This window comes from Micrasema longulum, unplaced genomic scaffold (assembly GCF_059751315.1).
Source record: "Micrasema longulum isolate JH-2025_06_02 unplaced genomic scaffold, ASM5975131v1 h1tg001512l, whole genome shotgun sequence".
Taxonomy (NCBI): domain Eukaryota; kingdom Metazoa; phylum Arthropoda; class Insecta; order Trichoptera; family Brachycentridae; genus Micrasema; species Micrasema longulum.
In genome coordinates, this window is record NW_028278696.1 from 153433 (window position 1) to 441790 (window position 288358).

Consider the following 288358-nt stretch of genomic DNA (forward strand, 5'->3'; position numbering starts at 1 on the left):
AATATCGAAATACGCTTTTGGATGCATATTTTATTGTGTATTTAACAAACCTAATGTTCTAATTTTTTTGCAACAGAGAGGAAAAACATTTATAGACTTGAATATGGAAGTCTAGACATTTACAGGGCTTATGAGCTGTCATTGGCTGGTTTAAGTGGCCACTTTACACACTATCTAAAATTCACCATTCTGCCTTCGTGTTAACATTTGCATTCCTTCAATTCTTCCATCAATTGATCTTTGTGAAGTTAAAAAGCTGAAACCTTTATTTATGCGGGAGACACATTCACTATTCTGCCTAGGTTTAAAAATCCACATTTCATCAACTCTTCAATCTGTTAACTTTTGTGAAGTGAAAGAGCTGAAACCTTTATCATGCGGGTAAGGTTCATCCGGCTGAACCAATTCACCTACTAGGCAATGCCTGAAAAAAATTTAAACCAACCAACGACAGGTCATAAGCCTTGTAAATTTTTAGACTTCAAAATTCCATTTTCATAAAGTTTTCCCTCTCTGTTGCGATAAATTAAGATCTAAATAACTCCCCAGGGAGGAAATTTAGTATGTCTACAAATATTTGGACACACTATGATTAAATTAATGTTTTTTTTTTTGTGAAATAACTCAATTAATTTAAATATGTTGACCTAATTTTTCTTTTTACTTTTAAAAGTAAACATTTTCTTTATTATGATTTAACTTAATATTCCGAGTTATAAATAACTTACAACTAAAAAATGTGAATCATGTTGCCATAGAACGGGTTGCGAACCGCGGACCTTTGAACCGGAGCACATGACAACAGCCGAGGGACCACAATCCGATTCTCATATTGTAAAAATCATGTTTAAAATGGGCATATAGAGTGCTTTGGAACTCACAGTGAGTTCCGAAATGCTACACTCTTCAGTTATGGAGAATTTTCGAACTTACCATAATGGATAAAGGAGGATTTTGAAGTCGCGAATCTGAAATATAATGTCAAATTTCCAGTGACGGGTCGTCGAAAGGCTCAAAAGCAAAAGACAAATATTTTTATAGTAAAAAACTTTTTAAATTTTTTTCATTTATTCCAGTTGAGTTTTATTAGTGTGAGAGTAGTAATATTTATTCCTAACTAAACACATTTTTTTTTTTTTTTTATCGCTCATGTTTATTACGCATGCATGGCTTTTCTTTTTTTGTTTTGATATTATTTGCTGCACATATTTTTTTGTACTCGTGTTGTTTTTTTACTTATTTGTTTAAAAATTTTAAAAATTTTAATGCAAAATTATCAACATCCTTCTTCCTGTTTACCGTTACCGTGAAGTGGTGTGAAAAATGCTTAAATGTGATATTCCAATCAGACATTTAACGTACTAACCAAATCCAAAATATAAAATAAGAAAATAAAATTTAACAACAATATTTTGAGTTTGTCTAAATTTTTGTAGACAAGGACTGGATTCAACTCCCTGGGGAGCTGTTTATATTAACATTTTACAACAGAGATGAAGAACATTTAAGAGAAGGTAATAGTGTAATTTAAATATTGTTGATAAATTACCTGGTCCATGAAGAAGTATAAAAATTGAAAAAATAATATTTTCAGGCGTTGCCTAGTGTGTAGGTGAAATAATTCAATTAGATGAATCTCACCCGCATAAATAAAGGTTTCAGCTCTTTAACTTCAACATCAACAGATGAAAGAATTGAAGGAATATGGATGTTCAAATATAGGCAGAATGGTGAATGTTACACAGTGTGTAAAGTGGCCACTTAAACCAGCCATTGACAGGTCATAAGCCCTGTAGATGCCTAGACTTCCATATTACCTTCTCTTAAATGTTCTTCATCTCCGTTGTAATATATTAATAAAATTTAAGTTTGGGTAGGTAAGAAGAAATTGCCTTAAATCAATATCAACGCATATGTATGTAAACTGTATTTGTACATATATAAAGTGTTTTAATAAATATATATGTGTATTTATTCGCATGAGCTCGGTACACGATCAATAGCAAAAACTTCAATTTTCGCATAACAAATATCCAAATTTTACAAGGTTGCGGCTCTTTGGTTTCAAAATAAGTGATGGAATATGATAGAGGCCACTTTTGAAAATGCATTGAGCCCTGTTATGCTTAACATCCACAACTTAAGTTGCGGCTATTTTCCTTTGCACATTAGCGTAGTAGTTAATCAAATTAAAAAGAAGTAACTTCTTCAACAAGTTACATTATGAAGTTAGTTTAAAAATCATTATGATTCACCAAATAAGTCTTAACTCTGAATTATTACCATAAAGAAGGTGCTAATAATATATTTTTTGTTTCGTATAATTCTTAAAAACTGCAAAAATGACTTATTCATAAAATAAATTATTATATAGCACTCCATTATAATAATATTATATGTGTATGCATGGGTTTTCATACTTTAAAATGCAGTTTTTGGAGAATATTTCAAAAACTGGAGGTGATAGGTAATTTTGGTTTTCACATTTGTAATGAAAAAATAGTTGTGCATCATAAACACCAAACCAAATCTTCTGGCAGAAACATTTGTTGTGTTGTGTAATAAAAAAAAAAAATTTGAAATTTCAACTGTGATTTAACGCCAAGGTTGCAAGTGTAAAGGAGAGAAAAAAATATGAACATAAAGTACAGATTACATACGTTAATATACAAAAAGTTTTGTTGCTAACACTTCAAAACGCATCGAGATAAAAAATATATTAAATTTTACTCCATACATTTTTATCGTTTGTATTTTTTTAAACCATGTTAGACTCAAAATAACGAAAAATTGAACATCACAAATATTGTTAAAAATTAGATTTTCTACATCAAACAATTTTTTAAAAATCGAAATAATGACTTTGGTTCCTAAGTCCACTAACATCACAAATATTGTTAAAAATTAGATTTTCTACATCAAACAATTTTTTAAAAATCGAAATAATGACTTTGGTTCCTAAGTCCACTGTTTTCCAAATCCGGACCACTGTGCGGCGTCGGGTATATACGAATACGTTACCCAACCAGCTCATTTTGAATAGGGACAGAAGTTATCTACATGTCGTTGTCAACTACGTGTTATTTAAGAATTTTTCAGTAACGTACCTACCTTTAACATATTACAACAGAGATGAAGAACATTTTAGAGAAGGTAATATAGAAGTCTAGGCATCTACAGGGCCTATGTTATACAGGGCTTATGTTACCTTCTCTAAAATGTTCTTCATCTCTGTTGTAATATGTTAATGTTAACAGCTCCCCAAGGAGTTGAATCCAGTCTTTGTCTACAAAAATTTGGACAAACTCAAAATATTGTTGGTTTACCTACATTTGTTATTTTTGTCACACTGCTTTTTTATACATTACCTATTTACTTTTGATCTTCAGGGGTACTCCTCAACTTGAAATAATTTTTGTATGTAAAATTGTTTTTTAAATTTTAGTATAAAATATTTAAAAAAAAAACAGTTATTAGATAAAATTCATAAGTTTATTTTTCACTACATGAAACATTTATGTATGCGTTTTAAACTAAATATATCACAGATAAAACATTTAACTTATTATGAAATAAATTAATTTTCATTACAGGTTTCTACTTACGTAATATAATGCTAAGTATAAAAAGATTATATTTATGTACAAAAGTAGTAGACACGTACTATCATCATATTTTATTACGTAATTTGAGTCAGCTTTAATAAATAAAGGTAACACTATATTATACAAATGCAATCATTCAACTTTCATTAAAAAACATAGGATATAATTTTGGACAGTTTCACTGTTTTTTTTAAGTAGGTAAACTTATGTTTATAATTTGAATTCGCGGATATTGTTAGATTAAGAAGTTTCCTAATTGACACAGCTGCTAGTAAATCATGATTGTATAAAACTTTTACAATCATTATAATCATTTATCCAATCAAGTTACACGGGTCCTTGTTAAATTTATTTGTTTACAGTCGTTTTTTGTATGAACCTACAGTATTTATAGCCAACTCGGGCCGAGGTAAGATTCTACTATACGAACAGCGTCAGGACGGCCCATGTTCCTGAAGATATTCGCCAGGTCAGCGAGTGCACTTGTGTTCCTATGACGACATTCCCAGAGGTCTAGAATGTGTTCCGTGGGAGAACTTTTCGTAGCGAAGAAGTTTATATATCTGTCTACGTTTAGCTTCTGCGCAAGCAATCTCCAGTCATTGCCCCTTGCATTAGGAGGATCCAAACAACCGCATAGTTGTTTTTTTACCGATTTTGAGAGTCTAAACGCGTTCGTATTTTCAACAACGCAAGCGTTGATACCCTTGTCACTCACTGTTGTCATCAACTTGTGTTTAGCTGATGTTTGAATTTCCTCATCAATCACAGAAAGAGACCTTTCGGGTAACGTTTTGCAATCATGGTCCGTAAAAGAGTTATTATTTCGTCCAAAACCTATGACAGGCATATTACCATTTTTCGTTTCGTCGTTTAAACTCATTGTAAACACTTGTTTATGCGACGGATTTACTTTTTGATAAGTCACTATCTTAAACTCTAATTCATTAATTGAATCCGTTTGTTCTATGGTGAAACTGCAGTGCAAGGAGTTAGACGTTGAATTCCAAATATGAGAAAATGGTATTTCTTGATAGCTGGTATTCGGTTTCGTTCTCCATCCGACTCCAATATCTTCCAAACTCAGACACAAGTTGGAACCTCCATCTTGGAACCAAAGAGATTTGGGACTGTCGACCATTATTCCTCCTAATCTTTTTTCTTGGTCTAAACAGTAATGCAGCGCGCAAGGAGTGTCTTCGAATACATATACCCTAATGGAATGTTCCGTGACAAATTCCGGTACGAGTGGTGCAAAAACAGCGAGTTTCAAGTTCTTTACTGCTTTTCCATTGAAGCTTTCTCCGGCTAGCACAAATGTGGAGAAGAAATCTGTCACGAGGTACACAGTGTCAGCATCCAATTGCGTGTATATCGGCGTGTTAATGGTCTCTTGGCCGAGACTGACGATCTTCCTCCACTCCGGGTGTGGGTTGCTGTGGGCGGTGCTAGCGGCCAGCGCGTACACGGACAGGTTCCAGAAGCCGTGCTTGAGACTGGCGCAATGGGGGATTTGTACAATAGCCGGTTTACATAATTGGATTCCTGGGGGGCCTATTCTAATGACCGGGCTAAGTTGCGTCGTCCCTAATTAGAAATAAACATGAACGCATTAAAAAACAATATTTTAGAGACGGACGTAAGAATTGAAGATGGAAATCCTCATTGAATAGGCAATTGATAAGCCCAAAGTGACAAATAGAAAAATATTTTGGATTCATAAATGGAGCTACAGCTTTAGAAGTTCTGTTTCATCACTTTAATCTGTAGGTGTAGGTACTGATTGTCAGCTAAATTATACACGGTATTTCAGACCAGACCGATTCCTCGTTGTTTTATAAACATTCATAACTTTTTAAAAAATCCTAATAATTTTTAATGTTTTTTTTTTGTAATCTGCAAATGAAGGAAATCTTAAATCCGTGGGAATATCATCCCTTCCACAAACCCCTACCCCACCTTTACCCAATCGCTTCCCATGTCTGCGTCAGGTGCGTATCGCTTCGTTGGTTAAATCCGTTTTCTATCTATTTTTATTCGTAGTGCGACAAATAAAAGATTAACTCCATTTTATTTATTTATTTTATTTTGGTCCGTAAACAATAAACACTACATATGACATTGGTAGAATAATCACACATTGTTAATTTAGGTATTGTTCATCAATTATATGTGAACACAGCATGCACAAATAAAGAAAAAAAGTTTAAGATAGATTTTTTTTTGAAAATTGGCTAGCTTAATTGAATTTTATGATTGTTTTAAAAGTTTTCAAAAAAAATCATTATTAAGTAATAACAATAAAAAAAAAGAGTTTTCGGAAAAAAATTAGGATTTTTAAAACAGTTTACCATGACAAATGTTACTCTGAAGCTTCGCGGTCTGGCTCTGAAAAACCGTGTTTAGTGTGCTGTTACAAGTAAATGCAAAATATATCATCGTACTTGAGGGGAACATAAGTCGTGTTTCTCATTATACTCATGTAAATAAACAAATATATAAAACATACATAAGCGGATACCGGAACATACATTTCTGCTGCCGGGGACATAGTGCGGTGTTGACCCGCAGAACTCCTCGTGGACAGCGATAATACCTTTGTAGAAGCTAGGCTTACAGCACCGCCATCCCCAAGCGAGGTTTGATTCAGCGTGTCCAAACTAAAAGGGCTAGAAACTCCAGGGCACCATAGTAGTGTGGTACATGAACTAGGAGAACAATAATAAGGTATGCCTCTCACCTTCGGGGAAGCTAGGCCTGCAGCGGTCCTCCCTCACCAGACAGAGGTAGATGGTCTCGCGGCGGGCGCGGGGCAGCGCGCCGTCGGGCAGCGACAGGGCGGCGCCGGCCTGCGGCAGGGCGAGGCGGGCCCCGCCGGACCCCGCCGCCGCCGTGACGCTGGTGGGCGTGTTACCCACGAACTCCGCGAACAGTCCCGCGGCCGGTAGCGACGGGAGCGCGAACGTCACGGTCTCGCTGGCTACGTCGAACGTACACTCCGCTAGAAAAAAAATAATTTGTAATGCTTACATGACTATATGTATATGTCATGCATCTTATGGATACCTAATATTGACTGGTTAAAATATTTGTCCATCTTATGGTTATAGTTAGTCTTGTTTAGGTAATTTTTTTAAATTTAATTTTTGTATTTTTACAATTTATTACATCCATGTAAATAATTTACACATTTGAATATATTAAGATAAGTTAGTCCTTAAAAAGTGCATTGTGTATAACTTACTAATATTGATAATTAATGTATAGTTTAATGGTAATTAGATTTAAGTTGATATTAGGACATGAATAATTATACAGGTTGTTTTTTAAATTCTGTCACATCCGAAACCACAATGATCAGTATGAGCAAGAAGACATATTAGCACATTAAAATATTTTTTTAGAACGCATAAAATTTAAAAAAATAAAATATTAAAAAAAACAAATGGTTGCTAACTTCTGCAGGAGAGAAAGAAGGAGGGGGAGGGGGGAGTCTGACACACCGTTAACCACGCGGCCGCGCCCCCCTCGCTTCTCCCCTGCAGAAGTAAGCAACCATTTGTTATTTTTAATATTTTAATTTACAAATTTTCTTCGTTCTAAATATTTCAGTATGTCTTCTTGCCCATACTGATCATCGTGGTTTCGGATGTGACAGGGTTTAAAGAACACCCTGTATTTGTTGTATTTTAAGATCTTATAAGTAAACAAATAATACGAAGGACTGTTGATTTTCCAACAGAAAAAAAAGGAAATAAAACTTTAAAATATTGTAACGAATTTTTTTTTAAATCACTAAAAAACGTTTGTTTTTCATAAAATCCACAAATTGTATTTTACATATACTTACAGCTTGAAAAGCAACTGCTCGTTGAATGGTCTGATTCGGTATATGGTTTCTTGTCGTAGTTATCACTCTCGCTGTGTGGTGGTATTAGATTATCCAATGGTAGGGCGTAACTACAACAAATATATAACTTACTTTTTTTCCCAACAAAAAACAATTTTGCCATTAAAGATTATTTCAGACAAGAACTAGAACGAACCCCCCAGGGAGCGGTTAATATTATCATATTACAACTGAGATTAAGAATATTTCTCTTACCCCTTCTTGTCTACAAAAATTTGGACAAACTCAAAACATTTTTTAAAAATTCACCTGGTCCAGAAAAAATATAAAAATTAATTACGGCATTAGAGGCCTTTACACGTAAGGTTTTAACCCCGCATTTGGAACGGCATTCCGAACTGCCGGCATAACCGGGCCGGGTTGACATGCCGGACTGCGGTTTGAACCGTTGCGTTTTGCTAAATTATGCTAAAAAGGCACTGCAGTTCGATGCGCGTTCTTGACTGGAGCCGGCGTGTCCCGCACATCGGACTGAGTAGGAAGGCATTTTGAAAGATTTGACTGCAGTTTGGAATGGCGTGTTTCGGACTGCAGGCTGCTTTGAAGTTCGGACTGACGCGGCGCGTCGTTTCCCGCGGACCGATCTGTACGTGTAATGGGCGCTAAGGTGTTGTACGCAACAATCACATACATCATACAAAATAACTTACTTTACGAAACCTCTTAAAACCTTTTATGGCATAAAAATACTTTGACCATGCTAGTGAAATTTGTTCTGTTTGGCGTTTTACGTGTTTTTAGAGTGTTTTTGTATCATTATGTACGTGCCGTTGGCTAATTTTTATGTTTATTAGGCTGAGCAAATGTTGCATAGAGAAAGAAAAATCTAACAAGCTCACATACAAAATATGATTAGAATCGGACATCATCTGCTTCCAGGCTGATTTTGAAGGAACTGTTTTTTTTGTTGATACAGCAAGGCTCAAAGAAAGTTTTAAAATGTGAGTCTTCAAAACTACCTAAAATTGTATGAGTAACATTTGTTGATCGTAATTTTTTTTCAAAAATGGCATCCATAAAAACATTGTTTATCACATTATAATTAGTCATACTAATATTTTAAGTAGCGCGAAAAACCTTCTTGCCATCGAATTTTAACATGACATTACGAGACATTATCTGTGTTTCTATGAAGCTTTCTTTCTCAGATTTTCTGCACAATGTGGCTGAATATTTTATCACAGTCTTTCTTGTCCTATCAACTGTTCGAGTATGACAATAGTTTTACAAACAGTCAGTTTTGTTCGTCAGATATCAATTTGAATATTGGTGGTTCAGTCAATGCCAATAATATCAGTGCCAGTCAATAATATCATTGTAATATGATGCATCAAATTTTGCAGTAGGAAGTTGGTAGATTTGGAGTCTCTTTTATTTACTCCAACTGTACTAACTTCCCACTGCGGGCTTTCAAATTGTGACAGGTTGCCAGTTTACGAATGTGCGGCTCAGAGTTGGTCTGCATTGCGAGCAATACAGTTTCAGGGTTTTAAGAAATAGGTATTGTCACAACATTAAAATTAAATATTTCGCGTTCACCCTGCTATGGATTGAACCCAAGACCTCGAGAATAGTAGGCAAATAAGACTACCACTTCACGAGAAAGTGGACTTATCTCCACCTTATTTCCTTAGTCAGGATTTTTACCCGAGAGCAGCCATAGAGTCGAAAGCACTGGTTCCAGGTTCTGGTTCTAAATCGCTAACAGAACTGTATTCTCCATCCGCCTGGACACAGAGAAATGAACGTATGCTATGCAATTACTTTGGGCACAAAACAAAATGTCTGTCAGTTGTTACCTGTTGCTGAGATGTGGCACGTCGTAGTGATGTTCGTTGGTCCTGGGCGGGGGGTGTGGGGGGAGATCTCCCCACTGCACCCCGGCTCCTGCTCCCGCCCCCCCACCCGACCCGCCACCGTGCCGCGTCAGGTCGGGCTGAAGGGATAGGGATTTCTTCTCCGGGTCAGGATAGAACTCGGGACGAAACTCCGCTACAGAATCAAACATTACACCTTTTTTAATTTAACGATTTAATTTTTTTTTTTTTTTTTATAAGTAAAGAAAAATGTGTTTAACAATGTTTTGAGTGTACTCGTATCATTGACAAATAAACTAACTGGTATAAGAAGAAGTGTGAAAATTGGAAAATCGTTTTCAGGCGTTGCCTAGTAGGTGAATAGGGAAATATCACATACTACGATAACCGATAAAAATATATGAAATGGATTAAGAATAACTAATTGTACTTTCGAAATCAATATGGATATTGTGGAGAAACATTTTCATACATAAATTAAAAAAAACGTCGCTAGAAAAACGCAACATGTTCGGCCTTGACAGTTGTGACGTCAAGATTCATGATAATATTCTTAACAAATTCGTATGGTCGCGGTCGGAACAAATAAACATGAATCGTGACGTATTAGGGGCGTGGCCAGTGGAATTACCGTTTTTGTGGGAATTCTAAATTACAAATGTGAAAATATTTTTTATGCTACTAATGCTTTTTTTTACTAGACAGAATTTCATGGACATTTATTACTTTAAAAATGACAAACAAAACTCATATTTCCCTATTGGTTTAGCCGGAAGAATCTCACCCACATGATAAAGGTTTCAGCTCCTTTACTTTACAAATGTCAACATTGAAAGCATCCACCACATACCCGAATCAGTTTAAAGACAACATGTCTTTCTTCGGATTCACTCATACAAGCAAGCAATTTTTTTGTTGTTCACAAATGTCAATAGATGGAAGAGTTGAGAAAATGTGGATTTTTAAACAAAGGCAGAATGGTTAATGTAACACAGTGTGTAAAGTGGTCACTTAAACCAGTCAATGACAAGTTAAGCCCTGTAAATGCCTAGACTTTCGTATTACCTTTTTAAAAATGTTTTCCCTCTCTGTTGCAACAAATTTTAAAAATTGTTTTATTTTATGAATTGAGCAAGGCACGGTGCGTTCGGATGTTTAATAGCCTACGTTTTCAAATAGGAATAGGATCAGACTACCACTTAAGAAAAAAAAGCACAAAATAGCTTTATCTCTAAAAGGTTGAAACTGTATGAAAAGACACCTGAAAATATGAAGAATGAAAGAAAAATTACTGTGAATATTTAAAGCATTAACTTTGTGGTAAAATATTTTACTAAATGTTATTAAATATTTGTGTTTAAGATTTTATACAAATAACAATATTGGATAATTATTATAGGGAAGGTAGGAAGAAATTGCCTTAATGCAATATTCCCGCCCTTACGCTAATGTATGTATATGTATATCATCATCATCATTCCTTTTCCGCACCTAATTGTGCGTAGGGCACTGCATTGTTAAACCAATCGCAGCGTATCTTTACCATTTTGTTGTCACATGAAAATAAGATGATCAGTCTTACGCTTCGGGTACGAGTCCAGGAACTATGAAATATTCTGGTGTGAAAACTTATGTCGGAAATCGAACCCAAGACCTTTTGCTTGGTAAGCAAACGCGCTGACCATTATAACACCAGGCAGACCATGTATATAAGGTGTTTAAATAAACATGTTTAAAGTCTTGTATAGTTGTAAAAAACTTTATTTTGACTCATTCATTGCTATTTTATTTTTATGTGAATTGTTTATAAATCTCCTGTTGATTTTCCGAATAAATCAAATACAAAATATTTTGGTTTTAAAGTGAACGACTCATTTACATATTATGATAAAACATTCATTAATCTTTGATTCTTTAAATATTGAGGTTATTTTTAAAACATGTTTTCGGCAGTAGATTTTTTATTTTATCAGGTGTATGATCGAAAGAATCAAGAAAGGGGTGCTGCGTTGGTTTCGCGATGGTAGAGCAAATGGACAGCGAAAAAACGGCTAAAAGAATCCTCGATGCTGAAAATATTGATGTTGGCAGAAAACGAGAAAGATGAGAAAGACATGGCGCGATCAAGTCCACCAAATACTTGAAGATGGACATGACATGGTCTGTATGCAAAAATAGAGTGATATGGCGTTCTATCCTCTCTGCCTACCCCTACGAGGAAACGGCCTGATGGTTTGTTTGTTTGTTTGTGTATGATAAACATATTATTGACTATTTTGGATATTTGTAGCACTAACTTTGTGTATCATTGTCATATTTTAGACATACATAAATAAAATAACTTTAAGTTATTAAAGTTTTTCAGTTGTTATATAACCCTGAAGGGGGCAACGTGTAGTTGCCAAAACTAGGCGGTTGTGCCAATAAAAAGTGGTTCTTAAAACAAAGTGATTTTATTTATGTCTCGTAAATATTATTTGCTTTTTAAACTACAATTTTTAACGAAAATAAGCTTATTGAAAAAAAAAACTAATGGGATGTAAATTAAAGACCCCTTAAACAGGAGCCGACCGAGAGTTGGAACCTATCTACTAGTAGACATACTGTATAGAACGAACCATTAAATTTCCTTTGACTTTGCTTAAAATTGGATAACTTGAAATTGGCTTGCTCTTGCTCTTTGATGTCCAAGACGATTCGCAAATATTCTAAGTACCAAAGTCAATAGTGATTAGGTATGTTTATTACTACTCGTTACAAGAAGGATAATTATCTTCTTAAATATGTATGTACGAGTATAAGACTTTTTTTTCTGCAGCAGAAATACACTTCTTTGTTGATTTGTTTAATTTACCATGCTTATTGGTTAAAAATTTTATTTTTTACAAATATCATATTTATCCTTCCTGCTATCTGGCGAGTGGCGCGATCTCTTAGTATATAATAATGAAGGAGATTGATTTCGTACGAATCAAAGGAATGGTTTAAACGATTTATGATAAAATATTGCATGTAAAAGCACGACGATGGTCTTTCAAATTTCTCGCAGTTTGGCCCATGAACGAATGGCTTCTGTGCCACTTCTATTTAAAATGTATGTACTATAATTTTTATTTTGAGTTGTCTAGATTTTCAACATGTGTTTTTTTTATTTTATAATTTTTTCGGATAACCAAGTGCTACAATTATCATATATAAAAAACAAAACAAATAACAAATAAGCCAATAACAGGTTTTCACAAATAGCACCACATTGTGCTAAAAAATATTCTTAAACATAAAATAAACAATTGTCTGAATCCTAAAGAAAAAATTTAAATCAAACAATTCGAATTTTTTTGAAAGCAAACGCCGCACGTCATTATGATTATCCGCAAATAAGAATAAAAGAGATATAAAGATGGAGAGACTTTTGTCGTAGATAAATAATGTTGAATTGGAAGTAAGCATATGAGTTTATAATATAACAAAGCGAGCGTTTGCTTTCGGAAACAGATTTAATACATTAATTAAACAATAGATAATATTATAAAGTTACCCGATCTCGCCATGTTGTACAGGGAATGATCTCGCCCTTTCCTCTTGATAAAGTGATACGCAACACCGCCAAGCAGAACAAATATAATAAGAGCTGTTGCAAGTCCGATGAAGAGTGGAACATCAGTCGATGGAGCTGTGGAAGATACATATATATTAGTACTATTCATAATTCATTAAAAAAATATTTTCATTTCTACCGGTATTGAGATTCCTATAAAATTGATTTATTTAATAGGGTCTATTTTGCAGAACTCCATATGGTAATTTTAATAGTAAAATCATAAATTAAAATATTTGCAAACTAAAATCAGTGTTTGATTTTGATATTTAAATGAATAAACTAGATAAAATAACATTCACACAAAAAAATGTTTTCAATAATCCCTCGTCAACGGGCAGCAAGTACAATTTTTTAAAGTATGTTAATGTTTTGTAAGGTATTTTGAAAGTGAATTGTAAAACTTTATCGCTGTATACACAAAACGGTTTCTTTGTCTGTTAATCCTAATTCAAATATGTTAATTAATAGTAAATACATTTTTCATATTTGTGATGATTTGATTTGTTTTTGTCATTATTATAAGTTACAGGTGCCACCGTTTTGTAGCAACAATTCACGGACTGTGTATAATTGTACTGCCGTATTAAATAGACTTCATGAAATCTGCAATAGTTATTCCCACGTATCTGATATATTTAGTGTAGGGTATTGTTCCTATAGAACAAATCTTTTGAACTTTTTCAAAGATGGTGAATGATAATTTATTTTCCCACATGTATGAAACAGTACTTATGATTTTCTTGTTGTATTACTGTAAAGTGCTTTATTATTTAAACTTTCTACCGAATATGCTGTATAATTTTTGAGTTATTTTTGAAAATATAAATCTTGTATAATTTTTAGGTTTAATATTTTTTTATAAATCTTGGGTATAAGGAAATTTATGTTTTAAAAAAAAATATTAAGCCAAATATGTAGTGTTCGTAAAAGGCAGATTTGTCGTTTATGTTAATAAAATAAAAATATAATAAAATAAACCTGAGGAAATCGTATACGTGTTTGGATTTTCAGATTCAGAGAATTAAATAAAAATTACGCATTTAAAATATACTTGACATTTTCTAAAAAAGAATTGCGATAGCTGTCAGACTGAAATTTTACTTTAAAAACAAACAAACACAAACATACCATCACGCCGTTTCCCCGTAAGGGTAGGCAGAGAGGATAGAACGCCACAACACTCTATCTTTGCATACAGAACTCGCTTCCTCTACATTCATACATCTTCTCATGCACGCGCGCTGATTATTCTGACTTTTGACATGTCCATCTTTAAGTATTTGTTGGATTTGGTCAGGCCATGTCTTTCTCTGTCTTCCTTTATTTCTGCATCCATCAACATTCGCATTGTAAATATTCTTAGCCGTTCTCTCGCTGTCCATTTGTTCTACATGTCCAAACCAGCGCAGAGCTCCTTTCTTGATTTTGTCGATAGTGCTTTTTAATTTTTAATTTTTAATCGAATTCCATTATTAATTTCTAAACATCGGCGTTAGTAGTTCTGTTCTCCATTTTCTGATATCCTTACAAAAAAAATGCATTAGAACAGTAATGTGTATACGAGCTAAACACCGCAAGCAAACGCACTGCACATTATTGGTTTGATTGATTCCGTTTGGAAAATTTAGAAACCATTGAACAAACATGCTACGGCTTATCTAAGAAAAGGTTATAATTTGAAAAAAAAACAGAAGAGAATTCGAAAGTCTAAGTACACATTTATTTATTTATTTATTCGACACTTTATATACATATACAATATATATATACATATAAGAGCGGGCATAATGCCTTAAGGCAATTTCTTCCTACCTACCCAAACCGTTCAGTTTGAGAAAATTATAAATACATGGACATATTGAATCTTACAATTTTATACAAAAATTAAAAGCAAAGATTAACAAAATAAAAATATAAATAAAAAAATTAACACTTTATTATGAAGAGAGGAGAGAGGATGGGAAGGTAAGAAGAAAGATAAGGGAACAATTTAAATATTTAGAGAGTGACTTTCCAATCTTGATTTAAATGTAAATAAAGAAGAGTCGTCTCTAACATTCGTGAGAAGATTATTCCACAATCGAGCGGCTACTACTGTGAAAGATGAGGCAATAAAATTAGAGCGATGACAGGGTATTAAAAGGGTTCTCTCGTTACTAGAACGAAGAGATGGTCCGTGTTGTGAAAGAGGTTGGATGAACTCTCTCAGATAAACATGCGAAGGGGGATTATTTGAAATATTTTGAAGAAGTGATAGAATGTGAATGTTTCTTCTATGCCTGATACTAAACCAGTGTAGTTGCGTGCGATACTCGGTCAAATTTGCGAAGATCAAAAATATAACGAATACAAATATTCTGCAATCGTTCTAACTTATCAAGTAATTCAGAGTTAGCATCTGCATTTACAGAGTTTACGACCTGTTTTCCTGTCTTTGCCTGGTTTTAGCTATCACAACTTGTAAATTCGTCAGTGCTACAATGATATATACATTTTGAAATAAAAAAATATGTTTTAAGAAAGCTGTGATTTTTTAACTGTTGGCATTAGAATCAGAACGTATAATGTAGTAGCAGTATTCGATATATTTCTATCATAGTATATTACTCCGCCCGCGTCTGTGTAGCGTTCAGACGGAAGAGCAATTAAAAATTATTTTCTTAGCAAAACGAGTTTAAGATTACTTCGCGCATTCTTCGCCTTCCTATCTGTTATTTTTGTTAGAAACTTCATTAATAATGTCGGTCTGAGAGATGAAAGTGTATCTTTTATCCGAAACCGAACTTTTTAAAAATGATTATACAGTACATTTAGATTGTGGGTACATAATTCATTATTTCAAATTTTTGTCCCAGATTATTTGCACATTCGCGAGCTTGTTGCTAGTATGCCCATTAACATTTTTTTCCAAGCAACTAATAAAATAAAAGGTGTTAAGAGTTTTTACTTTCAATACATTACATGTATGAGTCAAAAGTCAAAAGGGGTAAAATAAAATAGCTACTTAAAATAGAACTACAGTTCAGGCAATACAAGAAGACACTTTTGACAGATTACGTTAGCTTTGTAGCAGTCTTTTTTCTATTGATTTTCTGTGATAACTTTCCATCAGACGGGATGAACAGAAAAGGGTTTTCATATTTATAACTCAACTTAACTAAAAAAAAAATGGTTAAAAAAAAACAGAAAAGCTCTTTACTTATTTGTTTAATTTGGTCATTCAACAAGAATACATAAATAAAGGTGAGACAAAATAATTCAAGAGGAAAAGTTATATGCCACCGACAATAGTAATAGGACGACAAATATAGTAACAGAAAAATATATATAATGTACTAGCGGACCCGACAGACTTTGTCCTGCCCAAACATTTGCTTGCCTGCCATTAGCTGGTTCAGCAAACGTTTTTTCGATATTCAATTTTTCGATAAACTATATACTAATTTTGCTGTTGGCCAAAGCAAAACCAAAAAAAATGCATTTGAGTAGATGCACCCTGGTAGATTGATGAATAAAACAATTATGCTACTAACTTATTTTTTATAAATTCAATTAAAGATTTTTATGTCTACGAAAACGCACAGCGCAAAGATCTATAGTTCTCTGAAAACCGCACGTAAATCAGAGGAGTACGGTGACATCACTCGTACAGAGGAATTATATATAAAAAGAAAATAATAAATGTAATAATTGTTTTGTTTAGATTGCCGTATTTTGCGAACGATAAGACGCATCAGACTATAAGACGCACCCAATTTTTTTTTAAACTCTGAAACAGAGCAAAAAAGTGCGTCTTAGGGTCCGAAAAATACGGTTACTCGGAAATGTTATCATTTAACATAATCAATTTTAGTATGAATCACATAATAATAATCACAATTGAAAAAATGATTTTTGACGGTATTTCGGGTATTATTATGTCGGTGGGATGGGGGTTGGTGGTGGGGATGGCCAATTCGAGAAAAATTGATTTTAAGTTACTAATCTGTGAATATACCTCATTTTAGGTTACCATCACGCATAAAAGTATATTTTAATAAGGTCGACGCCAAAATTACCGTTGATTTAATTTTATTAATGGTGTTGCAAATTTCTTAAAATTAATACACGCCATACGATATGACGACAGGCACCGTGGCGCAGTTGGTTAGACGGCCAACTGTGAAACTGGCGTCGCGGGTTCGATTCCCGCCAGTTGCAAAAAGAAAATCGAAGAAAGATTTTTTTCTCAATTGGTCTGGGTGTTGTAGTGAATTTTTCATTACCTTCTTCCATATCCCATCTATCCCACCTGCTGAGAAGCCTCAAAATAAAGGCTTAGTGGTTTATTCCTTTTAAAAAATATAAACATATTTATGCATGTATATTTCTTTTATTTATTTTGATTTAAGAAGATAAACATGAACAGAAAAATATAAAAGGAAAAATAATAAAACCCACTAAACCGCGAAACCGGCTTGTCAGCAGGATTATACTGATATGTATAATTCAATATTCAATATAAAGTATTTTTATATTTACCTAAATAAGTTCTAATCTTCTAATATTTCGAATCTGCGACTCCAATTACTTTTGTAGAATCTTTATATAAATATGACCATCAACGTTCTATTTATAGTTCACATACAGAATTTTTTTTATTTATTCCGCCTGGAATATTAATAATTAAAATGGCAAAAAATGTCCATAAATATATGTATTAAAATCTAAAGTAAAAAATGACCTAATTTTTTTTCGATGCCTATATTATATCACGTAAACGCACTATTTCATTTTATATATTTACTTAGTTAAAAATATGTGGACTAAAAAATAAAATAAACGGCTAAGTAATATTTTTATAGCTACGAGTAGAATAAAAAAAAAAAACAACTTTATTTCTATCCATCTCACTTCACACTTCCCATCTTGAACACCATGATAAAAATTCTTGACTCTTATGAGTAATAATAATCACAATTTTATACTCCATGTGAATTGATTTAATATTTAGAAATCACTTTTAAAAAAATAGGATAACATTCATAAGTTAATTATATCTTGATAAAGAGAAGCTTGAGTAGGTTTTTTTGTTTATTTATTTATTAATATAAATATATGTATACAACAAAACAAAATAATAATGTATCCCTAATTTTGTGAGGCTAAAAGCTGTGTTGAGTTGGGATACAACATAATTGATACGTTTTAAAACCGGTCGGTAGAAAAAATTTAAAAGAAGTGGTCAAAAACAATGTCAACAGATTACAACAGTGATGGAGAACACTTTAGAGAAGGAAGTCTAGGCATTTACAGGGCATATGACCTGTCGTTGGCTGGTTTAAGTGGCCACTTTACACACTGTGTAACATTCATCATTTAGTGAAGTTAAAGAGCTGAAACTTTTATTGTTGTGAATAGATTCATCTGGTCGAATTATTTTACATACTAGGCAACGCCTGAAAATAATTTTACGATTTTTAAGCATATTTTTTGATCAGTTGTTTTTTATTACAATATTTTGAGTTTGCTCAAATATTTGAAGACAAAATACTGAATTTTAACAAAGTACAACAGGGATGGAGAACATTTGACTTCAATGACTCCATAGGGGATGAAATTCAGTCTTTTTTCTTGTTTTTTTTTAAAAATAAATGCGTTATTTATATGCCTTGCTTATTATTTACAAAGCTTGTAATAACTGCAAAAAGTATGTTCCTTCTGATTTCTCTGACTATAGTATGAGGATCTGGTGGTGGAAACTCATACAGGAGAAGCCGGACTATTGACAAGCATAAACAGACCTTCTGTTCCACTTTGAGAGCGTTGGGAATTTTGTCTTCTATTTTTATTTATTTCAACAATCACCTTTACTATTTTGACCATGTATGATATAACCTCATGTGATAAGTCCTTTTGTCTTATCACTGTTACGATATCTAAGTTTTTTCTCTCAAAATACCGTAAAAACTAAAATAAATAAAAATACTTAAAATACTGTAAAATAATGCTGTTTTATTTTTATTTTATTTTAACGAATAACCACAAAGTAAGCGCTGCAAAAATAATTTTTAAAAAGTTGCGTTATTTGGAAGTCGGGAGTCTAATAAAGCGTTTGCCTACTTCGTGAAGCGTTTCAGCCATAATTCAGTAATCAAATTGTGTTTGACACTCGAATGAATTATCGTTTTGGATGATAATAGCCACACGATTTAGAAAAGAATTCATCGGACACCTCCCGTTACTACAATAGAACAAAGGCCAATGGAATAATTTTATTCGGTGTGCGCCGTGCGGTGAATGAATGTGAAATGAACTTGTTTATTTTTCCCCTTACGCTGCACGATACGGGCCCTGTCTTAACCGAATAATTAAATATTACTTCATACAAAGCGAGCCTCTATGTAATCTAAATTTTTAAACCGTAAAAAAATATTTCCATGTTTTTTGTATTATGGTCCGTTGAACTAGCCTGTATGATATGTCATAAGCCCTGTATGGTGTGTTCGAATTTTTAATCATTATCATCATAGTTCCCTTTCTGGACCGAATGGTGCATAGAACACTGCATCGGTACACCAATAGCGGCGTATCTTGATCATTTTTGCTACATGAAAGTAAGGTGGTCAGTCTTACGTTTCAGGTACCTCTCCAGGGACTATGAAATATTTTAGTGTGAAAACACCCTTTTAAATCAATATTTCATATCAATCATTTCATATCGGGAATCGAAGCCGAGACCTCTTGCGTGGCAAGCTAACGCACTGACCATTACACCACGAGGCCGACATGTTTAATACAAATGTTAAATAGCATATATTTACTACAATATTTTGAGGTTGTCTAAACGTTTGTAGAGAGAAGACTGGATTTCACCCCCTAGAACAATCTAATTACAACAGGGATGGAAGTCTAGGCATTATTAACAGGGCTTATGATATGTCGTTGCCTAGATTAAGTGGCCACTCCACACACTGTGTAACATTCACAATTTTTCCCATATTTGAACATCCATATTTCTTCAATTCTTCCATCTGTTGATTTTAGTGAAGTTAAAGAGTTGAAATCTTTATTGCTGTGAAGAGATTACGATTAGAGACCAGCCAACGACAAGTCATAAGCCCTGTAAATGTCTAGACTTCCATATTCCCTTCTGTAAAATGTTCTCCATCTCTGTTGTAATTTGTTATTCTCATGACTCACTAGTGGTGAAATCCAGACTTTTGTCTACAAACATTAGGACAGTCGAAATTCAAAGTGTTTTCCCTCTCTGTTGATCTAAATAACTCCCTAGGAAATAAATCCAGTCTATTTACCGACATTTGGACACACTGAAAACAATGTTAAATGTTTATTTTGAAGGCAAAATTGTTCTCAAGTTCCGTACCTTAATTTGTAGATATTTTGATATCGTTTCTTGTGATAGCACGTTTCTCGAGGTGCTTTAGGTGCTCTAGGTGTTAACAATGTGGGTGGTATTCACTCCACAGAACCCAGTAATGATAATACATTTAAAATATATAATTTATTATGTTTACGAGATACTTGCAGCTAGGCTATCAATGAACGCCGGGTTCACGTCACGACTTTGGCGTACCTACCTACTTAAACATGTTTTTTTTATTTTCTTATATTACTTTATTCCAAAACTGCCGTTTTTTTCCGAATCGATTTCTTAGGACATGTCGCTCCAAAGAAAGTTTAGTTAAAATTAGTTGAAAGATATATATTTTTATCATATTATCCAAGCGCAATGGCTTTTAATTGGTAAAACTTCTCGTAAATTTAAAATTAGAATAAAAAAACATCTAAGATACCTCAACGACAATATCGGAATGTGTAAATCATCCAATATCCTAAAACCACAATTTTGATGAAAAAACTGGCATACAAATTTTGTGTCTTCAGTTAGATAATCTTAAAATATTATAAATAAGTAAGGCCATAAACCCAAAGCTTTCCATAGTAAATATTTAATAAAATTTGATTTAAAACCTCTTTTAAAATGTTCCCTTTATGATTCATATTTATTCTCCCTCGTTCTCTAAACCCCTACCCCTCCCTTTACCCACCCGCTACACTTGTCCGCGTCCGGTGCATATCGCTTCGTTGGTCAAATACGTTTTTAATCTCAATTTTTGTTTATTAAAAATGCGGTTTTTCCAAAATGTTCATGAGAATTACGGTTTTAAATACGTGATTTAAAATGCTCCACTGAAGTTTCGAGGTATGGCCCGGATAAACCGTGTATAAACCGTAACGGATTTTATTTTTTAATTTTTTTTTTAGTTTTACGTAAGTACGAGTAGACAGAAAATACAGATTTTCTTGCCTTGCTCTTGATAGGTAAAGAAATAATCATCATGTTTCACCTTTTGGCGGAGCGCACATTCAAAATATATATTTAAAAAAAAAACATTGGTTTATTTTTACATACATATATTTACATCTAATTTTTATTACAAAAATACACCAAAAAATACATCTTAAAATTAAGCTATACCGTAATTTGGAAACAATGCCAACATAGACCACAGTCCTTTTTAATAATTTCTAAGTTTATAAACATGGTATGACATAACTATGAAAAGAAAAACAAGATCAACATATGCTGCTATTACAAAAATAGGATTTATTTGCAGTAAATATTTATTTATTTAAAAGGGTGGTTTTATTTATAACCTAACTTAAATTGTATTAGAGATTTAATGTTTTCTAATTCCTTGGGTAGGAGATTGAAGGATCTTGTACCAACCAATTAATAGAATCTAACCACGGCGCAACGGGATCAACAGTCGCATTTTCAATTAACCATTTTTATGATCATAAAATATACATAACCTAATTTTTAGTACATGGAGATATAGTCTTGTTTTATATTAAACCCCGAGGTTGTTTTGTATAAAACCATTCGCATCTCTTTTTCAATTTATTTCGGTCATCGGCGACTTTTTTCAACTGACCGTGTAGTGACAAGTGATTGTAGCTAGTATCTTTGATTTAATTGTCATTTCCGCTCTCGGTGGGGTAGCTTTCATAAAAAAATTACAAATATTAAAACCGTCGCGCCCGCCGCGCTTTTAAATCAACCCATCATTTAACCATAAATGTGTCGAAACAGAGTTAATCAAATAATTTATTCATTAAGGAAATCAAACGGTCTCTTTAGTAAACATAAGGCACAAGAAAAGAATTTTAAAAAGTAAGACCAATTACAGATTTTTACATTTATTTATTATAAATACAGAAGAACGTGGAAAAAAAATACAAAAAAAAGAAAAAAAAGAGTGTATCTTCTGTCTAATAGTTTCAACAAATTTATTGAAATAATAAACAAAATATATTTTTCAAAGTTTTATCTCGAGTCGTGGTGGTATCGGACTCGCGGTTAAAAATTCAAATTTCGCTCAAACATTTTTTTGCAAAGATTTTTCTAAATATCAATGAAAATCGAAAAAAACCTATACAAATAATTTCATTATGATGTTCTAAAATAATCATCTTATTTATATTATTTACGTATTTTACATGCATGCATGTAATAAAATATGTATGTGTGAATAGTACTTACATATTCATAAATTTGATTTTTTAATTTTTTTCACATATTTTCAAAAATTTGGAATTTGGGCTGGAGCGTTCTTAACAATTTTACATCTATCTATAAGGTCGTTAATAGGTTTTCTCATTAAGGTTTTTAAAAAAAGGAAATTTTTGCTACTCATTGATCAATAGGTGCACTTATATTCACTACACATTGTCACATATATACTATACTCACACACCCCTATACATATACACGCACCTTCACACAATATATACATATACATACATATATACTCACCCTCACTAACATGTACAATAATAAAACTGATACACTAAAACAAGTACTTAGCATAAATATTATTGTGTTAAATAAAAGTTAAATAAATAGATACAATTGTGTTATAATAAAGGTTAAATGCTGTCGAAATGCGATCCCTCAGGGAAATGTGTGGTAAAACGACATATGATAGCCGCACAAATGTCGAGATCCGTAAACTGTGTAAGATTGAGACACACATTATCGACAGAATTAAGAAAGGGGTGCTGCATTGGTTTGGACATGTAGAGCGATTGGACAGCGAAAGAACGACTAAAATGATCTACGATGCGAATGTTGATGGATTCAAAAACGAAGAAGACTGAGAAAGACATGGCACAATCAAGTCCATCAAATACTTGAAGATGGACAAGTCAAGAGTAGGAATATTCGGCGTACGTGCATGAGAAGATGTATGAACGTAGAGGAAGCGAGGTCTATATGCAAAGACAGAGTGATATGGCGTTTTATCCTCTCTGCTTATGGGGAAACGGCGTGATAGTTTGTTGTTGTTTATCTTTAAATATATATATTTCTACCGAAACCGTTGTATAAATTCAATAATATCTTTTGTTTTTATGCCAAATAAATAAAATCAAATAAAATAAAAATAAAAACAAAATAAAACGACCGCAATGCATATGGACCAAGCCTTTTAATTATTAAGACACCCTAAAATAATTACAGAATAAAAAATGAACAATTTATTTTATTATATTAAGGGTAAAGGTTTTTGCCTTATGTTTTTTTATTATTTTTTTTTAAAAGGTAGTAAAGATATTTTTTTTACGCTTATCAAAATAAATATAAAAAAACCAACAAACTATCGCGTAGTTTCTCCTTAAAGATAGGCAGAGATGATAGAATTTCCTATCCTATTTGCATATAGATTTCGCTTCGCATACTTGATGACGTCATGAATTTCTTGTTTTTTTTTTCAGTTTATTCAAATAACCAGAGTCTTATCCAAAAGGATAAGGGAGATAAAAATATCTCCTTTATTCTTTTACACGTTTCAATAAGAATATTACTGATTATGTAATAATTTTTTATATTCGTTTATTAGCTAATAGAAAAAATCCATGAGAATTGCCCATTCTGTGAAATTTATTTTGATATCACCCAAGTGAATAATTTTCCTCGGGTCATCAATTTGATGATGCATACAACACCAATTAAACTAACTCTGAAGTAATTTTACAAACTCGAATTGAATGTCCCGACTTAATCATGGAACTGTATTGTGTTCTAAAAGCGCAGTGTTCAACCGTGCTTTTGGAAATTGAGTTTTTATAGGGAAATATCACAAACTACGAATACCGATAAAATATATGAAATGGATTTAGAATAATTAATTGTATTTTCAAAAGCAATATGGATATTGTGGACAAATGTTTTCATACATAAATGTAAAAAATAAATTTTATTAAAAATACGTTGCTAGAAAAACGCGACATGTTTGGCCTTGGTAGTTGTGACGTCAAGATTTGTGATATTTTTTAAATCAAATCCGTATGCTTGGAACAAATAAACATAAATCGTGACGTATAAGGGGCGTGGCCAATGGAATGACCGTTTTTGCAGGAATTCAAAATTACAAATTTAAAAATATTTTTTATGCGACTAATATTTTTTTTTACTCGACAGTATTTCATAGGGCTTTATTACTTTAAGCATGTAAAAAAGGTTTTATTTCCCTTTTATGTGTTCTCAGAGCGTTCATTAATTTATTGAGAATTATCGACAAAATCAAGAAAGGAGCTCTGCGCTGGTTTGGACATGTAGAACAAATGGACAGCGAAAGAACGGCTAAGAATATTTAAAATGCGAATGTTGATGGATGCAGAAATAGAGGTAGACCGAGAAAGACATGGCATGACCAAATCCAACAAATACTTGAAGATGGACATGTCAAAAGTCGGAATAATCGGCGCGCGTGCATGAGAAGATGTATGAATGTAGAAGAAGCGAGATCTGTATACAAAGAAAAAGTGATGTGGCGTTCTATCCTCTCTGCCTACCCTTACGGGGAAACGGCGTGATGGTTTGTTGTTGTTGTTGTTGTTGTTGAGTATTTCATTATTATAATCACACAAATAATTTGGTTTTGATGTATTCCTCACTGGGTAATCCAGTGCGAATAAAGAAAGCATAAAGACAAAAAATAAAAATATGTTTATGGCCAAATTCTAGATATCTCTTATATTTAACTTTAAGGAAGGGGAGATAGAGTTGTTGCACCGAGGAGTGTAAAATAAATACAAAAATAATAATAATATAAATAACAAATAACAATAATAATAATAAAATCGTGTAGCACTAATAACAAAGTTTTATTTTTATAATAATTTATAACGGAGCGTTACGAAGTGAATGCCGATTCAATTAATAATATTTATATGAAAGTAGTCGTGTGTTTATTGCAAGAAACAGTAATATAAAAATGTTTTTTGTATAAACCGAGCACTGAAAATGGATTCAACGCATGTAAACACGTTGTGTAAATTTTACGGATGAATTCTGTCAAACTTTAATTACCTTTTGTAACATTTTATTTTTCTTCTGCCGAATTTGCATTTCACACCAAACACAAACTGCTGATTTCATTTAACTTTATTTTTATGCATAGCCGTATTGCCAAACATACAACAACAGACACTGTCCAGAGAGGCAATTTATTTCGGATCAGTATATTTCACTGCAGGTAAGCTAGTGTTAAGATAAATTCAAACAACCAATACCTACATAAATTTACTGCGCTTAAAACTTTATCGGGAAATGTCACTGTAAAACGTGTAATTAAAATCAACGTAATACGATGTATTATTATGACTAGCTTAATTTATGTGATAAAACGCATCACAGAAAACTCCCGTCATCAAATTTAACATAAAGCTCACGAACAAATTAAAATTTCACTGTGTATCTAAATGTAATATGGTTATGCTTCAATATATTTTTAATTCACAGCAAGTTTCATCTCATGGGCATGATGATCAAGAGAGTAAAAGAAAAAACAGAAAAATAATCACTGCTAAATGCTACTCCAACACTTATGTAGTTAAGTAATACATTACTAATCAGTGCTTTTTTACATTAAAGTTTGCATACCGACTGCAGCATTGATGCACTGTTAAATTGAACATAGCTATGCATACAGCAGCCAGCCATAGAAAAATGAAACTGAGATACCATCACTTTTGTGAAAAGAGTGAATAATCAAATTTACACAGCAGTTGGAATCTTTTTTTATTTTGATAAATGAAGAATGATGCATACGTTAGTATTTTAATAGAAAAAAATATTCAATTATGTATTTGACCAGTTTTAATGATTTTTATAGACTGGCTGACCACACAACCTAAAATGTTCATTTTGCAGAAACAGCCCTTGTAAAACTCTAATGTATGTTACGTCATTATATATTAAACATTTTACTTTATATTTTTATACTAGGGTACTAAATTGTAAACAAACACTTAACTCATTTGTACAAATAATTTTTAAATGTGTTCAAGAGAATTTTGTGGGGTTTTTTTTTTACCACACAACCTAAAATATGTATTTTGCAGAAAACAGTCAGATCAAATATTGAATTATACCTTATTTAAACATCGAATGTACTAAATGATATTTTGTATTATAACACAATTGAAAAACTTATGTTTTTATCCACTTTAACTTTGAAGTAGATTTCTGGACGCATCAATCTTTCCATGAGCATCTATACCATAAGATTTTCCTAGTGCTGTGGGTGTTTTATGTCAATTGAGAAATACCGTTTTTGTGATCAACACTATTTTTAGAAGGTGATTATTGTAATTTTTCGCATGAAAGTGGCCTGGCTATTTTGATCAGAATATAGAATCGTTTTTACGGCATCCGATAGCACCAATATCTATTTTTTTTCAAAGCTGTGGATTGACTGTTTTCTGCCCAACTACGTTCATTCATTTAACGTAAAAGCTTTTGATACTTTAAATTCATATATATATAATTTAAATAACATTTCAATAATTATTATTCTCGTAGTAGTGTATTACCTAACTACATAAATGTTGTGTTTAGATTTTCGAGAGTTGTATTTAGTATTAAATATTATTTTCTACCGTCCGTTTTTTCTTTTACATGCCCATAATTGTATCAAATAAATCTGTTAAACGCTACAAAAACAAGGTTTCAATTTTAATTTTCAAAATTACAGCTACATCTACATAACTCAAATTCAATCTTTTTTTTTACTTTGTCCATGAAAACACTTACTTTGTATTAATGTTAGTAAATATTAATATTTAACTACTTCGACTGTTTATGTCTACCGGTTTCGAGACTTACCCGTATCTTCGTCAGACACTCACTACACCTTAACCACCACTGTAGTATATATAATATTTACGAAAAAACGCATAAATTATATGCAGAGTTAAAGGAGATGCAAACACCACCATGTCAGAACATGCACTGAAATTAGGTTAATAATATTTAGCGATATGTTGCAAAATGTATTGTAGTGGGGATTAAAAAGGATTTTTATTATTTGCATGTTGGTAAAGTGAGTGTCCTAACGAAGAGACGGGTACGGCTCGAAACCGGTAGACATAAGAAAATCGGTAAGTGATTTAATACTTTTATTTAATTATTTATTTATTCATTCAAAATTACAAAATTAAATATTTTTGAACTTATTAAGGCTTTTTAGGCTATGCCCGTGTCAAGCCACAATAAATAACAATAAAAATACATAGTAAAATTAATTAGATCAAATTATAATGACATAGAATCACAATCTAGAAAAAAAGGTAAATGTAATAAATAATCAAATTCCAAAGAATACAATGCAAAAAAGATATTCAGAAATAATTTTTAAAATATAAATTTTACAAATTAAGAATCACACATAATCAAATATACAAAATAGTGGTATCATTAAAATCAACAAAATAATAGTATAATATAGTAGTATTAAAAAAAAATACACAAAATAAGAGCATGATTTAAATCAACAGAAAAAGAACATATATATATATAAAAGCATAATTGAAATGATAATTGAGTTATGTTTTCTAGAAATTCACTCAATTGTAGTAAGAAATATGGAATAAGAGCAATAAATCATATGCCAAATAACAGTACGTACTAAATTAAATTATACAAAACTTATATTTACTAACATTAATTAATATGTTTGGCTGCAAAGTTAATGCTTTGAACATCAAAAATTCTTATTTTTATATTCAAGTACTTTTGTCTAATATATATTTTATGGATTTGTAGGATTAACGCTGTTTTTTTTTACATGTGATTCCATTAGTTATCATTAGCTTTATTAGTACAAAAGGACTTGCACTTTTGGTCGCCGTTCGCCATTGACTCAGCCTCCTTACCCTCACATTGCTGATGTATTGGTTTTCTGATTGCTGTGACAACTAGACAAAAGACACTCTACTGAGCAGACCCCTTTTGTCTTTGCATCAAAAATATTAAAAATCCCCCTTTAAACATTTTTCCCTCTCAAATGACGCCGACGTGTTATTACAATGCGTAGTACTGAAAGTTCGTTTGTACAAGCGTATTGTTGTAGACATTGAGATATTTATATAGAGGTATCTTATACTTCATCATCACCATATCACTCATTGCCGCATCAAATACAGCGCGAAACCATCTCCAAAACAAATATTTCGTGTCGACCTTGCTAGTAATCCTGACCTATCTCTTGACGCTCAAATTAGTAGAACGATAAGTTCATGCTTCTACCAGCTGAGACAAATTAAATGCATACGCAAAAATTTGCCGGTTGATGCCGCCCGTCAATTAATAAATGCGTTTGTAGTGTCTAGAGTCGATTATTGTAATGGTATCTATGCAGGTCTACCAATGAACAAAATGACTCGCCTACAATCTGTATTGAATGCCGCAGCGAGACTTATTTTCGGAATCTCTAAGTTCAGTCATATCACTCCACTACTTCGGGAACTACACTGGCTACGTTTTCCACAGAGGGTCGAATACAAACTCTGTTGGCTTATGTATAAGTCACTGCACAACTCGGCTCCGGAATAACTAAGGGAACTATGCATTCCAGATGAACTGGCTGACAGGCGTCTCACGCTTAGATCAGCTACGTCTACGGCGAGAGGAAAAGTTATTATACCTCTACGCTAACAGCGCACTAAATTTGGTGAGCGCGCATTTGCGGTCGCAGGCCCTATGGCATGGAATGCTCTCCCAGCAGAGGTGCGAGGCTGTGAAAGTGAAGTGATGTTTCGGAAAAAACTTAAAACCCACTTGTTCTCTAAATCATTTGAATAAATCCGTAGCACGTGACAACAAAATAAATTATTTTAATTAAATTACAAATTTAAAAGCTTCAATTAAATTAACTTAACAATAGAATCACCATGTAAAGCGCCCTTGAGGTATTTTATTACGAAAATGGCGCTTTATAAGTTATCCATAATTAATTAATTAATTAATCCAACCAAGGATCTCAAGCATGGCAGGAAAATGCGCTTATCACTACACCACGAGTTGCAAACTTACCTCCATTAGATTTCAGTGCTAGAAAATTTGACCACATAAATATTTTGAACATTGTAGAGATCTGAAATGGCTCAAAATTGGACAGCGCTGTGAAAGATTATCACACCTTCTCACTTCAGTTCACTATACTCCAACTCAAAATTACAACGCCTATAAGATCATGGCTTGCGTCTTCGTTCACATCCTCAAAGTACTCTTATTCCCGACTATAATTCCTCCTTCCTTACGAACTCTTACACTGCCCGTGCGGCTCGACTGTGGAATCATCTCGAATCCACTATCGAAGTTATTTTTACAGCAAATTTGTTAATCAGATCTGAAAAAACTCATTATTTTTCCTTTTAATCACTCCGCCTTTCTTCTTCCTGTTTTTCCTTTGTAAAATTAAAGACTGCAATCTATATTCATTTATTTGTATACACATATTCTAGTACCATTTAAAATGGCTATTTACATTCCATATTTTCATATTTAAAATTAAAATAAATAACGTACTTTATTTAATTAATTGGTCGGTAAAAAAAACTTTGTTTCAAAAACATCAAATGTCACAAACCAACAATGTTTTAACAGGATGTTTAAATTGAATACCCCAATGTTTTGAGTATGTCCAAATATTTGTAGACAGGCAGGCTTTCCTTCCTAGGGAGTTATTAAAATCTAAATTAGTTGCAACACAGAGGGAAAACATTTTTGAGACATTTGAAACATTTGTCTAACTATTTAACTTCACAAAAGTCAACAGATAAAAGAGTTGAGAAAAGGTGAATGTTTAAACATAGGCAGAATGGTGAATGTAATACGGTGTGTAAAGTGCCCACTTAAACCAGCCATTGGCAGGTTATAAGCTCTGTAAATGCCTAGGCTTTTATATTTCCTTATCAAAAATGTTTTCCTTCTCTGTTGCAAAAAAATAAGATCTGAATACCCTAGTGTTACTTGTGTTTTTATGTCTTTCAATGAAATAAAATCAAAGATATTTAGTACTTTATGTGAACTGAACAGAAATTGAAAATTTTATAATATTCAAATTATATTTTAATATTAAATTAAATGTTAGTAATGCATTTGCTGTTTTTAGACAATTTATTTATTAACTTACTTAAAGAAAATTGATTACATATTATTTTAGACATTAGACATAATATTTGGACCTGTGTGGGTTTAAGTGTAAGCTAAAAAAACGAAACAAAAATTAGCCACAACAGTTGTAATAAAAGTAGCGGTTTTTCGAAAACGTGTATAGTAATTGAATGTTCCATATTTAGATTTGTAAAGATATTTAGTAAACACTGCTAATAGCCGAAATGAAAAAATATCTATAGCACATAGAAATGGTAATAATAAGAAATTTTTTGTTCATTCACAGAAATTTATGTGGACGATTGGTGTTTATTTTTTTACAAAACCGTATTTTAAGCATTGAATTACCTACGATTTTTCAGAAACATTTGAAAAGAACGATTGTATGGACGAATGTAAAATAAAAAAAATCCAATAATATCGTTTTGCAAAATTTTGGACATTTGATATTTTTAGAACGAGGTCTTTCATTGTATTTAACTAAATTTGTGCGAATTGTGGATTTAACGACAATTCCCATAAATCCCTAAATAAATTCCCAGTGGTACTTTGTACCCTTTAAAATGCCAGTTGAGAAGTATTCCGAAGTAATAATATTTGATATTATTCCCTGGAAAGGAAGTAATCTTTTAAACGAGATAACAATTACCCTCCTTTCATTTCCGTAAACGACTCTTCGTCGTATAATGAAACACGGAATAAATAATGAAAGGCGATCATCATTTGAGTCTCAAAACTAAATCAGCCATGATTATAATTTCTGCCACGGTTGAAGTGGGTTGAAACAAAAATAATAAATTATGTTATTACTTATATTAAAATATAAGTTACTAATTAAAAATACTTGGTACTTAAAGAATAGAATCTTCTCTAACAATACACCGCCAACACATGTTTTCAATAACTTTGTCACACTCTGTTTCATTGATATAATATTATGTATTGTATCTCTTTTGACTTATTTTTTTTAATGTACCCACAGTTGAGATAATATTTAATTTTATATATAAATATGAACAACTCCCTAGGGAGAAAATCCAGCCAGTCGCAAGCATTTGGACATACTCAAACATTGTTTTATATATATAATCCTTACATTGTATAATATTTTGATAATAAGTGGAAGTATGCTAAGTATTTTCAATTATATGAAAATATAAGTTACTAGCGGACCCGACAGACTTTGTCCCGCCCAAACGTTGGCTTGCCTGCTATTATCTTGGAAAAATACTTTTCATATAGGTACTTGTTTGTGATTAAATTCCAAAACTAAAAATTGTTGATATTAAGAAAATATTGAATTTAAGTGGGTACTTGTTTATGGTTGAATTCCAAAACATAAAATAAATATTTTTTCAAATATGTCATTCTTTTTGCAAACGTCGAACTCCGATCGTCTCATCAACAAACGGGTTTACTTATATAGGAGTACGATTTTTAAAAATGTATTGAATTTAATATTATTTTCGTGTTACCAAAAATCCAATTAAAAGAAACAAATGGGTAGAAATTATAAGGAAATTAAGAAAAGAATCTGATTGATATCCACAAAAAACAAATGCTTTTTGTAAACATTCAAAAACTAACTTTTTTTAAACACAAAAAAACAACATCTTTCCATTTTTTTGCAAATGCGTTCTCCTCGAATGCAACCCTGGTAGATCGATTAATAAAACATTTATGCGTTTAAGTTTTTGTACATATATTCGATTGAAGATTTTAATATTTACGAACATGCACAGCGCAAAGACCTATATTTTTTCTGAAAACCGCACGTAATAGATATTTTATTTGAATTATTTACTGATAATTCTTGATGGAATCCTGTTAAAATATCCATTAAAATAGATAATACATTGACATAAGAAAAATTATAACATAGAAGAAATTGACACGACAGATTTTTTAATTGTATCAAGAAATATGACCTACTGGTAAATAATTAAGATCGTGAAATGTATTCACCGTCCTGATCAGAGGGGGCGAAAAAAATGAAACAGTTATTTCAAAACATGTATTCTTAAGAAATATCTGAAACTGTTACTGTAAAGAAAAACTACTCAAGATATTTTCAGGAAACATGAAACGGTTTCTTAAACATTTTAGAGCAGCGCTTAAAACAAGAAAAAACATCGTAACTCTTCTTAAACTGTTCCAGGAGTTGCTTTTACTATTTTTTTTATTTGCTGCTCTAAACTGGTATTTAAAAACTTTTTCTATAACGACAACTGCTTTTTAAAAACCGAAACGTCAATCTCTAATTCTGATTTTTCTGGGTAACGGTTCATAGAAGATTTTTTAATTTAGTTTGAAAAGATGGTTATTATTCATACAGGGCCTTATATAACTCATAAACTTGGCGTAAAGTTACGCCTAAGTATAGTGGTATAATTCGGATAGATTTACCATACTTATTCTACCACTATAATAAGGATGGTATTCTCATCCGAATTATACAACTATACTTAAGTGTAACTTTATGCTAAGTTTATTAGTAAGGCCCACAATATTAGATACATTTTATTACGCCATTATTTTCAAAATCACAATAAAGGCACCATTCAGTAAATATCCCAACACGTCCAGTTAGAAAGCGCACAAACGGTTAGAATTCTAGACAGCATTTACAAAAAAATGATATATTTTAATGTTGTAATTGAATATGAAGACTTCAACTCGTACAATACCATGGTAGGAGAACGCGCCAACCACTACAGTACAAAGCGTTTCGGGGTTTTTACCTGACAATAGGTAGTCATCGAGTCAAAAACACACGTCAAGGATTCTAGTTCTATTTCACAAAAATAACTGAATTTTTCATTCTTCCGCATACAAGCTAAAGTTGTACATACGTTTATACAGAAATTACGTATACCTACAGGTTTTAAAAATAATATTTTGTATTATAAATTTAAATCTTAAAATGTCCTAAAAATGTATTTTATTATTTTATCTAAAGTTTTGTGCTAGTATTTTGAAGTACGTTTGAATTGATCTAAACCCTAAATACAATATCTAAAACAAAGGAATTTTCTTAATTAAAAGTGAGAAATTCAAATATGTACAACCGCAACAATTTAGAACGAGCGAATATTTCCGGTTTATACAAAAGATTGCTAACAAGTTATTAGTTAAAATGGCAGTAATAAACAACTTGCTCGATCAAATACGAGGCTGTTGCAAATTTAGCCGATCAAAGGAATTTGTTAATTTTATATAACTTTACAAATAATTTTCCCTCGTCGAGGTATAAAATAAAGAAAAATACGGTTCTAAGTGTGAAATAGAAACAGAACCTTGCATAAATGTTTTTACTCGGTAGTTGCTCTCAGCAAAAAAAAATCGTTTCAAAGGAAATTGAGCGGCGGTGTACTAGTTAGCAATGCTCCACTTTTCTTTTCTTAAATTATCTCTTGTTTCTTTTTCTACCACTATATTTTTACTTCGCACTCCCAAAAGTGATATGTTTAGATCGACCAGTTTGCAGGAGATAAAAAACAAAGTTTTTAAATGTAGTAATGCTCATCATAATTTCTTCGAAATACGAAATATTCTTAATTGATTTTAAAGAATACTAAAGTTTCTTTAAATAATATATCACTCAAATAAAATAGAAGAGATGCAATAATGTTCTTAAAAAAAGAAAAAAAAAATTAAAACTGCATCCATTACTTAAAATAGCCAAATTTAGACTTACGTCTGTGTATGCATTTCGTGGGGTGTGATCTATGAAATACTTTAGCTGGATGTAGGTGTAATTTATTTAATACGTTTTTTTATTATTGTAATTCCTGTTTTTTTTACATATATGTATCATAAAAACAGGCGCCGTGGCGCAGTTGGTTACACGGCTAACTGTGAAACTGGTTCGATTCCCGCCAGTTGCAAGAAAAAAATCTAAGAAAGAAGTTGTAGTGTATTTTTCATTACCTTCTTTCATATCCCCTCTATCCTACCTGCTGACAAGCCTCTAAATAAAGGCTTATCGGATTAATACCTTTTTTTTTTTAAATTAAAAAATAAACAATAAATAATTTTATTAACATCAATAAAAAATCGAAATATACTAAGCATTAAATTTGTACTTATATAACCTTATAAAGACATAAGCTCAACTTGCCGTAAACTCAAAAAATATGTTCTCATTTAACCCGCTAGTTCCCTGACCCAACATCAGAAAAATCTTCATTTTAAGGTATAAATGGTATGGTGCGGGAAGGGAGGAAGAGGGTGAAATATGTCACCGGCCACGTGACCTCGTTACGTGATACACTAGTCAACCCCATTGTCGCAGATAACCCCTCCCGTAACAGTCACTGGGAGAAAATAAAACAGGCGTAAAGCTTTCCACTTTATATCGAGTGTAAGATACATATTAAGAGATTTTTTATAATGTTGATACCATTGGGGTCCAATATAAGTTCGTCATTTGGCCAAATAGGCTTCGAATTCTTAGGTCCCAAAATGTTTCATATGTTGCTCACTATTCGTAACTTTTTTAATCACTAAAACTTAACAAATTTGAAAAAAAATGGATGTCGAAATTGAGAAGGAAGCATTGTGAAAAATAGCTTCAGATATTTAGTAGGTAAATTATTTTATTTTTCTTTGGTCAACTGTTTGTTCTACCTTATTATTGGTATTATTTGGTAAATGATGATTAATTTATTCCAGCATAAAAAAATATCTGTATAAAATAGATTTAACCTAGTTCGGCAAACAGTATGTTTATAATCCAGATAAATTTATCATATTAAATTAATATAATGAAAATAAATGTGTTCAATTAAAAAGATAATAACAAAAGATTGTAAAAATTGTTCGTGTTCCAAATAAACATTATTATTATTGAAGCTTCATTAAGTTCACAAAGTTGGTATAATTTTTTTGCTTTTGTATGATTACGTGCTGTTTTCGAAAAAAACTCATAACACACAGGTTTTCTAAATCGTTGGATCCATTTAATAAATATATTATGTTAACCATGTCGAAAATAAAACCCGAGACATATTTCATGGTAAGCAAACGCGCTGACCAATACACCATGAGGCTGACGAAAATAGTTTTACCAAACGTGACCATAGAAAAACAAGGTACTAGGTAAATTAGTCAACTTCAAATCTAACAACAACGAAATTAAAAAAGCGATTTGAAAAAAAACAAATAAATAATATTTGTTTTAGTCCACTCCTGTCTGGTTTCGAACGTATGCAGCTCAAATTACCACCCATTCAAGAAAAAAATTACTGATTTATTTATTCCATTGGCAGCATACTGATAACGTAAAATAAAATAGGAAAGAATTTATTAGTTAAGTAAACCTTGAGAAAGAAGCTTGTTTAGCATTGAAAAAAAGGTGGATTTTTTTTAAATTAGTGATCAAAAACAAAGTTGTTTTATTTATTTTATTAAAATGAATAATGACATAGTTAGTGCTTCAAATATAAAATTTACGAAAAAAAAAATAATAACCTTTCATTTGGCTTTTTCAGGAAACTGAGATATTGAGGTTTGAAGTTTTGATTCGTGATTATTCCGTTTTTTCTTAGATATTTGACATTTAAAGCATTCAAATTAACCTTTGAATTTTATTTTTTATATGTTTCAAAAGATTTGTTAATAAAAGATACAGTAAATTTAGTGAAAATGATGTTAAAATAATTTGCATGGATTGACCATAGCTGTCCTAAAAAAGCAATATGTCCTCGAGAATTGTCAATAAATAATTAAAATTAAAAAAAACCTCCTTGTTCTTTAGAACAAACATTTATAGATTTAAAAAGAACTTTGCTGCCTTGCTGTTCCTTAAAGTACGAGGAATATCGTCATTTTTTAAATTCAGTTTTAAGGATCATTTTGGCAAAGAAAAAAATGCGCAAAAAGTTTTTCAAAAATGCCAGATGATACCTTGTAGTTCTATGATCTCGCCAAGTTAAAACTATTTTTCCTTCGCCATTTTCCCTTGGTTGCGTAAAAAATATTTTCTTACTAAATTATAATTTTCATAATCGAATACAGGCGTTAAACTGTTCAATGTCTTTGATAAATAATGATGTTAATGTTTTTGCTGAACTCATTTAAAGCTATAAACAGATTTTATATTGGTATTCTCAATGCGTCTCAAAGAGTCGAGAAATATAATAGTCTAAAACCAATGAATTTTGAGTGTCAAGTTTTCATGACTGAAACAATTTCCTTTTATCAATAGCAGCGCCATTGCCAGCGTGACACGACACCTTCTCCTGCAAAGGAAGTATAAACGGAAATTCATTTCTCAATACTTTGCAGTAGAAAATGTTAATTTTAAATCTAAACGAAGGGAGATCTATGACGTACGTATAATTTATTTATTTTTGGCATTATGCTAACGAGGATTTTTTTTTCATTGATGTAATGAAATAAATAAAATGAACAAAAAATACAGTCAGAAAAACGAAATTTAATAGAAAAAGCAAGACAGCCTTTTTTAAAATTTTAAACATATTTATCGAAATGCGTACGAAAACGAGTACTGAACATAACATTTTTTCCTAAATATTCTTAAAATAAATTCCTAACATAAAAATAAGTTGTTTTGCTCACTAGATATTATGTATTAAACAAGTACGACGTTTGCTCAGAGGAATTTCAAAATGTTAAGTTCTCTAAAACGAAAGCCATTTTCGGAAAGACTGTACAAGTCTGGATTTTGTCTAAGAAAAGAGACCATTACAGGAGACTGCTGCGAAATGTTGCATAGATTTATATACTTGTAAGCGTGTCCAGATGTTTATTGAAATATATGTATGTTAATGTAATAATATATAATGTTTGTTTTTGCTATTTAATTATTTATTTCTGCAACACAACAGGCCAGGAGGCCCATTACAGTGGTGAATTACATCACTGAACACCCAGGCTTGAGAAAACTCACATTTAAGTTTTTGTGTTCTCACCAAGAATTTAACCCGGAATCTTCCGTCTGTGAGTCAAGCGTCTTGACCACTACACCACGGAGGCCGCCAATTATGACCATACTTCCACTTTCCATTATGTTGTATCCCAACTCAACACAGGGTCCTTGGCCTCATAGAGTTTGGGACAGGTTTTTTTTTTAATACATATCAACTTAAGCGAAAACTTGTGATACTGTTAATTGAATCGGCATTCACTTCGTAACACTTCATTACAAATTATTATGAAATTAAAACTTTCTTATTAGTGTTACAAGCTTGTGATGCTACTGAGGTCAATATTGAATCTTAACTAAAAAGTTTTATCAATATTTTTATCCTATACTAGGGAGTTCAATCGAGAAATATAATTTACGAATAATATTATTTTATTATAGAAAATAAAAGACGAGCGATACTTCAATCTACAAATTTGGTATATCCAGCGACCGGTTTCGTCGCTTTCGCGACATCTTCGAGACTGGTATCTTTATTAAGAAATTCAACATAAAACAGACGTAAGGATAGAGAATTCAAAATTATATGAGAATAAATTAAATTTAATTATTATCGTTCCAATAAGCGTTTCTTTCCAGAAAATCTCAAATTCAATGATTTTACAGTTACAAACAATATATTTTGAAGCGATTGCGGAGTGTTTGATAGAAATCAGAGTGGAAAAAACGCGGGGATAAAATATATTATGTGAACTCCTAAATTTATATCGAACCGAAAAACTAAGATACCTTTTTAACAATATTGCAATATTTATATAAAATTTCGAATATCGAAACTGATCCTATATTTCAAACGGAAACACGGTAGGATAGCTTCAAATGAGTTAGATTTTACCAAACCTTAAATATATAAATCAGACAGAATCCAAAACACCAGTATAAAATCAAAAAAAAGTTTAGTGATAATAGGGAAATATCACTTTTTCTTTAACATTTTTAAAGTAAAAAGGGTCTTTTGAATACGGTCCAGTATATATTTTTTTTTTGCTAAGTATTGGTAGCATAAAAGATTTTAATTTGTGATTTTGAATTCCTGCAAAAACGGTAATTCCTTCGGCCACGCCCCTAATACGTTACGATTAATGTTTATTTGTTCCTAGCCATTGAATTTAGTTTAGAACATTATCACGAATCTTGGTGTCACAACAACCAACGTCGCGTTTTTCTACGAACGTATTTATATAGAATTTCTTTTTGACATTTATGTATGAAAACATTTCTCCACAATATCCATATTTATTTTGGAAATACAATTAATTATTCTTAATCTATTTCATATATTTTAATCGGTATTCGTGGTGTGCGATATTTCCCTATTGGTATAAATATCACATACCCTTGTGCAAACGCTTGAATATGAATGTGTAGTATTAACATGCTAAAATAATTTAATCCAAGGAAAAAACTGTAATTTAGTAACTTTTGACCTTTAAGAGCAGAATGTATTGCATAAACGTATGTAGGTATATTTATTTTTGTTGATTCTTGTAATCTATAAAAGACAGTAAGCCGCGTATACAAATAAAAAAAAAATCACTACTTAAAGTTATAAAAACACATATTAATATCATTGTAAGATGTCACTGTTTGTTATTGTAAACAATGTGGTTTTTTTTCGTGATGGGAAACGTTAGAAAAATAGTTAAAAAGACTTTTTTTAATTAAATTCTTTTGTTACCGTAAAAACAACAGATTAAACAAAAAAAATCTACCAAGATTTTTTTAGTGTTTTGCCCTTTTAATCTGTAGACGGATATATATATATGAGACAATTTATTACGATTTAACAGCTTATCTGTAAAATATAATAAAAAATAAAAAATCTTATTTTTGATCGAATAAATATTCAACCCTACGAATCTGTTTTTTTTTTTACAATCATATTTAATTAAATAGAATGCACATTTGCGGAAAAACGGCTTACAACGGTTTGTTTTATCTTTTTTTTAAATATACGAATACAGTAGAACTCCGTTTATCCAAATCATCCGGATTGCCAAATATCCAGATCGTTATTAGGAAATTAATAAAAAACTAAGAGGAGTTATTTATTTTTTTTGCCGTGCAATTAACTGTGCTGGACATGTTTAAGTCAGTTCTCAATGTGATTCCAATTTGCTGTATTATTTCAAAAGCAATTAAATCTCCCACTCATTAATACGGATATTTTGTATTTCAAAAGAATCATTTAAATACGAAACACAAAAAAATAACAAAAATAATTCTAGTATTTATTATGGAAGAATGACTAGACAGGTGCTACCGTTTTGTAGCAACAATTGACGGACAGTGTATACTTGTAATGCCGTATTAAATAGACTTCACGAACTCGGCAATAGTTATTCCCACGTATCTGATATATTTAGTGTGGGGTATTGTTCCTATAGAACAAACCTTTTGAACTTTTTCAAAGATGGTGAATGGTAATTATATTTATTTATTCATGCATTTCATATTATATACCGTTTTCGGTTCACTTTGCCCAGATGTAAGAAACAGTACTTATGATTTTCTTGTTGTATTACTGTAGAATGTTTTATTATTAAAACTTTCTACTTCAGTATTCATATTCATACGCTGTATAATTTTTAGGTTTATTTTTTTAAAAGAAATCTTGGGTATAAGGAAATTTATATTTTAAAAAATATATACATTTAAATTAAGCCAAATATTTTAGTTTTATAAATGTTTGTAAAAGGCAGATTTGCCGTTTATGTTAATAAAATAAAATAAAATATACTTTATCTTATAGTAATTATATTAAGGTTTGAATAATGAGTTTAAATCTGACCAGTATATTCATATATGTAAAAAACATCACCTACTGCCTCTGCAAAAACGTCGTGAAATAGCGGATATAATTTATTTACTTAAAATTGTCTCTGGTTCAATTGACTGTCCTGAACTACTTTGCAAACTTTCTATCAATGTTCCTTCCAAAGTTTTAAGAAATAACCCTCTTCTTCACATACCTCTTGTTTCATCTAATTATAGGCAAAATTCATATTTATGGTAAACTTTTAATAATTTTAATGTAATAAATAAATCATTTAACATAGATTTACTTGAAAATAATCTTAATAACGTGCGGCGTTTGCTTTCGAAATAACTCGTAGTATTTTTTTGTTTTCTTTTAAATTTACATTTAATTACTGTTCATTTTATGTTCGAGAATCTTTTTTAACTTACTGTGATGCTACTTGTGAAAACCTGTAATTGGCTTATTTGTTATTTGTTTTGTTATATAAATATGATATAATTATAGCTGTTGGTTATCCAAATAAATAAAAATAAAATAAAATAAAATAAATAATATTCTGAATAGGTTGCAAGTTCAATGTGTTTCCCTATAAATTTCTAAATCCAATATGCTTCCATAGAACGTTTGTAGTTTTTGCTTGGATATTAGGGTAAGTGGCTCTTCTCTCCTCCCCGTAACCCCGTGGCAGGACGCGGATGGCAGGAGCAGGTTAGGGAGTGAGGAGTAAGGACTGCACGGTACACGCGCCGGGTAGTTCGTACTCCTGTCACGTCCCCTATCCAATTTGTGTCGCAGGTATCCGTGGCCATAGTTAGTTCTCAACTTCACGTCATAGAAAATAAAGCGAGCCGAACTCCAGCGAATGCAAACGGTGAGAAAATGAACCGAACAAAGTCGACAGGGAAAGCTTTTACTCTGAGTTATGGAGTACCTACCGTTGAAAGAACTCGACTGAAGAGCAACATTTGTTGTATCCTTTAACTAAATGTAAAAATAGGATCTTGAAACCGTTAGCTTTTAATCATTATTATTCATGCGTGAATTATTCATATTTCATATTTACCTGCTGACCTTTGACTAACTGAAAACTACGATTTAAGTTTGCGTAAACTTTGAAAAAAAAACGGAATCTCTGTTTTACAATTCAATCGATGAATTTTAAGAAATCTTATTTATTATTCATGTAAAGATTTAATCAATTTTGCTATCGTAAACAGAATTATTTATCTTTTTAATTTTAAACTATGGAAGACCGTAGTATGAAAACCATGAAATGATTTAACTTTTTGTATTACTTATATAAATCAAATGAAATTATGCTCTTATGCATGCCACGCATTCATTTTTAGGTTCTGATTTTTTTTTAAAATTGTGTCCCGGTCCCTGATTGAAAAATAATACAAATAAATGTGAAAGTTCCATTATATGGCCACAGCGCCAGCTTACTCAACCTCTACACTAAGCCAGGACCGGAAACCTCTGAATATGCCCCTAATGTATGTTTCCTTTTTTTATTATTAAGTAATACCTAGTAGGAGTAGACCCTTGCTTATGCAGACTAACATATATTTATATTCATGTTTTATTTTCTAATTATTACTAATATATTTTCTAATTTATATTTATGCTTCAATTTTGAATGTTATCGGTATGTTTTCTAATTTGTTTATATTTTTCATTTTTTTATATTGTTATTTGAATTTTTTCAGCATCATTTAAAGGAAAAAACCAAATGAAAAAAAGAAGGTTCTTCTTTAACAGATGAGTTTTCTAGCTAGTTGAGACCTGAAATAATGAGCCTCTGTACATTTTAAAACTGTACAAAAAAATATTATTTAGCAAAATACGTTTTTTTATCATTTTAATGTAGTTCTGGCATTTGATATTTTATCAAATTAGTATTTTAAGTACTTACTTTGTGATTTTTCATGTTAAATATTATAACTACGTATTTATTTTTAGTGTTTTTACACAAAGTAAACACGAAGTTTTATCACCTGATATTTTATTAATAAATTTTACAGATTTACACGTATTAAAAAAGGTGTGAAGAGAACGATTCGGGGGGGAAATTAATCTGGAAATACGTAAGTAAAAGATTGACTAAATAATTATCAGGGTATTTATAGCATTTTTAAAATAACTACCAGAAAAGGAATTTACATACACATAATACAAGGTTAGCACAACGTGAAAGCTTGTTGGTACCGAGGTTTGTAAACAAGCATGGCCAAAGAACACTTCATTACACAATTACTAAAATTTACAATAAGATACCAAAGCTGATCTTAAAAGAAAATGTTGACAAAACTTTTAAGAAAAAAATAATTAAATGGCTAATATGTAACAAGGCTTTATATTAATTACTATTTTATGTTAACAGTCATCTATTTAAATTTTTGTGCACAAATACGTTTGTTTTTTAGTTCTTAATAATGTTTATATTACTTTTTAAATTTATATAATTTCTCTAACGTATTTATTTGTAAAGGAAAAATAAGAAACCTGCTGGCAAGCCGGTTTCGCGGTTTAGCGGGTTTCATTATTTTTCCTTTTATATTTTTCTGTTCATGTTTACCTTCTTAAACAAGAATAAATACAAAAAAACTAATAGGGAAATGTTAGGATCCGGGATACTAAAGTTGCCACATAGCAAAGGCGCGATTTACAAAATTCGTACTAAAATTTCGTATGGGCACAATATTCATAATGTTGAATTATGATCTTCCTCATCAAGCAAGTAGTGTTGCTTTTACAACAAAAGCAATTCTTTAGTTTTTTAGTGAACTGTTGAAGAGCGTAGGAGTGATTTTTAAAATAATGATAGTAATAATCCAAATTGATTTTGTTTAATTTATATAAAAGACTATAGTGGAAATGGATTTTCGTAACTGGATTATTGTACAAGTGAATTAACATCGCTTTTGCTACCGTTCGTGTACCTAATTTACATAATATAGTCATGAGGATAGTTGACCATATCCGACATAAAGCTTTTTTATAATTTGACAAACTCACGGTGAAAAGGGACAGTGAAAAAAGTAATTTTAAATTGAATTTAAATCGCGGTTTTTAAAATTACTCGCACATATATTTTTTTTAAATCTAAGAGCGAAACTGCTTGGTCTTAAAACAGTTTTCGAGTATGTGGAGGGAGTGCTTTCACTTTTGTAGAATTATAATCATAATGCATTAAATTCTGTTGGTGTTTTTTTTATTTTTTGATGCGCAGTTGCAGGTTTTTTTATATTTTAATGATGAAACTGGTACTATAAATACAAATATCAGTAAGTCATAAGTTTTATGACGAATTATTTCAATTTATGCGTAAGTTCAACGCGCATAAAATATTATTTAAGTCAAAGGTATATCAGGAAATCCGTAAAAAATCAAGGAGTACAAATGGATGACCATCTCTGCTGGCGAGCTCATACTAATGAATATGGCCGCAAAATATTGTTCAGTCTACACTCACTTAGAAGGTTGCAAAAATTCTTACCCATTAATACTAAATGCACCCTTGTACAAGCATTACTACTACCCATTCTAGATTACGCTGATGTTTCCATGATTGATTTAAGCTTTGAGCAACTCGATAAACTTAAACGACGTCAGAATACATGCATAAGGTACATTTTTGGTCTTAGAAAATATGACCGCATTTTTGATTATCGTAGGCAAATGAAATGGCTCAAAATTAGACAGCGGAGAGACTATCACTCCCTCTCATTTCAGTTCAATGTACTTCATAGTCCTAACGCTCCTATATACCTGCGTGAAAAATTGCAACGCTTATCAGTTCATGGTTTACCTCTTTGTTCTTATTCTCTAGGCACTCTCTTAATACCCATCCACAATTCCCGTTTCTTATCTAACTCATATAGTGTCCATGCGGCTCGACTGTGGAATCATCTCCCATCCACCATCAAAGATTTGACTACATTCTCTCTGTTTAAATCACGTCTGAAGAAACATCCCCTTTATCTCTTCCTTAATCTCTCCTCCTTTCCTCTTTCCTTTTTTTCCCTTTTTCCCATTGAGTGATAGTTTTGATTTATGGTCATTTATAAACAAATACGTTTATTACTATTTTTATACATCTTTAGCTTTTTAATGATTTTTTTTTAATATCTTATGTAACTTGAATTATAAAAATAAGACTTTTATTTTATTGGTTGGTTGGAAGAAATTGCCATTTGGCAATAAGCCCGCCAATGTACAAATAACATGATGTACACAAAGTTAAATAAACATATATATAGTTGGATAATTTATATAGCGCCATTTTTGTGAAAATCACCTCAAGGGCGATGAAATATATCTACGAGTAAACAGAATGTCTTATGAATTCAATCTTAACCCTTTTCTTGGCAGGATAAATAATTTTTTTTGCACATTAGATGATTGAAAAAACATCAGAATCCCAAACATTTTATTTTATTTTGATGAAATTTAAGAATTATGAAAATATATCAAAGAATGAAAAATGAGGAAAAGCAGTTTTAACAAACATCTGTTTTACTCGTGCACTAGTTAATGAAAAAAACAGATTCGAATACTGTTATAGGATGCGTTGCCGAGAAAAGGGTTAGGTGCGCTAACTAGAAACTCACCTTCGTGCGGCAGTTCGTCTTCGTGACGACACAGGCCTCCCGAGCAGGGGGCCGCCTGTACGGACCGGCCCGCGCAGCCCTCCCCCGGGCCCCCGCACTGGCGCCGCCTGCTCTGGCGACAGTCCCTCCCGCAGCGGGACCACTCGGACCAGGGGCTCCAGTGGGCCCCCGCACTTCCTCCTGAACACACGGGTTATCTTTAACTAGTTCCCTTTTAACTGATAGCAAAGGAGGTTCGTGAAGGATGTAATATTACCACTATGACAAGGGAGGCAGTCCTCGGAGCGTTGGATTGCCGGTCCACTGCAGGGTTGCCCACCGTTAAGTGGTTGGGGGTTTGTACACGACCTGGTCCTCCTCTTCCCTTCTGCACCCTGACCAGGGCACCGGCATTCTGACCACTGGGACCACCCAGTCCACCCCCCGTTGACTAAAAATAATAAAAGTTCCAATTAGAATATTCTATCATTGTAATAGGGTATTTTATTTTTTCTTACGATAGTAATTGATTAATGTATTTAAATCAAGATTTCATTTATTATTTTCGGGTTTGAAAATGAGCACACTCAAAACGGTTCGTAGTTGGCGTCACGTCATTCTGACGTCACTCGTTATGACCGTTAACGTTGGTTATAATAAACATCGCATACTGGTTTAGCGCCAAAACGTCATACGTGCCGTTTATCCCACGGGGCGCGTAACGTCTCGTTTTCGTGTAATTCAAAATATGCCGATTTTAAACCTTTGTAGAAAATTTATCCGATATCGGACGAAAAAAATATTTATTTCGTTACCATCGTAATTTTTCGCTTATTTAAAAAAATAAATTTTAAAAACGTGAAAAGACCCCATTAAATCAACCGGCCATAAAAGTAATAAAACTCGTATCCTTCGTACAACTTGGCTGCAACTGTTGGTATTTCAAGCACAAATAACAATAAGAATGCATCTTTTCCCAGAATCCTAAACTGTTATAACAATTTACTTTCTGAAATCAATATATATTTCCTCATTTTAAACAACTATAATGAAAACGCTAGAACCTTAATTGCAAATAATAATAATTTAATCCAACTGTACATATTTAAAGGTTTTACATACTTAATTTTTTGTATACTTTTATATTGTATTATAAAATGTTAATTTTCTCTTGTTTGAAAGAAGAAAGGAGAAAAGGCTGATCTGGAGTTACTTCGTATGGGTCCGCTGGCGAAAAGGTTTTTTAAGACAAAGCAAAAAATAAAAATGTATTTTAATGTGTTACATTTCATTATTATGGTCATACATTTTTTTTTAAGTTGAATGATACGGAGTGGCATTTCACGGATACGCTTTTCTTCTTATTTATTGGCATTGTATTACGTTATAAATAGATAACTTTAATTTTGGTTTATTTGTAAATATCATGTTTTATTTTGTTATAATAGCTGTTGTTTTCTTAATAAATAAATAAAAGCCATGAGTTAGCTCGGTCTGCAACTGCAAACTCAAACCAGCCAATGACAGGTCATAAGCCCTGTAGATGCCTACACTTCTAAATTACCTTCTCTTAATTGTTCTTCATCTCTGTTGTAATATGTAATTATCAGTTTAATATTTTTTATACATATTTGAAGCCCTAACTTTGTAGTTATTCGTTTCAATTAAATAAATATAAAACAATTTTTCAATGAAAAAATGAAAAAATAATTTAAATAAAATATTTTTTAAATTTTTTATCAAGGTGGTTCTTTAAAATGTTCTCTATTTCTGGTTTAAATTATTACAAGAAAGTTATCTCATATGTATTTCTCATATCACTATGTCTACTAAAATAAAAATGGTCAAAACCTTGATTTTTCCTACATTTTTATACGCAACAGAAACAAGGACCTTCAAGAACAGAGAATGAAGACTAGTGTTGACGTAGAATTTCGCGAATATCGTGGACGGTCTTATTAGATTATTTGTCTTTAATCCGAGAATTGGGTATTGAATAATATATTTTTTTATCTGTTCAAATCTATGTTGTCAAGTACTTCGGCCACGTTACGAGGCGTAGATATAAAAGGTTAAAGATTGTGGTACAAAGATAAATAGAGTCCTACATGGTGGACCGGCTCGGTGACAGAAGCGACTGGCGTCCCTCTTCGGAAGGTTTCCGAAAGCGCTGAAGGCAGAAACGGATGGAAGCGGATTCCAACAACGCGCTTCCCTCCTGCCAATATGACCACGACTGTTTTACCAAAAGCAAACGACTAACTTAAGCAAGTATAAGAATTTGTGTATCTGGGAAGTATGTTAACTAGGAATGGAATAACTAAGAAAGATATTAAAAGAAGGGTGAGTGCCGGGAACAGAGTAAACGATGCACTTTAATCAACCTTGGCAAATCAATGTTTGTCGCTAGAGGCAAAATTAGCCATTCACAGTGAAGTCCTGGTTCCGACCCTGATGCATGGGAGCGAAGTATGGACTTGGAAAGACAGGGATGAGAGTAGGCTGAACGATATCGAAATGCGATCTCTCATGCGAATATGTGGTAAAACTATGTATGATGGATGCACAAATGTTGAGATCCGTACATTATGCAAAGCGGTAAGCATTATCGACGAAATCAAGACAGGGACGCTGCGTTGGTTTGGACATGTAGAACGAATAGACAGCGAAAGAACGGCTAAAAATATTTACAATGCGAATGTTGATAGATGCAGAAATAGAGCAAGAACGAGAAAGACATGGAACGACCAAATCTAAAAAAACAAAATCGATTTGTCGCAGTTGTTGTTGTTGTTGTTGTTGACTAAGAAAAAGAAGAAGCCATAAAACTAAACTCACTAAAAATAAACTTACCGTAAACAGTAAGAAGTGCGGATTCTGATATTCTTTTTCCAGCAGCGTTTTCGGAAACACAGCTGTAGTTCGCCATATCCTATAAATGTTAAAATGAGCGACTTAGTCATTTGTACAAAAAAATATTATAATTATAAATAACATAAAATACAACCATATTTACCTGCAAAGTAGCTTGAGAAACTAGAAGGTGGCCCTCCACAGACTGAAATAGTGTTGAACTTGATCCAGGAATCAGTGGAACACCATTCTTCAACCAGTAAAGCTGAGGAGTTGGTTCTCCGGCTGGGCCGATACACCTGAGTGACGTTTGACCGTACAGTTCCACACCTGTCGATATCGGCGGTGACAGAAACTGCTTCCGGAGAACTGAATCAAAACAGAAAACATTTTAATTAATATTGATTGCTCTGATCAAACAGTACGTTTTTATATCCTAAAATAGAACACGAGATACTTTTTTTAAGGAATATTTACAAATTGTACACCCATGGTTTGCACTGACGTATACAGTGTAGGTTATTTATTTAAACATTATAAAATTAATTTAATGTGCATAATTTTTGAATGAATTTGAATTTCATCCCTTTTTTCTGTAGGTGAGTGTACAAATCTGTTACCAACAGCTCGGTAATTATCCTAACTGACCTCCCCCGTAATGGGTGGTGAATTATCAATGCATTTAATTTCCCTAATACCCATCAAAAACGTTCAGACCGTTAATGCGATACCCGCGGAACCACATGTGCTAATTGAGTGTCAGAATGTAAATTTAAAAAAATAATTGATTCAATGAAGCACCCTATGGATCCTGTATTTTTTCAAATATGTTTTTTTTAATATGATATAACATAATTCAATATAATGTAGTTGTCTTTGAGAAAAACCAGAACCCTGGACGAGTGTTATTGACTCGACGGCTACGTTCAGGTACATTCTTTAAACCACTGGCTGCGGAAAGGGATATAACGGGGATGATGTAATAAAGATTAATGAAGACATCTTGAACATAAATTTTTCTCTAAGCTTGCTGTTATACTAAACCTCTTTAAGTAAATAAATAAATAAATAAGAAGAGGAATAAGGAATCGGGTTGTGGTCCCATTGCTTGTATTGTGGACTCGCGAATCAGAAATCTGAGGTTCGAACCCCACTACACCCAAACGTGATTTCCATTTTATAATAGGGAGTTATTTAAAACTTTTGAAAGAGGTCACCAAAATTCAAATATTTGAATAAATTATAAGACTGCTAATTTTCTTTAAAGTATGTGTTTTGTTTTTCGATAGCTGAGGCATTTTTAACAACCGCAAAATACTTTATTTCTATCTTATGATTTTTTTTCAAATCATTTTTTAAAACGTTGCCTTTTAATAATTATAGTCCTTCTAAGAACTAGTGTCACTTTGAATTTGAAAAAAATTAAATAAAAATGTATTCGATTACTTTGTAATGCGAAATTGATTAGATTTATCTGATCATTCTTACTCTTGACATGTCCATCTTCAAGTATTTGTTGGATTTGATCGTACCATGTCTTTCTCGGTCTTCCTCTTTTTCTCCGTCCATCAACATTCGCATTGCAGATCCTTTTAACCATTCTTTCACTGTCCATTCGCTTTATTATTTAAATACAGGTTACTAATATAAAATACTTGGTAAACTTCCACTTGTTTGTTCGACCAATTGGTGCTTTCACCCTCTCATAGGCATCTTTTGACTGGTAAATATTGTACAATGTATTGATAATTTATGTAAAACAAATTATTATCTTAAGTTCAGGTACATTTAAAAAATTAGTTGATAAAGATACAATACGTAAATAGCTTAACCTTTCAATGCTTAATTTTTCTAATTCTCAATAAAACGTATTTTTATGTATGTTTTTTGATACCCTTTATAACTGAGAAAAAGAATGAAAAAAAAATTTTTTTTAGTTTTAATTTCATATTTTGGTTTATGTTGACAATATGCTACATCGGGCATTAAAAGGTTAAAAAATACAGTAATTTAAGGAAAACAAGATATAACAATTCTTATGAACATCTTATTATATAATTATGAAATTTCAGGAAACAATTATAACTTAAAATCTTTAAAAAAAAAACATTTAAATTACCCTTTGAACTTTAGCTAAATTACACTTTTGACAGAACGTGCAACTGACTTTTAGTTTCAAATTTTATTGAAAAGTTTTACTCTGGTGGCGACTTTTTAAATTAAATATAATGGCTAGTATGTAAACAATATAATAAACTAGTCACCGAGTGATAAACATGTTTGAAATCACTTTTAAACACCGATTATCTGTATGTAGCAGATCGTCTACTTGGGCATTGTAGGATTAAATCAAATAATTATTTTATTTTTAATTTTATATTTTAAGCACTAACTTTGTGGTTATTCATTATAAAATAATAAATACAACAATTTTGTTTTTAAATACAAATTATTTTTTTCCACCGACCGGTTTCAAAGCAAACAAGCTTCTTCGTCAAGGTTAACGTAACAATAAGTTTGTTTGCTTTGAAACCGGTCGGTGGAAAAAAATTGTGGTTAAAAACAAAGTTGTTTTATTTATTTAATTTTAATTATTTTATTGTTTGAATCGAGATTCCGCATACCTGTGACAGAATCTTAACTAACTCGAAAAGTAGATAAACATCGACATATGGCTGAAGAAAGTATCGCGTTACATTTTTTGTGGTAAATATAATATACTGCAAACTGAAATATAATATTATGTTAATGAAATAAGGAACCCAAATAAGGTCGTCACCCTAACTTAAGTAAACATTCAGTGTATAATGTCACGAAGTGGAAGTACAAGGGACGACTAAAGTGGGATATACCGGGCGGTCGCGGTGCGCTGAAAGGCAAATATTTGCCACCATCTACGTACTACGCAGGGCATTTCGAGAGACCACCATTGTTTACAATAACTTATAACAATACAAGGTATTCCAAAAGCTGGACGTTATGCATTAATAAATTTATTTATTTTATTTTATTTTATTTTATTTTATTTTATGTAATTTTATTTTATTTTATTTTATTTTATTTTATTTTATTTTATTTTATTTTATTTTATTTTATTTTATTTTATTTTATTTTATTTTATTTTATTTTATTTTATTTTATTTTATTTTATTTTATCTTATTTTATCTTATTTTATCTTATTTTATCTTATTTTATCTTATTTTATCTTATTTTATCTTATTTTATCTTATTTTATCTTATTTTATCTTATTTTATCTTATTTTATTTTATTTATTTTATTTTATTTTATTTTATTTTATGTAATTTTATTTTATCTTATTTTATCTTATTTTATCTTATTTTATCTTATTTTATCTTATTTTATCTTATTTTATCTTATTTTATCTTATTTTATCTTATTTTATCTTATTTTATCTTATTTTATCTTATTTTATCTTATTTTATCTTATTTTATCTTATTTTATCTTATTTTATCTTATTTTATCTTATTTTATCTTATTTTATCTTATTTTATCTTATTTTATCTTATTTTATCTTATTTTATCTTATTTTATCTTATTTTATCTTATTTTATCTTATTTTATCTTATTTTATCTTATTTTATCTTATTTTATCTTATTTTATCTTATTTTATCTTATTTTATCTTATTTTATCTTATTTTATCTTATTTTATTTTATTTTATTTTATTTTATTTTATTTTATTTTATTTTATTTTATTTTATTTTATTTTATTTTATTTTATTTTATTTTATTTTATTTTATTTTATTTTATTTTATTTTATTTTATTTTATTTTATTTTATTTTAGTTTATTTTATTTTATTTTATTTTATTTTATTTTATTTTATTTTATTTTATTTTATTTTATTTTATTTTATTTTATTTTATTTTATTTTATTTCATTTTATTTTATTTTATTTTATTAGGTAATTCAACAAAGATACATACTAGAAATAATACAATTTAAAGCATTCGTCGAAATACTTAACATGCATATATATCTTCAATCATCGAATTACACAAAATAGATTTATACGTTAAGTTGTAATACATATTTTTTAATATTTTTGTTTATACAAGATACAATGCAATAAAAAATAAGTTATACGTGTGCACTTATTGAATAAAATTTATTCCTAAGAGATTATTCGCAAAAGCTGAGAGAGTATCATGAAAAATTTCAATATTATTGTTTCGGCAGTATATATTATATTCCCGACACATGCGGGCCATAGGTGTGTGGTATGTAGCATTATTTTAAAACAAAGGCAGTTTAAATGTTTCCCGATGTCTGAGTGTTCTCAATCCTGCATTTATTTGTATTTTATTTAGAAGGTTAGTATCTACTTTGTAGTTTAATATTTTATACAGAAATTTTATTTCGAAAACAACGCGGCGTTTTATCAGAGAATTAAAATAAAAAAGAGTTAGAAGTTGCTCGTAATTTGAATTTGAACGTGGGTTAGAAATTTGAAACTTATACAAAAGGTACTTTAAGAACTTTTTTTGAACAGATTCTATTGAATTTATGTGGTTTTGATATTGCTGACTCCATACGCATGAGGCATACTCAAGATTACTGCGAATAAAACTCATATATAGACATATGACAGTTTATGAATAATAATAATGTCTCTTTGGTACAATAAGAAAAAAGTATGCAATTGATTGGGGGGTTATATATTATAAAAATGAGGGTTTGAACCCTTATTTTTATATTTCAACACATTACTTAAAATCATATTATTTCAATGAAACAGACATTTCTAATGCAGAAAAATAACATTTACTAAACAAAACAATGAAAAAATTAGGAGGCCTCAGAAGTTAGTGCTTCAAATATAAAGTTAATTTTTATTTTAGTTTGGTTGAAACCGTAGCTGTAACTTACCTTGAAATTGAAATAATATCCAAACTTCGGTATTATTCCGAAGCCATTTTAACTTATTGAAATATAATCATATTTCACACGTGTTATTTTGAGACCATTAAGCACCCTTTTAGCGTTGTGCCCCTTAAGAAAGTAGCAAAAAAATAAACGGCCTAGCCTAATGGACATATCAAAAGTCGGAATAATCATCGCGCGTGCATGAGAAGATGTTTGAATATAGAGGAAGTGAGGTATAGTAATAATAAAAATAATAAGATTCGTCTGATTTAAATAGCGCCATTTTTGTAAAAAATCACCTCAAGGCTTTACAATTGTATACCTAAACTTACATTCTAACTAAATTAAGTGATATATTATATTTACAGATTTATAATTGAGGGTAAGTCGTAAGAAGTGGGATTTTAGTTGGGATCTAAACTGACTGGGACTGTCGATGATTCGTAAGTTTAAAAGCAATTGGTTCCAAGCAGAGGGGCTGGAGGCGGCAAAAGCACGATCTCCAAATTTAGTGTTTGGGGAGCGCCGGATTTCGACAAGTTTTCCTCTTCCTGAATCAAATTCTGACCTAAGAGTAGATTTTCTTTGACATGTATTTTCCCTAATACAAAGGTCCAATAGGTATTTTGGAGCCATTTCATGAAGGGATTTGAATACTGCCCAGCAAAGCATGTATTTTATTCTCTCTGGGCTTTTTAACCAGTGCAAATTTCGAAGATGTTGTGAGATGTGAGAATATTTTTTTAATCCCGTAATAAGCCTTGCTGCTGCTGTATGTATGCAAAGACAGGGTGATATGGCGTTATCCCTTCTGTATACCCCTACGAGGAACATTCAAAATTTCCAAATGTTCAAACGATAATTATACGACAATTTCTTCCAACCCACCAATGAAATAAAGGTATCATTTATGTCATTCAAGTTTTCATACTGCTTTAAAAACACCTTGTTTAATTTTTTTATTTATTTTTGAAAATGTATTTATATTTTTTACTTTTACCAAGTTTAATACTCATCACTTTTTTTAATTTTAATTTATTCTAAACTTTACTTACATTTATTTATATTTTAGAAAATGAAATTTTCTCATCCAAACGGTTTTTTTAATATATTTATTTACTGATGATAATGTAAGTATTTAAGTCATATAAATGTTTCCCTCGACACGGAACACCCCAGTAAAAGAATAACATCTCTTATGTAAAAAATATATACATAAATTGCGAAAAAAATTCTTAGATATATTTATTTTTTATTTATGTAGCTTTGTACTTTATTTTCATCTTAACGGTTTTTCTTTTTTACTGATGTGAGGATGTATTTTTACTTTACTTAAATTGTTAACTTAGAATTATTCTGTAAAATATTCGTAATATGTGTCACATTGTAATTAGTTTCCTTTTTATTAAATAAAAATTAAAACCTCAATTAGCAAGCTGTTCTTAAAGCACGAACAACGTAAGTAAACGGAAAAGTACTGCGAGGGCGTATTTTCCAAACAGAAACTTTATACTAAATCAATTAGATTTATCAAGGGGGATCGTATTTAGGGACGAAGCCGGAAATGCATTTTATTTAGTAAGGTATGGTACCCCAACACCCCGAACAATCGATTGCGGTTTTATTGATATAAAATAAAAATATTGTTTTTAGTAATTATTATAAATATTCATTATTATAATGAACTTATGATAGTTTTATTCAATTTTCATTTATAATTCGGGAGTTAAGGGTCATAAGGGCAAAACTACAAAAACACAGTTTTGAGATAAATGATAAAACAGTTTTCAAAAAATAATACTGTCTTTTAAGGGTAACAAATAAAGAAAATTAAAAATACAGTTAATAGAGCATAAAATGTTTTAGAGACAAAAATATGAAACTACGCTTTCGTCTATATGACCCTAACTTGCGCTTACATTAGTAAATTAACAAAGTGATGTAAAAAGTATTTTATTCTTCTGACTTTAAACAAAACGCTTCATTTGTAGTTTCACACAAATTTATCTAGGTAACTACTTATCGGATGAGTTTCATCTTTTTGTCACTAACAGGATATTTTGTTTGGATATCAGATTAGTACTTAACACAAAACAGCATTTTTTGTAGTTTCGCTCTTATGACCCTAAGCCCCCGAATTGCAACCCGTGATTGCGTTTCGTCATGACTGACATTGTTATATGGCAAATGTGTGAAATCGACTTATCAGAAATCGTTAATTGATCACGCTGGTAGGTACGAGAGGCAAACGTGGAAATCGTTCAAAACTAAGATTAACGAACGCTTCCAAAGTTGGAGAAATAACAAGAAAACTTCACGTTTATAAACCACCTTATAGAGTAAAATCTTATTTTTGACACAAAAAATACTAATTACAAATTCCTCAATACATTCAGCGAAAAAAAAAAGATATACTTGAAATGTTGGCAATAAACCGCTCAAAAATTGCCCCAATCAACTAATATTTAAAGATCAGACGAAACACGTTCATTCTCATTTTGTATTCATTAAAATACAAACAATGACACTTCGATAAGAATTCATGCATTTAGATAATCACATAATACATACCCGGCCATCAGTAGCGAGCGGTGAGTTTTTAGATTGGTAAGCTACGAAAATTCTGATAAAATGTCCATAGCGGTAGTATGGCACATAAAAAAAACCGGCCTTTTTTATATTTGATAAATTAAATAATCCATAACAAATAGCATTAGCAGCTAATACGAGTTAGTTTTAAATATTTTCTAATGAAGCACAAACATTTGATTAATTAATAATTTTGGCCGATAGAGGCGCAACTGGCTCGCTGTATGGAATAAAGGAATATAATGTAAATTTACTAACCTTAAAAATGCAATGTGCAATTTTAGATTTTAATATGTTTTTTCCTAATAATAACGTAACACAAAACATTGTTTTCGATGTTAAAAAAATATGGTAAGCTGCAAATAATCGATAATAAAGAGAATTCGCCCCTGCCGGCCATGGCCCGGGGCATAGCTTGCGAAAGAATTTTCAACCAACAACCTTCGTTGCATATTTTACTTTGCGATGTTTTACGTCAAGTCATTTAACAATTAGTTTATTTTTACGTTTGACAAACGAACAATTGTTTTAGAGCCCGCCAGAATACAATTTATTTCATTATTTTTTTTATACAATAGAAAACTAATATAAAAAAGTAAAATAAAAACATTTTTAAGTATTATTCACGAGCTAACATATTTTAAAACTAAGCGTAAGTATAAAGAGATCTATATTAAAGAAGAAACATTTATATTCGAGTACTAAACCAAATCTAGCAAAATTGCCCTTAACACTTGTAAATTCATAAACATTTTCCATTAGGCCTTAACTGGTATTGACTTTGAAATGGAAGAAAGCATTAAAAACGCATTACAGCATACCTGAAGAAGACACGTCAATATTAACTCAGGCCCTGTGTTGACAAAACGCATCGCCATGGGTTTTTGTTTGCTTATTATTTCTGTCAAATATAATGCATATTTATGAGAAGGTATTGGATTACTAACTAAATTTTGCGCTATCTCATCTTATTTATCCACAATAAGGCCATAAGCCACCTTACTAACAGTAATGTAGACATCTTAACGTGTTAAAAAACTGTACTTAATAATTTAAAATGAGTTCTGTTAAATCTTAATTGTCACACATTAAAAAAATATAAATTATACTTGGTATATGGAAAAAATACATACAAAATTAATTTAAGGGTCCTCCTCACTAGGAAAACGTGTGATCAGAAGGACTGTACAGTGTTTAAAATATAATTCACATATGTTTGTCACCCAAATATTTTCTTTTTTTCTGTACTTATGAACTGTGACTTTGACAATATTTTTATCAAATTTCATGAAGACTACAATAATAATATCACATCCGAGCGTCGGAACACCAAAGCGAATTACGATTATCAGTCATACGCTTCTGGTGCCAAATTACATTAAATAAAATATTACAGTGTTCATATTAAAAAAAATGTTTACCCTAATAGTATGAACATAATTATTATTACCCTTATATGTGTATCTTCTTTTAAACTTAATAATGATGCTTAATAATTTATAAATATATTTTAACTATTATTAACAAATTACAATAGGGATGGAGAATACCTTAAATAAATAAATATGAAAGTCAAGGCATTTACAGGGCTTATGACCTGTCATTGGCTGGTTTAAGTGGCCACTTTACACACTGTGTAACATTCACCATTTTGCCTATGTTTGAACATCCATATTTCTTCAATTCTTCCATCTGTTGATTTTAGTGAAGTTAAAGAGCTGAAACCTATATTGTTGTGAAGAGATTCATCTGACTAAATTATTTCACATACAAGGCATCGCCTGAAAACAATTTTTCAATTTTTAAACTTCTTCTTGGACCAGTTGGTTTCATTACAATATTTGAGTTGGTCCAAATATTTTTTTTTTTTTTTTTTTAAAAAAGAAATATTTGCGTTCTTATGATTTACCCAAATATTTAATTTTGAGGGCCATTTTCAACGAGTTGTAAATAACTCACTATTAGAAAATGGAATCGAGTTGGGGTAGAGTGGGATTCGAACCACGGACCTTCGGTCCGTGAGTCCGAGACACTAGCCACAGAACCACAACCCGATTATAGACAAAAGACTGGATTTCACCCTATAACTATTATTGCTATTCGAAACCTAAAATTATCGATTAACTTGTTTATTAAATTATTTATTAAACCATATAAAAGTATAACTATTATTATTTTATTAACTTATTTTATTTTTACTATGAAAATTAATTACTAAATTAAATTATAAAATAATTAAAGATATAAATTAAATTTGAGATAAATGATCTTAACTTTGCTACACCATGTAATATGAAATAACTTATATGTGTTGTATTTTTTGACATGTATAATTTTTTATTATGGATTTTGTATATAATAATAATTATAAATGTATTAATTTTAGTATAGAAGAATCCCGGCTTAACAAGGAATTTTCCAACAAATAAGAATATTAAAAAATATTTTTATTATACTCTAATAAAGTTATGTGCATTAAAAAAATAAGTAAAAAAAAAAAGTATTATTAAAAAAAACCATTTGAACCAGTCAGGAATCGCACCCGGGACGTTAAACATGGTAGGTGAATGCTCGTACCATTACATTGCCCTAACCGATTTTCTTTTATAGGATTTTTAATTGAAAGTATCCATCGAGTCGAAAACACTTACCCGAGATTCTGCTTTTGTTTTATACCTAGACTTATATTCTTTCTCCGCCTTGAAAACGGAAAAAAATATACAAGATGTAATTTCAATTCACACGCAGGAGTATTAACTCTTAATTAAAAGTAAGTAGTAATAAATATATTATTTATCAATTGATGTAGTTCTATAAAATAAATCAATAAATTTATTAGTCATGCTTGAAATGCACGTTATTAAAATAAATCGTTATTTGAACATTGTTTTTCTGTCACTCTCTCATAAATGCCTCACTGATACTATGCAAAAAAGATAACTGCACGTTCGTTTAATTATGCCTAACTAAAATCAACATAATTGACGTTCTGCTGTCTCCTTTTCCAGACCCCAAAATCAAACAGACATGGTTGTTTTTTTTTTAGAAAGAGGTTCAAAATGAAATTTTCTGTGCGAGTACCTATTGCGTTTTTCAAAAATATTATGTTTTAAACCGTACGTCCAAGACGGCAGATAAAATAAGGCGCTTTTCAAGGTATTTAGATGGTCCAAATAATAAACATGTCATCAAAAAACAAAACGACGGGACACGCAAATGGTAAATGCCACAGGTCTGTAAAAATCATAATCCTAGGAGAAAATGCGGGACTACGATTGCATGAAGAAAAACTAGACTGCATTTTTTTCTTAAGAAACATCTGAAACATTATTCGGTATAAAATCTTTAGAACTTAGAACTCTAAAATCCCTTTCATTTTATTCGTCTTCTTTTCTGGGTCCTCTTCCTGTCTTCTTTCAAACTCTTTATCTGATCCCACATTCTATGAATACGTTTTCTTTTCATCTAAAATTTTACAAATATTTTATAATAATACGTTTTTCTACTTGGAAAATCCTTATCTGCCTACTAAAAAAGGTGTAATGGTAAAAAAAAATATAAAATTTTCCAAATCCAGAACAATGTACACTAGTCTGTAATTGGCTGGTTAGAAAATATTGCTTCCAGCAATAAACTCACCAAAATGCGTTTATTTTGTTTTATAAGTTAAAATAAATATTTTTTTCGTAATGTTTTTTTTCTGAAATATGTTGTTGCAAAAAATTCACCAAAAACATTTTTTACAAAATACCGAGTTCTTAGAGGAAAAATAGTATGAAATATTTCACAAATACAAAAATGCATTTTCTCTGATTATACAAGTACTTACACAGTATGATCCAATATTGCTAATGATGGCAGTTTACTAAGGTACCCTTATACTTTAATCCGCCTTTCGGAGCAATTTCTTCAACAAACAATCTTTTATGTCCGCCTTATGATTAAAACGGAAAATTCCTGCCTATCAAAGGAAGTCCGCTTTCAAAGAAGAAAATGTTTATTTACTTTTTCTTATTTTATGGGGGTTTCCATAAACTCTACGTTTTTTATTGGAGAAAAGCTACGGATAAACCTATAAATATATTGAAAAAGCATTTATCAACATTAATTATTTAGAGTCGAGTTTTGGACCCGCCGGCGCCGTGCCGCGGGTTGGTTGCGGACTCACAGACCTTTATATCACTCGATTCTTATTTTCCCTCACAGTTATTGAAGGGTGGTTCAATAATAATACTAATTCAAAATATTCGTGTAAATAGTAAGTACGTAAAATCATATCTTTTCGAAAATGAAACAAACAAAAAGCTATTTATTCTAATGCGAACATAGACGTATGAAAAAAATAAAAGCATACCTTGATTTACATATTACAGTTCCGTGAAATTAAAGAATACGTTTACAATTATAAATATTAAATTTTAAGAACAAAACTTTTTTTCCAGTAGAATGATTATTTTTCCTTCAGTTTTAGATCTGGAGCTTTTAGTGTGGGTGATATTTCGTTTTTATGTATGTCTACCAAAAGTGTCTTTATAAACATTTTTCTTACATAAAATATTTTTTCTTTACAAAATAAAGGTTCGAAAGGTTTTTTTTAATATAACTCTCATTATTGCCTTTTGCACCCTTATTAATGGGTCAAGTGTAGTGTTTGCAGCTCCACCCCAGCCTACTTTGACATATTCAATTAAACTCTGACACAGTGGAAAATTGGCATTCCTCAAATGTTTAAAGCTTAGGATATTTCTTCGAGACTCAAAGCAATAGATACATTTTCTGAGTTTGCTAGTGAATACTGGATTTTTCTCTAGTGAGTTACAACAGAGATGGAGAAAATTAGAAAGGGAAAAATGGAAGTCTTCACAACAATAAAGGTTTCTGCTCATTTGCTTCCCATTAATCAAGAATTTGAAGAATTGAAGAAATACAGATGTTGTCAATGATGAATGTTACGTGTAAAGTAGCCAAATAACCAACCAATGACAATTCATAAGCCCTATAAATGCCTAGAATTCCATATTTCGTTCTCTAAAATGTACCCTTTCTCTGTTGCCATTTGTTTATCATTATCACTAGGTTGTCGTCTCGTGTCGGTGTGTTGCAGATCGGAGGTCTAAGGTTTGAGTACCGCTTTATCACATGATTTCCATTTTTACGCACAACTATTTACAACTAAATAGCAAAAGATGACTTCAAAACGGAAATTCGGTAAACAACAAGAACACAAATGTTTAGATTTTTAACCTAACTATGTAGAAGTATCTATTACTTACCCCACAACGTTTGTAGCTGCGTAGTAAAATTTAACAAATTTCATTTTTTTTTTTAAACTATAACTTCCGATTTGTATATAAATAAAAAAGCATTTCAAATTATTGATAAGAAGAGCAAATAGCACCGGTAACAATAAAGCAGTAAAACTTACAAAGCTCTAAAACGTTTCGTTGACTTTTCATTAAAATTATCTGCCAAAGGATATATTATGGGATTTAATCTCTATACTCTTCAACAAAGATGTCGGAACAAAGGCTTTTTTTATACTCTCACATACCACACAGAGCGACGGAGCTATCGGCATTTTTATCCGCAACATATGTATACATACGTACCACCGCATACAAACGCAAAGTTCGTTTCCCGTAGACATCGGCTAAACGAAGCGGGGATAAATTTCCGAACACGAATTCTGGCTAATTTCCAGATATATTTATTACAAGGGGATGAAGCAAAAAATCCCCTAAGATTTCTTGGACAATAAGCAGACAAGAATTTATTTGAATGGCGATTTATTACGTACGTCTAAACGTTTGAAAAATACCAAGAAACCACTTTCCCTTCAATTTGGCGTTTTTATATCAGCTAAGTAGCAAGTTATATATTATGGTATGTAATGTATACCTACGGAAAGATACCGTTCGGATTTACCTTTAATTTAATCTTGCAAAAATAAAGTTTTCATGTAGGTAACCTTTTCATCATTTTTTTATCAAGATGGCACAACGATTAAGATTAGATATTGAAATGCGATATTTAATTATTTACGGTGGTGTTTTTTTTCAGATCTGATTATTTACTGTTCTGAAATCACAAATTAATTTCAATTCAAATGTTAGTAAAAAATTGAATATAACCAGTTATCGACTTTTCTATGTCTTTCGGTTTTTACTCGTATAACGTGCTAATCCTACTATACACTTCGTAAATTCGTAGTATTGTTTCAGTTTTTTTTTGTCTTAGATACGCTCAGAAAAACTTTTATTTTTTATTAGTTTGGCGTGATCTAGATTTTGTTTTATTTCCTTATGTTTATAAATTTGATGGATAAAAAAATCAAACAAACTTTTCGTTCAAAAACAAGTGAAATCTCTTCGCCATAACAACTTTTCCAAATTCGCAAATTGCCTAATTATTTTAATTACGACTTTTAAGGTACATAAAGATACATAAAAACACATAAAGGATAAAGAATTTAAAGTAAATAACATGGAAATATTTCACATTAGAAGGCTTTGAAAAATAATCTTCCTTTAATTAACAATCAAAAAACTTTTAAATATTATACGATGTTCCATTGAAATGGTCAGCATACGCTTAGTAAATTCATGCTCCTTCCTTCCTTCCCTCCACATTTTTTTTACTGTTTCTCGAGCTAGATCAAACATTTTTGAAATATATAATCACTGTACTACTAACAGCATGTGTCCTATCAGCACGTTGCGTTGGTTTTATGATATTGTGCAACTTATAATATGATGAAGGTATATAGTGGGATTTACAAATCGTATAATAAGTGTCTTGAAGAAACCGACAGACATAGAAAAGTAAGTAAGTGGTTAAATACAATTATTTACTTATTTTTTATTTATTTTTTATTTTTTTCATTTATTCTAATTATTTTACAAGCCCCTACGGATTACATGTATTTAACAAAATATTTTTTTATTTTTTAAATTCATATTTTACTGTTAATGATAATGTTTTTAACATCTTTTGTAAAGGTTGTCTGGGTCTTTTGTTTAATTTTGTCTGGTAGTTTGCTGTACAATTTCAGCCCCGGGTTAATTAGTTTCGACTGTCCTTGTCTCGTTTTAGAAAGTTGTATATGATATTGTTCTGATATTCTCGTACTGTGTCTATGTTAACTACATTTTTTTTCAAGTTTCTCTCCTTCATCTACAATTTCATCTATGGCTAATTTATGGATAAATTTTATGGATTGTACTTGAAAAAATTAGTTTCATTTGACTGTTTAGTGTGTTGAAAGAGTTCTTTAGTTGCTGTTAGATAAGCGAGGTCATATACTCACTTTAGTATTTTATTTTGCTGTTTTTGTAGTCTGTTTATGTCATTTTAAATTCTCTGTTCCCCGTAGTAGTTACATATAACATATTTTAGTATCAGAATTAGAATTTTTCCGTTTTTGGAACAAAGTTTTCGATGTAAAAAAAGACTCGATAATTTCATCACTTTGCTAATTAAATTGTTGATATGAATTGTTCATGTCAATTGGCTCTCTGCTATTAGTCATAAGTATTTAACATGTTCAATTTCAGTTAGTCGTTCATAATTTATGTAAGCACTTGACAGTTTGACAATAATTGTAATGCTTTAAATATTTTAAAAATATTAGCTGACTGAAAGAAGAGAAACGTTTATCGGTAGATAGGTGCTCATTCCTCAAGAACTTACTGTCAGCAGTACGATTGCGACTATAAATCAACTCAGAAAATGGTAACAGGTCTGCAATTCTCGCAAACATCTGGTGATGGCGGGGCGGATCGTGCATCTCTAACCCCAAACCCCACTCCCCGCCTCGGCCAGGACTCAGAAGTCCGGACGCCAAATTGATGTAATCTTGTCTGATCGTAAAATATCACTGAGCCAACACGAAACGGCTGTCAATAGTAATATTATTATACGATTTGTTGAGATTCAATAAATCGTTTCAGCTATTGTCGACTCTAATTACATTGATAGTCATATGTATAAAAACTCAAATCTCATCCGTAAAATTATTTGACTATCGATTAGAAATATATAAAACAAATAACTTTTTTTACTTATCTTTAACAAATATTTTTTTTAGATGTGTACCTTAAACTAACATTTACAGACACAATTATTCATATTTCCTTAAATCATTCAATTTCCCATAGAAACTCTGCATTGAATTCATTGACATATTGGTTTATTAAGTTCCACTGCCTGATATTATTTTTTTTTAAATAACTTGGAACAATAATAAAAATAATAAAAATACGTATATAGTACTTTCAAACTCCAATATACCACAACTTTATTTATTGATTATATATAAATCTAAATTGGTATAATTTATATTTTAATATTTATATCTGATTATTTTGTTTTGTATTTTTTGGAATTTTATTATTTATACCTTGTTTTTCTGGATTGTTATTCTGTTTCGTCACGTGTCATTATAATTAAATCTAATTAATTTTACTATCTATATTTTATTGTTAATTATTATGGCTTGACACGAGCACAGCCTAAAAATCTTTAATAAGTTGATAATATTATAGTGTAATTTTGAATCAATAAACAAACAAATATTTTCTCATAACTAGTTATTTACAACTCGTTGAAAATGGCCTTTAAAATTGAAATATTTGAGTAAATCAAAAGAACGTAAATATCGCTTACCTATTTTAAAAAAAGATTTTATAATCACATACCATAAATATCTCGGCAATAAACGTTCTTAAATACAAAACAAAACAAAGTTATACTATTCATTCAAGGAACTAAGCTGTTATTTTGTATTTGGTTGAATTTTCAAAAGAATGAGAGCAATTACAAATTAGTCAGTTTGATAAAATCACAACGATTGTTAGTACGTAAAAAAGAAATATTATTAAATAACGATTCGTAGTATTATTTGGATTCATTCAATACGCCAATGTATTCACTAGTTAATATTACCTTTTTTTTTTTTTTATTAAATACCGTATTAAAAAAATAAGGTTTGATTAAATAGAGATGCCGCTTCATATAACGCGAACTTGAAATCGTGTTCTATAAATTATCTAACAACGTTGCCGTTCAAAACGCGTAGTAGAGTAAAACGGACTAACTTTTGGCAGTTTAACGTAGCAGAGTGAGCGTTATAACTGCCGCTTACTCTGAATTCAAAGCTGTACGTCGCGCCTTATCGCACTGCTTCACAATCATATGCTTAGCGCTTGCGAGTAAAAACACTATTTTCTACCAAATACAAGGTAAGCTTCGGAACCTATGATGAGTGGAACTCAAGTTGGGTTTAACGTTTAATAGGACAGTCGTAAGAAACGTTAAGATAACAATTTTTTTTAGGTAAATTAAATACTCTAATTAATTTACACAATATTATATATTTATATAATCCGCTATATCAGTCGTAAACATAAAACGCATACCGAACTGCGTTAAATACCTCAATATATCTCAGAAAGTATATTTCAAGTTGCATTTACGTAAAAAATAAATAAAAACATATAGATATATATATGTACACTATTGTACACGTTTTTACAAATATATCATTATATTATTGCCAACGTTTTTGACACGAGAAAAAATGTGGAATTTTTCCTAAAATCTCCATCAAATCACATATTTTATTGATGGTAAAAGCTTTCTACTCCGACACGTAGGAATTCTCAGAATATATTCACTTCATTTGGTCGGGCATAACAAAGAAGGCCGTTTTGAGACACAAAGGTCTCAACTAGTGAGCTCTTTGCTATTCGTTGTCTAAGATGTGCGCTTAGCTTTTATACGTGTCCATATTTACTCGCAACAAAGATGTGATTTATTGCGGACATAACCTGAAACATTTACGTGTTTTTCAGGACGACAGGTACAAGTGGTAAATAAAGGAGGTCTTCCGCTTCACCGGATCCCAGGGGGGGAGGTAATGGAGAGGGACGGAAACGAATTTACCCTGTATTAATATTTCATGCCTAGAATCTTGCCGTTATATCTCGCACCGAACAACTACGTAGTACGTAATACGTATTACGTATACGTACCTCAGCACCAGCGCACTCAAAGCAGCCTGAGAAGTATCTAACCTACCATAAAAATTGCCTCTCTGTGTAATAGTATCATCAGTAAAATCGTATTTTTATATAACGTTTCGTTTAAAAAAGGGAAAATGTCTGGAAAAGGATTCAAAGCAGAGGAAAATATTCATTTGTAAAAAATTCATTCAATTTTTTATATTCAATCTTGACAACGACGCACAGTAGGCCCAAATTCACAAAACACGATAAAAAATTTTTTTTGATCATTTATTACTAAAAATATGTTTAAAATACTATTATTACCGTTTTTAAGGTTCTGCCATAAAAATAGGCAACAAATGTAAGCATAAATAAGATGTTATATAACCAACGCGAAATATATATTTTTAAAAAGATGGTGCCAAAGTTTGCCTATATTTAACTCGAATATTTCTTTATAAATAATAACATTATACTTATTAAAAATATATTACTTGTTTTACAATTCAATAAAAAAATACTCAAAAAAGATTATCGGCATAGAATAAAACACGGGTATTAGTCGCAGAACGTCAATATATTTTTTTAATATATTTAAAGCTTTAAGTACAAACAATAAGATCTTTGGCGGACTTATTGCTGAAAGCAATATTTCCAGCCAACCAAATATGATACACGCTTCTGCTCACGATTGCAATACGATTAAAGCGACGGAGCAACGCGCGATTTTAGTGTTCCCTTCCTTCCAAGACCGCCATTTTTAATTTTGAAAACGCACATTAATACGAAATTTACCTGTGTACAAGTTAAAAAGAATAAAAAATATATTCTAAATACTTTACAGTATTTACTTCTTATCGTGAATTCTGAATTTGATTCCACAGTGCGACGGCCATCTAACAAATTTTTAACAAATAAATTAGTAATTTAAAGCATAAAGAGAGAAAGGCTTTCTGTGAGAAAAACAAAAAGCACAGATATCTGGGGATAAAGTTTTAAATTTAAATGTATTGCAACAGAGAGGGAAAACATTTTTGAGAAGTGAGTAGAGGAAATGTGCATGTTCACATGGGCAGAATAATAAATGTAACACAGTGTGTAAAGTGGCCACTTAAACAAGCCAATGATATATCATAAGCCCTGTAAATGCCTAGACTTCCATATTTACTTGACCATATTGAAAGAAACGCCCCCTTTACCACAGTAAAATTATCCAGATTCTGAACGTCACACCTGGCTGGCGGTCGAAGAACGACTAAATACGCGTTGGGCATGACTGAGCGTTCGGGAGTCCGGGCATGCCAATTTGTATTAATATGTCAATGGCGATAACAATATATTTGCGCAGCCAAATAGTAAATTCTCATGAACATCTTTTTTCATCTTATTGAATAAGAGCGATGTCTGCTTTCTCATCAATTCACATTATCTATACTAATATTATAAATGCGAAAGTGTGTTTTTTTGTTTGTGTTTCCTTCACGTCTCAACGGAGCGACTAATTAGCTTTTTTTCCACAGGGATAGCCGAAGAAGTGAGAAGTAAAATATGATTCTTATTTTATATCCGGAATGAAAAAAAGTTGAATGAAAAAAATATTGAATATGTCAACAATGAGCACCTTAATTTGAAAGTTAATAGGCGGTAAGGTGAGATGTCAAAAAGAATCAATTTGAAATATTTTTTAAATATTTATATGATTGACTTGGTTTATCTAATTATGGAGTTTGGTTGCTTTTCGTTTTAGTATTGTAGAAGGATTTTGGATTTGTGAACATAATAACCAAGCTGCATTGCTACGGACTAACGGATCTCCACATTTTTTTAAAGTGATAATTAGAGGACCGGCAATCGATACAAGCTACTTTCAAAAAATATATTATTCCATCAGAATAATTCTGAAACGACAAAATGAATTACCTAACTAATTTCTCCCTAAAAACATGTGAGCTAAACTGCGGGTAAAAGCTAATTTATTTATAAAAGCTTATGCACGCCTAGACTAAAATGTTTTACTTAGATCCATATTTTAAAATTAACATAGTGATCAAACAACAATAATTTATTTAAGAAACGAGTATTATTTGTTTATAAGTATAGTAGATATGATGTACGTTTTTTTAATAACGAAAAAGATGGCAGAGTCAACCCAAAGGTTTAGACAACAATCAAAATATGGTATTACTGCAGAAAGATAGGCTTTAGGTTTGTTTGTTATTGTGTCACGTAAAAATAACGTATACATTTATCTTCTTCTGTTATGTAAATCACATGGGTGAACATATTATTCTGTACATATTAAGGGGAATAAATTCATAGTCGCCTCAGCTCTTCCATTGTAATAAATAGCCACAAATCAAATTTATTGCGTATCGATAGTTAAAGGGAAGGGGTCGACAGAGTTGGCAGAAGTTACAGCTGAAGAATTTGTATCATAATACAAATACGTGCATTAGTTTGAATAAATCAAAACCCAAAACAATATACAGAATCTGCTCGCAAACAATTCATTCAAAAACGTAATTATATCACTCTAGCGCAAAAACAGACAATTTTAATTATAATTAATAATTCTGATTAAAAATTTATGATTGTTACTTGGTGTCGCAAAGTTATTATTGAGTATCTATAAATATCATGATTTGTTTGTATGTCGCTCTTTTCGTGTTTAATTTTAATACCGTGATAAGGCGGATCAAGAATCGAGTTCTGAGTAAGAAATGAAACCAAAATTATGGACGAGTGTTTTTGATTTGACGGCTATTCTCAAACATCCTGAAAAGGGATATCGAGTTGGTATAAGTCCGCCTCATAGTGTAGTGATTGGATCGTTTGCCCACCATGCTTAAATTGCTTAAACATTCTAAGCATTTCTTGGCAGGGTCGCGGTCAATGTACAATATTTTTTTTAAAGGTGGTAATATTTTTATAACAGTAACACTTATATTTCACTGCCCATGGGTTGTAACCTGGAGCGTGAGACTGATCATCTAACCTTCTACATAACAATATTATTCAGATACAATGCATTTGGAGTATCAATCCAGTACCCTATTCATTACGAGGTTTTTAAATGCGGGTACATTAAAAAAAAAAAACTAAATAACTCCCTGTGGGTTAAATCCAATATACCTTACTACGAAGATTTGGGCATATCAGTATCAAAGTATTGTTGACTTAATTAACCATTGAACAAAACTTTTTTTTTTATCGACTTGATATGTCTCTCTTATTTATTAAAATGATGAAGTTTTATTTTTTGTAATCTTCAAATGGACATTTTTGCATCGGATTTGGGAAAAAAAATTGATTAAATATGATGGATTTATTACAAAAAAAAATATCTTTACTGTGCGAAGAATTATTATACCATTGAAATTGACGCCAATACAACAAAAAAAACTGTATAAGGATGTTTTACTGTATAAGAAAGAGCACGAGATCAGAATTTACAACAAGGAAGACAGGGACACTGTTCTGTAGCCGGTTTTTGTACGAAAGAGACAAAAAAAATAAATTGAATCAGTCAGTTATTGGCAGTAAGCGGGAGTGCATGCTAGTTATATGGTTTTTTTTCTTGTTGCTATTACAGGCCCAAATAATATTTTAATTTTTATAGATAATGGAAAATAAATTATTTAACGGAAAAACTAGTCTTTACGTTTTTTTTTCCATTGACTGAACTGTAGAATATTATGTCTTTTGCTTGAGGTAACACGATGTTACATCACGGCGTGTAAAGGAATTCTGTAGCACCGCCTTTTAAGAGTTAAATATGTAACTCTGATCTTAGGAGTAAAAACTTTTTGGTAAAATTTTATGCTGCCTTTATTATTCGGGTATTTTAATTAAAGTCACCCTTATTAACCTCTGTTAGATTGGTAAACAAATCCGTAGAGCAAAGGGAGCAATATTTCGACCCTTAATATTATATCGACAATATATAGGTATAATCACGGGAATCACAAAACCCAATAGGTTATTGTACATCATCACTGTTGTTGCGGTTTGTTTTGAGGTACACCGGTGAAAGCCTTTGATAAGGTTAAATCTTTAGGGCCTGCATACTTATTACTGCCTCCTTACTACTTTAGGCAATATTGTTTTAACAAATCGCTGCCCTAGTTCTTGTATGTTCAAAAGACCATTCTGAAAATTTTACAAACGTTATTTGTTTTTAAAGTCAAATAATATCAGTTTGTGGAGATTGTCACTCAAAAAATGCTGAAAATACTATTTAATAAAGGAAAAATAATGATTCTTTAGTTACACGGACGCTTATTGAAATAATAAAAATATTAGCAATTATAAATGCAATACTAATTTGTCTACTAACTAGTAATTGTAAAAGTTTTGAAAATGGACACAAAAATCGAAATATTTGGGTAAATAATAAGAACGAAAATATTTTCTTTTAAAAAAAAAAAAAGAATACAGAGATGGAGAACGTTTTAGAGAAGGGAAAATGAAAGTCTAGGCATTTAGAGGACTTATGACTGGTCATTGGCTCGCTTGAGTGGCCACTTTACAAACTATTTAACATTTACTTTTCTGGCTTTATTAAAATAAGTTTTTTTCAACTCTTTCACTTGTGAAATTTTGTAAAATAAAAAAGCCGAAACCTTTGTTGATGTAGATGAGATACATTTGACTCAATTAACTCAGGTACTAGGCAACGCCTAAAAACACTTTTTTGGTAAAAAAAGATGAATTCAACCTACTTTCATTGTCCATAAGGACATTTAGTTAGTAAAATGCTATTATGAAATGAATAATAGACGTGGATTGCGGGCGGATTGATAAGTGGATCAGAATAATACGTGTTTTGATTTGTAAGTTTTTATACGGTTTATTGTGTTTAGTATGTATTTCGGACATGTTTAAAAAATGGAAAATGTTTTCCTTAAAATAAAAAAAACATGTACAAAAATTTAATTAAATAAATATGTACGTCTTATAAAAGATTACTAACTTAAAAAATCTTGAAATAATATTAGAAAAAAAAAACAATGTTTCATCCGTCATATTATTTAGTATAAAAATAATTATTTCGTATAAAGGTAAAACCACAGTACGGCGGCACAACACTTCACTGAAAAAAGTTAAACACGAAATATTCTTTCCACTGTTTTGTATGAAACCAATTAAACTAGAGCGGCACGACACGCGCAGTGAGGCGCGGCGCAGCAAAGTTGCCTACGAAAAATATTTTGCCCCTCCGCGCAATGTCGTGGACGTCAGTGTGGTATAGCGCGCTACACTTCACAACGCGTCAATCCGCATTCGACGTTAGTATCTTGTATCTCTACTTAATTGGTTTCATACAAAACTGTGGAGAGAATATTTTGTGTTGCCGCGAAGCGACGCGTAGTGCCGCGCCGCACCGTCGTAGTGTGGTTTCACCTTAAATAAACATTTCAATTAGGTCGAATCCAAAATAAGTTCTTGAAAGTTCTCAACCGTAGAGCACGTGTAACATTCGCTTCGTATGATGACTCTTCCTCTTTCCATAATCTGACTTCTCTCACCAAACGAAGAACTTTTTCTGACATGTTCTTCTTAGTCAAGATCTTGAATAATATAATTGAAAGTACTTATCTCTTGGAAAATATCAATTTTATCTGCCCTACCAGATTTATCAGATAAGTCCGACGTTTTTACAATCCTGTACCACCCAATAACTTCGCTCAAAATTCCTTCATTCATATCCTTAAATCTATGGATCATTATTCCAGTGCATAAAAATAATAATCTTTTAAAAAAAGCATGAATTAAATAATTTATTTCTATCAATTTTTTATAATTGAGATGAGAAACCGTAGCTTCACAGAATATAACTAAATTTGTTCCTCTCTTGATATGTGTGATTCAAAACATTCTCATTAATTATGTTTTTTTATTAGAACTATTTGAATTAAATGTGTATAACTATCACTTTATTCTCCTATCTCTATTCTTTATGGGAATTTTAAGGGTAATCTCCTCAACAGAATCTCTCCTTTTTCCTATTTTATCCTTTCTTATCCCGTTCATCCCTCCTAACGCTTTGGTAACGAAATCATTTTTATTCAATTTATCTCTCTCGTATGATATTCTTTAAACATTATTAAATACTCGTAATATTTTTATTCTTTTTAAATCTGTTCTCTTTTATGTTATTATTATATAGTCGTGAAAAACTTTAATTAGAATCATACACTCTATTTTAATATGAATAGTTTATAAATTAACTGTTGTTTATCCAAATGAATAAAATAAAATAAAATTCTTCAACTAATTTTACAAATTATCCCCATACATTCGAACGTATAGTTTGAACTTTTAAAAACCATACCATTATGATGAAATCGCGGGAGCAATGAAACTGGTTATAGTTATATCAAATTTAAAAATCGGGTTGTGGTCCTGTGGCTAGTGTCTCGAACTCACAGACCAAAGGTCCGTGGTTCGAATCCCACTCTACCCCAACTTGATTCCCATTTTCTAGTAGTGAGTTATTTAAAACTTGTTGATAATGGCCCTCAAAATTAAATATTTGGGTAAACCATAAGAACGCAAATATTTATTAAACAAAAATAATTTTAAAATGTATTGATGTCCGCGACTCACGGATCAAAGGTCCGTGGTTTGAACTCCACTCTACCAGAACTTGATTTCCATTTTTTAATAGTGAGTTATTTGCAACTCGTTGAAAATAAGCCTCAAAACTAAATATTTGGGCAAATTATAAGAACGCTTTTGTTTCTTTTTCCTGAAAAAAAAATGACAACTTGTCATTCATCATACATTTAAATACTTTAGATAAGCACATTAGTTTACCTACCAATAATGTTATAAATTTTATAATAGTGGGTTTTTATGATTTAGTAGTAAATAATAATATAATGTAATTCCTCTATTAGCCTCACATGCCCGAATCGGAAAGAGGATTTGGGACGCGCGCCAAAATATTTTACCAATGTCTGTTTCTTTTCAATTTTGAATTATTTCTCATTTCCGGAATAGTCAAATTCTTCTTAGATTAATAGAAGCACAAAACCATTTAAAACACAGGTAGGGAGGATCATTAAGTCAACTCTTCTGCAACCGTTTGATAATTAATTACTTTTATGATACAAGTTAGATCTTAGAAAACACATTTTAAAAAATGTGTTTGCTTAAACCTATAAATCATGTATATTGCCAGTGACGACATACGGATTAGAAGCCATGTCTGTGACGCAGAAGTAGCCAGAAACTAAAATGCACCCAACGATCCATGGAAAGACAGATGGTGTGAATCTAAGAAACAGAATACGAAATGAAGAAATTAGGCACCGAACTGGAGTCTTAGATACTATGGATCGTGCAGCCAAATAAAAATGGAAATAGGCAGGATACTTGGCAAGACAAAATGATGACAATAAGACACCCAGAATAATAAGGTGGAGAAAGGAGAGGTAACATTAGGAAGAGGCCTTTTTTCAGCAGTGACGAGAACAAGGCCGGAAAAGAGGAAGAAGAAATATTTTATAGACAGATACAACAGTAAAATTTACCCAATAATAGAACAATAGATAGACACATAAAACAAACCGTTTAATAATAATAAGTTTTATCGTAAAGGTAGGCAGAGAGGATAGAATGCCACATCCCTCTATCTTTGTATACAGATCTCACTTCCTCTACATTCATACATCTTCTTTTGAAAAACTTTTTAGTTTACACTGAGTTTTGGCGTGAAACTTATTTTTTCATTTCTAAATTTGTTGCATCAGAGAGGGAAACCATTTTTGAGAATGGAATATGGAAGTCTAGGCAGTTAAAGGGCTAATGACCTGTCATTGGCCCATTAAATTGGCTATTTTACACGCTGTGTAACATTCACCATTCTGCCTATATTAACATATATTTATTTTTTTACGTATTTATCAATATACACACCCTACGAGCTTTTACATTTATGTGCAGCAGTGAAACATAAGTATGCACGTTTAGTTAAAATTTTCTACAAACATTTGGACATACTTAAAACATTGTGAATTATTTTTTTTTTTATCTATCATTTATAGTAGAGTTTGAAACAAATTTTCCTGACAAAGTAAAAGTATTCTTTTTTTATCTGTAAAATTACATAAAAACCTTTTTTGCGTTCAGAGGGGTTTGCACTGTTTGCAGTAGGGAAATATCACTATTTTTTCAAACATTTTAAAATGAATAAGGGTTTATGAAATACTGCCAAGTAAAATAATAAAAAAAAAATTACTAGAAGCCTAATTTTTTTTCTTAAATGTATAGTTTTTTATTCCCGCGAAAACGGTTATTGGCCACGCTCCTTATAAGTCACGATTCTTGAAAATTTAGAACTTTGTTAGCGACCGTTTAAATTTAAATAGAACATCGTCACGAATTTTGACGTCACAATTATCAAGGCAAAACATGTCGCGTTTTTGTAAGGACATATTTTTTTATAATTTATTTTTTACAGTTATGTATGAAAACATTTCTCCACAATATCCATATTGATTTTAAAAACACAATTCATTTTTTTAAATCCATTTCATATAATTTATTTTTATCGGTATTCGTAGTATGTGATATTTTTCTATTATGCAATTAATTTTTTACTTTTAAATCACGGCACGAGGTACGAATTACAAAAGCGAATTTTCTCAACGTGAGCAACCCCAAAATCGATAGACCAAATTAATTTATTTTTGGATGTTTAAACATTCTTATCTATTAATCGGATATTTAAAATTAAAACGTTTTTTAAAAAGGGTTTATTAAACTCAAAACGAGTTTTTAATTTGAAAAAAATCAGTGTTGTTATTTTAGCCTTATCAAATTCAAATCGATAACGATTAGGCGAACATGAAAATAGCATTAATATTATGTATTGTGGAGTCTAGAGTCGGTGTGACACGGCATCGCTTAAGCTAATGCTAACAGTGATAATATTGTATCATATTTTGGAAGTTGCCCATAATTCGATACGTGATTTAATCAAATACATCTCGAGTGTTTATTACCAAAATAAATGTTACTATCTTCAATGTCAGGCATGACACTAAAACGGTTATTAGCTTATTTGATTTTATATCAAAGATTATTTCTGACAGTCTGAAAACAAAACCTCGCGTTAAATAAGGTGCTAAAATTAGTTTTATCCGATTTTTCCCAAATTTAAAAAAAAACATCAAAATTAAAACTAAATGATAAAGGTTATACCCTGTTCAAAAAGAAATTTACTGCTCTACAAGATATTTTATTTGCTTTGACACTTTGTGCATCATTTTATTTAAATAAAAATTTTCAAAATGGAATGTCAAGTAGAAAGAGAGCATTTTCGACACCCCCTTATCTTCACGTCCAATCGAGGGAATTAAGAAGAAAACAAAAGAATTATCTATAAATAATTACTTTTATCATTTCGTTAAATTTTTTATGCTCATTTATTAATTTATAAAAAAAACAGACACGCGCTATGTTAACATCTAATTTATTTATAAAAACGCCCAATGGGCATTTTTAGGGACATATTTATGCATAGAAAATTATTATAAAGAAAAGTAGAAAGACACAATGGTATATACTTGATGGGAGTGGAAGCGGGAGAGATGTGTTTATAATTGAATTTAAGTCAGTGATCGTTTGAAAGAAGACAACTTGTTATCAAAGAAATCAAGACTGATATGTTTGTTGGCAGACCTAAGAATTCTGGGCATAGGGGAATGAAAACCATAGTTAGTTCTATGGTTATCGGTATGAAAGAGTAAGTTTTGTTTGAGGTTTCTAGTTGGCATATTTAATTTTATTGAGCTCAGTTGTTTAGTAATATAATATTATGTACATAAATATTATATTATGCATGCTTATCTCATTGATTTTAACTATGTAGGCAAAAGTACAAAGGTAGCAGTGGCGAACCATGATTTATTTTATAGGTAATATACAAAAAATGATAATTAATTTGTACCTAAATATAAGTACATAATATATAAATATTGTAATAATAAATAACTATTTTTTCTTTAGTTCTGTGAAAATCAACTCAAACAAAAATTATTATTAATCACGCAATATACGTAGCTGTACTCTATACTATTTTAATCAATACTTGTACAAAAGTTTATTAACAAATACCACAATGACATTCAGCAGTAACTATCAACACTGAGCACAGGCTGATTTTTTTTTCAATGAATAATGCCAAAAACGGCTACATCGAACGCCTCATGTTCTATATGTGATACATAATATGTCAAAGGCATTATAAAGAAAAATAGTATTTCGGAAATTATGTTCGAAATACTAGTTTCCAAATGAGAATCTTTAAATAATATTTGTAATCTGCGAGCTTGTTTTAATTACTAAAAAAACTGACAGTAAAATATAGTGTACCTTAATCTCGTAGTTTCATCGTTCATTTCACTTTCAGCGCATTTATATTATAGATATTTTTTTGTAGGAAGATATAAACGGTGGTGGTGATTTTTTAATAAACAACTATTATTTTTATTATTTTCGCATGAACATATTTACCATTGAACATTATTATCGAAAGTCTAATATATTGGTAAGCTATGCATAATATCTTATTTTAACGATTCGCCCCTGGTAGGTACGTAGGTAGTAGGAACTAGGTTAGTATATGTTTTTCGTGATACGCTTATAAAAGTCGATATCATGTTCAATGCTGACTTTTCGAAAGCATTTGATAAAACTAACCACAAAATACTTCTCCAAAAAGTTTAGTTTTATGGTTTAAGAGGTAACCTTTTCAGATGGATCACTTCATAAAACATATAACGTAACAAACAGATCGCAAGCAGTCAATGTAAACTGTTTTTGATAATAAATAAAAAACATTTTAAAAACATGCTGTTTATTTTTTCGATGGTATTAAGTTATTCATAATCACGGTAAAAAATTTACAATTTGCGATTATTTAACTGTAGACAAAGGTGGAAATTAATTAGATTTTTTAAATGTTCTAGAATACGAAATAAATATCTGTGATATGTATAAAATATTTGTTTTTTAATCACGTCGAAAAATAATTTTATTTCTGCTTTATTGTAATTTTTTCCACCATTAACATTACCTAATGTTTTATATTATGTTACTAATACTTATCTTAAATTTACTACGTAAGATAAACATTTTCGTTCACAATTCAATTTTGGGGCTAAAAATTTGTAATGTCAACTGTACGTTAAATTATTACGCAAACATGACACGATGTCTTTATCATACCGCGAAGTTTTCTTTAATGTAATTATTTTTGATGGGCGAAGAGAAAACAGCGTCGCGTCGGGTGAAGAGAAGTAGGTTCTGCGTCTTCTCGCGTAACATAATCAAAGCATGTTTAACATCCATCACATTCTCTCATGGTACACATTATATGTACATACATCAAACATTCAACAGTTTCAGGCGATAATAGAACTTGTCAACATCGAGTGTGTACGAGGCGAGGCCCGCACGCGATGAAACTATCCTCTGTCGTCTACTCTCCACCTCTTCAGTCGCTACAACTCCGCATCCACATCCGCAGTATTTGGAGTGAGGAGTTAAAGCTCCGCTTGCCGGACAAATTGACACTATACCGATTAACATTTCTCACACCTTGCTATGTATTTGTTTATTCGTTCCGTGCAGCATTGGCAACATTTTGGTAACACTCGAAGAGTTGGCGAAATTAAAACCACACATAGTCATCAATCGTTTCCTTATCCGCACCCAGTGGTGCGTAGAACATAGCATCTGTGCTCCAATTACAGTATATCTTGATCATTTTATTAAATGTTAGGTGATCAGTCCTACGCTTCAGATCCCAGTCCAGGAACGATTACAACACGTACAAAAATTAATACTTAGAGTGATGCTTCGATGTCCCCCCACTTTCCCATCTGAAACATTGTTCCAATTCATGAAGGTACTTGACATTAAACAATTTTTTTATAAGCGTATTTGGCACATTTCTGGTCATGCGGTTACGAAACATGACAGAAAAATTTCTTGCTAAAAACCAAAAGCTTTTCTGCGCATTTGTCGATCTGCAAAAAGCGTTTGATAGAGTTGACAGAGAAAAATTATGGAAGGTGTTATCGGAGTACGGAGTAAGCGGAAATCTAACACGTGCTATTGCTTCTCTGTATAAAGACAGCACAGCATGTGTTAGGGTAAATGGATCATACACATCGTGGTTTGACATTGATAAAGGAGTAAAACAGGGATGTGTTATGTCACCATGGCTGTTCAACGTGTATATCGATAACTGCATGAAAGAACTGAAAGGCTTAAGAATGGGAGCAAAAATGGGTGATTTAAAAGTCAATTGTCTTTTGTATGCTGACGATGCTGTACTCCTTGCTAATAACAAAGAGGAACTGCAATTCTTGGTAACAAAGGTCTACGATGTATGCAAGAGAAGCGATTTGCTGATGAATGTCGATAAATCGAATGTGATGGTTTTTGAAAGAAACGAAAGTATGACTAAATGTGAAATCACTGTGAATGGAGTTATACTAAAACAAGTAGAGGAATTTGTGTATCTGGGAAGTATGTTCACTAGGGATGGAATGACTGAGAAAGATATTGAAAGGAGGGTGAGTGCCGGGAACAGAGTGAACGGTGCACTTAAATCGACCTTGGCAAATAAATGCTTGTCACAAGAGGCAAAATTGGCAGTTCACAACGGAGTCCTGGTGCCATCCCTGATGTATGGGAGCGAAGTATGGACTTGGAAAAACAGGGATGAAAGTAAGCTGAATGCTGTCGAAATGCGATCTCTCAGGCGAATGTGTGGTAAAACTATGTACGATAGATGCACAAATGTTGAGATCCGTACATTATGTAAGGCTGAGACAAGCATTATAGACAAAATCAAGAAAGGAGCTCTGCGCTGGTTTGGACATGTAGAACGAATGGACAGCGAGAGAACGGCTAAGAATATTTACAATGCGAATGTTGATGGATGCAGAAATAGAGGAAGACCGAGAAAGACATGGCATAACCAAATCCAACAAATACTTAAAGATGGACATGTCAAAAGTCGGAATAATCGGCGCGCGTGCATGAGAAGATGTATGAATGTAGAGGAAGCGAGATCTGTATGCAAAGATAGAGTGTTGTGGCGTTCTATCCTCTCTGCCTACCCTTACGGGGAAACGGCGTGATGGTTTGTTTGTTTGTTTGTTTTTGTTACAAGAGTAGATCCCAGCAGAATGCCCATTCGAGATTTTCTCGTAATTTGAAATCTTTAACACCAAAAACACGTACGACTTTTGCTTACAGGGATTTTTTTTGTGGCCCCAAGAGTATTTAATGTCCTGATGAACATGTTATGTTCTCCAAAACAAAAGCCATTTTCAAAAAGAGTGTACAAGCTTGGATTTTGTCTAAGGAAAGAGACCATTGCATGAGACTGCTGCGAGACATTGCATAGGTTTATTAAGTACAGAGCGTTTTGTCCACATATTTATTGAAATATATGTTTATGTAATCATTTTTCATTTTGTTATTCTTAAATAATGTACATGCTTCCACTTTCCATTATGTTGTATCCCAACTTAACACAGGGATTTTGGCCTCATAGAGTTTGGGGAAAAAAATATATAATTTTTTTTTTTTTTTTTTATTATTTTATTATTTTTTCACGCCCATAAGGCTTTTACATACATGAAAGTTTTACACAATATAAGTGTATAAACAACATTAAATTGAAAAAATACAATATAAAGCAACAAAAGATAGAACAGTGTTAAGAAGTAAAGTTGGTATAAAAAAAGAAGATGAGTATATAAACAATATAGATTAAAAAAAAAAAAACACAATATAAAGAAATAAAATATAGGAACAGTGTTAGGAAGTATAGTTGGTATAAAAATAAAAAGATGAGCGTATTAACAACATAAATTTTTAAAAAAAAATACAATATAAAGTAATAAAATATAGAACTGTGTTTAAAAGTTAAGTTGGTTTAAAAAAAAAAAAAAAAAATAAATAAAGCAATATATATATATATATATATTTCAATTTTTTTTTAATAAGCTAAAGAAATACAATTAAAGGTTTAATTGTATTTGAGTATATAAAAAAAAACACATAATAATATTGCAGAAAGAATTAAACCTAGGACCGAAGGCATGGTACGCAAACGCTCCAGATACTTCACTACGCAGCGGACTTATCTCCACCGGATTTCCTTTCCCGGGCTTTTGCGTGAGAGCAGCCATCGAGTCAAAAACACTCGTCCAGGGTAGGGTTGTGGTTCCATTTCACACCCAGAAAATAAAAGTTCCTAGAATGTATATGATCCTCCTTTTTTATTTTGAAAAAACTGTTAAAAAAAATTTTTACATCATTTTTAATTTTGTAAAGCAGGTTCCTTACAATTAGATATTTTATTTAAAAGATGCATAATTTTCTACTGTGTGGCGTTCAGGATAGGGTGGTCATGTGTTTTATTTTATTTGGATAAAAATGTTTTAATATTTGAAATTGTTTTTAAAATTTCTGGAAGGTTTTTTTTTTCGCAACATACTCGTATTAAGAATGATTTAACGCTGCAATTACATTGCATCTATGAAAAAAAATATTGTTTGGAGATTCATGATTTCGAGAATTTTGTAAATAAGTTCGTTTTCTTTTTTTTAAAGTTTGCATTATACATGCTGTTCTTAAGATGTCATCAATTGAGGTACACCTTGTTCCTTCAAAACTAAATATATGGGTAAGTTCTCGGCTTTTTAAATCTAATTTTAGCAATCGTTTTTTGGGCACTCAAAAGTGAACGTAAATTTGTATTGTAAGCTCCTCCCTAGCCAATGACTCCATACTGCAGAATAGACTGTATAATTGCGTACTAAACAGATTTAATATTTTTTGGAGGGAGAATGTTTTTTAGTCTAAATAATACGTAAATAAGTCTTCTTACTTTTTTAATCTTGGCATTTATTTGTGATTTTCAAGGTACTTTATGTCATTAGATTTTTTTATTGTTCATGTTTGGGTGCACATATAAAATGATTGATGTCGTTTTCCTTAATGACATTAAAATTAGTGAAAATATCAAAATGATTTAATAAAAATGGTAGAAAGATTGTTTTTTTTGGGAGATAACAAATTAAAATTGAACCATTTTTTTTCCACCAAATTGATACCTCGGTTGCCACTATTGTTTAATTTCTCCCAATTCAATGTTTTTACTATCAAAACAGTGTCGTCTGCATAATATTTTGTTTTGACTATGAACTACATTCTGTTTTAAAATAATAATAATCGGGAGCTAAATATTTGTTTTCCACGAAAAAAAATATCGTAACAATAAATTACTTCCTTGGAGTGTAATTACTTTTTACATTTATTTGTCGAATTGTTCTTGTTCTTCATGTTGTAGGTATTAATATTTTTTTTATTTCTGAAGGTATAATGTATTAGTAGAACTTATACCTAGTACCTAAGCATGTAAATAGCACATGTATTTATAATTATTACTCAACTATCTGTTAAAATCGTGATAACTAAGACTTGTTAATATGATACTTGGGTAGCTAAACATAACTTAACACTGGCAGAAATATCCAGTTTAAGTAAATGGTTGATTTAACAAAAATTTCTTACGCATTTATTAATATCCATAATCATGTGTTTATCCTTAATTTTAATATATGTGTATAAAACAAAAAATATGTAAAAATACTTCTTAAAAACCAAGTCTAAAGTCAATTGAAATACCGTTATCATCATCATTCTCTTTCCTCGCCTAATGGTGCAATCATTCTTGTTACATGAAGATAAGAAGATCAGTTTTACGCTTCAGGTACCAATCCAGGGACTATGAAACATTCTAGTGTACAAACACTGTTTTAAATAAATATTTCATATCAACCATGTCTGCAATCCAACCCGAGATCTCTTGCATGGTAGGGAAACGCGCTGACCATTACACCACGATGCCGACCAACACCACCATTATACAGTTAGAAAAATGTATGCGAATACTATCTAGATACTTTAGTCATACAAAACTATTTTAGTCGACGATAAGAAAGGGGCATATTTTGCAGTTAACGTCTAGAGGGAGGTGGGAGACACAAGTGTAGAGACAGAAGAACAGCCACAGTAAATCACAGCGAGTGTTTATGATTTCCATATTTATTGAATACAGCGCGACCCCCACGCCCTGTGGCCCCTGGACCCCCGCCCCCTAGCCCCTGCCCACTGCCCATGCCCCCTTGACCCCCTGGCTGGCTCGAATCGCGATAAAACAACAATCCGAACGGCTTGTTAACTTCCTTCTTAATCCCGTGTCAGTCTGCTTCTACACACGTCTGTACGTCTATTTTATATTTAATATTGAATAAACAATTTGAAAAACATTACGTGACTTCCTGGAGGATCTTTTTTGGAGAATTTAACTTCATATGACTCCTAAAATGGCCGTTTTCGCATCGAAAGCTTAGGACCAACAGAATGATTGAAGTTATTATTTAGAATTGCAACACCACATTTCCTCTCAAGTTCTGATTAAATTAGTAGTTAGGTAGCCGAGCACTGGGTATCCTTCAAACTATTTATCTTTTAACGGGTTTCTTATTACAATATGATTTGTCGAACACGGCGGAGTATTGGGGGAGGCTGACTAAAAAAGTACTTACCCTATCTACGAGCAAAAGTTGTGTTTCGACTTTGAGAAAATTTGTATGTCGTTAAAATGACAAATATTAAGTATATTTTGGGCTTAAAAAAAACTTGGATGTATTTTACTAAATCAACAATTCAAAATTGAATGTACTTCGTTAATTGAATATAAATAATGTTATAAAAATATATAATTAATATATCACAACAGAAATGAACAGAAACAGAAAAGAACATTTATAGAAGGAAATATAAAAGTCTGGGTAAATATAGGGCTCAATTATGACCTCCAAGGGGGTTGAATCCAGTTTTGGTAAGTATTATTAGATTATTCCTAGGAGGTGGGTGCTTTCTTGTAGTGACTTGATGTTTGTACTGAGTATTTTTTTCACTTTGAGGTTAAAGTACAATACACAATACATAATATATAAAACATAATATGCGAGCAATATAACAATGGATTTACCGAGGCTGATATTTTTTATGACCATGTATATAAATTTAAGCAAATAATCATAGAAATTTTGAGAGAAGTAGATATTTAATTATATACATATTGTTCATGTCTTATCTCTTACATTTGCTAAATTTAACTTATTTTAAATTATTATCGTAAGTGTAAACATTTTTTTTGGTGAGTGTATGAGTGTCCTACACTAATATACAAAGAAATTGTCAATATTTACGTACATACTGTTTGTCTACCCAATAAAATAAATAAATAATTTATGGAATTGGTACACATACAAATTTAAAAAGTGAAAAAAACCAAATTAACCGTAATTCATGATGATTACTCATTGAGTTAACGAATACAGATGATTTTTTAAATAAATAACCTATATTATAACCACAACGTTGGTGCTTCAAATATAAACTTTATATTAGAATAAAAATCATTCTACGGATAATTCAATAAAATCTGATCCAGGCTATTTAGAGTTAATATTTTATGACAATACCGCCAGTTGATGGTAAGTATTGTACAGTATAGGTAAAGTTAATTACACGCTTTGTATCATTTGTGTTGTACGAAATTAACAAAGTTTTTTATTATGTTTTTTAAAAATATTTACACTAAAAAGTAATGCCTAGTAGGAGAAGACTCGTGCAGACTAACATTTATTTATTTATTTAACAAATTTACGGACAATGTCCAATTTAATTTAACAAATCATGTAGCGAAAAACAATTATAATACAGTAACAAATAATAGAATCAATGCAACAAAGAAAAGCAAAAACAAGTTAAAACATTAGACAGGCATTATGGAATCCAGTTTAATTCTACAAATATACAGTAAACTTATTGGAAATATTTTTTTGGTATATTTGTAAAAAAACTCAATTGACAATCAAAATAATCACAATCTTGATTTTCATTTACAAATCTAATCATTCTAGGTAGAGGCGCATGGAAACCGTAATTAGTCGTATGATGACCGAGGAACAGAATTTCGTTATTTTTTAGTCTACGTGAAGGAACATTAAGAGATATTTGTTGGAGAATAGTCGGGACATCAAATAAATTATTGCGTAAATTAAACATGCAAATAAAGTCTGCATTAAATCGACTTTGTTAAAGCCTGGATATATTCAGGAAAGTTCCATGTTGGTATAGTTATAGTTATCTCATGTGATTCCTAGTTTGTATGCAATTTTTCTTATAAATTTATGCTAAACTGATTCGATGCGATTTGTATGAGTAACATATGAAGGAGACCATATTACGGAGGCCTATTCAAGAATGGGACAAACCAATGAAAAGTCAAGTGTTTTTAGAGTTTTTTTATATTTTCAAAATCGGATGTAGCTCTATCAACAAATTCAAAGAATTTAAGAAATTTGTTAATGATATAGTCAATGTGTTCATAAAAAAAATGTTTGTTGTCTAAAATCACCCCGAGATCTCTTATTGAAGTTGCAACGGAAATAATTTGGTCGGTTTATAATCGTACTAATAAATAATATATGTTTATTGATTGATTCTGTGTTTATTTTGTAAAACTCCATATTTTAACTTATAATATTAAAAATCAAACACTGATTTGAGTCTACTGAACACTTGATTTTATTTTTACAAATATAAAAAATATAATCTTCACATTCGTTTGAAAATGCCCTAACAAGGCGAAACAATTGCCAAGAAATTTTTGTTTTTATATTTTTTTATATTTGTAAAAATAAAATAAAGTGTTCAATAGACTCAAATCAGTGTTTGATTTCTAATATTATAAGTTTAATACATGTGTATTTATATATTTTTATATATAATACATACACACATATAAACATTCACACACATACACACATACATACATTTGAATTAATTTATTTTGATATTGCGTCATTCGATATTTCGGTGCGCGTTTACAAACCGTAATACCTATGTTTATACTTACCGCTTGCCGCTTGCCGCTTACCGCTTACCGCCAATGTTATTTAGTTGCCATCCTCATTGTAAATCTTTTCCGAAATGAACAAAACGTGACCATTAGAAAAACACTTGAGATTAAGTCAAGCAGTACGTAATGGAAGGTTAGATTCCAATAGCAGTGCATTTTCTTCCAGACGATAAAACTTATTTTTAAGTACTACTTCACTCTCAATTGTTTTGCTGTTTAAGGACTTTCAATCCCAAATGTGTTGGCAAAGGATCACGTCGGCAAACATCGCTAAAAACTTTGTGAACGAGTATTAAGCTTAGTGATTCAGAAGTTTAAAAGCTCTTCTGGCTAGCCGAACTGGTGATATTTGACTGTTAAAAACGTTGTCTGATAAAATATATTGGTATTTCGTCCCGCATTATGATGAATAGTATATTTTACCGCACATTAATAAAAAAGCAAAAATGAAAGTTTAGTAGGTAACAGGGCTTTTGACCCATCATTCATATTTTTGCATAGTAAAACTTGGTCATCAAAAAAATATTAAAATTTTGCGTATGGCGTAACAGCTTTATATGGCGTTTCATTAAGTTTGTTTGGTCAGCTCAATGCCTTTCAGGTATTGTACATTGATAACAGAGGGAATTAGGGTTTAGTGGGCTGTATAGAAATTGTTACTCACTCTTAAAATTCTTCTGATTGTTTCTTATATGGAGCATTTCACTATTGCTGCAGCACGGATACCGGTTTCGTGTAGATGTTGATGAACTGTATAATTTAGGTTGTTCATATAACACTAAACTTCACTTTGTACGAAATATGCAGATGCAGTGTATGATAAAGATTTATCAGAGAGACAACTTTCACATGTGACTCGCTCACAGGACGATAGAAGCACAAAAATTTGAAATAGAAAGGGTTTGGGTAAGAACGAGATTTTACAGTCTTATATGAGTTGCCAGGTATAGAAAATGTAAATTCAGTACGTAACAAAGTTTATAATTTAATTGTATATACAACACAAGAAGAAATTCAATAAAGTATAATAATTATTATATCCACGCAGACGAATAAAAAATAAGTGTTTATGATCGATGAGTGGATCAAGCCAAATAGGTAAAAAGTATGCACTGTTTATGAAATTTTTTAATTGGTCTGTGTGAATTGGTTATGTTTTTCATGAATATTTTTGTTTTTTATTGTTTATTATGTTAATTATAATTAGGTTAATTAGATTAATTACGTTTTTTTTATTGTTATTATTATGTTAAATTTGTTAAATAGCTTATCTTAGGCATGTTTCACATTTTGTAAAATGTTTCCCTCGGCACGGGACACCCCAGTAAGCGAACATTATTCTGTATAAAAAAAGAATACAAACAACTTAAAAGTATAAATAAATAAATAAAATAAAATAAATAGTAATCTACCTCTTGTCCTGGCAAATAAAGAATATTATTGTATCTGTGAAATAGAACCAGAACCCGGGACAAGTGTTATCGACGCAATGTCTACTGTCAGATAAAAATCCTGTGATAATTCCGCCCCGTATTATAGTGGTGGGTGCATTTGCCTACCATTCTTAAGGTCCCAAGTTCAATTTCTGTGAAAACAAACGTGTAATATTGGTTTTAGAGGTAGTTCTACACTGCAATAGTTCATTATCTCTAGACTGACAACTGAAACGTAATACTGCTCACCTTACTTTTTGTGTATCAAAAATAATCCTAGTACACTGCAATAAAAGTGCCCCGCCTCTAAGAAAACTCCACTGGGTACGAATAAGAAATGTATGTCGACTTTTTAAACCTCGTTTTATTTTTTAATTCATAAAATCGTCTTGTTTATCATAAGATTAGTACCCATAACAGCAAAAGAGGAAGTTTCCAATTTGTTAATTTTCGTTTTTTTTTTTAGAAAACCTTTTAAGGGACCATTTTATATTTTAAGGTGTATAAATTTATGATGTAATTAAAATACTACTCTTTGGTTAGAGCGGAAATCCACATAATTTGATGTTCGTTGTTAAGATTTATTTTTTTAAAACGGAGTCACATTCAAACAATAAATAAAAACTTACGGCTCTTTTATTAGCCCCGTGGAATAATTCAGTAGACAATAAGTATAGGCTTTGGATTTTATAGTCCTTTCGGAGACCTGTGCCCCCACATCCATTCCATCGCTGAATAAATGGCTCCTGTATAAAACTTCTTTCCAAACCTGAGAGATTTTAATTCAAAATATATTTTTATCAATTAATCAAATAAAAAACATTTTTTTATTAACCTTGCTTCCAGTACTCACACTCCTTTCAATGTATTCCTCAAAATGTCCATCTTTTGTCAACACACTTCTTCGATACACAATTTGCTTTACAAATTGCCATAGAAAAAATATTAAATAAATTACATAAATAATATTTAGTCGATCAGCTTTAGTATTGCGAATATAAATTGGTGAAACATATCTGTTTTCTTTACTATAGAAACAAAAGACGGGTGATACTTAAATCTACGATTTTAAATGACCAGTGACCGGTTTCATTACATTCGTAACATGTTCATGAAACTGGTCACTGATTATCCCATTTCAAAGAATAACAATGATACTTTCACCAAGAACAATCTTAAATCTCATTTTATTTTATTTTGCGATTAGGATGTAAAAAATGCTACCAGCTCTATTTAATCAAAATGTCGAGATCCGCACATAACGTAAGGTTGAGATAAGTACTACCCACAAAATCAAAATAGAAGCTCTGCATTGGTTTTGACATGTAGAGTGAATGGACAGCAAAAGGACGGCTTTTGATGCGAATGTTGATGGATGCAGAAATAAAGAAAGACCGAGAAAGACGTTGTTTGACCGAATCCAGCAAATATTTGAAAATGGACATGTTAAAAGCCGGAATAATTGCCGCGCGTGCATGAGAAGATGTATAAATGAAGAGGAAGCGAGGTCTGTATGCAAAGACAGAGTGATATGGCGTTCAATTCTCTCTGCCTACCCTTACGGGGAAACGGCGTGATGCTTTGTATGTTTGTTTATTTTACTATCAAGTGTCTTCGATAAGATCATAATATTTTAAGTAAACGTCAATTTCCTTCCTGGAATTTATTTACATAGATCTACATACCTAATACATATTTTCTCGAACGTTATTTTTCTGTCTGACGAAAAAATATAAATTAAAAAATAATTTATCTAATTCTTAAAAACTTCTAACACGTAATTTTGTTAAACGGTGTGTATATTAAGTAATTTAATTAAAGTGTAATTTAGAATGAAGTTTTAGGAGCGACACGTTCCTACTGCAGGGGGATAAAAGTTTTGGAAATCGCCAGTAGTTATGGTATTCCCTGTACTTGCTATCCCCCTCATCCTTTCAAGGCCCGACCCCCCTCTCAACTTCTACTTCAACCAGGTTGGAGTTGATGGGTCTCATATATAAACTGTCACTTAAGGAGCCCTCCTTTTATAACTTTTCCATCAAACTTTAGGTTTTACCACAAAAACTAAATATTTATGTTGCGAGTACATCCAACTTTCTAGCATAGAGATTAGATTATTTATCTGATTTTTGTCTACACTAAATATATTATCAGCCATCGGAAATGATAAAATGCATACAAAATAATTAAGATTTATTTTGCATTGTGCCAATTAGTTTTAGAATACTGTTTAATCGGATGGGATAATGCTAGTGACACGGTTTTAAATAGTGTATTTGTTAGACAAAAATCCACGATTAAAATAATACTTAAGAGTCCCGATACAGACATCTATCTACTGATGAAATATTTCACAAATCACAACTTATGACACCAAAGCAATTATACGCTAGAACAATACTCACTTACATATTCAAAAACTATTCTTACTAAATCGAAAGGTATATCCCTATCATCACTAATATAACATAAACAAATAATATAATCACTAGATCCCTAACACAAACCCAACTTAAACTAATACCACTTTCAGGCAAAGGGATTTTGGGTATTATGCCATTAAAATCTATAACCTACTTCCGCTGTCCGTTAAAACAAATAATAACGCGAAAATGTTTTAAAAAATTGATGTCTTATTCGCCCAAACCAATATTAAATTACCTGCTCTACAAACGTATAGTTTATGCTGTATTTTTTTTTTTCTTTAATGGTGCGTTTTTTAATATAAATAATATAGGTACACAGAAATTAAATATAAACATAAATTCATAGTTTTTTCAACTGTATTAACATTTTGTAATTTCTCTCTTTATATAAAGTATTCATTGTATATTCACACATGTAAAAAAAGCAAATGAAAAATGTTTAGAGTCCTCGGTACAGGTAACCCCAGTAAGGACACGGCACTAAACTGTTTTTTTTAAACGTCTTCATGAAATAGCTTAATTTGTGAAATGGTAACTGTTACTGCTAATCTTACAAAAAACGAATTCCCATCTCTTGTTGTGATAGGCTAAAGTCGTGGACTCGCGGATCAGAGCTCCGAGATTCGAACCCCGCTCTACCACAACTTGATTTCTCTTTTCTCAAGGTGAGTTATCTACAGCTCACTAAAAATGCTTCCGAAAAATGTAATATTTGGGTAAAGGACGCAAATATTTATTTATTCTTTCATAAAAAAAACACAAATAAAACTATATTTTTTTGAACTAGGTACATGATCACGTAAAACATTATTAAATTCAATTGAATAAAATTTAACAAAAAACGAATAAATCAAATAGTAAATTACAAATATATTACGCTTTTATAATTTTTAACCAATTATCTAGAATTTTTGTTCAAAATTTTACATATAGCAATAATGTAAATTTAAAATAAACATATTTTATAATGAGATGAAAGTGATCATATCAATATTTTTCAATCATAACAATATTATATCTACCACAGTAATTGTACAATGTAATATCATACAACATCATTATCCCCTTCCCGCACTTAATGATCCATAGAGCACTGTATTGGTATACCAATCGCAGCGTATCTTGATCATTTTTGTTACATAAAGGTAAGTTGATCAGTCTTACGCTTCAGGTACCAGTCTAGAGACTATGAAAACACTCTTTTAAATAATATTTCATTTCAACCATGTCGGCAATCGAACCCGAGACCTCTTTCATGGTTGGCAAATGCACTGACCATTACATCACGAGGCCGACAAATATTATACATACGTAGAAGTTTTTATAGAAGATAGTGAGATGAAATGTTTCGAATAATACACAAATTCTGGTGATTATTTTTTATTCATATACTATTAATAGTTTATATTGACCCAGTTCAGGAATCTACCCCGATGTGACATAACTTAGTATGTTCATATAACCAGTACATATAACATACGATTACATATTGGGTATTCCCTGCGACACGAACACAATTACTGTGTTTCAAAGAAGCCAAAAAACATCGAAGGAAAAGATATTATCGATCACTAGACCTCAAGGAATCCGAAGGGTGGCGTACCCTTAGTTACTTAGGGGCAACCCGCACATTGATAAGACTTCTTCAAAGAACTGTTCCAAAACCCTATCTTACAATATGTATGTACGTAATGTCGGTAGACCACAATCAATATCAGTTTTCCGACTAAGTTTTCAAATATGTTGGGGTAATCCGGTAATGGAGAAAATTTAATGGGATGCTTTTGGGATCGTTTCCGAATAAGCATAACTATTTTAAGCAGGTATTTAGTAGAAAAAGATGTATTTACTCAATCGTATCTCATCGGATCTTTAACGTTACTTAAAAAAGTTCAGAGAAGACGGATACCTTTTACCCTACAGAGTACTGGGTATTTTTTACTCAAATAACTAGAAAGCCGAGACAAACCTGGCCACCAAAAAAACTTACTTTGTACTTACAAATCATTAGGGTTGTAAAACTAAATCAATATAACTTTTTATTAATATTTACATTATTGCAAAAGTATTATATTTTGTGTTTATTTATTAAATAAATAACTTTAGAAACTTTTAAAATATATTAACATATTACAATAGAGATGAAGAAAATTTAAGAGAAGGTAATATAGAAGTCCGGGCATCTACAGGGCTTATGACCTGTCAATGGCTGGTTTAAGTGGCCACTTTACACACTGTGTAACATTCACCATTCTGCCTATATTTAAACATCTTCATTCCTTCAATTCTTTCATCTGTTGATGTTTGTGAAGTTAAAGAGCTGAAACCTTTATTTATGCGGGTGAGATTCATTTAATTGAATTATTTCACCTACATACTAGGCAACGCCTGAAAAAAATATTTTTTCAATTTCTATACTTCTTCATGGACCAGGTAATTTATCAACAATATTTTGAGTTTGTCCAAATTTTTGTAGACATGCTACATATCTACAAAAATTTGCTACATGTCTACAAAAATTTGGAAAAACACAAAATATTGTTTAAATTATATTATATTATGAATGCCATTTAACAATAAAATTATTTAATAGGTTATTAATTATTTGTTCAAATATTTCGTCACTTAAAAAAATATTTAAAAAACATTGTAATGAAAATAAAAAGAGTTGCATAACTCGACACCATTACACGCGCGGTAAAAATAAAAGCATTAAATTATATGGCGAAATTTCTCGAAAATGTAAGAAAAAAATATTTAAATAAAAACGAACTGCTTTGAACGACGTCACTAATTCATTTAAATCAACCAATGAAAAAATAATTATGAAAGATTTCCGGTTTACTTACCGTCAACGGGCCGGTCGGCATACTTAACTGAGAAGAAGCGGAAGAGAACTTGAAACGTCACACGCGGAGTTATTTCAGAAAAACAAAACTTTAAAAAATCATAGCGCTAATAACAAGACACATAAGAAATTTATAAAAACATTTTCGCTTAGTTTAAAAGTCTATTAACAAATAATAAAAAAACACTGAGTTTCCCTATTAAAATACTCAAAGAGTGTTTGTTCGTATTATCGGACGCCCCCGGAAACCTAAAATATCGAAACATCCCAAATACTTATAATCTAGCACGGATTTCAAACTGTTTCCCGTCGGGGAAATAGAAAATGATCTCAATTCCCTACTCGGAAGTAGAAATAACAACAGGAACGACTACTTTAAAAGCCGTGAAACCCTTGCTACAAGCAGTCAGTTGGCCGGTCAGCAATAGTCAGTAGAGTTCAGCCGATTCTGTATGATTTTTTTTAGCATGTAATAAACACACAAATAAGAATTAACGTCGGTTTCTTTGCTCACCTGCATCTGAGGTTGGAGCCCTCCGCATCGTCAAGCATAAATCCTACAGTATGTAGCCGATACGAGAGCAAAATACGATTTCGACAGAATTAGAATAATATGTATGGGATATAAACGAACTTACGAAACGAAGATATGACATGCTAAGGAGTCTAGAACCCTCTGTAAATGCTGTATGCTGTATGCTGTATGCTGTATGCGACATCGGCAGTCTGGCCAGAGATTTCATGATTCAGCGGGCAATCTGTATTGCGCTAGCCTTGGCGCGGCGCGCGGCACGAGGCGGTACGCGGTGGCGGCACACGACTACGTTAACGGTATCCTACGCAATCAAGTAGAGCTGATTCCACGAACACTATCCTCTTTTCCAACTCAATTATCTTCCCAAATAAAATACACTGAAAAAATATTCCACGAGTAATTATTATTAAATTAGCGCATGTATGTTTTTAGCGCTTTATGAACATTTAAATGCCATAGCATAATTTTTCTGAATATACATAGCGGCGTTTACAATAGCAACGGCAACAACAATATATTATTTTCTTTTTTTATGATTTATAGCGGAAATTGACCAATCTGCTTTCCTTCCGTGGTTTTATTTACTTTTTATATATCTTGATATTTTGATATTTTTTTACTATGTATTATTTAATTTAGTACTCACGGCTGTTAGTTATTTGGCATGTATATAAATAAATAAATTTATTACCACATTTCTTATTACGGTATGAAGTGAGTTTCTAGGAACTATATTTCAATTACCATTTCAATTATCTTTGTAAATTCATATTCATATCTGATTTTTTTTTTACTTCGTCTTCTTTGGAATTTTATTATTTATTATTTATACCTTGGTTTTCTGGATTGTTATTATATTGAATCACATGTCATTAAAATTTAAATTTACTATGTTTTTTTATAAATTTTTGTTTATTTATTTATCAAAAACATACAAAAATACTAATTATCAAGTCCTACTGAACTGTATAAATTGCAGTTCGTCAGCAGGTGCCTAAAGTTAAGTTCTAATATATATACGTACATAATCGTATCTCTTAAATTCTATAACATATTAAAAACTCTTGTTACTATGGAAAAAAAAATACGTATTCCTATGTGCATCGTAAATATACGAATATTACACGTAGAATGATAATAATAATAATTTGTCCAAATAAAAAAGGAAAACACAAAAAATTTCAATACAAAAAAACACATTCTTTTAGATTTTAAGCGTGTATTTTTTATTGTTAATTATTATGGCTTGACACGGGCACAGCTAAAAAGCCTTTATAAGTTCATTAATATTTTAACGAGTGCAATTTCAAATAATTTTAAAAGAATTAAAAAAAACATTTAAAATCAATAAAATAAAATGGTAATCGGTTACCCATCTAAACGATCATTTCGGGAAATCTCGTCAAATTCTCAAAAAAAAATTTTTTAATATTACAGAATTTGACCGTTGCAAAATACAATTATTTCAATATTAGCAATGTTTTTCAAAAAACCTAGCTTACATTTCTCGCATGCTAATGATATTTAATAATAAAAGCAGCAATTGTCACTTTGGTTTACCTCGATATTTTTTATATTTAATCAAAACTATCTCCTCGTATTATGAATATTTTTTTATTATAAATTGAATGCACAGGCTACATCCTTTAGAGATAGATTTAAAATTCCGATTGCCGAAACCTTTATTTCCAGTTAATAGGTAGGTGAGGGTGCAGGGTATATTATTGCATCTGTTTCTTGAATTATTACATTAAAGGATTTATTGATTTGAACGACGTGCGTCGGAAAGTCAATTCATATTATTATCAGATTTCTGGAAATATTATAGGAGATTTAAGGGTGCGAAATAGTCAAACAAGGTTCGCAGCGGACGTAACAATATTAATTAAGTAAAGCATTGAGATATTAAAAAATATTTACGTTAAGAAAAATAAGTAAAGTTTACTGTTATTTCTATATGTACTACGAGAACACAAATTTTCTAAATATTTGTGAAAACGTTAAGTATCACAAGCATGTTAATTTTTTATTCCCCTTTATATCAAACATAATAATATGAAGAACGTTATTACGCCAGTAAAAAAATTCATTATTAGGTTTATTTATTGTAATTTTCTTTAACTTTTAAAAACAAAAAAAACATTGATTTTCATGTAAATTTGTGTGGAGTCGAACCTAGAGAAAAATATTATTTTCTGTCAAATGCAAAATAAGTCTGAGATAAGCATTGGAGCAGGACGGATGTTGTGTCGGGTGTTGTTGGTACATTCACCTACGAAAAGCGTGTTTTTACGGAGCGTATAAAATGCCTAATTCACGCGCACTCGCTAGCCTGCTACCTCTCTTTAAGCTCCTCGCCGAGAACGAGGGTGCAAAGGGTCACTTCATGCTACTTCTAGTTTCGTACTTCACGCCGAGCGAGTACTTCAGCGAACAACTTACGAGTGAGAGGGAAGAAATTCAGCGTCACAATAAATTGTATGTAGCTATCCTTAGCGGCTGTTCATATTAGCAAACATATCCATTATTAAAAAAGATATTTTTAGACTCGAAAATACATTTCTCCGTAAACCTGTAAGGACTATTGGTATGACACGGCGGACCGCTTATTGTGGACATTTCTAATGGCGCAGATCCCGCCAGAGTGGAAAAATTCACGATCCTGACTTCCGGCGCGTTGTTTATACCCCACAGACAACAGGCGGCGGGGGACGCAAATAATAAATCACCCCCACACACACAAGGGAAACAGAAAACAAATCATTTCTTGTATCGACGGAATAATTCGCCCTCCCTCCACCGGAGAACTTTGTTAGAAGGAAAAATTTCGCCGTCTACTTGTCAAGTGAAGACGTTCATGTATTATAATTATGAAATAATAATATAAATCAGGCAAATATATCGCATGAAGAAAAAAAAAATCTTACACTCATTATTTGCATTTTGTTTATTTATTTACTTGTTTCAACTATAAAAACCTAGTATCAATATATTATATCAGTGCTATTTATTTGTATTTCCTTTATGTCTAATGTTGTGGAACCTCTCATAATTATTTGCGAAGTAGGTACATTTTAGTATATTTTTCAGTTATTTTACCGCGATTTTTAGGTCCTTATTTTTTACCTAGTATTTTTTAATGCCTTTATGCCTATTGCGAAGGATTTGAAAATCCATGTTTATTCAGTATAGCAATTAAAACACCAACATGTAAATACTATTAAAAAAAAACATCATTTTTTACAGATTTACAAAGAAGAAAAAATAAACAAATTTGTTGTGAATATTAAGATGAAAACTCGGATACAAAAATAATATCGAAATTCCCAAATTTCACAGAAGTCATGGTCAAAATAGTTTTGTTTTCGAAGAAATAAAAGTAACCCGTGTGAAAACAGCATTATATTTTAATTAGTATTAGGTACTATATCATAATTTTCTGTTTTTCTTTTTACATAAAATATTTTTATTTTATCATGAATATTCGAAATTAAATAACTTCAAATTACTAATTAACTGTAATAGTGTTGACCTCGTCGTGTAATGGTCAGCGCGTTAGCCTTCCATTCAAGAGGTCTCGGGTTCGATTCCCGACATGTTTGATATGAAATATTTATTAAAAAAGATGTTTTCACACTAAAATATATCATAGTCCCTGGACCTGAAGCGTAAAACTGATCATCTCATATTCACGCAACAAAAATGATTAAGATACGCTGATATTGGTGAACCAATGCAATGCCCTACGCACCATTAGGTGCAGAAAGGGAATGATGAATGAAATAATGTGCAAGTCGCTCTCTAAGCACAAGAAGTAATCTGTTTTTTTGAAAATTTACAGTTATAACATTAACTAAATTTATAAAGTAGATTTTTTTTTTTTTTTAAAACAGTTTGTTTTATGTAACTTACTATATTAATTAATAAACAAACAAAAGGTTAAGAAATATGTGTTGAATAATTTATAAATTAAATATATGCATTAGAGCCCACATCAGAATTTGTGTGCCCTATTTCAAGATTCAAAATTTAAAAAATAAATATACAAAATTTAACAAAATATTAAATGTATAAATTTATTATTGTCCTTGCTTCTGGCTTAAGAATCTTGCTTCGTGATCTCTTCAAAATAAATATTATAAGATCTTTATTTCATTTATGTTTTCAGATGTAATAATGGGGAAAACATTTTATTTTTTTATTTTAGCATAACTAGAAACAAAGTTGTCGATTATAGTGATGAATTATATATAACACAAAACACTCGTGACAGAAAAACCAATTTGTTTTTTTTCAACGCAAAACACCCACGACAAAAAAATTTAATTTGATTCTAATGATCTCAGTAAAATGAACGGAAAAAAGACTCCGAAGGAAAACGTGCGCATCAAAATTAAATACAGATAAGGGACAAAATATAATATATGGTATTGCATTGTGTAGGCTGTTTTTGTTCGGGTGGTTCTGGCACTCAGAGGACACGATGTTTAAAAATGTTTCGTCTATCTACTTTCTTCACAATACGAAGGGGAGTGAGATATTAATCTCTGGGACGCGAAGAATGTTACGGCCTTGCTGTGGACCTACCCCCACCTCCGCCCCCATAAGCACAAACCTTCCAGGTCCCTTCCCTACGTAGGTACTTGGGTGGAATTCCACACAATAAAGATACATTACGTAATATATATTTTGTTCAAAAGCAGGTGACATAAGAATAGGAAATTATTTTAGGCTTAAGAGTAATAGCAGAGTTTGTTTAATCTTTTAAAATAAACCTCCATTTTCCACATTTTTTTACGCCTAACAGACGTATTGTTCAAAACGCAACGTTTTAATTTTAACGAAATTAGTTTCGCGTTAAAATAAAAACTTAATAAATATTAATTGATATACAGTATTGTGCGAATTAATGTAATAAAGCACCTTATGATCATAAAAAACGTTTTTGATGAATATTTTGATATGCATCTGACATTCAACAATAAAATATATTGTTTTAAATACTATATAATATGTTCACCATTTGCTTTTATAACTGCCTGTATCCATTTTGCCATGGAATCAATTCAATTTTGTCAATTTTACTTTCGCATAAAAATGTCTGCCTTAAAACAGGTTGTACCTAGCTACGCAGACTAGACATAATCCAGAGAAATCTATTACCTAAGTTTGTATGTAGTAGATAAAGAAATTGGTTTTTTATTGTTAATAAACCATTATTATTATAATATTATTATTACTTTATTTTGTCTTCCAGAAACCACATCTGAATAAATTACAGCTTTTTCAATCTTTATCTTTAATGGTGCATGACAATTTTCGTATTCTAGATTTAGAAATCACACACAAATTTTCCATTTAGTTCAGCTCAGATGAATTTCCAGGCCATTCAAATAGAGTTATTTTTGATGATTAAAATATTCAAGAAGATGACAGAGCTACATCCTGTTGAAGTCCAGCTTACCATAAGAACAACATTTATTCAGTTCTGCAGTCAATTCATCATCTTTGTATTATTATCTAAGATCCAGTCTCTATATACAAACATCAGCCCCAGAATATTATCTCCACAGGATTTTTCACCGTTTGGTCAATATGAGCCAGAGAAAGTTTTTTATCCCTATGTTTAAAAACAATACAATAATCTATACATGGACAACTGTAAGAAAGAAATAGAATGTATGGGTATTGAAGCAAAAAAGGATAACTTTTCACTAAGCTGCTTGTTGTATGCTGACGATGCAGTTTTGTTAGCAAGCAGAAAGGATAATTTGAAACAAATAGTCTCTAGAATGTTTAATGTATGCCTGGAGAGTGAATTGGCGATGAACGAAAGTAAGTAAAAGTGATGGTATTTGAAAGGGACAGTGAGGTTACTGACTGCATAATGAATGTAAACAACGATTGTCTCGAACAAGTAGAAGAATTTGTGTATCTGGGAAGTATGTTTTCAAGTAATGGAAGAGTAGAAAAAGATATTGAAAGGAGAGGGAATGCGGACAACAAAATGAATGGCGGACTAAGCACAGTAATTGCTAATAAGAATATATCATTTGAAGCTAAACTGGCAGTGAACAACGGAGTTTTAGTCGCAACACTTATGTATGGAAGCAAAACATGGAGCTGGCAGAGAAAGGATGAAAGCCGAGTGAACGCGGTTGAAATGCGATCTCTTAGACAAATGTGTGGGAAATCAATGTATGACAGGGTTACGAATGATGAAATCAGGCGAGAGTGTGAATCTTAGTCAAATGTAATTAATAAGATTGAGAAAGGGTCTCTGAGATGGTTTGGTCACGTAGAACGAACGAACGACGAAAGAATGGTAAAACAAGTATATATTGCAAAAATGAACGGTAACGTGAGACGAAGACGTGGCATGATCAGATAAACCAAAATCCTAAGTCTGGTCATGTCAAAAGCAGACAGAACCGAAGGGCATGTATGACAAGATGTATGAATGTGAAAGAAGCTAGGAATGTATGCCAGAAGAGACGTGTGTGGCAGTCCATTCTCTATGCTTACCCTTACGGGAACATGGCGTGATAGTAGTAGTATTCAAACTAATTTTGTGCGCTGTGCCAGCACGAGAAAGTGGGTCTCATGTGAAAAAAAAACCTTCCTCCAGTCTTTTGCAGTCTATTTTAAATATTTTTTAATCTTTTGCTTCTTTATCTGCTCCAATATGAGCTGTTACTTCTGTAGTCAAATTGTTCTTCTTCTAGATTTAATAAATCTTTTCGTATAGTTGTCTTAAATCGTCCCTCAAGTGGTGGCCGAGTCTCGTTTAAGTTCGTTATTTGTATTTTAGTGGTTAACTTACTATCTCTGATTAAAAACATTTTATCTATTTTATGCAATTACAATTCGTTGGACAAAGTAGATTCAATAAAATATTTTGGTTTTCAAATAGAATAATAAAAACGTATTTTTAAAAAACTTATGTACAGCTTTAAAATATTAAGGAATGTGTGTCTGAGCTTAAAACTTCTACGAAACGTATATTTTGCACTATGCCTAAGCATGATTGGATACGATATTGTGGGCTGGGGTGGAGCCACTTTATCTATCATCATCATCAGTGGCGCTACAGCCCGTTGTGGGCCCTGGCCTCCTCCAGAATTTGTCTCCATTCATCCCTGCACCCCGCGGCTCTTCTCCAGTTCACTTCATCTATACTAGATCCAATTATTAAAGATCAAAAAGCAATTATACGAAGCATTTTCAGAAAACTATTTCAGAGTCATTCAAAACCACTATTTAAGAAATCAAAAGTTTTGAATGTGAGACAGATATTTTTTATGACCCTGTTAAAAGATGTCCATGGTAAGAAATCTCAACTAGTTAATATACACTCCAAAAAACCAGAGCAACAACTAAAGGTAGTCTTATGGTTCCTCAAATAAAGACAATTTTTGCCCCAAGACCCTCAAGTTTAATAGAACCTCGACGCTGCCATAAGCTACCTCAAGAAATCACTCATTCTTCCGAAAATAAATTTTCAGCTGAAATTAAGGAGTGGCTCCTCAGAATTAGAAGAAGTCAGCTGTATGAAGTTCTAAGAATAAGAATTCAATGCTGCCTTCAATCTTCAATATTAAATGTCTATTTTTCATTAATTTGATTTGCACATTTTTTTTATATCTGTAATTTTCTTTACTTAGGTATTTAGTTTTTGGAATTGAAACTGTTAGTCGCTAATTAAAAAAAAAAATTAGTTATCATTTTTTTCTTTAATATGTTATATTTTATTTTTCCTTAAAATTGTTTTAAAAGTAAATTTAAAATTTTGCAACTTGTTCATAAATCTTTTTAATATTTTATTTTTGTTTTTTCTTTATTTTAATTAAAATGTAGTACTTTAATTGTTTTCATAATATATTATTGTGTAAATATATAGTATATATATATATAATGTGGATTTATATATTATGTGGATTTATGAAAGGCAGAGGATGTATGGATCAAATATTTGCTCTGCGAAATATAACAGAAAAGTTTCTGGCTAAACATCAGAAACTTTTCTGCGCATTTGTCGATCTGCAAAAGGCATTTGATAGAGTTGACAGAGAAAAATTGTGGAAGGTTTTATCGGAGTATGGAGTGAATGGTAACCTGACAAGGGCTATTGCGTCACTGTATAAGGACAGCACAGCATGTGTGAAGGTGAATGGGTCATTCACATCGTGGTTTAATATTCCGAAAGGAGTCAAACAGGGATGTGTAATGTCACCATGGTTGTTCAACATATACATCGATAACTGTATGACAGAACTGAAATATTTGAGGATGGGAGCAAAAATGAGTGGTAAAACTGTCTTCTGTATGCGGATGATGCCGTGCTTCTTGCTAGCAGCAAAGAAGACCTTCAATTCTTGGTAACAAAAGTTTACAATGTATGCAAGAAAAGCGATTTGCTTATGAATGTTGATAAATCGAAAGTGATGGTTTTTGAAAGGGATGAAAATATAACTAAATGTGAGATCAGCGTGAACGGAGATATTTTGAATCAGGTAGAAGAATTTGTGTACCTGGGAAGTATGTTTACTAGGGACGGAAAGGCCGAGAAAGATATTGAAAGGAGGGTGAGTGCCGGGAACAGGGTGAACGGTGCACTAAAATCTACTTTGGCAAACAAATGTTTATCGCAGGAGGCTAAACTAGCAGTTCACAGCGGAGTTCTAGTTCCGACTCTAATGTATGGGAGCGAAGTATGGAATTGGAAAAATAATGATGAAAGTAGGTTGAATGATGTCGAAATGCGATCCCTCAGGTGAATGTGTGATAAAACGATGTATGATAGGTGCACAAATGTCGAGATCCGTGAAGAGTGTAAAGGCTGAGACATGCATTATTGACAGAATCAAGAAAGGGGTGCTGCGTTGGTTTGGACATGTAGAGCGAATGGACAGCGAAAGAACGGCTAAAAGGATCTACGATGCAAATGTTGATGGATGCAGAAAACGAGGAAGACCGATAAAGACATGGCACGATCAAGTCCATCAAATACTTGAAGATGGACATGTATGTAAAAGTAGGAATAATCGGCGTGCGTGCATGAGAAGATGTATGAATGTAGAGGAAGCGAGGTCTGTATGCCAAGATAGAGTGTTATGGCGTTCTATCCTCTCTGCCTACCCCTACGGGAAAACAGCGTGATGGTTTGTTGTTGTTGTTGTTGTTGTATATATTATAAATGTAGCTTTAGAACAGGTATTTTTGGATCTAGTGAAGCTGCTGTGATTATTTTCTAGCAATTAAATTTTTTGAAAAAAAACGAAAAAACAAAAAAACTGAAAAAACGGATTTACTTTTTTTATCAGCTTAAAAGAATTTCTAAAAATATATTATGCAGTATTTAAATCAGTATTGGAATATGGTATAATTGGATTGGGATGATGACAAATGATGGCAAATGACCCATTACTCAAACAACTTATTAATACACAAAAAACTTTTATAAAAAATATCCCGAAATTACTATTATTTTCAGAACGAGCTTCCTCAACATGAACGAAAAACGTTATGACCATAAAACAAATTTATGCATAATGCATATGTTTTACTTATGTATGGATACAAAAATTATTCAATACCTCCCATGATACCAAACATAATTATTTGAGTAACTAGATATTTCACCCTAATGCCGCAAAAGCAATCGCTTTCGGTCAAAAAGGATTGGTCTACTTCTCCATAAAAGTGCAAAAAATACTTGCATTGTCCGTCAAGACAATTAGTAAATACAGTAATTATAATTCGCTATTCAGATATGGATCATGCTTGTGAGATGCGCACGGATTGATAACTGAATCAGGCCAAATAGGTAGAAAAATGATTTTGTTTATAGTGTTTTTGTTTGTAAGAAGTTTTATGTGTTTTTGTTACTTTTACATGTATTTGAAATTACGATTTAATTATATTTGATAAACCATGTTTTTAAATGAAATAAAACGTCTCTTTCGACATGAAGCACGCCAGTGAGGGAACATTATCTTTAATCTAAAAAAAGTCATAAAAATTGTTTTAAAAAATAAAAAATTAGCACAGTAGTTTTTCTCCTACATTTTCCAACTCCTCTTGATTCAATTGACCCTGTTTCTCATTTCAACTTAATAATCTTGCAAACTGCTTCCTTACTCACAAAACATTAATTTATAATCTCGTTCCGAGTCATTGAAGTGTGTTCACTTAAGGTTATTTCTTTTTACTTTTCCACGGGACGATATCCATGATGAAAACCAACTCAAAAACACTGTTATCGAGTCGCTTCAAAATCAGTCATTCATCGAGAAAATTATTTAAAAATCGACAAGCACCAATTTATACTTCTAAAAAATCAACGAATTATAATTTATAATTTTTGGCACCAAACAATGTTTTTATACGTAAAAAAATACTATTATTTCATCAATTTGCACAGAACTGCACATATATTTTCAATTACAATCGTTAAGTTTTCAGAAAATGAGATGTTCGAATTTTCAAATAAAAGTGATCGTGGCAATGTATGCTTTTGTAATTAACCATTTTTATGATAAATTTACTTCATGTAGTTTACAAAAATTTTGGAATGTTTTGTTTACTATTTTTGCAAGTATATTTTGCTAACGCTAGTGTTTACCAAAAAATGCGCAAACTCTTATGCTTGAAGGAAAACTTATACTGTCATGTTATTAATATTTTAAGTTCGAGACTAGTGAAAATTAACTAACCTACTTTTTATTTTTTTGTTAAAAAAAATAAGAAAGATAAATACTTGAGTTCTCTTTATTTTTCTTTAATATTTACTCAAGTATTTAAATTTTCAGACCATTTCAAAAAAATGGTAAATAACTTGTGCTGCAAAAATGGTAATCGATGTGGTGGAGTGGGATTTGAACCTCGGACTTTTGGCTCGTGAGTCCACAATACTATCACGGGACCACGACTTGGATCATTTTTTATTTGCTTATTACATACGGCTTTCCTTCCATTATTTTATTTGCTTATTACATATCTCGATATTATGGTGTTTTTCATTATTTACTTTTGTATTATTTAATTTAGTACTCACTGTGTTATTTGGTATGTTATTTATAATTTTTATTTATTTCTTTATTACCCATATCTTAATTATCATTTCAATGAAAATTTTGTATTATTTTGTATTGTTTTCAATGATTCTATTATTATGTATGTTTAATTATGTAACTTTTAATGTTAGCTTCTTTAGAATGTTATTATTTATTTTTTATACTTCATTTTTCTGTATTGTTATTCTATTGATTCGCATGTTAATATTATTTAATAACGTATTTTTTTATACTTGTTAATTATGATGGTTATACACCGGCACAGCCTAAAACGCCTTTTTTATGAATAAATCATTTTGATTTGATGTTCGTTATTTTTTAAATGACACTTATTTCGTATAAATTTTAATGACAAAGTAAAAACCTTGAAAACAGTTGACTTTCAATTGAAGATTTAAGTAGTTTATACAAATTAATAAAAAAATAAGTGTCAAATGTCAATTCACAAAGTGACAAATATTTTTAATATAGAAAAAAATGCGTTTATTTATTTTCTTGCTCATAAAAAGGGGGTTTTTATCTTTATATTCCTGGAATAGTTTAGTGTTGTAGTTATTTTGAAATACTAATTACTACTAAATCTTATTCGGAGCTAGTCTTGAATTGTGTATTAATGATTTCTTTGATAAATTTTATTTTCAATCTGCAAATTTTGTCTTTGTTAGGTATTTCAAATACAGAATAAGTATTTTTTTAAGTGAGTTAGCTTTTAATTTAACACTTACTTATTTAAAATCGTATATTAATCAAGTTATCTAAGACATTTAAAAAAAAATAATACCAGACGTCTAGAGATGATTTTTTAATGCATAAAAGTTGATTTAAAGAATAAAACATCTTAAAAAGTAATCGAAGGATAGGAAGTTAGTTGAAATGTTTACTTACATGCAACTTCTATATGTGCAGGTTGACTCTTGATTTGTCCATTTCCAGTCCATGCGATACAAATGCAATGGAAACGATCCTTGCTGAAGTACTCTTCAACCTGGTTTCTAGTGATGTCACACTCTGCCTCCACTATCCGCACTCCAGACTGGGGATCCACAAACTCCATCTGTCTGGATCCTGGCCACCGCACTCCATTGCATTTAAAGTACACCTAAAGAAACAAACAAATAATCTATGTCATGTTCGTGTAGCCAGCGTAGTTTTGAAGATTAAATTCTAATCCACACACTCCAGAAAATTATCGTTTAATGTATTTACTTTATGGAAAATAGGATTATTGTATTTACAACTCTGTGTCCAATGCTATCGTGTTTGTCTTTTAATATTTCATGAAAGTAGTGAGGTTTGATTTGAAATATTGAATTAAAATAAATCATTGCGTTCTTCCATTAACGAAATATTTAATTTTTGGGGGACATTTTCCAACAGATTTAAATACTTATTATCTGAAAATGAGAAATAAGTTGTAGTCATATTCAAACTATGGATTTCTGACACCTGAGTCTGTGAGGCTAGCCACAGGATCACAACCCGGTTATAAATTCCCGGTTGACTTGAATACCAAATAATTTTATTTAAAGCAATTAAAAAGTATTACGAAATGGAAAAAAATATTTATGAAGAAAAAAACATATCAAAATTTAAAATAATGGTCAAGACATATGTGATAAACAACTTATAAATTAAATATTTTTGCAATGTTATTATTAGAACACACATAACAATATGTATGATATGTGTGCCCTACTTTAAGATTTAAATAAAAAAAATAAAAATAAAATAATAATAAACACACTCGATTAGGATGTGAGTCAACGATAATGGCTAAAAGTCACAGTTGAACACTATTCTAATTACCTATGTACAGATGGTAAATAGACGTAGTTAATTAACTTTAGGAATTAACCTGATCATGTGCGCTTTATTTTTGTTATTATTTTCTTGTTGAAATGTCTGAGAATTCATCCAATTAGTAAGATCTAAACTGGTTAATTACCGAAAGGGTCCTGACCTTTATATGGAGCCTGAGAGAGAGAGAGATGAGACTGATCCCTAGGGCGCGGGCCGGGCGCTGCAAAATGCTGTGTATCCTATTTCCAATTACACACGAAAGTCTTCCCTAAAGCGGATCCATGCGACAAATTTACTGCGCACATTTTCTTTTTAAATTACGTCAGTATTTAAAGCACAATATAATATTATACTTAGCCTCGTTTACGTGGATGGATAGTTAATACACGTTATAAATTTTAGTACTTAGCGATTTACAAACATTTACATAAGCTTGAACCGAGTTGTATTTCCATGATATTGCAGATACTACGATCAATTATTTATCATATACTTTTGATTTTGACTATTTTGAAAATGGCACCAAAATTGAAATCTAATTTTCCAACGTAAGAGTACTAAACTATACATACAATGTAATTTGTTGTATTTATGTGTTATAATATTATATGTGTGTACAGAACTACTTAGTTTAACAACAATACATGTGCCAGCCAAGATTTGTAGACGGTACCACCTATTTCATGTACTAATAAGTAAAACATCGTATGTTAAAAATACTTTTTTTCGTAGGACTTTTTCAGTGTACAATACAAAATTTAAAGATATAGATTACACAAACAACACTCTGTTGGATTTAAAATTAACACTAAAAATGCATTTTGTAACTTGGTAGACATTATAATAATAAATATGTACATCTCCCTTCCCCTCCTTATCCTCTCTTCAAGCATCTTTGTCCTAATCCCGCCCAATTTACAATAACTTATTGTTCTTTGAAAAAATAAAAAATTCTTTGATTATTAAAAAATACATGAAAATAACATTTTATATGCATAAACTTATATATATTTATTTAATATGTAATATATTTTCTTTACTAACTTTGTATACTTTGTAGAAATTTTTTATTAGTTCTGAGTTTATACACTATATCTGTTTGTTTTGCTATAAATATGTATGTAGAACTGTTGATTCCCCAATTAAAATAAAATAAATAAATAATTCAACAGAAAGCTGTAAAAATGTATTTTTTTTAATTAAGGCATTTTATTAGATTTATTTTATACATTTTAAGGCTGTAATGAAACCTGAATTTTCACGAAAAACATAGATACTTTTTAAATTAAAATTGAATTCCGTGATAATTTTAATGTAATACATACTGATTACTTTGAACTATTACTAAAAATAACCATTTCCCACTTCTCAAAATTTTAATTGTAATTCGTGAAAAATAATATTCCGATTTCTACATTTAATGACTTCTAGTAGTTTATTTTATTTTTATTACTGTGGGAAAATAACACTTTTTACTGAAAATGCTTACAGAAAATGAATATGATTGTGACATAAATCGTCAAAAAGTAATAGGAACTAAAATTGAATTACAATGTATTGTTGCATAATTAAATAGATAAAGAAAAAAGAACAATAAACAATTAAAAATCGAAAATCGAACAGATTTAATTCTTGTAATTTTAAAAACCAAATTGATTTAAAACATTAAAGAAAACGAAAATACAATAAAATATACCAAATCAAATATTACAAATCATAATAAAAAAGATAAAGTAACAAAAAATTACCAAAATAGTTCGTGTTTTTTTGATGGATACAGAAAATAGAAAAAAAAAACATCTATTTAAGACACGAGGAAAAAAAACACATTCGCTAATAGCGCGCCAATCCAACCAACAAACTACATCGCACACACATATTATATCGTGGGTATACTGGCAAAAAACGTTAACTTGAAAATATGCGGATTTGACTTAATGATGCAGTTTTATTAAGTTTTTAACGCTATGCAAAGTGGCAAAATACACTAAATCATATTAAATTTTATATAACTGTAGTTTAAAAATAAAATTTAAGGTTAAATCGTATTCCGGGTGTTTTATTCAGGCTAAAAGCTTTAAATAATTTTATATTTACTTAATATAAAATTAAGAAACGGAGAAATTAAAAAAAAAATCTTAAATTGTTCCAAGAAGCTAAACTTTCAGACCTAACACAAATATATTGTTTTCAATGCTTAAAATAAATATTTAAGAACCAAAATGCATTTACAAGTAATTCAAATAGATCAAATCAAAGAAGGAATTGTGTGTTAGAAATACCACATTGTAAAACGAGGCTCGCACAGGGACATGTATATTTTATAGGCCCAAAAATTTTTAATACTTTTTTTACTGATAATATTTCATTGATTCCAAACATTCAAAATTTTCCTTCTTTTAAAAAACATGCACTATCCTGGATTCAAACTAAAGATATGAACTCTTTTTTTCTATGATATATTTTGTTGCCCTTCAATAATAAGGAATATTTTTGTGTTTTTTTAATATCTTTTATTTCCTTTTTTAATTACTATAAAAAAATACCATATAAACTTTTACAGAATATTTAATATTTTCTTTCTTATGTTACACAAAAAGTATTACGGTCCATTGTTTATTATAGTAGCAAAAATTTATAAACATTTTCTTGTATACCCACGAACAGGCCATGCCTTTTTGGGATTTTTTGTTTACTATTTTTACTATTAAAATGTATTTTATTGCTATGTAATTAAGCTTTATTTGTTTTAATTCTCTGTTTTATCACTTGTGTTTATTGTAAAAAAACAAAAAAAAATACCACTTTAACATCTTACTTTATTTAAATAAGATATAAAAGAGTAAAATTGGGACACAACTTAAATGCTTGAATTCTCAAAACAGGGATTTAAGAGTAAAAGTTTTTTGCCAGAATAACCAAAATATTATAAATAAGTACACTAAAATGTTTTTATGAATTAAACTCTAATCTATCAACAATATAAGACATATTGCGACAACTGTGTATTTTATTGTGATGAGTTTAAACCTGAAGTGGTTTTTGCCGATCCCACGTCGACTTTCTGCAGGAGACATTTACCGCTGTCCCGCGAATCATTTATTACCAGATCGTATCACTTGGTTCAAGAGACTATACAGGATGAATGAAGTTGTTCGAGATTCCTGGTTTTCTTTTTTTACCTTTGGTTCATCAACTAACGAGATAAAATGCACCATGTAACGCTATATTTGTCATGCAATACAAATATTATTTTTACAATCATATTACCTACCATCTGAGAGTATTTATTTGAAAATACCGTAAATATCTCAAGGCAATAATTCGCAACAAAAGACTTTTAGCTCTATTGCATAGAAAAAATCATCGTTGTCGTCGTTCCCTTTCCCAAAAGTGCATAGGGCACTGCGTTGGAACAACCATCGCAGTGTATCTTAATCATTTTTGTACCATGAAGGTAAGATGATCAGTCTAATGTTTCAGGTGCCAGCCTAGGAACTATGAAATATTCTAGTGTTAAATCACCTTTTTAAATAAATGTTTCATGTAAACCATGTCATGAATTAAGCCCAAGACCTCTTGCACGGCAATGAAATGGGCTGATCACTACACCACGAGGCTAACATAGCACAAAAGTATTTCTAAATGTTGGTTTAATTTTAATTTTAAAAAGAAACGTGTAACGGGTGGTTTCGGTTTGGGCTTGCAATTCTCGACCTGAGTACGTACGGCCCGTTGTATTGCTGTAAACTGTAACTTACTGCGTGAATGATATTTAAAGCATTTCTTTTGTCCGTATGGGCGACTCTATTAGCCAGTGGCCTCACTCTAAGGTTTATTTACTGGAAAATGTCCAATCCATAATTCGATAACATCAAATTGTTTAATTAAGAAACTACTACACTGACTCTGATGTATAAGAGCAAGTATAAACTTGAAAAAACAGGGATAAAAGTAGGCTGAATGCTGTCAAAATGCGATCTCTTAGGAGAATGTGTGGTAAAACTATATTCGATAGATGCACAAATGTCGAGATCCGTATATTACGTAAGGCTGAGATAGGCACGATCGACAAAATCAAGAAAGGAGCTCTGCGCTAGTTTGGACATGTAGAGCGAATGGACAGCAAAAGAACGGCTAAAAATATTTACAGTGCAAATATTGATGGATGCAGAAATAGAGAAAGATCGAGAAAGACATCGCAGGATCAAATCCAGCAAATACTTGAAGACGGATATGTCAAAAGTTGAAAAAATCAGCGTGTGTGCATGAGAAGATGTATGAATGTAGAAGAAGCGAGATCTGTGTGCAAAGATAGAGTGACGTGGCGTTCTATCCTCTCTGCCTACCCTTACAGGTAATCTGCGTAATGGTTTGTTGTTGTTGTTACTACACCGATGTTGTAAATTTCTACTTGAATCAACAAATTGAGAGCTCAATAAACGATTTGCCTTTTGATAATGTTTTTTTTTACTAATTCTTTTATTGATTAAAAAGTAAAAATACGTAATTTTAATTTGAAAAAATATTTGAGTATTTTTTTCTTGAATCAAAATTGTGTAATCTGAATGAGAAATCAAAAATGCTTTTAACAAAGAAAAATCGCTTAATCGATATTGCCGACGCAGCGACATTATGCTTAAAACATCACTTATCTAAAATTATGAACTATTTGATACGCTTTTGATATCATTCGTACCCACTATCTCTTAAATAGCATTAGTTATTTGGTTTGTGTTTAACCTGTAAAGCATGCGCTGCCTTGCACTGCAACGTGGCTGGTTTGTTCTTGATGACAAAAGAGTTCTTAGGTTCGGTGAGGAATATCGGTAGGTTATCAGCATTCGGCTGAAGAAGATGATCTGTATCCACAGCACTCAGGAGATCGTGATTCTCGACGTCATCGGTATCCACATCGTGGTGGTCGTGTCCTTTGGCATTCTTCGTATCGTAACTGTCATACTCCGACTCCTCGTCACTCTCGGGGACAGGAATCTTGTGTTTGGGATTATACGGATCGTAGGGTTCGGGAATTAGGGGGTCGAGTAAGTGAGGGTGTTGGTTTAAGCTGCTTTCGACGACTGTTGTGACGTTTGATTTCATTTTCGTGTCATGTTCTTTCTTCTCCTTATCCTCATCCATCGATGGAAAATGGTGAGGTAGAATATCTCCTGAAACAATTAAAGTTTTATTACCATTTAATTCATTTATTTATTTATTTACACTTTTACAATTTTGGTATTATTTTTTTTATACATAATAATGTACAGTGCCGAGGGAAACATTTTACAACAGGTATAATGAAACATGCCTTAAATTAGTTATTTAATATAGATAACATAATAAGAAAATAAAAACGAAATTAATGTCATTAACCTAATTATTATCGTAAACAAAATAAGCAGTACAAACTAAAATATCATAAAAAACATATTAAATTTATATGGACGTGTACACCAAATTTCATAAACAGTACACAAATTTTTACCTATTTGGCTTGATTCACTCATCGATCCGTGCGCAACCCACCTTCACTATCCATTTCTTAATAGCAGTTTTATATTGTGATTACTTACAAATTGTCCTCATGGACAATGGAAGTAGATTTTTTTCATATTTTTTTTTTCATAGAGAGGGTAGAGTGGGCGTGGCTACGGGAGTAGAGCATAGAGGAGGTTTAAGTGTGGATTTAGAGAGAGGGAACATATTTAAAATAGGACTATTTATTTGATTATTAATAATATTACAAATTTTATTTAAAGCTTTTCTAATCTTCAATATTTCAAAATAATCGTATGCATATCCTTTTTTTGTTTATATGTAAAATTTCGATGTCGTCTTCAAAGTGGAATGAGTGACTATTTGTTAGGATATGGTCAGCAAACTCAGAAAAACTATTGTTCTTAAGACATATCATATATTCTTTAACTCTAGTTTTAAAAGTACATGTTATGCATATGTTATGTTAGTTTGTAATTAACTCTGAAGAAGACATAGTAATGCCGAAACTAGTTAGTTGTCAAATTATAAAAATTAAGTGGTATATAAAAACAAAGTGATGTTATTTTACTTTAACATTTTATTAGATTAAAGTTTCTTCTACTTTCCACAAAAGTCAAAATTAGAATATTAAATGGAGACAGGAAGCAATACAATATGTCGTACAAGGTATCGCGGCTGAACCTAAACACCGAGAGGTGGCAGTTTAATTTCATGTATTGAATTTAAATACCGTCGGCATCCATTGCGTTTCTGGAACAGTTGTACATTTGAATTCAATACAGGTTAGGGTCGTGACCAGACCGGATATTAAGCCGTCCACAGGGTGACGTAGTAGGACCACATCCGTTCACGTTATCTCCCTATCAGAGGACTCTCCTTAAGCTGGGTTCACACTAGGACAATACAATAAGCAGGACAGTATTATCCTGTTCCAGCTCCGTGAAAAGCCTAGGCTAGGCAGGACAGGGTGATGGCATAATACCTATCAGTATTTATTCAATTCTGATTTACCATTTCCGAAAAAAAATACTTCGGAATTTTTTTTCTTTTTTTTTTATAAAATGATTACGTGATAAAAAATTAAACAAACGTAGACAAAAAAATTGTAAATAAATAATAAAACCATTTAGCCATAGTTCATACGTGGAACGCTGCGAAAAAAAATACGCGACGACGTGAATCACGGGCGAGTTAGTGAAAATATTATTCTAAATCGGGTTGCGGTCCCGTGGCTAGTGTTGCGGAATCACGGATCTACGCCAACTTGGTTATATTTATTTTTGGTATAATTTTTTTTAAGGTATGTTGGAATTATTGGAGGACGAATTAAATTATAAAAATGCGCAAGACCGTGGCTATTGTCCTACTGGTATGTCCGGTAATCCATTGTCGTACGGAGATAGCCTGCCCGTCTATCTCTGGGACAGTGTCCGTCCATGGTCTTCCCCTCGAAAATACTCTTCACATGAGGACAATAGTTCCGATGCTGCGACAGGACAATATTGCATTGTCCTCGTATGAACGCTACTTTACGCTTCACGGGAACCTGTACGTGATCGACATCTGCATCTTTCCGAAAGTCAATAGAACAAAAACTCTCGTGTTTTCTCAACTACAGCTTTTGAAATCTGAGCTCAGCAAACTTCTGTGTTGAACTACCCACGCGCAAGGGTCTGGACTCGAATTATGATAAGTCACGTAGACGAGTCAAGTTGAGTCAATTTTCCGATATACGCTGAACCTTTTTACAACACGTGCTAAATTGTCTCTCTAAGTCGGTATAAGTTATCTCTCAATGTGTCGTAGTATTATGGTGACATAACAAACCATATGACGTAAAAGAAGTATACTTTTTTATTATTTAGGAAAATTAACATTTGATTAGCAGGAATTTAAATCATAAACATTTTTTACTATTTACGAGTAAGTGCGAAGGTTTTCACGGTCACTGTTATCAATTTTGTTTTTTTTTTTGGGTGATACCGTGTGTGTTGGATTTGTTCCCACGTTTCGGCTACCGTTGCAGGAGCCATCTTTAGGGTAAACTGAGTGTTTTGTAGAAAAAAAGTATGTGTGTATGTACTAGCAGTTTGTACCGTGTCGCTGTCGGCAGTAGACACATTTCTATTCATTTTTGTAGTAAGTTCTGGGAACCATGTTGAGTTTAATTTCAGCCCGTCGTCTTTGTTTATGTTATTTGGGTGTCTGTGTATTTCAATTGCCTCTTTTATTATTCGTGAACTGTAATTACTGGGTTTATGCAAAGTTTTCGGTTCAAACGCGAAAAAATGTCCGGTGTCTATAAAGTGTTCCGCCATTGCAGATTTGTCAGGATGCCCAAGTTTACACTTTTTTTGTGTTCGTCAATCCATTTCTTTGCTGTGCGCCCTGTTTGTCCTATCTACACCTTATCACATTCTTGGCAATTTAGTTTATAAACAGCTTCCGTTTCCAGGGGATTCTTATCTTTTGGAAACTATTTTTTTACTACGTTTTCACTACATTTTTACTATGTTTTCACCACATTTATTACTTTGTTTTTACCATGTTCTTACTCCATTTTTTACTTTGTTTTTCACGTTGTCCACCATCTTTATAACTGTTTCTATACATTAATTACTGTTTTTTTAAACAATTTTTTGACTGTCTTAGAACGGGTTAAATAACCCTAATTAGGTAGTCAAAGCAACTTTGTATAAAATACAATTTTGTGTATGTAATATAATATGATAATAATAAAGATAATAAATTGCTTTGAAAAAAAAATAAAAACAATAAACTATTTAATTCTGAAAGTATATAAAATCATGATTTACATACCCTATTTGCACTTGCATACCCTATTTGCATTTGTTTAGTCTGCCACCAGTCTGACAATGTCGGTCACGACAGAACCGGGTCACTGGTTACAATTATAAATAAAAGTGTTTAAAGTTTATTATTATTTAAAGAAAAACTTTGATTTCCTCATGACGATTATAACTAAATTCCAAAATATTATTTAACTGATCACAAGTGACTCGATAAACTATAAATTAAAAATTCATGTCTTCATAAATTTATTCACATTGAAGTATTTTTTCGGAAATGGTAAGTCAAGATCGAAAAAATACAGATTGGTATTATAGTAATTTCATTTCATTAATATAATTATATAACAACAGAGATGAGAAATAGAAGGGAATATGTTAGTTTAGGCATTTAGAGAGCTTATGACCTGTCATTGGATAGTTTAAGTGGCCACTTTACACACTATCTAAAATTCACCATTCTGCCTTCGTGTTAACATTTGCATTCCTTCAATTCTTCCATCAATTGATCTTTGTGAAGTTAAAGAGCTGAAACCTTTATTGATGCGGGAGACATTTTGACTGAACTACTTTACCTGCATACTAAGCAACGCCTAGCTTATTTTATTCAAACTGTTTTGTTAATTTTTTTATAACATTTAGACAAATAAATTAATAATTTTCTCCTAGAGTTTCGTTAGTAACCTCAAAACAAAGAATTTATTCACCCGGGTGTATTCATGTGTGGGGTTCATAATCCATTATCGATGACACACGTGTTAAATAATTTCACCTGAAATATAGTCATGCCTCCAAGAAGCAAGTCAGCGTTGTCTATTGAATTCAGTTCATTACATTCAGCGAAACACGGGATCAACATCCTGCAGTATATTAACATCGTCCCTACCACGGATACACGAAGAACAAAGAAACATGGCCTATTGAGACCACAAGGTGCAGTCAACACCCAGCTCAGTTCAGTTCAGTCAACCAGTCCAGTTCAATCAGTTCCAGCATGTGGTCTAAGTGCAGCTTGCCCACCACATGCCGTACACTGCATCTGAGGACATAAGTCTCCTTGGCGATGCCCACACACACGGCAAAGTTGCTCGTTACCGAACGAAAAAAGCTGACCCGAAAGAGCTTTCTATAATTTGGTAGCCTTAGCATCTTTGTGTTAAAAGAAGGTAATTCAGAAGTACATTATATGCACTTCGTTAACTTCACTGTTCTTCTTTCTTCACTGACTGGGATTAAATTGATTGGACATGATGAATTCGCCGAAATGATAACAAAACTTTTTAGAAGCCTTGAAATTCTTTTTGTAAGCCACCAGATCTGCATATCCGACAGGACCTATAACAGGGTCACGGATCGTAGCGAGAAGCTCTATACGGTAATCGTAGAAGTCCAAGTGCAGTTATTTCAACACCTCGTCGCCGTATCACTCGCGTGAAACAATTTATTTTTTATTCGTCATATAATAAATACGCATTTAACAGGAACTTCGTGTCTTCTGTCAATATCTAACTCTACACATGTTTTTATTTAAACATTTATTCTCAAAACATTTTTAAGTAAGTACAAACATAAAATTCGTATTGTAAGTATTAAAAAGGTATCTACTTAAATATATACGCAGTGCATTCAAAAACGCAAAAGTTTGATTATACAATAACCTTAAATATCACGTGCGTTTCCAGAAATTCTCCAGCAGCCTAGTGGACCACATGGTGACGATATCTACCTACTGTCTACAAAAGATTATCTTCGGACATCTATCTCCCTTTGTTAACCATGGAGTTGATACAGTGCTTTATTTATTTAGTTTTTTATTCCTTAGTTCTTGGCATGAACACTTGACAAACTTACTACTATGCTCTATTTTTTATAAATTTATTGATATCATTCTAACTTTGCTAGAATTCCACTCGTCCATGCGCTTTGTAGCTGCACGATGATTGGTTATCTAGCTTTCATATACCAACTTAAAAATACCTAAATTTTATAAATGGGGTCTAGAATTCCAATCGTCTATGCGCTTAGTAGCTGCAAGACGTGTTTGTAATCTTACTTCTTTTTATTATTCATATTATTTTTATTTTTTTTTAGTATCAATAATACACTAAATTTATTTGTCAATTTTTAAAATGTGTAAATGGGGGCTAAATTTCTAACTGTCTATGCGCTCTGTAGCTGCGAGACGTCCGGTAATCTAGCTCCTATCTGTTATGATTTTTTATTGATCTTAATTGAAAACGAGGAACTAAAATCCCAACCGTCCATGCGCTCTGTAGCTGCAAGACGTACTGGGATATTTATTAATTGTACCCTTGAGGTGATTTTCACAAAAATGGCGCTATATAAATTATCCAACTATATATTTATATGTAACACCTAATGTTTCCATTCTGACCTTAGATTTTCATAAACCTTAATTCATTTAAGTTTTCGGTAGGATTGTTTCAAAATGGACCTATCTCGTTCTATCTTCTAAAATACGAGTATTATAAAAAATAAATTGTATTGATATTCAATGTCTAAGGCCCCTACAGAGAAGATCGCGGCAGACACACACTAAGAACATATGGCTTGAAATGGTTCCAGTTTAACATAATGCGTGACTACCCATTCGCTTCGGTTCGAATGGAATTCATTAACTCCATTTCCCGAAAGGATTGTTATGATGAATGCTTTTCTTTAGACATTTCATGGTAAATGCATAATTTATAAATTAAATGAAGATTTTTGAAGGCATGAACGAGAGGAATTATAGTACAAGAAATTCACATTATTGTGAAAATTACATACATTATTCAACTATGTAAAATTATAATAGATAATATAATGTTAATAAAATAAAAATTAAACAACATTGTTTTTACTCTTTTTTTTTCTACCCGCTAGTTTCATAGCTAAACATAATTCTTTCACAGGTTATAATTAAGTAATGAATTCGATCATATTTTATTTTAACAGTGATTACTAAATATTACATAGTACATATGGAGTTAATAAGTTAAGCATTTTTGTCGTGTTGTTCTCATAAAGATGAAAAATGAGGTGGGTACGATGATAAAATGATAAAACTAGACAGTGGACAAAAGAAAATATTGTTTATTTGGTTATTAATAATATTTTTAGTATTATGAATACTTTTTCGATTTCTAAGATTTCTAAGTTGTCTAATTTTAATATTTTTTGTTTAACATAAAGAACTTTTATTTTCGTATCTTAATTGAAATTATGATTATTTTATATTAGATGGTTTACGAATTAAGAAAAAATATTATTAATTTCTTAGGCACTTTAAATAATCTTTCACTCTAATATTAAACTTTATTTTAGCTTTTCCAATGCAGATTAAATCGCATTCATTACATTTTTTTTATTATATTTAGAGACTTTATCTTTTTTCTTTTAGAATGTTCCCATATTATTAGTTTTGAAAAATGCAGGTTTATTTTTGATGGTAGAGAATAAGATAATTGTTAAGAAAAAATGACATTCATAAAAATAATCCGCCTCCATTGTTTAGGTTCGTAAGCTTTTTTTATTTTGGGCGTAGAACATAAATATGTAATTATGTGTTTTAGTTTTTGTTTAAGATTTAATATTTTATCAACTAAGTTTTCATTATATCCTTTATGTTAGCTATCTGTTTTAGCAGCTAGTAGAAAATTAATTAACCAATGTATCATAACGAATAATCACAAAGTTAGTGTTTCAAGTATAAATATTGAATATAACTTTGCTTCGTTTTATGAAAATAATAAAATGGAAAAATTGATAATACCGGGTAAGAAGAGTAATTAACAATTATCAAATTTTGCAATGATACACCATTATCAAATCACTAATTAAATGACGATTAAATAATCTCAATAATTTGCTTAACTCGAATCATTTCGTTTTATTTTTTTACCAATGTTTTGCCCGCTATGTTTTGTCAGTATGAAATAAATATACAGTTTTTTAAACAAATAACTGTACAAACTTTTAAAAGCCGTGTTTGCTTAATACTTCTACATAATAAGCTTAAAATGAAATTTTCGTATTTTTTAAAGTACTTTTTTAAAATAATAGTTTCATCACTTAATTTACGTACGATTTGAATTAAAATAAGATTTTATGATAATTTTTAAATCTTGCCTAACACAGGGAACTCCTACCTAATTAGAACCAGAAACAAACCACACATCTTAATACAATTGTGTATTGTTATAAATGTATATAACAATTATAAAAAATAAAAAAATCCATATTATCAATCAAACTTATTGATTTGGTTAAACTTACTTAATTATTAACAAGCGCTTTCGTCTAAGTAGGCATCCTCAAGATGAAAGAGAAATTTAAAATTTAAAAAACTGATTGATACTTAAATTAAACTTTATATCAACATTTTAAAGTTTTATCATAAATACTAAAAGAAACACTTAGATTACCGGCAGACAAGTAGTTATTTTTAATATATTATGAAACGATACGAATTAAATACCGATTCAATAAAAATGAATCAATGAAAAATTACCTAAATATATCTCTGTGCAATTTATACAATGAACCTTGTACTCAATTGTTTCGTAGTACCAGTTTTGTACAACAAATATCAACAATATATTAAAACGTGTTTTAGTAAAATAAATTAATATTTACCATCATCATCTTCAGCTGTCGGTAATCCATAACTGGTAAAACAAGAAGCCATGAATATCAACAAAATCATATGTAACACCCACATAATGATATTACTTTCTAAAAAAAACAAGCTTCAACTAAATCCTTTGAAGTGAATCATCGGATTAAACTTTCACTACACTTGAAAACAAACTTAACTGCCACTGTCTTCAGATCTTCACATTGTTACACTGTTAATACTTCAAAGCTCGTGGCATTACGTTGACATTTTTTCCCATCGGACTTCAATCACCGCTATCTGAAACAACGAAAACAAATACATTATGTTTTATTGTTCTTTTCAATCAGTGAACATCCTTTTCAATAACAAAAAATAGTCAATACAATTCATCGTCAAGTTTTGTTATCGACTGCGGTCCCGGAGTTTTAATAAAACGCGCTCCGTCGCGTCGCCGAGCAAACTCGGTAACTTATAAATACTTTTTTTGTTAATTCGGGACAAAAATACATTGCGATATAATTTTTTTGTCGATAAAATAAAACTCTTAACGTTTCAAAAGAAGAGTAGCTTTTCTCACGAAGAAAGCCGGCTGTGTGCATTAAAAAAATTGCCACTAAGTAATAAAAACGTAAGGACATTTTGGACAAATGATGAGGTAAGTCAGATTAGTATGAAAGAAATTATCAGCGTTGTCAAATGTATGCGGAATGGTAAAGCGCAAGGGTATGACTGTATTGCAGCAGAGTTTATTAAGTCGGGTGGCAAATTAATTCTCACATGGCTACATAAACTTTTTAACTTGTGTCTCAAGGAGGAAAGGACTCCACCTGATTGGAGGAGGGCAGTTGTTATGCCGTTATACAAGGGAAAGGGTTCTAAGGTGGAGTGTGGGAATTACAGAGCTATCAGTCTTCTGAGCGCTGTCGGCAAAATGTATGGAAGAATACTGATAGAAAGAGTAAGAAACGTGACCAAGGAGAAAGTATGGGATGTACAGAGTGGATTTATGAATGGTAGAGGATGTATGGATCAAATATTTGCATTACGCAATATGACAGAAAAGTTTTTGGCGAAAAACCAGAAGCTTTTTTGCGCTTTTGTTGATTTGCAAAAAGCATTTGATCGAGTTGATAGGAAAAAATTATGGATGGTTCTATCGGAGTATGGAGTGAGTGACAACCTTGTCCGCGCTATTGCTTCCTTGTACAAAGATAGTGTAGCGTGTGTAAGGGTAAATGGGTCATTAACTTCCTGGTTTGACATCCCTAAAGGAGTCAAACAGGGATGTGTTATGTCACCGTGGTTATTCAACATATACATGGATAAATGTATGAGAGAATTGAAAAGTATGGATGTGGGAGCGAAAATGAGTAATCTTACTGTCAGTTGCCTTCTGTACGCCGATGACGCAGTCCTCCTAGCTGACAGCGAAGAGGAACTGCAATCCTTGGTTACAAAGGTTTACGAAGTGTGCAAGGAGAGTGATTTGCTAATGAATGTGCAAAAGTCGAACGTCATGGTCTTTGAAAGAAATGTAACTATGACTGAATGTAAGATTGTAGTAAATGGAGATAGTTTGAAACAGGTCGAAGAATTTGTATATCTGGGTAGTATGTTTACTAGAGATGGAAATATGGACAAGGATATTGAAAGGAGGGTTAGTGCCGGTAACAGAGTTAATGGTGCCTTAAAGTCTGTCGTAGCAAATAAGTGTCTATCGCAAGAGGCTAAATTAGCAGTTCATAATGGAGTTCTGGTACCAACCCTAATGTATGGAAGCGAAGCATGGAGTTGGAAAAAAAGGGACGAAAGTAGACTGAATGCTGTTGAAATGCGATCCCTCAGGCGAATGTGCGGAAAAACAATGTATGATAGGTGCCCTAATGTCGAAATTAGAGCAGAATGCAAGGCTGAGTTAAGCATTATCGACAAAATTAAGAAAGGTCTTTTGCGATGGTTCGGTCATGTGGAGCGAATGAATGATGAAAGAACGGCTAAAAAGATTTATGATGCGAATGTGTCTGGTTGTAGAAGTCGAGGAAGGCCGAGAAAGACATGGCATGATCAAGTACAGCAAATTCTTGAAAGTGGTCATGTGAAAAGTCGGAATAATCGACGTGCGTGCATGAGAAGATGTATGAATGTGAAGGAAGCAAAGGAAGTGTGCCAGGACAGAGTGGTGTGGCGTTCTATCCTCTCTGCCTACCCCTCTGGGGAAATGGCGTGATGGTTAGTTAGTTAGTTACATTTTTAAAAGTAGGGCGAAATAAGGTTTCATTTGACACCTGGGCTGGTATTCCAATCGAAATTAAAGCGCGGTATAGCGCGTTTTTACGTACTAAATACGCATTATAGCGCGCTGTAAACGCGTTCGGAATACCAGCCCTGGGTCCTTTATGAAATACATAAAAAAATTAATCGCCTTACAAACAAGTTTTTGGTAAAATATTTGAATCCCTTTACCAGTATTATCTTTCTCGAAACGCATTTCTATGTCCAAGCGGATGAAGAGTACAGTTATGTGTGTCAAATGTGTAAAATAGAGTAGGAACCCTGCACGAGTGTTTTCGAATCGGAGGCTGCTCTCAGGTAAAAAGTCTGTCGAAAAAATCGAGTGCAAATAAGTCCGCCTTGTTCTGTAATGGTTGACGCGTTCGTCTATCATTCTTAAAGTTCTGGGTTCGGCAGGTCTTTGCAGGTTGTACAAGACGTGTTAATTTTAAAGGTTGTTTCTGCAGTATTTCATTGTTCCTGGACTGACACCTGAAACTTTAGACTGATCACCTTATATCCATGTAACAGATGATCGAAATACAATGCATTTAGTTTACTAATGCAGTACCCTACGCACCGGTGGATGTAGAAGGTTTTTCAGAAATCTTCAAATTGACATATTCTACATTATTTATATCTTCATCTTACGTCATCAAGTTATTTTCTTCCATTTATAATTATCAAAAGAAATAAATGAGTATTAATCGCATCGATGACTCAATAAAATAAAGTTTTTTTTATTTTTATTATTAATAAAACATATAATACAAAAATTACATATTATACTCCCAGGAGTTATTAGAAACTCATTTAGGACTGTACATAAGAAAAAACATTTTTTTTGACAATTCATAATATCATACAAATTAATACAATATATCATCAAGTTATTCATTAAACTTTACTATCGTATTACTTACGAGAAGAAGCTGTTCGTAATATGCTACAAATGTAGTTAAACTTGGAAGTAAGCTTCTTCAGAGGAAGTCAATTTGCTTCGATTTGCTACCTTCAAATGCTAATTTAAACACTCCAGAGCTTGCCTTTGTTGCAAAAGCTCATCTGAATCGAATTTTGCCAGAAGCAGATTGGATCGGGATATCCATTTTAGTTTACTTAATGGAAAGTGCATCTACATACTAACACCCTTATATTAATAATTATCTAGGTATATTAGGTATAATTACTACAGAATATATAGCAAACCTGAACTGAACTATATCGGAGATCATCTGTTAGTAATTCGAAGCATGTTAAGAGAAAAAAATATTTGAAAACGTTGTATATATATTATTGTTTCTTGCAAGAGGCAAAATTAGCAGTTCGCAATGGATTCCTGGTCCCGACCCAATTGTATGGGAGCAAATTATGGACTTGAAAAAACAGGGATGAAAGTAGGCTGAATACTGTCGAATGGTGATCTCTCGGTCGAATGTATGGTAAAACTATGTACGATAGATGCACAAATGTCGAGATCCGTACATTGTGTAAGGCTGAGATGAGCATTATCGACAAAATCAAGAAAGGAGCTTTGCGTTGGTTTCGACATGTAGAGCGAATTGGCAGAGAAAGAACGGCTAAAAATAATAACAATGCGAATATTGATGGATGCAGAAATACAGGAAGACCGAGAAAGACATGGCACGATCAAGTCCGTCAAATACTTGAAGATGGACATGTCAAAAGTCGGAAAAATCGGCGTGCGTGCATGAGAAGATGTATGAATGTAAAGGAAGCGAGATCTGTATGCAAAGATAGAGTGATGTAGCGTTCTATCCTCTCTGCCTACCCTTACGGGGAAACGGCGTGATGTTTTGTACATATTGTACATGTACACAATTTTTTTTCAAATAAGTAGGTACAAATTTTGTTTTTTTTTTACTTGTCTGATTTTGGTTTGCTGGAAGATCATCCTTTTAGTAATAAGACCTCCAAATTGCATATATTTTTGTACTTAAAGTTTCAATAAATAAAAATAAACTAACAATAGGTACATTAGACCTTTAATCAACTTTTTTTTCCATATTTAAAAATGAATATCATAAGTAAAAAATAATCAAGGTTATCTCTCACTCCAAAGAAAATGTTGTGCTCTACAATACGTTGTATTTGCTATAAGGTTACATACATGTATCTATTTCAACGTGCCTAATAGGCCAACGAGGCCTCATATTTATTTTAAATATATTAATAAGTATATCTTAGTCTAATTCGCACATTAATTCTCTGTTCCCGAGAATACACTCTCTCGGAAACTAACACACTCAGGAGCAAAAACATTAAAAAATAGATATATTTGCAGGAACTTCATCAAACTTCAAGAAACAGTTACTTTTTAAATTTTTGAACAACAATTAAGTTTCTAGTATTTTCATTTGTTTTTTTTATATTTATAGGTTTATATTTAAAATTGTATTTTTATATTTGTAAATTTGGTAAAACCTCTGTATATCGCTAGCCTAAAGCTACAGTTAGATATCTCTAAAGAACATATACTGAGATAATCAAAAGGGTCAGACTAATTAAATAATTTGAAGTAGATTATGAATACTATATTTTTACACAGATTATATATCTTACTTCTTTATTTTATAATTTAAAAACATTAATTTAAACAAACAACATTTTTTAATTTATTAATTCACGTATAATGATGATTTGGTCATACCAAAAGTACGTAATAAGTTTGGTAATAAAACTCTCAAATATTTAGTCCTAGCATTTTTAATTTTTTGCCAAAAGAACTTAAATTTAACACACAATGTAACAAAAGCAAAATAAGAGAGTGGCTAATCGATCGAAAGTCTATACATGAATATTAGCTTATGTGTAAATATTTTAATTTTTCATATATTTTCTAGTATTAAAAAAAAAAAAGGAGTATTATTATTATTTGTAAATACATGTATATTTTGATCTTTCTTGCTGTTAATTATATCTGTTAATTTATTGTTTTTATAAATGTAGATAATATTATAAAAGTTAGTATAAATCAAGCCACCAACAAGCTACAGAAAGTGGCTTTGTGGGATTTTAGTTTTGGTAAAAATATGAAAATTGAAATAAAAAAATAAAAAATTATAGTTATATTAATAAAATAAATTGAAAAAAAAACACACATCCGCATGTGTATCTTGAACTCGAAAATTTCGGGTTTATCTCACTGTTGCTTTGGGCTAGCGATTTGAAAAAGCCCTTTGGGCGTTAATAAATACACATGTAAACATATTATATTTACAACTATTTATTTTTAGTATGTAAAAGATACTGACGCTTAATAGCTAGACACATTATTTCCTTACTAGTTGCATTTCAGATTTAGCAAATATTGATTTGCAATCAACAATCTGAAAAAAAGGATGGCAAATCAAGATACACATGCAAACATTAGTCTGAGAAAGAGACATGCCTACGTTTTTTTTTTTGGCATAACTCGTTACCATAGCTAGGCTGTCATTGTTATTATTTGTGTACTTTGAAATTGTAAAAAACGTACATAATAATAAACATAGTTGTCTAGTTTTATAGAATGGAAATTAAATATATCAATCAGACGAATCTCACCCGCATCGATAAAGGTTTCAGCTCCTTAACTTTACAAATATTAGGAGATGAAGGAATATGAATGTTAAAATAAAGGTAGAATGGTGAATGTTACACAGTGTGTAAACCAACCAATGGCAGGTCATAAGCCATGTAAATGCAAAGACTTCTACATTCCATTTTCTAAAATGTTCTTCTTCTCAGTTGTAATACGTTTATGTATATACATAACGTTATATATTATCTAGGTATAAGTAACAAGTTTTGCCTTGACAAGCAATATCGCTTACTACTTTACAAATCTGAAGCAGATTTATTCTATAACAATTTCGTTTCGTAAGTTCGTTCGTTCGTCATATAGCCATCTCACTCTAACGCTATCAGAATCGTATTTCGCTCTCGTTCCCTCTCATATTATACGAATGAATTTATTAAACGAATTAGTTACCGAATAAGGCCACAGTTTCGATTACCTGTAGACTGCATTACAACGAAACATTGCATTTAAGTATACAAAATACATTATATTCAAGACTTTACGTGAAGGTGCTCTACAAATCGGTATGCTACAACATTTGTAAGTTTTATTCGACTTTAAAACCCTTCAGGCTATTTTAGCTCGTTAAATGTAAAGTTGCCTACCGAGGGTAAGCTTACTTTAACTGCAAATCAACTTAATCAATTCATTCAGCAGATGGTATGCAATAAAATTAACGATATTATTATCATCAATATAAAAACATGTTATATTACTATTAATACAATTGCCAATTTCTATTTTCTTATTCCTGTTTTCGCTGTTTTCATACTGTTTTGTGTAATATACGTAGATGAAATATACAAACTTTTGTAATAAACAAAAAAATATTTATTTTTCAATGCAAATGTACTAGATTTTTGTGAAGAATTACAAAAAGCCGTACCTATATGTATCTATCTACATAATATATTAAAAGTTATTCAATTTACATAGCATGACAGAAAATTTGTAAAAATTTTCAAAAAGTAAGTTGTAGGGGAGAGTATTAGGGAATAAGGTAGTTTGACTTCATAACTAATATTGAAGTCCGAGAACGGACGCAGCAGCCTTCTAAAACTCTTGAGAGGACTTGATAGATATCTTTTATTTTTATAAATAAAAAAGTTTTATTTTTTGTAATCTTGAAATAGGCATTTTCCCGTCTGATTTAGAAAGTAAAATTTGTATAACTGTACTGGAATTTAATACAAAAAATATTTTTCTTTGTTACGCGAAGAACGAATGTCCACCAAAACAGCGATAAATCTGTATAAGAGAGAGCTCGAAGATAAAACTCATAACAAGGAAGGCAAAGACGCTGTTTTGTGGGAAGTGTTTATGTGAAACAGATTCAGTCGGTTTATTTATGATTTTTTATTTATAACTTTAACACGGCTAAATTAGATTTTTATTTTTGTAAATTAAGGCAATGGAATTATTAAACATTATGTCTCCATGTTTTTTTTTCAAAAGTCTAATTTTTAGAATATTCCGTCTTTTGCTTGTGGTAACACGATGTTACATCACTGCGCGTTTATGTAGAGGAATAATTTTGAGTTACATGTTCATTTACAGGTTACCGATGACGAAACGTTAAATTTTCATACAAATATACACATTTTCCTACACAAATATCGTTTTTATTGTGTACCTTATCGACATGTATCGATGAAAATAGCTTTAGATAATTCTGAACGGTATTGCGCGCAAAGAGATCGCTCTGTTAGCGTGTATTTAGTACGTAAATACGCGTAAGAATACCATCCCTTGGGGCGACTATGATGTCCACATCCTTCACTTAGAAACAGATGTGGAAAAAGAAAAAAAAATCTTCATAAATTGTGGCATATTGAATAAAAAAAAAATTGATTTTATTTATTTATTAATTTATACTTTTACAATGTTTCTATTCTTTTTTATACAGAGTAATATTATCTCACTGGGGTGTCCCGTGACGAGGGAAACATTTTACAATAAGTGAAATATGTCTTAAATTCGTTATTTAACAAAGTTAACATAATACTAAAATAAAAACGTAATTAATCTAATTAACGTAGTTGTCATGAACATAATAAGCAATATAAACTAAAATATCATAAAAAACATATTAAATTTATATGGACCTGTAGACCAAATTTCATAAACAGTACACAAATGTTTACCTATTTGGCTTGATCCACTCATCGATTCGTGCGCAACCCACCTCCATTATCCATTTCTTAATAGCAATTTTATATTGTGAGTACTTACTAATTGTCATTTTTGATAATGGAAGTAGATTGTACACTTTAACCGAGTAGTAGGCCAATCCTCTTTGACCGAAATTTGTATTCAATTTTAATTGTTTTTGCATTTATTGCATAATGTCGACAAAAAAGACAATAATATTGATGTTTTTCTTGATATTTCTTGATAAAACTCCATAGTCAATGATTATGATAAAATTTAAAAAAAACTTATCAATGAAACTTCTTGGTTTAGTCTTACTTTTTATTATTTTGACCAACGAATTTGACCAACTACAGCAAACTAGTTGTAAATATTTATGTTTCTGTTCCCTATTAAAATACTTATTTGATCTTATCTACAAAATATGTAAAGAGTAGTATAAAAATTGTAAATGTTGTAAACAATTCACCAGTTTTGAAGATGCCTACTTAGGCAAAAGCGCTTGTTGGTCAAAATAATAAAAAGTAAAACTTAACCAAGAAGTTTCGTTGATAAGTTTATTTATAATTTTATCATAATCATTAAAAAAAGACAAGTTTTCCTGGTAAAAAGACGAAAGCTCCGCTTTACGTGTTTGTCGCGGATTACCCTTGGTTCAATGAGCACCGTCACAGACTCGAGATAGGACAGTTGTACCTATAGGAGAGTAACTGACTCGCAGATAATAATCTTACGGACCGATTCATAGGAAGCCGATACCTCGACCAATAACTACGTAGCCTGTGGCGGCAATCACTGAAATAATTACGGTTCACAAGAAACCCGATACCATCCTCTCCCGGTTACTGACTGCTGCTGCTGGCTCCGGATTCTCCGTAAATAGAAAATGTTTTAATTAACTGCGCTTTCAAGGAAAATCATTAAAATATAATAACGAATCATATTGTATTAAATATTCAAAATGTGTCATTGTATGTTCCCCGTAGGCGTCTGAGATCACCTGATACCTTTTACCTTCCAATTTATACAAACAATGTGGCACATTTTACCCTCTCGCAAGAATGTTGAGACTCTTTAACAGAATAGAAAAAAAAAATACATTGACATTTATCATGACAGAGTGAATGACTTAAAGAGTGAAAGATTAGAAATTTTTGTGTATGTGAATTAATTTTAGTTTCTTTTATTACTTCTTATATCTTCTTATTTTCTCTTTTCTTTAAAAAACAATCATTCTTATCTTTTACTTGATCATTATTGTAACTTTTTTTTAAAAATTAAGCTACACACTTATCTTTTTATATATAATTCGTCTGTACGTGTGATGTCACTGAACTTTTCCCAAGCGGCTTAACCGATTTACGTGCGGTTTTCAGCGAAATATAGATCTTTGCGCTATGCGTGTTCGTAGATATTAAAATTTTCAATCGAATCTATGAAAAAAAGGTTAGAAGCATAAATCTTTTATTCATTGACCTACCAGGGTTGCATTCGACGAGAATGCATTTACAAAAAAATGAAAGGATGTTGTTTATTTGTGTTTAAAACAGTATATTTTTTAATGTTTACAAACATCATTCGCTTTTTATGAATCCCAATCAGATTTTTCACTTACATTCCTTGTAATTTCTTCCCATTTTTTCATTTTTACTGGATTTTTGGTAACTCTAAGATAATATTAACTGACATTAAATACATTTTTGAACGTCACATTCATAAATAAAATACTCCCCTGTTGGTGAGAAGAGCTGAGTTTGACATTTGTAAAAAAAAAATTATATTTGGAAATAAATTATTTTATGTTCTGGAATTCAATTATAAACAAGTACCTTGGTACCTACTTAAATTCAATATTTGAATATTAATAATTTTTAGTTTTGGAATTCAATCATAACCAAGTACCTAGGTACCTACTTATCAATGAAAAGTGTTTTTCCAAGGTAATAGCAGGCAAACCAACGTTCGGGCAGGACAACGTATGTCGGGTCCGCTAGTTTGATATAATTTATTCAAATGTTAGAGTTCTATAATTGAAAATACAAATGAAAAAAATACCGATGCTTACTTATAAATTGTATGTATCCTTGTTGAACTTCCAAATTAAATTAAGCTATGATTAACCGTTAAATGATGCAGTCGAAGCAGTAATTTTACTCTCGAAAAAACCGCTGAGCTTAATTAAAATATGTCGTTCGAAAACCCAACCATTATGCAACGCGTGCGATTTCCACAATCAAAAGACACTCACAGAACCTCATCTTACTTACTTTCCAATAAAGTTCTAATTATTGATACGTGTTTATAAGTTTAAATAAAATTTATTTTAAAACCTTCAAGAATTCCAGATAAAATAAATTTAAAAAATACTCTAAAGGCATAAACACCACTTCTAAGTTTTCACTCATTCAATCAAATTTTGGGAACATTTCGAAACGCTAGAGCCGCCCGATCCCATACAAATTTATATTGCAAGTTGCACTCGCGGCGCGCTGTGGCGTTTTTGAATAATTCTAACATTTGTATTAATTTATTTGTCAGTTCGGTCAAACTTTGAGCTAGACCTACGCCGAACATTATGCGGGATGTGAGAGACTGAATCGGGTCTTTTTAATGTCCCGTGACTAGTATTGAGGACTCACGGATCAGAGGTCTGAGGTTCGAACTGCATTTTACCTCAACTGATTCCCATTTTCTAAAAATGAGTTATTTACAACTTCTCGAAAACGGTCGCAAAATTGAAATATTTGAGTAAAGCATATGAACGCAAATATTTATGTTTATTGAAGGTTAATATAAGACAGCAAAAAAAGAGCAAAAAACTCGTCAATAATTCATAGCATCTTCACCGTAAGCTAAGCAAATGTCGCGAGCAGCTTTGTCAGCTTTATTCCCTAGATTGAATGCGAACTGAAAAAGTAGCCAAAAATGCTCATTTTCGTCTATTCGACATGCCATTTTAAAGGCTTTTAATTAGATACAATAATATTTGTGACGTAATTGAAAAATACAATACCTTGTTGAGCAGAAAATTTTCTTTCGAATGACATACTTTAATCTCTTTTTTTGCGTTTAGTACCCATTTTTAAATTTGCAAATTAACGGACAGAACATACGTGTATCACGTAATATTATTGACAATAATAAGTTCTAGTTACCCTGAAACTAATATAATAAGCATAATATCCAAGAGATTTAAATTAAATTTAAGTGTATATTGATTTAATCCAAGATTTCCCAAGATCCAATTTCATTCAATGAATGTACGTACCTAGATGAAATACCGAAAATGTCCTAGTTTAAAAATTATAAGTAAAGACAGAATTAATATGTTAGTTTTCAAAATGTAATTATATAGGTTATTAAATAAAAGCGCTGTATTTTTAACCACTTATTACATGTAGTTAATAACCGACTCTATACATTCAATTCTCAATTATACATCACGTGTAGATCCGAAACCGGTCGTACATTAATTATGTAATAATGGGTTAAAAACAAAATTTATTTTTAATTTTTATTATTAATAAATAACTATAAATTATTCAATTTGGATGTAGATCAAATAAAGTTACCGAAGAAAGTTGTCTTAAGTTGGGTAACTTCCATAATAATAAAATAAGTCATTCTATGGTAGTTAGTAATTATGTTCTAGAGCCACAAGCTCAAGAAGTTACTGACTACTTTCCTCGGTGAAATTGGTTGCGAAGAGTCTAGAGGGTTGATGGTGGGTGTTAGATGGCCAACAATAATGGTCTTCTTTAAATTGTAATTACATTTTTTTTTTCCGTACATTATCCGTACATTATGTAAGGCTGAAACAAGCATTATCGAGAAAATCAAGAAAGGAGCTCTGCGCTGGTTTGGACATGTAGAACGAATGGACAGCGAGAGAACGGCTAAGAATATTTACAATGCGAATGTTGATGGATGCAGAAATAGAGGAAGACCGAGAAAGACATGGCAAGACCAAATCCAACAAATACTTAAAGATGGACATGTCAAAAGTCGGAATAATCGGCGCGCGTGCATGAGAAGATGTATGAATCTAGAGGAAGCGAGATCTGTATGCAAATATATAGTGTTGTGGCGTTCTATCCTCTCTGTCTACCCTTACGGGGAAACGGCGTGATGGTTTGTTTGTTTGTTTGTTTATTTATATTTTTTTATTGAATAAGTTTTTGCAGATCCTCATTACTTCTTACTTTATTTTTACTACGTTTTTTAACAATTTTTTATATTTTTGTTGTGTCTTTAGTAATGTTTTTTTTTGTTTTGACTACGTATTTCACTATGTTTTTAAAATAGGTTTTAACTATACTTATACATATTTTTACTGTCTAACTATGTTTCTTACTTTGTTTTTTGTTATTACTAGGTACATATTTTACTACTACTACCATCACGCCATTTCCCCGTAGAGGTAAGCAGAGAGAATGGACCACCACACATATACATACATACATTTCTAGCTTCTTCCACATTCATGCATCTTGTCATACATGCCCTTCGGTTCTGCCTGCTTTTTACATAAGCAGACATAAGATATTGGTTTATCTGATCATGCCACGGCTTTCTTGGTCGCCTTCGTTTCCCGTTACCGCTCATTTTCGCCATACTTACCTACTTGTTTTAGCATTCTTTCGTTTTACGTAACAAACCATATCAGAGACCCTTTCTTAATCTCATCAATTCAATTATTTTACTTTTTAATACTTATTTATACATATTTTACTAGGATATTAAACATGTTTTTTTTATTTTGTCTTTTACTACATTTTTTAATAAATACTATACTATGTTTTTAGCTATATTTTCACTCGGTCTGTTACCTTAATTATTTTTATATGGATTGATTTCTGTTCTATTTTTTTCTACTGCCTTAGAACAGGGTTAATAGTACGGTCACAGCAACTTTGTATTATTGTATAATGTTATGTATGTAATAAAAAATTAATAAAATGAATTAAATGTGTAATAAGTGGTCAAAAACAACATTAAATTAATCATTTTATTAGTAATGAATAACCACACACTTAATAAAGATATATTATTATTTTAATTTGTAAATAAATCAAATAAAGTTACCCAAAAGAAATTGTTTTACTTGCCAAGGGAAACTTTTTTCATAAAAAGATGTCATTGAATAAATTTATAGAAATTTCGGAATAACCAGTAGTAATGTAAGACACTAAATATTATATGGAAATTATGTGTTTGTAAAGAGCCCTCATAAATGTGATACAGGAAACCGGATATTTGGCCACGGGGAAGTTTGTATTATAATTCAGAACATAAATTTTAAGTCTTGTCGGGTAACATAAAAATGTGGGCTCCCGGTTATTATAGATCGAACAAACCAAATTTATTGTTTTTCATTAACATCTCATCATTAAATTCTCAATAGCGCAAGGAGATTTTTTATCCTACGTTTACTTTATTATTATTATTATGGATAACTTACATAGCGCCATTTTCGTAACAAAATACCTCAAGGGCGCTTTACATAGTGATTCTTTTAAATTTGTAATTTAATTAAAATAATTTATTTTGTTGTCACATGCTACGGATTTATTCAAATGTTTTTTACGTCGTTTACATGTAGACACAATATAAATGATATGACAAAATTGCCTTTTTCTTTATTAAAAAAAATGGTTAACAATATTTTAGCAATATTTACAATATTTTATTTTACAATGGCATAACTTAAAAATAAATATGAGAAAATCTTATGTTCTAAATATAAATATTACAAAGTAAAGTTGAGAATAATTTAAGATAAAAATAAAGTGGTCAGTGTTCAACTAGGTAATAATAAAAAAGAAAATGAATAAAATATTATTAGTTCACAAGTAATAAGTATTTTAGAGCAATAAGAAAACTTAAATTATCTAAATAACATCTTTATTTTATCAGCCGGTTGGAAGAAGTTGCCATTTGGCAATAAATCCACCAATGTACAATTTATATTATGTTTAACACGTTAAAATAAAGAACAACAACAAACCATCACGCCGTTTCCCCGTAGCGGTAAACAGAGAGGATAGAACGCCATAACACTCTATCTTGGCATACAGACCTCGCTTCCTCTACATTTATACATCTTCTCATGCACGCACGCCGATTATTCCTACTTTTGACATGTCCATATTCAAGTATTTGATGGACTTGATCGTGCCGTGTCTTTCTCGGTCTTCCTCGTTTTCTGCATCCATCAACATTTGCATCGTAGATCCTTTTAGCCGTTCTTTCGCTGTCCATTCGCTCTACATGTCCAAACCAACGCAGCACCCCTTTCTTGATTCTGTCAATAATGCATGTCTCAGCCTTACACACATCACGGATCTCGACATTTGTGCACCTATCATACATCGTTTTACCACACATTCGCCTGAGGGATCGCATTTCGACAGCATTCAACCTTCTTTCATCATTATTTTTCCAATTCCATACTTCGCTCCCATACATTAGAGTTGGAACTAGAACTCCTTTGTGAACTGCTAGTTTAGCCTCCTGCGATAAACATTTGTTTGCCAAAGTAGATTTTAGTGCACCGTTCACCCTGTTCCCGGCACTCACCCTCCTTTCAATATCTTTCTCGGCCTTTGCGTCCCTAGTAAACATACTTCCCAGGTGCACTAAATAAAGAAAATATAAAAAAAACTCGTATTCAAGGAAACAAAGTTAAAATTAATAATATATTTTAATATTATCATCGGTACATATATTGTTATGTGTGTACTCTATATCAGAGTTGGCGCGTGGGCGCTGACGTTTTTATTTTCCATTTAATACTCACGATGAAATATTATAAAATAATGCATTATTTAAACCCTTACCAGTTGGGCGCGTAATGGAGTTGGTGATAAATAACTGGCCAATCAGCGCATGCGCACCCGCGGCCACAACACGCCGTGTTTATACCTCTGCGCGCAATATTGTCAAAGTTTATTGCGGACGTTACGGGGACATTCACGGTACTGCCGACTGCGACTTACTGACCGAGCCCGCAGATTGGCCATTCGGCGGCGAATGGCGCGGTCGCCTGTGCCGCGAATGCAATTATTAATTTGCGTAAATTCAACGTTTTATCTAACTTTCTACAATCGGGGGCAATAAAAACTACGTAATATGTATTTTATCAAAACATTATTATTCACCTAAAAGGTTTTATTAATTAAAGCTCATGCAGTATGATAATAGATAAACAGGTTTCTTGAATACGTTATATCTAGATGATTTTGTAAGACTTGTATTTTCCACGATATCTTTGTTAATGCGTTAAGAATGCATGCAATTCTTTTCAAATTCACTGCGAATATAATGTAGCAATTTTTGTACATAAAGAATTATGGGGATAAATAAAATAAAAAATATAATCCCATTTAACCAACAATATCATACATATGAAACTAGGGATGATTACCGGTGAGGAGAAAAACAGGGTCTCAAAATTCACTGTACAAGGCACTGTACGAAATATTTAAAACAATGATTTATTAAAAAAATAAAACTTCGTTATTAGTGTTACACGCTTTTATTATTTTACAAGAACCCTACTACAGTTTCGGGAGAACATTCCTCCCATCGAAGGGTGATATAAAACTAAAAATATATATATTAAGTGTTACGAAGTGAATGCCGATTAAATTAGGAACTTCAGCCATACAGGAAATTGGATACAATTATTTTTTTCTTGCACGCGGTAAAAATTAGAGCTATTATTCTTTATGTATAATTTCTATATGACAACGTTTCTTTAAAATCTAGGTACGAAAAAAATAATATAGTATATTTTAATAAAAACAAACTACTTTAAACGTCGTCACGAATCAACTAACGATAAGAAAGCTGCGAAAGATTTCCGGTTTACTTACCGTCAAAGGACCAATCGGTAGAACTGACCGAGAATAAGCGGAAGAAAACCTTTGACGTCACATACGGAGTAATTTCAGAAACACAAAACTTTAAAAAATCATAACGCTGATAATACGATATGAAATTATTTTTTTTAATTTTCTTAGTTTAATGGTAGGTATATAAATAAATAAAAATGTATAAAAAAACCACTGAACTTCCTTATTACTAATATTTTCCGAAATAAATTTGAAAAAATATGTAATGTTGATAAAAATTGTAATGTTATCAAAAGTCTATATCAGATTTTAGGGCGTTATGAAATACCTTATAAATAAATGTTCTCACCAGAAAATTTATTTTACATATTAAATATGTACTTTCAGTTAGTAAACACACATTCAGGATAAATAATCCGGATTTTACTATTTAAAATACAAAAACATATACTGGCTTAATTAAAATAATCCTAGTATCGAAAATCACTTTCTTCGTACTGCATAACCACCAGTGTCGGATCATAAAACAAGCATCGGCGTTTAGCATCTAATTTGAATGCATGAAAAAATTGCCGGTCAACTTATTTGTTTAAAAAGCTTTTACATTTGTTAATCATTACGATAGAAGTTCGTAAAAAGTTGACGTTAGCGTAGGTACTGGGTACAGTATTCCAATTACCGCACTTAAAATTCCCGCTCGAAAATTGCAGAAAAAAACGATTCCAACCGGATATGAGGTGTCGGAAGCGTTTCTTTATCTCAAACGATTTATTTTAGTACAAGTCACTTCGTAGTCTCCATTCTCCGTACACGATTGTGTAGGCAAAAAACAAGGTGCAATTATAAAGGCCCGCTAATGAGAAGGCTGAACATTTAGAAATAATTTATTGCGAACGCCCTGCTCTTAAAGTACCTAAATCGTGTGTGTATTTTGTGGCATTTCTAAATTTAAAATGCTACATATGAACGCCCCGCCCCGCCGCGCCGCGCCGTTTCAAAACCGTCCAAACGGTTTTTATCATACACTCTGTTCACCGACTCTAGATTTTTTAATTTGCGTTATTTCTCGTACACCTCTAAGAACACTGTTTTTTGAAATAATTTTATCATTTATTTTAATAGCACATTATGTACAAATGTTCAAATTTATATCGTAATTTTTGAAAGATATTTTTTTTTCTTTCGGTCTGACTCTGTTTTTGCTTCATGAAGAGTAGTCTTATTCTTAGTACGGATTACTTATGTAGCGTTTTTTTTATAATAATATACCTTAGGGGTAATAGTTAAAACGGTTTAATTTTGTTTAATTATGTTACATGCACATTGATTTATGTTTAATAAAATGACAAATTACCGCAACCAAATAAAAAAAAAATTATACAAGAAGTATTTTATTTCATATGATTGTCCGAAATTACTTTCGCTTCTGCACATTAAATGATGACGTAAGACCGATATGAACCAATCTTTGATATTTTCATTAAATCTTTGGGTAATTTCAGAACGAAATGTTGAATTGCCATGTATTTTTTGATGATGTTTTTGTTATATGTAGTAAATATGGTGATATTGACTGTAAAAGTTTTATACATATATTCGTCCCAATTAGAGATGCAAGGTGGTAAAATTACCGGATATTTTACCAGATTTTGGTAAAATACGGTATTTTACGGTAATTTCCGGTAAGAAACGAATATGACGTAACTTTTATTTTTCGAAAATATAACAAATACGAGTAGCTTTGTTTTAGAACACGTTACATTACAGTGAAAACCAGGTTTAGATCGATTGGGTGGTTGTCGAGATTTATTATAAGTATGGGACGTTCAACGTCATTCGGTATGTACTTTTTTCACTTTTTTTGATAAAAAAGGTTATTTATTATGTTTTAAAACTTAACAGGATCGGTAGAAATAGTATTTTATTTGGTAATGTATCCAAAATAAAACAAGTTTATTGGATTGTAATTCTACTTTATTTTTTATAAAATATACAAAGGGTATATTGTGACGCGTTTCGTCTTGTTGGGACATTTTCAAACAAACTAACTTAAATATTTACAAAGTTTCCTTATATACTAAAAATAATTGCTATTTTATGTTTGTGGATTTCTATAAAAGCCAAAATAAGTAAAGTAATTAAAATTCAATAAGGGTATACTGAGTATATTAGAGGAATATTTTGGTTATATTGGGGAAAAACCTTTCATTATTTAGAAACATTTGTAAGGGTATGACTTTAAAGTTAATGTAATAATTATAAAAATATTGATTTCATTTATACAGGTTTATTTTGAAAATTATTGTTGAAATTCTACATTGGTGTTTTAAACAGGTTTCATTCATGTTTAATGTCAACTAAGGTAAAATACATTAAGATTTTATAATATTATTTTATTTTAATTTAATTTATTGGGAACATTACAAGTTTTTATATATTTAGTAGGTAAAAAAAAAAAAAAAATTATATTCGTACATAATATGGAATAACAAATTTACAATTACAAGATTACAATTATAAATAATTAAGTTTTTATTTTTGAAAATATTAAGTTAAGGTGAATTTACTAGGTTTAACTGTTCATTTATAAGTATATTACCATAGTTATTGTCATTTTTTATTATTTCTAGCTGTTCTCACAGATTGAGTCTATGGCCTTTATTTTCTATGTGTAATGGTTCAGGTTTGTTTTTGTTTGTTAAATTATGTTTGTTATTTATTATAGAAATAGTATGACTGTATGAATAGCTTCAAAGGGCACGAAGATCGAAGACAAGGCACGTTAAAAAGCGTAGTGGCCCGGCAACGAAACTTAATCTAGAAGGAGGTAACAAGAGTGAATGAAGCAATTAATTGGAGTGTAAAGTTGTCTAAGGCACTGCGCTACTCCTCTGTAGATTGGAGGCAGGAAGATAGTAGGATAGGAAGACAGGAAGATAGCAGATAGCAGATAGCATCTCTAGTTGCAGACGGCGAGAGCAGCGGGCCAGTAAATACAGGGTTCATGTTCGAGTGAAGAGCGCCGTAGTTCAGTTAGGCGATAAATCACCCAACACCACTGACACGCCGCAATTATGATTTACAACTTTTCCGCGAAAGAGCGTTATTACTCCGCCACGGCTGTGTCATGCTTTTTTCAAATTAAACATTTTCAACCAGTTTAAATAACAATTTTTCAAAGCGGCTGGAGATCAATGGAGTCAGTATAATTTGCATCGTTTTACGTGACTTTCCGCGGATTCTCGATAATGAAACAACGACTGTTATGAACGTGATTACTTGTATTCCAAACAGTAATTGCGACTTTTGTAAATGGAGCTAATCGGAAAATACTAATATGAAAAAATATCGAATATTTAAAATTATTAAATAAGCTATGAGCATATTTCTAATTATAGTGTTTATATAAAAATAATTTATCGTTTCAATACTGATCACAAATTCTTCCACTTGACTGGTTACAAGTACAATCGACGTCGACGTCGACGTCGACGCTAACTCAGCGCCGACGCATCGAGTTGAATAAACTAAAAATATTCGAGGTGTGTTATTTCCGTCTTATTAAATATTAATGTATTTCAAGTGTATTTTTAAATTACATATTTTTCATTGTAATAGGAAAAATTTACTAACGAGAATGAAATGATATACGAATAAACCTCGGAGTAATAATGCTCTAGAGAAGCCCTTTAGCTGTATTGCATGAAACAAAAGCGTTCCAAATATTGGATTTAGTTTTAGCTTGGCAATTCTCAACCCTGGTATTTACGGCCCGTTGTATTGCTGTAATCTGTATCTAAATTCGTGGTCAATAATTGTAAAATCGGTTTTCTCCGTATGGGCGACTCTATTACTCTAAGGAATCAACACATACAAAATGGTGAATGTCACTTTTTTGCAATGTAATAACTTAAACCAATCGATGATAATGCCTGTAAATACCTAAGTCTAGACTTACGTTTTCGTTCTCAAAAGTTCTAAATCTCTGTCGAAATACTTATGAAAAACAATAAGTTTATGTCACTTGATCACGCCACATATTAATTAGTATTATTTTATTTTAAATTTTATCTTAGAAATGACGAGTGTTTTTCTTTTCATGTGTTTTCGATGTTTGGTTTACTCTATTCTTTTATCCGCCTCGTTTTAAAACAAAAAACGGAGCAAAATTAGAATATTTAAGTTTGTTTTTTTTTTAAATCCTATTTTATTTTTACTTGTGACGTCACCCGTCACCCCTTCCTCCTAGCTGGTCTACAAAATGTGCTGATGGGCGAAAAAACGAAAAAGATATACGAAGCAAATGTTGATGGATGTAGGTAACATGGCATAACCAAATACAATAAATACTCGTACATGGACGTGACAAAAGTCAGAATAATCGGTACGCGTGCATGTTAAGATGTATGAATGCAGAGGAAGTGAGATCCGAGAGTGACATGACGTTTTATCCTCTCTGCCTACCCCAACGGAAAAACGGCGAAATTTCATAATCGTACGAATCCCGCTCTACAACAACTTGTTTCCCATTTTCTAACATAGTGTTTTACGACGTACTATTTTTATATTCATTCTACCTGTATCAATCCATGTATTCAAACTAAAGTTGGTACATATACATAAAATATATTAAGCTTATAATTTATGCACGTAGATAATATGAAACAATGTGATATTTGTGCGTTGCAATACAATGTAATATTTTTTAAAAAGTATTGATGTTTTTTGTTAATATTTCTTGATAATACTGCATAGTTGTTGAGTATGATAAAATTATTAATAAAATTATCAATGAAACTTCTCAATCAAGAAGTTTCTTTGATAATTTTATTTATAATTTTATCATAATCATTTAAAAATAGGTAAAAATATTCATAAAACGGACATTTTCATCTTACAATGATTTTTTTCAAAACAAATGCAAACGATCAATTTTTAAAGTATACCTACTCTCTAAGCGTAGATTTAAAAAAAAAAATGACATTTTAGGTGTGGCAAAACCTAAAACAAAAATATTCGGTAATCGTCCGTTTTATGAACAGGGTCCAATGAAACGGACACAGGGTACTACAGGGTGGACACAATACTAACCAGAGTGCAAACACAAACAAACTGTTACATTATTAATATTCAACTTTGTGGTCAAATTTACTAAATGTTATTAATTTTTTTTTTTAATTTTGATATTCGTGTTAACATGAAGCGTCTTCACAATAATATTTTTTCCGAATTCGCAAATCACCTAATTAATTTTAATCGCGACATTTAGATACAGGAATTTAAATCTTACATATTAAAGGGTTAAAAGTAAAAAATATGGAAATATTTCACATTAGGAAAGCTTTCAAAAATAATGTTCCTTTTATCAATAATCAAACAACCTTTCAATATAGCCCATTATTTGATGTTTTATTGTAATGGTCACCCTATACCAATTGAACTCACGCCCCTCCGTTCATCTCTCCCTTTTTTCAACCGTTTCTCCCCCAACGTAAAATATTTTCATAACCTAATCAGTGCATTGTCGGCCTTGAGGTGTAATGGTCAGAGCGTTTGCCTGCTATGAAAGAGGTATCGGGTTCGATTCCCGACATAGTTGATATGAAATATTTATTTAAATTTTCACACTAGAATATTTCATAGTATCAGGACTGGTACCTGATACGTAAGACTGATCATCTTACCTTCATGTTACAAAAATGATCAAGATACGTTGCGATTGGTGTACCAATGCAGTGCCCTATGCACCATTAGGTGCGGAAAGGGATTGATGATGATGAATCAGTGCATGAAAGGATTGCTTATTTTAGTGATTATTATTTATTAAATCCAAGTCGGTTTTATATTTTTGTGCAACAACTATACATAGTGAAGGTGTTTAGTGGGTTTCGCATGTTGATTGAATTTGTGTCCTGACGAAGAGACGGGTACGTCTCGAAACCGGTAGACATAGAAAAGTCGTTAAGTATTTATATACAAATATTTAATAACATTAAATAATGTTAATTTATTATATTTTTTTGTCAAACATTTTGAAGCTTTATTTACAAAGTTTGAATGGAATTTATAAAATTAGAAACATATTTTACAAAACAGACATTAAAAAATAAAAATAGAAAAGTAAACGTTGAAATTTTTCTGCAGGTTGGAAGATTTGATAAAAATGCTTCCACGCGTCGATGAACAATTTTTCCGTTATCCAATCACCAGAATTGGTGAAACCAAGAGATCCTTTAGGGCCTTTTGAGATCATCACAATCATAATGTCAGCACTCGGGAAAACAAAAGCAGGTGGCAAGAAAGCCTGAAGCGTTTATGAACCCGAATTAGGAATATGTCCGCATTTTTTTGGGCGTTTTATTGCTTTTTATATTATATCTATCAGAAAATGTTTTTTTATATATTTTGGAGCCTTTGCTCTATTTGACTTTTTTAATCAAACACTTCTCTTATCGCTCCACCAATTACCGTGTTCGTCGATGTTTTCTTTTTGTTTGATCCAAACTCATGATCTGTTATAATAAAAAAAATATCATGAATAAAATAACTTATGGTGAAATATTGTCATAAAACGAACACAAATAATACATAAACCAGTAGCTCAATCACAAATAACTATCGACGTGCTAATAAGCGACGTGATAACAAGTTTTTTAACCGTGAACACATTAGTAAACATAGTCACTAGTCATATGTGTACCAATAATACAAAGTAATACGTTTATTAGTCTCTACGTATATTTTTCAAAAAAATCCCTCACACACCTTACGGCACACATTCTTATGACTCCCCTTATAATAAGAATGGACACTTATTTTATTTATAAGTTATTTAACACATATTTCTTTACCTTCTGTTTGAATTTAGAATTTTTTATTTTCTTCAAAAATGTTTTTACGCATTTCATAATATTTTTTTACTGACTTAGGTATATGAAATTAAATTTTGTGACATCTCCTTTTTTCTTAATGGGAGTCTGATTTTCACATTTTCTCTGGTTTGTAATTACGTTCATGTTGGTTTTGATAATTTTTTTTTTCAAAATTCTGTGATTTAAAAAAAAATAATAATAACACGATCGTATTGTGAAATATTATTTGCTTAAACAGGGTGTTCTTTAAACCCTGTCACATCCGAAACCACGATAATCAGTATGAGCAAGATGGCATATTAGCACATTAAAATATTTTTTTAGAACGATTAAAATTTACTAAAATAACATATTAAAAAAAACAAATGGTTGCTTACTTCTGCAAGGGAGAAACGAGGAGGGGGGAGTCTGATATGCACCCCTCGCTTCTCCACTGCAGAAGTACGAAACCATTTGTTTTTTTTAAAATATTTTCTTTAAAAAAATTTTTGTTCATTCTAAATATTTTTTTAATATGCTAATATGTCTTCTTGCCCATACCGATCATCGTGGTTTCGGATGTGACAGGGTTTAGAGAACACCCTGTATATTTTCACTTTAAATTCATTTTACATCTAACTTACACCTGTTGACAATTTACACTTTTAACAATTAATACTAAAAACAATTAAAATATTTATTCAAATAGACTCAATAATTACAACTGCGGAACAAACAAAAATCTCGTGATTTAAAATTAAAGTTTTTAAATGCGAGTTGTAAATAAGTAACTATTAGAAAATGGGAATTAATGAGTGGGATTTAAACCTATATTTTTTTTTCGTAAATGTTTTTTCCCATTTCATTTTTTATTCATTTATACGTGAAGATGCTTTCATCTTGAATTTTGAGTTCTTTATATAATTTCATGTGTTAAAACTAACGTGCATTATAATATATAAGTTATAATATGCATTCGCAGATAATGTAAAAGCATGTGATATTTGTACATTTTCTTACATGCACAGTAAAGCAAGAAGATTTATTGCTAATGTTTTCATAAATACGTCCTCTTTATGGCTACATAAATAAATTGGCGAGTTGAAAATACTTCCAGAGTTATCAAAATACTAAATCATCACAACCGCACTGCGACCCTATTCCTGGAATCTACGCTTAATGTCGTATGCGACATTTAATTTATACACAGGAAATTGTTTTTAATGCTACATCACAACCAATTACTATCACACCGTTTTCCTTTACCTATATTGATAAGCCCAGGGGATGAAATGCCAACAGATCTTACGCCTTCCTACGTTTGGCTAAAAATGCATACTTTTTTTTTTTGCTTCACAACAGGCCAGGAGGCCTAATTACAGTGGTGAATTACATCACAAAGCACCCTGGCTTGAGAAAAATCACATTTTTTAATTTTTGTGTTCTCACCGGGAATCGAACCCGGAACCTTCCGTGCTCTTTCAAGCGTCTTGACCACTACACCACGGAGGCCGCCTTCGTTATATTAAGCTTCGGTACCTAGCGTTCAGGGTGTAGTCGGGTAAAACGCACGAAAAATGAGAAAATCGTACGATTTTTCCATTTTAAAACGAATGTTTTTTTTTTTAAATCACGCGATAATAAAAAATAAAAAAACATCAATTCAATAAAAACAGTAATTCGTTAAGGTATTAAAAATATACTTAAAAGTTTTATGTAACTAAAACATTTTTTTTTCGACCGGCAGATTACGCCATTTTAAGCCAAGACGCTTGACTCGCACACGAAAGGTTCCGGGTTCGATTCCTGGTGAGAACACAAAAAATAAAATGTGATTTTTCTGAAGCTTGGGTGTTCTGTGATGTAATACACTACTGTAATTGGGCCTCCTGGCCTATTTTGGTGCAAAAATAAATAAATAAATAAATTATTTTTTTTGTGATATTTTCCTTTATTTCTACGTAAAATTATGCCTTCAGATATACTTCAAAAAAATTGTTTTCGAAAATTTTTAGTTGAAACATTTTTTTATAGGACTGTATTTTTTTTTTAAAGAAGATAATTCTGCTTGAAATATTCAATTTCTAACAATATCGTATTGAGGTTTTTATTACCTCCACACCGGTATCGGTAAAGGCAGGCATGCAGGACTACAGCCTTTACTCCTACTCGTAATAAAAGTCGCGTTTCAGATTTCAGATTATGGACTTTCAGTTTGTATACGTAGAAACGGATTTGAAATTTACACATTTATAAATTACTAGCTTTTACCCGCTGCTGCGCTTACATAATATTAGGGAGGAATTATTTATGTAATTGATTAGATGTGTTTATTGATAAAAATAAGAGTTTTCGTTTATCATTGAAAGTAGTTTGGTCTTTGAACTATCTATTGGAAAGAAAAATGATGACCCTTAGTCACGTAGCATCGTTATTCTGTGCACAAATCCAAAATCCTACTACAAACCAAAACAAAAAGCAAACCAAACTAACCATAGATAAAGCAAGTCAAGTATGGAAATGTTATAGAATTAATTTCAAATTGATTTTTTTTGACGTCCCACCTTACCGCATAGGTACTCATTCAAAAATAATGTTGCTAACTGCATATACGATATCATATATTTTTTTAATTGTACCTTTTATGATATAATAAGTATCCTATTTTACCTTTCACCTCTTCGGCTATTCCTATGCAAAAAAGTGTGTCTATTGGCCTTTCCGTTGAGATGTGAAGGAAACACAAAAATACGCACTTTCGCATTAATAATATTACTATGGATATGTACTAAAATGATGTATACCTGCAATACAGCTTAAGAGGGAAATAAACGGTAATGAGGAAGTTCTGTGTTTTTTTTAAAATTAATATACGATTAGACTGAGGCAAATATATAAAAAAAAATATGGATAGTAATATCTTCTTCTTCTTCGTCACGAGTCATGATCGGGTCCCCCTGACGTTGACGACCACTTGGGAGAAAGCTTCCCTATCCTGAGCAGTGCGAAACAGCTCCTCCACAGTTCTAATATTTATGCTCGGATGTTTCGAAGACGGGAAAGCTGTTTTCTTCCGACCCCTCTACGTCCCTCGATCTTCCCCTTCATGACAAGCTGAAGTATGGCATATTTATCACCTCTCAACACATGACCAAAATATGAAATCTTATGGAGCTTAACGATGGTGAATAGTTATCTATTAGTATTGGGTCTATCACTACTGTTAGCTAGTATTATCAGCGTTGTGATTTTTTAAAATTTTGTATTCCTGAAATCAATCCGCGTGAGACGTCTTCAGTTCTCTTCCGCTTCTTCTCGGATAGATCTGCCAATTGGTCAGTAAATGGTAAATAAGCCGAAAATCATCATCAATTTTCTTGTCATTGTTTGATTCATTTGAACTAGTGACATCGTTTAAAGTAATGAAACTTTGCTTTACAATTTAATGCTCTAATCTTTACCGCTCGTAAGAAAACATGTTTTGTATTCAATTCTCCTTGGCAAGAACACCCGAGTTGAGAGGTGAACAGGCTATTAAAAAACGAAGAACGTATCTTATTCCCCGTAGGGCTGAAGTTCCTCAATACTTGTATGCTGGTATGGAGATAGTGCAGATCATGCCGTGTTTCCTACAAGCAACAAAGGAAACTTGCAATTCTTAATAACAAAGGTCTACGGTGTATGCAAGTAGAGCAATTTGTTGATAAATGCTGATAAATCCAGTTTGTGCACCTGAAAAGTATGTTTTACTAGGAATTAATGTACGGAGAAAGATATTGAAATACTTGTTGGTGCTGGAAACAGAGTGAACGGTAGACTTAAATCAACCTGGCGAACAAAATTCACAATGGAGTCTTGCTACCGACGCTTACGTATCAAGGTGAAGTAAAGAATTTTCAAAAATGATGAAAATACGCAGAATGCTGTCAAAATACGATTTCTCAGGAAATTGCGTTGTAAAATAATTGCTGTATGCAAGTAAGCTCAGACAAGCATTATAGAAAAAAAATAAAAAAGGCTGCCGGGTGGTTTCAAGATGTACAACAAATGGACAGTGAAACAACGGCAAAAAGATTTACGAAATGAATGTTTTAGAATGAAGAAAACGAGGAAGACCGAAGAAGACATGACATGACGGAATCCAATAAATCTTTGAAGATGGACACTTCGGAATATTCGGCGTGCGTGCGTAAGAAGATGTATGAATGTAAGTAAGTGAGTAAGCGAGGTATGTACTCGTATGTTAATACAGTGATGTGGCGTTCTATCTTCCCTGCCTCCCGCATTGGGGATAGGCGGGATAGTTTGTTTGTTTTTTATGTGTTTATTTTATTTTATTTGACACTTTATATACATATACAATAATAATAACATATAAGGGCGGGCATATTGCCTTAAGGCAATTTCTTCCTACCTACCCAAACCGTTTAGTTTGAGAAAATTAAAAATACATGGACATATTGAACCTTACTATTTTATACAAAAATGAAAAGCAAAGATTAACAAAAATAAATATAAATAAGAAAACTTATTAACACTGTACTATGAAGAGAGGAGAGGGGATGGGAAGGAAAGAAGAAGGATAAAGAAACAATTTAAATATTTAGATAGTGACATTTCAATCTTGACTTAAATGTAAATAAGGAAGGAGCGTCTCTAACATTAGGGGGTAGATTATTCCACAATCGAGCGGCTACTACTGTGAAAGAGGAGGCAAGAAAATTAGAGCGATGACAGGGTATTAAAAGGGTTCTCTCGTTACTAGAACGAAAAGATAGTCCGTGTTGTGAAAGAGGTTGGATGAGCTCTCTCAGATCAACAGGCGAAGTGGGATTATTTAAAATATTGTGAAGAAGTGATAGAATGTGAATGTTTCTTCTATGCCTGATACTGAGCCAGTGTAGTTGCGTGCGATACTCGGTTATGTGGTCAAATTTGCGAAGATTAAAGATATAACGAATACGAATATTCTGCAATCGTTCTAACTTATCAAGCAATTCAGAGTTAACATCTGGATAACATGTGTTAGGTAAGTAAGGTTAGAAAACGTATGCATTGTAATGAATCTATAAATCTCACCGGATTTTAAAATACCTCTTAGCTGACTCAACCCAGATTAAAATTATTATTACTATCCATGCGGCTCGTCTGTGTAATTATCTCTCATCAACTATCAAAGATGTTTCTAAATCGTACATAAAGAAACATTCTTTATCTCTTGCTTCAGCTCTGCTTTTTTCTTATCCTTTTATTTCCTTTTTCCTATTGACAACTAGTGAATTAGTGTCGACATTAATTTATTCATATACACACATTGATATTCCTGTTTCAATATCTGTTTTATTATTTTTCGCGTACGTATTGAAAGTAATTCAAATAAATTATACATTTTATTTAATCGGTTTGTATGGAGAAATTACCATTTGGAAATCAGCACGCCATGCCAATGTGAAAACATTATTGTTCAAAAAGTCAAATTAATAATCAATAGAAACTGAGACGTGATGATATGTCGACATTTTAAGACAGACAGTAAATTAAAAATATTTTCAGTGTGTCCAAATGTTTGTAGGCAAGGTTGGATTTCACTCCTTAGCCAGTTATTAGGATCAAATTTATAAGATCAATTTCACCCACATCAATAAATATTAAACATACGAACAAGTTAAGGAAAGAATGCCACGTAAATCAGTCAATGACCGTTTATAAGCCCTGTAAATAAATGCTTCTCTATTGCAATAAACGACAGTAAATTAGTTTGTTAACATTTCATTTTATCCTTTAATGATTTCCTAGCTTATGCGTAGCTCACTAATACTAGAATAAACGATATACGTATTATGACTGTTTGTTTAAACTTACACTTCCAAAACAAAGTTTCGAAGTACGCTTATAATAGCCATAATTCTCACATTTCCATAAGCCCATTCTCAAGGCATTGAAGTTTGAAAAAACACTTTACATAATAACAAGAACCGAGATTCAACTGTGAGGAATGTTCAATTAATAACAAACTCGTGTTAAAATGTAGTTAGTATTATATTACGCATTGTTAGTTGCCTAGTTATCACAATAAACGTGTTTTGTTTCAACTAATCTGATAAACAATATTCATTTTATACACAAGCTAAGAGTTTTTAATTATCGTAGTTAAAACTGACTCCTACGTAATGTTTTTTTTATAATACTATTCATATCCACGCGATCGCTTCGTTTTTTTTCATCCCAATTTATTATTAAATATGTTTCCCTTTCAAGTCGTCCCAATTCAACACAGGACTTTAAATTCCATGAAGTTAAGACTTATGTCTCAAATATTGCGTAATAAACTATCTTTAAGTGAATAAATAAATTTAAATTTAAATAAAAAGCTTATTTAAATCTTTACTAAAAACCCTTCCAAGTTTTAAAATCAACATTAAAATTAAAAAATTTAAGTGCCTACTGTTTTTTTAAATATTTAATATTTACTACAACCTAATACATTTTAAACATAGGTAGTACAAAATAAAAAAACGAAACAAAGTACCACAACAAAAGAAACAACGTCTTGTGCTTTTGCAGATTATATTTCATGTTAACTAAACACAATCTCAATGTTATTAAGTAAATGACTGATAAAAAAGAAGAAAATTTTGAGTTCCGAACCGAAAGAATATGATATTGTAATATAATTGCTATATATTTATGTATCATGAGCGGTCCGTTCATAGAATAGATGGAACCTACGAGTAATAATTTTCTATTACTCTACGGGCCTTACTCATAAACATGGTATAAAGTTACGCCTACGCATAGTGGTAGAATACGGATGGAAATATCATACTTATAAGTGTGGTTCGTTGAGGATGGTACTCCCATCCTTATTTTACCACTATGCCTAGGTGTAACTTTAAAAAAGGTATATAAGTAAATCCATAAGAATGGAACTAATGCTTTCTTACAAATTTGACTTTCTTTATGCAATAAAATAAGCTATACGCTAACTATTTTTTTTAGTAACTAGAACAAATATGTTTTAATTAGTTTGTTGTAATGTTAGGAATCGGAGATGGGTTCGATGTTCATTCATTAATAATTTTGCTTGCGCAGGTATTATTTATTTTCAATTTACTTTTTATTTAAATTTTTGCGCTAACTGAAGTAAAATTTATTGCGCTCCGTCTAATTCTGGAGCAACTGCTTAAGTCTGTTGGTTCCTATGAGACGATCGTTCAGTACTGAATTCAAGTACTAAATTCAAATTGATCTCACAAGCTCCATGGAAGCAGTTTAAACAAACCAATTTATGTTTATTTTTCGTATATTGTATCTGATTTATAAAAAATTTAGTACTCAACGCGTTGACGGGATGGTATTATAATATAAAACTATGAAGCATCACTCGCCTATGCTAAAATTAAAGCATAACGCATATAGACAGAATAGTAAATGTTACACAGTGTATTAAGTGGCCACTTAAACCAATCAACGACAGGTAATAAGCCCTGAAAATGCCTAGACTTCCACATTACCTTCTCAAAAATGTTTTTCATCCGTTGTAAGAAATCGAGATTATTTCCTTTAATTCCTTATAATTTTTACAAATTTGTTTCTTTTTTCTGAATTTTTGTGTAATACTAAAATGATATCAACTTACATTCAATACATTTGACAAAATCATATTCGTAAATTACGTTGTTACTTCATATTTTTTTATTGTGTTCATTTCATCTACATATATACCCGTATATACTCAAATTTAGCAAAGCAAAACATTGCCGGGTTCAGCTCGTATCAAATAAAATAAAACATAACTGCGTCAAATGAATTAAAAATAAGTACGATCAATAAAATCGTGTCTTTGGAATAATAACGAACAAACCTCAAAAAAAAGAAAAGTATTTTATCACTATGTATATTATTCTTATTAAAGGTGAGTCAACATAATTTTTTTAGAAGAAAAGTATATTATGTAAATTATCTAGCTCTGATTCGAATTTCTATTGGTTTTTTTTATATTTTCGTGTCTAGTATTGAAAACCACTGCCACTTCACTGGCTAATCATAATATTTGTATTCCGCGTCCGGATTTCGGGAATGAGAAATGGGATTCCGAAATTACCATAACACGGGTTTTAGCACTCGCGCTCACCGTTTTAAAATTCCAAAAGTACCCGCATACATGAACTCTTATTTCCATAATAATCCTCCCAATCGTACCTACTGCAGCTCGGTAATAGGTAGGTTCTAGGAGAACAGGTATTACGTACTGTACCGAGTACCCGTGTACCTGATTAACGTCAGTCACGCTCGCGGCGCGGACATACTAATCCTCGCACCGGGCTCCGAACTTGTGCCCTCCCGTGTACCGCATGCCGAATAATATCGGACAGAATAGTTATATAAAAAACAATTTAACGTAGTTATGCAGAAAGCCGCCACCCCACAATTTCGAAAAAATGATATATTGATGTTATCAGGTGCAGTAAGGTCAATTTTATGTTCTGCTAAAAACAGACAGATCGCGTTCATATAAAAAACTGTATACCATCTGAAAATGATGTCGATCACAAAAGCGGCATTTTTAAATTTGCAGAAAACACCTACAGCACTTCAAATATCTTACGGTCCTTAAAAAATTATTAAAACTGGTCAAATACATAATTAGGTTCGTAAAATAAAAAAAATGTATTTATTGTTTATCATTCGTTGAAGTCAAAAACATTCCAAATGTTTTGTGTATTCACTCTTTTCACAAAATTGCTTTTAAATCAGTTTCGCTTTTCTATGACTGGCTGTTTTCTGCGTAACAAGGTTCAATTACAAATCATTGGTGGCCTCCGTGGTGTAGTAGTCAAGACGCTTGACTCACGCACGGAAGGTTCCGGTTTCGATTCCCGGTGAGGACACAGAAATTAAAATGTGATTTTCTCAAGCCTGGGTGCTCTGTGATGTAATTCACCACTGTAATTAGGCCACCTGGCCTGTTGTGGTGCAAAAAAAAATGTAAAAAAAAAAAAAAATCATATCGAAATTGATATTTGGGGCAATAACTTTATGACAACATGATAAATAAATGTGAAAAACGAAAAGCTTTCTTATATAAATTATTAAATAATAAAGTAAACGCTTTTAACCTACTCTCCAAAATTAATCATAATGTCCCCTTTCGCGTGACAAGAAATAAGTATTTATTCCATCTGCCAGTCTGTAGCACTAACTATGCACAACACTCTTTCTTCTATCGTTCTTGCTCTAACTATAATGTTTTTTTTCATCTATTGATGTATTTTACATACCCCTTTATACATTGTAAAACGTATCCATTACGATACGATCCTACTTTCTATTTAATGATGCTCACACTTACACACACCTGAACACTTACTCCCACGTACACACAATCACACCTATACACTTACTCTCATACAAATACACATAAACACACCCGTTTGTTGTACCACAATTTATTATGGATGGTTTTCATTTAGAAACTTCGCTGGTCTGTCCTTAAACCGTATCTTTTTTATGTTATTATATCATTGTCGACTGTTTGTTTCTGTAAAATAAATAAATAAGTGTTACTAACTAAAATTTAGAATATACGATCTTCGCCATTTGGCTGCAGACTTGAGCCCTTACCCTGTAACGTATGCTTTATAGAATATAATAAAATAATATTAGCTAATTAATTCATTCGGACAGAATAGTTATACCAAAAAACAATTATAAATATTATTTATGTTCAAAGCATTAACTTTGTGGTCAAACATTTTGACTTCCATAATCCCTTCTCCAAAAATTTTGTCATACTAAAAAAATTGTACGTACATAATTTTATCCAAAATTTATTTATCAACCAGTGGCTCCTGTTTTAGTTTTAATAAAGTTTTAATTCATTTTATTCAAATACATTTTCATTGTAAAACTTCATAAAATTATATGTTTTACATTTGTGTTTATTATAAACATTTAACCAAAACTTAAATTCATAGAATTTATTTTACTTTATATTAAAAATATTTTAATATAAAACCTTCTATTCCGATAATTTTATAAAATCATGATTTACAACCCCTGCTTGCACTTGTATACAGGGTGTTCTTTATACCCTGTCACATCCGAAACCGAGAAGTAAGGGGAGCGCGGCTGCGCGGTTGTGGGCGCATCAGACATCCCCTCCCCACCCCTTGTTTCTCCCCTGCAGAAGTAAGAAACAATTTGCTTTCTTTGATATTTTATTCTTTTAATTTTTTTTCGTTCAAAAAAAATATTTTAAAATGCCAATATGTCTTGCTCATACTAATCATCGTGGTTTCGGATGCGACAGGGTTTAATAAACACCCTGTATAACATATAAATTTATTTAATCTCCCACCAGTCTGACGATGTCGGTCACGACAAGACCCGATCAAAATTATAAATAAAAGTTATATAAGACTAGATACCCACGTATTTTGATTATCATAATTCAAATGCAGTTCCACTAAGAAATGTCAGTAGAAAAACTCAATCTAATAAATAATGATGTTATAACTTATATTTACATAAAAGTTAATAATTCAAAATACTTGGTACACTTCCACTTATTTTTTTGACCAATTAGCGCTTTCACCCTTCAATTGGCATCTTCAGACTAGTAAAAATTATCCACAAAAAATTTTTACTTAATACGATTACTTTTTAAGAGCTAACTTATCTGTTACACACAGGTTTTTTTTACTTACATTTAAATGAATTTTTTTTGCTCTCTTATTTAAGACAATTAATAATAATTAAAATTAATAATTTCGTCTGTATCTAAATGACTTGGTGTGACAATTTATAATAAGACGAAGAGTTAAAAAAGTGATTAAAAGGGTTGATTGTCAAGGCTTGTATTTTCGGTAGGCAATACCCGCTAAACATTTATAGGAGATTTTTTTCCTTTTTTGGTCACAGAGGTGTATATTTCCTAATAGAACACACAACAATAGCGGAATTGGAAAATAGCCACAAAGCAACGAGGATCTCACAAGGATCATATTATATATATTCCATTACTGTATTGTGTAAGGCACAATGCGACATAGAAATCGCTAGTCCACCATTCAATACATGAATTCAACACACAGTTCTGGCAATAAAGATCTTTTTAGGGTGGAAAATGGATCAAGCAAAGCTCATGAGCTTATTTCTTAATCTCAGGTGCGACTGTTTTTAAAGGGAAAGAATCAGTGCGTGGTGTTATTTTTTTACTTCCTAAATACCAAAGTGACTATTTTACCTAACTAGTTCGATTCAAATTCGCGAAAATAGACATTTTACTATGACTATTATATAAGTATAGAGCTTTACAAAAGTGATTCCATGCTGTGTTGATATTGATTTTGTTTGGCAACATTTAAGTAAAATATTTTTTTGTCATTACATGCTAAGGATTTAACATTTATTTTACCAATTGGTTATTTTATCCTCCAAATAGCTTCTCAGTTTATTTATAAGAGTTTGTTTTATAACAAAACCACAAGGGCGGGCTGAAAACTAATACACACGTGCTTGTAGGACGCAAACGAAATGACCTTCAGAAGCGCGCTAAGTGGCATGTGGAAGTAACAATCCCCTTCTGTACGCATCCGCAGGTTTGAAGGTGTTGTGTTCATCCAGTATATACTGAAAAGCGGAAGTATGAAGACGTGTTCTAGTGCTATGTCAATGCTAGCTAAACAGTGTGCTGTTATCGGATTTTCAACTGTTGGAAAAGTGACTCCTACTGAAATTTATCGTCATTTAGAGGTTGTTTATAGTACAATGCTATTGATAGGTCTACCGTATATCAATGAGTAGTAAAATTTCGTAGTTGCGAGCCTGAAAAATTCATAATAAATGATAAAACACGCAGCGGACGTCCGAATACTGCCACAGACGATAAACATATCAAACTCGTCGAAGATTTGATTCAAAATAACCGATGAATTACTCAAGGAGGAAAAAAAAATATGCGCCAAAATATCACCCCTCTTATTTATGTAATTAACTCCGAAAAAAAATTGCAGTACATAAAGGACACCATCAATAACTGATACCTAATTTAATTTCGAAACCTCTTTTTTCTTTATAAACCTACTGTTGATTTCCTTCCTTCTTCTTCCTAAAATATATTTTACTGGATACTACATAAAAAAAAGAGGAAAAAAACGAATAAAATATAACTAAACATAAGAGCAAACAAATGTGATATAATTGGACTAAGTGAAAGCTTAACAATTCAACAAATAGTGAAGAATTTCTTGATGAAAGAAACGTGGTCTACCGGAAAGACAGATTCCATTGGATAAAAAAATGATGAAGGGAGAGAGCTTTGCGCAACTGATAAAACATTTAATCCCATAGGATATTACCCTGGGAAAGCGACGCAGAAGGCATTTGGGTGCAAGTGAAATGGGTGATTATCTAAATAGGGTTAAATTAAGGAATGATGATTATTGTCCATGCGATGATATTTCTTCACAGAGTATAGAACATCTGTTATTTCAGTGCCCATTTTTCAGTTTGCAACGCCATAATCTTGAAGCAGAATGCAGGAAAGGTGGTATATCCTTAACAGATATCCACACTGTAGTTAAAAGTAGTTATCACGCGCCATTGTTCTTGAACTTTGCAACAATGGTGATTGGACTCATAAAGGTAATAAACCGAAATCAGTGATCGAACATCCCATTTCCAAGACAAACAAAAACGTTTTTTTTCCGAGTACCTTAGCCTTGTATATGACACGTAAGGCTACTAAATACAGGGGTCCAAATATATATATATATATAAAAATAATAAAAAAAGAAATAGGTGATTAATAATAAACATTTCTTTCTGAATATCTGTGTTGTATATTTATATACGATATTGATATATTTTAAAAAAAACTTTTTTTTTTTTTATTTTTGATTTAATAGCATAATTATACATTTTTACAATTTAAAAAAATTTCACTTGTTATATTTTTACTAAAACTAAAATCCCACCAAGCCACTTTTTGTAGCTTGTTGGTGAAGATTATATTTATACTGACTTAATAATATTATTTACATTTATAAAAACAATGAATTACATATAAAAATTAACAGCCGGAAAGATCAGAATAAACATGTTTATACAAATAATAATATATAAATTTATTTTTTAAATACAAGAAAATACATGAAAAAATAAAATATTTATACCTAAGCTACTATTCATATATAAACTCTTGATCGAGTAGCCACTCTCTTATTTTGCTCTTGTTACAATGTGAGTTAAATTTAAGTTCTTTTGGTAATAAATTAAAAATTCTAGGTACTAAATATTTGAGAGTTCTATTTCCATATTTATTGCATACTTTTGGTACTACCAAGCCATCATTAGACGTGAAGCGTGTATTATGGTTATGTTTGAGAGGAAACTTGAATGTATTACTATGAAATTGTTCCAAAATGATGCAAAGCCACAGTATTCCTCGAACAGGCAGAGTTTTGATTGTTTTGTACAGGAGATCATTATTACTTCTTTGTTCGTAAATCTCTGCAGGTACAATTCGCTTAACTATAGAATACTGTAGACCCTGGATCATTTTAATATTAGTTTTAGTCGAATGTCCCCACGACTTTATACCATATCTTATTATTGATTCTACTAAAGAAAAATAAATAATTTTAAGAGTGATTTTAGGCAAAATAAAAGATAACTTATAGAAAGTACTCACAAGAGTCCGCAATCGATCACAAAGTTTAAATATATGACGATCCCATTTAAAATTATGATCAATAAAAATACCCAAATACTTATACTCCTCCACAAATTCTATGAGTTCACAATTACATGTGTTAGAAATACCATCATGCAAGCAATCTGTGCAATGAGCAATAATATTAGGCAAAACATATTTTTTGGCATGAGGAGATTTTATGTATAAGCATTTAGTCTTTTTTGCATTTATAATGAGACCATAGTCATGAGCCCATTTTAACAATTTATTGAAATCACTTTGCAATATCTCTTGTGATTCTAATGGGTTTTTATTGGAAATAACTAGTGCGGTGTCATCTGCAAAAATAAATCTCCTTACTTCTTTAAAAACGTTGCAAATCACTGACACATAAATTATATACAATTTAGGACCCAAGATAGACCCTTGTGGCACCCCTGATAGACATTCCCTCGCTAGACTTAATGAATTCTTTATTTTTATACTCATTTTCCTCCCCACTAAATAATTTTCAAAAAAAGTTAATAAATTACCCCTTATGCCAATTGACTCCAAAATACATATTAATTTAGAATGACACAAAGTGTCAAAAGCTTTTGAGAAATCGATGAAAAGTACAGTGACATGATGCAAAATATTTAATTTGTTATTGATGAAATCTGCGAAATCCTGCAGCAAGTCATCGCAACTCTTTTTTTTTTGAAAACCATATTGGAAAGGATCAATGATGTTGAACTTTTTTAAATAAATATCTAAATAAATGCAGACATATTTTTCTAAAATTTTTTCAATTGCAGGTAAAAGTGAAATTGGTCTATAATTATTAACAATTGAATGATCCCCCCCTTTGTAAATTGGTCTAACTATGCTATGTTTAAACATCTCCGGAATCACACCAGTCAGCAAAATAATATTTATAAGGTGTGTAATTATAGGACCTAACACCGAGACATGTTTTTTGATATCGCACATTCTTATATTGTCAATACCGGTTGTTTTAGAATTTTTCATCGAGCTTATAATTTTTGTTATTTGAGAAGTTTTAGCTCTAGGCAAATACATTGAATGCTGTTTTGGTGTAAACGTGATTTCACTGGTTTCAATAGTGCATTTGTGCAGCAAGTCTTTCACTCCAACCTCAAAAAAAGATCCAAATTTTGCTGTCGTGTCTTCTATTGAATTTTTCAGTAAGAAATATTTTTCAATAACTGTGTCACAATCAGTTTTATTATTTCTTCCTAATACTTTATTAATTTCATTCCAAGTAGACTTAATGTCATAGCCGCAACCATAGAACCTGTTATTATAATAGTTTTTCTTTGTTTTGAGCACATATTTGTTTAATTTATTTCTATATGCTTTGAATTCCTTTCAAAAGTTATGTTTTTAGGTGATCTTTTCCATCTGTTCCAAAGTGCATCTTTTATTTTTATTTTTACTAGTAAATTAGAATTTGCCCATATTTTTCTTCCACAGTTTTTGACCGTATTTTCTATATTTCTAACTACTATACTTTTGGAATAAACTCTTTCAAAATTTTCATATATTTTATTATACAAACAAACAGATCCAGTCTCCTCTAGAAGCGGCTCCCAATTTATTAGTTTGATGTTCATGTTAATTAATTTATCAGATAGAAAAGTAAAATGTTGGGACTGCTTACTCTTGTCTTCCATCAATGGAGTTTCAGGAATGATAAGAGCTATCAGGTAGTGGTCAGCTATATTACTCTCATAAACACATGTCCTTAAATCCACGTCTCCCTGTCACGAACATAGATGTGATCCAGGCACGAGCATACTGTCCTCTGTTGAACGATCACCTCTCTTGTTACGTCTTTTATACATCTTGTCATGCCGAAGGAGGCCATCATATTTTCATATTGTAAAGTTGTCCCATCATTGCAATCTAGAAGATTTAAATTGATGTCTCCGAGAAATATAATGGAGTCCTTTTCCGCAATTTTTTTAAAAACGTTTTCAATTTCTTTTATAAAAACCATTTTATTTGTATTTGGTGGACGGTATATTGAATACAGGTGGTATTTTTTGCCATTTTTTAAAGTTAATAATCCACACACAAATTCAAAAACGTTTTCAGTGCATTCAATTTTTGTTTCCGTAAATTTAAGATTATTTTTAACATAGAGTAATATTCCACCTCCCGTTTTTTTTGGTCGGCAGTAATAATACATATTATAACCCTGTAACGTATATAAGTCGATATGGTGTGGGTCCGTTATTGCAGTTTCACAAATACTTATTACGTCGATATTTTCTAACGAGTTATTCAAATGTATATTTAAAACGTCCCAATATTTAGATATCGATCTTATGTTTAATTGAATACACACGAGATTGCTAGTATTTGTTTCCCTTTTTATCCATTCTTCCAAATTAGTTGTGCGCTCGTATGCTAGATTAGTTTCTTCAATGTAATCCAAATCCCAGTTTTCAATTTTAGCAAGTATATTGAATTCTCGCTCTCGCTTTCTGCTCCATCCTTTTTCTTACTGGGCAATCCGGACTGAACGCCGTATGTACGTTTAATCCGTCACCGTCGGCGCAGTTTACACATTTTGGCGAGGTGTCCTTTTGTACTTTAACATTGCATTCCTTCATTGTATGTTCACTACCGCAGTATGCACACGTCAGTTTTCTATCACAGTAACGCTTTGTATGTCCGTAAAATAAACAATTTCCGCACTGTATTAATGGCGACTCATCTAGTACACTTATGCGTTGATAACCGATATTCACTTTCTCTGCAGATATTAGCTCCCTCCAAATAGCTGCAGTTGTTTCCGCAACAATATGGCAAAGATGCTGATTTCTAACGCGCTTTCGATATTTAATCTTTAAGTCCATCGGTTCAATGTTTTGAAGCAATTTGTTTTGTTTTTTAAGGCATTTAAAAAATTCATCTTCTGATATTTCGTTCATGACATACTTAAAGATAACTAATGGTTTTTTAGTGACTACCTCCTCAGCTTTTAATCCTCCACTCGTTTGATTGTTAATGGCGTTTTTTAAAGTGTTTTTATCTTCTTTATTTGTGCAAGATATAATAACTTTACGTTTCGCGACTTTGCGAAACTCTTGAACGCCTATTCCTAGGTCGCAGACACTGATCTTCGATTTGATTGATTTGGCAACCTCCTCACTGTCGACTTTCGGATCATCTGAAGTCACAATAATAGTATGTCTCGGGGTGTTTACTTTATTTGTGGCATCTACATACGAAAGCGAGTTTTGTCCAGAAATATGATTAGGTAGTAACAAATGAATAATTTTATTTTGTTCCATGATTAAGTCTTTCATTTGTAATATCTCTTCACTTAGGGCTGTAATACGTTCGCTTAAATTGATTATCATTTCTGTATTTGCGCGCGTCATCTTTCTTCGTAGTAAATACGCTACGTACGGCGGCAGTCAGCTGTTCCTTATCAGTTGTAGGTAGCGATTTATTTACACTCGTAAATAGCGTTCCTTTTAGAATTGTGATCACAAATAGATTTAATATAACTAAAAACACTAATAGTAAAGCAGAAAATTATAGAGTTCTCAATGTTTGTTAATTTATTTACTAATTTGGATAATCTAATAACACATATATTTTTAAAAAACACCGACTTCACTTAAGCGAATTTGCGAACTGTACCGTCTCTACCGGCTGTGACTGAAGACCTTCCGTTTGTCTTCCGTATTGGGAGCTTATGGGCTTTATGTCTGTTTTCCCGATGATAATTGAACAATTGGGATACTGTTAAATCTTGCAACATGACAACGTTCGTCCACACACTTCGCACGCAAGTGAAGAGGCTCTGCGAAATCTGAATTTTGAACCGATTCCACGCAAACCTTACTCTCCCGACCTTGCGCCTTGCGATTTTTATTTTTAACCTCTACTCAAGAGAGACCTCAAAAATAATCATTAGAACTCGGGCGATGAGGTCAAGGCAGCTTTCAAGTCCTGGATTCGATAGAAGACGAAATAACTTTTTAGTGGTGGAATGAAAAACCTCAATCAAATTCTTTCAGTTTTCGTGAAATATATTTGAAACTTTCCTTAAATATAATTTGAAAAGACGACAGGAATTAGCTCTTAAATAATTCAGCCAAAACCCAGCTATCAAACTAAAAAAGTAACTTTTCTGTGCAATTTCAACATAACCAACAAAAGCAGAAAAAATAGTGATGTGCCTACATAGGTATACCAGTTGTTAAAAAAAAACTTCCCGCCCTTTATTTTCGGTAGTACACGAGGAAACAAATATTTAAATTCGAGTGTGTTCGAATGAATTCCCAGGCTGAAAGGCTTAATTATTGCGATATCACCGAGATCAAACCCGGAACTCCCGTGCATAAAGCGTTGAGGCAAGTTTCATTACACTACGGGGTCTGATTTTATTTACCATCTAGTAGATTCTAAAATACATGCATACAGACGCATATCAATGTATCATTATGACAGGTCAGATGAGACTATAAAGATAGTTCATAATATCTCAAAGAATAGCAATTTACATTTTTTAAAATTAAAACTTTATTGAATCGTTTTAATCATCATTCCATGTCCGCTCCCTAGTTGGAGTATATTGTGTCCACGGAGATCCTTCAGCCATCTCTGTCATCAGCCAGCTCCTGTGCATCCTCTCAAGTCAGTTTTGTAGTTCTGACACGAACTGCTGACGAACATTCAGCAGCGGACAACCAGGACGTCGAGATGCCTTGTTAAGTAGGCATGCATTGTTAAGGCTCTCAGGAGGCATCCGCTGAACATGACGAAGCAAACCGTTTCGCCTCCCCTTGATGACAATTGTCCCCGGACTTTGCTGCATCCGTTCTCTTATTACTTCATTACTTCATTGCAGAGTCAAACCACCGCACACCCGAGATTCTTCTGAGACATATATTCTCATAACTCAGAATTTTGCTGTTTTGGGCCCTAGAGAGGTGCCACGATTCTCACCCGTAGAAGAGAATGGGTATAATGCAGGCGTTATATAGGCGCATTTGGTTTTCACTGAGTAAATATCCGATATCCAGACAGCCTTTTTACTGTTGAATGTGGCACCTGCTATCACTAGCCGCTATTCCAGTTGTTATTAAAAGCTGCTTAATTTTATTACCTATTTTTATATGCAGATGATCGTGATTGAGTATCTGTGTAAGATGTACATATTTTCTTTCTAACCATGCAACGTAAATATTACATTATTCGGACGGGGGTCATATTTTATCATTAAATGTAACGATGATCAAATATCACTGAATAATATTATTATAATTTATAATTATCAAATAAAAGAGTGGGTTTCGACCGTAGTGGGTGGATCTCATTCAAAAGTTAACGATCAGTTTATCATTATAATTATCCACCATTTATGATTGCGTATAATAACAACTCTCGATTGAAGATGCTAATGGCGTCTATAAACCGTGAAAGACTGTTAAACAATGGAAAATAATATCTCCTCTCAAATTAATAATGTCATGAATCGTGACTGTATCCAAACTTAATATGTGCGATCAAATACTAAAATAGGTAGTGTGCTTTTAAAACAGTTTGATCTTATTCAACTTTGAGTGTACCTACGTGATTGTTAAAACACATAGTTAGTCAATCGTTAAAATTTAAAACAACTTTCTGCCATACTAAAATCCATACCCCCATGACCCTCAGTTGTGACTTGTGACTTGTGACCTGACTCAACGTTACGTTAGCCATTTAAATTATATGATTGAGAAACAAAGCATTTACCTATCAAATTTAATCACATCGAATATCAAAGGATTTTTTAAATAAAAACCGTTCTTGCAAAACTAAAAAATAAAATATATGTTTCATCAATATGTATTTCTTTAAAAGGCATCAAGAAAATGCAGGGAGATATTCGAATACATAAATTTCAATCTAACATGAAACAATCGAATAAGTCATTAATTATTACTAATGCATAACCACATCTTTCTATCAAAATCACAAGAATAAAATAAGAGAGGCTGTTTGTTTGTTTAGGAGTTAATTTATGAATGAAAACCACTCATTTATTGCCATTAGTTATTTGTTTTTTTGTACTGATGTTTATTTTTATTATTTTTGATAATTTCTCCTAGTGTTAACGCCTTGAAGATTTATGCAATAAGAGCTGCAAGTCATATATTATAGATAGCTAAAGAGGGCCCCACAAGATTCAAACAATCGCCCGTCTCTCGAATATCATTAACTTAAAATTTTTAACAAATCAGTCGACATCATTTCACTAGTAGATCACAGTAACTGTCTAAAGTTTCACTGACCGTTTCCTTTGAGAAATCAATAGATGCATTTACTTTGTAACACTTCATGGTGAATTATTGTAAAATCAATGTTAATAAAAAAAAATGATTTTATTTTGTACTAGTTCAGTATGTATATATACATCCATGTAATTTTTAAACTTTTTCAATTTTCTTTCCCAGATTGCATAATGTAAACATTATTTTGAATTTATTTCCATGCCTAGTATTCTGTTTATTCTGTTATTTTCAAGTATTTTTCATACCCTTTTTAATTTGTAGTATATCATAACTTTAATTTTTCTGCTTTTGTTAAATAATATTATAGTTTAAAATTTAAAAACGTCTCTAAAAAAATTATTATCTGTATGTCCCTAAATGAGTTTTTTTTTAAAAAACTCCTTGGGAATATTGTATATAATTATGTATAATATGTTTTCAATATAATAAAAAAAAAAATTAAAAAAACCACTTAATTATGATAAATCAATGCGTATTTATACATTCGTTTACAAAAAAAATTACAAAGAAAGAAAATACAGATATAAATACATGAATATATACTTTATACAGATATACATACATGAATAGATTGTATTTAGTACGTATAAACAGTGCAGGTCAAAGTACCTACATACTTGTAGATACACACTCAGAGTAATAATTCACTAGAGAAGCCCTTTAGTTCTATTGTATAGAACAAAAGCGTTCAAAATTTTTGGTTTGGTTTTTAGTTTGACATCTAATGTGTAACGGACGGTTACGGTTTGCGCTTGCAATTTTCGACCCGAGTATCTACGGCCCGTTGTTCTGCTGTAATCTGTAGCTTACTTCGTGGTTAATAATCGTAGAATGGTTCTTCTCTGTATGGGTGACTCTATTAACCAGTAGCGTGTTATTACTCTAAGCATACATACATTTATTATCTATTACTTATTCATGTCGATTGCCGTATGGCAATAGTCATATTGTAAAGATTGAGTTATAACGTATTAAATGGTAATTTGATTTAAATTATTTATTGACAATTCTTGATGGAATTCCATTGTAATGATGTAATAACTTATATGTAAATGTAGTTATTAATTTTAAAAAGCTTGGTACACTTCCACTTATTTGTTTGACTTATTAGCGCTTCACCAGTCTAAAGATGCCCACTATAGGGTGAAAGCGCTAATTGTTCAAATAAATGAGTGGAAATGTACCAAGTATTTTTTAATTATTAACTTATATGTAAATATAAGTTATTACATTTTTAACTGTTAATTTGATAATAATTATTATTACTATTTTAAAAATAAGCGTTTTTTTTTAATTTGTTGAAAAAAATGTATTGTATTTGTATAATTTGTCTTAGTCACTAAGTTTTCTAACATAAAAAGGTACACCCCCGTTCAAAACCTACTCGCTTGTATTTATTTCAAACTAAAACACAAAGAACGATTTGTTGGAAAGTTGTTCTCGGAGACTAGCAGAAATGTTAAAAAAGTAGAAGTGTAAGTTGTATCTATATTTTATGTAGTGTCGTATCCTATTACGGCATGTTTGAGAACTTTTGCAGTCAAGAACAAAGAATCCTTAGTCAAGATCTTGGCCGGAAGTATGGCGCGGTAGTTGGAACTTCCAATTGGAGAAATGCGCACGGATCTTCCTATATATACATAAATATCCAGCTAGAAGGTGCCTACTTACTGTCACGTGTGTTTCGTGGTTAACTTCACCATTGTCTAGGCGGTAGTTTTGAAACTCGCCTTTTTTCTGGACAAGTTCACGATAAACCAGAGTCTGTGTCCTGGATACAATACTAAATCCCGAGCCTTTGTCGGAAACACCACGCTAGCACTACACGGAAGTCAAAACACATTATGAAATGAAGACATTTTTCAATTTTTACTTCCGGTTTTATTCACCAAATTTCTACCCCTCGCATAAATTCTCTTTGACGGTACTTTTTTCTAATATTCAGACTTAGGAAATATGCAGCTGTAATGCCTTCTAACTTCCTCATTAATTCATGACATTGCCACACGTCTCATTGTTACATTATTAGATACCTATATATATCCGTTTTTTATTATTTTTACTACGTAGATATTTTAAACAGTAAAGTTTAACGTCAAAAACATCGCACTTCCGTTGATATTGTATGATCAATAAATACTTTTTGCGACGTATAAACGTTAATAATAAACTGCATGCACGCATTATTAAAATAATTTTATAAAATAATACCCTTGACAAAAAAACTACTTAAAATATACCCAACTGTATAGTACTTAGTATTTATTTGTTGTTTTTGCTAATAGTCTTTATTAGCAAAAACACAAACACGTAAATACAATACTATTTTCCACAATAAACACTTTCGTAAAATGTTAAATATTATTCTTCGGTTAAATTAATAACTGATAATTTGTTGCGAAGTATTTTAACCAGAAGAATCATATGTAAGTAGATACTAGCTAATTTTGGTTTTGTGAGGTTGGTACCCCTGACGGGACATTTTTGGTTTGGCGACACTGTTTTGGCCTTCGCGCTCCGCTCTTCGCTTTTTCGACTGTTAATGTCCACACGCTTTTGAATTGTAAAAAGTGTTGTCCGCTATTTCACCATTTTAACTTCGCCTTAACTCGCACAACGCCGCAAATGTATCATTAATTCATCGCCGTTCATCATCATCCGCCGCCTCCATACGAAATGGTGCGCCTGCGTGTTCCTGATCACTAATTTTCCTGACAGCGTGAGCTGATAACCGACAAGGAAGAGGACTCAACAACAGGTTATTCAGTGTTATAACATGTTGATTTTTTCTGGTCTGAGTGCATTTTTAATAGATTGTTGGCCGAATCCACTAGCTCATATTGTCAATTTGGAGAATCAATTTTCTATCCGCTATCACAAATTTATTTTTAAAACGCAAAAATGAATCTACTTACACGACTCACCAGCCATGTCTTCAAACATTCGTAGAGTAACTTTACTAGTTTTAAATAAGATAGTCCCTTCAGAGTAATAACATAATTTTATATACACATAAAATATTATTTAGATGATATTTGCACTAAAAAATACATCTCTCATTATTATCTGTAGGTGAATGTGTCGATATTTTTTTTTTTACATATATCTGCTGTTTCAGTTATCTAATAATTTACCTATGTTCATACCACGAAATATAACATGTATCTTTTAATCTATGTTGCCATCTAGTACAATATTATAATACCATACGGACATTTTTGATATTGGCACTCTCAGAAGTGGGTACTTTGCTACGTTTGAATCCACCGCAACCTATGGAGTTGTTGGCTGGGGGGTTGTGCGGCATCCATCTTAAAGCCTCTCATAATTTCAACAAAAATATCATTGATAATAATATTCCGGCGCCAACATACCCGTCAGAACGGTTTTTCTAATACATGAAGGTGATGGATATGAGACAACTGTACCTGAAAGAAGCATTTACACACTTCTGGTCGAACAATAAGGAGAGATCTCGGCAAAATGTTCGTACGAGGTTTTCTCAGAGCACGAATTATGCCATATCTAAAACCCGTACGGCTTTTGCTCAAAGACATCTCTATTTTATCGCACCGAGAGTATTTAATATTTTGGAAGGGCGTATTAAGGTCTTAAGGACAAAAACTATTTTCGAGACAGAAGTTAAGGGCTGAATTTTCCTTAGTGGGAGGGATTTGAGTGGGAAACTTTTTGATTACTATCCGAATGTTTGATTTTGCTGTTTACCATATTGATGTGTCAAATATTTATTGTTTAAAATTATTTTTATGTTTCTGACCCAATACAATAATTCTGATGATATTCTCGTATGTCTGTGTCAACTAATTACTCATCCCAACTCAACACAAGACTTTTAGTCACATGTAGTTGGGAAAAAATGTGTAATAAACTACTTATAAGTAAATAAATAAATAGTAAACAGTTTTGCTATCCAGACCTCACTAATAGACGCCCCCGCCGTACATCGATCTCCCATTAGTTATTTCTTGTCCAGCTTGTATTTGGTCGGTCTGTGCCATGCTGGGACACTTCGACTGCTCATGTATTCAACTCAAATGATAACCTTTCTCTCAACCCCCAACTCAACTAATCGATAAAGTAATAGCAGTTGTGGAGGAGCAAGTCGTAAAATCGATAAAAAAAATTAATGAACCCATGTAAACATTATAATTTTCTTATTTCCTATTTTTAAATACAGAAAGTATTCAATTATGTATGAATTTTGGCCATTCATGATATTTGATCAAATGATTTCATTCAAACAAAGGTTATCAATATAATATGACACACTCATTGAATCTCTGTAACTGAGCTGTTTTTTTTTGTTTGATTATAATGGCTAAAATATTTTTAATTAAAAAGAACCAGGCTGGTCCCGCGGCAGCGTCACGGACTCATGAATCAGATACCCGAGATTCGAATCCCATTGTACCGCAACCTGATTCTTATATACTTTTTTTTGTACTTGAATATCAGAAAAAAACATGTACTTAATTAAGCACAAAAAACTTCAAATGAATTTCATGTAAATATTTTTTTTATTAGACATTGACGATAGAACCGTTGCAAATTAACTTAAGTTTTCCTTTTTTTTTAGCTTTTTACTTATTTAATTTCAAATAGTAATTATTCTAACCATTTTAATTACATTATACAAATACTGACATTTTTATTCTATTAAAAATACCTACAAATTTTGAGCAATTTTATTGACCAGTATGTTTTTTGGTTAGCTGGAAGATATCGCTTTTAGCAATAAACCGGCCAATAGTTAAAATACATATTTACAAATTATTAAGCACCACTATTAAGTTTATTAAAAAAATATACATGTAGGTACATACGTACATTCAAATAAGGGTAATAATTAAGACAGTATCGATACTGAAAAAAAATCCTGGAGCTATCTTATGCAGTAGTCTCTTTCCTCGACAAAATCCCACGATGGGTATTCATCTTAAACCTAGACATTGTATTCGATAACTTAGGTAATGTGTTCATCCAAGACGTCATATTATTATAATCGAATTATAAACGGTTTCACTGAGAAAATTAAGTTAAAGGTATTGTTTATCGGTATAGTTAACTAATTCGCATTAGCTTATCGAGATTGTCAATTCAGTTTCACGTGGAAGTACTTAAAAGTGACAATATGTCCTAAACGAGTGAATCGAAGCTTAAGTTGTACAAATTAGAATAAAACCTTTAAAAGTGGCGCCGACACCCCGCGTCAAGTGCCAAGTTGCGCAAAGCGTGTAAGAGTACCATATTATGCCAGTCAGCGTTGCCAACCTCCAAAAATCGGTAGATACTGAAATATAAATCGGTAGATTCGTCGTCCTAGAGGCGGGGGTGAAGGGGGTAAAGGGGAACGGTCCCCTTGGAATGGTGGCTGACACACGAAGAGTTCCGGATTCGATTTCCAGTAAGATCAAAATAATTCACGCAAATTTTCAGTTTATTGTTATTTTAAGTTTAAAAATAAAATAATAACTACCATTCATAAATAAATAACTTGCAATCACTGAAACAGGTTCCTTAATTTGAGCAGAAAATAGTTACAGGTGACATAAATGTTCATTATTTTATTTATTAATTCATATTTTACTATTACAAACTATAAACAATAATAAAAATAATATGACCTCACTGGGGTTACCCGTGCCGAGGACACTTAAGAATATACTTTTTTGAAATGTTTTCACAATTGAGAATAAACAAAGAAGACCAACTTAATAACCAGATATAATTAACAAAATATTCAGACTGTTTTAAAAACTAGGTTTATATGTACATCTATATTATTTATGTTCCAAAACGCACAATGAAAATAACAAAAACCTAACATAAGCTATACGCTTGTGGAGCAGTTGATTTAATATTTATTTATTGAGGACAGTAATTTAAATATTATGCCCATTGAATCATATATAAATTTATTGTATTTTCACATGTGCATATATATTGTGTATGTATGAGTGTATATATATGTATATGTATGTGTATGTGTGTATATATATGTATATGTATGTATATGTGTGTATATATGTATGTATGTGTATATATATGTATATGGTATGTATGCTCTATATTTATATATTTAATTGTATTTTTACATTTAATGTAAACTGTAAATTTTTTTTTCTTTTCTTCTCTTTTGGGCTATAAATGTTTTTCTATTTCTTCAAAAAAAATTTTATTTATAGGAAACATATTCGAAAACCATATTTGCCGCAACAAATCGGTTTCTTAGAAAAGACCTTTGCCCATATAGGAACCGATTGCAACATTGGGCATACTAATATTTCTGGCTTGCCGACCCTTCATATACTGAGCCTACTCCTAGTACAAGCAGAATTTGTCGGAGTATTTTTTTGTGTCATTTTTGTAACAATGTATAAACTAATAAATAAATAAATAATAAATAAATAAATAAATAAACAAATATTGACTTGGGCGAATGAGACAATTCATTTTACTTCTTCCTAGCTCCACTATCTATTTTTTAATAGCCTTTTTAAACATTTTATCGTTATTAATTGTTTTAATGGATAGTGGAAGCAGGTTATAGATTTTAATTGAATAATACTCAATATCCCTTTGTCCGAAAGTGGTATTAGTTTGTATTTGTTTCAGTTGTCTTTGTGTTGGTTTTTATTAAGTAATCTGCTGACAGTCCATTAAATAAAAAAGAAACTATGAAATTCTGAAGAAAAATCACACAATTTGAATTCATCAACTTTGAATATAACCGGGAATCTCCATTTACCTATATTAACTAATCAACATACGTATTATGTACTACCAAATGATAAGTAGTATTTATAATAATAAACAAATGTCAGAAAAGGTATATTTCTGAGCAAACAGAAAAAAGTGAGTATTTGGTTTATTCATTTATAAGTGGATTGTCTAAATAGGGGATAAATAAATATACTCTTTTTTAATCTGTTGAAAAAATGGAAATGTTTAGAAATCGGTAGAATTTCGTTCAAACTCTAAAATCGGTAGAGCTGCCGAAAAATCGGTAGGGTTGGCAACGCTGATGCCATTTGTGCGTATTATTCTCGAACAGTGTCGGCTGTCGGCTATTGGCTATTGGCTATCAGACTGCACACACTGGCACTATGCGGAGATAGTTGATAGCGCACACTCCGTACATAGTTTCGATCTGAAGTACACCGACAATAGGAACTAATGACCGCAACACCCAATATGGAAACGTTTTATTATTATATTCGAACGGGAGATTGTATATTCTGATACGCGCCACTAAGGCGAACTGCCGAATGATGGTAGATTACGAAACTAATCGAGAACCATTTTTGGACAAAAATGATTAGCCTTATTCAAAAATGCTACCGCTGCTGCGAGATACCGAGTAACGCTAACGGTTTCACGCATACTGCTGTCACTTCTCATTGGTACCCGCTAACCACACCTTCTAAACTATACGTTATGAGCCTTACTTATAAATCAGGTATAAAGTTAAGCTTGAAAATAGTGGTAGGATAATGATGGTATAGCAAAAAGTATTACTTGTAAACCTCGCATAGAGTTAAACTCGGTTTAAATCTGGGATAGCAACCATAGAATCTTATACCTGCACATTATGTGGTATAACGCTGGAATGAGCACGCGATCTGTCAAAAGTTGTATTTTTCGTTAATCAAAATGGATAGTTTATCAGTTTTTTTTTAATTTTAAACAATTTCAAAGTCATGCGACCTTCTCAATGCGATTCGAGTGATTTTTAATTATTAGTTCAAATAATATCTGAAATGTTATATGGTTGTATGTGTTTTAATTATTTGTGATAAAAAAAGAAACACGAATAAACTATAGAATTCGTTATTAACTTGTCCTCTTCTTCTTAATTTTGATTTCTTTTTCTAACGATTTTCTGCGTGTTTGTTTTCGATTACACTGACAGTAGTCTCGATTTGACTTTGACGTTTGTTTGTGTTGTAATAAAAGTTACTGCGCACGCGCACATATCAGTGTTGACTGTTTAAAAAAATCAAGCATGAAATAACCTGTGAATTTTTATTCTAGGTAAAACATATTTTTATAAGTGAGCTTTTTTTTATGACGGTTATAAATAGTTAAACCATGTGTAATTATTTCTTAATATAAACCTGGTATAAGAAAATCTAATAAGGCCCTATAGGATCTACTAACCATAATTAAAAATATTGTATGCATGTACCTAGATTGTATATATGTAGAACCCTTCAGTCTTATGATCAGCGTCTAGAACATTTTGGTCTAGATAAATTGGAATTTAGGAGGCGGATTATAGACTTGATGTATCTTTATAAAATAATTAATTGTAATGTTGATTCTGCATTTTGTTTAGAGAATGTACCCAGAATGTCCCCAGTCGGCGATTGAGATCATACACTACATCTTATCTTCTAACCTTCAATAATAATATGGCTCACTTTAATGCATTATCACGTATGTTAAGATTGTATAATTATGTAGAAAGTAATGCTGATATTGATATCTTAAATGATACATTAAATAATTATAGGAGAACTGTAATGCAATGTATGAAATCAAATAGTTCCTTATGTTAGTTATGTAAAATAATTGTAATAAACTGTAAATATGAACAACTCTCTAAGGAGAAAATCCAGCCAGTCTGCAAGCATTTGGACATACTCATAACAATGTTGAAATTACTACCTGGTAAAAGAAGAAGTATAAAAAATTGGAAAATTGTTTTCATGCGTTATCTAGTAGGTGAATTGGTTCAGCCGGATGAATCTCACCCACATGATAAAGGTTTCAGCTTTTTACTTCACAAAAATCAACAGATGGAAGAGTTGAGAGAATGTGGATGTTCAAAGATAGGCAGAATGGTGAATGTTACACAGTGTGTAAAGTGGTCACTTAAACCAGCCAATGACAGGTCATAAGCCCTGTAAATGCCTAGACTCACATATTTCCTTCTCAAAAAGTGTTTTCCTTCTCTTTTGCAACAAATTTAAAGAGTTTCATAGCTTTTATAATATTTATAGAATTTAATTAAGCTAGTCAATTTTAAGAAAATAATATACATATATATATATATTAACTTTTTTTTATTTACTTGCGCATGTTGTGTTCACATATAACTTATGTTCAATATCTAAACATAACATATTGTGATTATTATACCAAGTTTATTGTTTGTGAACGATAATAAATAAAATAAAAAAAAGTCTCCTTATTCATGTTTATTTATACTTGTAAATATAACAAATCTAAAATTCAAAAAGATCAGTGGCATTTTTTTTCCATTATTCCCTTTCTGCACCTAATGGTGCATAGGGCACTGCGTTGTAACACAAATCACAGACTATCTTGATTATTTTTGTAACATGAAGGTAAGGTGATCAGTCTTACGCTTTAGGTGCTGACCACTACACCACGAGGCTGACATAAATACAGACGGAATTGTTGAATTTTGCATTTAAATACGTAATTATAAGACCTTTTTCCGTTTCCTAGATTGGTACACATGTTTATAATTAATATGTCAATTTTAAAGCGTCATTTGTTTTTCAACAATCATACTAGTAAGACGCACTTCGGTATGATCGGCCAATTTTCACCCAAATTGTCAAAACTTTTATAAAAGCAGAATCGCAAAGACGTGGCAAATGTTTAATTAAGTTACTGACGACACAGCAACTTAAAATAAGTCATAACAGGCGAATTATGGTTGTATGGATATGACGTCACACATTGGTGAGATTTGAGAAAGTCATATACTAAGTACTTATGTATGCAGATTATAATTAACTTGAAAGCGTTGCGTGCACAAAAACTGTACTGAATTTGATCTAAAATGTCACCCGTGTGGCATCAAAAGGGCAAAGGCAAAGAAAACGCGCCCAAATTTATAGGGTTATTTTATGTTAATTAGCATGGCCATCTTACCACCGCAGTGTTTTAGAATAATATTATTTTTATGGCATAATTGTATGCAAATCCAATAAATAATGAATAACGACTTGATTAAAAATAAATTCACCGTTTTATTTGTTACAGAGCAGAAAGTATCGAATTTCAAAAACACTATGGCCCTCTCTTTTATGTTTTATTTATTACGTGAAGTGTATACCATGTTTTATTCCCTTCGCGTAAGGAGGGTGGCAAATAAATAAGATTATTTTTATTGTATTTATTTTTTAAAAAATAGTTACACTTGATTGCGCTACTTGTCATATAGCAGGTAGACGCTCGAATTTGCTGGTTTTGCTGGTTCGCGGAATTTGGAGTTGCAATTGCGTTATCTTCATTTACTTTTCCATCGAACCCCAATACAAATTGATGAAACCTTGTAATGGGATATTTCTAACTTCAATGTTCGACCTTCTCTAGTGGCAGATTCTATCGAGTGTCCTGTGGGCAACTAGGAACTTGACATTTTCTTGATTATTGATGCATGCGATAACACAACACAGTGAATTGAATGACTTGTTGATAACTTAAATAGCTTGATAGCGATCGCGCTGAGAAATTCAAGCTCACGTGTACATTCGTTGACAGTCCAGTTGTTATTGGGCCAGAGAGAAAAAAATTGTACCCACAGTAGCATAATCGCATGTAATTACGTATGTATTTACGTAACTATTTTTTTTTAACTAGATAAGTAATCTCTGAATTAATGTTAAGGGCCCCTATTAATTTGTTAGTACTTGTCGGTGAACCAAGTTAACGTACATTTTTTGTGTGTGTGAGCCAGTAAACAAAAGATGTTTCGCAAAACTATGTCCTATCCATTGGCAAAAAACCATTCTGTCAAACACTCGTTTCGGAAAATTTTCTAAAGAAACATTGAAAAAACACTCATTAACATGCCTTTCTATGTTTGCTTTTGTTGAAGAAATAACATTAAACGGCTCTCGCTACTCTTCTACTCTGTAATATATGGAAGTAGCACGACAAATATAATTATCATTAGTAAATCTCGTTCAAATACTATTGCAAATGAACTCTGCTTTGTAAAACTTTTGTCTGGAATGCCTTCAACTAAGTTTTCGGTTTGTTATTTTGACCTTAGATTCTTTTATTATGTTATGCCATCATTAAACTCGTCTGAAATATTTTTTAAAGAAAACAATTTACAAAGAACATATTTCAAAATAGACATTTCTGATAAATTATGTGAGATTAACAGAAGTTATACTCGACAGCATCGTAGTGTAAATGCGATCGTGCCATTATGGTAGATTAATGTGAAATATTCTAGTGGTTTTTGTTACAAATTCGTTATACAACAATGCAATATTAAACTGTAAGGATTCTCATCTAATCCTCGTATACGTATTTTTACCTTCACTTCAACTGATGATCCAATAGCGTATTCATAAGTAAAATCGTAATTTTCAATTTTGGTTTTCATGTTTTTTAGTACTAAAATATTCTACCGCCGACGAAAAATCCTTCTCCACCACGACGATGCGAGCTCTCATTAATCGGCGCAAACAATGTAATATTTAACCGGTCAAAACATCGAATTAATGACTCATCCGCCGTACGGTCCTGATTTGGCACCCAATAACTTTTTTTTATTCCCGAACATCCAAAATAAATTGCGAGGCCGTTTTTCGGAACCTGAAGAAGCGGTTGATGCTGTGGAGGACATCACTAACAAGCCCTGAAGTTGGCAGAGCCGAACACCGCTATGGCCCGCAACGCGCAATTCAATACAACGTCAGCTCGGACAAGTTATTAAACGTCGTGCATCGGAAGAATATGCACATTTCGTCTTGGCATTTCGTGTCGCCTGCCCACAGCTCTCCGCCAGTGCTCGCTATTGTAAATTCCTTCTGTACAAAATCGTAAGGATGTAACTCGTGTGTATCTACTCAATAAATAACTTCAATTGTAATCAATCTTTCTCATTTAACCCATTTGTATGGATGGTGCGCGTGAATTGATTTAAAACTGAACTATTTGTATCACATACATCGCTGATACTAAACTTGCGAGTTTACCCTTACACCGCCTTCCTCGTCCCCGAGATTCTGTCCGACCATACATTATCTCGATGTACTCGATGTACCCAGAATCCACCCTTCACTGTTGACGAGATTAAATGTCCGCCATAAAACGTTCGCTTCATATAATTGATACTTTTGTGAATTTGCGCAGTTGGGGGCCTCGGAAAAAGACGCGACTCGACGCGCTGCAAGTACTAGCGACGCCGACGCGCGACGCAGTGCAGAGACACCGAGGAATTTAAACTTAAAAAGTTTAATCGTTAACCCACTTATATTACATTAAGCTCGTGAAACGCAATATGCGCGGAATTTCACATCTACATAAAATGCAAATGTTAATGAACTCTTTTAAGCTTGGCCTAAAAATTAAATAACGTTTTAAAACGCCAAATTCAATCCAATTGTGCATATTTTTCATTAATTTATTGAATAAAAATAGAAACATTGTGTTATAAAATATTAATATATTACAACATAAACGAATAACATTTTATAGAAGGGCATAAACATAAACATGCATACACACATATATACATATTTGCGTATACATATTCATATTATAGTTTATATTACATATTAAGACATAATACGAGAATATCAGACAAATACCATAAACAACTTTCTAAAACAAGACAAAGACAATCAAGATTAATGAATCAGGGACTGAAATTTTACAATAAACTACCAGACAAAACTTAACAAAAGACTCAGACAAACTTTTCAAAAGATGTAAAAAATATTATTTTGAACAACAGAGTATGAATGAAAAATGTTTATATTATTTTTTGTAAAATGAATGTAATAATCCGTAAGGGTTTATAAATAAATTTTAAAATTAAAAAAAAACCTCTTACCGACTTTTTATGTCTTCCGGTTTTAAGACGTAGCCGTCTCTTCTTCAGGACACTCACTACACCAACATGCAAATACTAAAGGACAATTTCACACATGGTTGTGTTTGCACCCCCTTTAACTCTGCATGTAATTTGTATTTTTTCGCAAATACTATGTATACTACGCTGACGGTAAAGGTGAAAGTGTATTTTAGTATTTGCATGTTGGTGAAGTGAGTATCCTGACAAAGATACGGGTACGTCTCGAAACCGGTACACACAAAAAGTCGGCAAGTGGTTAAATATTTATATTTACTAACATCAATTAAGATGTTTGACCACAAAGTTAATGCTTTGAACATAAATAATACATTATTAATAGCTTTTTTGCAAAGAAAGGTTTTGATTAATCGTTTGCATATTTGACACATAATCCAACCTTTATTATGACATGCTAATGAGAGAGTGTAAAGAGAGAGAACAAACCCGTAAAATTTTCCATTTCAGTTGACCAACTCTCTCCAACTTGATCTGATAATAATAAAAATAAAGAGCGGTTGTAAATGTTGTAGAATTCTACATAAAAGTGGCCACTTGAACCCAACCTATGACAGGTCATAAGCCCTGTAAACGCTCGAATATCCATAATCTTGAAACAAAAAATTCTACCCATCTCTGTAGTGATATAAATAATAATAAAGAGCGGTGTTTAAATTTCTTAACGCATATGCCTTGGAGTACATAATATATTATTAACACCGCGATGTCTGCATAGTTATAGTTCAAACTTGTGATTATCATATTAGACACGCTCATCGATACAAAGGGACCGTCTCCCTTTCATTAGGCGACGCGACGCGCGACGTTGGACATATGCAGGCAAGTAGACATGGGGAAAGCCCATTTCCTGACGTCAAATTGCGGAGCTTTGTTTACCGGCCGTAAATATTTTACCTAATCATTAAATAGTACTATTTCATTATAACAATGACGATTTAGTGCAAAAAATTTCTCGAATGTCTTGGAATATTTGAGCTAGAATAGAAATATTATATTGTGTCTGAGTCACTAATTAGATAAATTTATCCATTTCATGCCCCTGGGCCCGGTAATCGCATATGATACTGATACCTATCATTTAGCGACCAAAAAATTACGCCATTATTTCTGGATATTGACCCAAAGCTTTTACATGCTATAGATTCCTGTTTTGCAAAAAAAAAATCCTACAAAGCTTAAGCTAGTTATAATAAAATATTAAGCTGTCAAAATGTTGCTGAGAAAATATTCAGGTTTGAAGCCGATTCATAATTTCAACAGTCAAATTGTCATAAAAGCTCTATTTTATTCTATTTTCTATTAATTTAATGACAAAAACAAACATTTTTAAAATCATTTATTCGATTTTTAGACATTTTTAAAACAAAGTACCTAATTTGGGACTGAGGGCTATTATGACAAGTTTTATTTTCGTTTTACATGGTCGTTTTACATATGGTTAATTGTAGATAAAATCGAATCAGAAGTTTCATGTATGATACTACCTTTCCTCCCCAAACTAGTGGTAACGTTTTACTGTTGTCCAATTGAATTTAGTGATGTTACAAAATTTTTTTTTAGAAAATCATCTTAACACATTGCCTTGGGCTCGTATAGGATATAGGATTGTACTGTATCATTATTTTGAAGGTAATGAACCGTTACAAATTTTCTCTTTTTAATTCGTTGGTGAGTTTTATTGAATCGTTTTCCTAGACACTGTAGAATGTAGCAGAATTTACACCTCAGATAAGGGTTCGCAGCCGTTATTTTCCCGTGTTTATTGGTACAAAGCACAAAAACACCATTAAGGTCGGACTCGGTACATGCGGTAACTCTTTATAAATGATACTGCGTGCTAAGTTATCTAAGTAATCTTCTGGCGAGTGAAGGTAATGCGTGCCAGGGAATAATCTCGTGTAAAATCAATGTTCAGACATTCATTAAATCTTTGGATCGGATAACAAACGCTAAAGCTTGTAAGTGCTGATTTAAATTAGTTTCCGGGTTCGGTGTTTTTATCCTAAGTTTATTTATGACTCACTACTCTTTAAAAAGAGTCAATTAAAATTAGAAAAGGGTATTCAGTTATTTTGTATCGTGACTGCCAACAAATTACGCATTTACTAATTTTTATTCCAAACGAAAATAGTCTTATCAAATATCGTAAATACATAATAAAGTGAAAAGAAACTCGTGGGATGAGACAAATGAATACATTTTATAACGTCAAAGGAAAATGATGATTTTCAAAATGTTTGTTGCTGAAATATCCTTTGAAATAATATAGAATTGTGCGAAAAAATGCAAACATAACAGTATTAAGGAACATATTTTTTTACATTCACTCAAAAAATCTAATTTGCTGCACCGTTTGTGCTTTTAATTAAGAAAGCCTAAAGATCTTTTACTTTGTATGAGACATTCAGATTTCCAAATAGATGTTTTAAAAATATCGAGATATGAAATAACTGAAAGCGTTATTTTATTGTATTAGTGATAAATAAGTTTTAAAAGTATAACGTACATCAAAAAGATTTTTATAAATATAAACATAATAGTAGAACTAAAGTGAAGGAGAGGAAACGGGATTCGTTCAAAAAAAATAACCAATTTGGAGATAAATAATATTAAGGTATTAAAATTTGAATAAATTTATTGTTCACTGATAAACGTTTTGTTTCAACGTGTTTGTAAAAGTTTTTTTTAAGTCATAAAATTTAAGTTTTAAAATATCCATGTAAATGAGAACAGAGTCCCTAAGGTAAATTTCGAACAACAACTACGATGAATAATTGAGTTTATAAAATAGTTTTTTCGGGGCAATAGATTGTAAACAAAATCATATCTGTCGTGTTGATTTCGGGACTATTTAAAAAAATATCGAGATTTTAAATCTTTGTCGTATGAGTCAAAACAAAATTGTTAAAGGAGTTAAACGATGCGATAGTTTTTGTCTATTGTCTATTTATCCGCATTCGATCATGCATATAGCATTGCATTGTAACAGCAAATATTAAACATAATTTTAATGTAATAACTAAATCATTAAACATCGATTTATTTGCAAATAATCAAAATGACGTACGTTTACGTTGTACGCGCGGCGTTTGCTTTCGAAATAATTCGTAGTATATTTTATCTTCTTTTGGATTTACATTAAATTACCGTTCATTTTATGTTCGAGAATCTTTTTTAACTTACTGTGAAGCTACTTGTGAAAACTTGTAATTGGCTTATTTTTAATTTGTTTGTTTTATATTTAAGATAAATATAGCTGTTGGTTACCAGAATAAAGAATAAATAAATAAATTTTAAAAAATGAAGAATATCTCGATCAAAGGTACACTGATCAGCCTTAAGATTTTGTGCTAGTCCAGGAACCTTCCCAGGAATTGAATCCGTGGCCTCAAGTATAATAAACGAATGGCCTTATCTTAACTCGATGTCTTTTTTCTGATTTTACCCGAGAGTACGAAAACACTCGTCAAGTATTCTGATTCTATTTTACAGACAGACCTGTATTCTTTATCCGCATGGACTCGGAGAAAAGCATCATTTCGCTTAATTTGGAGGTTTTTTGTATTTTAAATTACGGCATTATAAAATATGACAGTAAGTTATTAAAGTTACTTTGCTTTAGTCAGATTGGTAGACAATTAAAATAATCATTGTGTAATTTTATTAATCGTAAAAGAGCTACCGCTTTGCGTTTATTTTTAACTATACAGATTCATGGTGCTAATAAATGATACATCGGTTTTGAAAATCAATAACAGAGCAAAAATTATATAGAGTCTGAAACAATCTGAAGAGAGAATATTTGCATAAATCGCCAAGCACGATTTATGTCAAACACGCCGCACATATCAAAGACCTATTTTATAAATATTCTATCGTGTTTTCCAATATCCAATCATGTCAGTCAGTGGTTTTAAATTATTATTTTTAAATAGACCGAAAACAAAATCAAAATATACCAAAGGACGGGAAATTAGAATTGCTCGATGGAGTTGGGGAGTGAAGCGTGTCGCGTACATCGCAAGAACAGACAGAAACAATAAATTACTATTTTACAGGAAATGTCCGCACTTAAATTCACCAATGATAAAAACAAGAGGGAAAGAATAAAGGAGGGTTGTTTTACTTGCCAAGTTTGACCCTTGATTGGTTTTACGACTTCCGCCAAAACTAACAAAATGTAAAATTCGAGTAAGAAATGCGTTGCTTTTACCATTCTGAATCTTAAAAAGGCAAGTATTTAAATCGTATTTTTATTTAGTACCTCTTGTTTATATGTTGTTCAAATCAGTTAATAAGTACAATATTATTATTTTTAAATCTGAATATATATATACATATACTCGTACTTAGGATTATTATAATTAAATTTATCTTTGTTTTCTTGGATGCGTATTTTTGTTTTATTTATTTATTTTAAGGTATTTCACATAGTATAAATTGTATATTCGTGGATTTCTTCTTCCAACCAACTGATAACGTAAAGGTGTTATTTAGATAATTTATGTTTTCATATTTCTCTAAACAAAATCTTATTTATAAAGTATTATTGTAACATTATTTTTCTTTTTCATTATTACCTAGTTAAATACTAGTCACTTTATTTGTATGTTCAATTATACTCAACTTTACTTTATTTATATTTACAATATAAGATTTTCTCATGGTAACTATTATCTTTTATTTGTCATCTTAGATATGTTGTGTTTCTTTTTTACTTTTTTTGTTGTTTTTTTTATTTTATTTTCACTAAACTGTTTAGTTTAAATTATTCTAGTACATTTCATATTTTGTAATACATTTTGAATTGTTCACGCTGTGATTATTTCTGTTAAACTTTTTATTGTAAAATTTTCTTTGAACCGTAGATGTATAAATAAATTATTGCTTTTAATTTTGTTGAAATTTATTTCAGCAAAGAGAAAAAAACATTTTCGATAAGGGAATATGAAAGTAAGTTTACGATTTTTTTTTGTATTACTTTTCTCGGATTTAAGCTATTGTAAATAATTGTTAATATTTTGAGTATGTCTAAATGTTTATAAAAAGTTATTGGATTTAATCCTTTGAAGAGTTTATTATATTTTTTATTCATGGGTAGGTACATAAATCTATATGTTCATTATTGTACGTACTTATAAATGTGTATGTGATGTGTATATAAGCTTATTTTCGCTGTAGGCTTATTTAAGCTACAGGCTGATTTAAGCGATCGCTTTCTATACCATTTAACATTCAACATTTAACGTATATTATTGGGAGAATTACTAGACAGGTACCACCGTTTTATAGCAACAATTCACGGACAGTGTATACTTGTAATGCTGTATTAAATAGACTCCAGAAACTCGGCAATAGTTGTTCCCACATATAGGATATATTTAGTGTAGGATATTGCTCTAATAGATTAAACCCATTGAACTTTTTCAAAGATGGTGAATGGTAATTAAACCTTTAGTAGAACTGTTATATAAAAAGGTGGTTTATGATTTTCCTGTTATATTTACCATTAAAAAGATTTATTTTTTTAAATTTCATTTTTACATTTATTTTTAATTGTTTTAACCTTCTACGGAATGTGGTATATAATTTGAGGGTTAAATTTTGTTTCTAAATCTGTAATGCGTGTTTTTTTTTTAAAATAATTCAACCAAATATGTTTATATTATTAGTTTTGTAAGAGGCAATTTTGCCGTATATGTTGATGAAAAATATAAATTGTAATGTGTGCTTTTTTAAAAAAAATGATAAAACATTTCTTTATTGATGTGAATGAGATTCTACCGAAAAATTTAAACTACAGTAAAACGCAAAAGATACTTTTGTAATCACTGAAACAATGCTGGTCAAAAGCTGTGTAAATGCCTGAACGACTTTATCACCACCTTTAAAATATGTCCCATCTCTGTTGTAAATAATATCTATAAAATAATAAAGGTTCAATTTACAAAACCTAACGAACCAACTACACTAACGCCAAGGCCGACGAGGCGTAATTCTGAATTTGGTGCTATCTGCTATCTTTAGCGCAACACGGACCTTTTCACTATTAAATCATCCCTGATCTCGGAATTGACTGCCCACTGCCTGATCTTCCCGACTCGACTATTTTATTTATTAGCGGCAAAGTGGGTAAGGGCAGTAGAGCGAGAAGAAGTAGCGGCGCCCTCCTAGAGCTCTCTCCTACCCCTTACCTTAGCTGCGGCTGGGGCTCTCCTCTCCTATCCAACTCCGAACTGACTGATGTTGTCTACCTGACTTCATTAAAGTCGTCTATTCGGTGTTACGAGTCAACCAAAATCTAGTTTAATTAGCAAGAGCATGCGGTGAGATTTCCGATTATGAAAGCTGTTAATTGGTATGATGGTCCATAGGTAAAGTATGCGCCTACTACCAACACAGTAATTTGAAATAAACTAAAAAGCAATTTTATGATAGAGTTTCAGAATGCAAGAATTATAATTCATAGTTTAATATTATAATAACATCGGATCAACCGATTTAAGTGCTACATTAGTTATAAAATCGTTACAATATTTGAAAATTAACTGTGGATTGGTTTGTAAAAACTGCTTCCACAGATCTTCTTAAGATCTCAATTTGCGCACGCGCGGAATTGTGAATTCAGTACCGAACGACCGCCTCATATGAATCAACTGACTTACGCAGATCCTAATTCCAGAATTTGATAAAGCACGATGAATTCTACATTTTACTTCAGTTCACGCAACTGCGCAGACGAAAGGGCTGTGTGCGGGCGTGTATTATTTTTTTAGAAATAAATGAACATCCAACCCATCTCAGATCGCTCCGATTAACAACAAAATATTTTTTCAAATATTTGTTGTAGTTACTACAACGATTGGTTAACTTATATCTGATTTTATTAGACAAAAAAATAGGTACAGAAGCATTAGCTCCACCCAATCTACGGACGTAATATTATTTTATTTCATTTATTATGCCCGAATTATTTTAACAAAACAACAACAGTTAACCATTACCCTGGTTCTCCGTAAGAAATAATATAACGCTACATCACTCTATCTTTGTATACACCTCTTTTACATTTCATTCCTGAGAACTAGGATTTGCCCAGAGAAAGAAAGATAGAAATACTAGAGAAACTCGTAAAATAATATATATCTCATTTTAATAAATTTATTATATATCTGTTAGTTTGGAATATGAATTCAGTAAAAAAATATTGCAAAGAATTTACTAGTAAGGTGTGTTGATAATTAAAATATTTTATAGAAAAAAATACATACGAGTACAGGTTTTGCGCTACGCTTTACGATTGAAGCTCTTAGTTAATTAATTATGCATGCATGTATGCAAATGAAGCAACATTAATTGTATGTAACATTTTAATATGATGGTATACATAAATAGTTGTACTAACCAAATGCGATGCAATTAAGTTGATATGAAGTTTTTACTTACCAAATGGGCTGGATAAATGTATGAGCAGTAAGGGGATGGAAAAGGAATTTACTCAAATATTTATCGCCTCTGCAAAGTTTTGGGGAAACTTGCTGGGAAATAAGGAAAAGCCATTTCCAGTTCCGTTGTCTGGTTTAGGGGGGGCAATTGGTCCATTTTACGATGAGCAGGCAGTTTTTTAGGTTCGTGTTTAATGCCGAGCGGGCACGGGTGTGGGTGGTTTTTTTTAAAATTTATTGCATTTCTATTTCCAGTCATTTTTTTACCACATACTCCAAAATGTTCAAATATTCAGTAATTATCATTACTATCTTGCAATTCTTCACTGACTAGACTGGCACTTGAAGTGAGACTGATTGCCAAACCTTAATTAATTTTTTTAAATATTTTATAAAGGCAACTGAATACAAAACAACATGCGGGGAGAATAATTTTTAGGTATAAAATGTCAGTTTAGTTGTATTCCAATTACAACCTAAATTTGTTACTAATATGCCAAAACCGCCAAAACAGGGTGTGTGCGTGTGTGTGTGAGTGAGAGAGAGTATAATAAAAAGTGTAATGAGTTAAGTGGAGATAATTGCGATTTAGAATTTCATCAGAATATTATCTATAAAGGTTGTTGCAGATTCTAGTAAGATGTCAATGTCGAGAGTATATATTTGATTGTATAAGGTCAGAGCACGATTGATGGACGAATTCGTTGGTGCATTTCTATTGTATTCAAATATATTTAAAAAAGTTTGGTGTGTCTTGTCCGCCCAGGTGGGATATTTAAATTAATCGAGAAGAGTAGGTCTGGGCAGTCAATTTGGCCATTGACCATTTTATGTATAAATAAAAGGTCTGCAAGAGCTCGCTGCAAGCCGCCGTCGGCGAGTCTTTTTATTTTATTTATTTATTTTTTTCGTTTATTCATACAAAGATACTTATCTTTGTATATATAATTCCTCTGTACGTGCGATGTCACTGAACTCCTTCTAAACGGCTTAACCGATTTACGTGCGGTTTTCAGAGAAATGTAGATCTTTGCGCTGTGCGTGTTCGTAGATATTAAAATCTTTAATCTAATATGTAAAAAAGAAGTAAAGAGCATAAATGTTTTATTCATCGATCTATCAGGGTTGCATTCAAGGAGAATGCATTGACAAAAAATGGAAAAAAGTTTGTTTTTATGTGTATAAAAAAAGTTTGTGCTTGAATGTTTACAAACAGCATTTGTTTTTTATGGACATCAATCAGATTATTTCATTAAATTCCTTATAATTTCTATCCTTTTGTTTATTTTCATTGGATTTTTGGTAATGCTAAAATAATATTAAATTCAATACATTTAAAAAAATCTTATTCCCATATAAGCACACCCCTCTATTGGTGAGAAGACCAGAGTTTGACGTTTGCAAAAAGAATACCATATTTGAAAAAAAAATATTTTATGTTTTGGAATTCAACCATAAACCAGTACCTACTTAAGTTTAATATTTGAATATTGTCAATTTTTAGTTTTGGAATTTAATCACAAACAAGTAGCTAGGTACCTACTTATCAATGAAAAGTCTTTTTCCAAGCTTATATCCAGAGATAATGTAGAACTAATATCAAGTAAACCAACGTTTGGACAGGACAACGCTAGTTACAAATAAAATAATAACATATCCCCTAACTCTATTTGGCCAAGAACTTTGTGTTGAGTTAGAATAGAACATAATGAAAAGTGGAAGCATGTAACAGAACATCCAGAAACTCTGCATTCAGTGTATTATTATTCGATACAACAATTTAAAAATGGGTATCTGCAATACCTAATTATCCGCATTTATTTTTTCAACTCATGTGTGGGGTGATGTCACACTAAACAACTTACGATACAAGACTTGATATATCTCTCTTATTTTTTTAAATGATGAAATTGCATTTTTTATAATCTTCAAATGGACATTTTCACACCGGATTTAGAAAGTAAAATTTGTATATCTGTGCTGGATTTGAATAAAAAAAAATATTATCCTTACTACGCGAAAAACAAACGTGACGCCAATACAGCCATAAATATATATATGAGAGAGCTCGAAAATAGAACTCATAACAAAAAAGACAGAGACCCTGTTCTGTGACACACCCACGGAGTTTGTGAGAAAAGAGATTCAGTCTGTTATTGACAGTGATGGGAGTGACAGTGATAGGAGATACATGCACGCACATAAGATGACCGGCGTATTTTTCATTTTAAATTTATTTTGCTAAAAAAGGGCCAAATTATATCTTTATTTTTACAAAAATGAATTATTTAACAGTATATTTCCATGTTTTTTTTTTTCAAATGTCTGAACTTTAAAATATTCCGTCTTTTGCTTGTGGTTACACGATGTTATATCACCGCGCGCAAAGGAATTATTTACCCCAGCCTTTTAATAATTAAAACAGTTTTCCAAAATGTTACATTTACTCATATCAAAAAAATAGTTTAGAAATTGAGTACCATTGTACTTTTGTCGAGCAGCCTCGCATTTCTTGTTTATTTTGTTCTCGGTGGAGACGAAAAGAGGCGCAATAAGTTCAGCCGTAATTTGTGGTGAGGATTTCATTTCTTTGTAGTGGGTAGGCACGCAGTTAATGATACGACAAATTCATGAATAAATTTCTCGTAAAGTAAAAACATTAAAAATTCTCGAAATAATTTATTCATCAATTTCACCATTATGGGTATATCGATGATTATTTTTGGGCTGTAGATGTAGAAGGCCGTAGCAAGATTGGTTCATTTGACGTGTTAATGTTGGTTTAGTACCTAGTAGTTTATTAATGAAATTCAAATGCTTATTCTTGTGGGGCATTCAATAACAAAGTCATGATAATTGTTCATTAAAGCAGAATAAATACTAAATTGAATCTTTGAAGTTTACCCGCTTGTGAAAAGTAATATGTAAACATTCTATAAACATGATGTGGTTACCAAAATTACAATATGCAATTATAAGCAAATAATATTTCTTTTATATTTGAAACACTACGTTTGTCATAATACCGAATCAGAATCAACGATCTTGTCACATATTGGTTTGAGGTCACCACCGGAGTTCGTCAAGGTTGCGTCCTTGTACCGTTCCTTTTTATAATCCTCGTGGACTTCATCTTAAGGAAGTCAATTCCACTAGATCGAGGAATTTCCTATTTCCGAAAACTCTGCAACCAAGAGTATGCGGATGATGTGGTTATAATTGACGATTCAGTCAGGGGTCTTCAGACCACTGTAGCCTTAATAGGTACTCCGCATGCATGGGTTTAAAAATCAAGATTGCAAAAACTTATGTACTGTGTAACACTTCATGCCTTGATGTCCAAAATCCCCTGACTCTGTCAAGCCAAGTCATCGAAACAGTTGAGAATTTCAAATACCTGGGAGTACATATTACGGAAAATGACAGTTTTAAAAAAAACTGGGAGTGCGGCTAGGAATAGCAGGCGCCACATGCAATTGTATGAAGGCTCTCTGAAGATCTGATATTTACTCGGTGAAAACCAAATGCCGCCTATATAACGCCTGCATAATTCTCATCTATAGATGCAAATCGTGGCACCTAACTAGGGCCCAAAACCGCAAAATTCTGAGTTTCGAGAATAGGTGTTTTGGAAGAATCTTAGGTGTGCGGTGGTTTGACTTTGTAAATAATGAAAAAATAAGAGAACGGACACAGCAAACTCCGGTGACAATTGTTATCAAGCGGAGGCAAAACGGTTTGCTTCATACATTGTACTTTAGTCGTAAATTACGAATTCACTTTGTAACGCAATCAATTAATGTTCACTAAAAGTATTATATTTTATTTTCGTGAATATTTAAAATGTCATTGGATAATCGTTTAGAAATGAAAATTTCAATTAATCTAGAGAGAATATATAATAATATAAAACTTTATCACTTTTATGTTTAAGGCGGAAGACAGTTTTTATCGCGAGCTGGCTGACAGATTTTTAATTGCTTTTTTTAAATTTCACCACGTTTTCAATCTTTTGGAGCGATCGTTGTTCACAGGATGTCCAAAAACTCAAGGTACACCCTTCGAAGACGAATATGCCAGTTCAACATGTTCATAGTCAAAAAATGTTGCACTCGAGAAACAGATCTAAAGGCAGGATTACACTAATTAAATTATACACCAAGTAAGTAAAAGAGTGATGAAGACCATTCCAATGAGGAATAGTATAGAAAAAGCCCGGGTGTTCTGTGATGAAATTCACCACTGTAATTGGGCTTCTTGGCTTGTTGTAATACAAAAAAAAAATGTGTACGTCAAAGAGATTAAGCGCCATTTTTGACTTTGTGAAATCACTTTTTGCTGGATTAGATTAAAATCTGTTTATAATGATGGTACACGATAAATACTAGGTTTAATAAAACTGTAAAAACTATTTTTTATTTGAGTCCGATATACCATCTTGCTTATTCTTCTACTTCAGCTTTGTTCTCTCCACTGCTGGATAAGCGCCTCTTCCAAACGTCTCCATTCCTTCCTATCACCCGCTTTCATCATCCATATTTTACCGGCAATAGAGGCAATGTCGTCGATCCATCTTTTCTGTGGCCTTCCATCGCTTCTTTTGTTTGCCCATGGTCTTCACTTTATTATTCTGGGACCATGTTTAGAGGTATACAATCGTATGTGTTCATAGTACTCTATACTTCTAAACTATCATATTAAATGTTTCAGGCCCTACGTAGTCGTATGCGCAAAATTTCCCCCCTCTAAATGTTTGTCTATGGAAACAGTAACATAACTTTTAACTTATTATTTATTTTGGATTCGTCAAATGCTGATGATGAACAGAATAATAAGTACGAGTATCATTTTTCATCTAACGTGGACACCGAATCAAATTATTCATATCGTCACGTCAGCTATTGTGATACCAGAATCAGTAGACAAATAACTGAAAAATTAGGAAACATCTAAAAAAATTGAGAAGGCTAGAAAGCGCATAAGGCGACAAACTGAATAGAAATGCAATAAACGTTTACAAAATTCTGCGCTAGGATTATCTTACATCAGTAAAAATGGTCAAGTAGTTGCTCCCAAAATAATTGATGCACCGTGCCATTGTCTGGTGAAATTTTATTTAATATGTAAAAAAAGTAACAAATTAAAATGTTTAAACATTATTGCGGCAGTAATATAAGCACCAGTGTAAAAATACCATTTATTGCCTCACATGTGGAAGCAAAGCCAATCAAACGTAAGAGTACAGAATCTGACAGATTGGTCGATACTGTAATATTTTACTTCAGATATAACAGTGGTCCGACTGCCCTGCGCTAGTCATAATCAAAATATGATTATTGTTGTTTGTTAATTATAGTTACTTAAAAAATAACCCCACGTCAATTATTTGAACAGCATTTTTTGCTGATACGACTCACGCACATCGAGGGAACACGATACATTCGACGATTGAAAGACGTACAAAAAAAACAAAAAACTCTGTATTGTCCCTCATTGGGATTAGCAATATGTGATTGGGAATTGCAGTGAAAAATAAACAGTTTTTAATATGGAACTTGGAAACTTCGAGTGTTCTATTTATCAATCACCTTCATCGCCTTTTGTTAATTGGCAAAAATGTCTACATGGGAATGCCATTTTAATAAAAAAAATTATCTGAATGCAGGTGCATAAATATAAATATGTCACTCAACTTTACAAAACGTCGTTTGACGAAGAAACATTCAAGAAGTAAATATCGATAGAAATTTGCGCCTCAATTTAATTCCGATTCCTGATCAGCTTAATAATTCAAACAACAGTTTACTTCTTATGATTTCGCAAAACACATGTTTTTTTTTTAGTCTTGAGTTTTGATATTTGCCATTCATTTCATGTAAAATTAATAGATTAAGATAAAAATCACTTTGTCTTTGATGTGGCAAAATTGCTATTTTAAGGATTAATCACAAACAACATAATATGTATAAAGTTGTGCTTACTTTGTTCAATTTATACATAAGTCTAATTAAACCTGAAAAGGGCAATGTGTTGCCGAAATAAGTGTCTTAAGTTTTTAAAATAAAGAGGAGCATAAAATACTAAGTGATTTTTATCTAACTATATATTCTACGTAAGATAAATTATAAATATATGACACAAACTGTTAGAGAACTATATTAAAATTAGTGCTTTAAACATCAAAAATATTATAGAAATGGAATCCTAATCCTATCGAAATGATTTTTCTATTTTATTTTCTGTTTTTGTCAAAAGCAATTCGTATAAATAGTTATCATAGATTGGCATTGTTTTATCCTCACTATTAAACAAATGGTTTAATGTTTTGTCGCATTTTATTGTATTTTTATTTGTATGTTCTTTTACAATTTATGTATTACTTTTTTTACATCAATGATAATGTTGCTTCACTAGGGTATCCCGTACCGTACCGTAGAGAGACATTTTATATAATTTTAAAACATGCCTTATTAAACATAATTAAATCATAAAATCAAATACATATACGTGTGTGTGTGTACATGTGTATATATGTGTAAATTTATATATTTGTGTGTATATATGTGTATGTCTGTATGTTTATGAATCAGAATGTGTATCCGAATAAGTTTATATTTTGTTTGTCTGTACTCTATATTAATTTGTTAACTATTATAATATATTAAAATGTAATTGGCTAGCTTGGAACGGGGTATGTACCTTTGTTAGCTGGGCAAAGTGAACATGGAATTGTATTTTGATAAAGAGTGTGAATAAATAAATAAATAAATGTAAAACATAATAAAAATACACAAAACTCACAAATAAAAACACTATAAATAAAAACATCTTTCTACCTACTTCGCCTGATCCACTCATCGATCCGTGCGCATCCCACCTCTATTATCCATTTCTTAATGACGATTTTATAGTGACAGTCTTTACTAATGTCCTTATTGACAAGGTTGTGCACTTCAATGGAGAATTAGATTTATCCTCTTTAACCGAAAGTTGTGTTAATTTTCGATTGGTTTTGCGGCATTAGGGCGGAATGTCTAGTAACTCTAGAAATTGTGTTTGGTGTCATGGGATGTATTTAATATACAGTCCTATGTCCTCTAAGTATTTAAATTCCAAATCTAGCTAACTGTGAGTCATAGTAATTCATAGACATTTTTACAGGATATATAAATCATTTTTTAGAATATTTTTATATCATAAACAAAAGAAACTAAAAATCAAATTCGGTCATGGGAATCGGTTTTTGCTTCTCCTGAAAAAACAGCAAATGGCGCATATGGTTATGTACCTCTGACGCCGACGAACAGAATTATATTACTGTTACACATTGTTAAAAAAAAAAATGTTTTTTAGACCGTATTATTTCTAAACCGTAGAAAAAACCGTTAAAAAAAGTTTTGGGACACCATGCATAGTAACTATAAAAATATTCTCAATGCACACGTCCACAGGGAGGCGGGGACGGGTGTGGGGTGGCGGTAGTGGCCGCCCCTGTATACGGCGTGTACCATAAACCCATTTATAACACTATAGCCGTTAAATTTTAGTAGGTACGTCTTCGACTTTTAATTGTTACGACCACGAAATAAAATCAATTTGAAGCCATGTAAGTAAATTGACACTGCATCATTTTAAAAACAATTTTTAATTAAAAATAACAATCAATCTAGGTACTTACAGTGCTTTTGAATGTTTAATAAGACAAAGCTAAGAGAAAACTTACTCTGATATTTTTCTTACAAACGTATTCCCGTATTTTCTCTCTGAATTATGGCACTAGAACCGTGTTGTTTTTTTTAAACCATAGATATTTACCATTGTCGTGTCTTTATTGATTTGTTTTTTTGAGAAATGGTTTATTATGCGAACTAGGGCCATCCGAAAACCTTTAAAAATACTTAGTTTTATTTGCCGTGTTCGGTTGTCCGGTATACATATATAATAAATGTTTTTTTCAAAAACGTAAAAGGTACCGACACAGAAAATTTCATTCTGAAACTCTTTAAAAAAAAATCTTAATAAAAAGAAAAGAAAATCGATCGAATGCATGAAACGGAACAACGTAATGTCGATTTTGTCGTTTTTAGTTAGACATAATCAGTCCGACGTGCAGTTGTCTTTTTCGCACAATATCGGGGAGGCGTTTGCAAGATAGTGACAGAAAAACAATACCCAAATAACTATTCATCAAAATTCTCAGTCATCGCATATCCTCTTAATGTGTTAGTGCCTGTCGGTGAACCGAGTGAACATACAAATTTCGTTTGTGTTAGTAGGCACACTAGAGTATTTTATTTGAAAACGTTCCTTCACGCAAGCTTAAGCAAAGTCTAATTAAAGATTTCAATGGACTCTGCGTGTATTTGTTAGGAATTAAACAGATGTGTTAAGAAAATTAAAATACAATTCAATCTCTTATTTATTCATAAATTTATATAAATAACTTTTGTTTATAATTAGGTACTCATCGACCGGTTTCGAGGTTGCTACCTTGTCGTCAGGCCTCATGCTTACTCGAAATCACTCACATTACTGTTTAAATAATGGTAAAAAAAGAACAAAAGAATAAAACAAAGAGATATTTACATACTACAACAGAGATGATGAACATTTTAGAGAAGGTAATATAGAAGCCTAGGCATCTACATACATCTAGCATCTGGAATCTATACACCCACATAAACAAAGGGTTTCAACTCTTTAACTTCAAAAACATCAATAGATGAAATAATTTAATGAATATAGATGTTCAAATATAGGCAGAATGATGAATGTTACACAGTGTGTAAAGTGACCACTTAAACCAGCCAATGACTTTTATATAACCTTCTCTAAAATGTTCATCATCTCTGTTGTAATATCTTTATATTAACAGCTTCCTAGGGAGTTGAATCCAACCCTTGTCTACAAAAATTTGGACAAACTTGAAATACTGTTGAAAAGAAAGAGAGATTAAAAAGATAATTTATGAATAATAACGATTTTATTTTTAGATAAAAAAAAAATGTTTTCTTCAATTTAATTAATTTAATTCAGGTTCTACTCTGGTATATTGCATTGTTCCTGGACTGATGCTTGAAGCATAAGACTGATCAGTGCCCTTTGCGCCACTGGGTGCAGATAGACAAATAATGACATGGTGCAACAATCTACTTAATTTTTTGGTAATAGGTTTCTCTGGACTGTGTTTATATGTATACCTATCTAGTAACTAGGTACAACCTGTTTTAAGGCAGACATTGAAATGATTATGATGATGAAGTAGGTAGTACATGGGTAGAGACATAAAAGTGTATTATGTATAACACGTTTATGTATATGCTCGTAAACATTATAAAGCCATATAAAAGCTCAGCCGCTTGTACTCGTATAGTCCCTTGATACTTGTGCCATCAGCGCTATTAACCATCCTCTAGACTCCGGAGATAAACCGGGAATTGTCTATAAAAATACGACGATTAAGAAATAATCGAGGGGAACCGCTTTAGGTTTCATGAATTTCTGTTCCTTCAACGCCCATTCGATTTCGCGTCAGGCTGTAATGACGGCCCATGGCGGCTCTTAAATTACGAAAATAAATGCTTCGGATATGAATTAACATTCCGCCCGTGTCATTTCTTTTATCCTCTTTAGCAATTCGTAAACATTTAATGCTTCGTAATAACATGTCGGGGAAGAATTCGCAATCAAGGTACCGGTGAACGCACTATATATTATATCGTATCATGCCGTGGTAGTGGTCCCTTGCGATTCCGCAAGACACGAGACAATGCAAATTTGAAGAAATGAAACATCTCGCGTGCCTCGCCGAGATATTCGGCCGAATGATAAATTAATCCTCAATTATCCGAAGACAAACGATAAATCTTCTCGGAACATTAAAAAACATGCTCTCGTCACTATCCACAAGTTTAGTATTAAAGAACGTCGTAACCGACAATCAAAAAATGGTGGCCTTATCTGACTGCACCGGATTAGAAAAAATAAAAATTTAATTCTTGTGTGTTGCTATGGTAAATAAAACAGTATTTTTTCTCGCAGGATTATCAATTTTATTTTTATTTTTTAAAAAAAGAAGTATTTGCGTTCTTATGATTTACTCAAATATTATATTTTGAGGGCCATTTTCAACGAGTTGTAAATAACGCACTATTAGTAAGTGGGAATCAAGTTAGGGTAGAGTGGGATTCGAACCACGGACCTTCGAACCGCGGGTCCGAGACACTAGCCACGGGACCACAACCCGATTTAAATGATATGCGTCGAAAAACGGTTTAATGAATAGGTATTTAAAAACTATTTTTATGTCACTCTCTCGCTGAGGCCTCCGCGAATGCTGTACGAAAAAGACAACTGCCCATCGGGCTGATTATGCCTAAAGGTCGATTATGATTATGTGGCACTGCGCGGCGCGTCGCGGGCAACAGGAAATATCATTTTCACTATTTTGGATGAAACATCCCGTACTACAGCTGCGGTACACTGCGCGGCACTCCATACAAAATTCTTGTGCTAATGTTAAAAATATTATTATTTTCATATTATATGATAACAAAATAAATTGTTTTACTCAAATTACAAATTTAAAAGTTCCAATTAAATGTATTATCTTTAGAATCACTTAGTTAAGCGCCTTTGAGATATTACGTTATGAAAATGGCGCTTTATAAGTTATCCATAATAATAATTATAATTATAATTATAATAAAAATCAATATAATGGTAAATTGGTAAGGTATCCGTACATAGATAAGGTATTAGTATATCCTATAAGTGTCGTAGGACTGTAGAGTAATATACAAACAAATTGACAATATTTATGTACACACTGTTTGTTTACCCAATAAAATAAATAAATATCCTGAATAAATTTTAATTACGTTACTTTTCTTGGTCTATATGTATATATATATTAATACACCCATAAACTATCAACACTATTATGCACCTATGTCATTAGAGAGCAATTATTGTTGGTATATAAAGGAAGCTTAGTAAATATTTCAGTTATTTTAATAATATCACATGTATTTTTAAAAAAGAGACAGACAAAACGAGAACAAGACAAAACGCGTCACATGTATTTTTAAAAAATAAAATTATAATTAAATCCAATAAATATGTTTAATTTTGGAGACCATAGGGAGTTTTAACATTTTTTGTATCCAATTTCCAGTAGCACTGAACTCCCTCATTGCGCGTCCATGAATATTTTAATTGTTTAATTTATTACTGAAGTATGCGTTCTCGTCTACGCTCAATGCTTTACTCCCTGTGGATTTCTGTCCTTGAACCAAAACAACAACCTTATGTCCATCTTGTTTTTTATACGAACTTGTATTTTACAAAATATGTTTCTTTTTACTATTTTCTTTTAATATTTTTGTAGACAAGAGTAAATGATTTTAAATGTACGAATCAAGAACTGTAGATACTACAACAGAGATGAAGATTTTTAATTAAAGTTCTGACCTGTCATTGACAGACGACGATAGCTGACTTTTGTCTGCTAATGTATAATTATTACCACAGTAAATTCTCTTTTAAGAAAATGTATTAAAATTGTCTTAAATGTTACCTCAAAATTAATTTTGAAGACATTATTTTTAAATTGATTCAAATATTTTATTTTCGAATATAATTCGTAATATTTTGTGATATTTATTTTTTGCTGATCGATATTTAGAGACATTTAAAGACTCCCTGTAATTCAATATATATGTTTTCATCATCATTCCCTTATCGCACCTAATGGTGCATAAGTCACTGTATTCACTGTATTGGGACACCAATCACTGCGCATATTGATCATTTTTTGTTACATCAAGGCAAGATTATCAGCCTTACTCGTCAGTTTATTTTATGAAATATTACACTGTAAAAACACCGTTTAATTCATGTCAACCATGTCGAAAATCGAACCTTAGACTTATTCCATGGTAGGCAAATGCGCTGCCCGTTACATTACGTGGTGGACGAACATTTTTACATTATTTACTTATTTTTATTAATGGGTAAACAAACAGAATGTACATAAATATTGTCAATTATTTTGAATATTAGTGTAGAACACTCATGCACACACTCTAAAAATTGTTTAAATTAAGTAAAATAAAACAAATGTAAAAGATAAGAAATGAAAAATATGTACTCAATAATAAAAATATATTTCATATCTGCTTCTCTTAATATTTCTATATTTTTTTACTTTACATACATTGTCATTAAAAATATCATTGTTTTAAATAGTTTGGTGACGCGTTGTCTGTATAAAACCGAATATTTTGCCATGTCGGTCTGGATGGCACTGATGGATAAATTTTATTTTATAAATTTGCATAAAAATAAATGGTCTAACATTATTTCTCGAGTTTGAAGAGAGTTCATTCCATGGTACTGCATACTTTCTGCATAGTTAGAGAAGTTAAGATTTAACCGGTTGATAAAAAATATATAAAATTTCATAAAATAATTCAGCTATATCCTGCATAACACTTTTTATTTTTATGGATAACTCACTCATAAAGCGCTAACATTCGTGAATGTTGATTTTAATTTGTATTATGGAAAACTAATATAGCGCGTCTGAGTTCCTTATTAACTAAGGCCTTAAGAGCCGATCAACTGAGGCCCGCAGGGCCGATTTAATAAGGTCATTAGAACAGATTCATTTAGGCTGGCAGGGCTGATTAAATTAAGCCAAATTTACTGGCATGTAATAGTCAACGGCAGCTGATTGTTATTATATTATATTAATGATAAATTTCTCGTTATTCAATCGCTGACTAATCGAATTTCCATAGATATTTAATGTGTTATGTCGGTAAATTTTGTTCGGATTTAGTATCACAATTCTGATTGACAGATTCTTCTTTATAATTAGGAATTATCAATAAAAAGTGCAGTTATCTTTTACGCACAGTATTTAGGAAGGCATCTTCGAGAATGTGACAGAAAAACTATATGACCAAATCTATTATCCAACCACTTTCGCCCCATATCCTCTTAATGCACACGCATAGTACTACTCTAGGCTTACACGTGTTGTCAATTGTCAAGATTAGTACATGAAATATTTCCTGTCAGTTAAAAATAATTTGAAGGGCCTGTAAAACATCAGTCTCCTGGACCCGGTCTGGCCTGTAAATCCAAACTGGTCCTTTTCATTCTTCACAGTTAGTTACAGAGCACTCCGGCACCGGCGTCGTGAGGACATGTTATTAGTAAATGCATTTAAGAATTTAAATTACAGGGCAGGTTAGGCCGCCTACGGTTGGGACTTGAGAACCCAGCTAGTCATATTACAAGGCTTCACGCCGAATCTTTTTCTATAGCAACATGCTAATGACAAAGTTTCTACCAGACACAAAAAAAATGAGGGACTAGACACACAAACTGCATTAGTTTTATGTAGAAAATAATATGATACACATGCCATTGCCAATAATATCACGGCTACCATTGCTAATAATATATTCGCTACCATAAACTTTATTTTTGCAGATAAATAACATAATAAGCCCATTGAGTGATTTTTTTCTTGTGTATTATATAACTATATATAGGTATGGCATGGGTATATAAAAATATATATAGCGATTATATGTAAATACGACCATAATTTATAAAACTGTGTGTTTAATTTATTATTTTCCATTGATAATGCTTCCATTACGGTGTATTTAATATATTATTATCTATCAACAATGATTTCATTAATGTTACTGAATAGTATGTAATGAATTCTTTTAATTTTATATACTTTCTCCGTTGTTATGATGGCTAAACACGGGCACAACCTATTTTATTTAATTTATTTATTTTATTTTATTTTATTAGGGAAATCAGCAGTTCTACATACATATTTTTAGTAAACAAACAGATATAGTGTATAAACTCAGAACTAATAACAGATTTCCACATAGTATACAAAGTTAGTATGGAAAATATATTACATATCAAATAAATACATACAATTTATACATATAAAAATGTTATTTTCATGTACTCAATAATCAAAGATTTTTTTAATGTTAATTTTAAGAACATTAAGTTACTGTAAATTGGGCGGGATAAGGACAAAAATGCTTGAAGAGAGGATAAGGGGGGGACGGGAGATGTTCATATTTATTATTATAATGTCTACTAAGTTACATAATACATTTTTAGTTTAAATTTTAAATCTGACAGAGTGATGTTTGGGTAATCTATAAAGCCGTAATAAGTTCATGAATAAAATATAAACCCTATAACTAAATTTGAAATACATAATATTTTTTAAAAATAAACGGAATTCCATACAGCAATATAGCATAAGATTTTTTAATCTTCATGTTGACGTCGTACGATGCTAATATGCCTTTTATTAAATAATGTAACTATCGGGGGCAATTCGAATCAATATTATTAAGTTTTTCCGTCAATAATTCTGAATAATTTTCCGTTTTCCTGGCGTATATTCGGGGAAGATTTTTTACTTGATATGGAAGCTCATGAGAAACTGAAGATTTAACAGGTATCAATATTAAATGTTCTTAGTTTATTTTCTTTATAGGTATATTTTGTCCAAATCTCTTGCAGTACTTAAAAAGTTATTTGTACTAACGTTATAAAAGTAATGTGCCTAGTATTTTTTAAAAACTATCCTTTCCCATCATATATATCTGTTAATTTGGAATTCCTAATTTCCGAAGTACAAATTAGGTATTTAAACAAACTATTAATTAGTAGGTACACTCTACGCTTATTATTATATTCCCTTGATTTTTCAGGGACTACATAAACTTGGCAATGAATTTAGCTCTAATGATATATTTTGCTGATTGGTATGACAATTTAAAGAAATGCTTTTAATTGATATAGAGTAATTGATTGGGTCATTTAACTATTTTGTGTTCGAGTCCGATTATTGTTTTTTTGGTTTTGTTTATGTGTTTTTATCGTTTGTATTTATTTATATATATCAGTAAGTAAATGGTTTTTCCATTTTACAAATTTAGGACGTTTAAAGTATGTAAATCAAATAAATTAAAATCAGAAAGTAAACTAGTATAGTATGTGGTATGTACATATATACATTGTTCTAGCAGAGTAATAACATAGGAAGGTACTAGAAGAACATGTGGTCGCTACAGTAAGGAGAGTTGAATAATGAATAGTCAACAGTGCATTTGTATGCGCATGTGTGGTCATTATGTGGTGTGATTAGAGAGGCATTAAGTGCACTTCACGTGGACCAAACACCGGCACCGGAGTTGCCTCGACCAAACAGGATTTACGTTGTGCAGTATCAAACTTGTTCCGTGTCGTTACGGCTTCAGAGTGATTTTACAGGAACTATTCACATTCCTCGAGATGGAGTCTCGTCTCCTTGTGGTCAGGTACTCTGCACTCTGTACCTCCCGTACCTGGTAGTCTGGTAAATTCCGCCGCGGGGCGTTACTTTGTTGGTTAAAGTAACGCAAGAATGGTCAGAACATAAAATAATTATGATCTGTTGTAATCCCAGAGGAAGTCATCATTACTTACGCCGCCGCCGCCTTAGCGCTCTATCGCCGAAGCGACGCAACTTTTAAGTGACTAAGCACATTGTTATAGAGTACAAAATAAAAAAGGGTCATTGTGAATGATGAATAAAATTCATTTAAAAACTCATTTCGGAAATTCAAAAAACATCTCCCTTAAGGCAGGTGAATATTCTAATTGATATTAATGTCATACCAGCATATTTTTTATTCGAAACTTTGCTTTTACTAATAGAATTCCTATGTAAAACTATGTAGATAAAACAGAGACCCATCGTACTGTTTTCACTCATAAGCTCTTTAATACCAGTTCTGTACAAATGATACCTTGGCGAGCTTAACCCCTCACACTTTTAGTAAAAATAAAACAATTATATCTAGTGCCTACAATGGAATGGAATAGCAGTAGTTGTAATAATATATTTTTTTTTGTTTTTAAGTAAATTGTGCTTTAATATTCATCATGTAACTTATATTTGTAAAAAATATCACTAAACGTAATATTAAATAATAAGGTAAAACAAATACTTTTAAATGTCTGTATACAATAAATATTTTTAGCAAAAATAATACAAGACCATAAAATGCGTTCTTGCGATGTACGTAAATTTTTAATGATTTTTTTTCTATTTACTTTTGTCTACCGATGGAAAAATTATGCCAAACGGGATAAAAATATGGGGGATTTGAAATGAAATATATTTTACATTCATTTTTTCATTTTTGTAAAAATGAAATTTTGACTTTTCCTGTCATATATTTAGATACTAGATTTTTTTCAATTTCTTAATTAAAATATATCTCAACTGAATAACTTGTTTATTATTCGTACCAAATTTTAAATAATAATAATATGTAAAATTTGAGAAATCTCATACGGATATCAACATAAAATGAATAAAAACATCAATCAAAAATAATTACATCACGAGTTGGTGGGAAACTATTCTCCTCGCCGTTTATTCATTTTATAAGTTGTAATTAACTTTACACCTTGCTCGAAACAAGTTCACCTGCTGAATCGGGGCCTAATTTCTCCTGTTTGCCTTCACGAAGAATTCATTACCAGCCATTGTCTTCTACCCTCGCCTTGTGGGGGAAGTGGAGCGCGAAACTACCCGCCTACTCCGCGGGAATAGCGCAGAGGTCCAGGTACGGGTACTTAAACTAGCCCCTTACTTGTCATGTAAGTATGCTTAAGCTTTCTCATTGCGGTCCCAAAAACATCCGCGCGTTACGGTGCTGCGTACTCATTACACGTGCAAAAAATGAGAGATTTTAAATCAAAAAAATATAATATTCATAGGTTCATTTGAAATATCTCATACTCGCAGCGCTGGCGCTAGAACCGCCTCTGACGAAATTCGGGAGCTACTAACTGGCGTCTGGGTGAAGTACCGGAAACTGTGCTGTACCCGCGTGTGACACACGAAATTGTCTCTATTGAGGAGTGGATGAGGTGTGAAGATTACCTCGTCCTAGGAGGGGGAAAATTGTTAATTGGACTGTATTGTTTGGAAGAAAGGTTGCGCAACTCCACTAACCTGCTGATGATAAGGCGTGATGAGTTCTGGAACCTAGCTGGTGAAGCTGGCGGTCGCGAGACGCGGGCACAGCTTGTATGGAGCTGGCGGTCTAAAAAGACGCAGACACAGCTCGCTTGAGGAAAGATTAGTTGAGCACTTCACTTGCTTGATGTTAGATTAGTACGGATAGTATGATGTATATTCCGGCGCTCACACGCGGAATTATTGTTACATGGAGTGCGCTAGGGAATGGTACTGACGGGTAGGTAGGTATAGATTAGGTTGAGAATTGGTCCGAACAGTCTCTCTCGCTCGTATTATCGAGAGTGAGACTTAACGAGTGGGTGAGACATTTATTTATAAGGATTTATATTTTACTAAGTATTCCGCAACATACGACACATTGGTAAACTTTCTATTGTATTGGTGATTCATTTCGGATTGTTGATAAAATGCTTTTTCCGTTTCCAATGAGTAATAATTATATTTTATAAAAAAACTATTTTGACGTATGTATTTCAAATGCATAACGGAGGAAAAGCGAAAATCTGAAACCATAATTTATAATATTTGTGGAGATATATATATATTTTTTTTGTTCTTCCATACACATATTATTTACATAGAAATATAATTTCAAATATAATTTCAAAAAGAAATAATTTCAAAAACACTTAAGAAAAATACATCTTAAAATTAAGCTATAACATGAATTGGAAAAAACGCCTACAAAGACTACATCGTCTGAGCGTCGGCCATTCCTTTTTTAGTTATTAAAAAGTTTAGAGCATATATATATGGTATAACATGACCATGAAAAGAAAAAAAATTATAGTTATATATTTATATTAAAGTTATTAGATTCGTTGTGTACTAGCTATACTTTACCGGGAAGGAATAGTTAATATACTATCCAAAATATCAAAATCAGCGTGCGTAAATAAAAAAACTGAATACGTAAATTGTTGAATTTTTGTCGTATAAACGAAAATAAAAAAATACCAAAATGAAAATGTAATGGTAGTATTTATCTGACGTTTTAAAGGTGAAGTCAGTAAACTCATAGCTCATACTGCATTTCTGTAATCAGTATAATATAAAACCCTTTTTTTCCTGGTTCTTTATTTAATTTAAAATGTTAAAACAGTTTAGGTTAAAATATTAGGCAAAAAGCTCATTGAGTCAAAACGTTGAATACAAAAGTTTGACCATTTTGACAGTGGGTTCACTTCATCGGAAATGGGATAAAATCATATTTTCAATTCATCTGGGTAATTTATTTCAAATTCTACAATATATTTTAGGAAAACTGAAAAAGGTAAGAGGTAAACACTCAATACTTGTAAATCGAAATTGTTTTGTGATTTCCGAGGTTTTTAAAAAAAAATCGATTATAGAGAGGTTTAGAAGTGAGAGAATTTGATATTTGTTTGATCTTTACCCTTTTTTGTAAATTTTACGAAGTACAGAACACATTTTTTAAGAATAATTATTGAGTAATATTTTATTTTAAAAAAAAATATTTTCCTATTGTTGTCTACCCGCGATTAAATTAAAACAGTTGTCGTAATCTCTGAATATACTATGAGAATTAATCGTATTTTCAACAATTTTTTATTTTAAAAATATGAATCCAATAAACATAACTCATAGGCATATGGATTAAAACGAGTAGTTGAAATTTAAAGTCATCAAAAGCATAATATTAATGTGTGTAGGTACCGAAGTGCCCATGTTCTACCTACCTCAAATTGGCGAGCGCTAAGATTATCATTCCTTTTATGGATCGATAATAGATGAAAACGACCACTTAACTGCATAATTATATTTACATTTCAATGCTCCGGGGCACCATTTTGGTTTTTAACGAACAGAAATCAAAAGCCGCGTCCAAACTAAAACAGACCAGTAATTGAAATATTATGTAAGTACATTCATTCTCAGGTCTAAATTAATGTTCCTTTTTAATGGGAATCTACATACGAGAACGTCAGATGTCAGTACGTGTATACTTAAGTCACATTTTTGGGTCAAAGCGATAATTCAAATTCACTCTGAAAACGATTTATTAACTTACTATCTATTACCATATTTCAAGTTTTGACGGCCGTTGAAATTCATTCCAGTTACTACAAAATAAGCGCACGAAATGTATTATTAGACCTTTGATCCTGATTCAGTAGAACTGTTCAATTCAAACCAATTTACACTAAAAATGTATTATGTAACTTAGTAGACATTATAATAATAAATATGTACATCTCCCCTCCCCTTCTTATCCTCTTTTCAAGCATTCTTGTCCTTATCCCGCCCAATTTACAGTAACTTAATGTTCTTAAAATAAATATCAAAAAAATCTTTGATTATTGAGTACATGAAAATAACATTTTTATATGTATAAATTGTATGTATTTATTTGATATGTAATATATTTTCTATACTAACTTTGTATACTATGTGGAAATCTGTTACTACAAAATAAGCGCACGAAATGTATTATTAGACCTTTGATCCTGATTCGGTAGAACTGTTCAATTCAAACCAATTTACACTAAAAATGTATTATGTAACTTAGTAGACATTATAATAATAAATATGTACATCTCCCCTCCCCTTCTTATCCTCTTTTCAAGCATTCTTGTCCTTATCCCGCCCAATTTACAGTAACTTAATGTTCTTAAAATAAATATCAAAAAAATCTTTGATTATTGAAATGAAAATAACATTTTTATATGTATAAATTGTATGTATTTATTTGATAAGTGATATATTTTCTTTACTAACTTTGTATACTATGTGGAAATCTGTTATTAGTTCTGAGTTTATTATCTGTTTGTTTACTAAACATATGTATGTAGAACTGTTGATTTCCCAAATAAAATAAAATATACGTTATTTAATTTTTTAATGAAAATCCTACCACAATAAAGTATCTGCTTGCGTTTAAAATGGTGCTTATTTAAATTCATAATAATTGTGCGAGTACGGAGAAAAAAAAAATTGGCCGATATGATAATTCAGTAATTGCCGATTTCAATTATAATTATAAAAATACGTACATAGTTTTATTCCACTTTTATTTATAATTTTCACCAGTGACTTCTGGTAAAAATTATAAAAAAGGTGGATTAAAACTATATGTGTATTTTTATAATCAAGAAATGTCCGTAAAAAACTCAATTATTAATTTGTTTTATACCCTAGAATCTTGTTTAACACATAATATGGTCAAAAAGTTTATTTCTTTTTTAAAACATTAATTTGACGATACATAATCGTACTATGATTATTATCAATATAATTATACGTTATTCGAATGCCCTACGTCGCTCTTTTTTTTTCTTACTTGGCATAATAATTCGTTTTTTGGATCCTTATTCTATTGTGTCACTTATTATTATAATTTAATTTCTTGTAGGATATACTTTTTCTCCTTGTTAATTATTATGGCTTAATACGGATAAAGCCTAAAAATCCTTAACAAGTGCATAAATTTGTAAAAAAAAAAAAATTTTAAATTAATTAATAAAATAAAAAAATCAATAAATACGAAAGTACATTTTCGAGAACGAATAGAACTTGTAACCTGCCATTGGGTTAGGTGGTTTAAGTGGCAACTTTACACAACTGTAATATTCACCATTCTGCCCGTATACGAAAATCTGTATTTCTTTCATTCTTATTCGTGCTTATTTTCAAAGAGTTGAAACCTTTATTTATGTGGGTAAGATTCATTTAGTTGAATCATTCCGTAGTATTATTATTCTCAACCGCTATCGCTGTTGTATCGCTGTTGTAATATGTTAATCTCGAAAACTCAATAGAGCTTGAAATTCACAACATTAAGACAAAATCAAAATATTGTTGATAAATTCAAATATAAACAATTTAATCCCAGTACATATATTAGTCATAAATACTGCAAAAGGAACTATTAACAGCATTTTTGGATCAAAAGAAATCTTTGGAAAATGTCGTTTTCAATCAGTAAAGTTTTGCAATGTGAGAATCTTAAAAAAGGTCTCAAAACCCATAAAATAGATTCGGGTGAGTAATGGAAGCTTTTTTAATTTTCTGCATGAGGATATAATATCTGCCACATTGCATTATCTCTTTTTTTCGTGAAACCCGTTTTGTCCGTTTTAACGAAAACATTTTTAAAAAAATCAACTTTGAAACTTCTTTCGGTGCGACAGTCCCTTAAAAAAATTCACACTGGCAATACATTAGGCCATTAGGGAGTACGTATATTAATGAGGGTGCTTATATATTTGTTCAAATATCTTCTTGATTTATTTACTTTTAATAATTATCCTCAAAGAAGTCTCCTTAGGCCGGAAGACTCGATGGCAAAAAAGTTAATGTAATAATACCTATACTCGAAAAGTTTAAGATTTGATTTCTGAATAATTCGACTATTTTTTTTTTGTTTTTACATCAAATATAATTGATTATGTAATAATTACTCATTATTTTTTTCATGTTCAAGATCTAATCCATAATGCGGTTGCCGAATGCTCATGCCTATGATAACAGATATTGATAATACGAATTAATTGTTTATTTTAAAGTCGTTGTTATATTTATTACTATGGGAATGTTATCTTTACGAATCCATTACTAATATATTTTATGTTACGTACTTCCGAAATAGAAATGCAATCATAAATTCTTAAGTTACGGTAAAGCTTTAACGTAAATTCTCACGAGGCAGGTTTGTCGCAGTATTCCTACAAATCAATGTACAGTAGAGAGCCTAAAAATCGGACTATTCCACATTCCACGAGTTATAAAAAACACTCGAAATTTCACAAAAATATTCCGATTTCATGTAAAAACATTTCCATAATTTTAAAGGGTAGTTTCAGGAATACATTTTTTTACTACATTTATGTACTCTATAATTTAAATAATAAAAATTAAAGAAAAATAATGCTTGTTTACAAATATTGAGATCCGTGCAATGTGTAAGGCACCATCGATAAAATCAAGAAAGTAGTACTGCGTTGTTTTGTGGGGTATTCTATCGCCTCTGCCTACCCCCAAGGGAAATCGTTTAGTGGTCTGTTTGTATTTTTATAAAGCATTTTTTTATTCTTGAGAACATTTGATGCTAGACTGAAATTTTATGCTCAAATAAGCACTGTCTGTGACAGCTACATTTTCGACAGCCAACATTTTGCGCGCACGGGATTTGTTCTCCGAACAGCTAAGGTGTTCTTAGGCCTCTTTATAACTCATTGGTGCGAAGCAGACTTGAGTGTGGATCTCTGATCTGGGCGCCCCACTAATTGAAGTTCTCTCTTATGCTGGAGATGGGTCAGAAGAAATTTCTGAGGTATCTTTACTTAAGAGAGTGCGGATACTATCCGTGGTTGTACCCGTCTGACTTCATACTGGGAATGCTTGGCTACGATAGTTTGGAAAAAAGAAGAAACGCATATTTGTTATGTATTTTTTCCGATTAATCCGTGGTATTACAATCAACATAGATGTAATGGATAGTATTTATCTTTGTGTTCCTAATGACACCTTAGACATAGGCAGCTTAAGCTGTTTTATCTTCCTGCTTGCAGAACCAACCTGCCAATGGTAATTCCAGTAGGCAGAGCAATGTCTTTACTCAACCTTATCTCCTCGAATATCGACATCTTTCATATAAGCGAAAAAAAGTTCAGAGAGGATAGCATCCTTTTTTTATGATTGTTCGGTATTTTTATTTTACCAGCTTTGTATATTTAAATTTTAGTATTAATTTTTTTCTTGTTTTATATGCATTGAAATATTTTTGTAATGTGCGTATATAAAATAAATAAATTGAAATAAAATTGAAATAAATTTAAACATGTAAATTAGTATAAATGCATGTTCTCTAAATATTTATGCGAACGATAGCAAAACACTAGTTCACAAATTTCTCAAAATAAGATTACACCACCCCCCTCAGACAAAATGCAAAAAAGATGTTTTAAAAAAAAAAATTGTTGGTAAAACAAAGCTCAAATGTCATTTTATAATAGTGGTATTAATGTGGCGACCTCCTAGTGTAGTACCTACCGAAATCTACCGTGGGAGCAAGATATTACAGTTCCTGATCGTATCTGTTGGAACCTACAAAATGATAAATATCTCACTTACTCGTATAGCAAACTGCAGCTATTTGGCGCCGACTGCCGACTAAAATCCTTGTGGTTTTTTTCTCACGCGCATTCGTTAAAGCCAATTTATTTTAGTGCGTTTCAACACTGCACTGCGACAATTTGACGACCGATTACTGTAATTAAAATTGTTTGGTAATGATTAGGTTTCACCCCTCATTTTACTGGAATTTCATCCCTTGTTAGGAATTTTAAAATATTACAGGATGTTATGTGGTGAAGTGATCTGAACCATGTATCTTCTTTCGCGCCATCTGCTTATCATAGTTATTTATACTTCCGTTAAAAATTCATTTATTTAAATGTAGACGCGCAGTGTTCCTGATGATGTTCTTATTTTTTTTTAATATTTCATTCAGTTGCTCAAATAAATCGTCATGAAAAGTAAGATTTATGCAATCATATATATGAGAAAAGTGTATTATGATTCACACAATTAATTGTAGTGCTTTCATAGTAATAGAATACGCAGACAGAGTATAAACTAAGCTTAAAACCGAATTGCATAATTTAAACCCGTGCTGTGCTAGCGGGTGTTCTGCAGACATCGGACCCTCGTGGAAAAATATTTGCATTTGAATTTTTATAGTTTTATTCGATATTTTTTTTAAATTTTTTTTTTACTTCATTGGAAAGCCAACATAACACACAAGACATTTATAAATTTATGAGATAAAATTAAAAAATAAATACATATCATAAAGTCCAATTACAGGCTTTCACATAATATTGTTATTGTAAATGTTGTCACATAAAAATTATACATAACATACTTGTAAAATAACTAATCATACAAAACTTATAATAATATTTTGAGTTTGTCCAAATTTTTGTAGACAAGGACTGGATTCAACTCCCTGGGGCGCTGTTAACATTAACATATTACAACAAAGATGAAGAACATTTAAGAGAAGGTAATATAGAAGTCTAGGCATCTACAGGGCTTATGACCTGTCAATGGCTGGTTTAAATGGCCACTTTACACACTGTGTAACATTCACCATTCTGCCCATATTTGAACATTTACATTCCTTCAATTCTTTCATCTGTCGATGTTTGTGAAGTTAAAGAGCTTAAACTTTACAAACATCGACATATGAAAGAATTGAAGGAATATAGATGTAAAGTGTCCACTTAAATCAGCCATTGACAGATCATAAGCCCTGTAGATGCCTAGACTTCTATATTATCTTCTCTGAAATGTTCTTCATCTCTGTTGCAATATGTTAAAAACTTATAATGGTATTAAAAATGTAAAAATGTAAATGTAAAATTTAAGCTGGACTCATCAAATTAATCCTCATAAACATATCCTCACAATTTTTGTAATAATAATAAATAATCACGTATACTCGTAAGTACATATCTAATTTTAACTAAATAATAATTTATTTCAAACTTTAGATTGTGTTAATTCAATATATGTACATACGAGTATGTACGCAAATCTAGCAAGAACTAAGCATTGCCGGGTTCAGCTCGTTATAAATAAAAATCATTAAGTATTATTATAAATAAGCCCCTTACAAAAATACAATAAAATAAATATTATTAAATATTTGTATATAACCACTTACCGACTTTTTTATGTCTACCGGTTTCGAGGCGTACCCCTCTCTTCGTCAGGACACCAATTTATGTTTTGCTTTTAAGGCTGTACTCGCTGATAAAATATTATTATTATTTAAAGCATTAATTTTGTGGTCAAACGTTTTACTAAATATACAACAACAACAACAAACCATCACGCCGTTTCCCCGTAGGGGTAGGCAGAGAGGATAGAACTAAATATCATTAAATATTTCTATGTAACGTGGTTTTATACAAATATTTAATAACATTTAGTAAAATGTTTGACCATAAAGTTAATGATTTAACAATTAATAATAAAATAAATATGTTTTGATGTCAGCTCTTTCTTATAAATAATATTTATTTATTTTACAATATTGTAGTCTGCATTACTTTACGGGTTGTTTAACCCGTAAAGTATAAGATATAAAGTAAATATAAAGTAGAGATTATTATTATTACGAATAACTTATATAGCGCCATTTTTGTAATATAATACCTCAAAGGCGCTTTACAAAGCGATTTTATAGATAAATAAATTTAATTGAAGCTTTTCAATTTGTATTTTTTTTATATATTTTGTTTTAGCATGCTACGGATATATTCAAATGATTTAGAGGACAAGTGGGTTTTGAGTGAATATAATAAAAATTTTGAATGAATAGAAAGCAGATAGCTGCTTATGCTAAACTGCAGATATGTACAGAAAAATATGTCCATATTATCCGCAATATATATTAGGTACTAAAGAACCTTCATACATGATATTTATTTTATATATGCCAAACATAATTTCAGATTCTATATAAATACGAGTATTTCCTGCAGTTTATATACAGATACAGTTTTGCAAATGTTTCTGAAATTTCGATGCACATTCAAATAAATGACAAAATGGATTTTCTATGTTCAAAATGAATTAAACAGTATTTTCTTAGTACGTAGGTATAGAAATTCTTATCAATTAACAATCAAAAACAAGCATAATGTGCTGATCCGTAAAAATGACATGTTTACACGAAATAAAGAAAATGATAACAGAATAAACGAATAATTACATGTGCAAAATATAATTGAGGCGGATTGTGTTCCCTTGGTACTGTCGCGGACTCCGTGTTAAGGGTCCGAGGTTCGAACTCCTCTCACTCCAACTAGTTTTCCATTTTCTCACACGGTTATTTCTAACTAAATGAAACTGGAATGGAACCAAATATATTTTTTTTTTGCCCTAATGTCGAAATTAGAGCAGAATGCAAGGCTGAGTTAAGCATTATCGACAAAATTAAGAAAGGTCTTTTGCGATGGTTCGGTCATGTGGAGCGAATGAATGATGAAAGAACGGCTAAAAAGATTTATGATGCGAATGTGTCTGGTTGTAGAAGTCGAGGAAGGCCGAGAAAGACATGGCATGATCAAGTACAGCAAATTCTTGAAAGTGGTCATGTGAAAAGTCGGAATAATCGACGTGCGTGCATGAGAAGATGTATGAATGTGAAGGAAGCAAAGGAAGTGTGCCAGGACAGAGTGGTGTGGCGTTCTATCCTCTCTGCCTACCCCCCTGGGGAAATGGCGTGGTGGTTAGTTAGTTAGTTAGTTAGTTATATTTTTTTTATTAGTAAATTAAATAAAAATATTTCTGCCACGTTCAGTTTAAGTTAAGTACTTTTTTTTAAAAACATTTCTTTCTTATTTACCCAACTTGTTTATCTTGTTCACAAACAATATTGAAAGTCACACAAATATGGTAAAAGTCCTTTAAAAGTAATGTTCTACAATAAAGATTGCATTTAGATTACGGAAGGTAGCTGAAGACAGAAGACAGAAGGCACCCAAAGGTATGTATATGAACACAAGGGAAATGACTTATCGTTGGGTCCATTTTTATAATACACCAAAAGTCCATTAAAGAAAGATATTCATTTCAGGTACAAAGATAAAGAAGCTTCCAGAAACATTCACCCAAAGAATCTTGGTCCAGAAAAGCTTTCGCTTTGTTTCTTATCTGAAGAGGCTAATACATAATATTGTGAGGTTTCTACAAATAAGATGATTCGCGAGATGAATGCACAACGACGAAACCGGGGCGGGTTTTTAATTAAACTTGAAAGCACAACTTGGAAGTTAATTAATGTCCGAGATTTTATCCCGAGCCAAAAAATACAAAACACAACAGCAGTGCACGTCTTAATATAAACAACAAGTGGATTTTATTTTTATTCTTTGAACTGTTAAATGCTCATATTAAGCTGGATAATTATTCATCAGCTAACTTATTTTATTTATCGATTCAAATAAGAGGACCGTATTTAGTTTTTAAATATCAATCCATCGCCTTTATTTTTCAAACTGTATTCGGTGATGCATAGAGTACTGCATTAATACTCCGATTGTGACGTATCAGGATCAATTTTTATAAATTATGACAAGATTATCAGGCTGACGCTTTAGATCCATTCCAGAAGAAATAAAATATATTTTATTCCAGATAGCGAGTGAGGTGTGCAATAATGTGCTTTCCTTACATTTTTTACATTAATTTTTTTTTTAAGTGTTGCGCAATAAAAATCCTTCAAAAGAGGCCTTAGCAAATCCAACGAGAGAATTTAGCTAATCTTCTACTACTACTACTACTACTACCATCACGCCATTTCCCCGTAGGGGTAGGCAGAGAGAATGGACCGCCACACACGTCTATCCTGGCATACACTCCTAGCCTCTTCCACATTCATACATCTTGTCATACATGCCCTTCGGTTCTGTCTGCTTTTGACATGACCAGACTTAAGATTTTGGTTTATCTGATCATGCCACGTCTTCCTTGGTCGTCCTCGTCTAACGTTGCCGTTCATTTTTGCCATATATACTTGTTTTACCATTCTCTCATCGTCCATTCGTTCTACGTGACCAAACCATCTCAGAGACCCTTTTTTAATCTTATCAATTAAACAATAATATATGTTTAAACATAGACAAATACCGAGTTATATTAAACTAAATTCATAATAATGGTCATGATGCGTAGTCTACACTCTGTTAATTTTTAAAAAAATAATTAAGTGCTATGGAGAGTTTTATTGCCTACTACAATGCCAATTCGGAATCCGACGGTGTCGGTTGTATTTTTGGTAAGAAGCGAAGCAAAGTTTTCTGTCGTGATTTTCCAAATCAGAATTTTATATCTTGGTGTGAGTATTTATTCCAATAAATATGTTATTCCGATTGGATAAAATTAAATTATTTAACCACTTTTGTTTAAATTTAGCATTTGGGTATGGTGCCAAATGTTTGTAAACAAAATAATGCTGCGACTTAGTTTATCGGCATTTGGTGTCGATATTTTTTTTTCTGAATTTTTATAGAAATAGAGCATCAAAAATATGTCCACGCAAGCTGTTCGAACAGTTTTTTATATAAAAAAATATTTTTATTTTAAAACCATAACCGTATCTAATTGAATACTTACCTTAACAATATATCATATCTTAATGTGCCGACATCTGTAAACTTATTGATAAAAATATTTACTAGGCTTGTAACTATCATAACATTAAAACAATATTATTCTTCTTCGAAAACAATAAGTTAAATGACACAAATGTTTCTTAAGAGACAGAAGAATCCTCAAAAAGAATAATGCCCTCTAATTATCATATTGAGCTAAAGTATCTGTTCGTGCTTTTAATTGATTATACTCTTTCTATTCGATGGCCCGTCTCAACATACCGGAGTTGGGCGAATTCCAGCAAAAAATAAGCAATAAATTGAGAGATCGTCGGCGATCCTAAGTATTTAGCAGGTATACAAAGGGAGACCTGAGATGGACCGCAGCTATTCGGGATGGACAAAAAACAAACCTTGAAACAATAAACATCCGACCGCAGGTAGTTCCATCTGGCTCTAGACACCCACTCGACTCTGGGACAGAGCGGCCATGTTGTTATGTGATGAAACAAAAACTTTGAAGGAACAATGCCGCGTTAAAAGCTCATAATGTCAAATGTCGTATTACGGCCACCACTGGAGGGGTCTTGAGTAAATAAGAATTAGCCGTGTTTTTTTGTGGCTTTAAATCACGACGAAATGTTATCTTAATCTTTCTTAAGTAGCCAACTTGGAAGAGCTTAGTCATGTTCATTTAACTAATGGTCATTTTAACATTTCCTCAAAATTCTCCGGAACGTCTTTTTACACAGTTTCGAAAAATCTTGGTGCAAAAATAAAATAAACAAACACCTAAAACATTAATTTCAAACCAACAAACCGTCACGCCGTTTCCCCGTAGGGGTAGGCAGAGAGGATAGAACGCCATATCACTCTGTCCTTGCATACAAACCTCGCGTCTTCTACGTATATACATCTTCTCATGCACGCACGCCGGTTGTTCCTACTATTGACATGTCTATTTTCAAGTATATGATGGACTTGATCGTGCTTTATCTTTTTCGTTCTACATTATGCTTTATACATTATACGTTCTACGTTCTACATTCATACATCTTCTCATGAACGCAGGCCGAGTATTCCTACTTTTGACATGTCCATCTTCAAGTATTTGTTGGATTTCATCATGCCACGTCTTTCTCAGTCTTCCTCTATTTCTGCATCCATCAACATTCTCACTGTAAATATTCTTAGCCGTTCTTTCGCTGTCCATTGGCTCTACATGTCCAAACCAGCGCAGAGCTCCTTTCTTGATTTTGTCGATAATGCTTATCTCAGCCTTACATAATGTACGGATCTCGACATTTGTGCATTTATCGTACATAGTTTTTTCCAAACATTCTTCTGAGAGATCTCATTTCGACAGCATTCAGCTTACTTTCATCCCTGCTTTTGCAAGGTACTGTGTGAATACAGGTATAAAGAGGTTCTGGTGTATAATATTCCGTGAACAATTTATTTTACAATAAAACTGTATTTGTTGCGGATTGTAATGTCATTGGTTGATAAATAGGAAGATATTTGGTTGGTTCAACAAAATAAATTATTTTAATTAAATTACAAATTTAAAAGAATCACTCTGTAAAGCGCCCTTGAGGTATTTTATTACGAAAATGGCGCTTCATAAGTTATCCATAATAATAATAATAATATTAAATATGAGTATAAATATAATTTTTAACATAAATTTAAAGTAAAATTTAATTTAGCACTGCATAAAATCTTTTTTTGGAAAGCGTCCGTGAGGTATTAAGAAAATGGTTCTGTACAAGTTAACTATAATTATAAAATAAATTATTCATGCGGGTGTTTTTAATATTTCTATAAATAGTTAATGCCTTGAGTACGACCTTTAAAGATTGTTGTCTGCATATTAGTGAATTGATAAATATAATTAATGTTAGTAAATATTGGTATTTAACCACTTATCGACTTTTTAAATCTAACATGCACTGCATGTTCGGACATGGGCTCCAATTGCAATAGGAAGTTAACAGAATTATTTTCGACTGTCTTTAAAGATAAACCGATATTTGTGTACAAAAATGAGTATATTTAAAATATCTTTGTCGGTACCCAACCTTTAATAATTGAACAAGTTTGGAAAAAAATTGTGTGCATATTCTGCTTTTCGCACAGAAAACTTAATATTACTTATGAACAGAAAATATAAAATAAAAACCACTAAACCGCGAAACCAGCTGGTCAGCAGGTTTCTTATTTTTCCTTACATAATAACTTCCCATTGTAATCGAGGCCATGGTGGTGTTTGAATCCCCTTTAACTCTGCATGTAATTTATGTATTTTTTCATATACCACGGTGATGGAAAAGGTGAAAGTGTATTTTAGTATTTGCATGTTAGTGTAGTGAGTGTCCTAACGAAGAGACGGGTAAATACTTATATTTACTGACCTTCATTAAAATATTTTACCACAAAGTTAATTTTTTGAACATAAATAATTTACAAATAATTCATTGTTTCCATTTACTATCTAAATATCCAACTAGCGAGATTTTTTTTTTTTAAATAATTAGGTACCGATAAGTAGACCTTTGAAGATAAATCATTATACAAAATTTGATATGAATATGCACAGTGATTATTGAGATATTCTCATTTTTTATAAAGCAATATAATGATTTGTGTTTATCTAACGACGTGTCACATGACCTCTTTCCGAGATACAGATAACGCAGCGAGACAATTGTACCCTTTACAACTGCCACCACCCTCAGCCCTCAGCGTGACAAGTCTAAGTGGAGGTAACAAATTATCAACTGTGACACACAAAAGGCGTCCCCGTGAGGCGCGGCTGCATATCATTTCCTCAGCAGGTGTTTATAAAGAAGCAACACTGTTATCAAAGCAGCGATCCATTTGCATAACAGAGTTTGCTGCATTATCGTTTAACAAATGCCGATTCATTTTTCAACCGCTCATCTGGTCGAGAAGATCTCGGAAGCCGCTCGTTCAGTAAATCAAAATGGCGACCGAAATGGCCTCCTATCCGAACTTTGCGGTGCGTGAGATCGGAAAACTTGTTTTGAAAAGCGTAATTGAGCATTTTGGGTCTGTAATTTGGAACACGTTTTGAGAAGTTCACACGTGAGCATTTATCAATATTGCCAGTTAACCTTTGATTACGTGCACAAAACCACTGCCTACACCTACACCAAAAATATGAATGATATAATGATTTAATTCCAAAACTAAAAATTACTAATTTTCAAATATTAAATTTAAGTAGGTATCTAGGAACTTGTTTATGGTTGATTTCCAAAACATAAAATCATTAATTTTCTTATATATAATTCTTTTTGCAAATATCAAAGTTTGCTCTTCTCACCAACCGGGGAGCACGTTATTCATGAATGCGATTTTCAAAATTAATTTATTTTAAAAGAAAGAAATGAGAAGAAATTACAAGGAATGTAAGGAAAGTATCTAACTGGGATCCATAAAAAGCGAATATTGTTTGTAAACATTAAAAAATAAACTATTTTTAAACACAAAAACAACATCCTTCTATTTTTTTTGTAAATGCATTCTCGCCGTATGCAACCCTGGTAGGTCGATGAAAAAAATATTTATGCTTCTTGCTTTTTTTCACAGATTCGATTGAAAATTTTAATATCTACGAACATGCACAGCGCAATGATCTACATTTCGATAAAAACTGCACGTAAATCGGTAAAGCCGTTTAGGAGAAGTTTAGTGACATCACACGTACAGAAGAATTATATATTTAAAGATTAAAATATTTTTTATGAGCTACCCGCGTTAACAAACATTTTACAAATCTGTGGCATTTAGGTAAAGAGGTACCTACATGTTACTAAAATTGAGAAAATGAGTTTAATATGCATTTTCACTCTAAAGGGTTTATATAAGTTACTAATCTAATCAACTAGTCTAATATAAGTTACTAATTAAAAATACTTGGTACACCTCCGCTTACTTAACTGACCAATTAGCGCTTTCACCCTCTAATTGGCATCTTTAGACTGGTAAATATTATTCAGTATAAGGATCATTTGTATAAAACAAAATATCATCTTACATAAGTGTAGGTACATTTTTAAAATGAGTCGAAAGAGGCCCAATACATAATATTTCAATGAAACAGAGTAGGACAAAGTTATCAAAAACCTTATATAAATTGAGTATACGCTCGTACATCTCATACTCTAAGTTTAAAATATGTGTTGGCGCTGTACTGCAAGGGAGGATTCTATTCTACAAAATCTCTATTATTTTTTATTGCGTTTATTTCTAAAATGTCTAATCTATCTAGCATTATACCTTCATGTTCTACCAGCAAATTTTTAGTGTATTTTGATTTGTCAAAATGATGTTTCAATTCCTTTAAATGTGATGCTGGATTTTATTTATCGTTATTTAATTTATGTGTAGCTAAATTTTCTTTTAGTCTCTGTTTAATTGCTTTCCCGCTTTGACCTATATATGAACCAGGACAATTACATATTAATTCGTGTATTCCACTTTCTTAGAATTTGATGACCTGATCTTTTCTATTAATTAATGTTCAGCCCAAAGATTTTTTATCATAAAACCAAAATAAAAGTTTATTTTTCTGTAATCCTTGTTTTGTTTTATTGCCAGAAGAATTCCATCAGGAATGGCTAATAAATATTAAGTATTATTATATTATGACATATTGTATTCTACAGCCTTTAGTTTTTTTTAAGAATCCCAAGTATTGCTCTAAAAATATTTAATGATTTATTAATAATAATAATAATAATATTTGACTGATTTGTATAGCGCCATTTTTGTGAAAAATCACCTCAAGGGCGCTTTACAATTGTACACCTAAACTTACATTCTAACTAAACTAAAGTGATATATTACATTTCCAGATTTAAATTTAGGGTATGATATTCTAGAGAAGTGGGATTTTAGTTGAGATCTAAACTGACTGGGACTGCCACTGATTCGTAAGTTTAAAGGTAATTGGTTCCAGGCAGAAAGGCCGGCAACGGCAAAAGCACGATCTCCAAATCTAGTGTTTGGGGAGCGCCGGATTTCGACAAGTTTTCCTCTCCTTGAATCAATGCTGACCTAAGAATAGATTTTCTTCGACATATTTTTTCCCTAATACAAAGGTCCGATACCTATCATATACAAAAGACTTGAAATGTAAAATAAATTTTGAAAATAAAAATAACTGCACAACAGTGTAGCGAGAGATTTTTTTGAAAAATATATGTAAATCAAAAAACGTAGTACTTTATACAATTCGTACACATATTATTTATATTTTTATGTATTTCATTGCTTTATATTTGTTTTTTATTATATATTATGCTATATTATTTATGTTTAAGTGACATGTATTCTTGGCACATATATATACTTTATATTTGTATAATAACATATTTTAATGTATTACAATTGATTAGCTAGGCATTTATAATAAAGTAGTTTTTTTTATGTTATTGTTTTATTAGAATAGGACTACTTATGCTCTAAAAGATAAAAATCTCCATCTTAGAACAGGCTGAGCCATGTTAGATGGAGTCTACATAAACAGAGAACACTCCGTTTTCATTTTATATTAATTAGTTTTATATAAGTTTTCTGTTATCAAATATGTATACTAATTTTATGCAATAAATTTATAAAATAATTAAAATTTAAATGTTGATTTGGGTTCTATTGTTTATTTAGACTGAACAGTTTAAAAATAATTTAAGCACCTCCCAGATTATAAACCCAAGACCATTATTCATACTACTCAAATACATAATGATGTACAATGTACATCTTGTACATGCAACCAGCGAACATGTCGGCGAAACTCACAACTTCATTTGTTATCGATACCATCCAACCATCCTACCATCCTACTATCCTACCATCCTACCATCATCGTATTCTCGTTAACTTTTTATTGCACGGTATGATACCTGCCTTAATAAATAATTTATGTACACGATGAATTATTACCAGTATTTCCAAACACAATACCTACCAGTGGGGAGCAGTGATTTATTTTACAGGTAATCTACAAAAAATGTTCATTCATTTGTACCTTCATATTAGTACATAATATATAAGTAATATGATATTATAAATGGCTATTTTTTCTGTGGTTCTGTGGAAATCAACTCTAACAAAAAATATTTTTATTTTCATAATATAGATAAACGTGTTTATTCTAGACTATTTCAATTCAACACATGTATAAAACATATTACAACAGAGATCTAGAACATTTAAGAATATTTTACATTGCACACTTAAACCAGCCATTGACAGGTCATCAGCCTTGTAGATGCCTACACTTTTTCTTCTTTCTTCTCTTAAATGTTCTTCATCTCTGTTGTAATATGTTAATATAAACAGCTCCCCGGGGAGTTGAATCCAGTCCTTATCTACAAAAATTTGGACAAACTCAAAATGTTGTTGACATGTATAAAAGCTTATTAAAAATAACACAATGACATTCAACATATATTTGCATTATGATTGAAATGTCAACACTGAGCATTGGCCGATTTCTTTTAAAATTAATAATGCCAAAAACGGCCACGTCGAACGCCGCATGTCCTATGTGATACATAATATTTCAACGGTATCCTATCAAAGAAAAATAGTCCTTCAGAAATAATGTTCGAAACACTAGTTTTCAAATAGAGAATCTTCAAATCATATTTGTAATCTGCAAGCTTGTTTAAGCACTAAAAAAACACGACTAGGTTTAAGACGTAAAATAAATTGTACTTTTTTTGTTTGGACGAATAAGCCCAGGTAATCGGCTAGTTTCATCGTTCTCTGAGAACGGGCTGGACGCTGGGCGCACTTTATAGATTTTTTGTTGGAAGATACAAACGGCCGCGGCGATTTATGATAAATAATAATAATTTTATTTATTTCCCCATACACATAGTTACTATCAAACATTATTATAGAAAGTCAAATATAATAATAAACTGTGCACAATCGCTTATTTGGACAATTCGCCCCTGATACCTACATTTTAAAACATTTAATTGTACACGTATATCATAATTGTAACGTTTTTTCGTAATTTATTCGTTTCATGAATGCATGACCTGATGGCGAGTCAGCTAAATGTGTAAACAATGAGATCTCCAAAGAAAGCCGAAATCATTATCCTTGCAAATCCTGATCTAATGAATCCATAAACAATACTATATTTAAGGGGATATGTGGTAACAGATAATTTTGAGTAAAAGGTTTTAGAACATTGTTTTTCTGTCACTCTCTCGCAAACACCTCCCCGATACTGTGCGAAAAAACAACTACACGTCGCACTGATTGTGCCTAACTAAAATCGACGTTTCGTAGTCCCGTTTTCCGCGCCCCAAAACAGAACCGATTTTTTTTTTTAAGACTGTAATTTTCTTTGTCTTTTTGCGTTTTTTTAACAAGAGTTATCACATTTGTCTACGAAGAGTTCGATAATGTCCTGGTTATCAAAATATTTGTTATATTTATATATAAAACATATGGTTTTCTCATGTTAACTGTTATTTTTTATTTAGACATATTATTTTTCTTTTTAATAAAAAAAAATTTTGTTTTTACTAAATTATTTAGTTTTTTATTGCTCCATTACATTTCATATTATGCATCACATTTTTAATTGTTTACTGTTATGATTATTTCTATAAAACGTTTTTTGTAAAAGCATTACTGAACCGTTCATGTATAAATTAATTAATCTGCTAATTAAAATACTTAACTTCAATATCAATACATAGATGGCGCTCCAACTCGCTTGTGAATGGTTTCTCGTTTAGTAAGAAATATACAAAAATCAAAAATGTTACCTGTGTGGATATTCGCTAATAAGCGGAATGGGGAATGTTGTAGTATCTACTTAAAGTGGCCACTTAACCCAGCCAATGACAGGTCATAAGCCCTGTAAACGCTCGAATATCCATAATCCTGAATTTGAAAAAATTCTGCCTCATCTCAGTAGGGATATAAATAAAAATAAAAATAAATTCATAAAAAAAAAAAACAAAACAATGGAGGCCAATGGTAAATATCGATAATGCTTTAAAACAATCACTGTTCTAGTGTCATAATCCAGGGAGAAAATACGGGAATACGTTTGTATGAAGAAAAGTCACACCGCGTTTCCTCTTGATACTCGTACGTTCTGATTTGTGAAATAAAGTGTCGCCAGCTAACAAAAATTTCAATCAACGGTCTTACAAGACGGCGCGGCGAGATCCAGTAAGTGTGAAGATGAGGCAACTTGGGTCACTTGGGTGATGGTACTCCTGAGGCATACGCACCTCGTGTTGCAAGAACTAAACCAGGTTCACCGCCACCAGCCACCGCCCACCGTCAAGACACTCTTTATAGGAGGCTGCTGTGTCCGTCCTCGGACTCCACGTTGATTGTAAAAACGTTGGTTAGATAATCGGCCGATATAATTCAATATTATTATAATGCGATAACCAGTGCATGAAAAAGTTAATAAAATAACGATGTTTTCTTATTTATTTAAAATCAAAACTCGAATTTTATAGATGCAGACAGAAATACACTCCTCGTATTATACAGCTGGTAGATAGTAGGTACAAGGAACTAGGTATAAACTCTTTATGTGCTATTTTGTTTTACAAAATAATTTTTATTCGGCTACCGCGCACACTGTTTCGCATTATACAAGCTAGACGCTATAAATTCACTAAAGAATTTTTAAACGATGACGTCATGGAAGTATTCCAGGATAATCAACTTGACAGATGCATGCTTAATTGGTCTGACTAATTCATGTGTTTTTTTATTATTGCATCCTAAATTACATACATTTATTTGTGATAACTTACGTTTTGTATTCATAGATTACTTTCAAAGGTATTCACTATAGTATTTTCTTATAATATTATTATGAAACAGAGTAAGTGCTCCTGTAAAAGAAAATCAAATTAGGATGTTTTAAAGTCCATAGTTTTGTATTGTTTTTAAAGTTCTCAAGAGTTTTTCCCAAAAATTAAAAAAAATATATATATATTATGCAGCTTGCCCACCACATTACCACACACTGTATCTAATGGCATAAGTTTTCTTTAGCTAAATAAAAAAAACTGTCGACGTGCATAAAACATGCTAAGTATTTGAGCGATCACAATGAACAATAATGAACATGCTAAAGTTATCTCAGTCATAAGTCAACGCGTGTATAATCTCTAAGTCACCGTTCGTGTCGGTGTGTTTTTTGTTTTCCTCGTAAATACATACAGTTCACTGGCAAAAAATTAAAAAATATAATACAATATATTGCTTTTGCAAAATAGTGAAGAGCATCTAAAACAAAAAAGTGAAAATAAAAATTACAATTACTATGGCGACTGCTTTTCTTGACATTTGGCTTTCCAACCGTCGGCTAAATGCAATAAATAGGAATATTTTCCATAATTACATTGGTGAAATTTAAATATGTGATTGCGCAGCAGGATTATACATCGCGAAACGTAAATATTTTGACATTTAATAATAAGTGTTCACGAATGTTCCATTGTGATCGCAAATACGATAAACAACCATGGTGAGAAATTGTTATCACGTCGCTTATTGGCACGTCGATTGTTTTTTGTGATTGAGCTACTGGACGGTGCCTTCATATGTGAAAAAATGTATCGTTGCCGAAAGAGAAAAGATGCCCGAATAAGCTCTCTGTAATCTGGTAGCCTTAGCATATTTGTGCTGAAAGAAGGTAATCTAGAAATAGATAATATGCACTTCATTGGATTGATAAAAGAGGGAAGTAAATTCTTCACCGATTGGGATTGAATTAATTGGACATGACCAATTCGCCGAAATTATTAAAAAACTTTTTAAAAGTCTTGAAATTATTTTTGGAAGCCACCATATCTGTATATGTGACGGGACCGTGTGTGTAATATACAACAACTTATGTTTAATTTAATACATTAATTTTTAGATTAGATAAGATTTAAAATTTAAGATTTTTAGCTTCTTGCTTGTATGAAACGAAACACTGTGCAGCCCGAGTTTCAACAACACAAGACGACATAATTAAGACTGATTATATTATCAGTTTCATCTATACTTAATGGATATTTAACCTGCTAGTTTATGTCTCCATTATTATTATTAATGATAAATTTAAGTAATTAATTTATTCCTTTCTCTTTTATTCATCATTGTCAATAAAAGTTCTTACTTCATTAAAATGGCGGATCAACTAATAATAATCTTAGAAAAATATGGTACGGACATTTGTATCATATAATCAAAATAGAGATATAAAGATACGCTTACTTAGACTAAATTGAACGAGATAATTCACATATATTTAAAACTGATTTGTAAAACTATTAATAAAATATTAAGGAAAAAAGTCATAGCTTCTTATCAGGCAAATTATGCATCCCATTAAAACAATTTATGATATATTTTTTGTATTCTAGCTGGGAATCGAAACCGGAACCTTACATGCGTGAGTCAAACGGAAGAAGTCGAGTAAAACGCGTTCGTCTCCAAGATATCTACTCTAAAATGAATGTATTAAATTTAACTTATGTTAAATTTAATACATTAATTTTTAGATTAGATAAGATTTAAATTTTAAGATTTTTAGCTTCTTGCTTGTATGAAACGAAACACTGTGCAGCCCGAGTTTCAACAACACAAGACGACATAATTAAGACTGATTATATTATCAGTTTCATCTATACTTAATGGATATTTAACCTGCTAGTTTATGTCTCCATTATTATTATTAATGATAAATTTAAGTAATTAATTTATTCCTTTCTCTTTTATTCATCATTGTCAATAAAAGTTTTTACTTCATTAAAATGGCGGATCAACTAATAATAATCTTAGAAAAATATGGTACGGACATTTGTATCATATAATCAAAATAGAGATATAAAGATACGCTTACTTAGACTAAATTGAACGAGATAATTCACATATATTTAAAACTGATTTGTAAAACTATTAATAAAATATTAAGGAAAAAAGTCATAGCTTCTTATCAGGCAAATTATGCATCCCATTAAAACAATTTATGATATATTTTTTGTATTCTAGCTGGGAATCGAAACCGGAACCTTACATGCGTGAGTCAAACGGAAGAAGTCGAGTAAAACGCGTTCGTCTCCAAGATATCTACTCTAAAATGAATGCGGGCAAGAAAGTTGTATATATTTTTTTAAAGCCAACCACTAAATCGTAGCCTTTATAGTAATTATACGTTCAACAGTTTTTTTATGCCATCAAATCTGGTTCTCAACTCAATCACTCATTAAAAGCACTTTCTTTGTAGTACATATTTCAATTTAAATTATTTTAAGCGTTCACACATTGATTGAAATGATTAATACTTTTTTTTTCACTGAAAACTTTTTTGGATGCACTCGTCACCTGTACACGTTTCTGGCCAGAGAATGAGTCTTATCCACCGCTGGCAGTGAACTGTATTGTATTCAGGTATATTCGAAAATATTGAGACGTAAAAAGCTTTGCTGTGTTTAGTTTCGTTACTAAATACTTTGATACCTACTGTATTTAATGAATGTTTAAGAATCCCCCCCCCCCCCACACGAAACGCTTAAATATTGTTTTTCAACTACGGTCGTGCGGTCTTATAAGAATTTTTTTTTTTAAAAACTACTATTTTATACATATATACAATTCTTGATTACGTGTAATATCACTGAACTCCTCCTAAACGGCTTAATCGATTTTCGTGCGGTGTTCAGGGAAATGTAGATCTTTGCGCTACGCGTGTTCGTAGATATAAAAATTTTAGAAGCATAAATCTTTTTTCCAACGACCTACCAGGGTTGTATTCGACGAAAATGCAGGCACAAGAAAAATTTTAAAGTTGTTGTTTTTTTGTGTTTAAAAAAGTTTGCTTTTGAATTCAACATTCGCTCTTTATGGATTCCGATCAGATTCTTTCCTTACATTCCTTGTGACATCTTCCCATTTATTTCTTTTTACTGAATTTTTGGTAATACTAAAATAATTCTCTCACATTCAATACATTTTTTTAAATCGTATTCATGAATAAAGTGCACCCATGTTGGTGAGAAGAGCTAAGTTTGACATTTGCAAAAATAATTCTATGGGTTTATGTAAAATATTTTGTCATTATTACTTCCGAAGTTTAATTTTTATTTTTAATTTTTATAGTTATAATTTATCATTAATATAAGATTAAGTTTGTTAATATTTTGATTATTTTGTTGTAATTTTTCTAGTTAGTAAGTTCTATCTTCCTTCTAATTTTACTGTAAGTTTCTATTTTCTGTTAAATAGGCACTATCGGGTTTTGGTGGGTTTTTCTGTTAGTGCCTATTTCAATTTATGTTGAAATTTTTATTGGTTTGGATATGTATTTTTTATTACAATTGATATTTTGATGTTATTCTTGTACTTATATTTTTCTTGTCTTTTGTTTGTATGTATATTGTTATTCCTGTCGGTTTATGTTTATAAATGTAACTTGTTTTTGGCCGATGCTATCAAGTTTTGGTAGTAGGCCCTAATAAAGAAAGAAAAAAAAGTACCTAAGTACATACTGAAATTCAATATTTGAATATTTATAATTTTTCTTTTGAAATTCAATCATTAACAAATACCTAGGTACCTACCTAACTATCAATGAAAAGTATTTTTCCAAGATAATAGCAGGCAAGCCAACGTTTGGGCAGGACAACGTCTGTCGGGTCCGCTAGTATAATTTAAAAATGGATATTGCAATATGACACATAACAAAGGTTTATACAATATTTTGCCTAGAGGTACGTATGTAATATGTAATGAAATTAAGAAACGTATGTTTGTGTTGCTTCAATTCACTAAAAAACCCGTGTTGAGTAATCTTTAAATATATGTATGTTTCTATCTTAATTAATATTTGGAATCCTTAATTTGATATTAATTTGTAAACTGTAAATAAAATTAATGTTTTTATTACGAATCTACTACAGTTCGTCGTGATCGTAAAAAAAGTGCGAAAAATGCGATATTGACTCTCTTTTGTATTTGATCTTGGAAAGGTTATAGCATAAAGGTTTTATATTCCAGGTTTGAAAAAAAAAAAAAACTATAACTTACCCAAGTATCAAATGGTATAATTTTGTACTTACCAAGTTGATTTTTTTTAAAGCTGTCCTCGTGTAAATTTTGAGAAAATCCCACGTGTCGTTGTTTTATAGTACGATCATGACTATCTAGGTTGATCTATAAATCTGCTAACAACATAACGGAGTAGAATCGATGGTAAAGAACCTGTTTAAGATTATGAAAATAGCCATCAGCTATTTCAGTAGCAACACTCTTCCATTATAAGCCACTCTCATTTTTATGATAACATCAAATGATCAAATTAGGTTTTGACATTTCTCTGTTCCCGCTCTATGCGCCATCTTGCGGCGCTCGGAGTTGGCTTGGCGCCATACGATTATTCCTTTCGCAAGAATAATCCCAGTTTAATGTTCCGTAAAGAAACAATATTTTCGTTTTAACGAGAATAACGAATTTTAAATTCTTTCGTGGTACGATAATAATATAATTTATAGGGGGAATCCACTAATCGTCGGTGACTGCATTCTTTTAGAAACGGGAATCATTTAAAAAAAAACAATTTGTGCATTTCCTTATATAGGTACCTTCGTACGTACATATGTATACCTTCATTGAATTTTTTTATTGGAATTTAAATTTTAAACTGTTATAAAATGAGTAATATAAAAAATAAATAAATGAGAGTTGCAGTGTTATTGACTTTACTTTTAATGCGTGCGTGCTTAGCGTGTTGTCCAGATGCACTTTGAAATATATGTATGTTTATGTAATAATATTTCATTTTTAGTTTTGCTATGCTACGTGACGCCGACGCCGACTCCGCCGCTTGACAATAAAAACAGATATTATGTGGTTTTCGAAAATGGTAAGTGTAAGACCCCAGAATTTTCCTGTCTCCAATTTACATTCGTAGCTTTTGTTTGCTTTGTTAATTCTGCGAATGACTCATGAAATTTGTACATGAGTAATATTTTGAGTTTGTCCAAATTTCTGTAGACAAGGACTGGATTCAACTCCCTGGGGAGCTGTTTATATTAATATATTACAACAGAGAAGAAGAACATTTAAGAGAAGTCAATAAAGAAGTCTAGGCGAGTCTAGGGAGTTTAATCCAGTTGTTTTCTACAAAAATTTGGACAGACTCAAAATATTGCTGATAAATCCACCTGGTCTATGAAAAAGTATAGAAATGGAAAAAATAACATTTTCAGGCGTTGTCTAGTATGTAGGTGAAATAATTAAATTAGATAATTCTCACCCGCATAAATAAAGGTTTCAGCTCTTTAACTTCACAAACATCAACAGATGAGAGAATTTAAGGAATATAGATGTTCAAATATGGGCAGAATGGTGAATGTTACACAGTGTAAAGTGGCCACTTAATCCAGCCATTGACAGGTCATAAGCCCTGTAGATGCCTAGACTTCTATATTGCCTTCTCTTAAATGTTCTTCATCTCTGTTGTAATATGTTCATTTGTACATGAGCTTAGCATATTTTTGACTCTTCGATCATCACTATTGTTAGGAGCTAGGACGTACTTGTAAAGCCTATGATAGACTTTTACAGGGTGATTGGTGATAATTTTATTAAATATCACAGTATTTTTTTATTTTTTTGGTGAATTACGAATTTACATTTTTTAATAAACTAACCAAAGGTGCATTGATACGCGCTTCTGCCGATACTTTACCAATTCCATTATTATTTTATAAAAAAAAGTATCACTGATATCGATAACGATACTGATGGTGAAAACGTAGTTGCTATTAAATGTATGCATATAAAAAATTCGGCCTTACGGGCCTCGTCTTTCTAATAAAGCAATTAATTTTATCATCACATGCGAAGGATTGATTTAAACGACCGTATTAGTCAGAAGTTCAGATATGGAGAATTGCATGTATCTACTTACCTCATTAAAATACATTCAAATATTATTTATATTACTTTCTGAAGTTCGCAATGTCAAAAACATATTTTATAAAAATGTAATAGATACGTTTCTGATTTAAAGTCTTAATTTTATTGAATAATCAAATTATACATACGTAACATATCTATACTTATCTTATAACTGAGCTAAAAGTAAGAAAAACATAATTTTTTCTCAGCATCCCTACCAATATTCACGGTCTAATTAAAGTTTCACTATAGTCACCACATGCGCCCGACAGGTACACAAAATAATAAAATGACTAATAAGTAAAAAAAAAGACAAAAATCAAGTCAGTAAGCAAATGGGATCAAATATTTGAAGAAATTATACAAAAATATACCTTTTGAATAAGAGTTACTATTTAATGGTTTTCGTTAAAAAGATAATTAAAATATAAATTGACTTAAATATAAACAGAAAAATTATGAAAATTGGGTTTTATTTCCATTATAAAGAATTTAACTTTCAGACATTGGTAATAAAATTAAAAAGGTTGGTAACTGTACACCAAAATTCAAAACGTATGAGTGCATCGGAAAATAAATATCGTCGATATAATCGGGATCGAATGTTTTTTTAATTATCTCACCAAAGATTTTACAGATTAATTTGTATATTTTTTTCTGAATAAATTATTTTATCAATTATTTAGGAGACGATCCTGTTTATTACAGAAGAGCAGTACATTTAACGTACATACTCGTATGAGCGTATAGTTAATTACTTGCTTGTACGATCTAGTAACCAATTAATCTAAATTACTTCATTGCTGTTCAATTCATTATAATCATTAATGTTGAACTCACTGAAGCAGTTTCAATTGGCTTCGTTTATGACGGGACAGAAGTAGATTCCTTTCGATTTTAAACGATTATTAAATTCCCATTCTGTTATTCAGTAATTGGACAACCAACAAAGGACCGAATTAACTCTTTGCGATGAGAATTTGCGGAATAAGGACATGAGAGAAAGATGCATTAGCTCACTCGTGGGGGTGAGAGAATAATTATTTTATTATTATCCTTCAGTATCTTACCTAAATTACATGATTTGATTATTCAAATAAAAATATTTTGATGTCAAATAAATTACAATGTGACTTAAAAGTGCTGTCGATTTCTGGTAACAACGTGGTTAACTCACAGATAATGATGATTCTTTTTGACTTGATTACTAATCGTATTTAGTGCATTTAATTACTAATGATAATCAATTATCAGTCTCTACCCACTTTCTTATATCCTTTAATTGAATAGTTGTTGACTTAACTCAGTCTATCGGTTTCAAAACGTTCTAAGAACGTTCTGAAACCATGTGTACTATAAGCACGTTGGTTTTTATATTTTTTGCAACTACTTTAGTTAAAGTGAGATTGGCACATTATTGTAATTAATGTTTTGGCGAAGAGACGCATACTTCTCAAAACCGGATACAGAAGAGCCAATAAGTGGTTATATGCCAATATTTTCTTGCATTTATAATGTTTGATATGAAAGTTTATAAATAATACGCTTTAATTAATTTTATGCGTTAAAATCACTAACATAATAAATATACACGTTATTCCTATACTAGCTGCATCTTAGATACTTTTACTCATGCCCTCAACAATTTAAACAAAAGAGATATCAAATCACGGTACGTATGCAAACGTTTATGTAAGAAACAGATATATTACGTACGTTCATTGTAGTTCCATAGTACATATTTATTTCTGTGTAATTCGTTACCATAGATACGACACTAGCTGACTGCTATTATTGTTTTAATGTATGTACGTTAAAATTGTATAAAATGTCATTAAAAATTCAACTAATGATATACTTATTCAATATTGTTTTTTGTTTTTCGAATAATTGATGAATTATATTTTTTTAAATTACAAATTAATAAAAGCATTTTCTTATCGCACACGGTGGCATTATTCTTCGTTACGTCACGTCTGATCACGGCAAAAGTCTCTGAGAGAACGAAAGCAAAGAAGGCAATTGACCACGAATTTAAATACCATTTGTTAAGCGCTTATAACGTGTATATTTAATTATTCCAGAACGAATTATAAATTGGTTTTTTTCCACGTCATGGAGCAGGTTAAAGAAATCATTATTATCGTGTAAATCATGACAACTCACGTACTAACTAGTATCTACATGCAAACTTCGAACCCGTGACGCCGTGACTCGTGACTCATGACCTTATGATCCCCTTGTAAGATATGAGTTATTTAGTCCAAAACGTAATATCGTATGAACATTGTGCCTATATGGAAACCATAATATAACATCCATATTAATATACCTAAGGATTTTTTATCATTGGCCTGCTACTAATAAAAAGACACACTTTGACAAACATACATATACCTTTATATCGTAGGTATACAATGAAAACCGGCTAACTGCAAAAAGCCAGCTTTGCGTAAATTGAATTTTAAAATTTCGTTCTTCATTAAAAATCAAGTTTTGTTTTTTTTTTTAAACTTATTTTTTATTATTCATGAAACATATTTTTATAAATTGCAGAATTTTTATGCAATAAAAAAGAAGAGAATTTTGAGAAAAAAAAATAATTGAGTAAGATAAGAAAAATAAAATTCGCATTTAGCTGATTTTCCTTGTGAAGAAATTTGTGCTGGTTGAGTTAGCCGGTGACATTGTATAACTGAATTTGAGTTGTATCAAATTAAACACTTTTTTCATCTTCAGATAATGATGAATTTTTTCGGGAACGACTCCTGTTTTGCATAACTTTAACAAGTCTTTTTTAACACAGTTTTTCGCTGTAGTAAGGTTTCATTAAGGCAGATATTTTTATTTCAATGAAAACTAGCTAAACTCACATTGTAGTTGTTTTTACTTGTTATAAAATTTTTGGATGAGATATTGTTTTGGTAACAAAAACCAGACAAAGACACTTACCCGTTTTTCCTTGTATATTAATTATTAAAAACATATACTTCAATTGAAAAATTATCACATAAAATCATTTAAGTGATTTTCTTTGTGAAGATTTGAGAACAAATGCTTTATATGCGTTTTTACTCGCTCTACAATTATCTGAAACTCAGTTAATGGTGGTAATATTATTTAACCGATTATACCTGTAGATAGAGGATACAAATTTTAAGTTAATGGTTTTCATAACTCAAATATGCCAAAAACGTAGTTAACCGGTTTTCCTTGTATGCCCACGATATGGTAGTTGATATACTTTAATATATATACATATTGTTCGGACCAACTTTCAACTAAATCTATATATACCTACTTGTCCTCCCATTTCCTAGCGTACTCCACGTAACAATAATTCTACGTGTGAGTGCCGGAAACCACATTTCAATTGTAGTACTAATCGAACATCAAACAAGTGAAGTACTTAACAAATCTTCAATCAAACGAGCTTTGCCAGCGTCTCGCGACCGCCAGTTTCAGCATCCAGGTTCCAGCACACGTCACGCCTCATCATCAGCAGGTTAGTGGAGTTATTAATTGCCAGTTTAATCGATATTGTAAGGTGTTATATATATATATCTATTTTTCGCATTTTGGGTGTCTAATAAATAAATAAACAAAATTGCTTTCTATTTTACGAGATTTCTGAGAAACTGGGTATAATTTATTTATATTATACCCAGTACTAACAGAATATTCACTTTTGAATATTCTAATTATAAACAGGCAGTCTTTGAGGGTTCGAAAATTAATCACATGGGTTAAAAAACTACAAAGGTTTGTAAGTACCTACAGATGTGGTCGACAAAGTAAAAAATACATTAAACTGAAATTATGAAATATTGCCTACTTAAAATTATGAATTTTATTTCCATCAATTTAGGCACACTACTAACTAGCAAGAAGAAAGAAATGAATAAAAGAGAAAGGAAAAACGAGATTTTATAAAGAAATATGTATTTAAAAAAAGTACTTAAATGAAAAATAAGAAGCATTTTGATTTTAAACTTGTAATATAAGAAAACTAACACTGATTTGAATCTACTGAATGCTTTATTTTATTTTTACAAATATAAAAACAAAAATTTCGTGACTATTTTTTCGCCTTGGCAGGACATTTTCAAACAAATGTGAAAATTATAAATGTCCTTATATAGTTATATTAGTCAAGTTATTTAAGTAAAAAATAAAATTAATTTGATTAAATATACAACTACCATGTACATTAATCATAATTGTGGGAAAAAAACAATAGTTAAAGGCACGGCTAAGTGCTTAGTAGATAATGGGGAATTTAGGTAAAGTTTTATACATATTATGAAGAAATTTATGTAAACATAAATGTATTTTTGTACAATATTTATATTTTCAAGAATCTCTAAAAATATAAATTTTACAATTAGATTTTTTTTTTTTACTTTTGTTATTATATTTGAAAAAATAAAATAAAGTGTTCAGTAGACTCAAATCATTGTTTGATTTTTGATTTCATATATTATAAGTTTAAAAATGGAGTTCTACAACACAAAAAAAAACAAACTAACACCAAATCAATAAATAGGTATTTTGATTGTGACAAAATATCGGCCTAGGAACCTCAAAATATAGTTAGAATTTAAATAAAATATAATTACAAAAACTACGAAAGTAACATTAAAAAGTTATTTCAGTTTGATTGTGAAAATTACAGATAGGTAAAATAAAAAAAGAAATGGAATAAATAGTGAATATAAATTAATATATAAAACATCAGTGTAAATATTATAATTTAAAACAATACGTGTATACAACAATGTTAAAATTGTGGCCACTAAACAATTACAGTATAACTCTGTTTATCCGAACTCCAGTCATCCCGATTGCCAAATATCAAATACGATATCACGAAGTAAAAAATAAACTTTTAAATTAAAATTAAATTATTTAAGCAACTTTTCTGAACATGTTAAAGCAAGTTTTCAATGTGATTCCAATTCGCTGAATTATTTCAAGAGAAATGAAGTCTGGCACTCACTCGGTATCACTCGTCTTTTATTTCGATAATAAAAAAGGACCTAACATATGAAGCGTAAAAGTTTTTTTAAATATTTTTTAATGAGGAGAAATTAAAATTAATTTAATAATTGTAATGTTAATTTGGTTATTATTATAATGTTTTATTGGAAATTAATAACTAATACCTACCTTACTGTTGGCTTTGTTTCTCTACATTGCTTACTTTACTGTTATGTAGCAGAGACGATGCATTTGAATAATTTTTAGGATAATTTTATACATAAAAAAACAGAAAGTTATTATTCTTCTACCACCAATTTTAAGTACATTCAATGTACAAAATAGAATATTATAATTTTCATGGTAAATAAATATAAACATCATCGTTATCCCTTATCTGCATCAAATGAAACTTAGGGCCCAGCATTGGTAGGTACTCCAAAGTCAAGGTATTATTTATTATTTAAATTCTTTATATGTACAATAAAGGTAAAATGATCAACCTTACGCTTTAAACTCCAGTCCAGACTATGAAATGTTGTACTGAACATATATATAACTATAACCGATTAAATTAATATTTCACGGTGAGCGCCCTTCCCAGGAATCGAATCCGGGATCTCGAGCATTGCAGGGAAACGCGCCAATGGCTACGTCAGGAGGCGGACTAATCTCCGATCGTTTTCCTGTTTCGGGATTATTAGCTGAGATTAGCTAGTCTAGTCAAAAACTCAATTCTGGTTTAATTTCAAGTAAGTACATAACTGCATTCTTTATTCCGCCGGACATGGAAAAAAAAAATAATAAATTACCCATTTCATTGAAAAATTAACCAATGACGCACACACATTTTTTCGAATTTGATTAATTGTTTAAATTTTATTTTGGTGAAAAACTATTGTTATTTAGGTATTTATTACGGCTAATACAATGTAGAAATGAGAAACGTTAACTTACTTTTTGATTAATTTATGTTTAAACAATTGTTTTAACAAACCTTTTTCCTCGTTTCTTTAGCAAATTAAAAGCACAAGTTTTATTCATTTTATGGTTTTGAAAATACAAAAAGCACGCCACAGTAAACCTTAATATTAACAATAAATTAACATGAAAGCAATTGATGTTCATTACCTAAAACGAGTTAAATGTCTTATTTAACTAATATGAGTTTTCAACAATGTTTTGAAATCGTCGAAATTTTTTTGTGGACAAGGACTGGAATCAACCCCCAGGGAGCTGTTAATATTAACATATTACAACAGACATAATAAACAATTTACAGAAGAATGCATTTTACTTCTATGTTCTCTTTTGTAAAAATATGTTAATATGGGATTTATCAAATTAAAATACCCGCAAACAATTGTGAAAAATCTCTAATAAAATAGTTACTCAAATCAGTAGGCATCAACAATATTGTACAATGTACCTATCTACCTAATATTTAGTACATGCGCCTATTACCTACGTATTTTTACAAAATTAATAGTTCCACATATTGTTTACTACAAACGTAGAGTTAAATAAATGTTATCAAAAAGCACCTCAGAATGATAATTTTTGATATTTTTTAATTCAATTATTATGGATTGTGGCGATAGTTCTTCAAATACAAATTATTTTTAAAAATTGACCGGATTTACAAAATGTAGCTTTTTAAGATTTTTATATAAATATAAGATGCGAAGGTATTTCCTGCATATATACCTAGTATATTTATTTGGTGTATGTAGGTACAATAAAACAATTGGGTTTTTTTATCGTAGGTAATGACAAAATTGTAATTTCGAGCTAACTTACCGTCAATTTCTTCCTGGACAAAAATAGCAAATTTCCAATTCAGAAGTAAATCCTTATAAAACTTCACCACATAACAAATACAGCACTTAACTTTTATATTATCTGAAATAACCCGTAAATTTCATTATACTTTGAAGCGTTTTAGAATAACTTTGTTTATACTGAAAGTCTTTAAGAGAGCATTAAAATACTGTCAAAAATACATATATACCTAATAAATATATTCACAATTACGCACAATGTTTACTTTATCAACGTCTAGTTGTTGTACAAGAAAACTTCCACCACGCGAGAAAATTTATAACCGAGAAATATTTACGATAAACTGTTTTTCGATATTCCTGAAAAAAAATGACGCACCCTCGCCCGTGTGATAACGGAACGCAACTGAATTCAGAGAATTCCTATCTTATTTCAAATTTCGAGTTCTAAGCGACTGCGCCGAGCCGCGGGCATGTTTACAACCGTTAAGTAAAGAGGCACATTGTCAAAGAGTCGAGTAACTCGACCCCTGAACTTTTAACCGCTTCTCAATTCGAAGTATCTTTCGTATCGAGCTTGAAAATTGTTTTCTCTCTCCGTCTGTTAAATGTTATGAAGCAAGGAAAGCGATGATGCTATCGGGGGCACCTGTGTTAGAGGGAGAAAATAAGGCTCTTACGCTTTATTTCAACGAACGGAAGAAAAATGAAAGCTTTATAAATGCGTAATTCTGACTTCCGAGAGATAAAAAGCCCAAAGTTTATAAATTTCTTCGGACTTAAAAGATCAAAATATATAAATATACTAACACCATTTTCGTGTTCTTTTTACGGATCCTCATCCGGCGCAATAGTGCATTGGGACACCGATAATTACAGCAAAATGCTTTTATTTCTTATTAGTGTTATTCTTGTTTTTTTTTGTAGAATATTTTTTTTTATTCAATATATGAATGGCTTGAATTATTACATCGGTTTTGTAAATAATATATTTATTTTATAAGAATAAGAACATACAATAAACAAAAATTGATGCGTGAACAGGACAAATATAACAACAATATGAAACGGGTTGTGGTCCCGTGGCTAGTGTTGCGGACTCATGGACTAGAGGCCCGAGGTTCAAACCGCACTCTACCCCAACTTTATTTCCGTTTTCAAGTTATTTACAACTCGTTGAAAATGGCCACCGAAATTGAAATATTTGGGTAAATTATAAGAACGCCGCAGCGAGACTTATTTTCGGAATCTCTAAGTTCAGTCATATCACTCCACTACTTCGGGAACTACAATGGCTACGTTTTCCACAGAGGGTCGAATACAAACTCTGTTGGCTTATGTATAAGTCACTGCACAACTCGGCTCCGGAATATCTAAGGGAACTATGCATTCCAGATGAACTAGCTGACAGGCGTCTCACGCTTAGATCAGCTACGTCTACGGCGAGAGGAAAAGTTATTATACCTCTACGCAAACAGCGCACTAAATTTAGTGAACGCGCATTTGCGGTCGCAGGCCCTATGGCATGGAATGCTCTCCCAGCAGAGGTGCGAGGCTGTGAAAGTGAAGTGATGTTTCGGAAAAAACTTAAAACCCACTTGTTCTCTAAATCATTTGAATAAATCCGTAGCACGTGAGAACAAAATAAATTATTTTAATTAAATTACAAATTTAAAAGCTTCAATTAAATTAACTTAACAATAGAATCACCATGTAAAGCGCCCTTGAGGTATTTTATTACGAAAATGGCGCTATATAAGTTATCCATAATAAATAAATAAACTAATATTTCTTTTTCAAAAAAAAAATAATCTAGGAGTGTTCCTAAAAAATAAAAATTCTAAAAATTTAATCAAAATTACAGCAACGCAGATTACATGTGTAAAAAAATCAGTACGAAAACAGATACAATATAATATCTGTACCTCAGAGGCAGACAGATGCAAATCCAAACGTAAAATGTTCAACAAAACTAAAGAATCTACTTTCTATCAGTGATATCTAATAATTTATGGCATCAATTTGTATTTTCAGTATCTCAATACATTGGTTCTTTCGTAATAAGACTTAAGTTTCTTTAAAATCAATAGATAGGTTCATAAACTGGATACGAATATCGAAATGTCATTTCATCAAATTCTGGATTTGCATCCGTCTGCTTCTGAGGTACAGATATAAGACCTTACTTATACATCTGGTATAAAGTTACGCCTAGACATAGTGGTAGAATAAGGATGGGCATATCATATTAATTCTACCACTATAATTAGGATGGTTTTCCTATCCGTATTATACCACTATACCTAGGCGTAACTTTATATCAAGTTTATAAGTAAAGCCGCTAAAAAATATATTGAAACACGTGCGAAGAAACAATAATGTTGTGATAGCCGTCTCAACTTTTATTTTTTATTAGTGTACACGGCACAAATGCTTTTTATAAACATAAACGTAAATATATTGAACATTACAGTGTTCTATTACAAAATTATGAAATAATACTAGAATAATATATTTTGACATATTCCACATTTGTTATGTGCATTTCACTTTATTATAAATAAATAAAACAAATTAATAATCATGGTGTATAACAAAAACTTACAATTTCTTTATTTACTACATATATATATTTAGGTGATAGATTTCTCTAGATTATGTCAAGTCTGCCTAACTAGGTGAAATCTGTTTTAAAACAGACATTTTTATGCAAAAATAAACAATAACATGACTACTTATTAATTTATTTATTATAGAGTTTTACAATATTTAAATAAAACTATTATTATTTTAGAATGTTTTTGAGTAAATATTCCGATTTTTCTCTTCCTAAATCCAGTAATATTTTTTTCACAAATTTATTTCATTGAATTCGTGACAACGTGATTTATTAGGTTTAAAGTACTTTGGTAAAAAAAATAATAATAAAGATAACACGGTAAATAGAAAATAGCGATGTAGCCGATGTGTGAACAGGTCAAATAAATATAACAACAATATTGATGGAGAACTAAAGTCTAAAATGTATTTTAATAAGTATCTCTATAATACAAATAATATAAATATATATAAATTAAATATAAACATAAATACGTACTGTCTAAATATTTTATTATTTTTCCCTGTTAGTCTTCTTTCTATATTCTCACATGTAAAAATATTTTAAAAGGTATGTTGTTATGTGTTCTCGGCACGGGTAACCCCAGTGAGGTCACATTATTTTAATTATTAATCATTGTTTAAAATGTGAAAAAAATAAATACAAATGTTTAATGGAGATTCAGGTAACTATGAATATTTTCATACCATAAATTAAATAATAAATTATCTGAGTGCGTGCTTGAGAAGATGTATGAATGTAGATGAATCAAGGTATGTATACAAAGAAAAAGTTATATTTATTTATTTAAACCCTTAATATACATATGCACGTTACACACATGCATAAAGGCGGGCATATTGCCTTAAGGCAATTTCTCCCTACCTATCCGAACCGTTCAATTTAAGAAAATCAGTGGTTTATGAACATATTGTAGATACATTATAATATTTCAATTATAAAACAAAACGTTGATATTATGGAAAATATCATACAAACGTTTATTTTTTTAAGAAATAAAAACTGACTAAATATCTACACTATATTATGAAGGGAGGAGGTGGTAAGGAGGGAAGGGAAGAGGGAGGAGAAAGGAAAAACTCAAATACTTAGAAAGTGACATTTCATACGTGATTTGAATGTAAATTAAGAAAGAATGTCTCTGACATTAGTGGGTAGACTATTCTATAATCAAACAGCTACCACTGCAAAAGTGGGGGCAAAAAATCACAGCGGTGAATGGATATTGAAAGTGTTATCTCGTTACTAGAAATAAGAGATAGCTCATGCTGTGGTAGAGGTTGGAAGAACTCTCTTAGATAAACAGACAAAATGGGATTATTTAAAATATTGGGAATTACACTGGCTACGTTCTCCACATAAAGTGGAATACAAACTATGTTAGCATATATATGTATATAAGTCACTGCACAACTCTGCTCCGGAATATCTAAAAGAACTTTGCGTTAAACTAGCTGGCATAGGTATAACGCTTAGATCAGCTAAATCTACGTCAAAAGGAGAAGTTAATATATCTATACTCAAATAGCGCACTAAATTCGGTGAACACGCATTTGCGGTCGCAGGACCTATGACATAGATTGCTCTCCCAACAGATGTGTGAAACTATGAGAGTGAAGTGATGTTTCGGAAAAATCTTAAAACCCACTTGTTCACTAAATTATTTTAATAAATCCTCAACGTATGACGCTTAGATCAGCTAAATCTACGTCAAAAGGAGAAGTTAATATATCTATACTCAAACAGCACACTAAATTCGGTGAACGCGCATTTGCGGTCGCAGGACCTATGACATGGATTGCTCTCCCAACAGATGTGTGAAATTATGAGAGTGAAGTGATGTTTCGGAAAAATCTTAAAACCCACTTGTTCACTAAATTATTTTAATAAATCATCAACATGTGATAACAAAGTAAATGGTTTTTTAATCAAATGTATTTATTTATAGAATCACTTTATAAAGTACCCCTGAGGTATTATATTTAAAAAAATGGCACTTTATAAGTTATCCATAATAATTATAGTAATTGTGAAGAAGTTATAGAATGTGAATGTATCTTCTATGCCTGATACTGGCTAGTGTAGTTGTGTGAGAATTCGGTTTTGTGGTATAATTTGCGAAAATTAAAGATACGTAAACAAACATTCTGCAATATATCCTATCTGCCTACTCCTCTGAGAAACAGTGTGATGGTTTGTTGTTGTTGTAAATAAAAATGGATCAACTATGCTAAGTTGTATGAAATACGAGCGAGAAACACTACTAACCTGATACTGTGCAAAAAAGACAACTGCATATCGGACTTTTTATGCCTAAATAAAATAGATAAAATGTAGGTTTTATTGTCCCATTTTCCGTATTAAAATTCCCATATTAAACTATTCGTCAATAAAGCAAAACTATTGAGACACGCCAATGGTAATTTTTTATAGTGCTATAATCCAAAGAAAAAATACCAGCATACTTTTGCATTACGAAAAGTCGGACCGCGTTTTCTCTTAAGTTTAAACTATATCAATTTAAAAAAACCATCGACTTTTTGTATACATAGACGCACCCAGAACCCTCTAAAATTATGCCATTTAACTCGTGCCCAAACGCTCAGTCCTGACCTACGCGTATTTATTCGCTCTTTAACCGCGAGCCGGGTGATCTTGACATTTAATTCAAAACCAAAATGGCTGATTGCGCATAAAGTGTGAAAAAGGATGGTCTAACTATTCACGTTGGTAAGTATGTACTTGTTTATGATTAACTCCAAATCTTAAAATAAACTATATTTAAATATTGAATTTAAGTTGGTACCCAGGTACTTGTTTATGGTTGGATTCCAAAACACAAGATAATTTCTTTCCAAATATAAAACTCATTTTGCAAATGTCAAACTTGCTATGCTTGCTATCATCACAAACATAGAGGCACTATATTTAGGAATGCGATTTTCAAAAATGTATTGAATGTCTATTAATATAAACACCTCTCTCCCGCTTCCACTCCCATCAAGTCTGCTATATACCATTGTGTATTTCTACTTTCTTTTAAAACAATTTTCTATTTATACAAATATCCTTAAATGCCCATTGGGCGTATATATAAACAAATAAATATTATTTTTGTTAAATTTACTTAAAAAGAAACGAATGCGTAGAAATTATAAGGAAATAGTAATTTAATACTCATTTTTTTTGTATATATATTATACATACTCGGCAAATGGAGCCATGATGAATGACGAAAAAACATACGCTCCTAACTTTTTTCCTACTTAATAAATTGAAGATTTTTAGCTATAAATATTGTTATGGCAAAGATCTACATTTCGCTGAAAACTAAAAGTAAATCGGTCCAGTAGTTATTTAGTCTATCGAGGACACACATACAAACATTGCCTTTTATATATGAAAAAAAAGTTAATTTCCTTAATCAACATAAAAATTTTGGTACCTCTAACAATCAATTTGGAAAAATTCGTTCTTGTCTCGCTTACTTAATTTATTTCAAAAGAAAGGCGGTATTTATCTTAGTTTTAATCTTTTAAAATTATATTTGAGTAAATAGGGTTTCGAGAATTTGAGTCATTTGCAATGTAGATTTGTGGATATTGCTCTAGACGAAATAAAAAGGTTCTGTTTGAGAATTTTTATTACCTTTTTTAAAAATTACGCAAGAAATATTTGGGTGGTCTCCGAAGCCTAATGTATCCTTTCCATAAAGAAGAATCCTTATAGCCCTGTTATGGGTGCAATTAAACCCAGGATAATAGGTCCTGCCCAAAAATTCCCCCTATTCACCTTCTACCCATAATAACTTCCGTTAATTGTCCGAGAGTCCGAAATATCAGATACAGACTTTTTAGAGTTCGTACAGATATTTATTCTACTACTTTCTACATAAATGATTAAGAATAAAGATAATAATGATTGATTTGTGGGTGTACATTAGGGTGGGCTGATATTTTTTTTCCGAATTTTGAAATGAAGGGGGTCTAAAAAGTTGCCTTTTGGTAATCTCGGGATGCAAAAAATATTTAATAAAATATTTGATACTTCTTTTGGCCCTCAACCAGAGCTTCAAGTTTTCGAAAAAGTCAATTTTTTCATTTCGTATTTTAGTAAGAACATCAGTCTAATTAAATTGTATAATCTGCATTAATCTTATTATATAAGCATCCAAGGGCGTGAGTTGCATTTTGTTTTGTAATAAATGGGTAGCATTGTTTTAATGTGCCATTGTTTTCGTCAATTTAAGTCAGGCGCTCAACGGAATCAGTTCCGCGGAGTGTATTTTTTTTACATTTCGGTAGTTTTAAAATGTGTTCGAATTTGTAATGTGATTAAGTTATATCTTTACGAACAAAAAAATTATTTTATCAATTTAGATAATTAAAAAATGTTCAGACAGTTATATACTTCAAACTTCTGTTGAGGGCCAAAAGTAGTATGGCTTTTTTTTAAAATAATTTTTACGTTTAATGCGATCCAAAAAACAACTGTTTAGACCCCTTTCACTTTAATATCTAAAAAAAAAAACTTCATCCATCATCGGCCCACTCTAATGTACTTATTTTAATTAAGCTTATAATATTTGAATTTGTTTTAATTTTTACATGTACGATAACGTGCAAGTTTACAAAAATTTGTTTTTTTTGGTGACAACTATTGAAATTATGATTATAAACTAGGACAGATGAATAAAAAAATCATTTGTTAACATATCATTATTACGCATCTGGGCTGATAAAGATAACCGTTCTGAATGTTAAATATAATCAAAATCTTGAGGTGATGTTCCAAACGCTCTCGCAGCCGTAGAAAACACTTTTGTCTAGCGTATTTTGTATTTAAATACACGAGATAAACGTTTTTTCTACGGCCGCGAAAGCGGTTCAGAATAGCACCGCTGGATGAGTACCTTTTGCTCAATGGCTATTCTCGAGAAGACAAGTCCGTCTCATAGACCGGCGGTTGGCCTGTAAAACTACCATTCTTGAGATCCCGGGTTCGATTCCTGGTGAGGTGGACATGGTATTGATTGAAAATTAAAACACTGCGATATTTCATTCATGTAACAGATGATCGATATATTCCGCATTTAGTGTACTAATACAGTGCCCTATGCACCTGATGGTGCGGTCAGGGATATAATGATGATGTTAAGTTGGGACGTTAAATTTTAGATTTTAAATTAAGTTTTTAGTAGATTTTGTATTTCTTGGTTTGCATACATTTCAGCTTCTCCATTCCCATTATGTTAGACAGCGTTAACATAATTTGCTGTTCCACATTCCAAAACACAGGACCAGCCTGCGAATGGTTGTGCCCATTGGAAAGGTTACCTCTATTTTGAAACATATTGCTTTGATATTTTTCACGTCTCTGAGGGAGTTTTTCGTTACGTGATTCTCTTATTTTTTCAAACATATTTTCAAGATATCATGTATCGTATAATTTTATCTAGGTACCTTATTGTATTGACTTTTTAAAATTATTTTAACACCTTAAGTTAAGATTTTATATTCGTAATGCACATAACAATAATAAATCAAATTGAAAAAAACGGTTAAATCTTAACTTCTCGGACTATGCTGAAAGTATGCAGTACCATAAAATAAAATATCTTTGAAATCGATTAATAATTTTAGACCAGTTATTTTTATTCAAAAAAATAAACAATAAAATTGATTCCCCTAATCTACTTGAAAAACTTATATTCCGTGTGAAATTTTCTGTTTTATACAGACAACGAATCAACGAACTATTTAAAACAATCTACGATACGTAGAATATGCGAGCAATATTACAATAGATTTATCGAGGCAGATATTTTGCATGACAATGTATGTAAATTTAAATCAAAAGTCATAGAAATATTCAGAGAAACTGATGTTTAATTAATTTTATTATTTTAAACATCTGTTTCATTTCTTATCTGTTACATTCGTTATATTTAACATAATTAAATTTGTTGAAACTAAGAGGGAAAACATTTTTGAGAAGGGAATATGGGAGTCTAGGCATCTACAGGGCTAATGACCTGTCATGGCTGGTTTAAGTGGCCACTTTACACACTGTGTAACATTCACAATTCTACCTATGTTTGAACATCCACATTTCCTTAACTCTTCCATCTGTTGACTTTTGTGAAGTAAAAGAGCTGAAACCTTTATCATGTGGGTGAGATTCACCCGGCTGAACCAATTCACCTACTAGGCAACATCTGAAAACAATTTCCCAATTTTGTTTACTTTTTCTTTACCAGGTAGTTAATTCAACAATGTTTTGATTGTAATGTTTTTTTTCAAAAAACCTTTTATTGGTTTTTTTGTATAATTTAAAAATTTCTCGGACACCCCGTTTCCCTTCCATAAATCCGTACCCCTCCTCTACAAAAAAAATAAATATTAATAACGTATTTGACCATCGAAGCGATGCGCACCGGACGTGGACCGGGGAAGCGGCTGGGTAGGAGAAGGGTAGGGGTTTGTAAAAGGAATGCTTGTCCTATAAATTAAGAATTTAACCCATTTTTAAATTATAAAATATGAAAAAACTCACTAAAAAAATTGTTTTTGTTTTATTTTATTTTTTAATTTACCGTGAAAAATGTTCTTCCGAAAATTCTCGGTCTGGACCTAAAACACTTTGTATATTAGGTTATGTTACGGTCATTGTCTTTGTTCTGGGTTCCAGGGTTTTATATTCTTTTATCATTTAAGGAGATAAGTGCTGAAAACACAATTGATTTATTTAAAATGATTGACATTTAATAAAATAATGCATGGGATAAAATGTTGATAAAGAATACTAACATTATAAAAAACAACAAGTTCATTAACATTAGATTCTTTTCTTGTTCAATAAAAAATAAAGAGTATTATTTTATTTGGATGAATATTTTTTTAGTTCCAACTTTTTCCAAATGGACCTACGCATTTTACGGCTAACAAAGCAATAACTTATAAAAACTTACCGTTAAGTACAGCGTTATAAGTTTAAACTTAAAGGTAACTTATTTTAGGGCCTAATGAAGAGGTAGTAACTTCGAAGCCAAAAAGTAAACAATAAAGTATATTTTAAGGGGAAAAATGTTTTTGGTGTTAAAAATATAAATGTATTTTTTCGTTTGTCTACCATTTTTGAGGTCCTGGATTCGACTCCTGACTTAGTGGACGTGACGTACAGATTTTAAAATAAATTTTTTCACATGTTGAAAAAAATGTTAACAAAATAAGTTTAAAATTACAAATGTTTTTTACATACATAATGGATAATATAGTTTCCACCTCTCTAATAGAGTGAAAACTAGTGTTTGGAGATGGAGTTCGTTTTACATAAATTTATATTTTTATTTAAATCTTCTTCTTCTTTTTTTCCACATTAGCTTCTAAGTGGAGCATGTGGACATCATGGTTGCCTCCGGAAGTCCCTGTCGCCGGCCAGCACTCTCGCCTCCTCCCGCGTCAATCCAGCGCCCCTCAATTCCACCGAATAAAGTCGAAAGATCGTCATTGACGGCCTTCCAGAACAGCGCGGCGGGAGCCCGCAGGTTTTAAAAAAAAGCAACTTGGGTTTAGATTTGTATTTACATTATATTTTATTTATACTTCATTTTTATTATCTAAAATAGATTCCCTAAAATAAGATACAACATTCTAAAAGATACATAGTTTTGTAATGTATGGAGTTCAATATAGGGTGGGTCTCGTGTGTTTTAGCTCGATATTTAACTGCTCCGGGGCCGCAATTACAGACGCAATCTTCTACTAATACTACCTTTACGCCATTTCCCCGTAAGGGTGGGCAGAGAGAAAAGACCGCCACACACGCCTATCGCGGCACACATTCTTAGCTTCTTCCACATTCATACATCTTGTCATACATGCTCTTTGGTTCTGTCTGCTTTTGACATGACTTTTTTGACATGTTTATCTGATCATGCCACGTCTTCCTTGGTCGTCTTCGTCTTACGTTACCGCTCATTTAAGCCATATATTCTTGTTTTACCATTATTTTTTCCGTAACCCTGTAAAACATTGATTTTCCACACATTCGTCGAAGAGATCGCAATTCAACCGCGTTCACTCGGCTTTCATCCTTCCTCTGCCAGTTCCATGTTTCACTTCCGTACATAAGTGTTGGGACTAAAACTCCTTTGTACACTGCCAGTTTAGCTTCGATAGACATATTTGTATTAGCAATTACAGATTTTAGTACGCCGTTCATTTTTTGCAGGCATTCACTCTCCTTTCAACATCTTTTTCTACTCTTCCATCTCTTGAATACATACTTCCCAGATACACAAATTCTTTGACTTGTTTAAGACATTCGTTGTTTACATCTATGCAGTCAGTAACGTCACTTCCCCTTTCAAATACCATAACTTTTGGCTTACTTTCGCTCATCGCCAACTCGCTTTCCAGGCATACATTCATCTTCATCGGTACATATCGAGACGGTATAATGTAAAAGAGATATTTATGTACGAAAGTGTGTATGTTTGTATAAAAAATTAAAGCATCTTCACCCGTAACCTGTAATTGAACATGTCCAGAAAAAAAAATGTATACTTGTTTCATTTTTATCCAGAAAATCTAATTTTTCTTTGCAAATTTCCCATTGTAATACGGGCCCTGGACTAGTTTCTGAAGTATACAATGGATTAATTTACCTTCATGTAACATATGATGGAAATACGTTCCTTTTGGTTTACCAATGCAGTGCCCTATGTACCACTGGGTACGGAAAGGGGGATGATAATGATTATTTATTTAATTTATTTATTTTAACGCCTTTTAGGCTTTTACATATTTTACACACATATATACAAATAAAGACAGACATGTATATTACACAGATGTAGCAAAAAAAAAATTTTGGAAGAAATGAAAAATGACAAAAATATCATCTTTACACTACTACTACCATCACGCCATTTCCCCGTAGGGGTAGGCAGAGAGAATGGACCGCCACACACGTCTATCATGGCATACAATCCTAGCCTCTTCCACATTCATACATCTTTACATATAAGTATAAAAGTGGAAAGAACAGAAGTGAATTTTGAAATATGAAGACAGAAATGCATTTTACACAAAAAAGAGCAAAAAATACAAATGAATTAAGAAGAGTAAGAAAAATTAAAAAATAATCATTACATATTAGTAGAAAACATATGGGGATACATACATATACATATTTCAATGGAGAACTGGAGTACATTTTTTCGTATAGGATGATGATATCTTTATTGAAAAAAAACCGTTTTCTTTAAAATAACGTTTCTTTTAACCTTTGCACTATGGTCTCTGGACCGCAAACATTACTGGTATGTTTTTGCATTGTAGATTGGTTTATTTTTTAATATCGTCTCTCGTAATTACGCATCATCGTTCGTAAATCAATCGCCAACCTCTAGAAATCTAACAGACTCGTAAATATCGTGAAGAAATATTCCACGATGTATTTTGGATATATTCATAAATAATCCAACCATTTTTATGGCTCAGAATCGCGGGAGTTCGTCAGTGTTTACGAAATCGCCGAGTTAATGTTGCGATATTTAGATAAATAATCTCGTCTGTTAACAGTTTTAAAACTTTTACCAATACAGTATATGAACTTTATTTTTATTTGGTTATACATGCTTGTTTTTAATGTGTTAATCAATACCAATACCAATACCACAGAGGTGACGCAGCTAAATCCCTATTAATTTTATACTATGTAAGCAAAGAATATTTTACAGTACGATGATATTGATGTATAATATTATAAATTTTTAAAAAATTCAGAATTTTGAAAAAAATTATCAAAACTAATATGAACATGATCACAATACCAGAGAATAGGTAAAAATCAGACTCCCATTTTGAAAAAAGGCGATTTCACAAGATTTAATTTTACATAAGGCAGAAAAAATATTTTGATAAGGGAAAAAACATTTGTGATGAAAAAAACTTATCGAAATTCAAAAAGAAGTTTCAAATATGTGTTAAACAATTAATCAATTAAATGTGTGTGCATTGTTATTATTGAAACACACGTGAGAATATGTTTATGTGTGTCCTATTTCAAGAATCAACATTGAAATAAAAAAATAAAAAATATCCTTCCTGTCCTATCTTCGAAATCAGACGGGGTCAACATCGAAATAGACTAAAATATCAAATTATGTATGGATAATTCATACCACTTCACAAAAAATTATTGCATTGCGTATTCAAAAAAATAAACTTATACCCACCTTTTGTGTTAGATAATCTAAGAAAACGTACAAAAAGTAAGTTTTAAAGTTATGAAATAAAAAAAATATTTATAAAATGAAATACAAGCATTTTAAATGACAATAACATGGCAAATTTGAATTACTTTCTTTTTTTTATTAGACCACAGCTTTAAACTATAGTAAAAATGGATTTTCATTATCAATATGAGTAAACAATTACTAATATAATATTAAAATATGAAGTTGGTCATAATTTCATTTATTTTTCAAACTAAATAAAACTTATAAAAAGGCAGTTTTATATGCAGATATATCTTCAATTATAGACATAAAATAGATGTAATTGCATTTGTCTGATATTTTTATATTTTTAAAAATATTTTTCAATTTCTTATACGATACAAAATAAGTAGTGCACGTGTACTTGTTAACTAAAATTTATTCCTAAAAGACTATTGGCAAAAGTTGGGAAAGTAAAGTGGTGGGGTGGTGCATACGCCAATATATTAAATCCTCTTAAAATAATACGAAGATTAATGATTGAAGTAATTCTTAAGAAACCATCAACATTTAATACTCAAAGTCTAAAAAAAATATCTATGGTTCATACAGTAGACACTCATTATAAAATAAATTTCATTAGACAAATTTATAAAAAAGAAAAAAGAAAAGAATTTGAGATGACTAAGCAACTCAGATACCCTAACAATATTAAAATTCCAAAATTCCACACAAGTCATGGTTAAAATAGATTTGTCTTCAAAGGTTTAAAAAATTATAATAATCTTAAAAAAATAAAAAATAAATTTAAAGCCAGCCTAAAGACATTTTTGAACACGTGTAAAAACTACATTAAATTTTAATTGTATTGTTGTTTTATGTTTTTTCTCATGTACTAGTATTTAAAATTATATTAACTCTTAAAATAAACAATAAACATAAATTAACTACAACAGTGTAAGTCACTCTCCGAGCACAAGAGTTAGTCTCTTTTTTGGAGAGTTACAGTGATAACATTTACTAGATGTGTAAAAGTAGATATGAATAGAAATTTTAAAAAACATGTACCAAATATGAAATTTATCAATGTCTTACGGAATGGGAAACGTTAATATAAATATATGTATTTAATTCATGTAAAAAATTGTATTTAGTTGTAATATTGTATAATAATTTGTTATTCATAATTTTTTTTTTTTTTTTTTTCAAAATAAATTGATTTTGTTATTATGGCAGTATGTATTATATTCCCGATACATGCAGGCCAAAGCAAAACTGTGAACATGATATGCAGAATTATGAATATTATACAGTGTACAAAGCGACCTCTTAAAGCAACTGACTGAAGTAAAAGGCCGAGTTATTTTCTAGACTTCCGTATTCCCTTCTCTAAATTGTTTTCACTTATTTTTGGAATCGACATGCGTGGTATGTAGATAGTTAAATCTAAACGAAGAATCTCTTTTCTAAGACAGATCCATTGTTTTTGTTTACTGTCGTGGCAATTCATTCTATAGACAATTCTATTCGAAGCATAGAAATCCGGCATAGCTTAGATAATTAAATCCGTGGGGATCCATCCATCCGTAACTGATTCGATGCCTCCACGTTGCGTCACAGTTTTATCCTCCGAGAAATCGAAAATCAAAACCAGATGTCATCCACTCCGCGGAATCTCTCGTCTGAATCACTTTAGGCTGAAGTCGCATGGAGAAAATGAGAGAACAGAGAAGCGTATCTGAGGCATTCCTAAAAATATCGAAATGAGAGTAATTATAATGTGGGCCATGTGTGTGTTTGTTTAGCGGTGACGGTTCAAAAACATCCTTCGTTGTACGAGCGCCGCCAAGCGGGAGATATGGTACCACCATCTTCTTTCAGTTTACCACAGCGAATAGCAGAGGTATTCAACCTTTTTTTTATTTACCATTGAAACATAGATTTACAAAATAATAAGGATATAAATAGCAATTCGGTACCAAGAATGGGTTATTATTCCCAAAGAAGGACTTCAGTCCTACGGGAAGTTGGATACAAAAAAGTTTTCTTGCGCGTAGTAAAAATTAGAGCATTAAATTGTACGGAAAAGTTTCTTTAAATGTAAGAAAAAAATAATAAAAACGCACTTCTATAAATAACGTCACTGGTTCGTATGAATCATCCTGTGATATGAGAGCTATGGAAGATTTCCGGTCTGCTTGCCATTTCTGGACCAATGGGAAGAACTGAATGAGAATAAGCGGAAACGAACCTCTGACGTCACACGCAGAGTTATTTCAGACGTACAAAACTATAAAAATCTTAGCGCTGATAATACGATCTATAAAAACTGATTTTTTTTTTTGGCTTACGAGTAGTTCAATTTATTTATTTATTTATTTATTTATTTATTTATTTATTTACGGACAAAGTCCATTATAAACATTACAATTAAAAGAAATTTTTACAAAGGAATAAAAAAATATAAGGAACAGAAATAAGCAGCAAAGACAGATGATAGATTTTTTAGATTAAGTAAAAAGCATAGGCTAACTATACAGATTCTTTAGCTGATTTGTAAAGAAAGACATCCTTACACCATAATAATCAAGATCTTGATGATCGTTCACCCGCCTGATCATTCTGGGCAAAGGCGACTGTGCACCATAATTGGTCCTGTAGTGACCGAGGAAAAGCATTTCATTATTTCTTAGTCTACGGGTGGGAACGTTAAAAAGAATCTTTTGCAAAATTTCAGGGGCATCAATGAGACAGTTCATAATTTTATACATGCAGATTATATCTGCAATGCATCTGCGTTTTTCAAGACTTGATATGCTTAAAAACCTCTCCATATCAGAATATGAATAGTCTCCTCTTTCCAATCCCATCTTCCATGCAATTTTTCTTATAAAACGATGTTGAACTGATTCAAGGCGCTTGATATGAACAGCATAATGAGGGGACCAGATTACAGATGCATATTCAAGAATAGGGCGAACTAAAGAGCAATAAAGTGTTTTAAGTGTAAGCATACTTTGGAAATCAGACGTAGTTCTATTAATAAAGCCTAAAATTTTTAAGGATCTGTTTACTATATTATCAAAGTGTTCCAGAAAAGTTAGTTTATTATCTAGGATCACTCCAAGATCTCTTATAGAGGTGACAATCGAAAGAACTTGGCCATTAAGTTTATAATCAAAAATAAAAGGATGTTTACATTTATGGTATGAAATAATTTTGCATTTATCGATGTTAAGTTCCATGTTATTAGTTTTGCACCAAGTATGAAATGCATTTATGTCTTCTTGGAGTCTGACACAGTCATCAATATTTTTAATTAGCTTAAGTATCTTGTTATCGTCAGCAAAAAGCCAGAATTTTGTAAAAGAAAAAACATTAGCAGCATCATTAACAAACAGATTAAATAGAAGAGGGGCCAAGTGGGCACCCTGTGGTACACCAGAAGTTACTAGGAAGCTATTTGATATGAAGTTATTGATTTTTACACTTTGTTTTCTATGTGAGAGGTAGGATTTTAAAAACGATAAAAAGGGATCTCTAATGCCTACAGCACGAAGTTTAGCACATAAAATGTTGTGATCAACTTTGTCAAAGGCCTTGGAGAAGTCTGTATACAGTACATCAGCTTGAAGATTATTCTCGAACGCTGTAAAAATAGTATCAGTAAAAGAAAGCAAATTGGTCGTCGTTGATTTGGCTGTCCTAAATCCATGCTGCTCCTCAATCAGCACATTTTTAAATATAGGTGTTATTTTTTTTGTAATAATTGATTCGAATAGTTTAGGTACAGGAGATATCATTGAAATGGGTCTATAGTTAGTTACGTTAGATTTATCACCAGATTTGAATATCGGTCTTATTATAGAAATTTTCCAAATATCAGGAAATACACTCGTTGTTAAAGACATATTAAACAGTAAAGACAGAGGCTTGGCAAGACTAGATTTACAATTTGATAGTAGTATTTCAGGAATACCATCTGGACCAATACATTTACCATTACCAAGTTTACTTAGAGCGATTCTGACATCCTCAGCTGACACTTCACAATTATTCAGGTCTACAGTATTAGTATAGCTAAATAAGGAATTAACATTGGAAGAATTATTAACATATACTGAAGAAAAATGCGTTGCAAAAAGATTAGCTATGTCGGTACCATTAGATGCGTGTTTATCTTTAAGAAACATACTTATTGGCAGATCGTTATTGAAACGCTTATTAGAAACAAAACTCCAAAACTTTTTGGGATTTATGGACAACATTGTTTCAGTTTCATTGATGTATGATCTATAACAATTGGATGATTCAGACTTCGCAAGTTCTCTTAGTTGAGAAAATTGTTGATAAAATTTGAGATTCCCAGTTTGTTTATAAAGTTTGTGGATCCTTTTCTTTTTCAAAATCAGAGTCTTTAAATCAGAGCTAAACCATTTTGGAAACTTAGGTTGAATAAAATTTCCTTTTGGGATAAATTGTTCCATCCCAATTGCGACTTTATCATTAAATAAGATGACTGCATCATTTATATGAGAATTGCTTAGAATACTGTTCCAATCAATTTCTGAAAGATATTGACTGAGGCCAGCATAATCACCATCTTTAAATTTAAGATATAATGAGTCATTAGGTTTGAGTAAGTTATTAGAAAATGAATGGCAAATATCTCCAGAAAGTGGAGGGTGATGTTTATCGACTGGTAATAATGGATCAATGGATTCAATGACAGTAGAATTAGAATTATTGCTAAAGATTAGATCAAGGCAATAGTTTGAGCAGTTAAGTATAGAATTCAATTGGAACATGTTTAAATATGAGAAAATGTTAACAATTAGAGAAGCATTTACAGATATGGGGTTTGCCACATTAACGCCTTCATTGTCGTTGATCCAAGTTACTTTAGGCAAGTTATAGTCTCCGCAGATGAAAATAGAGTTAGAAACTACCGATACTTTTTCCACCATGTCAGAATGGGATTTGTAAATATCAATTGACGATGTCGGAGGAATGTAGACACACCCAATTACAAGTTTTTTGTGACCAATTCTAACACACAAATATATTTGATCAGCTACACAGTTTGATGAATCAATTACATTACAAGATATTCTTTTGCTGACACAAATCATAACACCTCCTCCTCTCGTCTTGCCATAAGTTGTAGAACGATCGCATCTAAAAATATTGTAGTCAGTCAGCCCAAGTTCAGAAGATTCGATACTATCATTTAGCCATGTTTCGGTGAGAAAAATGATGTCATAGTGGCAGATAGCAATATTGCACATGAGAGAATTTAATTTAGTATTTACACCTCGTACATTTTGGTAGTAGTATGAAAATGAGTTAGAGGTTGCAACTGGACGATTTAGTTTTTGGCTAAAAAATCGATCTTTGATAATTCCTTGGCTTCGGAAGCTTTTCTCGCTGGACAATCAGAAGACCCTGTTGGATGTGTGGCAGGTTTTCGGAAGAATGTACAAGTGGCGCACACTGGAGGCTTGTCTAGCTTCGAGCACGAATTTTTATTGTGTCCGGTTTTAGCACAATGGGAGCAAGTAGGAGCATCTGATGGGCATTTAGTGGCTATATGGCCATAAAGTTGGCAGTGGGCACATTTAAGATTGTCGATCCAGTCGCGCACCTTGTGGATGTCCCAGTTATAAGCTAGTCTCGCCGAGGTTATTAGTGAGTGTCGGACTGCAGAGGGCACTCTGACAACATGTATGCAGTTACCAGAACGTGGACCAGATTTGTGTGAAAATTTAATTTGGTCCATAAGCGAATCAAGCGGTAAGCCTGTGTCATCTTTAGTTTGGTTATGTATTGCAGTGACGATTCTTCAAGGGGAAAATCTTGCGGCAGGTCATAAATTGCGACACGAGGAAGTTTGTGCAGTTTTTCAATAGTTTATTAACAATTTATTTTTTTAAATAAACACTGAACTTTCTTATTATATCTTGAACCTAAATCCTTTAATAGTCTACAAAAAAAATTTCGGTACGTAACGAAATATTCACAATATTAAAACATATGTCAATAGACAGACAGGCGCCGTGGCGTAGTTGGTTAGACGGCCAACCGTGAAACTGGCGTCACGGGTTCGATTCACGCCAGTTGCAAGAAAAAAATCTAAGAAAGATTTTTTTCTCAATTGATCTGGGTGTTGTGGTGTTTTTTTATTACCTTCTTTCAAAACTGTTTTATCCTACCAGCTGAAAAGCCTAAAAGTAGAGGTTTAACGGGTTATTCCCCCAAAAAAAATTGAAACGCAACTAAACTTGAAGCTGCAATCATCCTAGTTTTGTTTATTTATTTAACTTTTTGTACATAATGTTATTTGTACATTGGCGGGCTTATTTCCAAATGGCAATTCCTTCCAACCGACCAATAAAATAAAAGTTTTATTTTTATAATTCAAGTTACAGAACATATTCAATAGAAAAAAAAAGATTAAAAATTTAAAAATATATAAAAATAGAAATAAATGTTTTTGTTTATAAATTACCTTAATCAAAACTATTACTCAATGGGAAAAAGGAAAAAGTGGAAAGAGGAAAAAGGAAAGGAGGAGAGATTAAGGAAGAGAAAGGAGATGTTTCTTCAGACGTGATTTAAACAGAGATAATGTAGTAACATCTTTGATGGTGGATGGGAGATGATTCCACAGTCGAACCGCATGGACACTATATGAGTTAGAGAAGAAAGAAGAATTGTGTATGGGTATTAAGAGAGTGCCTTGAGAATGAGAACGAAGAGGTAAACCATGAACTGATAAGCGTTGAAATTTTTCACACAGGTATATAGGAGCGTTAGGACTATGAAGTACATTGAACAGAAGTGAGAGGGAGTGATAGTCTCTCCGCTGTCTAATTTTGAGCCATTTCAGTTGCCTACGATAATCAGAAATGTGGTCATATTTCCTAAGACCAAAAATGTACCTTATGCATGTATTCTGAAGTCGTTCAAGTTTATCGAGTTGTTTACAGCTTAAATCAGTCATGGAAACATCAGCGTAATCTAGAATGGGTAGTAGTAATGCTTGTACAAGTTTACCGACATTTAGTTTAAAATTAAAATCAATTCCAACAGAGATGAAGAACATTTAAGAGAAGGTAATATAGAAGTCTAGGCATCTACAGGGCTTACGACCTGTCAATGACTGGTTAAAGTGGCCACTTTACACACTGTGTAACATTCACCATTCTGCCTATATTTGAATATCTATAGCCCTTCAATTCTTTCATCTGTTGATGTTATCTTAAATGTTCTTCATCTCTGTTGTAATATGTTAATATAAACAGCTCCCCAGGGAGTCGAATCCAGCCCTTGTCTACAAAAATTTGGACAATCTCAAAATATTGTTGGTAAAATCAATTCATTACTATTGGTTTTAAAAATATATTCTAAATCTACTGTTTGTATAAAAAAGGAAATAAATCAAACCAAACTAAAATTATAAATATCTTCCTCGACACGGGTTTTCCCAGCACGAAATACATAATTCATTAAATCATATCAATTATTCCGGTGAATTATTAAATAAATCAAATTTAGTTTTTTTAATATTACCAAGCTGTTTTTAGGTTTGTTAAGATTTAGATTTTTAATTTATTAATATTTTTGTAACCTAAATCAGAACGGTTCCCAGAGAGAAGATAGGCGCATAATATATTAAAAGTCGAAATAATCAGCGTGCGTGCACGAGATGTATGAATGTAGAGGACTCAAAATCCGTAAATAAAGGACATAGAAGTGTTGCCTTTTACCCTCTTCGCGTATCCTTTCGGGGAAACGACGCCATGGTTTGTTTCTTTAAATGAACCAACCAACTAAACACAAGACAAAAGTCGTTCAAAGAGTTAAAACATGGCTTAGGTATTACAGATATGTTTTTAAAGTGATATTTTTTAGCGAAGCTTTTTGAGGAGGGGATATCATCATTCCATGTCTGCTCCCTAGTTGGAGTATATGGTGTCCATGAAGATTTTCCAGGCATTTCTGTCGTCTGCCAGCTCCTGTGCATCCTCGCAATTCAGTTTTGCTTTCCGTAGTTCTGACATGAACTGCCGACGAACAGTCATCAGTGGACGACAGGACTTCGAGAACCTGATGCCTTGTAGAGTAGGCAAGCGGGGTTAAGGCTCTCAGGAGGCATCCGCAGTATACGACCAAGGAAACCATATTGCCTCTACTTGATGGCGGTTGTCACGGGAGTTTGCTGCGTGAGGAGGTGATGTGGTCCAGGCAATTTACAGGGCTAATTAACTTTCACTACCCGAAAATATTATTCAATTTTAAACTTCTTTTTAGACAAGTTGATTTAATTAAAAATATGTCGAGTATATTAAAATCTTTATGAATTTTGAAAGATGGTTAATTAAGAAATGTTTATTACTTCTGATGCCCTGTTACTGTCTGAACTTGTCTAGGCTGTCGACGGAAATCTCGTGTGGACAATGAAGGCTTGTCAAAATATTATTTAAACACTTCTGCAACTCTAAGAAAATTAACGAAAATAGACTATACCGTCAAATGATTCAGATTAAATTGTAATTTTTACATTTTGAGTATGTCCAAATGTTTGTACATCAACACTGAAAATTTACCCACTTAGTATTTTTGTGATTTTTACATTTACAGAATTTTCAGAAGTTGTATGTTTATAAACGGGCGTACATTATTCATCATTTGTTGAATTTTTGGTGACAACGTTATGAAAAGAAATATTCTTTCAGCCATGTTTGAGTATGTCCAAATGTTGCAGACTGGCTGGATTTCCTCCCTGCGAAGTTATTCATATCTAAATTTGTTGCGACAGAAGGGGAAATCATTTTTGAGAAGGGAATATGGAAGTCCAGGAACATTTAAACATGGGCAGAATGGTGAATGTTACACAGTGTAAAGTGGCCACTTAAACCAGCCAACGACTAAATGCCTAGACTTACACATTCCCCTCTCAAAAATGCTACCCCTCTCAGTTGCATAAATTTTAGCAATACACTTTATTTATACAATCGACAGATCTTTCGAATTAGGGGAAACGTGTCCAAAATGATCCATCTAAGAGAGAATTGGTATTTAATGTATAAAAAATGTAATTTTTTTAATAGCTCGACTTATTTTGAAAATTGTTATCATTTTTCTGTCCACAATAATTCATCAAATTGTGTTATTATTTAACATGTTATTTTTATACCGATTTTAGCAAAACCCTACCAAAAGATCATTTTTCCCTGCCACGCGTACAAAATGAATGATTTTGTTATAGTTATGAATTTTTTTGGCGAAAATTCACATATTTTCAGTTCACCTGTGACTTCCTAAAGCTCATGTTGAAGCTCCTATTAGAGGTTCTATAATTTTAGAGGGAATTGTGTTGAAATCGTTGAGGATTATTTCCCAGGATCATTCAGGAGTTATTGTTACTAATAAAACAACTAAAATATCTATAAACTGACATATGAATAATGAAGGAGATAGGTATTATTTTATAATATTGTTTGTGCAGTATAAAAAATAACTGTATTAGAACTTTATATGATGTTTAAAAATGACTTAAAAATGTGAAAGTTATATTTTTTACGCTCACTCGTTCTCACTGCACGCGTTTCTCCGCCATTACTGTCAAATATTTAAAACTTTGTCATGTATATGTTTATAGAATTAAACAATAGATGACATTAGTAGTTTCGCTAAAATCTGACGGGATCATTTTGTACACGTTTCCTTTATACTGTCTACCGTTACTGTAAGCTTGAAGGTTTTTTTTCTTTTAAACTTTATATTACTTCTCATTTTAACCAGCCAAAATTAAAAAAATGTTTTGAGTTTCCCCAAATGTTTGCAGACCTATATTGGAATTCAACCGTTTAGAATTTCAACTAAAGGGACTAATGTTTTTAAAGGGGCGAAGAAAAATTTTATTTCATAGATATATCAACCGAAATAAAGAAATTATTGGGGAATGTGGGACCTGTTTTTGGCAGGCTTTAAGTGAAATATGAACTAGATTCCAAGTTTTGCAATAATGCCTTCATCTCGGTTAAGAAATCTATCAAAAACAATTTCCTTCGTCTCTGGTGAGATATAGTGTCTATTAATTTACAACTATTATTGTTCTTATCATTATTACCACGCGTTTATCTATTTATTATGGGTTCCCATATTAAAAATTAATTACATCTAAGAAAACTATTTTAATTGGGTGCAATAATACATGACTCACAAACTAGATAGCTTACGACATTCTTAAAACAATTATATTTCATATCATTTTTTGAACGTAATTGAAATCATTAGGAACTTCCTGTCTGGAAGACTAAATTCATGTGAAAATAGCAAGATTAAGTCTTTTAATGAATTATTCATAAAAACAAACTAAAATTTGGGTTTAATTCAGAGTGCACAAAGGACATTTCAAAACATAAGAAAATACACTGTTAGTATTTTTTTTTCTTTGCAGATATTTCTTGCTAAAACTCCATTGTTAAAGATTTTTATAAAAATATCAACATAATTATTTTGCTATATTTGACCATCGAATACTTTCGCCTAAGTAGGCATCTTCAGGACTAGTAAATCTTTTACAACATTTTCAACTTCCGTATTTTTTTCTAAACTTTTTGTTAGATAAAAACACCTGTTTTTTTTATTTTAGGGACAGACAACATATAAAACAAATAAATTCAAATAAAACTTACGCATGGGATTTTATTGGTATTTTTATCATAATTATTATTTGTTTTTTTAATTTTCATATTATATTGCTCGTGTTTAATGTACATATTGGTGGTCATTGTGTAGGAATGTTTTTTTTTTATCATTCAAATGCATACCCCCTATTTTTTTTTAGTTACCATGGCATATGGATATATAAAATTTCGTCTCTCTATGATGATAATATCAACCCGAGCCGACTTGATCTCAACATTTTTATTAAGAGCCTATTTTTAGTATTCCTTAATATGTGACTACATCATTTTAATATTGAAAATATATAGGTAATTAATATAATTTAAACAACTCATACCGATATATTGAAAACATAATACTATTAGTAATCATTGAAGATATTTTTATTTCACGGTCTCTTTTTGGCCGTCCGGATAAAGTTTTCTATGTTCTTGCACACAATGTCAAAATAACTGTTTTTGCTCTTCATTTACTGTAATTAACCAATGAAAGTGTTGAATTAGTTTAACAGCTTTTCCAACTGTTTCATATACCGCCTTTAAAAAAAGAACCTTTCGTTTAGCTTGCACGAAAGCAGCATTTTCTTCCCACGAAGAACTGCTTTCCTGAAGAAAACTGCTTTCAATTTTAAACCGAGAAAACATATGTTTGTTCTTTATGGACACAAAATCAAAAAGCTTTTTTAAAACAAAAAGTCGATAGAATCACTTTCAATGAAGTGAAATCAAATTATTTCATGTAACGTACCATACAAAGTGCTGGATATTTCTTCATTCAATGGAACATACCTTTTCTCGAGATTGGATAAACTCTCTTCATTTAAGTTAGCTACTATGTATTAACTAAGAGGTTTTTTGTCGACAACATACAAAACAAAAAAAAATTAAATGGCTATTTCTTCCGTGGTCGCAAAATTTGCTTATAGTTGCTTGGTAAATTACTCGTATTTAATAAACTTTTTCATAGTCTTTCGACGTTTTCGAAAAGCACCAATCTTGATCGGTGCCTTAACTACCAAACTGCAATCAAGCCGAGGCTTGACATTACCATCGCAATGAACAAACATACTTCTTGAAATTTTTGCTTCTCCTGAGCGCTCATTTTGAATTGAGAATAAAGCAAACATATTTTCAAAGAGTAAACGGCTCTACCCATCCACCTTGCTGGGTGCATTGTACCAGATAGCCTGATTTTACATGTTTTTCTTTATCTCCCTTCAAAAATATTTTAAACAATTCGACTAGTTTGCGGTAGTCAACTTTGAAGATAATTTTTTGCAGTTTCGTCACATAAAAGGTTAAAAACGGTTCAATTTCCACATGAGTAAAATGATGATTTTCAAAATCAGTATACATTTGTATCTTCGTAAAAACAATGTTTTTCAAAGTGTGTTTAAAAGTTTTGAATAGCAAGATATCTGGGATATATGCATAATAATAATTAGGTATTTTTTTGGTTTCAAACACATTTTTTAGAACCAGTTCATAAATATGACGAGTAACGAGTAACGAGTAATAGCTCTCTTTCAAACTATTGTTTTAAAAACACACATGCTCCATTCAAACGGCGTGTATTTGACGCTATGGTGTCACAATACATTATTTACACATTTTCATTGAGTTTCCAGTCATGAAACGCCTTCAAAAAGGCTTTGGCTTGGTGTTTGCTAGTAGTATTACCTTGCTTGTAATTTGCAAGGTGTATATTTACCCTGAAAAAGTAGTTATTTATTTGTTTACTATAAAAAACAATATTCTATTTAATTTAATTTAATGATAAACTTTATTAAGTTAATAAAATATGTTTGGAATATGTAAGGATAGGGGGGGATGTTTCGGCTGTGGCCTGTTTTAGGAGCTTATTCGAATTCGCTCTGGTGACGAGGAAACCACATAAAACTCGTCAGGAGAAGGCGGACTATTATCATTTGTCAACAGACTTTCCGATCAACTTGAAGAGTGCTCAGCGTTTGGCAGAAAAGTACCTGTAACTCAATCAAAATACCAAATTTATTTAAAAGTTTAAAGCATTGTCTAAAACATGGCTTATACTGTAAAAGAGCAAAGGATATCACAGGACAGGAAAACCTTAGGAAACATTACATTTAATTAATAACTGTGATTTTCACTGTGACTCTTTACTATTAAACCATGGGGGCCGCTTAAAGTTCAATTTTAATTTAAGTAATACCGTATTTGTTTATTAATTTATTTAAGGACATAGCCCATTTATGTTTGGTTTAAGGTACTGGCTGTTTAATTTTGGTTAATTTATATTTTTATTCGACCCTTGAATTTACATGCCTGCACATACTGCACAAAGTACGTATAACATAGTTTACACTGACAAGTATTTGTACACATTGTATATTAGGTACCTACCCGTACTTGAGAAAAAAATCAAGTATGTTTGTGTGAAATATAGCATCGCTTAGTTATAAGTTATAACTCTTCTCGCAAAAACTCTTTCGTGTACCGCATCGCCTGTTTTTTACTCGATGAAACACAAAGTATGAGCTTAAATAAACATCATTAAATTTAAGGTCGCATTTATCATCAAGCTACAGATAAAAACATTTATTTCAAATCTCTGAAGGCTTGCATCTACTGGCTTTTTAAAGCTGGAAAAGTATATATGGGAATTACCGAATAGAACGGTATAACTTTAAATTGAAATAAAACACTGTAAATTCAATCGAAAAATTTGCGGAATGGTTTTTTTAAATGGTGCGTAATATGCCATTTATGATTTAAACAAGAAATCGTTTAAATGGCCACCACGGCTTCTCTTGCACTGACTGATCCGGTGACGCCAATTTTCGATGACTCTGTTCAGCATCTCGGATGATATGGCGGCTACGGTGCAGCGAATGTTGGCTTCGAGCTCATCAAGAGTCCTAGTTTTGTCGGTGTAAGCTTGTGATTTAACGTGGTCCCACAGAAAAAAGTTGATGGCTCACTATCGTCTAAAATAAATTCAATCTCCAAATTTCGAATTATGCGACGAATAGCGAGCTCAGAAGGAGCAGAATTACTTCTATATTTTGTACGAAATGCTAATAGGATGGTAATACCATCCTTATCATAGTAGTAGAATAAGGATGGTATTCCTATCCTAATTTTACCACCATGCCTTGGCGTAACTTTATACCAAGTTTTTAAGCAAGGCCCTTAGAGTAGCAACAAAATTCCTCGAATTTTCATAGAATATTTAAATAATTCCAAAATACTGGGGCAACGTGAAACAATTCATGATAAAATGGCAAACTTTATTGACTACAACTGACAGCAGATGTCAAATTTTCAAATTTCAATATGGCCGCCCTGATCTGCTAAAATTCTATCGCCTCTATTGGTAAACCCTATTTGTACAAAATATTCGTTGTACGTAGGTATATTAAATAAAATTATGTGTTTATAAGATTTCATTAAGAGTAATAAATAATATTATATTGTGTGAATATTTGCGTTTGATGATTAACGGCATCACGAAATTGTTGTTTTCAATATCGATTTGAACATATTTTGACAATATTTTTTACTTTCTGAAGTAATGTCAGTCTACCTGTAAATACTCAGTACCAAAAACTACCAGTACCGAACCTGCAACCCAACAATGAAGTTGTCATTTTTTAGTTTCCTGAGTAATGATTTCCTTTTTGTAAAAATGTTTTAATCTTTTTGACTTACCAATTTTTCCCTGTTAATTATTATGGCTTGACACGGGCGCAGCCTTCTTCTTTGCAGTCTCAATCCTGGGGATTGGTTTGCAGCAAAGTCCAAAAAGGGCGCAGCCTAAAACGCAATATTCAAATCTTGAATACGAGTATATATAGAACGTTACTTAATTTGAAATGAATAAATAAATTAAAAATAATGCTCATGAAAGTGAGAGAAAATCAGAGGATCGGTTAAATTAGCAGTTGTTGATTATCATAATGATATTTTCCAGGACACAGGACTCAAGCATAAAATGAATCTTGTACATCACTGTATTGCTTAGTACACTGGTGCACGCGAGTAATTTGTGAATTTAATGAACAATTATTACTTTGATGATGACTGTGAAACAAAAAATTAATTCGGTCTACATGGAATATGAAAATGTATGAAGCTCAACATTTCAGAGCAATCTAGTTTATTATTATATCATCAATAAATTATCAAAAGGTCATTTACTATTCTGCTGCTTGATAGTACGAGAAATCTAAATTGCTCACTAAGGAATTGTGTTTCATTTCTGATTAAAAATAATCGTTTGACTACAATATGTGATTTAATAATTGAGAGTCATCCGAAGTTTCTAAACATATTCAGATTATCGAGTATCGAGATTATTCAGAAATTCTACTTTATATGACATGAACTTTCCATCAAAAACATAATAAATTATTCTGTTCAGGGCCATGAAATCCCAAGAGCAAAATAATCTTAAAATGAACTCCAGTTCGATACGCATGTAAATGTATTAATGTCTCAGTTATTTTGAAACACCTTTTTCAAAAACGTACAACCGTCTCATCCTATGAGTAAATCATTGAATCTTCTTTGGTAAGCATTTTCCTAATGAACAACCAAAATAGCTTCAGCTGTATTTCATTTCAAAACAATATTTTTAATTTATTGTAGCGGGCGCATAATTGGGTGATTAATGGCGGAGGATTTCTGATATTTCGCTGCTCGGAATGTTGCCTAGGAGGTCAAGAATAAACTTCAAAGAAATAATAACACCGTCCTTCTGAATAACCCTTTAAATCTCAGCGTATGTAACAAGTATGGACATTAGGACGATGTGAAACACTTCAGGGTTATTTATGGCCTTTGATAATAAAAACGAATGGAATTATGTTGCCTTATTGTATTTGGAGGATGTTAAGTGAAGTGCCTGACTATCGTGGAGGGCGATTAAGTATCGTTGTCAAGCACATTATTCCCCCTCTAGATTGGTTTATCGTTTGAAATGTTTACTGTCAAATGTTTATAAAAAGGATAACCGTTCGACTGTTTAATTGTATCCAAATATTTGTAGACCAATATAGGATTGTATAGTATTTAAGAGTTTTTCAAAATTGATAGACACTTTTAAAGGTGAAGAACATTTGAAGCGCTAAGAGCCAGAGGTACAAATGACATTTAAACAGTTTTTGGCAAAATGGCTTCCATACATTTATGACGTGTTTAAAATAGAAAATGACTAAGACTACGGTTAATGTTACTATTTACAATTGCATAAATAAAGAGGGAAATAAATTATGTAAACAGACAGCTCATACAAATTCGGGGGTTATTATTATTTTTTATTTTTTTTATTAAGGAAAAACAACAGTTGTTATTTAAGAATATAAAAAATAGTACATACATCCAGTTAAAATTTTTCACAAATATAATGAGAGAATATGTTGCACAGTGAAGAGAAAAAATATATTTCATGTAAGACATGAGAAAAAAAAAAGCTCGTAAGAAGGTTAAGGGATGTGGAAATAGAGTGGAGGAGTGGAGGAGAGGGATTTTCATAATATAGTTGACCTTCAAAATTTTGAAATAACAAAATAAACATATTTGAAGAAACATAAACTTATTACACTGACAAATGTTTCATTTTACTGTGTTTCAAAAAGTTTTTTTAAGTCACAAAATTTTGTATTAAAAATATCTAAATGGGGACAAAGTAAATTAAATTTGGAGTAGCTACGATAAATAAATGAGTTTTGAACAAAATTTTATGTTTTTCTTTTTTGCAAAACTCAAATTTAGGCAAACATATTTTTTTGTTTATTTGGTTTCTAGTCTTAATACTGTCGATCGAGTCATTGTGGCTCAAAACTTATGATATCTTTTTTCGTCCAGCTACATAATCAAATAAAATTGATGGCAAATGTCATTTAAGCTAATGTGCCTCATTTTTTAAATTGGTATTTAAATTAAGATTCATGTATGAAAACTTATATTATAAATAGGTTTTAGTTCACAAAAATCAACGGATATAATAATTTATTTATTTGTTTAGGTATATACGTAACTAAATAGAATTTTTAAAATACGTAATAGTATATAGTAGATTAAGAATGGAAACGGGATATAGGTGGTAATAGTTGAATTTGATTCAGAGATCGCTGTCACTTGTTGTCAAAAAAATTAAGACTGGGATATCAATTGGCGGACCTAAGAATTCTGGACACGGCGGAATTTAAAACTATATTTACTTTTATGATTTTGAGTAAAAAAAACGTAAATTTTGCCTTAGATTTCTTGTTAGAATATTTAATTTTATATAGCTCAGTAGTCGAACGCATCGAAGAGTGAATTGAAGATTTTAAATGGAACTAAAAGATCGGATTTGTTTCGACCATAAGCGATCTAGAATCGTTTTATTGTGGGAATTTAAACAAAGCGAATTGTGTGTGTGAGTTAAGTTAACTGAAAAATAAAATGTATCACATTTTTGCTTGTGCGGCATCCATAAAAATTATGTGAAATTGTTTCCCGATCCGATGCCAGTGCAGTGGCGGCGCGTGCGGTGCGGTTCTCAAAATGGCTTAGCGATGGCAAATAAGGAGGTGGGTAATATATTACCACGGCGACCGTATAATTCAATAAACGAAGATTTCTCATAAGGTAACGTACCAGGAAAACAACTTGTGATAAATATTGGTGCAAATGCCAAATGGGAATTGCGATAATCTCAATAACTGTGAGCAATGGTAATATAGCGTAAAATGGAAGGTAAGATAAGAAGAAAATAGTAAAACGTTACTATCCACTTTTCTTCTTTTTTTTCTCTGTGACATCAGATCCTAGATTAGGCATCCTTCCATCCGTCTTGCGCCAACAGTTTCTCAACCTCACCCACTCCCGTCCAGTCACGGATGTTCCTCATTCATGACGGAATATTTCTTCACGCTTACTCACGCTTTCCGTTCTATTCACCCTTATTACTTAATAACATAATATTTCCTTTTTTACTGGATCCACTCCTTGTTTTAAACTTTTTACCCGATCCCACATCGGATATATCGTTATTTTTCAAACCATTTTATTTGTACAAGCTTAATCAGAAACAGTTGTAAAAAAGCGGCATCTGTTTAAACCTTGACAAACACATGTCGGTTTCGGGATGGTTGAAAGGTATTGTTTAAAGTAATAAGCCCGCCAGTGTGCATAAAATAAGCTACATAAAAATTGATAAAAAAATAAAACCATCAGTTAAGGCTGTATGTTAAATTCTAATAAATTTCCAAAATTACAATGAGTTTTAAAAAACACCGAAATCAAAGTACATGACCAATTGATAAATAAATAAAAATTGTAACTGTATTATCTAACTAACCCAAATACATTTATTTTGGCGTAATTATTGATTTACATAAAACAAAATCCATCAATTAAATGAATAAGAACGGTACGAGGACGCAGCCTTGCCTCACTCCAGTGGAGACCCCGAACCAATCAGTCAAAAAGCTGCCAATTTTCACACGACATTTATTATTGCTGTCTACACGGAGCCATGGAGCGTCTTTATAACAGCAATGATCTCACAAGGAATTCCGTACGCGATGATCGTTTTTCGGTGGGATGGTTTGGGGAACATTAAAAATGTTTTTAAATTTGTTTTTTTAAATCCCAGCTACCATTTTGAATATCGGCAATGTTAAAGTATTATTTGAGTATTTTATTATAATATAAACATTCAGTTTTTCAACGGTGTTACTGCAGTGTTGTGTGTTTGTTGTGCAATACCATAATATCACGCTTCCCGTCAGTTCTACCACGTGCCCAGATGTTTTCATTTCAGCCGCTAGGGACACTGAGAACACGATAGCTAGTACCACGTGATCTGTAGTAACGGCGTTCACCAGAAGACAATACTAAATAAATGTACCAAAATAAAAAAAAATGTATTTACATCGGCTGAATGCGTAAAATAATCACTTAAACCAGAAAATGGCAGATCACAAGCCTTTTAAATACCTTCCACATTTTCCTTTTTCACAAATGATCTCCATCTCTGTTCATAATTTTAAATGTTTATTCCAGTGTTTATGCATATTAGATAATATAATATGTAAATAAATTAATGACAACAGTTAAAGAGTGATTTTTCAAAGTGACTTGAGTAAAAAAAACATTAAATAAAATAAATTAAAAAAGCTTTGCTTTTAACCACTATTTTTTTTTCTACTGACCTGTTTCAAAGCTACACGAGCTTCTTTATCAAGGTATTCTATCCTATTTTATAAAATAGAAGACGTATATCAACACAAAATTTGTGTTAACGGCCGTATTTTGAAAAATATTTTAATACAGTACAATGCCAGTATATACGCCCCCAGCCGACAGGTTGGTTGGAAGAAATAAAAAATATATATTAAAATTTAATTTAAAATGTGGGATATTGGATTACCTCGTTTTGGGAATACGTGGAATATCATTTAATACTCGTCCATTGCATAAACATAACACAAGTAAGTACTCGGAAGTTCTAATAGTCTCCTACCATTATACCGTGCATGATCTTATTTGGTCATGCCGGAGATAACGCCCACATTAATTGAAATGGATATTCATGCACCGTGGCGCATAAATGCCACATAATTGTTTCCATTCCTGGGCCGCGATTACAATGCGAAGTTGAGGACGTCATACCTTCACCATGACGGTATAGTTGAAGATAAATTCTCTCGGGCGATTACGAAGATACAATACCGACCCACGTTCAAGTTTTAGGTATGAACATTAATATGTAACAAGGGGACGCGTACGCCACGGTACACACATCTACGCACTAAGATGACATACCTTCATTATGATGTCATAGATAAAAATAAAGTCTCCCGAGGGATTACGAGGATACACTACCGACCGCAAACTTCAAGTTTTGAGGTAGGTACATCGGTATGTACAGACGGGTCTAGTACCTTACGCCTTACGGTACACATATCTACTCATTAAAAGTGACAAAAATTTCGTTCCATCGAGAAGTTTTTGCTTTAATTACAATTTATTTAATTTCTTAACCGTTCTGTAGCTCAATCACAAATAGCTCACCATGGTTGTTTATTGTATTCGCGATCACAATGGAACATCCGTGAACACCTAATATTAAATGTCAAAATATTTACGTTCCGCGACGTATAATCCTGCTGAGCAATCACATATTTAAATGTCACCGGTGTAAATATGAAAAATATTCCAAAACTTATATATATATTTATTTTTTTATCATCCTTTTTATTGCATTGAGGCGGCGGGCGGTTGGCAAGCCAAATGTCAAGAAAAGCAGTCGCCATAGTAGTTGTGATTTAATTTTCACTTTTTTGTATTATATACTTCTTACTTTTTTGCGAATGCAATATAATGTTATATTTTTTATAGTAAACGCCGATTTTTCGCCAGTGAACTGTATTTATTTACGAGGAAAACAAAAGACAAACTGACACCAGCGTTGACTTAGAGATTACACACGCGTTGACTTATGACTGCGACAACTTGAGCATGTTCATCGTGATCGCTCAAATGCTTAGCATATTTTTAAGCACGTCGTTAGTTACTTGTGATTGAGCTACTGAGGTGGCCAGTTTTTTTCTTAAAAGCCTATTTAAAATATAAGGGAGAAATAAATAAATTTTTAAGTCAAGTTAAATTCTGACATAAGTGTCAGTTTTTAATCTGAATGGCTAGATGCAGTGGCTCGACTGGTTTAATGCTGCCCTATTAACATTTCAGAGCGTCGATAATAGTTTTTTTTTACATCCGTTTTACTATCTTCCTGAGTATACGTATAGAGACGTTAAAGGAGCCAGCTTTGTAATCACTCGGTTGATAGATGTAGACGATCGTTAAGCATACCGTCTTGGTAAATGTCAAAAGTCATATTAAAATCATGTTCTAGTGAGCATTTTTCGCTGAAATTTTGATTTATTGGAGTATAATATCGCTTTGATGTGATCACTTTTTATCGCCGAAGCCTATTTAAAATGTGAACGAATACTATTTTTCATTTTTATAAGGAATTTCTTCCTTCCTTCCTTTCGGAACGCGGAATAAATTTTTGGCGTCATGCATTGGTTGGATTCGATCATATGACGTCGAGATTACAAGTCGGTAGAACATACCGAGGTAAGAGGAAGTTAAGTATACCGTGTCGGTATGTACCGACGACGAAAGCCTTTGTAATCGCGGCCCCGATACTGTCATATACCACACCACACACTACGCACTCGTAATATAGTTAACGATATTATTATCATGTCGTGCTGTCCAACAATCCACGAGCCGCAAATCTTGTGTGTAATGACTATGTAATATCGTCTATATTAGAGAGATGCGAATATGGAAGTCTGTATTCTACGTTAAAATATAATATTTTATTTGGATTTTATTTTTATCTCTTTTTGAATCTGTCGTCTGATCTGTTTCTGCACCTGTGTGGCTGTATTCATACCGGCCCGGTCGGTCGACCAAATTCACACATCACTGTAAAATTAGGGTGGAATGACTTATACGATTTATTTTTATGTGAAAATTAGTCAACTTGATGGTGAACTGGAATTTTTTATTTTTATTATTATTAATAATTTTCATAGCCTTTGTGAAAATAACTTCAAGGGCACAGTACAATAAATATCAAAAGATATCGACGTCTTCCACCTACAGAGCGCACCCATGGTTAGAAATCTAGCCTCTAGCCTACATTAAAAAAAAAAAAAACAATCGTCTACAGCTAGAATCTTCATAGATTACAACACATGCTATAGCTGTACGCATGGGTCGGAAATCTAGACAGTATTTGCAGTTCAAATCATTTTAAATATTTTTTATTAAAAGCCAATAAATATTACTAAACAACTTACGAGTACAGCTACAAAGCTTGGGCGTTTTTTTTCGAAATTCCCTTCCTTTCCCAAGTTTTATAGTCAGGAAATAAAATCCACTTGTAAATTGTGAAAACCTTGAACATTATAAGCAAGGTCAATAATACTAACTAACTAACTAACTAACTAACTAACCATCACGCCATTTCTCCGGAGGGGTAGGCAGAGATAGAACGCCACACCACTCTGTCCTGGCACACTTCCTTTGCTTCCTTCACATTCATACATCTTCTCATGCACGCACGTCGATTATTCCGACTTTTCACATGACTGCAACTGCATAATTATTCCGACTTTTCACATGACTGCAACTGATAATACTGCAACTCCAATTTAAAAAACAAAAATGCTGCCGTTCTGTGTGGATTTTAAAAATTTATTTTAATAGTTATAAATAATTGGCGCTAAATAAAATGAAAACTAAAATTTCCAGAGATCTCTCATTAGAGAAGGATATTTTATGAAAAAATAATACAGAAGCCTATGCAAGAACAAAGTTTTTCAATTATGTACATATTTTATTTTATTGAAATAAACGGCAATTAGTGCATTTTACTAGTTATTTATAAATACAGTTCAATATCCATACATGTATGTATAATTATAAGTTATACGGAGCATTAAAAACAATATAATTAATTTAGAAATAAGAAAGTTCAAGAAAGATGAACAATATAAAAAAATATTACCGGTTATAAAATTTTTGGTAAAAATGATAATTTTGTATTAGAAATACTTAAAACCAGTTTTAAAAAAACTAAGAAAACAACTTTGAATAACACAAAACGATAAAAAAATAAAGTTATATGTATTATTATTTAAATCTAATACTAGGTAAAAAGTATATATTTATGAATAAAAGTATATTATGATGTAAAAAAAATGATAAACAGAAACATTATGTATTTATCAATAAATCCAGAAAAGGAACGAAAAAATAAATAAAAACACTAAAAAAGAAGTTTAAACAATTTTGAACAGAAATAAAAAAACCGTTTTTATTTAAAATGGCCCAAGGAAAAAAAACAGCGTGGCAGCGCTCGATGACGATAATGATGAAATTATATGTCTGTATCTGGGCGGATAAAGAATACATTTATTTAATTAACATAAACGGCAAATCTGCCTTTTACGAAAATTTATAATATTTGGCTCATTATTTTTTTTTTTAAAACATAAATTTTCTTCTACCCAAGATTTATAAAAATATTAAACGTAAAAATTTTACAAGATTTAAAAAAAAAATACCTAAAAATTATACAACATATTCAGTAGAAAGTTTAAACAATTTAAGAATAAATGTAAAAAACAAATTTAATAATAAAATATTTGAAAGTAATATAACAAGAAAATCGTAAGTACGGTTTCATTTCATTTCATTTCAATGTGTAAAATGGAACCAGAACCCTGAATGAGAGTTTTCGACTCAATGACTACTTACTATCATGTTATCCTCTCCCCAACCTAAAAATCCTAAAAAAAAAATCGAACTAGATAATTCCGCGTCAAATGTTGGATTTGATTATTATCTTACCATGCTTGAGGTCCTGGGTTTCATTCCTAATAAAAACATCTTGAAATATTGCTTTAAATTATGACGTTTTTTTCTTGTTTTTTTATTTTTATTAAAAACAAAACACGTTGTGAAATTTAAACAATGGTTGCAATATGTCGGTAGAAAAATATATATAAAACTAGCGAACGCGACAGACGTTGTCCTGCCCGAACGTTGGCTTGCTTGCTATTACATTTGAAAAAGACTTTTCATTGATAAATAGGCACCTAGGCACTTGTTTATGTTGAATTCCAAAACATAAAATAATTCATTTAAAAATATCTAATTATTTTTGGAAATATCAAATTCGGCTCTTCTCGCCAACTGGGGTGCACCTTATTCATGAATGCGATTTTCAAAAATGTATTGAATGTCAGTTAATATTATTTTAGTATTACCGAAAATCCAGTTTAAAAAAATGGGAAGAAGTTATAAGGAATGTAAGGAAAGAATCTAATAATTGGGATCCATTAAACACGAATTTGGTTTATAAAGATTTTAAAACAAACTTTTATTAAACACTAAAAAACAACAAATAACCATTTTTTTTATATACATTCTTGTCAAAATATGTGTAAACTTATGTCATCTTATTTATCAAAGTACTTGGTTGGTTCGTTTTTTTTTTAAATCTAATAATGACTCAAATGTCTAGTTTTAACTTATAATATTTTATTTTTAATACGCTTTTTTTTTCATAAATTCATAGCTGAATGCCTTCGGTATAATTTTTAACTAAAACTTTAATGCTTACTTGGAAAAATACGAAACAATCGATGAAAGAATACGACGGTGTCACAATTTACATTCTTCTTTTGCAGTTTCCCAAAAACTTGATTTTTTTGGTTGAGTCGTTTTAGTCCTAAAGGTGTGATATGGTCAATGTTTCCACTTATATCTTGGACCTAAATCCTTTGACAGTCTGCCAAAAAATTTTCGGGGCATATCAAAATACTCAAATTCTAAATGATGATGAACTTATTAATAGTGTGAGAAAAGAAAGTGTCGAGGAAGAAGATGACATTAATGCCGAAGTTGTCGAAGCAGACACGGGACTCTAATCAGCTAGTCAAGCATTTTCCGGCCTTAAAACTGCGTTGAAGTGGATGGAGCGTCAGCCGGAGTGTGACCACATGCAACTTCTTACTGTCAAGCGAATGCGCGACTTGGCTGCCTGAAATCGGATGATGACAGTCAAACAGCTTACTTTGACGGAGATGTTCAGCAAGCAAAGACTTTCATTTACATTACGGTACGTACATACTGTACTAGTGTACAGCACTTGTTACTACGCTTAACATGAAAGTGTTGCCTATTCATTTTATTCATTAGCTCATTTTTCATTTTTAATCATTCATTTTCAACAAACTTACAGTACTTTAATTTATACTTATAATTAAGACCTTTTTTTCCGAACAAACCAAATTATCCGAATTTTTTATTATCCTAATGGGGTCCGGTTCAAATTAATTCGGATAGTTGGAGTTCTAATGTTAGCGGGAAAACTAATTTCCACGTGGATGCAGGGCGTGAAATAGCGGGGAGCGAAGGCCAAGGGCGTCTACAATATTATTGATCGGAGTGGACAGTAATTAAATTTTATGAAAATAAGTGAGAATCCTCGATATGCGGTATGCATTGCCAATCGGTCACAACCCCAGCAAATGAGATGGATTAGGAACGGATATCACTAACCTGGTTCTCATTCTTGATGGACTAGTCGGATCCGACTTGACACTTGCAGCGGCACTAACACAGGGGCAAGCTCTAATCTGGAGCTCAACTCTGGTGGTTGGTGGAAACAAAGTTTTATAATGTGACACACACGTTCAGCGAAATAAATGCGTGATGCGTGATGTAGGACACGAGGTCTGATATGTGATAATATGGCGGGTGATAAAAGGATACTGAGACGGGAAGTGAACAGTGGTTGTGGGTAAAATAATGTAGAAGTTGTGACAATACTTGACCCATGCATACCTATATATTTTGCAACCAAATGTATATACATATACATAATTTTATAAATCTGCTTTTTATTTCGTTTTTAAAATATCACTTTAATTCTAAGCTTCATTGTCAAATAAAAAATTTAAAAATAAAAATGTAAATAGGGGCTAGATTTCTTATTGTCCATGCGCTCTGTAGCTGCAAGACGTTCTGTTATCTAGCTCATATAGATCATAATTGTAATATATCATAATTGGAGACGAGGAACTAGAATCCCAACCGTCCATGCGCTCTGTAGCTGCAAGACGTGTTGGGATATTTATTTATTGTACAGCGCCCTTGAGGTGATTTTCACAAAAATGGCGCTATATAAATTATCCAAACACTATTATTATTATTATTATTATATATATCACACTTACCTACAATGGTTAATTATCTTCCTCAGCACGGGTTGTCGCAGTGAGGAATACATTGTTAATTCAATTATTATATAATGTATTCTTGAGGAGTATTAAATAAATACACTTGGTTTTAATTATGTTAATAATTGCTTCATTACAAAAAGTTATTATTTCCGCTGAATATAAACCTTATTTGTACATTACTTACTTACATTATTGTTTTCAAGGAAATAATTTAATGTCGCATCCATTAACTAGAAGATAAAGTAAATGTTCTAAAATTTATTTTAGCTGTCTATAAATTTGTTAGGTTGACAGCGCGTCATTACTATTATAGGTTCCATTATTTTATACGACGCACATTCGTCTACTAGAAGAGAAAAATATATTACGTACCTCTTCGTTTATTCTGTTTCCGGGCGGAAGAGAACACAGGTAAAAGAACCAAAACCCTCGACGAGCATTTTTGACTCGGTGGCTAGTCTCAAGTAAAAACCCTGGAAAGGGAAACACATATAGTGAAGAGATGCCGCCTCGGTGTGTAATGGTTGGCGCTTTCGCTAACATTTTTTATATCCTGGGCAACGATTACAAATATTACAAAGATCTTCATCGGTACAGTCATATTAAAACGGTATAAAGTAAAATCTATATTTATGCATCATATATATCATATATTTATAATAATAAAAATACGTATATAGTTTTATTCCACTTTTATTTATAAATTTTTACCAATGCCGAGTTTTGTCGTGACCGACATCGTCCTACTTTATACGTTTTTTTATTATTATAATTTAAATGTAGTTCCACCAAGAAATGTCAGTAGAAAAACTCAATAAATCATATATTTGTATGAAATTTTAAAGTATATTCGTCCGTAACCTGTAATTGAAATTGTTAAGATAAAATATGTACCCATGTTATATAAATCATACATTTTTAAATATTTTTTTTAAATTGATTTTTAATAATTAATACATGTTTTTTTTACCATAATTTTATTATTTACCATAATTATAGATTTCTACTGTTTACAAATTTTTAATGTTAAAGCTGTTACTTTTCAAAAAAGAGACTAGCATTTGTGCTTGGAGGGTGACGTATACTATTTTATTTATTTGGAAATTTGAAGTTATAAAACTTAATTTTAATTTGTAAGTAAAATGGATAAAAAAATTACTTCCCATTGAATACGGGTCCAATTCCTGGGCCGCGATTACAAACACTATTTTCATCGGTACATATCGAAACGGTATAAAGTAAAATCGATATCAATATTTACACATATACGTAAAATAAATATATTTGTGTGAAGTTTCAAAGTATATTCATCGTTATCCTGTAATTGAACATGCTTAGAATAAAAAAAATTGATACATTATTTACATATTATTTCTCCATTCAGAATTAATTTTAATTTTTGGATAAAATTGAAGATAAATATTGACTTCCAATTGAATTACGGGCCTTGGCAACGGGGAACGCAAAATATTGGTTTTAAAGGTCATTCTACACTGCAATATAGATCCTGGACTGGCACCTGAAGCCTAAGGCTGATCACCTTACCTTCCATGTAACAAAAAAACTAGATTATCTTTAAAGGAGCAGCAATGTGGTGCCCTATGCACCATTAGGGGCGGAAATGGAAATTATGAGGAACTCTACGCCTTTAAATCATTTGAGTTTATACATTTTTGCTGTTGATTCATATAAATAAATATTTGATTTACATAATGTAATTAGAAAGATCAGCGCCTCGGGAAATTTAAGCGTTTAAAACACACTATGTGTATTGCACAAATCATCCTCGTAAAGATGGGTTACCTTAACCAATTAAAAAAAAACAGTTTCAGAGCAATAACCAATCAATTATAGCGTTGTTATGTGTTGCGATAGATTTCTGGTATCAGGGTTTTTGCGTTTAGTGTATTTTGACAGCTACGGGGTTCTTCTTTTAGTTATCAACACGACTCACCGACGACAACTCGTGACGTCACAGGCGGAGTAATTTCAAAGTTACGAAAATTAATACACTACATAAAAAAATTTTTTTTTTTACTTAGTTTGATAGTCCATTTTTTGTTTTTTTTAAACCACTCAACTTCCTCCTTATTTCAATGTTGTTGTCATTAGATTTTCTATTTAGATATTTTTATAAGCAAAAGATTAGTATTTTCAAAAGTTAACGATTTATTAATAATTATTTATTACGCCAAGATACGGCGTTTGTTGGCAAAAAAATAATAGTGCAAACTTTATGTTCAAAAAAATAAGGGAATAAAACTAATTGTTTGGCATGTAAAATTGTAAGAAAATATTCCTATAAATAAATATGTAGCTATATGAACCTTAACTATTTAACCTGATTTCATGTGTTTGAAAATATGAAAAACCAACAGTATTGAAAAAGAGAATTACGATTTGGTTGACAGACATTGGAAGTAAGGAATCTGAAAATTTATTGACGATAGTAATCTAAATATTGTGCAATTCCATTGATTTCATTTATAAATCTACTATTTATTATTTATATATATGAATTTTTATATATTTTCGTAAACTGTATATATATTTTTCTCTTTTGGGCTCTGACTGTTTTTTTATTTCTTCAATATTATTTTTACTTATGGGAAACGTATTCGATAACCATATTTGCCGCAACAAAACGGTTACTTAGAACAGGCATTTGCCCGTATAGGAACCGATTGCAAAATTAGGCATACAAATATTTCTGGCTTGCCGACCCTTCATATACTGAGAATATTCCTAGTAAAAGCAAAATTTGTCTAAGTGTTTTTTGTGCTATTTTGTATAATGTTAAGTATTTCTATAAATATATACGTATGTATGTGTTATGTAAAACGCGTTAAATTGAAAACCTTTACAGATGTAAATCCTGAAGTGTGTAAACCTAGATAGCGTGAGCAGTGAAGAATACACAATGTTGAAGTTCGGTGCCCGCGAGATTGGTTCATCATGGTCTCTATAAATCTCTTTCCTTCCAGCTGCAGTGTTTCAACCTTTTAATAACCGTTCATCTTGCGGAGTGTATTAAGCGGCAACTCTGAGTGCTTTTAGACATTCGGTTTGACACCGATAAAACTCAACAAGCGGACACGTGTAGGTATTGAAAGCGAACCGTCACATTTGTGTGGTGAAAGGCCTCATAAATATCTAATTGTACATTCACTTGTCACATGTCACCGCGTTATGTATTGAGTGGTTTAAAATAACAACTAAAAACTAGCAACGAACAACGAAACTTTGCCTACTTTTCCGCGGCACTTTTTGAAGACCGGATTTAAATGAAGAAGATGTACGTACGTATAGAAACAAATTCATGTTTAATCTGTGGTTCGCGATTATAAAAATAAACATTACTTTTATTTGTTTCTAAATTATATTATTTTAATATCTACATCATATTTTTGATTTAGGATGTTTGTATCTACACAAAATCATATTTGATTTGAAAATATAAAGTATTATTCTCTATTTTGGACATAATAGTATGTTGAATGTATGTGTACAAGCGGATGAAGAATGCAGTTCTGTGTGAAAAATAAAACCAGAACAGTAGATGAGTGTTTTTGACTCGATAGCAACTCTCAGATAAAAATCTTCGAAATGAAAATCGATTGGGGGTTATTTGACCTCGTAGTGTAGTCGTGTAGTGGTGGGCGCATTCCCCTACCATAAGTTTCGGGTTCGATTCTTGGCAGAATCGAAGTAAAACATTCGTTTTAAAGGTGCTTAAACCCTGAAATATATTTTTTTTAATCTTTTAACCGGTACCTGAAGCGTAAGGCTGATCACTTCACCTTTATGTAACAGATTATCGAGATATGCAACATTAGGTGTTCCAATGAATCATTTCGATTGTTAATAGGGGGATGATGATGATGATTCATGTTTAGTGTACTTTTGAAATTATGTATTTGGCCGATAAATTATTATTATTATAGTTGGATAATTTATATGGCGCCATTTTCGCAATAATCACCTCAAAGGCGCTGTACAGTAAATAAATATCCCATCACGTCTTGTAGCTACAGAGCGCATGGGCGGTTGGGATTTTAGTTTTTCTTTTTCAATCATGAGATATTTCAGTTATAACAGATAGGAGCTAGATTACAGCACGCCTTGCAGCTTCAAAGCGCATGGATGGTAAGAAATCTAGCCCCTATTTACTTTTTTTTTGACAAAGAAAGCTTATTTATAAAAATAAAAGTTAAATCACAAGTCTTGTAGCTACTAGCCCTTGAACAGCTGGAATTCTAGACCTTATTTACAAAATTAAGGTAGTTGATAGTTGATAACATTTACGTGTTTAAGCTTATATACCAAATGTTTTGCATCTACAAAGCGCATGGACAAGTGGAATTCTAGTAACGTAAAATTACATCAACAAATTTACAAAAAATAAACAAACGGGGCCTAACTCATAAACTTAGCATAACCACCATAATAAGGGTTGCATTCTCATACCGAATTATACCACTATACTTAGGCGTAACTTTACGCCGAGTTTATGAGTAAGGCCCCGAGCAGAATAGTATATTTGTCAAGTATTCATACTTAAAAACAAACAATAAAAAAACAAAATAAATATTTCATATATGTCAGTACTAAATATAATTTCAAGTATACAATATTTTTTTAATGCTTTTTTTAATATTGTGTATTATATAAATAAAAGAATGGTGATATTTAAATACACAAATTTTTAATACCCAGCCACCTTCATCGCCTTTTTAGTCTCGAAGATGACGCGAAAGCGAAGAAACCGGTCACCGATTATTCCAAATTTGTGGATAACAATTGTATCACTCTTTTCGTCTTTTATTTCTAAAATGCATAACAACGAACTTCCACTTGGAATTTTTTACTAACACACTTTTGAGTTTTTTATTATTAAAACAAAAATGCCAATACGTTTTATCTAACAATGGATAATATTCCGATCATACTGACAATTATTTCCGTTTATAATCGATTATATCTGAGTTATCCACATTTACATAATAAAAATTAAGCTGTGCTGAGTCCCGCTCCGCTTCCGATTATCTAGTAACTCACATGGCATGAATGTTCTGGGTACTTTATGTTTGTCGATCTTGCGTGAGCCATTCATTACTAGAGGCTGGACACGCTGTCCTGGATGTCTTCATTATTTAAGTGGAACCAAACAGAAAAACGTCCGCTTACCAAATTAAGACCGACTGTCCGAAGCTCCCGAAAGCTCCGTTCAGAAGCTTTACACGTGATAAAATATCGGTCCATCCGTTCGAGCTGGATGCATGAAGGCTGGACTGAGCAGATTTTTCTTCTAAGTCACTGTACTTTGTGCGATTAGTGAGATTGCTCGGAACGCAGGAAATGACAAGTCATCTGTAGAAAAGGGACACGCGACTGTCGGACTATATGTACCTATATCCTGTTTAAGAATTTGACCAAAAGCTCGACGAATCAAAGGGCCAATATTTATCCAACACGTCGGTTTTAATGCCACGCTAAAAATTATCTTAAGACGGTGATGAATGATGCCAGTTTCAAAATATTTTCCACCGAGGATAATTATTCAAGAAATCCAAATATTAATGATTCATGCAAACTATACCGTACTTGATAATGCATATTCATTTCACCAGGTATTTACTGTCTAACTGATCGAATAATACGCACATATATGAATTTGTTACGTTTTTAACTGAAAACATTATTTTTATTTATTTTCTTTGTATGTTTTCTAAAAAATTTTTTACGAAATTAGCTTTTTGTTTTTAAGCAAAATACCCACAATAATTTCTGATACTTTATTAGGTGCACTCAAGAGTATTTTATATATAAATAACTGCAATATGAATCGTTTTTCAAAATATAAGTAGGTAATTTTTAATATAAAAAAATATAAATAATACTGAAACCAAAGTATTAAAATTTTCCAAAATATAACATTTTGCAAATTATGAATATAATTGGTGCAGAAAATGGTATCATTTAATTAGATCAGCCAATTTCGAATCGACCTTATAATATGTATTTTTTCTATGTGATGCTGTCATACAATTATGATTCGAAACATCATGTCTTCCAGTAAGATTTTGCTCCATCCCACAACCCTACCAAAGTCTACCCAGCAATGGCTAAAACTAAAAATACACTTCAATATGTTTTCAATGCAGCAGCAAGTCTTATTACGGGAGCAAAAAATATTCTCACATCTCACGACATCTTCAAGATTTGCACTGGTTAAAAAACCCAGGGAAATAAAATACAAGCTTTGCTGGACATAATTCAAATCCCTTCATGAAATGGCTCCAAGATACCTATCGAACATTTGTATTAGGGAAAACGCATGTCAAAGAAAATCTACTCTTAGGTCAGCATTTGATTCAGGGAGAGAAAAACTTGTCGAAATTCGGCGCTCCCCAAACACTAAATTTGGAGATCGTGCTTTTGGCGTTGCCGGCCCTTGTGCCTGGAACCAATTGCCTTCAAACTTACGAATCATCGACAGTCCCAGTCAGTTCAAGTCCCAACTAAAATCCCACTTCTTTAGACTATCATAGCCTCAATTTCAAATCTGGAAATATAATATATCACTTTAGTTTAGTTAGAATGTAAGTTTAAGTATACAATTGTAAAGCGCCCTTGAGGTGATTTTTAATAAAAATGGCGCTATATAAATCAGACAAACATTATTATTATTTGCAAGAAATTAAAGTTTCAATTCGCCGAACTACAATTTGTGGTCATTATTGGAGAATATGGCCCGTAGCAGAAGACATCCAAATTTGGAGACTTTAAAGCGGTCATTAAAGTAAGCAGTGGCAATTTTTTTTTTCTAAAAAGAAGACAAATTTGCTTTCATTTTTTTATAATTTTCATTATAATTTACCCAAATTTTTCAATTTTGCGGGAAATTTTCAACGAGTTTTTTACATCTCACTACACACGTTAGAAAATGGGCATTAAAGTAGGGTATTGGGGTAGAGTGGGATTCGAACCTCGACCTCTGATCCGTGAGTTCCCAACATTAACCACGGGACCACAGCCTGGTTGATAACTTACGTGTTGCCATCGACGATTGGCCGTCACGTTAAAAAGTCTACGCGAAAAATCTTTTTTAGTTAGTATTATGTGATGTATAAACCTAGTAATAACACTAAACATTCGTAATATTCAATATTTTTTTTTTATTGTTTTATAAAAATACGTTGTGACTAAAGAAACCCTCAACATTCAATACGGAAAGTCTATTTAAAATATTTAAGGTTCATACAGTAGACGCTCTTTATAAAATAAATTATATTATACAAATATAAAAAATAAAAAAAATAAAAGAATTTGAGATGAATAAGTCACTCGGATACCAACATAATATTAAAATTCCTAAATTCCACACAAGTCATGGTCAAAATAGCTTTGTCTTCAAAGGTGTAAAAAATTATAATAATCTTCCCAATGAACTAAAAACTATTAAAAATAATACATCAATAAATAAATTTAAAGTAAATCTAAAGAAACTTTTTGAGCACATGTAAAAACTACATTAAATTTTAATTAGTGTGAATGTATTATTGTTTTATGTTTTTTCTTTATTTATCCAATGTTTTTATTTTTTTCTCATGTACTCGTATTTAAAATTATGTTAACTCTAATAATAAACAATAAACAACTACAACAGTGTAAGTCACTCTCCAAGCACAAGAGTTAGTCTCTTTTTTGGAGAGTTACAGTGATAACATTTACAAGATGTGTAAAAGTAGATATGAATTTTTTTTAAAACATGTACCTTTTATGAAATTTATAAATAAAAAAAATATATATGGCAAGATACTACTACTACCACACGCCATTTCCTCGTAGGGGTAGACAGAGAGAATGGACCGCCACACATGTTTATCCAGGCATATATTCCTAGCTTCTTCCACATTCATACATGCCCTTCGGTTCCGTCTGATTTATGTTTATCTTATCATGCCACGTCTTCCTTGGTCGTCCTCCTCTCCCGTTACCGTTTATTTTTGCCATTTATACTTGTTTTACCATTCTTTCGTCGTCCATTTGTTCTACGTGACCAAACCATCTCAGAGGTCCTTTCCTAATGTTATCAATTATACTTGACTCAGATTTACACTCTAGCCTGATTTCATCACTCGTAACCCAGTCATATATTGATTTCCCACACATTCTTTTAAGAGATCGCATTTCAACCGCGTTCACTCGGCTCTAATCCTTCCTCTAACAGTTGTATGTTTCACTTACATGCATAAGTGTTGGGACTAAAACTCCATTGTGCACTGCCAGTTTAGCTTCGATTGACATATTTTTATTAGCAATTATTTTGCTTGATGCGCCGTTCATTTTTTTCTCTTCTTTATTCACTCACTCTTTTTTATTATTTAATTTAATTACATTATACATTATGTTTATTTGTTTATGTTTATTGCTGTGCACACAGTGCTATGTTGGTATAATACAATGATATTATTACAAAAAAAACATAAACCTAACACAGCATCAATGAGGAAGTTCAGTGGTTTTTTAAAAAAATTTATTTGTTAATAGACTGTTAAACTAAGTAATTTTTTTTTTTTCATTTTTATATATCGAATTATCGGCGCTACGATTTTTCAAAGTTTTGTATTTCTGAAATAACTCCGCGTGTAACGTCAGAGGTTCATTTCCGCTTATTCTCATTCAGTTCTTCCCATTGGTCCAGAAGCGACAAGCAGACCGGAAATCTTCCAAAGCTCTCAGATCATAGGTCGATTCACATGAACCAGTGACGTCATTTAAAGTAGTGCGTTTTTATCAAAATATTTTTTATTATTTTTTCTGTACATTTTCAAGAAACTTTGCCGTAAAATTTAATGCTCTAATTTTTACCCCACGCAATAAAACATTTTTTGTATGCAATTTCCCGTAGGGCTGAAGTTCCTCATTACGTACACAACACAATATATTATAAAACAATTTCTGAACAGGACCACAAAATGTGACGAGAATATGTATAACACGTGACTCTATTTGTGTTATTAACTCCATTGTTGTAAATAAGGAGTGTGGTTTATGGAGTGATGTGTGTAAAACGTGGTGTTTGTTTTATATGTATTGTAGATTTAGTATATTTTTTGTCTTTTTTTTATCTGTATTTTTTTTTTTCTTCCAAAAGAGGCTAAATATTATTGATGGAGGCTAAATATGAAAGGCTAAATATGAGAAATAATAAATATTATCGTATATCTATGTTTTTTTTTCTTCCTTTATTAGGGCCTTCTACCAAAACATGATAACATCGGCCAAAAACAAGTTACATTAATTTACAATAAACATAAGAACAATACAAACAGAAAGAAATAACAATGTAGATACAATCAATAGACAACAAAAATATATGTACAATAAAACATAAAATAATAATTGTAATAATAAACATATAACTAAATTACAAAATTTATTATTTAAACATACATTGAAAAGGGGGACTAACAGAAAAAAGCCAGCAAAACCTGATAGCGTCTATTTAACAAAAAAGAGAAACTTACAATAGAAGGAATATTGAACTTATTAGCTAAAAAAATTGCAACAAAATAATCAAAATATTTTCAAAATTTCAAAATATATAATAATCAAACATAATCTTATATTAATAATAAATTTTAACTATTAATATTAAAAAATAAACGCCAGGGAGTAATAATGAACTTAAAATATTTTACATAAACCTAGAAATGTAAGATAAATTTAATGTAATAAAAATTTAAAAAATATTTAAACATAAATATTTCAATGAAACAAATATTTTAAATCATTAAAGCGAACAGTTTGAACATAAAAAAATATAAAACCGAATTGATCAATAAACAATTTGTTCAAGAAAGAATTCGAGATAAATGAATTGGGAAGGTTATAAAATACATGAGTAAAATATGAAATTATTGTAAACATAAACATTCGATTATATTAATCAAGAGTATTCAAATAATTCGCTACTCAATTTGAAATTCAATCAGAATTACCTCCTCCCCGTAGTCATGCCAACGCTACTTGCCAAATTAATCTTAGTTAACCCTTAGTTAATTAAGATTGACATTCGGACATTCGAGCGACTGTTGAAGATTTATTTTATCGACTAACAACTAGAAGTATGGAGCCGTGGGAATACCATTCGGGACTGAACATCAACGTATCCAGTATACTATACCTACCTACATTATATCTACACTCCTATATCCTACCGTATTCTTGGTATATGTATATGTATATACAACGATGTTTTCCATTTTCTCGTCGAGGAAGAAACTGTTGAAAAGAAATGTTTTTTTGGGTCATCAAGTGGAATCAATCAATCTTTCAAAGTTACATCGATTCCTTCTGAACGTATAAAATTGAATGTATGTATGTATGCTATGATGTATTATATTATAATATATGATCCAAAGGTTAAACATTGATTTTTGACTTTTTGAGGGAAAAATAACACATTCTAGGAGCTAATTTTTTTTTTGCGAATAAGATACCCACTACAAAGATTATCATCGCACGTATCACTACTGATAACAATGTGGTTACTTAAACAACTAAATTAATATAGTCGGCAATATTTTGAGTTTGTCCAAATTTTAGTAGACAAGAACTGGATTCAACTCCCTGGGGAGCTGTTTATATTTGTGTTTAAATGTTTAAATGTTCTTCATCTCTGTTGTAATATGTTAATGTAGTCGGGGTCTACGTCGTGGCGTATGGAAGGAATGCGGTGATGTGTTTTGACGCTGCCCGATTAAGTTTCAAAAAATGATTTAAATTCAAAAACATTTTTTTTTTTTATTTGATTTATTTATTCAGATATTTAGAACATTTCAGAAAGAAAACCCAATTTATTCTTAATACAATAATAAATCACAAATAATAGTAGATAGTTATGTTATTAAAAAAAATATAACAAAATGTAAAGGGAAAATTAAAAGTAAGAAAGGGCTTTCCTAAGGGAAGGCCCACTGTCGTAAAATATATCGAAAAACGACGTGATGCGATTGAGTATTAAGTAAGTAAGTTAATCCGTGAATACTGACCAGCTAAATTTTATCTAAACCCAACCGGACAGCGCCTCGCCTTGACGTGGACTCCGAATATACTCGTAAATGGGTACTGGAATCTATAATACATGACCGTAATTTTGTCAAAGTCTTTTTAAATAAACATGGCTACTGTGTGGCACAGAACTGAAAAAAACTGAAATGAGTAGTGCGTAGGTCGCTGCATCGGTAAAATTTTAATTCCAGTGTATCGGCAATAATTTGTTGTGTACAAGAAGAGCAGATGATCAGTCATACGCTTCAGACACAAGGGCAAGGTCTATGAAATATTGCAGTGGAAAAACTTATATTAAACTAATACTTTGGGGCAAACTTTCTGACAATGGAATCCGGGATCAGAACACTCAAGCTAGAGAAAAATCTACGTATTTTTTCTCATCGCACCTGGAAACAAACCCCGAATTCTTCTTGCGTGTTAGCCGTTACACCACACAGGCCGCCGATGTAATCCTCTGGGGTTTACAAATAAATTTCAAATAATAATATAAATTGTCTTTTTTAGGAGTTAGGACCTTCCGAAAACCCTTAGAAGCGGCTAGTTTTACCTAGGATACAAATATCATTACAATTTTTTAATAAAGCGAAGCGTGCCAAACATGATTTTTTTGTTGTAATCTGTCTTTTAAAAAAATAAAAAATGGTGCAGTTTTAGGGAAAGTAAAACGAAAATCCAAATCTGGATTTTGTCCATTTTAGTTTGGTATATTCTGTCGGATGTGCAGTTGTCTTTTTCGCACAGTAACTGAAAAACTATTTTCAAATACCTAATCACCAAACCACTCTTCGCCGCATATCCTTTTAACAACAGTACTTTGAAACACTGCGTCAGGGACAATTCTAGTGGTGAGAGTACCAAATCCTTATTTCGTATTTAAGCAACCGGGAAAAGAAAATTCCTTTTTATATTTTGTACAAGCCTTAAAAATTGTCTATAAATGTCTGAGTTTCATCTCGTAAGAAATGTATTTCTTCAATTGGGAATTGAGTATGTGGAAATATTTTTTTTGTATTTTCGGTGGTTGCTACTTGTTACCCTCCCACCCCTCACCCGATTCCTACCAAATGTTTGTGGGGAGATTTGTATGCGCTCTAACGAGTCCTATGGGGTTAGAAAACATTTCTCATCCGACATTTTGGGACGATTCATAATGGACAAATCACTAAACTTTTTATTTATTTACCTTTTTGTAAAGTTGTTTGCCCAACATAACTCCTCCGAGGTTCGAAATTCCTGTCACGGGGCCAAAAGCGTGTTTTGATATAAATATATACTTGTTATCACCATTCCATAATCCGCATCCAATCAAATAAGGGTACTGCATTTTACTCTTACCCCTTGGCATCGTTATAATTTATCATAATAACAAGTATTTATACACGAAGGTGAAATTATGCATGAAATACCGTCATTAAAAAACACATATTTAACAAATGTATTGTGTCTTCTATGATTGGTTATCTAGCTTTCATATACCAACTTTAAAATACCTAAATTTTATAAATGGGGTCTAGAATTCTAATCGTCTATGCGCTTAGTAGCTGCAAGACGTGTTGTAATCTTACTCCTTTTTATTATTCATATTATTTTTAATTTTTTTAGTATCATTAATACACTAAATTTATTTGTCAATTTTTAAAATGTGTAAATGGGGGCTAAATTTCAAACTGTCTATGCGCTCTGTAGCTGCAAGACGTCCTGTAATCTAGCTCCTATCTGTTATATTTTTTTATTGATCTTAATTGAAAACGAGGAACTAGAATCCCAACCGTCCATGCGCTCTGTAGCTGCAAGACGTACTGGGATATTTATTAATTGTACAGCGCCCTTGAGCCCTTGTGTTATGATTATATTTTTTCTCATCGTGTAACATTACGCGGTGACATCGCGAATGTGCGCGTCGAAAGTAGGGCATAGTGTGGGAATTTTCGGACACAGTTCGACGTATTCAAATATGATTCTACGCTCCTTCTGGACTATACTTAATTCTAGGTAAAGGATACTATAATATTTCAATATAATTTTGTTTGATTTCTAATTCAATAAAGTATAAATAAATAAATGATATTGCTATCATACCAGTCAAACAATACCATCACATTTTTAGTATAAAGGTATCTATGCACTTGCGATAGTAAATATAGCATGGTATAAGGGACTGTATCATCTGTTTATAGAATGAACAGTAATGGTTTTATGCCATTGGAATAGTCAATCTAGATACTTTACTCATAGTCCTATCTAACTGTTTTATTTATTTCCCTCCATTACACATTTGTTTTAAATGCATTCGTGATAAGTGCATTTCGGGTTACGATTTTATTTTTACTCTTCCCTTAAGTGGGATCATTCGGTTCTTTAAGAGTGCATTAAAGAGCTCTTACTTCGGACACTATAACTCCTGATATCAACAATATACGGAAAGTTTAGGCTACAAAAAGATACCTAATATTCAACCACGTGAATTCCTTAACAAGAGTGTCTGTATCTGTCTGTGTGTGTGTTATCTTTATAATATCATACAAATACCGATCTGTTTTTTTCTTTTTCTTTTCCTCTAGTTTTTATTTATTTTTTATATTTATTTTTAAAAATCTTCACAAAATAAGTATAAAATTACAAAATAGTTAGTACATACATAATTAATGATAACATTTCTATCTCATAAATTGAGTGAACAATCGTGTTTAGAGAGGCAGTTCGCTTTACATTTATTTTTATAGATATATGGGCATATTTAGTATCCATATACATGTATTTTATACTTTACTAGCGGACCCGACAGACGTTGTCGTGCCTAAATGTTGGCTTGCCTGCTATTAGCTTGAAAAAAGTATTTTCATTGATAAATAGGTACCTAGGTACTTGTTTATGGTTGAATTACACAAAATTAAATAATTCATTTTCAAATATAGAATTCTTTTACAAATGTCAAACTCGACTCTTCTCACCAACAGGGGTGCACTTTATACATGAAAGGGATTTTCAAAAGTGTGTTGAATGTCAGTTAATATTATTTGAGTATTACAAAAATCCAGAAAAAATAAATAAATGGGAAGAAATTATAAGGAATGTAACGAAAGAATCTGATTGGGATCCATAAAAAGCTTTTTTTTTTTTTAAAAAAAAACCTTTATTTTAGCATAAATAAACAATACATTCAGTAGAAAAATGGAACACTTTAGGTTGAACTTGCCAAAAAAGAGTCTAGCTCTTGTGTTTGGCAAGTTTACAAAATAACATAAAAATAAAACATAAAATGCAAAACAAAATAATAAAATAAATAAAAAATTGAACAATTTTAAAAATTGAGAAAATATAACACTAAAAAAAATATTAAATAAAAACACAAAATTTGTAAACACGGGCACATATTAAACATACATCTTTTTTTTTTAAATACAGTTACGTTGTTTGTTATGTTGTTTGTAAACATTTAAAAACTAACTTTTTTGAACACAAAAAATAACATCCTTCCATTTTAGGACCCTGGTAGGTCGATAGAAAAAAGATTTATCTTTCTAACTTTTTTTCGATTAAAAATTTAAATATCTACGAACACTCGCAGCGCAAAGATTTACATTTCGCTGAAAACAGCACGTAAATCGGTTAAGCCGTTTAGGAGAAGTTCAGTGACATCACATGTACAGAAGAATTATATAAATAAAGATTAACATTTTATGTTTACTATCTTAAACAGATTCCATAAAATTAGATATTATATTCTAAAATATAGACAATTTTCCACTGTTTGGAGTTCAGGCTAGGGTGGGTCTTATGTGTTTTTTTTTGTTATTTTGATTTAAATGTTTTAATATTTGGTATTGATTTTAAGATTTCCGGAAGATTATTAAAGTTTTTTTTTTCCAACATATGAATAATGATTTAAAGATGCAGTTATATTGCATCAGTGTAAAGTAAAATTATTTGGAAATATAGAGTTTCAAAAATTTTGTAAATAAGTGGGGTTTTTTTAAAAAGTTTGTATGGTAGATGTTTTTTTAAAGATGTCATTAATTAAGGGGATATTTTGTTCTTTAAAAAATAAATTTGAAGGGTTAATTCTAGGTTTTTAAAATATAATTTTAGCGATGGTTTTGGGGGCAATAAAAAGTGGACGTAAATTTATCTTGTAAGCTCCTCCCCAGCCTATGATTCCATACTGCAGAATAGACTATGATTGCGTAGCAAACAGTTGCAATTTTATTGTCTATTTATTGTTTATTTATTGCATATTGTATACTGTGCCCAGGTAGATGAATAATACAGTTCTGAGTGTGAAATAGAACTAGAGCCCGGGACTAGTGTTTCTGACTCGATGGCTGCTCTCAGGTCCTGAGTCCTGAACAAGGAAATCAAGAGGAGATCCTCCACCTTGTCAAGTAATGATTGAGGTGTTGACTTGAGGTGCTGGGTTAGATTCCTGGCAGGCGGACGTAAAATATTGATTTTAGAGTCCATTATTTTATTGTTTCTGAACTGACACCTGAAGCGTTAGACTGACCACCTTTCCTTATATTCGTGTAACAGATGATCGAACTACGCCGTTTTTGGTTTACCAATGTGATGCCTTATTCACTACTGGGTGCGGAAAGTGGAATGATGATGACATACTTTAAAATAGGTATATTACAAAATTTAAAATATTAAAAACATAGGTCCATAGGTAATCATAATTGAAGAAAAAAGGAACATAATTGAATATAATAGATTGAGTTTTTCTACTGCCATTTCTTGGTGGAACTGCACTTTAATAACAATAAAAAAAATATTTATATGGGAACAACCAACCAGCAGCCACTGTTATAGTTTTAACAAAATTTAAATACATGTTATTCAATTGCATTTTCATTTTAAAACTTCATAAAATGATATGATTTTCACCGGTTTTTATTATAAACATTGAAACAAAACTTAAATTCATACAATTGTTATTACTTTATACTTTAATCATTTTAATTTAAACTCCTTTATTTCCATAATTATATAAAATCATGATTATAACCCCTGCTTGTATATAACGTAGAAATTTGTTGAGTCTGACGATGTCGGTCACAACAAAACCCGGTCACTGGTAAAAATTAAAAAATAAAAGTGGAATAAAACTATATAAGTATTTTTATTATTATAATAATTGAAGATAATTAATATTTAAAAATTAATTTATATTTAAAATAAACCTGTTGTAAATAATCAGTCTAATGACAAACGCAGCTGCTGGCAGAATTAAATGAAGATTCATCATTTTGAAACTTAAACGAACCAAAAAAGAGTTTGAGTTCACAAAAATGACAGATCGGGAGGAACAAAGTGTAAAGGTATCTGTCAGATACACACTCCTTGGTAATTAAACATCTTCCGAAAGACTAGTGAACGGAATGAGAAGGAATTATGATAAATTATGGTATTTTCCAACCAAAAAAAGTTACCAAGTGAATAATCTTATTTCATTTAAATTATTTATTGACAATTCTTGATGGAATTCCATTGTAATGATGTAATAACTTATATTTACATAAAAGTTATTCATTTAAAAAATACTTTGTACACTTCCACTTATTTATTTTGACCAATTAGCGCTTTCACCCTCTAATGGGCATCTGAAGATGTCTACTAGAGGGTGAATCTCCGTAGGGGTAGGCAGAGAGAATGAACCGCTGCACACGTCTATCCTGGCATACATTCCTGGCTTCTTCCACATTCATACATCTTGTTATACATGCCCTTCGGTTCTGTCTACTTTTGACATGACCAGACTTAAGATTTTGGTTTATCTAAACATGCCACGTCTTCCTTGGTCGTCCTTGTCTCACGTTACCGTTCATTTTCGCCATATAATACTTGTTTCACCATTTTTTCGTCGTCCATTTGTTCTACGTGACCAAACAATTCTGATATTCACTCAAAAAATTACTTTTTGGCTGTTAATTAAATAATATTAGGTAAATTCTTTATTTAATAAGCATTAACATTTTAGAATATTGTGAAAATATTTATAAAATGAAACGCTGTGTTATGAGAAAACGCATATTTTTTATGACACAATTTAAAACTTCACATGTAGATGGAAAAATCTGTGCTTTCCAAAACTTCGTTGTTGGAGTGCGAATAATTTTTAAAAATCCAGAGTGCCGCAAGTCTTAATGAGTCAAACTGACAAAAACGAATTGATGACTGTTTGACCGCACATCTTTACAAAATAATTTACTAAATATATTAAAATTATCAAAAATTAGTAAAATATCTTTAATTGTTAATTTTGAAACATAGTAAATATGTTATGACGGCTACATTTTGTATTAGGGCAGTATTGACGAATTATAAATATCATGAAAGAGTGGCATAATGCCCCTCGTATGCGACTATTATGAACACAGTGCCATTTAAAGTTCTATTAATTAACACACTTATTAAATAATAAAAGCTTAATCCCAATTTCGGTCCACAAAACTCCCAAAATGAACTGTTTAGCAAACTAGTTGTAAATATTTTTGTTTCTGTCCCCTGTTAAAATACTTATTTGATTTTATCTCCAAAATATATTGAGAATAGTATAAAAACTGTAAATGTTGTAAACAATTCACCAGTCTTGAAGATGCCTACTTAGGCAAAAGCGCTCGTTGGTCAAAATAATAAAAAGTAAAACTAAACCAAGAAGTTTCATTTATAGGTTTATTTATAATTTTATCATAATCATTTATAACAACTTGAATCAAACTGGGGTCCCGTGGCTAGTGTTGCGGACTCACGGATTAGAGGTCCGAGGTTCGAATGCCACTTTACCCCAACTTGGTTTCCATTTTTTAATAGTGAGTTATTTAAACTTGTTAAAAAGGTCTCAAAATTGAAATATTTGAGTAAATCATAAAAACGCAAGTATTTCTGTTTTACAAAATATTTTTCAAAAAATTTGCCTTAATGACTATGCTTAAAATATAAATCAATTTGTGTTACATTGACCTTTATCTGTAATCTTGGGCACTGCAATCAAATCATAACACGCGATTATTTTTCATACTGTTGAATATTCCTCATTCTGCTTATGTTTTAATATCCGCATTTCTTCAACCATTTCATATTTCTATTTTTCTGACGCAAAAGGGCATAAGGTTTTTTTTTTAAGGAATAACCTACTAAGCCTCTATTTTAAAGACTTGGCAGCAGGTTGGAAAGGGGGGATATGGAAGAAAGTTATGAAAAATACTCCACAACATCTTAACCAATTGAGAAAAAATAATTTCTTGGATTTTATTGCAACTGACGGAATCAAACCCGCGACGCCAGTTGCACAGTTAGCCGTCTAACAACTGCGCCACAGTACCTCGAACAACTGCTCTACAAAGATTTTTAAATGCTCCATGTATTGCTGACGTAACAAAGACCAACAGATAATTTATTTATTAAATATTAATTAACGAATACAGCATTGCTCTCTATTTGTATAAACGATCACCGGCTACTCGAATTTCTAAACCAAAAATTCTTAATTCGACAGAGTAATTTGACAACGGATAAGAGTTTATTTTATTTGTGTTCGATAAAAATGTCCTTTTGATCAAAATAAATGGTGAACTTCAAACGACCGACGGTTTCAATTTAATTAAACGCCTTTACGAGATAAAGGAATATTTTTCCGGAATTCGGGGGATGCGAACAAGGGCTGAGTGGCGCTGCTGTCAACACAGAGATACGCCACACAACCAACCGACGAACGCTCCCATGGCGGAGCAAAAACAATGTCACCCTTATTAATCTACGGCCTGTATCCGCAGTTAGAGCTAAGCACTACCTATGTAGGTACAGATCGATTAACAAGAGCTGGCGCGTTCACAAAACTCACACAAACGTATTCTACGTAATCTACAGGATGGTGATTTTAAAAAGGTTATATTATTTTTTTACCAAATGTGCTATCTTTTTAAAAAATATCTGTTAGATTAGAGAGTTGTGCATATAAAAATAATTACAAAGAGTTGAGAAAATGTATTAATAATATTAATTTATTTTTACACGAGTACATTTAATATTTAATATCAAACACAAATGTTCATCATATCATAATGAAATTAATAAATGTAACTAAAATGCATACCATGTGTTATATGCTCATAGTAGATTGTTTAAAGTGTATAAATAATGGGATTTATTGTTTATCAATAAGTGTTTACATGTATTTTCTCCAATAAAGTTTTTAACGTGCATTTTATTTACTATGTATGAATTATTATTATACTGAACACAAATTATTTGATAAAAAATCTACTTATTTAAAAATAAATTAAAATATATTATTTTTTAACTGATTTTTTTCACGTACACAACCCTCTAATCCAAAATCAACATTCTTTCCATAAATTTTGCGAACGCGCCATCACCTAGATAATCGACCTATGCATACGTAACTAGATCAAATAAGAAAGTGTATATTTATAAATCAGTGATTTTACATACATTGAATACATATTATTTTATTTTTACCATAAGGAATCGCTGTGAAATTCAGACGAATGCAGAAGCATCCTGTGTTTATATTATTATCATATCATTTGCAACAAGCAAAGCAATAGTTGTCTCTGTCACGCTCATAAGCGCGTCTGACCGCGAGAGAGATAGAGATTATTTTTATAATGCATATGCCGTGCGATATCATACCATGCGTTTATTCACATGGACTACACACTCGCATTGTATAAATTTATTGTTCGCGCCAGCTCTTCCTAACAGACCAGTACTAACGCTGGACCTGTATTACTGTAAGATGATAAAAGGTTTACCGATGTTCACAGATATTTATCGATAAT

At 31.5% G+C, this 288358-nt stretch overlaps 1 protein-coding gene and 1 long non-coding RNA gene across 3 annotated transcripts; both read right to left on the minus strand.

The window, feature by feature from the left end:
• Positions 1–3473: 3473 nt before the first annotated feature.
• LOC148275098 (netrin receptor UNC5B-like) lies at positions 3474–230540 on the minus strand. 2 transcript variants are annotated; one of them, XM_088236137.1, is made up of 13 exons: positions 230152–230540; positions 117139–117418; positions 108932–109359; positions 103274–103487; positions 47719–47924; positions 47556–47634; positions 44980–45153; positions 44724–44903; positions 12871–13005; positions 9315–9507; positions 7456–7565; positions 6346–6606; positions 3474–5192 (listed from the first exon to the last, which is right to left on the minus strand). In XM_088236137.1, exons 2-13 carry the CDS (start codon positions 117221–117223, stop codon positions 3994–3996), a joined length of 3264 nt encoding a protein of 1087 aa, XP_088092263.1. In that variant the 5' UTR covers positions 117224–117418; positions 230152–230540; the 3' UTR covers positions 3474–3993. The 2 variants fall into 2 exon arrangements, with proteins under 2 accessions (XP_088092263.1, XP_088092264.1); XM_088236138.1 differs by lacking the exon at positions 230152–230540 and having other exon boundaries at positions 108932–109356; positions 117139–117365.
• A 25045-nt stretch (positions 230541–255585) lies between these two features.
• Positions 255586–268922, minus strand: LOC148275099 (uncharacterized). The gene is made up of 3 exons (XR_015824119.1): positions 268848–268922; positions 257362–257466; positions 255586–255656 (listed from the first exon to the last, which is right to left on the minus strand). It is a non-coding gene; the product is annotated as an uncharacterized LOC148275099 (long non-coding RNA).
• Between the last annotated feature and the right edge of the window lie 19436 nt (positions 268923–288358).

What these genes read in the sequence shown, in the direction of transcription:
- LOC148275098 (XM_088236137.1), bottom strand. Translation starts at nt 117,223, where the DNA reads ATGTGGGTGTTACATATGATTTTGTTGATATTCATGGCTTCTTGTTTT. An exon ending in TGCACATATAGAAGTTGCAT is followed by an intron (nt 47,925 to 103,273) that starts GTAAGTAAACAT and finishes GTTTTGATTCAG; the next exon opens with TTCTCCGGAAGCAGTTTCTG. An exon ending in GAGCAGTTGCTTTTCAAGCT is followed by an intron (nt 6,607 to 7,455) that starts GTAAGTATATGT and finishes TTTTTTTTCTAG; the next exon opens with CGGAGTGTACGTTCGACGTA.